The following is a 249,511-nucleotide window of genomic DNA, read 5'->3' on the forward strand; positions in this document are numbered from 1 at the left end:
AAAAGGGTTTTTTTGGTGGTCCATTCTGGTAGGGGAAAAAAAAAAATCACATTAAATGCCAACTCCTCCAAAGGGGAGCTCTTTTCCAGCAATTTTCAAGGCCTGAGAAGTCACGCCATTGTACAACTGCAAACCTGATCCAGAGTGTTTGGTAAAAGTTGCAGTGCGCAGGGGAAATACCCCCTCACCCAAATTTTACAAGAGCATTTGTCTCAGGGGTTGATATGTAACGGACAGAAAAGTCAGCCTGTTTTTTTCTTGCCTGTCGAAGCTTGCAGGAAGCATCATCATGAGGCAGGAACAGAATATTAACCCAGTATTAATAAATTGCATCTTTTGTGGCAGGCATGCAGGTGTGCTGAGTTTAACACACCTACCTCTGTGAATCTTTTATAATGGATTTCCAAAACCTCTTTCCATAGGATAGGGTACACACATCCTGTGTTTTTATCAACGTGCTATACAAAATGTGAGCAGCTACTTGAACCAATACACCATTCTCAGAAATGTTTTGTTGCATCTACAAACATTTCACCATTGTACTGCCATCTTGATCAGGGACGGGCAACTACATGACAACTTGCATGATCTGTTTACAACCTATACACAAGTTGTAAAGTTGCCATACTTGCCCGCCTCTGATCTTGATGGTTCACCAGGGAAAGCCCAAAATAATGAACAACCAGCTTGTACATTGAGGCTGCACAATCTACACAGCTTCATTACCCAGATTGGACACACTCCTTTAAAATTTTCACATATAAACCAGATTTCCCTTTTTTAGGATGTTTTTAAGTTTTGAGTTCTTCCAGTTTTCCTCTAGAATGATAAAACTCTGAAGAGGTCAGGATGCAGCTCAGTTAATGCCGAAAGAAGATGAATGCATACTAAACCACCCCAAAATAAAGAGCCTGTGTTTTTCACACAGATTGGTAACCTTAATCCAATTTTCTTAAACTAAAGCAATGCAACCTGTTGTTTAAGATAACAGGTAACAGAAAATAGCCATGTAAGACTTAAAAATGGGTTAATAAATGGCACAGGAAGAAAAAAACAATTATGAAAAGGGTGCAGATATTGGATTATGCTAAGAGAAGCATAACCTATTAATGACAAAAAAGCAGGAGACCATCAAAATAAAGACAATCTCCTCCCATTTAATAGAATTTCTAGAACAGGCCATTCAAATTATTGTCAAATAAGGTACATTTGGAGCTCAGCTTGTGGAGAGGAGTCAAGAACTGAAAATAGGCATCCCATTTGTCCCTTCCCACTATTTAATATAAAGATGCTGCTTCTCTATAATAAAATTGAAGGAATAGAATCCTATTAACAGCTCATCACCACATCGTAATCTGAAGAAAGGCAAGATAAGACACCACCATACCAAAAGAGCCTCTTGCTTAAATTTTAGCTGGCATTTAGTTAGGCAGGAAGAAACAGGACCAAATCACTGATTAGCACTGATAATGGCCCAAGTGAAGCTTTTATTTAAAATCTTCCTTATTTTAATGCCCCTTGAGAGGCTTTGGGACTGTAATTCCCAGAATGCCAATCCATCTTAGAAGTAATCAAACACACCTGGAAGATGCTACCATAAGTAGGGAAGAATGGGATTGTCAGGTAATACACCTTTTCTGTAGCTACTCCTGCTCTCTTGTGCCACCTGGGGTTCACCTGACCCCCAATTTTGTAAGCCTACACTATTGGTGAATGGTGAATTCTATTTGTATTAACAAGCTGGGAAGTGTTTTTTTTTAAAAATGTGCAGTTTGACCCAGGGTGCCTACATTTTTGGATAGAACTACAAATACGTGAGTGACAATGTAGTAAGATTTTTCAAATACCTTAGTATCTTCTGAAGCTTTCTTTTCTACTGTGTTTTCTAATTCTGGTAAATATTACCTTCATAGATATTTCTTTGCGTTGCAAAAATATTTTCTAACAAATTTATCTTGTGGCATTTATTTTCCAGCAAAACCCCCAAATACCATAGTCATTAGGATTAGAAATATTATAGAGTATCCCGCACTTTCAATTTCTCCACAAGTTTCTCAATTAAAAAAGGTACAACAGAAAACAATCAAAACTAAAAGGGGCAGATTATTAAAATTTAATCTCACTCTGTACAGACTAGAATGAGAAATGAGGCTCAGTTTGAAAGATTTTGAAGATTTATGCCAGGTGGCAGTAGTAAATGCAATGGAATTGCTTTTTCCCCAAACTCTTCCAGAAATGTTCTTTTCTCTGTTGTTGTGCCAGGCACCTGGTCAGTTTTCCCACTAAGACCCAGTGTCAGCAATGCCTTCTCTTCTGAGCAGGTTTGTGTCAGATTCCGCACATATTCAGAAGCCAAGATATATGTAGACAAAATTCCACCTTAGAAATACCCAGAGAAAGCTGCATTTTTAATAGGATGTCATTTCAAAAATCAAGTTAGAGTGTAAGAAATTAACTGAGAAGATTTGGGTCTAAAAGAGCTCATACACATATGTAGTTCTTGACTAACCGTTATTGACTCTGCAATTTCAGTTAAGTTATGATGGTCATGAAATTGGTTACCACAGGACAGAACCTGATTTTATTATCCCTTTTTTGCCAGTTAAGTGAATGTGGCAGTTGTAAAGCAAACTCAAGAGTTTGCTATCAGATGGTTTTTGCTTGAAAGTGGAAGTAAACACCAGTTTCCACCAGAAAGCCACACTGCAGTCACATGATGTGGGGCATTGCAAACCGCGATAAATGCATGCTTGTTGCCAAGCAACCAAAATGCAGTCATGTGACATGTTTGTGTGTGTGAGTTGGAACATGGAAACTGGGCAATAAGTAGCTTTCAGGAGGTCCTAAGTGACAAGTTGTAAGTTGAGGACTACCAGTACACTCATTGGAAGGGACATAATATAGTTTGCTATAGGTTGCCAGATTCAAATCATCTTATTGGCATTTTGTTTTCATATTCCAAAGGAGGACCTACATGTTAAGAGTACAGACCCCCTACATCGTTAGATGTAGACAATGCATACCAGTTCCAAGAGAAATATGGGAGAAAAAAGATTGCATAAAATGGGAGGCAGCTAGAGTCAGATTACAGGAGGAAGGGGTGTTAAGCCAAAACAAAAATAGCACAATAATACAGGTAGGAAAAAAACAGAAGCAAAGAATACAGAAGACATTTATTGAAAGCCAAAATAAAAAGTAGTACAGATAGGCAATTGACTGTTTTCTACAATCCAAACAAGCAAATAGCTAAACACTACAGAAAAGGGTACTACGTTTTGTTATAAAATATGTTTAATTTCAATTTTTTTTGCATTACATTTTTTTTAAGCCAGGCAATCAAATTTGTGGTGTGTTTGGTAGCCCTCCCATCCCAACCCCAATACTGAACCTTTAATAGTTGGTTATCAAAATATACAATACATTTGTTTTGCTGTAAAAACTCGAGTTCTGCCATCCCCTCATGTCTTACAACAGGTATAAAAAATTATAAATATTTACACCCTTTTTTTTTCTCATTACTCACATTTACATGCAAAAAAAAAAAGGAAGAAAAAAGAAAAAACACGGGATCAGAAAAAAGACGAAGCCCCTCTTCCCAATTAATTGCAATAAGGTTTTGTGTGCTTCTTGGAAAAACACACCCAAACACACAAAGAAAAATCTTAATGTTTTGCTGACTGATTCAAGTTACCAAAGATTCAGCAGGAAGGCTGCGTTTCGGGGATAAGAGAGGCTTATGGGACATTTAGCAAGTTAAACTTCAGACAATTCTAGCCAAGGTTCTGCTAGGATCTAGTGTTATCTCCAAGTGCCACTGGTGGCGGAGTTATTGTGAAGGCCTAAATCCCAAAGGATCTTTAGCACTTGTCCCTTTAACTTTTAATATTGTTCTGGTGAATGTCCAAAGTATTGGCTGTGAGCTTGCAGCCACTGGGAAATTACCCCCCCCCCCTTTTTTCTAATGCCCCTCACCCTTGTTCTGGACATTTAGAACAGGACTAGGGATGTAGGGAGGACTCTTATTCCTCCACTGCCTGCAAGGGGCTCTAAATCCTCCAAGAATGGCTACTGCCAATCTTGCCTGCCAGCCCAGTATTGTAGAGTAAGGAAAGGAAACAAGAGGCTTTTACTGTCTATTCCCAACAACTCATTTGAAACTATGGCTTAACTGGGGAAAGCCAGCCAAGAACACAATTCAACTACAGGGCAAGAGACTTTTTACACAGACATAATATTCTCCAACAGCACTGCATAAAGACGACTCAGTGGCCAACCTCTTGCTCTGGGCCAGCCTCTGGCGATCTCTATCTATGACTGCAGAAGTTTGGAATGGAGCTGCCCTGTGCATGTGGTCAGACACCCCTCCAACTTCTGCCATGCTGCTCCTTTGCCCCCAAAGTTAACACCCTCTTATTGTGTGAATCAATATTTGTGATGAGAAACTCCAATAGGGGGATTGTTTAGCAGATTGTGTTAGTTTTAACTTTCTGAGGTGGTACTTACGTTTGGCCAAAAGAGGACAGTTCTTAAATAGCTCAAACCTGTATTATATGCTGGCAATCCAAGCAGAACCTCACTCAAAATATCACACATTCCTCCAGCATAGTTTGGTTCCCCATAATATTGGGGAGGATTTTTTTATAAAAAAAAAAAAAGTTAAGACTTTCCCAAAAGCAATGACAAAAGCACATCAACAGCTCATGTGAAACAGCAAGGAACACAGTGACTTGAGAGACAACATCACATACATTGAAAAAAATAACTTTGGTCCACAATTTGAGTAAGTAACCCTGATATTAAGTATAAGATTCTGGTTTATCTTTAAAAATCTTACATGAGTTGGAGCGCAATGTAAGGCAACACTGGAATACAAAGAAGGTAGATCAGCATGGAAAAGTTGGAGGCCATTTTAGGTGCTACTCTGAAAAAGGTGTTAAGTTTATATTCATTAAATAAAAGCATGGTTATTAAACTAAGAAGACCCTTTAAACGTGGATCTCCTTTTTCAAAACAAGTGATGGTCGCTACTTTAAATATTGTTCAAAGTATAACATTAATTTTCAGCCATGAAATCACCTTGATAAACTAAATTCCTGCACTAGTTTTCCAGCTTACAAACAAAAATACAAGAGTACAGGATACAAGGGTAATAGAAAAGCAAGTCAAATATATTCATACCATCTTATCTATAAAAGAAAATATACTATTGCCTTTTTATATATGAATTAATATGAATATTTGGTCAACTGGAAAGTATTGCTAGGCAAAACAGATTGTATGTAAAAATAATAGTAAAAGGAATTAAAACAAGAAATTGAAGCTACTACAAGAGAGGTCTTGCTGTAAGGGGTGAATCTAGGAGTGGAGTTTAAATGGCATCTTAACCCTTTAAGTAAGAGTCCAAAATATATTAATCTCAAACTCAAGTTCAAGGAATTTGATACTCCAAAGAGATCTGTTCTTAGATTTCAATTTATGAAATCTGGGACTATTTGTATCAAACAGAACCTGATGAAACTTACTGCAGACAATGAAATGTTGATGAGCAGGATAAGGAAACTTCCCTCTTCCTACATCCCTCCATCAATCTGAGTTTCAATAGACTATTAATGAAGGATTTCTTTTTAATCAGCCTTCACTGTGAGAAACATTGTGGGCATGGAAATTAACACAATCTGTAAGGTAAGTCACTTTAGGGAGAAATGTCTAGATTGCTTAACTGAGAAAAGTATCTGTATTGTCTCCTCTTCTGTGGAAGACAGTAACCTTCAACTTTTCCCAGTATCTACTATTCCTTCTACCTCAGGTAAAGAAAATGTCTAAGGCACCAGAGGATAATCAATGAAAGGCTGAGGAAAAAGGCAATGTTTCTGCTCCCTTTCCCCTTCCCAAGGCAACTGTGTTTAGGGAATAATAAAAAAAGATTCTAAAGCTAACTGCACAGTTTGGGGGTCTCTTCCAGAGCTCATAGATAAAGGCATCACTGTGAAGTTGACAAGCTGTTTGAGGGAGGGGGGGGACTGTTTTGTTTAAGTATGGGAGAGAAGGTAAAAGACTCCCAGAGAGGCTTCCAACAAAGAATGTAAACGTTTACGCTTGTGATTTTTTTTTTTCTTGGTCAAAGATTGTTACCTCATTCTCTGCAAGAAAGATTATAGCAATGTGAATTAAGATTTGCTCGTTGTTTGTTTGTTTTTTTAAAAAAACAGTAAACTGTTTTCTTCCTTAAAAAAATAAAATCTGTTTTAAGGTCACTTCAGTTGCATTCTCTCTCTCTCTTTTTCTTATAAAGTGGCTTCTTTTTGTTTCTGGAATGATGGAAGTTGTCCCACCCCATGCTGGTGGTCCAGCCATTGAAAAAAAAAAATGCAAGGCTGAGCCTAATAAGAAGAGTGGTGATTTGTTTTTCAGCCAGGTCCATCGTGCTGCATGCTTTTCCAAAGCACTTAAATTGTGGATTTTGAAAAGGACACACGCAAGTGGTGATTTTCACCAAGGTCGTGGTTATGGAGGTCGATGAGTGACTGAATGGCTTCTTCCACGGATCCCATCTGGATGAGAGCCATCTTGCGGTCTCTCCTGCCAAAAACAACTTCGGTCAGAGGAACAAGCAAGTGTGTCCTGGACAAAATTAAAATTCCTTTCAAATATTAAGATTCTAGCATCAGCAATAGCACTAAAGACTTACATACCACTTCATAGTGCTTTACAGCCTTCTCTAAGAGGTTTTACAGAGTCACCCCTAACAATCTGGGTCCTCATTTTACCCGCCTTGGAAGGATGGAAGGCTGAGTCAACCTTGAGCCTGGTGAGATTTGAACTGTCAAACTGCAGCAGAAGTGGCCTGTAGTACTACACTCTAACCACTGTGCCACTGAGCCAACTATCATGGAAAGTAAGTAATCCTTTACATTCCGATGGGTGATTTCATGGAGAATTTCTTATGAAAAAATAAGCTAACACTTTTTTCATAGGCTTTAAATTAAGAGAAATGTTAAAAGCCGGATACAAAATCCAACAGCTATACATATAATTCTCAACCTATGACCATAATTGGGCCTGGAATTTCCATCGTAACTTGTTGAGGTTGTAAGTTGAGTCAGACCTGATTTTGTGACAAATTTTACAGTGGTCATTTAAGGAAATCACTGCAGTCATCAAGCAAGTACAGCTTCCCCAATGGGCTTTTTTTTTTTTTTTGCTGAAAATTTGCCAAATTGCAATCATTACTGCAGGATGCTGCAACTGGTTATGTGAGCCAGCTGCCCAGTGCCCAAATTGCAATCATATGACCACAGGGCAGCTGTAATTGTCAGCTACAGGTCATAAGTCACTTTTTCCAAAGCCATTGTAACTTAGAACCAGTGTTAAACAGTCTAAGTTGAGGACTTACCTGTACTAATTTATATAGAACCAGTCATTCTTGGTTTGACCTAATTACTCCCTTTCTAGCCTTAAATATTATCCAGACCCCCAAAAAATAAAAGGGGGGGGGGGGGAGGAGAAGAGAGAATGGACTCTGCTGTTTGGCACAAATGTTTTTGTGACGGCAGGAGCCCCAAACTGTATCCTCAACTCACAAATGGGCAATTACTCAGAGGACATACCCAAAGTACCGCCCGTTTAAGAAAGACTGCTCCATCTATTGCCCATAGAAAGCTAGGCGTTCAGAGAAACCTTCAGAGGAGCAGGGAATCCCCAAGCATGAAGCAGAAAAGCATTCAAGGAAACCACTGGTTGTCATCCTCCCTTCTCCAGGGAAACTAAGACCACTTACTGGAAGAATTTGAAGCCTTTCACCATCCCACCATTGCTTGAGAAGAGCAGCTTGAGATCGTCTTCTATTATTGAAGGCCTGGAGCAGGAACAATAATTGGGGACAAATTGAACAGATTAAAAAAATGTGGAATCCTTGCTTCATTTCTGCAAACATCAAGTATCATTCCAATGTCATTTATTTCCAATCACAATTCTATGACTTATAGAATTGTCAGTCATTAACAGAAAAAGACGTCTAAATAATTTTCCCCTCTAATATAGACCAATGATAATCAGCAAGGTACATACAAACAAGGCTATTCACAAGTTACCACGACCAAGGAGGACGTATCTTCCACTTTCCGATCATATGCCAACTGCTCCCAGGCAAATCCAGAGTGCCATCACCTGGACGTGTTGAGCCTGTTCCAAGTGGGACAAGCTCACAGGCATCATGGAGGTGATGAATTTCTGAGCTACCCTGAACTTAGTCACATTGCATTTGAGGCACATGACAAGCTCACATAAGATCCCAACACAAAAAATGCAGGGCTACTTGTTACTTAAAGGTATTTACATACTATGCTCAAAATTAAGTTTGAGAGCCTGTTTTAATTAAGAAATCTTGTTTCCCCCAAATATCTGTGTGACGGCTATAGCACTGGGCAAATCTAGAATACAAGTATTAGCTGCCCATTTCTTCTCTCCTTGTCTCTGAAGCTGACATCTTTCTCCCAAACAGCAAACTACCATAGAAAAAGATTAGATAATCCTTGCTAGGGGACTGAACTCATTATTTATATGTTGTATCTGAAATTGTTGCTCTTGCCCCAAATACAGGGCCTCAGGGATCTGAGCTTATCAGCCACCAGTTTGAGCACAAAATCTCATCTGAGACTCAGTATATCTGAGATCAATGTGAGAGTAGATAAGGGAGAAGCTGAATAAATGGAGAATATGCAGGATCTTCTCTGCTGATACAAATCCATGTACCAAGTTGATACACTCGAAGCCCTGAGAAAATTTATTATATGACAAAGTCATGACATAACTGTAGTGCTGTTACGAGTTGCTCTTAGACCTGAAAACAAGCAAGCAAATTAGCCAAACCACTGTAATCTTAGGACTGCTCTCCTGGAACACAAGTAGACTACTTACGGAATATTGGAGAGGTGAAGAGTGGCAGAAGGGGGAAAGATGTTTTGAAAGTTCTTGGAACCCGGCTTCTTAAAGCGATGAAGAGGAGAGTTGCCATAATCCTTGGTCAGTCCTTGGTCTTCCTGTCCTTCACGGGGCAACTGCACTGTCTGGTGTTTTGACAGAGTGATGCGGATAGGCTTCCCATGCAGCTTTTGACCATTGAGATGGCTCATGGCTGCCATAAATTGAGAAAAAGGAGAATGAACCTATAGTAGTTTAGCTTCCGCGGAGACTCAAATGCATTATTTGATGGACTTGTACAAACCTGTCTGCCACCAGGTACAAAAAGTTCCACTTTCAATACTGCATAGCATTTAATTTGTCAAGAAATAAAACTGTGCTGATGTAAAGCTCACTGCATAAGACCTTGGTTCAGACAATGCCAAAATCCCTTAGCTATGCTATTCTCATAGGACAGCCAAAGGGTTCCTGACATACATAGATAGAAAACTTGAGGAATGGGTTTAATAAGAAAATACAAGTTGTCCTTGACTTACAACCATTCATTGAACATCCAAAATGGTCCTTATGATTTTTGCAGCACATGATCAAAATTCGGTCACATGATCAAAATTCAGCTCTTGGCAACCAGCCATGTATTTATATCAGTTGCAATGTCCCGGGGTCACGTGACTGCAATTTGTGATCTTCCTAATCAGCCTCTGGCAAGCAAAGTCAAGGGGGGAAAGCCAGATCCGTTTAATAACTGCACAATTCACTTAACAACTACAGTGGCAAAAAAGTCATACAAGTGAATGTGACTCATTTAACAACCACCTTGCTTAGTAACAGAAATTCTGGTCCAATTATGGTCATGACTACTAGTATGTAGTCTACTATAAATGCCACTTGGGGAAAGAAATTATTAAATTAGCAATAAGGAATGCCGTCTTCCCTTTCTGCTGCTTTCAACATATAAACAGGGTCCTTCTGCCCCGAGACCAAGAAAATAGAACAATCTGCACTTTCTCTTCAAAAAATGGTATTCTCTCAAGGATAAGCAATAAGGTTCATTGTTAAATTCAGAGCTAAGTCTATTTTTCTGTCATCAAGACAAGAGGACAAATTGGTATGGATGGAACATAGCTTACGTTATACTCTGCTCTAGGCTAAAAGGATGACATTCTTCATATGTCGTTATCTGCAGTGTTAACCTGATTCTTGGGGTGGAATAATCAATAAAATGACATTCCTAGCTCAAAAACCTGTTCATGGAAGAATGCAGAGAATCGGTTCCTACATTTCCATCCCTCAACTGAAAGATGTGAGTTTGAAAATGTATGTTAACAAAACTAATTTCTGATCTGGACAGATAACAGCTTTCATAATGCTCTGCAATTCTTAAGAAAAAAGAAGTATGTTACAGCTATATATTGCCACAAAGTTTAATCATATAAAAGGCACAAAATAACCCTGAAAAGTTTCAAAAGGGAAATGTCTTAGGATTATGTTGTGCCTTTTATATGATTTATATGCGGAGTGTTTCCAGTCAAATAATGTCAGTACATTAAATTTAATAGAAATTAATTTCTGTGCTGTTACTGCATTTCCTCACTGAGGTGTTATCGCTAATGTTTAGGAGGCTCAAAAGTAAACACACCCTTTGGACCCAGCTCAGTCAAAGCCTTGCGGCTGCCAGTGACAAAAAGAAAAAAAAGGCATGACATTTTACAGATGCACCTGACAAACAGGGTGGGGGATGGGAATGTAAGATCCAAAGCACTTTCTCACTTTGGTCCTGAATACTTGCATCTTCTTAAATATGCCTAATGCACACGACTATTTCAACCTCAAAAAATTAAGAAAAATAAACATCACTAACTAAATGCATAATGCATTAAAGAAAAACAGGCGTGCAAGTATATCCTCTCTGGGAAAAGTATGAACAAAACAGCATTTTATTTCTGAAATAAAATCATGCTGGTTAAAGACAGAACATAAAGAAGAAGCATAAAGATTTCTATGTATTATATATAAAATACACTGCTCAAGAAAAATAAAGGGAACACTTAAACAACACAATGTAACTCCAAGTCAATCACACTTCTGTGAAATCAAACTGTCCACTTAGGTAGCAACACTGATTGACAATCAATTTCACATGCTGTTGTGCATATGGAATAGACAACAGGTGGAAAGCATAGGCAGTTAGCAAGTCATCCCCAATAAAGGAGTGGTTCTGCAGGTGGTGACCACAAACCACTTCTCAGTTCCTATGCTTTCTGGCTGATGGTTTGGTCACTTTTGAATGCTGGCGGTGCTTTCACTCTAGTGGTAGCATGAGACGGAGTCTACAACCCACACAAGTGGCTCAGGTAGTGCAGCTCATCCAGGATGGGACATCAATCTGAGCTGTGAATTTGCTGTGTCTGTCAGCGTAGTGTCCAGAGCATGAAGGCGCTACCAGGAGACAGGCCAGTACATCAGGAGACCTGGAGGAGGCCGTAGGAGGGCAACAAACCAGCATCAGGACCTCTACCTCTGCCTTTGTGCAAGGAGGGACAGGAGGAGCACTGCCAGAGCCCTGCAAAATGACCTCCAGCGGGCCACAAATGTGCATGTGGCTGCTCAAACGGTCAGAAACAGACTCCATGAGAGTGGTATGAGGGCCCGACGTCCACAGGTTGGGGTTGTGCTTACAGCCCAACACCGTGCAGGACGTTTGGCATTTGCCAGAGAACACCAAGATTGGCAAATTCACCACTGGCGCCCTGTGCTCTTCACAGATGAAAGCAGGTTCACACTGAGCACATGTGACAAATGTGACAAGTCTGGAGACACCGTGGAGAACGTTCTGCTGCCTGCAACATCCCCCAGCATGACCGGCTGGCAGTGTGTCAGTAATGGTGTGGAGTGGCATTTCTTTAGGGGGCCGCACAGCCCTCCATGTGCTCTCCAGAGGTAGCCTGACTGCCATTAGGTACCGAAATGAGATCCTCAGACCCCTTGTGAGACCATATGCTGGTGCGGTTGGCCCTGAGTTCCTCCTAATGCAAGACAATGCTAGACCTCATGTGGCTGGAGTGTGTCAGCAGTTCCTGCAAGACAAAGGCATTGCTGCTATGGACTGGCTCACCCATTTCCCAGACTTGAATCCAATTGAGCACATCTGGGACATCATGTCTTGCTCCATCCACCACCACCACCTTGCACCACAGACTGTCCAGGAGTTTGGGGATGCTTTAGTCCAGGTGTGGGAGGAGATCCCTCAGGAGACCATCTGCCATCTCATCAGGAGCATGCCCAGGCATTGTAGGGAGGTCATGCAGGCACATGGAGGCCACACACACTACTGAGCCTCATTTTGACTTGTTTTAAGGACACTACATCAAAGTTGGATCAGCCTGTAGTGTTTTTTTCCACTTTAATTTTGAGTGTAACTCTAAATCCAGGCCTCCATGGGTTGCTAAATTTGATTTCCTTTGATAATTTTTGTGTAATTTTGTTGTCAGCACATTCAACTATGTAATGAACGTATTTAATAAGAATATTTCATTCATTCAGATCTAGGCTGCCTTATTTTTGTGTTTCCTTTATTTTTTAGAGCAGTGTATATAATATTTTAATAAAATGAGTGTTTCAGCAAAAAACAATAGATCCATTTTATTCACCACAGACACAAAAATAAAAAAGTGTATATTTACCCAGTTGAGATTGATTGCCATCTGCCATTTGAACCAAGGCATTCTCCTTTTTATTGAACAAAATCTTCACTCTTTGTACATCACCATATACCCCTTAGGGAAGCCAGCAAAGAAAAAAGCAGGTATTCAGAAAGAAATTTTACTTATCTCAAATTCATCCAAGACCCACTCAAACCCCCAGTCTGTTTTCACTCCACTTAAAAAGTTGCTTTATTCTGCTGAGGATAAATCTGATCAGCAACAGAAAACTGGAGCAATTCTTTGGAGTACTGTACTTATAAGCCTACTGGGGAGCACCCAACGAAATGCCAACTGCCGCCAGCAGAGCTGAGATGACCATTTCACATGCTATCTGTTTCTGACCTGCCCAACCGACATGCAAAGCAATCAAAACCATGCACAACAGGTAAAATGAAACTAAAAACAGCACAAATTTCGTAACTGGAGCATTCAACCAACAGCAAACCCTCCCTCAACCACACTTGCTTTCCCCAAAGTAAAATCTCAAAATGAAAAAAGGTAATAAAAAAAGTGTGAATGATAACATACCGAAAAGAATAAAGAGGCATTGGGGTGTAACTCTCTTTAGAGAACAGCAGAGCAAGGCAGCGGAGGGACAGGGAAGAGGTAAGGAATCGGAGGGGAGAGTGAAGGTTGTGCAAATCGTCGACAACGAAGGAAAGGTAGAGTCCCCGCAGGAAATGGCGAAATTGGTTGATGGATGATGAAGTTTTCAAGATGGTTAATATTGAAGGGCAAGTTGGTTTCCGAAGAGCAGGAAGGTTTTTTTTTTTTGAGGGGGGCATTTTTATATATATTTATATATATTTGTTTCAAGCAACAACAGGAAGCAGAAGTACCGTGCAGTCAGTTGGCAAAGAAATTCCGGATCAGGGAGAAGGGGAGGAAAAAAAATATTGAGGGATGGGGTGGAGAGAAAAGAAAAAAAGTAGCAAAAAACAGGTCAGTAAATACATAAAAGAAATATGTCGTGTTCCATCAGTAAAGATTTATAGATTTCTAAAACATACAACACTTTCAACAGAAAAAAAAACTAGTTAATAGGTTTTTTTTAACCTACTGGAACACAACAATAAAAGAGGAGCACTTTACTTAAGTAAGATATAACTAAGAACGAGAGGCAGTATTGCAACAGAGTGACTAAATAGGGCATGATGGTAAGGTTCACATCCTGGGCATGACAATGCCAAGAAACAGAGGCAGAGGCCCATTTAAAGCTCCGAAGAAAAACCTGCCAAGGACACCCATCAGCTTTCTAAAACAGAAGTGATTACTTAGTTCTACTTTTAAACAACTCTGGAGAGGTTTTCAAGCAACAGGTGTGAAAAGGTTCTCTTCAATGTCAAAAGTTCTAAGCTTCTCTCCAAAATCTGGTGGGAACCAACTATTGTGAGAGACGTAAGGCCTCATGTAGTCATCAGTTTTAAATCTGTATCTTTCTCTTAAGATAGTTACCATCTGCTGAAAGCGAAACAATCTGGCTTTAAATTCAGATTAATCTGCCATCAAATTTATACCAAATTGAAGAAAAATCCAGCTTTAAACTGGATGAGGGCTGGATTCTTCTTTCCCCACTGGATATTTAGGTAAAGCTCCAGCTATGACAATGTTGCTGCCAGACTTTCTCCTTATAGATTCTTGTACCTGAGAAACAGTGTCTCAAGAATACCGAACATAAGTAAATGGGTGGCACAAGTGTCGAGTGGTCTTTCTAAAACCCAAAAGTGTGAAGCAGCATTGTGCACACCGCAAATGAGATACAGCCTTGATACCCTAAAAAGTCCATATACCAACTGACAGGCACACTTTGGTAGCACTTTAGCTTGAGACTGCAGGCAACGTTTATAAATCAAGAGTAATCAATACAAAACCCGACAAAAGTCTGAGAATCCATACTAGTCTAGATCTCCTAAGCCACAATTGTTTGCCAGTCTCCTGTCTCTTATATATAGTTTCCAATACTGGCGAAGTGGGAAAGAGGAGATGGAGAGTAAGAGTCCCTCTGGAGAATACTGCCTCTCAACTGTATGCACAGATTAAGTTTCTATAACACTGATTACACAAGCAATGAAAATAAAAAGTTGAAGTCGTTAGTTCAGCTTCACTAGAGATATCATAGCTTCTAGCCCAAAAGAGAAGCTGGATGAATGAGTAAAATAAACACACAAAGAGGCATGGAATCAGTTGCTCAGCAATACTCACTTAGGCATATCTACTGAGTAAAATAGCCTCAGCATTTTGGTTGCAACATTTCTCAAAGATATACTAACTAAAAACTGCTAGAGAGTAGTTTTCATGCATATTTGAGGTCAGAGGTGCTAAATTTAAGATGCAAAAAAGAGATCCAACCAATTTCATAGTAACTTGTATTTTCAGTACGCTCGTCATGTATTCAGCTCTTTAGAATTCGATTCCAGACATTTATTTTCCCTCTATTTTCAACTATCCTTTTCCAATTTTAAAGAATTTACCTATTCATTTTCTGATCTCTACAAAGGGTATTTTTCATTAAAAATGTAGATATCTGATTGCTAGGATAATATAGGATAGAATATGCTTCCGTTCTGTCACAATTTAAGTAAAATCCGTAATAAGTTCATTAGGAATTTCCTATTATGTTACTGAACATGAAAAATAATTGAACAATAGTGCACCTGATGCTACAGCCTTCGCTTAACTTCATTAATTGCTCATTCACTTCAGGAAACTCTGTAGCCATTAATCGGGTGCTTGAATGCTTAATTTTTATTTTGGAAAGAAAATAAGAAAATGCTCAGGGAGAACTGAAACGTTTTATTACTGCATCCTCCCTTTACTATTGCAATTATCTAAGCCCCCTCTAGGATCTCAAGTTAGGGGATTTGCTCTATAACTGATCACCCATGTCAAAAATTTTCCTATTAAATCCTAGGAGAGATCTGTTGTCAGAATTCTAGCAATCCATAGGATCCCAGAGGGTCCTGTAATGAGATGAGTATTGCTGGCAAAGTCTCATGTCCTGAAAAGAAGAGTTAGAGTGGATAGGTAAAAACAACAAAATGGATTACAAATGATTAATTTCCTATTAATTTTCAAATTGGTAATTCTTTCATCCATCCCTCTGCAGTGGAGCTTCTTACACAGGTAATGTAAGCAGAAATTTAACTTTTAAGCATAGCTTTAAGCACCAGGGTTCAAGCAATAAGCTCACTGCAGAGGCAAAACTGAATGTAATTTCTACTTCTTCAGTAACCCACTTCAAAGTCCAAGTGGATCTATTGAATTACATCCTTTGTGCAGAAGATCGTTTAACATGCCTTCAAGGTCCATTTTAAGGCAGCCAAATGTTTCAATCAAAAAGGGGAGAAAGTTAAATGGAACTGAAAATGTAAAATTATTTAAGAAGTTAAAGAACAGAATAAGGCACACAATTTTAAAAGAATTTTGGTAAAGGAAAATATATTGATGCACGTCAAAGAAAATACATACTTGGCAAAAGATAAAATGAAGCTAAGCTGGCAAGGGAGGCAAAGATCAAGGCACCCAATAAAGAGGACAGAATGAACACTGTCACTCCAACTGCAGGGTTTGAAAGTTACAACATGCCAGGGGGAGGACTACAGGGTTTCTGCTGTGGTGAGGAAGACCCAAGTAGAGACAAAACCAATAGGGTAAAAAGTACGGCGGAAAATTTCACAATGAAATGGTCTTAAAATTTTGCTTTGGGGAGTGAGAGCAGGTCAGTAAACACTTTGGCTCACACCAAGGGAGGAGCAACGATGTTAAGCCTTCCACCCACAGCCCATCAAATATCCAAACGCAGATGAGTGTGCCTACAGCTATTCTGGACGACAACTTCTAAGGCATACAACTGCCACCACGGTTGAGGGCAATGTATTGTAGTCCACGCCCCTATTTGCTTTTGAATCAGCTGCTGGACTTTGATTTTAGACACTCCATTTCAGGGAGGAAAAAAAAAATCAGCATTTGAAGCTTCAGCACAAGATTTTTTGGGGAAGAAATAGTTCAGAGAGAAGCAAGATCAGAAATTGGAAGGAAGCAAAAAATAAATGAGATAAGTTGGATAGAAAAGATTACAAGGCTTCCACTAACCTCTGGGTTCAAATTGCTAACCAGCAGAACGGAGTTCCCTGCCCCGGTAAGGCCGGGAATAGCAAGCCGTCCTGCGGCAGCTGCGGCTGCTGCGGCTGATGGGATAGCCAAAGGAGCAAGTGCTCCATGTACATTTGGAACTGAGAGGCCTGAAAAAATTAAAAAGTATTAACCAGTAGAGAAGTCCTCAGCACATTCCCTGCTACGACTTGCAGTGGAAATTAAGGACCTTTGACCAACATGTTTCTTAAAAGAAGTACTTTAGTGTTATGTATTTTCTTTCATTCAAGGACCCAGAAACCAGATACACTTGAACATTTATGGGCTGAAGCATCTCCAGTTCTGGCATTGCTCAGGACTCTGCTCTCAGCTTCCGACACAGGGAATAAGCCTTGAGGGGCTGCATTTGGCTCTTCTTGGGTGATGTGGGAATCAGACATCTGCTTTTAAACAAGTTCTGCAAAATTTCATAGGCTTATTTAAGCAAAATCACTTGGGGGGGTGGGGGGAGCAGGAAGGGAGATGACACACAAAGCAGTGCATTTGTACGTTTTTTTCACCAAGGCATGCTGGAAGTGCCTCATTCTTTTTTTTTTATCATGCAGATAAACCATAGCTATGTACATTCCAGTCACTGACAAATGACATCATCCCAATACAGGCATCTAAACATGAACTTATTCTATTGTATCAAAAGCACATAATCCTGAAGGGCACATAAAAAAGTCGTTTACCTCCTTTGTCCATCAGAACAGGGATTATTGTGTGAGAATATGAATAGTTCTGCCTTATTTTATATAGGACCAATGGGAGAAAAAGTATGTATATCTTGCAAGGATTATCAGTGTCTGCTTCAAATATTGCCTTCCAAGCACTACATCCAGCAAAATTTAATAATAAAATCCATCAAAAGTTATTAACAGAAATTTTACACTTGAGACATTAAAATTATTAGAATTCCTACATCAGCTCAAGGTTGACTCAGCCTTCCATCCTTCTGAGGTTGGTAAAAAGAGGACTCAAGATTGTTGGGGGCAAGATGCTGACTTTGTAAACTGCATGGGGAGGACTGTAAAGCATCGTGAAGCGGCATATAAGTCTAAGTGCTATTACTATTGTTAAAGTGCCAAATCTCAAATTTAAGACTTTTCAGTCTCTTTCCTTCCTATCAACTATAAAGTCAACATGCCCATGTGCTTTCCTCAAGGTAAAATACATTTTGTTCGGATAGACTGAGATGTTGCCACAGCCCTAGCTATCTAGGCAAACTCTTTTTAATTTATTGCCTTTATGGTGTCCGTACTATAAATCAACCTGAATGTTTTTATCTTACTAGGACAAAATGTTCCAAGCAAATGTTGAAACAAAAATGAGATGTAATTCACATTCTCCTGAGGATCTAAGCCACTACATGTAAATAAGAGAACTTTGGGCACACTGAAAACCCACTACTGGAACTAAGGACATGTTAGTACAATTCCCATGATGACAAGGATCATCACAGAATATAGGATCCTTATGAGCCTGTGGTCTAGAGTTCTCAAATGGTGCTGATTACTATTCCCAATCTGCTACTAACATTTAGGAGTCCAAAATAATGAGAGGGAGGAGGAAGAGCAATGGTACAACGAAAGTGTGAGCAATTTTAAAATAAGCAGTACCTGCAGCTTGAGGAATTGCAAAAGCAGGAGGGAAGCCAGCTCCTGTATAAGGAGAGGCTGAAATGATCCCCGGAGCACCTACAAAATAGAAAAGACTGGTTAGTTCATTAGACGTGACAAACTATTTCTCTCCCTCTCCGTTTCTCTCTCTCTCTCTCCGTTTCTCTCTCCGTCTCTCTCTCTCTCTCTCTCTCTCTCTCACACACACACACACACACACACACTCCCTATTTTAAAAGGAACACAAGTCTCACTCCCCTTAACTAACATCCTAGGAGCCGTGGTGGTTAGAATGCAGTATTGCAGGCTAATTCAGCTCACTGTCGGGATTTTGATCCTCACCAGCTCAGGGTTGACTCAGCCTTCCATCCTTCTGAGGTTGCTAAAAGGAGGGCGTAGATTGGACCCCCACATTGGGGGCAATGTGCTGACTGCAAAACTGCTTAGAGAGGACTATAAAGTGCCATGAAACGGTATATAAGTCTATTGCTATCCTCACCTGGATCAGTATTTCAGACTTGTCCCTTCACAGGAAGGTGTAGGAAGATAAAAGTTTAACGAACTGTTATTGCCATCAGGACAACTGCTTTTCAATATTTGTTAATTGACAGGGTAGTTACTTCTCTGCGTTGCATTTACAAATTTCCTCAGAGCCAACTGAACTAATTTAACTGTTTTTATTGTTAAAACTGTTCATAGTTTCCTTTTGGATTGGGTATTCTGATAATAGTTGATATAAACTATAAATAAAGCTTAATTACTTTCTTCTTCACAAGTATTTGTAAAACTAGAAATGCTAGAGTTTCTGTGGGGAATGCCTGGAAAGCTGTATTATAAACAGGTACATTTGACAAGTAAATTTGCTTCACGAGGTAAGAATATAATGTAATGGAGAGAAAATCAGAAATCTCTGTATTCTTTTTAGAGCAAAATAGAATGCTAGAACAACTTTTGACATTTTAAATCTAAAGAGTAAATTTCCATGACACAGAGTTCACTCTGCCAATTATTTTCCAGTAAAGGCTTTGGCCCGCTAATTTTACCTTAAATGTGCCACATGATTTTTTACTCTTCATAAACAGTTGTCTCACAGGAAATGAAAGAAATTCCCCAAAGTCTTTTCTTTCCTGATCAATAGAGCCTCAGGTGCCTCTAGAACATCACTCAACACATGGCTCTAAGAGACCTTGATGTATCTTTTACATCAAGGAATCTTATATACGTGAAGGAGGAAGACATATGAAATGTTAACTGTACTGGGAGTCTATTTATGAATGATAATATAACCTAAACATTTTATTTCATGTGTTGTTTGCTGTTCTTCTAGAACTATTTGTCGGATTTGGATATTAATATTTTCACCTACAGCCACAACTGTAGGAATTTTAGTTGGTAAGTAATGGTCGTTAAGCGAGTTATTGAGTGACTAGACCCCCAATTTTATGACTCCTTTATACAGGGGTCATCATGGTCACTAAGCAAATTTGACTTCCCAATTAATCTTGCCTGTTGAAGCTGGTTGAGAAGATCATAAATTGCAATCATCACTTTTTAAGATGCTGCAACTATTAAAAATGCAAGCTAGTTTCAAAACACCCAAACACATGGTCACTGGGGGCTGTAATGGTTGTAATTTACTTTTTCTGAGGCTACTGAAACTTTGAACTGTTGGTAAACGAACAGTCGTAAGTTGCAGACTATATGTACCTAGTAGTTTGGAATAACATAATGCCATAGGCTAGCAGAACATGGAAAGAAAGCTTGTAGCTACATTAGCATTTTGTGTTTGTTGTGGTTTCTGCCCTTAAGAACATGGTATAAAGTAGGCTGAACTGATGGTTAGGCGGAAGGAAAGATTGAAGTCAAAAGTGGGCTGCCTAATTTGCCAGTTAATTATTGATAAGAAGAAATAAGGATTATCCCAGATTTCCCAGAAGATTTCCTATCTTCTCGCTCAATCCTTTACCAAAAGCAGCTGCCATGGTCTGATCAAGGGAAGGTTGGTTGTCTCCAGAAGGCAGGTCTGGCCTGGTGTAGTCTCTGCTCTTATCGTTGTTGTATTTTACATTGAGGCTTGTGAGCTTGGAAAAGTCAATGCGAAGGGTGCAGCAAGCATTGTAGATGTTCTGCCCATCAAGTGACTATAGAAAATCAAAGCAGAGTAATCTAAGTCAAGCAAGTTACTTCAGGAAAAAAGATTCTACATACTCTACATCCATCCAATGTGTAAAACTGAGAAATAATCTTAAGGGAGTAAGTCTTAAAAGAATGCCCATACAATTGTTTGCAAGGACTTGGAGGTTATGTTTAGATCAGGCTTGTCCAACCCGCGGCCCACGGGCCGCATGCGGCCCAGGTCACCTCGTAATGCGGCCCAATGCCCACCCCAACCATCGTGCCACAGCCAGCGAGAAGGAGGAAGAGAGGCAGGCACGAGGCGGGGCGAGGCGAGCGCCAGGCCAAGCAGCAAGAGAAAAGGTGAGCGCCGTCAGAACGCCACCTCCTGCTGCTTCTGTCCCCGCCGCCGCTGCCCCCGCGGTGGGGGAAGAAGCGGCGGCGGGGATGGTGGCGGGGGCAGAAATGGCGGCGGCAGAAGCAGCAGCGGGGCAGGGAAAGAGCGCCGGCGGCGGCAGAAGCGGCGGCAGCGGGGATGGTGGCGGTGGCAGAAATGGCGGCGGCAGAAGCAGCAGCGGGGGCAGGGAAAGAAGCGCCGGCGCGCGGCGAAGCGGCGGCGGCAGCGGGATGGTGGCGGTGGCAGAAATGGCGGCGGCAGAAGCAGCAGCGGGGCAGGGAAAGAAGCGCCGGGGGCGGCAGAAGCGGCGGCGGCGGGGATGGTGGCGGGGGAAACGGCAGCGGCAGAAGCAGCAGCGGGGCGGGGAAGAAGAAGCGCCGGCGGCGCAGAAGCGGCAGGGATGGTGGCGGGGCAGAAGCCTTCCCCGCCGCTGCTTCTGCCCCCGCCACCGCCGCTGCTGCTTTTGCCTTCCAGTCCTGCCTCATCCAGCCCGGCTATTTGCAGGAGGAGGGTAGGCGTGAGGCAGGCGAGCTCCCCCTCCGCAAAATTTGGCCGGAAAATAAACTGTGATTAAAAAACGGTGATAAAAATAAATAATTTTAAATAAATAATTAATAATAAATAATAAAAACATCTCACTAACTTTATTTCCAAATAAATTTAATATGTTAACTATGTTTTCTATAGTTTTGGGGGATGATTGGGTATCGTTACTGTTATTTTATTTTATGTGCGGCCCAAACCAAATTTTCATCTTCTAATGTGGCCCAGGGAAGGTGAAAGGTTGGACACCCCTGGTTTAGATGAACATGAGATTAAATCTTTAAATCCCTGAGTAATGTACATTATAGTGTAATGCAATGCTATAGCTAAAATCTAATCTAGAACAATCCTATATTCCCCTGGAGAGAGTACACAGGTGCAGGCAATGTCTCAGAGGATGGAAAGCAGTGTTCTGCTTCTCCACCAATCCCTTTCCTTGCTATGTAGGTTTTAGCAAGATTTCCTTCTTTCTAAAGGTACTCGTGTTATGGGATATGTACTATTCCTTATCTGGTCGAAGTAATTATATTTTTCAGATTTAAGCACTTTCAAAATTCCCATCCCAATTAACTTAAAACTCTATGTTTAAAACTTAGACCTAATTCATAAAACTTCTACGATCTCTTAATTTTCTAAAATTAGCAACATTCGTCAAAGTCAGCGAAAATATCCCAGACGGTACTAGTCACAATGGTTTTAGTTTGGTTCTGCTGCACAGGCTTGCTTCTTGTAATATATTTGTATAATATGTTGAAGACATTATAGACTGGAAACAGAAACAAGAACAGAACTCACCAATTTGGCATGCTGGGCACTCACAGGGTCTGCATATTGCAAGAGTGCTTGAAACTGGTTGTTCTTGGTAAATGTGATTATTTTCAGCACTGTCCCAAATTTGGAGAAGATCTGTGTTTGCAAAAAAAAACACAAAGAAGTCATAAAGCCATTGCTTCCAAGCCTTTTCTGCAACTGTGAAATAGGTTGGGGAATGATAACTCAACACAACCAAATTGCACCACAAACTTCCATTTCAAGAGGAAAAAGCCAAAAGATTCAAACACATAAAGGAGCTACTGACAAATTCTTTGTGAGGAAGAAGTTACATTACATAAGACATCATTGCCCAATCTCAAGGGGCAGATCACATTTTTTTGCAATTCCATCTTGAATTTAGCAACTCTAGGTGGCACTAGAGGTACAGTAAAAAGAAACCTTGTAGGTCTCTCCCCAACATTTCCTTCATTTTGCATGCAGTGAACCAATCATTTCTTTCAGAGCAAAGCCTGCCTGTAAACAGTTACAGAAAGGAACAGGGCCCCCCTGTGCTTTACTTCTTGCTAATATTTTACAAAGACTGGCGAAGCTGTAAGCATTATGGTCACACAGTGCTTTGGATTCAATCTACAAAAGATATAAATACACCTGAAGAGCGTTTTATGTGATCTGAGTAAAAAGCCACAGCTTCTTTAAGGTATTACAGAGAGGTGCCACATTTGAGAACATTTATGTTCAAAAACATGTTCCAGGGATCCCTTGTGAAACAATGTCTAATATATGTAGCAACATGTACCATATTAACTGATAAGGACACAGGTGCTTTTATATACATGGGCACAGGCATATCGGAATTTTTCCCTAATGCACACATAGTGAATAAAAGCTAATTACACATGGTAACTAGAACAATGTTTCTCCATCTGAAGGTGTCTGTAAGTGCAATTCCCACTAGCTTCAATAAGCATGATAAATGGTAAAAACAGAAACTAGTCAATTTAGTAGGAGAAAGCAAGGTTAGAGGACCTAGATCTAACACAAAAGCAGCTTTTGTACCTCAAGAATCCAATCTGTTTTATAAGGATGGTAATAAAAATAATGCTGTATAATATAGAATATACTGTATATTATGCTAATCTAAGCAAATGTCAGGAAAAAAAACCCAGTGTGAGGATTAATGAAAGCAATCATAAATATTCACGCCACTTGTGACACAAGTTGTCACAGCTAATTCTCTGCCACATGTTGGTCACTGAAAGCTGGAAGTCACATCTCACCTGATGGAGGACATCTAGAGTAACAGGATAGAAGAGGTTTTCCACAATGATCCTCAGGACTGGGCTCTGACCAGCCATGGCCATACCAGCATCCACAGCTGCAGCAGAAGCAGACAGCGCCAGATTCCCAGACTGGACAGAATTTACTGCTTGCAGGGCTGCTTGAGCACGCTATGGAATCAAACATTGTAAAGCATAAATAAAATAGGGGAAAAAAGCACATATTCATTATCCTATACTAGCTAAGATTATTTTCTTTCAAACTGTCTCAAATATGACATTCAGTTGCTACTTTATGAAGAAAAAAATTCTGGAGAAGTTGTCTTGTGATTCTGCCCTTTATGAAAGGATGCTGCATGACAAAATTATTAAGAAGCCGGGTTATCTGCTCTTCTCAATGAGTGCAGATGTGCAAAATAAAAGAAACTGGAATACAGCAACAGGTAGTCCTCATTTAACATGTTCATTAGGACCAGAATTTTCCTCACTAAGCAATGTGACTGTATGATGTTATGTAACAGCATTACTTAGTGACAGCAATCCAATTCCCATGGGTGAATATGGCCGGTCATTAATTGAGGCCCTCATATGACCAGGAATTGCAACTTCCTGCCAGCTTCCATCAAGCAAAGCTAACCGAGAAACTGGCAAGTTCCAGTCACAACAAACCTTTTCTTACGTGGTTTATAAACAGACCAATAGGAGAACAGTACTGTGGCATAGCACAAATGTAGCCAGGCAACTATTTAGAGTGTGGGCTGGGATTTGGGTGTGCACTACAGAGTACAAGATCCCTGGGATCTTATTTTGTATGATGGGATTCCTTGGAAGAAAACCCTATGAGGGAGCAACCTTACCTGCTAGCTTCCTATTCATTTTGCTTGTGGGAAGTCAGCAGGGAAGGTCATAGATGGTAATCACAGCCACGGGATGCTGCAATCATCATAAGTTGCGATGGCTGTTTAAAGCGGGGTCGCCAACATTTTGGACCTCAGGGATCACCAAATTCACAATTTTAAATCCCACGGACCAGAGACCCCGGGAAAATCCCCCAAAAATGTCTGCAGAAAAATTCCCCACCCCGTTTTCCTACAGATTGATCATTATTTGGGATCGCAGGATACCGTCTCCAGCTCCGTTCTCAGGGGGAGACAGAGAGAGACTTTTGGCTTCATGCAAGGAAAAGTAGCAGAAGTCTTCCTTTCTCTCCCCCAAACTCCTCAGAAATGACTCGTGAGAGTTGTCATGCCGGCGCAGCCTCTTGGAGCAGGATGCCTTGCAGAGTCTCAAAGACTCATTTCTGGCAGAGTTTGGGGGAGAGAAAGAAAGACTTTTGCTGCTTTCCTTGAATGCAGCCAAAAGCAGAAGAAAGAAGCAGAAAGAAGCAGCCTGGTGGCCAGGTCAGGCGCATGGAGTGGGGCAAGTGCCCCCCTCCGCACTTTCTGCCCTCCCCTCTCTACCTTGTGTTGTTCGCAATGCAAGTGATGCAAGCTTTGTGTTCCCGCGCAGCCTGGATTAATTGCTTTGGGGGTGACATTTCTCTGTGGACCACCAAAGTTTTCTCGCGGACCACCAGTGGTCTCAGTCCCACTGGTTGGCAACCACTGGTTTAAAGTACTATTCATTCAGGGCTGTAAGTGAGTTTAAGTACTATTCGTTCAGTGCTGTCATTGAACAAGAGGTTGTTAACCAAGGACTACCTATGCGTCACCTTAGCAATAATTATGAGATTAACTGCAATACAATGTTTCCATGGTTAATAAATTTTTAAAAAGCTGTAGTATAGGTTTAGCCCACTAAATCCCATTAAACCTAGGAAAACCTGAAATCATATACATGTTTATTTAACACAATATCTAGCTATAAAACAAGACTCCAATCCAAATTATTGCCTCTAGCAAGAATTACTTTTATTACAGGAGTCCCCAACCTGTGGGCTATAGCTCACTACCGGGCCATGGCCTGTTTGCAACTGGGCTGTGTGAGTGGTGGGCTGGCACATGCACAAGCGCTAGGCACCAACACTCCCAGCCTGACTCACACCCACTGCTCACACAAATGGTGGGCGTGTATCTCAGAAAGGTCTGTCATCTTCACCAACTTTTCCTCCACTGTAGTATACTACTGAATCTTTCCATCTTTGTGCATCTAATATTGTTGCTGAAGGTTATGCATAAAAATGAAGTTCCATGACTTTTTCCAACTGTTCCAAGTTTATCACATCAAAATGGAATCCTTTAATGCTTTAACTTTTCACGTTTTAAAAAAATCTCCTTTCTTTTATAAAATGATAGGCATTTCTTTAAGGAGAATTATATGTGTATTATCAAGCTTCAGTTTCGCAGTGAAATGTTGCAAAACTTAAAACCTTGACTTATTCCTCACAAAATGAACCAAAACATTCCTAAGAATATTCCGTGTTCTTGCAAATCATGAGTTTATTCTCTAAACATTCATCAGTTTTTGTCTGCGTCCTCCTCTTTCACATCCAAAAATTTTGCCAGGACTTTAATTAGCTTTTCTCTAATGTCTTCTGTAGGAACCTCTGTGATAGCCCTAAGTCTCAAAGAAAACTCTTCTCTCTCAATTACAAGTTAGATTATCTAGTTCTCTTTGCAATTCTCTGTCGACAACTTCTGTGTTACTCTCCAAAATTTCCACTTCATCATTAATTTGTGCTATGTTTCCAGGCACTTGTTTTACAGTTTTCCATCTTCTAGACTTATGTCACCTCTTAATCTTTACAAGTCTTTCATTTTTTTTCAAAAGCTGTCAATTTAGTAGCAGGTGACTCAGCTTCTACTGTGAACTTATTCTCTGAAGCAAATCAGGTATGATTCCTCTTCTGCAGGTTGCTATGATGATCCTCCCCTCCTCTCTATTCTTGTGAAGTAACTGCCATTATGGTATTAATCCAAAAATGAAAATGTCTCAAACAAGGAAAAACAAAAGGTAAACTTCCCCTCTCCTTTCTCCCTTCCGGTGCCTTGAATACTTCAGACTCTAATGGTGCTCTGTAGTTACAATCAATATCACAATCTACATCCCCCTAGTTAGGGTCAACATCACAGGCTGGCTCATGTTATGCTTCTTTTGTAAAATCCATTAGATGTCTGCATTCTTTAATAATAAACATAATATATTCCCACGAAGGTCCAGTTTGTCTTATTTAATTCCAATTTATTCAAAGCACTTTTACACACAAAAAAATTCAAAATAACTGTTCCCTTTATCGGTTTCAAACTTTCTTACTTAACTCCTTGTTAAGCTTTTTGCCAGAAGTTAAGTGTTTAGCACTTTTTTTTTTTTTTGCTTTGTAATGCGGAAATGACAACTCACCAAGTGGAATCTTATTCTGCTGTCCAGTAAAGCAGTCTTTAGCTGTAAATTAATTAGATCCAAAAGCAATTATATCAGCATAGGCTATATTACAGCTGTGAGCTGAGATGGAGTTGCTCATCTCATGAGCAGCAGTTGTCCAGGAGTTCAATGGGCGATCTCACAATTCTTCCTTTGTCCGGAGAGCCAGCATTCACCTTCGGGCTGCTGTTCTCCATCACAATGTCGTCCCCACTCCTTTATAGAGACGCCTAGTTCACAGTGACCCACACTGGAGGCCTTACTCACCCATATTCTTATTTTTTCTCAAAATCAAGAGCAAAGCACTCACAATGCCAAACTATAGTGGATCTGAAACAATTCAGAACTGAAGCACGATGGTTTGTTTTCAGCGCAAAATACTTTTCCATTTCATACACATCCCCATTAAAGATTCTGACCTGATCCAATTGTAGTGTATTCACCCAGTGAATCATCCTGGATCAGGCTGTTAAACTGGCGGCCCATGGGCCAGATGCATCATGCACAGGCCACACCCACCCCAGCTCCACAAAACGTTGTGATACATCACATACCATGATCAAGTTTGACACCCATGCTCTTGCTTGACTATTTTGCTTAATTATTCCTTCAAATTTATTATAGCTGCCCAACTCCAATGGGCTCTATCGCATGTCCTACTGACTATTGTTTCCCTGTCCTTACAAATCAAAATTGTGGTATAACATGTTTGAAAATATAAAATCTGTCAATATTCTAAATTTTGACTCACTGCCTGGTTTGGAGAATTATCTGTCTTCAATTCTTTGTGATTAGAAAATTGGATGTAGATCTGCTGACTCCGGAGGACAGGAGCAATTGTGGTGTAGTAGCTCACCATGGTATTAGCTGCTTCTTCTGTGTTCATTTCTATAAAAGCCTGGTAAAGGATTATAAGGAACAAAAAAAATCATATTGCATTTTCACAAAGATTTCCAACCACAATTTGCAGATCAATTTTTACAAAGCTGTCTCTATTCTCATATAAGCAGATAAGCCTTTAAATACAAAATAGAACCAAAGTTTTGGCATAGCTAAACAAAATTTTGTAAAACAATAAAAAAACAGACATCTGAAAACGTCTTACCTGATTTTTTCCTTTTAACATTAATAGGTTTGTGACCTTCCCAAAAGGCAACCCCAAGGAAATAACCTCAGCTTCTGTAACGTCACTAGGTAATTTACGGATATGGATTACTCGTGATGGAACTCCTGCACTTCTGCTGTCACCTTTGAATTTTTTGCTGTCATTTCCATTGGCTAAAAAAGATTACATAAGAGTAGGTAGTTTTTGATATAATCAAGACAAATGGTATATTTATCACAGACTAGAATTTGAACAAAGATGAGAAAAAGTTGCATAATCACTTCACTGCTTCTGTTCGAAAGACTACTATATAGCCACTTCCATTTTAAGAAGTTCTGGCAAACCCGATCGTATTATAAATTAATCAGCTCCAAACACTGCAATTTGCTAGATTATAGCATAAATGCACAATCTGATGCCAACCAGTGTATCTGTATACATCTCCCATACATTTTTCATTTTTAAAAGCCTATACTCAACATTTAAAAACTGGTATGGAATATCAAATTAACCAATACAGCAAATACATTCTCCAAAACCACTATTTCCAAAAGTTCCCCAGGACTTCATTATTCATAGGATTTACAGGCATCTTTTTAGAAAATAAAATGGCAGGTAGTTTATTTTACTTTGCTATAAAAAGCAAAGTTAAATTACAGTCCTACAGGATATCCTGGAGTCTAATGCAGTCATGGATATTAATCTTGCACACTATTTATGTTATTCTCCCCAGTGCAGCCATTTTATAAACGTATACATCAATTCATAATAGGTATGTGATGAGAATTTGTATGACACAATTTCAAATGTGCACATCAGCAAAACTGTTACTTATGGAACAGACCAATTTATTCTAATGAGATTGCTTAATATAGTTAATTATATTGACATGACCATATAAGTACAGTAAATACAAAAGTAATCGAGTGACCTTCTACTTCAGGTTTTGCCAACAGCAGTCACCCTAGTAGCTTGTACACTGTAATAATCTATATTCTGATAATCATAAAATCAACTTACCTTACTCATATTTTAAACCCATATGGGAATTTCACCTCCTACATAGATTTATCTCCATGTCTGTTTGCTGTAGGGCAACTTGCAACCAACAGTAGCAATTTAAGATTGGCAACCAATGGTGCTTCAAAACTATTACATACAGCTTAAGAACATGTTCACTAATCACCTAGCCCTAATAACAATTTCATAATGCTTCCATAATCACAGTTGATCAATACAACAGCATTTTTATACCCCAAACAGAATTTGGGCATGAGGCACTTAAGCATATATGTTTCAATCCAAAGATATAATGATCTAGAAAGCGAGGGCAACTTTATAATTTCATTTTACTTTTAATTCAGTCACCTAGTTCTAAAGACTAATACCAGCAATAGAAACTACAAGGCAAGCAAACAAGCAAATATAAGCAATTTATAACTTAATAAACTAATTAGCTGATCCAGAATGCAATGGTGCCAGTAGTGATGGGCATGCCCCAGTATGTCCATATCACATTACTGCTTCACTGGTTATCAGGTGGTTTCCAGGTACAGTTCAACGTCTGGTTACCGCTTTTCAGGACACTGCATTAGATTATTTGAGAGACCATCTACTTCCAGGGTTTCTGCCTAACTGGCAAGATCAGGCAGAGCTAGCAAGCTTGATGCCATCCATCAGGATCTAGGAAGTGTGTTCTCTGTCATGAAACCTGCCTTCTGGATCAATAACCCTCCCCCTCCCAAAATTTCTGTAACCACCTCCCTGATTTTTCAAATGTATTTTAAAGCTTGGTCTTGGGGTAAGGAAGTTGTAGAACTGCTGTTGGTTGTATTATTTGGTGTTGTGTCCAGACATGCTTTTTTTCTTTTCTATCCTTTAAAGTGTAAGCCGCCCAGTGTTGAGGAATCTCTTTTAATAAATAAATGCCAGACCAGTAAATATTGACTGGCTTTGTAAAACAGGGCTAAATATTCAGTAGAAAATCATTCCGCAGCAATAGATTTGCTACATAATGCCCAAAAGCTAGTCTTAAGAAACAGTAAAAGTCAGGAGAACAAAACCAAAATAAAAAAAACCCAGAATACACTTCAAACAAATATTATTAAGCTGCAGACATTGGAAAATAGTCTTTATACGGTGATCTTACCAGTGTGTGTGTCACATATTCAGAAAATAACCCTTACATGAAAACAAGTCCATTTTGCAATAATTTCTTTTTTTCTGCAAATGGCTGTCACTTGTTTTTCTAAGCTATGCAAAATATCTCATCTGCATTAATCACCTATATAAAGCTTGAGACATAATTTCAGGTATCAGTGCTAGGGAACTTAGGCTGCTTAAACCCTTTAATAAATAGCACCAAAAGCTCATTTGGAACTAGTTGCTACCAAACTGACTGAAATAAATGTTCAGTTGCCTTAGAGGCCAATCTCCCCTGGCAAGTAAATGCTAAAGAACTGTTAAATTCTTGGGGCTATCAGTGTTACCTGCAGAAGCAGAGTTGCTGCTCATGATAAAGGGTCCGTTAGTGACACAAGTAGAAAAAAGTTCGTCAGATCCCCGCTGAAAGAGAAACAGAAAGGAAAAAAAGTAAGTTGACAGCACTTTGCTAATTTCTATTCAGGTGCTATGAAAACAAGAATTAAAAGTAGTAGAGAAACTGAGATGGGTGGAGAAAGTAAAAGGAAAGCTTGATATTCCACTCAACCCTACATATAATGGAATCAGCAACAACATATTAAGAACCATACAAGCAAGGAACAGAGCAACTCCATCAGTGCCCATAACCAAGAGTAAGATTTATATTATGAAAATGTAAGAAAAGAAACAATTTATTTGAATGATTGTTTAGGCTGCAGCTTTCCTCTCTTAAAGCAGGGGAATTACAAAGAGCCATAGCTTGGCTTTGCAACATGAAAGTAAAGTCAAGACTTGCCATTCAATCCACTTTGAATCAATTTTGTTTTATTTAAGTGAAATATTAGTGAAATAGTGGGATGCTACTCCCATATGAAAAAAGGAAATAGATTCTTAGATGGACAGCAAGCCAATTAAAACATGTGAAATTGAGCTCTTTCTCAAAATGCATTTTTCAAAAGCAGCATCTTTTGCCCCAGAGGTGACAGAAAAGGCAGAAGGCATTTATGGGGCACGGCGACTTGCAAAGTAGTGACTTGAGCTGCACTATAAAATTAGAAAATCACATCTACTTGTTCTATTGACATGAAGGCTAGAGGGTTAAAATCTTCAGGTGCAAATTAGACTGGCAATATTTTTGAGTTCAAGCTTATCTCAGGCAGAAAGCTCAGCATTATCCACCAGTATTCCTGTTAAGAGGAATACCTATCTAATTTAGCAGCAATTTGGACAAAGCTTGATATAGTCAATCAGATTGGTGAGACATCTAAATTGCAGCTGAAGCTTAGAGAATACATCCTGCATCTCTAGATGGTCTTCATTTGAGAAAGCATTCTAGTTAGAAGACAGATAAGGGGAACGAGGAAAAATTCTTGACTAACATGGTTTTTTTTATTCAAGTTACTAGATAGATATATTGGAGCTTTCTAATCATAGCATCTTTGGATGAGCATGTTGAATGCGTAAATGGCAGGATTCTGTCCATCCTTACTAATTTCCACTTGCTTTCCTATTAATTATGATTTAGTAATGCCTATATAACCAAGCTCTGTAAAATATTGGGTTTTGCTGAAAGCCTTTTTATGTCAGCCAGTTTGCCCCATATCCATTTTCAAACCAAAACAGACTTTTATCCAAATTGGGAACTAAACTGAATATGATTTGAATATATCTGTACCACATGATAAAGTTGAAAAACAGAAAGACTCTGGCAACCGGAAAACCAGATTGAAGTGTATGTGAAAAACCAGATTGAAGTGTGTCACATCTTTTCATAAAAGGACTTTCATTCAGCAGGCCAAAGTAAATTTCTTTTGCTCAGCCATCACATATCCCAGCATGGTAATATCCTGCCCCCATGGTCACACTCTGGAATTTATATTGAAAGGGTGGCCCTGCTGCTGCTGAAGAGTAGTAGCTTGGAATCTCCTGCAATATGCAGGAGTTTGCAGTTAGTCATGGCAATAATACAGGGCATTGCCTAAAACTGTGCAGTCAATACATATTTAAGTTTCCACAGATTGTAACATTTGCACAAAAACTCATATCAAAAAAATGTAAATTTCTATATGAAAATTCCATCTTAACATCCCTCCAAAAGCAGCATTCCAAAATATAGTTATGCTGTATAATAAGTAATCCACTCAATAGTAAAATCTGCACTGTGTAAGTCCTCGATTTACTACCAAAATTGAGCCAAAACCTTGTATTGCTAAACAAGACAGTTAAGCAAGTTTTGCCTCCATTTTACGACCTTTCTTGCCACAGTTGTTGTTATTCATGGTTATTAAAGTGACTCTTGCTTCCCCCATTGATTTTGCTTGTCAGAAGCTCCCAAAAGTGATTACAACCAACACACAAACACAGCAGAAAAGGCTGAATTTGATCACGGATCACAAGGAGTGAATGGCCATTTGTGAAAAAAAAGCATTTTTTTCAGGCTGTTAACTGGTCACAAAAGGCTTTAAGTCAAGACTCTACCAAAATAGGGCTGACCCCAGCAGAACTTATGGAATGCAGTGATTTGTTCCAAGTTTGAAACAAAACAATGTTTCCATTCCATGAATACTAGTTATTACAGAAAAGTGCTGATTTACACATTAAATGCTTGTGATTGTTTAAAACATTTCAGAACAGCTGGACAAATAAGCGGGAAGCACCTGTCCATATAGGTCCATTTATTGGCCTGAGATTACAAATTCAGTGAAAACGAAAAATAGTATTCCCACTTTTTAAACCAGAAAGGATCTCTCCTTTATTATGCAAAACTATGCATTTTTTGCCTCAGATTTTCAATGTGGGCACAAAAGGAATCCTGGCTAGTTATACTTCTTTCAAATCTTTCAGCAACTTAAATATCCTGTTTTTATGGCACATAATTAACACATGATTAATAAATGAATTAGATTAGAAAACTTATCTCCAATTATTTTAGATTGAAATTATGCTTTCTACCAACTCTAGCTAAGCCAAGACTTCTTCTGAAATTCTAATATACAGGCTAATTATTGTTGGATCACCTCCCCTACCTTTATTGTTTAGGTATGAAATATATAGAAAATAAACTTAGAGGCATAACATTTATTACTTGAGAGTAAAGAGGTAGATCAATTTTAAACAAGAGATAGAACTGATGACCTTCATAATACAGTATATTAGAACTTCCACACACCTTTATCATTACCATTGGTGCTTGGGAATTTTGCAATTTTTGTTCAGCAAATCTGAAAGACATTAGGGTCCTTCCCCACCTCTTCAACTGTTGGTCTTGTTGGGTCCTCAACTCTTAAATCAATTTTTGTCTATCTTTCATAAAGATCTCATGACTGCTCAAAAAGCACAGCTCTCTTCTGCTGTATTGCCATCCTTAGCCTTTTCAGGCTTCTTCCAGTTACTATAGAGACAAGTCATAAATTAAACCTCTACTCTGAATGGATCTCAAGGGTGGGGCTGTCAAATAGCTCGGAGTTCCTGAACTCAGAATAATCAAAGTTATGCAGTCTTTTCTTGTCTGATACAGAACTCCACACCCAGGTTTACAGCTGCCTACATTTAGAAGCGTATTGCACTGCAAGATTCTCATCCAAACCAAGTTTTAATGATTTTATTTCATTACAGGGAACACAGAATAGCCTGCACAAGTTCGCTTGCACATTCCTGCACATACAGTTAAAAGTTTAGTTTGTACAAATCAAGACTACAAAATATTCAACAAACTGTGGCAAAATAAATTGCAATATGGCACAATGTAAATTCATCTAGTCTAGTTAGTCTCTCAGTTGAAATTTCCAGCTGTTCCACTGGATAATGTTGGAAATGGAAGCATTGTGCTGCTAGGGCCCAAACAGGATGCCTGTTTTAATAATGATATAGGATAGGCAAAGATAGATGTGGAGATAACTCTTATCTCACAGAACCTTTGAATCAAACAATTGGCAGTTACAAATTAAACTAAGAGCATTCATTTCAGCCTCAAATTGATTCAATTATGGCAGCACCCCATCCCAAAATAACTCAAAAGAACAGCAGGGCTCCAACATAAACACTTGGCCCTGGTCTAATTGTAGAAGTTCACACAAACATATTCAGATTATAAAGCTTGCTTCATTTAAAAATAAATACATTTTCAGGACTACTGTTGACTAGAGCATTCCTTTACTTACTGTTTATCTACTCCTAGTCACTTATTGAGACAAAGATACCTTTCTTCAATCCTTGTTAATCTTCAGGGATTTGAAGGCTAAATTATCAGAAAATGGGATCCTAACTGTTGTATTTAAAACAAGATATAGGCAGTCCTTGTTTAGCCACACAGTTGGGACTGGTAACTCAGTTGTTAAATGAAGCAGTTGCTAAGTTAAATCCCAACTATGCTTATGATCTCACTTATCATTCCTTTGCTTTACAGACATATATGGAGTATATGTAAAAAGTTATTTTTAATCACATCTGTAAATGCAAAAGTTCGCTCTGAGGCAATTGTGAAACGAGGGGCCACCTGTACCTGATTTAACATTTACTGCTGATTGAAACCTATTAGCACAGCTTTCAGAAACTGAATTTTCTCCACGACTGATAAGAATATAAATAGGACAAATACTTTTGGTTGGGGGAACCATCAATATTTAGTTGGGGGAACCATCAATTTTTTGCCAGAATTGTTATCGTGATTTTCATTTTTTAGAATCTAAAACATAATTTTTTTAAAAAAAACTTTTATTTACTTTGTGTGACCAAACTCATTGCTTTTAAAATTACAGTTTAACTATGTAGAGCGCACACAGTAAGAAATACTGTGGCAGGTGATACAACCGAGAAAAAAACCCTTCAGATTCTGGATGAGAACTATGATCTAAATACTCCTTAATTTGCAATACGACAACTGGGTTTACACAAAGTACAGAATTAGGCTAGAATAATTTGATTCAGCATTTCATGCAAACTAGCCCACCATATGAAGCCGAGTTCATATATTTGGGCATAGCACACATGCACACACATATTTGTATTTATGTATGCACTTTACAAATGAAGTCGTGGTGACTAACAAGAATTAAAACCCTCATTAACACCAGCCAATTAACACAAAGTGGCTCCCACCACCAGCGGTTATGTGAATACAGCAGTCAAAGGTTTAACTTTGTTATCTTTTCCGTATCACCTCATTTCTCACTTTAGAATTAAAAAACCATTTTTAAGCAAAGACAGCAATTTATTTCCTACAATTTCATGAATTAAAGGGTTAAATTTTACAGAAAAGGGACAAAGATGCATACTCCACATCCTTTCCATATTTTCAGACTGAGAAGCATTAGTTAATATTTCTTTATGCCAACACATGTGGCTCACATATGTGATAAAGCCTGTTACAGCAAGCCCACCAAGAGCCAGCTTGTAACAGAACTGAAGATGCACATTAAGGCCTGGAATGTCTCCACTGACATTCTTGGCTTGTGGCCTGAAGCCATATTTCCCGTTTCCATGGCAAAGATCCTAGTCTCTGTACAACAGTAGGTCTATCTAGCCCATGAGAGTGAATGCTCTCTTAACAAGGTCAAGACAGAGCATAATAAAGCACATTACAGAGCCTGCGCTACTTCTGTAGTAATACACACAGATATTCCAAGTCTGTTTAGTTCGGCATAAATTTCATGCCAAGTCAGCAAACTATATTTTCCATAGTTAAAACTGATATGAGGGCACAACTTTATAATAATATACTTTATTGAAGTCTTAGATGAGAACCATAGAATCATATGACTGAACGGTCAGGTCCCCAGCAGACTATAGTTCTGCCATCTTTCAAAAGAGCTGCCAAGGCTAAATAAATCGGCTCCTCTTCCTTCTCTTCACGTAATTACCTTAGTTGATCATTGTATGGTTTAGCCTTCAGATTTCTTATCTTTGCTGCTCTTCTCTGCAATCCAAGTTATTTATTCAGTTCTTGGGATTTTTTATTTCACTTATCAATACTGTAACAATAGCACTTGAAAAATACTATTTTGGGGGTAAAACAAGTCTTTCAACATCTCAAAAAACCAGCTTTCTCAAATACAAAAAACCTGAGGCATCTAAAATGTTTCAACTATTTCAGACTTCAAACAGACTTCAACACAATCAGTATACCGTAATTTTCAAAATTAAGAGTTTTTTCTGCATAACTCAGATTTTAATCAGACCACCCTTCCCTTTACCCTTATCTATTTTAATATAATTCTGATAAATTTAATTGACTGGAAATCTTGCTGATTAGAAGGTTCACATTTCATAGATAGCAACACATTAAGACTATAATGTTTCACAGCCAAGAGATGGGGTGCATTCTCTGAACCCCTATTTCTCATTATGTTTGCTAATATGTGTTTACTCATCATTTTCATCTCTATAATTAAAGGTGATAAATATAGGACCAAAATATCCAGACTGAATAGTCATGTTTTGCTGTATTCAAAGATTTTTGACTACTTTTTAATTAAGAACCAGCCTTTCAACAAAGGTTCTCAATAAGCATTGAAGAAATCTGAAAGCCTCAAAAATTATTTCCCACAAACAGAACTGATCCAATACTGTAAGAAGTCTGCATGGTATTAGTAATCTTCCAAAGATGTCTTCCTGGAACCTGTCCCCCTGGAATATAGCAACCCCCTCCCCAAAAAAGCATCACACAATGTCAATGTGATAATTACAGTGGAAATCTCATTTCATTAACAAAGTCATTCAGAGACCTAAGTCTTAAAATAGCTTCATTTTATGAGAATGGTTTACAACATGTAGTTGCTGAAACAATAAGAGGAATAAAAACACCTACCTTTGTTCCAACTGTTATATCTTGGACAATGCTGTAAAAAAAGGGGAAAAAATTACAGTTAGCCAAATTACATGTATACATCAAAGATATGTGAAATAAACCAAAGCGAAATGAAGGTTAAAATGTGAAATTCCCAGCAGACAATGCATGCTTAAAATAGTGCTGGAACCAAAATGTAATCAGAAATTTAATTCATGGGAAGATACATATCTCCCAGTAAGTCTACTACAAATACCACTAAAACTGCTCTTTCTAAGAACACGATACAATTAGACATCAGACTATATTCCAGCCAAATGCACAATACTGTACATACATTTCAATATGTAAAAGCCATGTGACATTTATCTCCACATGCTTAAAACAAGTTAGAGGACAAACCAAATGAAACAAATTCTTTTAAACTTGAAAAAAGTACTCCACCCAACTCTATATAGTTCAGAGAAGTAGGCTTTTGAATATGATAATACATCCCACATCAAATTAAGCTTTATGGTAGTATGAGGTTAATTGTCCCTGCAGATGTATAACTACATGTAAAACCTGACTTTCAAGATTAAATAACAAGGTTGCACCCTTTGTTTTAAATCTTATGCATCAAGTTCATTTTTTTAAATCTTGGATTTAATGAACTCATCAGCCCTCACTCCTGAGCCTACAACAGTTTCAACAGATCCTATGTTCTCTCGGCAGCTAGGGCAGCCCTAAGGGAACTGACACTGTCCCTGCATGCACATACTACACACCCCTTTCCCAGCATTAGCACTGCATATAAGAATTTCTGTGAATGAAGCTGAAGTCACAAGGACAAAGAAATACATGGGAAAAGAACAAAGGCTACATAAAAGACTTTAAAGTTTTTTCAAGAAATGTCATGATTGTTCTTACTGCTCTGTTTATTTGCTTTAATCAGCTTGGGTCATTACAGATACAAAACATAGTAATATAAAACTACACAATTGTTTATCCATCTACATAATCCAACAAATGTTTGATTTTCATCTCCCACAGTTGTAGCTTTTATTTAGGTTAGATGGATGATGGGAATGTCCAAAATACTAGGACATAAACCACAACTGCAGCCCATTATTCAATGGTGTCTGACAAATGTAGTCTTTTCATGACCGATGAATCCCTTCAGAAACATCACCAAAAACCCCTGCAAGTTACTGCATATCATCAGTGCATTTTTCTACAGCTTTTCTGAAAAATAAGGTGGAAGGTGTAATAAGTCAGTGGCCCCCAATCTTTTGGGCACCAGGGACTGGTTTTTTGGAGGTTTTTCCATGGACTGGAGAGGATGTGGTTGTGTGTTGCCTGCACCCAGCGGATGGGACTTCACTTGTCTGCCTGGCCTGTTTTCTGGCATGCCACCGCCCAGTGCCAGTACAGATACCAAAGGTTGGGGGCCTTTGTATTAAGTCACCAAAATGTTTACTCTGTGTATCAGCTTACAACTTAGCTCCAGAAGTTGACTTAAGATAAGACATCATTCTGGCAATGTAGACACCATCTAATTTATTATGACAGAACTTTTTATACTTTCAAGGACAATAATATTGACTGGCCTGACAGATTAGCTAAAATAAAGATTGTGTAGTGTTACATGTTGGACAACCATTTGTCTAAAATGGTACTGGGTCTCCTGCATAAGCAAAAGATTGGACTAGAAAACCTGAAATATCCCTTCCAACTCTATTATTCTGTTCTGTTATTCTGAAACAATACCCAAATTTGAACATACAGAGGTATCTGTAATAATGGCAATGATACCAAAATGGTGACTCATATGGTGTGACATTATAATACAAATGCCATTATACAAGATGACATCATAGTGTATCATTTGCTTTTCTTGAAGTCCATGCAAACATAACTCCTGCTAAATTAATTTCTATAAACTTTTTATTTTATTGTTCCAAGATCACCTTTAAACAATTTAAATAAAAAGCAAAGCTTCCTCTCATCCCAGATAACAAAAATCCCACCCATTAAAAAAGCCCGGAGGGAAATTCTTCATTTTCATGCAAAATGTAATTTTTATTCTTCTAGGTTTTCAGAAGGAAGAAATGATGCAGTTCCCACCAAGAGCATCTATAATTAACTGAAAAGTGAAAACCTTTCCTGGCATAATAAAACCATTCTAAGAGGACCATAAAGCAAGAATTACAGTACTCTGGCCATTAAAACCACATGGCAAATTTTTTTTAAGGAAAGTGAAGACTGGCCAAACTTGATTCCAAAGATAGATTGAGTAAAGGTATAGGGAGAGAACTTTTTCTGTAATTATGCTTTGCAAATGAAGAAACAAAGTACAGTACTTGTCCAATTATCTACATATGATATCATTCGGAGTTTTAACTTTTGTCCAGCTTGTCAGTCACCAAACAAAAATGTTCTACTGTATTTAAAAATTCGACCAAGTTCACAATGAACAGATAAAAGTAACAAATGCCTGATATATGAAAAATGGGATGAACCGAGAGCAAATTTTTCTGCAAATAGTCAAGGTGACGCTAAAATGACAAAACATATGGTATGACATCAAAATAAAAGTTTACTCTTTTATAACTGCATCTCAATATCTTACACAAGTTGGTAAGTGGAGTTTTGCAAGTAATCTGCATTTTATCACTTGCCCCGTTCTGAAGGTTGATGACATGTGGATGAGAATGTATTTCTAAGATACAGTTCTGACCACATCCACAAAAAGGAAGGTAAAAGGCTACAACTTCAAGTATTAGTTCAACTTCAATTAGTTCTAATTTTTGAGAATAAAAAGTTCTATTTACTACTATGTCATGCATGCTTTTAAAAACCTGGATCATGTTTAACTTGTTTTTCCTCTTAGCTGTACGCAAGTATTTTTTTTCCTTATAGGAAACATGTTCAAACCTATTGATCTTTGTCATTGTGTTCCATGCTTTTTCCTGTTTTTTTAAGTGATAAAAACAAAGAACTAAACTTATAAAGACACTACAATGTTGGCATTTTTTATTTTCAATCCCTTTGACATTGCTAAGCATTAATCTTTTTCATAGATGCCGGTTTTATTTATTGAGCTATCTACCATAAAGCCAAAGCTTTAGTTTCTTACAATTCATTATATGTGAATTTTTTTCTCAATGTACACTATTTTATCTTCTAAATTCTACCCTTAAATGCTTAAACTATCTCTGCCATTTGGTTGACAATTCACCAGATAAAGAAAAAAATGTTTACAATAAAATTTGGTTTATATCATCCAGATTTAGAATTATTTGTGAATTTGGGTTGATAGCTTCCTGCTTATATTAAGATAAATGTATGAACAAGCTTTTGCTCCTAATATATGAAGTTATAAAGCACCTTGTCAACACTAATCCCTTTTTGCCTGCCACAATCAACACACCTTATTTCCTTCATTCCTGCCTCTTATCTCATGACTACTACTGTTTACTCAAGAGTCCTTGATGAAGAACTTCATCAGACTGAAAATCCAAGTACAGCATATTGAAAAGTGTTGCTGACATGTTCAAATAATGGAACAAAGTTTATCCTTATGGAATCAATAATTATTTTAGAAATGCTTGTTCACTGTGTGTTTAGTTATTTTTCTTTTCATTACTAACAGTTTGCTTAGAGTTACCCAGCTTATAGTTTTCCAGGTGTCCTACAGGTATCTTTAAAATATTCTGCTGTGGGGGTCAGAAATTTCACTTTTGGGTTTTTAAAAAATTCAATATTTTCAATATTTGTTTATTCCATTTGGTTTTGATTTTCTGCAACTATTACCTGGTGGATAATGATTTATTAGCTATTTATATGTGAGCTGGTCACTTGCTTCCCTACTTTTCTTACAAGAGTTTGATTTTTAAAATGAACTATAAACTTGAAGGCTGCACTGCAGCTCTCTCATATTAAATCATTAATTTCCCTTAAGCCTTTTGGCTTAATGAGCAAAATTAAATTCTTTGAATAAAGGTATGATAGGGAATTGCATTGAAGGGAGAAGGATACTACTAAGCTTTACTCTGATTAGAAAATGTTTGAAACAAGACAAATGAAGGCAAGGGACCTAGGATTCAAATATTGCATTACAACTGGACATTCAGAGGTAATTAGAAAGGAAGGCTTATTAAATTTCTCTATCCCCCCAAACATCATTTATCTTCACAACTCTTACTCTTTTAGGCTAAACGTCTTTGATCTCCCAACGGTGTCCATCTCAAAGCATCCCACCATTTTTTTTTTAAATTCCCACTCCAAACTTATTTTAACTCTTCTTAGATGCCTCCAACTTTTTGGGTCATCGTTCCGCATATATAAACCGCGTAAAAAGAGACTATACCTTTATTTTCTTTAACGCACGTGTTTTAAGTCTCTTCCCCACTCGGAAATTATTTTGTCTTTTAAGACGTAAAGAAGCAAGAGTGGGATTAGGGCGGAGGCAGAAAAGTAAAGCTCTTTAGGCTAATTAACATCCGGGCGACGGGAGGCGGCCAAATGTAGGAAGGGGGCGTGGCCAGAACCCGAGCACGAGGCAGCCGAACCCAGCAGGAACTACCTTGAGTTAATTTAAAAAAAAAAAAAAAGGAGAAGCGAGGAAAAGGGGCGAGGACGCCTGGGCGCGTTCATATCCGGAATGTTGAGCAAGTCACGCATGTGGGACTTTTGAGTAAAAGCGCAGGAGGAGATGGGAGCAAAGCCGCGGGACAGTTACTCCAACCCGGCACGCCCCACGTCGACCACTACACGAGCTTCCCCCAACAGAGCACATTCCTGAATTATAGGGCAACCGGAGTGTGTGGGTGGGGGCGGGGGGAAAGACCAGGTTGGGGAAAACCACGAACCATGTGCCGGAAATGGTAGGCGGATAGGACTTGAGAGACAGAACTCGAGGCGCAGAATATCGCCAGCGGTCAGCCGGATTTAGGGCGCGCGCGGGAAGAGGGGTGGCGCGAGCCCGCGAAGGATTTTTTTTTTTTTAGAACGTCCAGGGAGGTTCGGGAGCGTGCGCGCGCAGCCCGCGAACGAGGGGAAAAAAGGGGAGGGGGAAACGATAGCGGCGCAGAACTTTGGCGGGTGGGAAAGGAGGGCAAATTCCGGTAGAAGGGTGGGGGGCGCTGGGATGGCTGTATGCGTATTCCCGTGTCTCTTCAATTGTGTTTCCAGAACTCGGCCAAAGTTTGTGCCATGGTGCGAGTGGCCTAGTTTCCGCCTCCCCTGCACGCCCAACGCGTCCGACGATTTCTCTCACGCCGGACGGAGAGCGGCCGCTCTCTCGCCTCAGTTATGCGACACGGCCAGATGAGCCGTGAGCCTCACCCTCCCAAAACAATGTCTTCGCCCCGTCCTCGCTTACCCGTCCATGGCACACGAAGGCAACCCGAAGGGAAGCGGAGTGCAGACGCTGGAGTAGCAGGAGCGGATCCAACGGCTACGTGTTATATAGACTCACAAAATGGCGGCTCGGAAAGGCTCCGCCCTCGACTCCTTCCCAACGCTGAAAACTGATTGGCTGCTTGGGCTGTCGCTTGGACGAGGCAGGCAACGGAACCTCGCCGTTTCGGCCTAGTGCGAGTCGACTGGGATTTCTCATTGGTGGAAACTAAGCGACGGGGGCGAAGTTGGACTCCGGCTCGCGGCTGGATTGTCCGCCGTGGGATTCGCGGGACCTTCTTGAGCTCTGGCGGTGAAGACGGGGAGCGGCCATCTTAAAAGAGGTGGGAGGGTTGGGATTTTTTTTTTTTTGTTCCCTCCGCTGTTTGAACCCGGCTTGTCCCGGCCGCCATTGTGGCTACGGGCAAATGAATCCAGACGGCGACTTGCTCTCGAGACGGCCATAGTTGGAAAGCCAAGGGTTGAAGCCTCGGCGGCTCTTTTGAAAGATGGCAGAACCGTCGTCTGCCGGGGAAATCTATTGAAAGACTTTAAAAAGTTGGCTGGGCAAGTTGAGAACAAAAGTCAATGATTGTAGCACAGTTTGCTAGACTCGTTGATTGTTCTTTAAGCTCGTGTCATTAAGTGTTGTAACTTATGATTCGTGACGAATGTACCTTTTCTTTTTATGTACACTGAGAGCATATGGGGGAGGATAGGGGGGAGTCTTGGCACAGAGTTTTCCCAGGCAATAGAGAAGCTCAAATTAAGAGACTGCGGTCCCAGGGGAGAATGGGGAGGAGGTTCAGGGTAGCCATATCACAGGACATATCTAGTAGGTAAGAAAGTTATAGCACTAGTTTGGCAATTTTCTGTCCCATAAATGTAATCAATTGGACTCAGTTAGATTTCACTGTGTCGTCTTTGAGCCTGGAATGGCAGTCCTGCGTTTGACTTTGAGCACAATGGAACCAATTAACTTCTTTCTTAGTTGCTCCTCCAGAGCAAATGCTGAGATGAGGACATTAAAGTGTTGCTGTTGAACAGGGCATTTTGAGTTCATGGGAACCAACTGCCATGTCCTGCCTCCAGAGAAGGGATGGGTCCTGCTGCCCCCACCAAAGATTTTTTTTTTCTCTCCTGTTCATCACCATAAAAAGGAATGAAGGAATAAGTATCAGGATGGACAAAGTACTAGGTTCGTGGTAATTACTGTGTTCTACTTGCCCAGATGGATGAATGAAACATTAGAAGATAACATTAGAAATGGGCTACCAGATTTAAGCTGCAAAAATCCAGATGACCAGTAAGTGACAACAAAAATACATACAACAATGTTACTCTGCCACCGTTCAGCTGAAATATTGCAGTTTGTTGGAATACTTCAAAGAGGTTCTCTTCACCAGCACTTAGGTAAGAATTTTCACAAAAATGGTGTGATTGGATCAAAACCACCAAGAGACAGTGAACAAGTAAGACATAATACCTTAGCCAGCAGACCAGAAAGGGTAAAGAAAAGAATCAACCCCTTACCTAGGACTTTCCTCACTCACTACTTCATTCAAGTGCCTCATTCTAAGTGTTATTCAGAACGAGGACAGTTCTCTGGATCAGATGCCTTCTGGATCTGCTTTCTTCAAGATAGCAGCAGCCATTTTTCTGGCTCTTTGGGACAAGTGATCCTCAGATCAAGGCATTCTGGTGGCCACCTAGTCTGGAGAAGCCCTAGCATTAAAGAAAATGGGCTAGCATCAATAGGAATTCTTGGCAGGTTCCTTGGTTGTCACTGAGCCCTACAATACAATTCTTATTCAATCTGCCTTTGGATTATGGATTTCCTGTCTTGCCGCTCACAGAGGGTCAGATTAGGTAATCATACCTCTTCAGCCCTTATTCTTAACACTGGTACACCACAGGGTTGCGTGTTGAGTCCCTTACTCTTTATGTGCATGACTGCATTCCCACTCACACTAGTAATACTATTGCTAAATTTGCAGATGATACAACAGTGGTGGGACTTATCTCCGGGGGGTTGGGGGGGGAAGGATGAGTCTGCCTACCGAGATGAGGTGGACCGGTTGCTTTCGTGGTGTGGAGACAATAACTTGGTCCTCAACACCAATAAGACCAAGGAGGTTATAGTGGACTATAGAAGGAACAGATCAGACATTCAGCCCTCGCTTATCAATGGACACTGAGTGGAGCAAGTGGCCAGTTTTAAGTTTCTGGGTGTTACCCTAAAAGAGGACCTGACCTGGGGTGCTCACATTGCAGCCCTGGTCAAAAGGGCCCAGCAGAGATTATACTACCTGAAACTTCTCAGAAAACAACAACTAAATGAAAAACTGCTGGTGACCTTCTACCACTGCACAATAAAGAGTATTTTAACTTTACTGCACCTCTGCATGGTTTGCCAATTGCACAGTGGCAGATAGGAAAGCACTCCAGAGGGTTAACGTCATTGCCCAGAAGATCATTGGTTGCTCTCTCCCCTCTTTGGAAGAGCTTTATAGTTCCTGTTGCCTCAAGAAAGTTCAAAACATTCTCAAAGATCCATCTCATCCTGGAAACCATTTTTTGAACTATTACCATCTGGCAGAAGATACAGAATAATAAAAATAAGGACAAATAGGCTGAAAAACAGCTTCCATCCCAGGGCAGTAGCTCTTTTGAATTCTGCTGTGTAGTGCAGTGTTGGTGCAATGTTGGGGTTTTTGGTTCAATGTTTGGAGGGTGAAGGATGTGTGTGTTTATTTTCATGGTCATGATTGTGCACTGAAGATGGTGTTTGATTTCGTGGTACGAGGTGCAATGACAATAAACTAAACTAAAATACAAGTTAAACTTTCCCATGGAATGTCTGAAGTAAGGTTTTTTCCCTCAGGAAAATGTAGATAGGTATTGTTTAAAATTAACTTTACATAGGGTAAAAATATGAGAGAATGAAGCCTATAGTTCAGTTTTCTGCACCTTCATTTCAGCTGAATTGTCCTATCTCCAGTTTGCCAGATGTCAATAAATTGTGGTGTAGGAGCAAAATAACACATACTATTGTATTACTTCACAATATTGAGTTTCATTGAGGAGCGATTTCATTTCACTGTCAGTCTAACTCCCACCACTTGGGATAAAATGATATAGCTTTTCCTCCTTAACTAGTAAATGTTTGATCAGGATCCTCTCTACACTAAAGCAGTATTTCTCAGCTTCAGCGATTTTCAGACGTGTGGACTTCAGCTTCCATAAATTCCTAATCCATGCATAGGCTGGAGAATTTTGGGAGCTGAGGTCCACACATCTTAAAGTTGTTTAGGTTGAGAAACACTGACCCAAAGCACTAATTTTATACAAGAAATCTGGATTCTGCTGCTAACGTGAATTGTGTAAAAACTATTTTTCTGAAAATAGAATAACAATTCTAGGAAATCTCTGAATAGGGGATGAAATAAACAATTGTTCCTTTGGTCCTTCTGCTTCCCACTGATGAGTATTCAAACAGATTTTTTTTTAATATAAAATATGGAGGTTCTGTTTAACAACTACATACTGAAAACTCTGCCTGTTCCATTACTTTATCTGGTCCTAAGATGTTAAAGGTGCTAAGCAATGCATACAATCACATATTGTGTCAGTAAGTTCCATAGGCAGCAGAGCAAACTGCTCATTAATTTTACTGTGTGACCTTACAATCTAGAAGAAATATTTAATTTTATTTCAGTTTAATGAACTTACAAGCAGTTCCATTTGTAAAAGTTTCTGTAGCATATGTTCCACTGTTAGATTAAAATATAAAAATATAATATTGAAACATATTAGCAGCAACTTATAACACACACTACTGGGAACATAATCAATTTAGCAGACAAATTCTACTGTCCAAGGGAAAAATATCACAACATTTTGCTCCCAATGCCTGCTGGAAAACCACATTGTAATTCCTTTCCTGAAAGTCAACAGAGTAGGAATTTTCTGGAGAAATGCTGTTCCATAAGGGTTGGCAACTGGGTTGGCTGTGATACTTGAAGATGGCCTTCCCTGAGTGAAGGAATACGGAGGGAGTTGTATGCATGGATGTATAGATTTGTTTCATTAAATTTATTATGGCTGGCTATTTTAGTAGACTCTGGGTTAAAAAGATAAAAAAACATAAAATAGAACATGACAGCCTGGACTATAAACAACAATAACAATAAAAATATAACAGGATTCCCCATTAATATATAACATATTAACGCCAGGTCTAGGAGCAAAGCTAAACTTTTGACCATCTGTATCTCTGGGTATGTTGTCCCAGAGGGCAGCAGCAGAGAAGGTATGCTCCTTGAGTCCCATAAGATGGCATCCTTTAATTGAGCAGATCTGGAGTATAGCCATTGTGCCTGAATGAATCTGACAGGAAGAATCAAAGGGCGATCAAGGGTTCCTAAGCTAACCAGGCCCTATGCCATGAAGTTTTATATAACAACCAGCACCTAGAAGCTAGATAGCAGCCTCATCATGACAAATGGGTGTAGCAAGAAGTGACTCTCACTGCTCGCACTGCTGGATTTTTACACAGCTGTAGCTTCTAGATGGTCTTCAAGGGCAACCCTCATGTAGAATGTATTGCAATCAATAATCTAGGAAGATCTAATTAGATCTTCAGGTAATACTGTTATTGAGAACAGGCAGTCATAGAGGTTGTGAGCTATGAAGGAGGACATTACAGGTGACAATTTAGTCCACTGAATTTTAACCAAGGGGAAATTGGTAACCAGGGTAGCTCTCAAAGTAGTGTAATATGAAAAAAGAGAGAGGAATAGAAAATGGTGTGGGAAGCTACCCCTCCCCCAAGAATTAAGAATTATTTTGGGAAATATCAGAAAGGCAAGATAAAATATTTCCCCCAAAGGAGAAATGAAAAAAAAAATTAGGGCAGAAACCCCTGCCCCAAGGAGAAACTGAGGAGGCCAGCTTTTAGAAATGCAGATTTGGTAATCCATTCAGAAAGACTGGGTCAAGACAGAAGCTCAGGTAAGTAACAAACAATGGATTGATAAAATTAGCTTGAAGGAGCACTTTGGAAATTTGCATTTCCCCTTTTGCCCATAGAGCCAGCCATGACTCCATAGGAATCTGACAATTGCCAATAGAATATTAAAGGACATTTTTTTTTTGCACAGGAACACAAAGCCCAAAGAAGGTATAAAACCTACCCACTCTCAACTCCATTTTGTCAGCTGCCCAGAATCACATGTGGTTGGTGGTTCTCCTTCATCAATAAAGAGAACCTTTCTTTCCAATCAGCCTCCATTTTATCTACAGCCTTTCTCCCAGCTTGGAACTGAACCAGATGGATTTTTTTTCTTCCAACAATGGATATAAAAATATTTGAAGAAAAGTTACTAGTTTGCACTGTGGGGAAAGACATCTTTGTCCTAGTTCACAGATCATGAAAAGCTGTATTATTATTTGCTCGGCTTTTGTGTGTTATGTGAATTCAGCAGTTGCAAACTAAACAAAGGGAAATCAATCAGTAATTTCCAAACAATACATATAATCATAGTTAAAATTAATGAGATCTATGAATATGACTGGCTCTATGAATTCCTAACCCTTCTTAATTATCTTTTCTTATTATGCATATGGTTATTTAAAATGAAACTGTAACCAAATAGATAAATCTAAACAAAAGTCCCATGTGGATATAAAATATTTTATTCTCTGACCTTCCTAACCTTTCTTTTGTAAATGTGCAAATTTATCTCATTACCCATTCCATGCATTTTCAACACTTTCTTGCTTTCTGTATTCCTTTAGAATCTTCTGATTATTCATTTCCTTGTATTAACCATAAGAAAACCAGCTATTTCCTGCCTACCATGCTAAGGAATTTTGTTGAAACCACAAAGCCTGGATATCCGAAAGGCATGTCCATCTGTGTATATGTTTAAAGTCCAATTTGGTCAGCTTCCCTTGTAAAGAACTAAATTTTAGATGTAAAACTGCGGCGACTGCTTCCTTACAAAAAGAGAGAGAGCAGTCTTTGCAAAGGAGGCATTTCACCTTCACCAATGGTTAATTCTCCAGTTACAAGCAGTTGACCCGTGATCTTAAGCATACTTCCACTAAAAGCTTCATTCGGTTCAGTGGGACTTACTTCTGAGTTAAGGTTATTGTGTGAGCACAGCCTACATGTGATTAAAATTTCATGTTTAAATGTCTTTAGTCATTACTTCCACATTGCAATTCTCCCACCTTCCCACAAAATAAATATGAAGGGCAGCTTGTCCTTCCGCAATATGAATAGAAACTTCCCCCTCAACCTAAAAGCGCTGTTCCACATTTTTGCTTAAAATATTTCAAGTTTACGGTATTCTTGCTACTTTACAATTGGGTCTGTTAGAGAAGAGAGAAATGACAAGCTGGGTAATGGTATTCAAGAGAGGATTGAGTATTGCAGCTTCTTAGGCGATGAGATCTACTGCTAAATAATTCAATTTCTAGATTATTTATTCATGCAGGAGAACTCAGATGTCCTCCTTTTCTTTCATCCCTTCTGTATGTCATGGAAAGTTCCTGACAAAATATTGTAAATGGGTCCAGAAGCTGCTACATTAAGAACAGGGTAAAAGCCACCCCTTATTTCTCTGGCCATTTTCTAGAGGTGAATATCATTTTATTTGCAAATGTAGAACGTATAAAAAAAAATCAAAAGGTTAAAACTATCAAAACTGTTCATCATTGAATTGGTTGTGAATGCGTTAGTAATTTCTAAATGGATTGCATCAATACATTAAATGAGATTAAGTGAAGGATAAGGAAATATCAGGACTGCATTTATCACTATCAGTGAGAGAGCTAAGAAACTTGAAAAAACTATATCTTGTGTTCCATTTCTGATTAAACTCTTACAGTTTTCTGTGAAAATCTGTCATTTAATTAGCCAGCATTTCAACACTACTGTATACCATTACAGTTTTGCCAGGGAGAGGCAATTGGAAATCTAACAACTTTTAAGACTGAATGATGGTTTTTAATTTTTTCCAATTTCAGCAGAGATGCATACAACAAGCATTTTTTTTCAGTTTGGCATGTGACATCTTGTGAAGATTCGTCTCTACCACATTTGGTCATTAGTTTTTACATTTTGTACATCTTAACATGTGTTAATGCTTTTATTGCTCTATATTTTTATTTTTAAATTACATAGCATCTTGCCTGCGGTCTTAAATGGTTTCTAATGTATTTCTTTTGCAGTTGCATAGCTTGACAGCCAATCCAGAAATGTTTTGAATAAACAATAAAACACATTCCAACAGCATAAATAAAACTTGAAGAAGAATTGATTTCCAATTTCTTGTGAGAGAAGAGTGCAGAGTATCTGCCGTCCTCTACTATACAGCTGTTTTAGAATGGATCAATCAAAAACATAGACATAGGAGCAGGCTAGATTCTTCATGACGGGAAAATCAGATGATGTTATTAATCACGTCATCCCTCATTTATGAAGTATTCAAAGTATCTTTCTTCAAAATATTAAGATGCTGCACATTATTCTTTTATATGATATATACAGAGAGAGGGATCACCCCATATTGTTCCATTAGATCAAGCCCATGTTCACAGCATTCCTTTGTCCTAATAACAGCCATCTTGTGAGACTGAGACATTATTGAGTTTTGTGGATTTAATTCCTACAAGTTTCAATATGTTTCACCAGCTGCATCCTATGAAATGGTGGACTTGCCTTATGAACTGCCTTTGGATTTATGGATACATTCACCAGCTTACATGCCTGGGATGTCCTTCTTCCCATGGGAAAAGGGGCTGGTGACTTATATGTCATAATATTTTAACAAAGCATTTGCTAAATCAGGAATCTAGAGCTATGATTCTCCAGGATTTGTGGCCGAATAAACAAAGGGGGATGGAATTCATATCTTCAGGCAGCTGCCCAAATGCCAGCATTCATGCAGAGGCCTTCATTGTCCCCAGCAGTCCTTTTCACCCTGTTGCTCTGAATTCAGTCAAAGTTGGGCAGACATTGGGAAGCTGTCTTTAAAAGCAAACCAACCAACCACAGAATGAATTTTGCATAGCACTGATGCCAGTGGGCAAGAGCAGTTCTGTTTTTTATTTCCCAGTTCTGCTTGACTGATACAGCACCATTGCGGCAAAGCAGTTTAGCAGCCTGCAATATTGTTGTTCTCAAGAAAACCCATAGGTCTAGAGGAGATGCTCCTGTGGGGGTGGGATATATATGTTTGTGTATTTTCGATGATTTCATAAGTAGTTCACCATTGCCCACTTTGTTTTGTTTTTTATTTATTTATTTATATCCCGCCTTTATTATTTTTACAAACATATGGCAGCAAACATATCCAACATGTCTTCCTCCTCCTATTTTCCTCACAATGACAACCTTGTGAGGTGAGTTGGGCTGAGAGAGAATAACTGGCCCAAAGTCACCCAGTTGGCTTACATGGCTAAGGCAGATTAGAACTCATGGCCTCACAGATTCTAGAGACTAATGCCTTAACCACAAGGCAAACTGACTTTCAGTGTGTGAGTGTGTGTGTGTGTATACCTGTGCACACGTGTACATGCATATATACATATATTTTTGTTCTGAGGAAGGTCTGTGTGATTAGTAAGGGTTGACATCAAATGGACAGCATATAATCACATTTATTATACATCCCAGGATTTATGTGTGTGTTTTATTTTACACACACATAGATACACACATGCATGCGTGCACGCACACACACACACACACACAGAGTAGACTAGGGGAAGGTGATTTCTGGAAAACTGAAACCTGTAGGTAGACCTTGCTAAGAAGGGCTGAGCATGATAAATAGAGACAAAATGTTCTATTTTGCCACATTTTAAAGATTAGCCATTAACATTTCAGAGAGACTGAGAAGTTCAGAAACAGCATTTTTCCTCTGGTGATTATGCACAAACCGTTTTTTTAGCCTCCCCTCCTAAAACCAATTTTGCCCCTTACTCTGGCCTCCACTTTCATAAATGGGTCATCCCCAGCAGCTGGATGCTTTTCATTCCATGCTATCGAGGATGAATATATATTGAGACAAATAGCCCCATTCCTTTGCAGATTCCCCCACCCCCCAATTTTCTCTGCACTGGACTCTTTTGAAGTCTGATACATACAAATTGTTTTTGCTTTCTTGCATTCTTCCACCCTTCCCCTGTTATGTTGGTGTAATGCAGTCTTACTAACTGTGACATTTTAGCATTTCCCAGAATTTCTGTAAAGTTATCCATTATTGAAAATTATAATTGCCATTCAGACATCTGGAGGGCCGCGGGTCATTTTCCCATCCCACCCCACTCCCAAAATTAGAGCCTTGAGGCCAGAGATAGCTGTATGGTGATTCTGATTGTTGTTGTGTCCTGTATTTTTTTCCCTGTCATGTTTTAACAATTGCTTTAAAAGATTTAAAGACAATGTTGTTTAACTTCTCCTGGTTAGGGTGAGACTTCTTTTGCATTTTTCAGTGATGAGTGTTCTGTTGTAATATGTAATAACCTCTCTGACAGTGTACAATCCTCATGACTTCCCATATTTCCATTAAGCCCCAAAAGAAGACTTCAGGAAAGGTCTATGGTTGTTGGAAAGCAGCTTGACTGGGCATTTTAGCCTCTGACTGGGTTTTGCTAGGAAAATGTCCAACAGAAATTCTACTCAAAGACGTTCATCCAAGAAATTTAAAATAAATGTTCAAGCACTCTGAGAACAGTTGATAAGTACAAACTTTTCTGAGAAATTGCAAGGCAGATTTGGAGATGCTATTCTGTACTCCGGTTGACACGTTAAATAATAGTAGATAAAAAACAGTTTGCACAAACGAACTCATTCAGCCCCAAGGAAAATGCTTTATATAAAACAACTCTATTATATCCAGGGACACCAACAGATTAATTGCTGTTTCAGTCCAGATCCTCTCTTAGCTTTCTTCTTCTAGACCGGAAGAAATATTTCTGCTTGAAAGCTTCATGGGGTATAGCTTTGCAACATAAACCGACAGACTCTGAAGTAAACAATGAAATTCGAATAGACACCAAAACTCTAGGCAGAACACAATTGTATTGTTTTCTGTTGTACAGATTTTCAACTTTAGTCTATAAACACAATGGGCACATTTCCGTTGATAGATGAATTGCAAAATTTTCCAGTACTGTACTGGGGAATTAGTGAAGAGTTTAGTGGGAATATTTGAAAAAAAGGAGGGAGGGAGAGGGGAAGGAAGAAAGGAAGGTTCCAAATGAGATTCACTGATGAAAAATAAGGATAGAGACATTTTAAAGATGGAAAACAATTATAAGTTGCCCAGAGTCACTAAAGAGTTAATAAATAAATAAAGCAGATGTCACTCCCAACATGACTGGGAAAAGGCTGTGATGAATTCACATTTGTATTAAAAAATGTAGGCATGATATAAGAGCAACCAGCCAACCGGATATAAAATAGCAATCTGAGACAAGACCTTGGAGAATTGCAAGTTCAAAATTAAGTTCATACATAATTTCTTTCTCTTTCCACTTCTGGGCATGTGGAGAGTTTTGCCTCATATCCTCTCAGCCCACTCAGCATCTCCCCCAATGAGTATTGTCAAGGGACTAACTTTCTTATTCACTGTTTTAGTCTAGTTTCACTCAAACACTCCCACACCTGGAGCAGCTCCAAATTTTCCACGACCAGTGCCTTGTCCTAGTTTCCTTTCCTTATTTTCCATTACCTGCTGTCCGTAGCCTTTTTTTAAATTCCACTCCTTCCTGAGCCAGCCTCTGATCCCTTACTCTGTTTAAATATTTTGCTCTGTTTCTCCTCTTTCCCTGTGTGAAGCACCACCCTTTAAATTGCAGCCTTGGTATGTTCTGCTGCTCAATCCAGCCCAACTTCATCCATAAACGCTATTTTTGCGCTCTTGCACACACTGAAGTCTCTTGGATATTTAATCTGAAATGCTCTGCAGGCCTATTAAAGAATCTTGCCTGCTGTGCCTGCCACTTTTCACTGCGTTCATCACAAAAGCAGTGTTGCAATGTCATACTGCAAGCTCTCCCTCCCCTTTGGGCAAGTATGTGACAGCATGATACATATAGAACAGGGCCAAGACTTGAATACCACGAAAATGCTTTCTCTACTTTCTCCCGCTCTTGGCTCCTGCAGATTGTGTTGTAGATTGCATCAAGGAAAAATAGATAACCAGAAACTTGGACAGAATGCTTGAAATTAAAAAAAAAAAAAATACCAGCAAATTTATCTTAACAAAATATAATAAATCAGATGAGACATATACAAAGATACTGCTTCCTTCATGATTTAAACATTATTAAATTTGGTGTGAATTTTTGAATTAATATGTAATGAAAAGCTGCTGGACCAGAATGTAGCCATAATAATATAGTCGGAAAAGCAAATCAGATTGTTTTAATATTTGGCACATTCCTGTTTCTGACCTCAACATTTCAATAAATCAATAGCCTATGGAACCAATAGTGGATTTTCACCTTCCATTAAACAAAGTAGACTCTAAAAGCAGAAATCTGTTCCTAGGGTGCCATCCGTTCTAAGTTTCAAAAGTTTCTCCTTATTTACAAGTTAACACTTTTTTCCAAATGAATAACGAGGGGAACATATTTTTCTTCTTCTGTCCTTCCTAGACATAGACAAAACTTTTATTTTGCCTGTCATCAGTACCATCCCGTTGAGATTATATTGGTATCCAGTTCTGCTCCTCGACAGCCCCATAAATATTAAAAGACTGCTATCATGTCACCCCTAGTCCTTCTCTTCCTTAGACTAGACATATCCAGTCCCTGCAACCATCCATTGTTTAGCCTCTAGACCAGGGGTGTCAAACTCAATTTCATTGAGGGCTGCATCAGGGCTGTGGTTGACCTCGGGGGGCCGGACATGGCTGACTGGATGGGCATGGCCATCTTGACACCACTGCCCAAACTGCTGGCATGTTTCCTCTTCGCATTGGGTAGACCGGGCCAAAGCGATGCGGGTAGACCAGGCTGAAGCAATACGGGCTGGCTCCTTACGTTTTCCAGGACAGCCCCATGGGCTAGATCTGACCACATCATGGGCTGGATCCAGCCTGTGAGCCTTATATTGGACAACCCTGATTTAGACCCTTAATCATCTTTGTTGCTCTTCTCTGTTTCTCTTTGATCCATGTCCTTATTTTTTTTAAAAAGAGAAATAAGCAGAAAAGATACAGTGGTGGGTAAGCATCAGGGGTGGGCTGCTGGGGGCTTGCAGGGGCTCAGGAGAACCCCTAGCTAAGACTCTATGGGGCTCGGAGAACCCCAATAACGTCAGAAAGACAAGCAGCAAGGGAATGCTCTTAATAGGCTTAATTGAACTTCTGGGCACTCAGCCAAGAGCATTTCACAACTCGTAAAAATGTTGTAAGCTAGATAAACAATCCATTCAGCTCTTGCGAGGGAGAGCCATTGAGAAAAATCAGATAACATAGTCACTAGCCTCTGAAGGGATTAATTCCCCCAAAATAAGAATCACGTAACTCACTAGAAACTCCACTAAAACTCCAAGATCCCTCTCAAAGTCACTGCTATTAAGCCTGGTTTCACCAAGTCTTTTATTTAAGTATTAAATGCACGAAATAATAAACAACTTTTTGGTATATATCTTTCTTTAGATAATTAGGTAAAAAAAGAAACGTTGAGTTGGCCACACCTACCCAGTCACATAACCACCCAGCCACACCCACCCAGCCAGTCATTAGTGCAGAGAGCCCCTTTCTAAAAGATTTGAAGCCCACCCCTGGTAAGCATCATAGAGTCCCCACATTTAAGATAACAATTTATCTTTATCTTTAAATGGAAAGCAAAGCTGCTGAAGGGGGAATATCTGAACCTGTTTTAGAGCAAATTAGACTGTTCTGATCAAAAGCAGCAACATTGCCTCTGCAGAGATGTACGCTGAGGGCTCGGGCAGCCTGCCGCTCATGTCTTTAATCTTGTGAGCTGCTCCACTAGACCAAACTAGCTGTTAAACTATTAATAAACTATTCTGTAAACCAAGGTTAAACAAAAATGGTTTAGTGCAATGAGAGTCTTTGGATTGGGACAGGTGAAAAATAAATAATGATAGATAGAGATAGATAGAGAGATGATAGAGAGAGAGAGATAGATAGATAAAGATAGATAAATAGAGACAGAAAGGGAGATACAGATAGAGATAGATGGATAGATGATAGAGAGATGATAGAGATAGAGAGATAGAGATGATAGATAGATGATAGATCAAGAGATAGATGATAGAGATAAAGATAGAGAGAGATGATAGATAGAGATAGAAATAGAGAGATAGAGATAGATAAATAGATGGTATAGATAGATAGATAGATAGATAGATAGATAGATAGATAGATAGATAGATAGATAGATAGATAGATAGATAGATAGAGATAGGTAGATGATACTAGCTAGCTAACTAGATATGTGAAGCCCACTAAAAGTGATCTTTCAGCCATGGTCCTTTAACAACAACAGATGCTGTCCCTTGGTGAGAGAAAACAAATGATTTGTTCAGGAGAGGAATCAGGAAGTATAAGTATCTATCTCATGTATTCAAAACTATATTTATTCTTATACCTGTATCTTGTAAGCGATTGACAAATCAAATAAATACTAAATACTAAAGTTGGATCTGCTCCTAATAGACTGGGAACATTTGAGACCCATCAGTGAAAGAAAAAATAAAATGAGTGTCATGTTCCTACTTTCCATTTTGGCTTTCCTCCATTGTTTGCTCAGGTTCAGGAATGAACAAAAACAAAGTAGGGTTTTTTTTTGCCTTTTGTTTTTTTTCCCTCTCCACTCTCGCAAAATCATACACACCAACAAGCTGATCCAGCCAAACATATGATTTTCTGGTTTTAGAAAAGGATAGTATCCAAAGCTGTCGTGTTAGGGGCAAAGGTCACCTTGCGCCTGATTTTTCACACTCTGTAAGTTGGCACGAGAAAGTGCAGTCACACAGGAGAGGAAGTGACCCATGTGGATCATGGGGGCCCTTGAAGCTCAGTTTGCCAAAAAGAAGAGAGACATTATGCATACCAAAAGTCCTGCAATGGGAGGACCAGGAAGGGGGCTGCCTTTGCTGGTTGCTCCTTTAAACTTCATAAAACTTCAGAAAAGTTTAAAGGAAGCTGAAAAGACACTGGAATGTAGTGGAAACAACGAAGCCCTGGATTCAAATCCCTATTTAAGTGTTGTTGGGAGGAAATTCTCCTTTGTTGGGTTTCTTCCAGCCAGAAGGCAATGACCAATGCTTTGAAGAATAAATTAAATAATGAAGCATAGCTGCTGGAAAGAAGCTTTTAATGACAAGGAATCAAGATGAGTGACATTCAGCAAGGCTCCTTGGCTAGCTAGAAAGATTGACATTCAAACATGATTTTATATAGCCTTTTCGAGTTTTAGTCTAAAACTGGTTTTTGGTGACATTTAATTCTGTGCTTGGTGATGTTTAATCCTGTGTTTATTGATGGGATCATTTTACTTATTCAGCTTTGTTTGGAAGGAAACATGTTAATCTCTGTTCCTGAAAAGAAGCAGGGTTGAGAAATCTGGCTAGTTCCTGTGTCTATTTGTTCTGGTAATGATCTAACAAGCAACAGCTACTGTTTGCTCTTTTGCTACATTCTAGTGCTAATTGCATTTTTTTGTAGTCAGGCTTATCTCAAGTGTTTACACTTGAACTTGCCTGGGGTGTGAGCTCTGGCAATGAGCCAGACAGGGCTTTTCTTCCCTTGTGTAAACGGTTGTGATTTAATTATTCGTATTGTGTTTGGATTATTTGCTGTCTCGTGTTTTCTTCCTCTGTCTGGGGAGGGAACCTCCCTTCACTGTAATCCACACTAGCTGCTGTCAAACTGTTCTTCAGGTAACTCCCCCAGCTTCAGGGTTTATTTATTAATTAAATTTATATGCCACCCATCTCATGGCTAAGGTGACTCTGGGACAGCTTTTGGTTATGCCGATGACATCCAGGCTGTGGAATGTGCTCAGAAAAATTGAAATGTCAGAACACCTCATTGCTCTTACGAGAAAGCTATGTAAAAATCATGGAGCCATACTGTTTGCAGAACAAGGTGAAAGAGATTGACTCAAACAGACTGGCTCAAGGTTGGCAAAAATGTATGACAAGGTTGTCATAAGAACTGAGGTGTCCTCAACAGAAAATTATCTTTCTCCCTTTCTGCACAAGCTTTGAACAGGTACTTTGCCAACATATCCAGTGGATTAGCACAGCACTAACAAAATGTGGTTAATGTTAATAGTTATTTGTTTGTGATTCTATTTTTAGCAGGAATTAATAACTTTTGCTGGCTCCCAAGTGCTACCCTAGGATCTTCCACCACAGGTTCATGTGATGAAGGTTTTATCAGGTTTTATCTTGGGTCAAAAAATTATCCATGCCATGCATAATTTGTGTGATTTCTAGAGCAGTATACAAGAAGTTAAACATGAGGCAGCAATGTGCTACTGCTGCTGAAAGGGCAATTGAAATGCATTAGATCAGTGGGCCCCAACCTTTTGGGCACCAGGGATCAGTTCCGTGAGGTTTTTCCATGGACCAGAGCGGGTGTGGTTTTGCGTGCTGCCTGCATCCCGCAGTTGGGGCTTTATTTGTTTGTGCGGACTGGTCGCAGGCATGTCGCAGTCTGGTGCCAGTCCATGAATTGGGGTTTGGGAACCCCTGCATTAGAAGACCATAGAGTCCCAATCATGAGTAAACAATTGGTTTATACTCTGCCCTGGTCTGGGCCCATTTGAAATACTGTGTTTTAGGAGTCTGTTCAAACAGGCCAGTGACATATTTGAGTCACTTTGGAACAGAGTTTCCAAGTTGGTGAAGGATGTGGAATGCAAAGCCTACTAGGAACAATTAAAGGATCTGGGTATGTTTACTCTACAAAAAATAAAAGTAAAGGAAAATATCATACCAGCTTCCAAATATTTGAAACTTGTCACGTAAAAGAGAGACTGAGCTTACTTATTGCTCCAGAAAAGAGGCCCAGATCCAATGGCTTAAAATTACTAGGGAGTAAATTCAGGCTAGACTTCAGGAGCAACTTCTTAAATGTATGAGCTATCAGCTACTCCAGGAGGTATTGTTTTTTTTTTAAATCAAGCCATGGAACCTGTTAATTAAAAACATCCCAGAACCCCTCCTTAAGAGGCAAAGCTGTAATGATAGAAAATGGGTGCAATGGAATATGTGGATGACCTTAGGGAAAGAGGGGAAGAGATGCTATCTTGGAAACAATCAGATAAGAGAGGCAGAAGCCCCAGTGGCAAAAGTTTACAAGGCACCAAGCAGTTAAAAGTGATGGTGGGAACTTTGTACTTTCAGACTTGCTGTCTGTCCTCCTAAGGAGACATAGACTAGATCAGGGCTGTCCAACTCCCAGCCCAAGGGATGGATGCGTCACGCACTGGCCACGCCCAGTTTAATGAAGGGGGAAAAAAATCCAGACACGTCAAGTGACACTGCCATGATGATGTGAGTTTGACACCTCTGGACTAGATGAACTAATTCTTACTTTACTGTAAGGCTTACCTTAACAGAACCTTGCAAGCCTGAAAGTATAAATTTCTCACTGCCACTTTTAACTACTTGATCCTTCCTAAGTTTCTTTCTCTGTGTCAGCCTTCGAAGCCATTTTTTAAATTGGAAGCTTCAAGGCTGTCACATTCAGTGCCTGGGAATTTGGGAGGGGGGAATTTCATAATGGGGTAGAAAAGTAGACACAACAACATTCTTTCTCAGAGAGTCAAGGACATGTTGCCTGCGCCTGGAGGGGAGTGACTGGGAAGATGTCTCCAGTTGGGACGAAGATTTGATTGGGCCATGTGATGGACTGATGGATGCAGGGGATGGATCTTTGATTTTCTTTGGGGAAGGGAAAACCTGGAACTCTTAGATTTGGGTTTCCCCAGATGTGTCAATATGATAACTCTAATAAAATGGGACTTTGAGGAATTGTTTGTCTTGGAGTTTAATGGTTTGGAGTTGGTTAGTTGGAACGCTGACACTCTGACTATTAAGCCACTGGGGGCTCCTGCCTCTCGTCTGATGGTTTTCAAGGCAGCACCTCCTTCCCCAAGGTCATGCGCACATACCATTACACCAGGTTACATTCAAGTGAACTTTTCCCTTTTCCTCTGTATTCACTTATGAAATCTAATCAATAGTTCCTTGGAAATTGTTTGAAACATCCTTCCTTAAAGCATCAGATAGTATGTTTTGCCATGAATGTACTCCTCTCACATACTTTGTTTACCTTTTCTCCATGTTCTAACAACTTCTCTTGATCCTTCAGCCTCAAACATCTACTGAAGAAACAGTAATACTAAGGATAGTGGAAAGCTGTAGCAGGCTGATATTTTATTTGGGTTGGGGGGAAAGGGCATGTGCTAGAAGAGAGGAGTCAAGGTTAAGAGTTCAGTCTCCAAGATACTAATTTATTTGTTTGGTTTTTTTTAAAAAGGGGGATCATTAATTCAGTGATTTATAATTTGTTTTCGAGTAAAGTCCACCTAAGATTTCAGAGTGAAATCAACGCTAGGCGGGTGTACTTATACTCTGTAAGCTGAACAAAGATGGCCATTTTGGTGGATAAATCCATGGGAAGAAGAAAGGAAATGTAGTTGGTCTCACAAAAGTACACAGATAGTTTTTCTGTACTTTTATGCATTTGGGAGAATGTTAAGTTCCTCCTGGATGAACAACTTAATGCAAATCTGTTTAACCTAAGTATCCCAAATTCATTGACTTCCCTTTTACTACAATCCCATTTTCCCCACATTAATATTTTGTTCATGAGGCAAAAAAAGAGATGGAAGAAGCCATGTGAAAAGGATGACAAATGGGGCAGGGGGGGAAATGCCCTTGCTCTCTCATAAAGCCACAGTGGAGACAAGATTATTGCATAAGTAAGCAAAGTCATCTTTGTTTATAATCTTTCTAGCTTTTCGGTCATTTTTCTTAAGCTAGAAAATCTGTTGACAGAATGGGAATAGCTGCAGAATGTCTTTAGATAGAAAAGGTTAGGCACTCTTGATTGGGAAGCACTATAATAATATACAAAATGCAGGAGATCCATGGCTGTATATTTCCTTGCAAAGAAACAAGAATTCCCTTGGAAATTTTCAGTTGCTGCTGCTGCTAATGCACACAGCTTTGTACGATCCTGTGTTCATGTTACCTGCTTAATCCATTTTTGGAGGGTTGCACAATACACTGAACCATAAATTAAGAGGGCATGACTGGTAAGGCAGAGCAAAGTTAATCTAGCATACACTTGCCTGCCTGTAAACTAGTCTTCCTTAACTTTGTACCTTCTGGATGCATTAGCAAGGTAACTTCCAGAATTCCCAGTCGACCTGGTCTTTCCAGTGGGGAGTTTTAGTGCTCTCAATAAATCAAGACACAATACACATAAAAACAGAAAACACAGAGATGCAATCTATTTGCCCAATGTCCACCTTTTGAGATATTCCCAAGAAGTTAAAATTGAAGAGATGAGGAAGTCCATGCAACCGGAAGATGAGAAATTCATTTCAATGCCGTATTTCTGTCTGTTGGTTGGTTTGTTTCTATTCTTCTTTATTTTTCCCCAGTCAGTGCTTCACTGAAAAGTACAGAGGTTAAAATATTGCTTGGCAGTCATATTCTCTGATTTTGCAAAGCTTTTCTCTGGATTTCAGGCAATCTGAGTCTTCAGAAAATGACAGGCGTGCCACATCTGGTAGCAGGCTTGAGATAGAAATGGATACCCCAGAAACTGTTGGCAAGATCAGATCCTACTGTGCCATGGGCAACTTCTTATAATGGAAGAGACAGTTCAATGATTGAATGTAGGTCAGTCAGAAAGATTTGATCACCGAATTAAATTAAAAGAGAGGGGGAGGAAAGTTTTCAATGTGTAAAATGCAGAAGAAGGCTCTGCTGGCAGCATGCCCGTAGTTATTTTGGCAGATCTGATTCCTTGCTTGAATTGCCTAACACAAAGGGGGATGGTTTCATCAGTCACTGTCATCATCCATGTTTCGGATCTGCCCCGTTTCCCAAAGTTGAGCCAGGGCGCTCCTCCGGCAGATCGGTTTGATGGATTTCACAACCTGTGATAAAGCAAAGCCTCCATCAGATAGGAAGAACAACACTTCTGTCTCAGCCTTTCCATAGATACACACACAGAGAGAAAGAGAGCTGACTCACAGTTTGGCCATACCCAGGTACAGTATTTAAGATCCATCATTAGGCCCAAATGTGTAACAGCATGTTAAGACCTTGATTAACTCCCCAGAAAAGCCAAGCTGGACTGGATCTGCTCAATAAGTGGCTGGGAGATCATCACGTCATCTCAGGGATACAAACTGAGTCAAAAACCACTCCAGAACAAAACAAGAGGCAGCCACTTCTATGCCTTCGCCAGTAAAATTATATGGTGTGCCCACTTAGTCACTGGGGCGGAGCTCAGCTTAGAATTAAAGATTGGATAGATTGGATATGATAGTCAGTAAAGAATATCTGATTTTTACCCATGGTAAAACTGCTGCAATTTATTGGTTGCTTAAAGAGAAAATACTACCGTATGTTAAGATAGCTAAGAATAACTTCAGTATGTCTGCAGTATGGGCCTGGGGTTGAGATGAAGGCCTTGTCAAGGGAAACAGTGGGTAAAAAAGGTGACCAGAGAAGGTGGTTAGATGCCAGGGGAAAAGCCCCTCAAACTAATATCTTTTCCCTATTACCCCAAAGCAGTGCCAAGATATACTTCTTTCCAGAAAGTTACCTCAGTGTCAATCTCATCGTTGAGTTCAATACCAGCATACTGAAAAATAGGGAAAATAGGAGTTAGACAAGTTAGAAGGCAGGAGTTAAAACCATAGTTTGCAAACTGGGGGAGGTTGACTGTCCGCCAATATTTTTTAGGCTAAAACGAACCTACTGCAGTTCCCCCGTGGGCCAGATCTAAGCACACACACACCCAGGCCAGATACGCCCCTGGGCCTTGAGTTTTGACACCCCGGAAGCTCTCTGAGGTCCCTTCCAATTCTCTTATTCCATGTTCTAAGATATTCTCTTCTATTGGAATTCTGATCACAGATGAGCCTGGCTTATCCATCATTCTTATGGCAACTATAAAACGAGTATAGAGGACTACGCCCAGGTCATGCCGACATGTTGACTTCCAATATAACCTTTGAAGTTTTGGGAGTTTGGCTCCAGACTAATGATTTAATTGGCGTAACTGCCTGAATCCTGACATCCTGCTGATTCTAATAGCAGTCAAAAACATCCTTCTGATCTTTAAGGTACTTCTGTTGATCCTTGGCCAGGAGTGTTTTGAAATAAGCTATCTCTGATCCTGGAGGATTCATGTGGTCATCCTGACCAACTTTTACGGCTAGAATCTCCTTTTCCTGTCTAGGGCCACCCTCCATTAATTCCAATCCTTTCCTGCTCATTACCTTCCCATCCTCCTTTGGTCTTATCCTGGATTGTATTGGACTCTGGCACCGTCTGAAATTTGATTCAGGGGAGTTTGTTGTCATACTGGGTCGGTACAGGATGGGCGAAGTAGGGAACCTCACAGGCGAATTAGGAACAAAAACAGGCGAGGAGGAGATGGAGTACCTGCCAGTTTCTCCCGAAGCAGCTGAGGAGGAAAAATATAGAGTGTTAAGGTCCAACCAAGCTGTTTCTTCACCATGATCTTGCTAAACCCAGTCAAGTGAAGAGAGGAGCTTGTGTTGGAGTGAAATTCGAACTCAGAGCTTTCTCATTATCATTTGTTGTCCTCTGATGGGCAATTGGACATGATGTTTTGCACGCAACTGGCAGTTCTGTGTGAATTAGTTTTAAAGTAACAGTAGATATGAGGGCAGATCCCATTCATGGCTGTTCTGAACTGAGTGGAGAAGAATTTTTGTTTTTTGCAAAAGCTCTGTCCAAATCTGAACTCCATTCAGGCCACTCAGTTGATGTTTCACTTTACAAACAAACTCCATTGGCTACATTACATAATGGCTGACTGTAGATAGTCCTTGACTTACAACCATTTGTTTAACGATCATTCGAAGTTACAAAAGGGCTGAAAAAAGCAACTTACAACTGGTCCACGCACATAACCATTGCAGCATCCTCCAGTCATGCGATCAAAATTTGGGCACTTGAACTTAGCATGAACTTAGGTGGTCTGCTTTTCATAAATATATAACTGTCACATGATCGTCATTTGAGACTTTCCCAGCTGACTTCCAAAAACCAAAGTCAATAGGGGAAGCCAGATTTGCTTAATGACCACATGATTCATTGAACAACGGCAGTGATTTGCTTCACAACTGTGGGAGGGAAAAGTTATAAATGGGCGTAACTCACTGAAGCTGACCAGGCCTTGCTTAGCAATAGACATTATGGTCCCAATTGTGATTGTAAGTCGAAAAACCGAGGTCCCTTCCCACGCTGTTGTTCTGTTAACGACCTACGGGTGATTGACACCATGTCCAGTTTGCCTCCAGCTTAACCCTTTTAAGCCTCCCAAAATAATAAATATGCGGTGATGGAAGTCCTTTGGATATGAAATAAATTCAATTCTGGATCACAGACCTGCAAGTGACCATTGCTGGGATTTCATTTTTCCTACTCCTTGTCAGCGTATATTCATTAACTGGCAGAGACATGGTTAACAAAGTAAGCATGGCAACAGACCAGCCAATGGGAGCTGACAGTCTGGGTGTGGTTTGGCTCTGTGTGCTTTGCTGAGAACTTACTTGATTGCTGAAACTGAGTTCTGTGCTGAGCCCTCCGAGCTGTTGCTTGTGTTTTTTGCTTATGTTGCATTGAAAGAATTTACAAATTGTATTGTAAATTCTATTCACATTAATATGTTTATAAAGAAGTTAATGATCCTGCTGAATCAGCCTGCGTGTTTTCTGGATGTGAATTTATGCTGCAAACTCTTAACACTCCTGCTTTAAGCTTAGAAGATTTACCTTTTTCATCCATGGTACATTTTTTTATATCAAACTGGGAGCACTGTGGCCTCTATTCTCCTCTAATTCTGTTCCTAATCCTTGGCTATATGATTTTTTGATAGATAGCTCCCAGTTTAAGCCTGTCCTTGAGTCAAATAAGTATATAAACCCGAACACCATTATTGTGCAATACTGTACTTGCATAAGTAGTATTGTGTAATGAACCTGAATCATTGTGTATTTAACTCGAATGTTTATTATTTACTTATTTAAGAAAATTTGCATAATTGCCCACTCACTCTCAATGACTCTGGGCAGCTCAGATAAATAAAAACCAATATACAAACAATAAAAAAACCAATATCCCCTATCCCCATGGATACAATAGTCAATCAAGCAAGCCACTTGATGGGCTCCATCCCACTTCGGATTCTTCAAGTCTGCTGGCAAAACCAGGTTTTCAGGGCCTTGTGAAAGAGTGTCAAAGTTGGGGGTACTTCTGCTACAATAGATTCCATCCTTAACTGAGGGTTGTCCTTAAACCGAAACATTCTTAACTCAAGGAATTGCTGTATTGAAATGAAGATGAAATCACCAATGAATTTCTTTGGGTATTTATTGGCCACCTTTTCCAACAACCTATTTTTACAGAAAGAGCTAGGAAACAGTCTTCCCTGGTAGCAAGGCTCGGTTATCTATCATTTCACCAATTACCGTATTTTTGGGGTCTATAAGACACACTCTCCCCCTGCGCCGCCAAAATTGGGTGGAAATGTCTGTGCATCTTATAGAGTGAATGTTGCTGAAGCCCTGCCCATATGCCATCCCCACCTGCTGGCCGCTGCCTCCCAGAAATTTGCCTCCTTGCAGCAAGCAGCAAACAGCATGGTCAGCTTCAGCACAGCCTGACTTAGCATGAGCAGCTGATTTGCGGTTGGATCAGCCTCCTGGAATACTGCCCATCAACTGTTTCAGGCTGCAGGGATCGCCATCGCCCATTGCCACCGCCGCAGGATCTTATTTTGGGGGGAACATGGTAGTTGGACAACACAGGTAGTCCTTGACTTATAACCACGACTGAGATCAGAATTTCCATTGTGAAGCAGGGCAATTATTAAGTGAGTCATATACTATTTTGCAACTTTTTTTTGCCATGGTTACATGAATCATTGCAATTGTTAAATGAATCATGCAGTCCTTCAGAAACTGGCCTCTCCCATTGACTCTGCTTGTGGGAAGCCAACTGGGAAGGTTACAGTGGCGATCCCATAACCCTGGGACAATGCAAACGTTTCCAAATACATACTGGTTGCCAAGAGTCTGACTTTTGATCACATGGCCGTGGAGATGCTGCCATGGTCACAAGCAGAGGACCAGTTGTAGTAAGTCATTTTTTTCACTCCTGTGGTAACTTCGAACAGTCGCTAAACAAATGGTTGCAAGTTGAGGACTGCACTATTTGAAATCACTGTAAACAAGCTTTAAATAAAGAGTGGTGAGATATATTAATCTCGGTAATTTAAAGCAGGGGTCTCTTTAAGCCTGGAGGACTTCAACTCCCAGCTTTGCTGGCTGGGGAATTCTGGGAGTTGAATTCTGACAGGCTTAAAGTTGCCAATGTTGGAGACCCCCATTTTAAAGAGAGGAAAAAGGCCTGAAAATGCAGGACAGACTGAAGAATATGCCCCAGTTTTTTAAAACTCAGTTAAAAGAAGAGCAGTGTCATATTAAAAGCAGCTTACCTGTTCTACCCAGAACAAGATCTTAGGACAGAGCTAAAAAAAAAAAAAACAGAACTGCCAAATATCTCTCTCAAAGAAGAAAGCTCCTGCAATTTGGATCAACCATCTCAAAGGCTGACTTACACTCTTATTAACTCAGTTAATACTGGAAGTCTCTTGAGCACAAACCATCCTTGAACAATACAATCCCCTGTTTGTAAGGAGACATGTTCCAAACATGACAGGCTTTCGTTGTTATTCTCCGCTTCTCTTACCTGAACTTTGAGATGACACCCGTGAACTTGGGAGTTCCTGTGCAGTCAAACTGATTTTTCTCCTCTGCTCTTGAAGTTCCAGTTCTCTTTGCAAAGCATCCTGGATGTCCTGGTCAATCAGAATGGACGTCCGGGGCCGCCATGTCTTCAGAGTATAAAGCTCTTCCCGTGGAGCTGGTTTCTGAGGTTTAGGCTCTTTTCTCTGAAGGCTTTGGGGTGCCTGATCTTCAGAAAAAGAGAACTGGAGCTTGCGAACCGGAATGGCCAAATGTTGCTTCTTTAACACGAATGTGTCTCTTGGAGCTTTCAAATCTTGGCTACAGGGAGGACATCGGCTAGGGAAATTCATCTTTGGGGAAGAAGCAGTGGAGCACGTTTTTAAAGGTGGCTCATTTCCTGGGTTTTTCTTGCCCAAAGTTGGCTCTGCCGAGGGCCGACGGATCTCCGAGCTCCAGTTCACATTCTGGCTTGCAATTCCCTCTCCGGATGGATCCACATTGCAACAGAGTGTTGCAGCGTCTCCATGGAGGGTCTCCAGCAGCTCCCCTTGTTTCTTTTGTTTGCACAGAGAAGGCAGGGGAGACGCTTCCTCCTCTCGCTCAAAAATTTTCCGACGTTCTGCAAGCTCTTGGCGAAGTCCTCGGTCATACATTCCCAGCAGCCTCCCTTCCTTTTGCAGGTCCTCCTCACGCTTGGCTTCCTGCTCAATCTCCCTCTGGACATAAAAGGAAACGAGAGGTTTATCTTTCCCTTTCCTGGAGGAAGCTGGAGAAGAGACCGGGGAGGAGAGGAGCGGCTTGGATCGGATCTCCACCAGGTCATCTTTGGTACTGATTCGCTGGACGCCCCTCTCCTTCCAAAGGTTCTCTTCCCTCTCCATGGCCAATCTGATTTCCCTCTCAATGGGGGTCTCGTTCCTAATTTCTGGCTCTTTTGCAGGATCTTGGCTTTGGGCCAGAGGTTTTCCTGATTCTTTCTTGAATGTCCTCTCATTCACATTCCCCGTGCTCATATCAACCTCCAAGTCAGAGGGCATCTTTTCTGCAGAAAGGAAAGTAGTCCCTGAATAAGAACTGGCTTCTCTTTGGGGGAGAATGAGAAGGTCTGCTCCTACTGAGTTCTCCCTCAATTGGCTGTACTCATCCAATTCTTTATCATTCCTTGGCATTTCAGGATTCTGAGGTTCTTTGCTCCCATAGGCATGGCCTGTTGTCTTCAGCTCCCTCGGAGAAGGAACGTGTCTCTTGGGGTCCAACAACATCTTTGGATTAGTCTTTTCCAGTGCGAGAAACTGCTGTCGGGCAGCAGCAAAATTTATCTGTTCTGTGTCTATGTTCTCAGGATTGACAGGGATGATTGTCCAGTCTGGGGAAGGATTGTCAAAACAAAGAGCAAAGCTAGTGGGGTTGATCTTTCTGGCTTCTCCTGTAACCTTGACAAGAGGGGACGTGTCGATGGCTTCCAACTCATTCATAGAGCTCCATTTTTCTGCCATTGTGTTGCTTTTTCTCACAACTTGTCTCCTGATAATCTCCTGCCGTTCATCTTCCAGTTCTTTGGCTATTTCTGGTGAGACATTCTTGGAGGGAATTTTATACTGCAACTCCTCCTCATCTTCTTCATAGAGTCTAGAAGGTTTCCTCTCTCCTTTATAAGCCCGGATGTCATAGTGTGAGCCAGATCTGAGCACTTCCAACTTGGATTCTCTGTCTGGGGATGGCGTCCAATGATCTGTCTTTCCACTTATAGATTTGGTCATGCACGGGGATTGATCTTCTGTGGGATCTAACATCTTCCATCCATTTTCAACCTTCAACTCAGGTCGACCCAAGTCAAGAATCTCACCTTCTTTGTCTTCGGGTCTCATTTCTTGTTGTAAGACCACTTCTTGACTACTGTGCTCATGCTGATTGTCATAACTGAGCTCTATGTTCTGGGGAGTATTGATATCCCTGGTGCTGGACTTCATTTTTGGAAGAGAGGTTTCATAGATGTTGTCTTCAGTTTGTGGAAGATGTTCCTTAGTGATAGGGATCTCTTGGGTCATCCAGTTTTCTTGAGAAATATTTGCATCAACAACTGGGCTTTGTAGATTCTGAAGGGCAAGAGAGGACATTTAGATAAATTACATTTCTTAACATACATTACACAAAACAGTGCTTAAGACATTGAACTGAAATTGGGAAGACTCAAGTTCAACTTCGCATTAAAAGATAAAATTCTCTAGGTGATTTTGGGCCTGCTTCTCCTCCCCTCTCCTCTCCTCAAATTACCTCATAGGATTGTGTGATAGAGATATGGTAACCATATGGCAGATATGGTTTCAGGATTAAATCTTAGAAAGTGGATCTCTTTCACTAGAAATTCATGAGTCCTTTTGTGCAGAGCAGAAAATTTATGGGTATCTACATATTAAAACTTCCCCCACCCCCTAGCCAGTGACCTGTCCCCACCCCCTCTTTCTCTGTGTATTAGACCACATGACTGCTACTGGCTTATAAAAAAAATAAAATATCCACAATATAATAGTATAATAATAATTACAATGTAATCAGCATGTATCTTTAATTTAGAACCAGAGCAACATATAAATACTTATTATGCTTTCCTAGTTGGTTCCAAAGACCCTTTGGAAGAGTTCCTTCTTGACCTCCAGCTGGAAAGTAGGTTTAGGCTTATGAAGGAATGCTCACATTAAGTTTTTAAAGTCTTCTTGTTCCTTTCCACCAAAGGGTTTGGACCAATTTATCAGAATGAAATTGTTCTTACGGTAATATCATGCAGTAGAGGAGAAAGGCAAATATTAAGAAGGATTTTATGGCTAAGTAGAAACACTAACTTCTAATGCCACCTTGGACATCCAGAGCTATGAACAAATGATCTTTTGTAATTGATTCTTTATCTTCTTAGTGACCAGAAAAAGTACAAACACCACAGATTTCTTCGAAGGGAACAGTGGTGGGATTCAAATTTTTTTACTACCGGTTTTGTAGACGTGGCTTGGTGGGTATGGAATGGCTTGATAGATGTGGCTTGGTGGGCGTGGCAGGGGAAGGTTACTGCAAAATCCCATTCCCTCCCCACCCTATTAAACTGCTTTCCAGCTCCATTCTCCTGGGCAACCAAAGATGACCCAACTGATCAGCTGGGACTTGGAGGCAAAGAATAAATGGGGGCAGGCCAGTAAGAGGTGGGATTTGCCGGTTCTCTGAACTACTCAATATTTCCGCTATCACTTCTCCAGAACTGGTCAGAACCTGCTGAATACCACCTCTGGAAGGGAAACACAGGGATTTCCAAACATTGTGGCACCCTGAGCATCTGCAACAGTAATGGCGATCCTATGGCATGTGTGTCAAAGCTGACATGCCACGTTTGGGTGACACGCCAGCATTCACCCCCCCCCAACACACTCAAAAATGCCCCCCTTTCCTGTGTGATTTTCAGAGGCTGTGGAGGCTGTGTGAGAATGGGTATACTCAGGGGTGGAATTCAAATTTTTAACAACTGGTTCTGTGGGCATTGCTTAGGTGGTGGGTGTGGCTTGGTGGTCATGTGACTGGGTGGACGTGGCTTGGTGGCCATGTTATTGGCTGGGCGTGGCCAACTCAATATCACTCACATTGAGGCACGCATCTCCTCACCTGGCCTCTCATGACTGTGGGGATGCTGCAACAGTCGTAAGTGTGAAAAATGGTCATAAGTCACTTTTTTCAGTGCCATTGTAACTTTGAATGGTCACTCCACACAAGCAAAGTACCAGCAATGGAGGGGAAAAAAAACTCCAGAGAAGTTCCAGAGACAGGAAGTCTAGTCCTGCCAAGATTGTAATAAGGGTTAATGGAGAGGCAGTTTCTGTAAGCAACACCAGAATGTATCCTTCTTGCCTTCCTTACAGGATTAGGCCAGTAATTTCTTCTAACAACTGGTTCTCCGAACTGCTTAGAATGTTAACAACTGGTTCTAGCGAATAGGGGCAAACTGGTAGAATCCCACCCCTGGGTATACTGTCACACAGACCCTGGACCTCCAGAAACAAGCGGGCCGTGGTCTCACCTGGGTCTCCAGAGTCTTCAAAAAGGATTTTGTTTTACTTATATTTCATTTTTGTAATTATCTGACATTTCCTTATATAATACATAACACCACACATAATTGGATTGGATTTTCTAAATAAATGAATATGTGAAGAATTGTTTCTCTTTTGTTGAGGGGAAAGTGCCACACCTGCATATTCAAGTTAAGTATTTGCTGAATTTTTGACATGCTGCCATCACTACCCTACAGTGAGAAAGTATTTGTATGAATAAAGTTAATGGGTTAAGAGTTGGGCAAGAAACAGAATAGCATACTTTAGAATAATATACAGTACAATAGAATAACAGGGTTGGAAGAGACCTTAAAGGTCTCTATAGCAGGAGACCATAGGTGGTATTCAGCAGGTTCTGACCAGTTCTGGAGCAACGGTAATGGAAATTTTGAGTAGTTCACAGAACTGGCAAATCCCACCTCTGACTGGCCCCACCCCCATCTATTCTCTGCCTCCTGAGTCCCAGCTGATTGGCTGGGTCTTCTTTGGTTGCCCTGCACAGGAGAATGGAGCTGGAAAGCAGGTTATTTGGCTGACGAGGGAATGGGGATTTTGCAGTAACCATCCCCTGCCACACCCACCAAGCCACGCCCACCAAGCCACGCCCACAAAATCAGTAGTAAAAGTTTTTGAATCCCACCACTGCAGGAGACCCTATGCCATTTTGGACAAATGGCTGTCCAATCTCTTCTTAAAAACCTTCAGAGACTGAGCACCCCAAATTTCTGGAAGAAAACTGTTCCACTGATTGATTGTTGTCACTGTCAGGAAATTTCTCCTTATTTTTAGGTTGGATCTCTCCATGATAAGTTTCCATCTGTTACTTCTTGTCCTGCTTTCAGGTGCTTTGGAGAACAGATCAACCCACTTTTCTCTGTGACAGCCCCTCAAATTCTAGAAGACTAACATGTCACCCCCTAGTCCTTCTGTTAGACCAGACATATGTACTGTAGTTCCCGCAACCGTTCATTTTACGGTTTAGCCTTCAGAGCCCTTGTCATGTTTGACCTATATGTTGAGACCTTTAATAATGCCCATCCCATTATTATCCCAATGTCCGAGGGACCCCTCAATTCTGCAGTTTTGTTGTGAATTTGTGCAGACAAGATTGGGCAAAATTTTGACAGGGCTTCTATTTTACCTGCATAAGCTTAATCAGGTTCTGGAAAACAAATGCAATTTGTCGCCCCTTGCTCAAGCTGCCATTCTTTCTTTACACGTCTTGATTTGTTACTGGGGTGAAGAGGTGTCTGCCATTGAAACTGAGACCTAAGATGATGGTCTGTTTTGGACAAAATTCTGCAAAGCTTTAAACAAAGACACCAACATCCCAGGATGCATGGCCCAGCCAAGCTGGCTACCCTGTGATAAAAGATGAGTAACTATTACCCTCTACTGGATGAATCAAGAGTTTCAATTTACGTTGAATAGGTGAGAGAAAAAACAAAACCTGCAAAAACAAACATTTATTTTTACACAATCCACCATTAGCAGAATCCGAGCTTATTTTTAAAGATTGTGTAACCGGAATGGAGGTTTTTGGCATCGTGACACAGTATTAGTTTTGCAAGCATGAGGGGCAAAGCAACAAAAAAGATGTGTGGTAAATTGTTTCACACAAGAAAATGGCATAGAGTAGTCCTTGATTTATGATGGCAATTGACCCCAAAATTTATGTTGTTGTGAGTTTTGCCCCATTTTACGACCTTTCTTGACACAGTTGTTAAGTGAATCATTGCAATTGTTAGGATAGCAACCCGATCGTTAAGTGAATCTGGCTTCCTCCTTAATTTTGCTTATCAGAGGGCCACAAAAAGGGATCATATGACCCTGGGACACCACAACCGTCATAAATACAAACCAGTTGCCAAGCGTTTGGATTTTGGTCACATGCCCATGGGGATGTTGCAACCTTTGTAAGTGTGAAAAACGATCATATGTCACTTTTTTCAGTGTCATTGTAACTTCGAATTGCCACTAAACGAGCTGTTGTAAGTGGAGGACTACTTGAACTTTAAACCCAAAGGTCATGCAACTTTCGATTATATTCCATTCCTCAATCTTGGATATTCAACAATTGGGTAAAGATGATTTCAGCAAGAAGAAATCTGCTAGTTTCATTTTTAATTCTTTAACAGCAACGACAACGAAAAAAGAATCTGTATTGAAGGGGGTGAAAAACTGGGCTTAAACTATTATTTCACTATTAGTGAAATAATATTTCACTAATAATATTATTTCACTATTAATAAATAATATTATTTCACTATTAGTGAAATAAGTTTCACGAACACATATGCACTTCTTTTTTCTGCCTTTGAATCAATTTTGATTCAATCTTGATTCGTGGTTGAGCACCGGGATAAGTCCCTGCAGTTTTCCTGACCACATTTTTCAAAAGTGGCTTCTCATTGCTTGCTTCTTCCTAGGACTGAGAAAGAGTGACTGGCCCAAGGTCACTCAGTTGACTTGATCAGTGGTGGGATTCAATTTTTTTTCCTACCGGTTCTCTGGGCGTGGCTTGGTGGGTGTGGCAGGGGAAGGATACTGTAAAATCTCCAGCCAGAGGTGGTATTTGCCGGTTCTCTGAACTACTCAAAATTTCCACTGCCGGTTCTCCAGAACTGGTCAGAACCTGCTGAATACCACCTTTGGACTTGATGCCCAAAACAAGATTAGAACTCAGGTTCAAGGTCCAGCACCTTCACCCGTTCATCAAACTGGTTCTTGGGTTGAGGGCGAGGGACTGACCCAAGGTCACCCAGGTGGCTGTCTTTCTACATCGGGACTAAGACTGACAATTTCTCATCTTTTAGCTCTGTGCTTTTAAACACTTTAACCACCACACCAAATTTGCTTTTGTACTGAATCTACAGCTTTGCACTAGTTATTTACTACGCATGCAGGATAGGTGACATGTGCCTTCTAGTTGCACCTATGCAAAGAACCCAAGAGGGTTTTTTTTATACCTGCAAAACAAGAGGCAGTCATAGGATGAAGCTGTTAAAAACACAAATCTGGTTGTAGACTGCCTGACTGAAGCACACGAGAATTTTGAAGCACAATGTTACCGTTCTATGATGCACTAGTCAAATCTCACCTTGAGGACAATTCTGGGCGCCCTTGTTTAATGCCCAGTTTGACGATCGGACTTTACAGAATTACAGAGTTGGAAGGGGCCTTGGGGGTCTTTTAGTCCAACCCCCTGCTCAAGTAGGAGACCCCACAGTATGTCAGACAAATGGCTGTCCAGTCTCTTTTGAAAAGCCCCCGATAGTGTAGCACCCACAACTTCTGAAGGCAAGCCAGCCCACCGGTTTATGGTTCTCTCACTATCGGGAAATTTTTTCCTGAGTTCTAGGTCGCTTCCCTGCTTCTTTAATTTCCATCCATTGCTCTTTGTCTTGCCTTCTGGTGCTTTGGAAAACAAGCTGAGCTCTTCTTTGTGGCAGCCTCTCAAATATTGGAACGCGGCTATCATGTCAGCCCTAGTCCTTCTGTTAGACTAGATATACCCAATTCTTTTGGGTATGTCTTTTTTCAAATGTGTTTATTAAATGCCCTTTATGTCTCTATTAAACAGCTTTCCTCCCCCAATTCAGATTATGTCATTCAGATCTGTGTCATGCTGTTTCTTTCCATTTAAATTTAAGTTGTACGTTTGTGGAAAAAAACTAATATGCAAAATACCAAAAAAAAATCACCCTACTTTTTTCTTGGAGCCCTTCTTCCAAAGGAAACCAAACCCAGAAGATGTGTTCCCTCCGGAGAGCATTTCAGGACCCACAGTCCAGTGGAGCTAGTAATTCTGGTTTTAGAAATGGGATCACATTTCTTTGCAAGGGAAGAAAAATTAGACCAGAAAAGAAGAAGCAGCCCAGCTCCAAGTTGGAGAGCTGTCAGATTTTGTCTTCTTTCCATTTCTCATTTTGGCAATCTTAAATTTCATTCTTTTCCTACATCAACTTGAGAATTTTTTTAAAAAAGTTTGCAGGTACATTCGCACATGTTTTATTTATTTATTTAATTTATTTTGGTTTGTCAATTGATTACAAGATAATAGGTATAAGTAAAAACATAGTCATGAATGCATGGATACATACACTACCCTGCTCGAAGTTTTTGCAAGCGAGCACTTTTCCTGGTATTCTTCACTAACATGTGTACTTTGCAAACTATAATTTATCTTGTTATCTTTAAAAAAGAACCATATTGCAAAACTCAGATTGCTGCAAATTCTTGCACCAAATTCTTGCACTGAAAATAAAATGTGGTGAACTAAGAATTTTACTTCCATCCCCACGCCAGGTATAATTCAAGCTGATTTTGGAAACCTTAACACAACAACACAGAGGCAAACTTTGATGTCTCAGAGTAGCACTGACATCAGCAAAGGGGATACCAGAGGTACTAAGGGTCATTTTTGAGCTATTTCTTGGTACCTGCCAGGCTTCCTGATTTACGTAGCCTAAAGGGAAGTTTCTTTTAATTAAAAGAAAAAGAGCATCTTCAGCCTCCAGTATATATATCTATATATATTGTTTCCAAGATTGCCTCTGGAGACTTCATAAACTCCCCTGAGATGCTGGGGATTAAATGTGACACGTCAGTGCAGTCTACAACTTCATTTGAAAGCGCATTCACTAGAAAATAATAACAATAATAATAATAATAATAATAATAATAATAATAATAATAATAATGGATTAGGGGAATTGAAATCCATCCTCAAATTGGAGGAAGCTAACATCCTTTACTGGCCACTTTCAGCCTAGGGGAGAACTAATTCAGTACACCTTCCGTTCTGGGCTGAGGGGATTGGAGCCCCTAACCCCTAACTTGGATAGGAGCCCACTAACCCCTCTGCCAAATTTCTGGGTTCAAGCCAACCTCCTCAGGGCCTCGCCCAGATTTTTCGCCTCCCCGGACTTCTGGATGACCCCAAATGAACCCAACCCAATTATTACGTTACCTGCAGATGCTGAAGATGGTGCCTGTTGTGTGAACAATCCCATAATGACAACAGAGGGGTGACAAGTTTGTCTGTGATGTGGGGAAGGGGGAATCTGATGCCCAGAAGGGCATATTTTGGCGGCTGCTTTCCCCTGCCCGCCCCCCCCCACTACGTAGCTCGGTTTGTTCAGGCTTCAAGCCAGATGCTTTCCTTCGACCCCCCAGGGAACAGAGAGATGTTTCAGGCGGACGTGGGGTGGGGAGAACAAAGTGCAATAGACTGCCGTTATCTGAGTCACAGGTTCTCTCCCCAGGAGAACAAGCCGGCCTTGTTTAATTCTCACCTCGCAGTGGGAATCGCATCTATTGTGTGCTCCCAGGTGTTTGGTATCTAATGCTGCCTTGTTTCTTTTTCCTCGAAACGCTCAGCTCTGAGGCGTCTGTGCTTAATGGAATTGCTCAAGAATCTCCACTGTGCAGGGAAAGGGAGACGGTGGGCAAACTGTCGGTTGTGCTTTAACCCAGTTTCTTTCTTTTTTTTTTTTAACAAGCTGCTGTCACTGGATTCACACAACTCTCTTCTCTTCGTTCTCCCCACTAATTTTTGCTGTTAGTTATTCTATTCCTTTGCTGTTGTTGGGGTGTTTAAATCCCTTTAGAAATATGTTAACAAACAAACAAAAAGAGCTATGAAACCGAACAGAACAAAATGCTCATTTGCCTTGATGAAGGGAGGTACCCAAAACTGATCCACTGCCTGTTTTCTTCTTCTTTTATGCCTAATTTTATTTTTGGGTGGACCTGTTGACACATCTTTCCTTATGATGTTGGGGCCTTGCTACCTCCCACATCCTAATATATTAAAATGTACTTTGTATTAATCACCTGGACTTCTGCTTAGTTGAGTTAGTTATTTACTTAGGTGAGCAGCTATTTCTTGGCTTTTCCGAGAGCGGGAAGGAGATTTTGTTCTTTTTCCTCCCCCACAAGGTAAAGCTGAAGTAGAAACTCAGGAATTCCTGTCCACACCCTCAGCCCCGCCCTGCTGTCCCCAGGTATTCCCCCTCCCCTTTTGCCAAATTCTTCAAGTTGTACTCATTCCACCCGCAGTTTGTTCAGTCTTCTCAGTCTGACCTTTGGCCGTAGCCAAGATAGATGTTTATGACCTCTCTTCAGCTTATCACGCCTAAGAGTCAAAAGTCCACCCAAAGAGGGTTTTTGCTATTGCAGAAATGCCAGCCAGGCATTAGCTTATAGTTGGTATCAATGTGAAATATGCCTCCTCCTCCCTCTTCCCTTTGTTCAGGCTGCTATTTCGGAGTTTGGAGAATGCAGTTGCTCAGAAAATTCAAAATAAACTCAGGTTAGGACAGTCTGGGGCTGGATAGGAATGAACGGAGAGGTTGCTAGAAGCTCCCCTCCGCACGCTGTCCTCTTTTTCCCCACAATAGACACTCCCCTCCTTCCTCCCTGCCCAGGTAGGAAAGGTAATAAAAAATTGAGAAGACATCTGTAAATCATTGGCTCTGTGGTTGACAAGTAAAGTGCCTCCTAAATCAGGTTGGAATGAAACCTGCCCCTTTCATGCTTCAAAGTAAACTTCCCTTGCATACTTCTCAGTGTCTCTGCTATAACCCGTGTCTGAACTATAATCCAGAAAATTTAAAGAGCTCCAAAATGGTCAATGCTCTTGTCCAACACCCTGTTTTCAATACTTTCAACTTTCGAGCCCAACTGGGGCCAGAATTGCTAAGCAAGGCAATTGTTAAGTGAGTCCCGCCCAAAGGTATGACCTTTCTTGCCACAGTTGTTAAGCAAATCACGTCCACTTGTTAAATCAGGGGTGTCAAACTCGATTTCATTGAGGGTCGCATCAGGGTTGTGTTTGATCTCAGGGGCCAGGGTGGGCGTGGCCAGGGTGGGCGTGGCCAGCTTGACATCACTTGTATTGGGGGACGCCTGTTGTGGCCCAAACGCTCTGCCAGGGAAAATGGGCTCCTGAGCACCGTTTTCGGCTGCAAAGGCCTCCTGCAGACCTCTGCCAGCGAAAACAGAGCTTGGGTGGGCCATGCTTGTCCCCCTAAGCCTGTTTTCAACCACGACAGCCTCCTGTCAGTGAAAACAGAGCTTGGGTGGGCCATGCTTGTCCTCCAAGGCCCATTTTCAGCCACAACAGCCTCCAGCAGCCCTCTGCCAGTGAAAACAGAGCTTGGGTGGGCCATGCTTGTCCTCCAAGGCCTGTTTTCAGCCATGACGGCCTCCTGCAGCCCTCTGCCAGCGAAAACAGAGCTTGGGTGGGCCATGCTTGTCCCCCAAGGCCCGTTTTTAGCCACAACAGCCTCCTGCAGCTTTCTGTCAGCGAAAACAGAACCTCGTTTTCACTGGCAGAGGGCTGCAGGAGGACGTCCCGAGCTCTGTTTTTGCTGACAGAGGCACTGCAGGCCAGACCCTTGCTGTTTCCAGGGCGGCCTCACAGGCCCTAAGCACCCTGCGGGCCAATCCGGCTCCCAGGGGGTTAAGCAAATCTGCCTCCCGCATTGACTTTGCTTGTTGGAAATCACAGGACACTAGGATGCTCCAACCATTGTAAATACATGCCAAGTGTCAAGTGCCCGAATTTTGATCACATGGCTGTGGGGAGGCTGCGATGGTTGTAAGTGCGAGGACCAGGTATAAGTCAATTTTTTCAGTGCTGTTGTAACTTCGGTCATTAAATGGATGGTTGTAAGTTGAAGACCACTGAGAAGATCAAATGCTCTCCCCCCTCCCCTGGTTTTTGATTCCAGCAACGGGTCCTCAAAAGGTACACTGCCTCTGAGTTTAGTGGCTCCACCCTTGGAGGAAAACAGATTGGGAGAGGCATTTTATATCAGGAAAACAGAATGGAGGAGCCAGGCTGATCTCTTCCCAAGAATGTATCTCCACCACGCAAAAATAAAAGATTCTGCCTTTTCATCTTCAGGTTTCAGTGAATTAGCATCAGAAGAACAAAGACTACCCTGTTGGGTCATCCAAAGAAAGCTACTTATGTCTTCCTTAAAGCACATTAGCAATTCATTTGGAGTCCTGCCCTAAATATTTGGACATTATTGTTAACTTGTTATATGTCAGCACAGCTTGTACTGCTGACTCAAAGTGGATGTCTAGCTTGGAAAACCAGATGCTGAGGAAAAGAAAAGGGAAGAGCTGCTGCTTATCTGCCTTGTGTCTTGGCATCTTGGAAAGTGGAAAGTAGACTTGAGGGGCTGCCACAAAGTAGAAGGGGTCAAGCTATTCTCCAAAGCACCTGAAGGCAGCACAAGATGCAACTGATGGAAATTAATCAAGGAGAGAAGCAACCTACGATATAACCAGGGCAGGAGTGGAATTCAAATATTTTAACAACTGGTTCTATGGGCGTGGCTTAGTTGGTGGGCGTGGCTTGGTGGTCCTGTTATTGGCTGGGTGTGGCCCACTCAACATCACTCAAATCGAGGCACGCATCTCCTCGCCTGGCCTCTTATGACTGTGGCGATGCTGCAACAGTCGTAAGTGTGAAAAATGGTCATAAGTCACTTTTTTCAGTGCCATTGTAACTTTGAATGGTCACACCACACAAGCAAAGGAGGGGAAAAATACTCCAGAGAAGTTCCAGGGACAGGAAGTCTAGTCCTGCCAAGAATGTAATAAGGGTTAATGGAGAGGCAGTTTCTGTAAGCAATACCAGAATGTTTCTTTCCTGCCTTCCTTACAGGATTAGGCCAGTAATTTCTTCTAACAACCAGTTCTCTGAACTGCTTAGAATGTTAACAACCGGTTCTAGCGAATAGGTGCGAACCTGTAGAATCCCACCCCTGAACTAAGGAGAAATTTCCTGTCAGTGAGAACAATTAACCAGTGGAACGACTTGCCTCCAGAAGTTGTGAATGCTCCAACACTGGAAGCTTTTAAGAAGAGATTGGACAGCCATTTGTCTGAAGTGGTATAGAGCGGGGGTCTCCAACCTTGGCAACTTTAAGACTTATGGACTTCAACTCCCAGAAGAACTGAGGAATTCTGGGAGTTGAAGTCCACAAGTCTTAAAGTTGCCAAGGTTGGAGACCTCTGGTGTAGACACAGGTGTCAAACTTGTCGTGTTACATTACTGTCACGTGATGTTTCATGATGTTTTTCCCATTCGTGGAGCTGGGGTGAGCGTGGCCTGTGTGTGACGCATCCAGCCTATGGGCCGCCAGTTTGACACCCCTAGGGTTTCCTGTCTGAGCAAAGGGTTGGACTAGACGAACTCCAAGGTCCCTTCCAACTCTGTTATTCTGTTATTGATAGATCCACTTTGGCCACCAGCAGCAGCTCCCATCCAAAGTGGTCAACAATGGTGCTTCCATATTCAGAAGCAATTTATTCCAATATTCTATCTTTACATGATACCTATGAAATATAGTTCCACCAAAAGGTAAAAAGCATCATCTTAAATTATTTCAAAAATAATTGAAGATTGTTCTATTGAAGATGGTTCTATTAATGAAGATTTTTCTACTAATGGCTTAATCATGAAGATTGTTCCATTAATGGCTTAATAGGCATGGCCTCCAGATGCAGTTTATCTCTGAATTATAGAAGCTGGGGTGAAGAACTCGTTTCCATATTCTGAGTTTCTGCTGATTGAACCTGGAACCTTTCTCAGAGGCTGATGGAAAAAGGATGCTGGGATAAATAATTTGGGGCACATAGATTGAATCTAGCAGAGACCTTTATACAGTGGTGGGATTCATTTTTTTTACTATCGGTTCTGTGGGCGTGGCTTGGTGGGTGTGGTGTGGTTTGGTGGGCGTGGCAGGGGAAGGATACTGCAAAATCCCATTCCCTCCCCATCCCAGTAACCTGCTTTCCAGCTCCATTCTCCTGTGCAGGGCAACCAAAGAAGACCCAGAGGATCAGCTGGGACTCAGGAGGTAGAGAATAGATGGGGGCAAGGCCAGTCAGAGGTGGTATGCCAAACTACTTAAAATTTCCGCTACCAGTTCTCCAGAACTGGTCAGAACCTGCAGAATCCCATGTCTGCCTTTATATAAGTCTTGTTTAGTTTCCTTTCTTATTTGCATCATTTGCCATTTTTTTCCCCTAACATTTTGTCTAGGAATTAAAACCCCAACTCGAAAAAAAAGCTCTAAAGAAGAACGCTTGTTCTCTCTTGTTCTAGAGAGAAATAATGGATTAAAGTTACATCACAAGTGTCCGCAGAGTACAGTCAAAAAAGTCAACTGTTTTTTTAATGTGTAACACATAAAAGCAGTTGCACATTTCAACATCCACAGAAGTGATGGACTTCCTGTCATTGGATGTGTTCCCTCGGAGACTAGATCAATGTTTTTTTTCAACGTTGGCAATTTTAAGACGTGTGGACTTCAACTCCCAGAATTCCCCAGCCGGCATTCTGGCTGAGGTATTCTGGGAGTTGAAGTCCGCACGTTTTAAAATTGCCAAGGTTGAAAAACATTGGGCTAGACAGCCATTTCTCCTTAGTGCTTGGATTTGAATATTAGAACTAAGTAAAGGTTGGATTCTGTGGTCTAAATGGCTCTTTCTAACTCTTGTGATTCTGATTCTAGAGTCTATCTGTTTGTCCGTCCATCCATCCATCCATCCATCATGACATTTTAAACCATCCATCATGACATTTTAAACCATCCATCTCCCTTATGGGGAGACACTTCAAATATCTTTCAGTTTTTCCTGTACTTTACCAAGTAGTAGTTTGCTTCCAGAAAGTCACAATAAAAAGAGATCCAAAGATTTTAGGAATACAAATCTACCTATTACTAGGATTAAGCAGTTATTCAGTTCCCCTCATTTTCACCGTTGTCATTAATACGTTTAAAGATTGCATTAACATTTCTCAAAACTCAGATTCCTCTATGCAATTCTGCACGATATTCACCTGTTAAAACCAAGTTCTAGATTATGTTTGCTCGCTGTTTTTTGTAAATACTGTATGTACATTCACTTCTATTATTTTCCGTCATTATTATTAATCAAATGCCTTGCAAACTTGGCAGAGCTGTGAATTTCAAACCATAGTTAAATTTCACCTGAGTTTAGAAAGGAAATTGGGTAAGTTTGCCCTCAAACACCTTCTAACCCAATTTCTCTCGCACGCTTGGCTGATACCACATTCTAAGGTCGTTCAGGGACCTGATTCTGGAATCAGGAGCCATGCTCAAAATTTGGCTATCTTTGCCCTCTTAGTTCCTCCATACAATCCCACATTTGAGCAAACCCTTCCCACGTTCCCAAGGACTCACCTGCACAGGATCCCAGAGACCCATGTCTGAATCTGCACAGGTAGCGTCCCAAATCCATGCTTAGCACAGGCAGAACCGAAAATGTTGGCCAGCCCCAGCCTTCTGAGTCCAGACCAACATTTCCCAATTTGAATGCCTGTCTGCTGTGGGAGGCCTGCTTAGGGGCATCTGATTGGAGAGGTATTTGCAAGTTTGAGCTGCGTTGGCAGTTTTGAACAAACGGGAGGGGCAGAGACACTACTCAGTCTGTGGGCTGTGTCACACTGATAAGCTTTCTCCACCAGGATCTCACCCACACATACACACACACACTCTCTCTTTCACACACACAAATTCCTAGAACTTGAAACAGCAGAGATACAATTAATTTCAGGCCAAAGTCTGCCCTCTTCCCCCAGTTTGCCACCTGTTACGGAAAGGAAAAAACGTTCCTACTGATTTTTCAAGGAAGAAAATCAACACTGGGAAAACAACAAAGAAGGAAATTAGCCAAGCCTCCCACTGCCCCACAGCCCTAAATTCCTATCCTGAACCTGCCGTAAGGCTGATATTAATTATCCGAGGTCACGTTCGGTTTGCATTTGTTCAGTAATTATCCCTGTCTAAAAAAACAGAACCACTTTTGTAAAGCCAGAGAACTGCATGAAAATTAAAGGTAAGGATGGTTCATTTTAATCCTCCTCGGATTCCAGAGATGACATGTTTTCTCAAAGCACTGTGCAAAGTCCTATCTGTTTCAGCAGACTTTTGTGGGGATTTAATTAACCCTTTTGCATTTTGAAAAGTCTTTACAGGTCTTGTAGTTTCCTCTCTTGTTTCTGGATTTGTTTTGGCTGTTTTCTCCTGGTTTTGATCTGCTATGTCGATTGGGAAACGGTTCTGCAATTCTAACCCAATTTCAATTTCATTTCAAGAAGCCTGGAAAATAAGACTTTAAAAAAACATTTAATAAACCTATGTGTGTCTTTTTATGTGTGTCTGTGTTGATGAATTTTGGTCATACCCATTTGGCACTGAAACATCCTGCTAAACAATTAGTTTAGAGGGGGGGGGTTAAACTAATTGTTATATCTTTGCTTTGGGGTTTTAAGAGATTAGTTAAAGGATGGAGCTCATTTCAGGTTGTCTTTGACTTATAACCATTCGTTTAGCAACTGTTCAAAGTTACAACAGCACTGAAAAAAGTGATTTACAACTGATCCCCACATTTATGATTGTCACAGCATTCCCCACCAGTGGTGGGATTCAACCAGTTCGCAGCAGTTCAGGAGAACTGGTTATTAACTTTCTGAGCAGTTTGGTGAACTGGTTGTTGGAAGAAATCATTAGGGCAGAGAACCAGTTGTTAAATTATTTGAATCCCACCATTGATCCCCATGGTCATATGATCAAACTTCAGGGGTTTGGCAACCAGCACATACAGTAGATAATGGTTGCAGCATATCTCAGGGTATCCTGATTTCAATCTGTTCCTATCACATCTGGCAAAGCCAGCTTCATTTAACAACCACGTATTCATTTAACATCTGCAACAAGTTGCTTAACAACTATGGCAAAAAAAGTCATAAAATTGGATGTGATTCACTTAATAATCATCTTGTTTAGCAATGGAAATTCTGGTCAATCAATCAGAATAGAACTGGAAGGGACCTTGGAGGTCTTCTAGTCCAACCCCCTTCTCATACCATTTCAGGCAAGTGGCTGTTCAGTGTCTTCTTAAAAACCTCCAGTGATGGAGCGCCCCCAACATCTGAAGTCAGGCTGTTCCACTGGTTAATTGTCCTCACTATTAGGAAGTTTCTCCTTAATCCCAGGTTGCTTCTCTCCTGGATTAGTTTCCACCCATTGTTTCTTCTCTTGCCTTCTGGTGCTTTGGAAAATAAATTGACCCCCCTCCTCTTCTTTGTGGCAGCCCATCAACTACTGGAATACTGCTATCAGGTCACCCTTAGTCCTTCTTTTCTCTAGACTAGCCAGATCCAATTCCTGCAACCATTCTTCATATGTTTTTGTCTCCAGGCCTTTAATCATCTTACTTAGTTCCTCTTCTTTTCACTTTGGTCCCAACTGTAGTTGTAAGTTGTGGACTACCCGTATACAACCATTTGCTTAATGACTGTTCAAATTTTCAGAGGTGTTGAAAACAGTTATTTATGACCTGTACTTACAAATATCTCAGCCTCCACACAGTCTCCTCATTGTAATTCAGAGGCTTGGCAACCATTGTGCAGTTACAACAACAACTACATGAAAAAGCCAGAAGGGAAGATTGCAAATTGTGGTCATGTGATATCTTGCTTAATGACTACAATGATTCACTTAACAGCTGCAGGAAAAACAGCCATAAAATTGGGTGCAGCTGTGCGATCCTCACTTCCATACTGCTTAACGACGAGTTTTCCAGTCCCTATTGTGGTCATGAGTTGAGGACTATCTGTATCTCAGTTCCTAGACCATGGGAGCAAGGCAGAAAGAGCAATCAAATTCTATGGTATACCAGGTTGACAATCCTGCTCCATGGCAGTAGCAATAGCACTTATATTTACATACTGCTCCCTAATGCTTTACAGCCCTCTCTGAGTGGTTTACAGCCTATGGCCCCCAACAATCGGGGTCCTCGTTTTACCAACCTCAGAAGGACGGAAGGACGATACCAACCTCGACCCAGTCAGACGGTGAGCAGAGTTAGCCTGCAGTACAGATAGTCTTCAACGTACGACCACAAGTGAGCCCCAAATTTCCCTTGCTACATGAAACATTTGTTAAATGAGTGTTCCCCTCCATTTTATGACTTTGCTTGCCACAGACGTTAAGCGAAACACTGCAGTTGTTAAAGTTCGTGACACAGCTTTTAAGCGAACCTGGCTTCCTCATTGACTTTGCCTGTCAGAAGGTCGCAAAAGGGGATCACATGACCCCGGGACACTGAAACCGTCATAAATATGAGTCAGTTGCCAAGCATCCGAATTTTGATCACATGACCATTGGCATGCTGCAGCAGTCATAAGTGTGAAAAACAGTCTTAAGTCACTTTTTTTCACTGCCATTGTAGCTTTGAACAGTCATTAAACAAACTGTTGTAAGTCAAGGATTAGCTGTGCCTATGCATTCTATCACTAGGACTTTTGCTATATTTGCCCTGGCAAGGCTGGAGGGGTGCCATATACCCATTTATCCTCTGAGGTATTTGTATATATTTAAGGACTGCTTGTACATTCAGGACCCTCTTTCTTAGAGCCTGCTGCAATTCACTGCATTTAGAATAACGGAGTTGGAAGGGACCTTGGAGGTCTTCTAGTCCAACCCCCTGCTTAGGCAGGAAATCCTACACCATTTCAGACAAAATGGTTGTCCAATCTCTTCTTAAAAACTTCCAGTGTTGGAGCATTCACAAGCTCTGGAGGCAAGTTGTTCCACTGGTTAATTGTTCTAACTGTCAGAAAAAATCTCCTTTGTTCTAGCTTGCTTTTCTCCTCAATTAGTTTCCCTCCATTGCTTCCCTCAGGAGCTTTGGAGAATAGCTTGACTCCCTCTTCTTTGTGGCAGCCCCTGAGATAATGGAAGACTGCTATTATGTCACCCCTAGTCCTTCTTTTCATCAAACTAGATATACCCAGTTCCTGCTACTGTTCTTCATATGTTTTAGCCTCCAGTCCCCTAATCATCTTTGTTGCTCTTCTCTGCACTCTTTCTAGAGTCTCAACATCTTTTTTTTACATTGTGGCTCGAAGTAGTCCAATCTTACCCCAAGATAGCCCAGATCAAGGAAAGAATAGGTGTTTGTCAGCTAAATTCCTAGAATATTTCTTTATGACAAAGGAAAACGTGTTAGGTGCCAGTAGATGACCCTGTAAATCTCATCTTAATGGCACGTCCAAAGCAAAGTCCACAGCTACTACTGAAAACATCAGGCACCACCCTTGAGACAGCTGCATTTTTATGGCCCAATAGAAACTAGATTGCTTTCATTTTTATTTTTTTTGCAGACCAACAATTCTTGAAGAACTTTTTAAAAATTCCCACAGGACGAGGCCTCGCACCCTCCCCACCTTGCCACAAAAAATGCTGCTTTGCTACCAAAGTTTTGTGAGATGGTAACTCCCCAACTTCTTGTCCTCCAGATCTCTTGACCATGATTCCAGCCCAAAGGCGCATCAGATGTAAAGCGGTATATTTAAAGAACCCCAGGTTTCATTAACCGTAGAAAACTGAGTTGCTAAGATCGCCCTGCAAGATCCTGGGACCGGTTCTTTGATTTCTGATAAAACTGAATTAACCAACCTTAAAATGTGTCAAACCAAAACAATCATTTAGCAGGAATTAATGCAAGCCTTCTGATGCTAAGTGGGTATAAGATTCAATTCCCAGAATTGGATTGCAAATATCCAGATGATCATTTAGATGGCATCAAATAAATATAGAATATTCTAACTTTCTATAAAGGTAAATTGGTCACTTCATGTGCATGTCTATGTCATTTACATGGTAGTTATATGGAAGTAATGTGCTGCTGCGTAAGTATGTATGTCTGTACCATATAGATGTATGTAATGTATGCTATGTATGTAATTTATGTATTTGTATGTAAATATGTATTTAAATTTATTGGCCATCCAACTCTGGTGAACTCTGAATGTTTTTTCAACTGATCTACAGTCTTGGGATGTCTCAGTGGTTTCTGATGCAACTGCTAACCACATGTAATCTTGGTTGGTGTTCTGTTCAGGATCAGACAAGGTCAGTTAGAAGTTAGAAGTTGCTAGCTAACTCGGTTCAGGAAATTGAAGACCAATAAAGCACATCTGAACATGGTCGTGATTGATTACAGCATCCTACTAAGATCCAAATAAATATCTAAACTCAAGTGGCTTGAAAGCTCTTCTTATCCTTTTAGCCTGATGGCTCTTGATCAATGGTGGTTGAAGATATCCCTCCAGCAGTTTCTGACAGTCTCTTTGTTTTTGCTTACATAGCTTGAATCCAGTGCGTGAAGCTTACTTATTAATTAATTCACTATTAGATTCAGATCCAGCTTTTCCTCCAGGGACTCAAGCATTCCAACCTCCAGTTTTATCCCCATGACTATTTTGCAAAGTAGGTTGAGTTCAAAAGATGGATGGCTCCAAGTCTCTGTACTGACATAACAAATCAGCCCATGTTCTCAGTTCATATAATGTACACTGAACCATTCACTAGCCAGTTTTTCATAACTGTACAAGCACCGTAGGTAGTCCTTGACTTAAGACTATAATTTGAGTGTAGAATTATGGCTGTAAGTTATTGAGGCTGTTAAGTGAATCACCCTGTGAACAGATCCAATCTTATCTCATTTTTTGCAGTTGTCATTAAGCAAACACCACAGTTCAGTGTTCAATGTTCAGTGTCTGAATATTACAGAGATTAAGTGAATCCGTTAAACCCAGGGGCAATTTTTTTTGCTGGAAACAGGCAGTAAATGACCAGAAACTGCCAAAAAATGTCAAAAGTCATGGTCACATGACCATGGAGTGCTACAGACAGCTGTAAAGGTGAGCCAGTTGCCAAGCATCCAAAATGTGATCATATGACTGCAGAGGTGGGTCATCTGTCATAAATTTGAAATTGGATTGTAAGTACCTTTTTGGGAGTCCATTGTAATATCAGCGGCTAAACAACTGATCATAACTTGAGGATTAATGTGTTTAATATGAGAAAGCAGCTGCTAGATTCTTTAATAGATTTAATAGGTTTGGGGATAAGAGTTGCATGAACACCTGAGCATAAAACTTAACTCCCATAGTTGAAGATATAGTTCAGGTGAGGTCTCCTAGTTTCACTGAAACCCGTAAGACAGAGGTCCCCAAACTTGGCAACTTTAAGCACTGGTGGGATTCAATTTTTTGTACTACTGGTTCTTTGGGCATGGTTTGGTGGGCATGTCGTGTCTTGGTGGGCATGTCTTGGTGGGCGTGGCAGGGGAAGGTTACTGCAAAATCCCATTCCCTCCCCATCCCACTAACCTGCTTTCCAGCTTTGTTCTCCTGTGCAGGACAACAAAAGAAGACCCAGCCGATCAACTGGGACTTGGGAGGCAGAGAATAGATGGGGTTGGGGCCAGTCAGAGGTGGGATTTGCCGGTTCTCTGAACTACTCAAAATTTCCGCTACTGTTTCTCCAGAACTGGTCAGAACCTGCTGAATACCACCTCTGACTTTGAGACTTGTGGACTTCAACTCCCAGGGAGCTGAAGTCCACAAGTCTTAAAGTAGCCAAGTTTGGGGACCTCTGCCATTAAGAGATACACCAACTACTTCTCATGATTGCATTGTTCACACATTCAGGCTCTGTCTTACAAACGCTCTTAATATTGTAGCATCCACTTCCAGCAACTCAGGCAGAAACATTTATGAATAATCTTTGCCCACACTCCAATCTGATCAGACTTTGAGTGATGTATAACAGAGCATGAATAACAAGCCTAAGACAGGCAGCCAGAGTGGCACCAAAAGGCAATGCCATTACTTTTCAAAATTTGGCACCAAGCCCGGCTGCCTCACTTTGCCTCACCAGAAGCGATGCTTCCAGAGATAGCTCGTTTCAAAGAGGGGGGGAGGCTGTTGCTGACAAAGCCTGTTATTTACCCTAAACTGCTTGCTTCTCTCAAGCAATGAACCCAACCTTGGCAGCTTGAAGATGTGTGGACTTCCATTCCCAGAATTGCTGGCTGGGGGTGGAAAATGCTGTGGCTGGGGAGTTCTGGGAGTGGAAGTCCAGACATCTTCAACTGCCAAGATTTAGAAACACTGTCTTGAGAGATGAGGATCCTCAACAAACCCTCACAAGATGTTCAGACCAGACAAGCCATTTTAGTTCTGGGGAGGCATTTGCCTGATGTAACCCAGTGTTGTACCATGTAGAGGTTTACCGAGAAGTAACCACAGAAGGGATGTAGGATCAATCGATCAGAATAGAGCCGGAAGGGACCTTGGAGGTCTTCTAGTCCAATTCTCTGCTCAAGCAGGAGATCCTACATCATTTCAGACAGGTGGATGTCCAGTCTTTTCTTAAAAACCTCCAGTGATGAAGCACCCAAAACCTCTGAAGGCAAGGAGTTCCACTGGTTAATTGTTCTCACTGTTCGGAAGTTTCTCTTCAATTCCACGTGGCTTCTCTCCTTGATTAATTTCAAACCATTGTTTCTTGTCCTGCCTTTTGGTGCTTTGGAAAATAAGTTGATTCCCTCTTCCTTGTGGCAGCCCCTCAAATACCGGAATACTGCTATGATGTCCCCACCTAGTCCTTCTTTTCTCTAGACTGGCCATACCAACCCAATACCTACATATGTTTTTGTCTGCATACGTTTTTGTTTCCAGACCCTTAATCATCTTGGTTGCTCTTCTTTGCGCTTTTCCCAAAATGTCAACATCTTTTTTTGTAACGTGGTGACCAAAACTGGATGCAGTATTCCAGGGGTAGCCTTACTAAGGATTTGTAAAGCGGTACTAATACTTCACGTGATTTTGATTCTATGTCTCTATTTATACAAGCAAGGATTGTATCAGTCTGTAGAGATGCTCAGCCATCCTGGTGGGTTTCAAAGTAGGTTACCACCGGTTCGGTGGGCGTGGCTTGGTGGGCGCGTTTTGTGTGCACGCACATACTTTGCGTGTGAGTGCCAAATGCACACTTTCCACATACGCCAAGGCTTTCCTACTCACTTCCTGCAAACCTGCACCCTCCGTGTAGTTTCAGCAGCTGACACATGGCAATCCGCCGTGCCGTACAGAGTAGCTGCGCTTCAAGAGCAGGGAATAAAGGTCAGTATGGGAGCCCGGGCAGGCTGTCCCAACAGCAGCTCATCAGAGAGAACTGGTTCTGTTTCAGCTGATCTTTAACACTACCAGTACGCCAGAACCAGGCCCAACCAGTAGAATAGCAGCACTGATCCTCAGTCATCCAGGTCATAGTTGTCCCAAAAGTGCTTTTTCAGGAAAAAAAACTAGACTTTTTTGTTTTTTTCTTTTGGAGCTGTTTCACTTCTCAAACAAGAAGCTTCTTCAGTTCTGACAGGATATCCCAAAGGTGCTTTTTTTTTTCCCCCCCTCCAAGAGGCAACTGGACTTTCTGGTTATATAAATCCTTCCATTCCCCACTATCCTGTCAGAGCTAAAGAAGCTCCTTGGAGGAGAAGCAAAACGTCTTCCAAAGAAAAAACAAGAAGTTGCCTTCTGAAAAAGCACCTTTGGGACAAGGGTTGTATCAGCCTTTTTTTTGGCTGCTGCCACATATTGCTGAGGAGGTTTCCGTAACTAGAGTAAGTCCTTTGATTGAATAGATATCACTAAAACAGGGCATATATGATGATTATGGGATGGGCCAAAATATCTGGTTATACTTTGGAGGAACTTTTACGGTGAACAAGAAGCTACTCTGGGAGCTGAATTTAGACAGCTAGAATGGTTTACAATATACTACAGCAGGGGCCTCCAACCTTGGCAACTTTAACACTTGTGGACTTCAACTCCCAGAGTTCCTCAGCCAGCTTTTTTATATACATCAAGAAAATAAAAACCTCGACCACAAATCATGTAATCGAAGCCCTGTCTTTTCTTTAGGTGTGTTATGACACACATAAAAAGAGCAAGGTTTTGATCACATGATCGTGGCCACCATCTTGGTTTTTTTTACCCCCCCTGGCGGATACTTCTGGTTGGAAGCAATTGAACAGCAATTAAGTAGACTGTGGATTACATTAAGAACTGACCACTGAAAAGCTGATGCCTCCCTTGAGTCAAGGAGCAGCAAGTGGCTTTTTGGGCCAGAATTTCTCAACCTTAACCATTTTAAGACGTGTAGACTTCAACTCCCAGGATTCTCCGAAGCTGAAATCCATGCGTCTTAAAATGACTAAGATGGAAAAACACTGGACTAGACCCACACCTCAACAATGCAGCAAGATTACTCAGTTTCATTAGAAAACCCATCTATAGAGTTCAGCCAGTGTCCTGAAAGGAAAACAATGCCACCTTTATTCGGGTTGCAATGCGTGCTCAGTGATCAATTAGGTCACTGGTTCAAAGTGACTTTTTCTAGGTTTATTGTGAGAATAAAATGGGATCTGTGCTTGTATAATCGGGTCTCAGCTCCCCCCAACAAAGGCAGAATTCAACAATGGCAATCAAGATTGGATGAAAGGACCCTCAGGTTTAAAACCATGCTGTTGTGCTTCCTAGAGGCTTCTATTTGACTACAGGTAGTCCTTGATTTACAAACGGTTGCTTAGGAACCCTTCAAGCAGGGGTGGGATTCTACTAGATGATTGGATTAGAACCTGCATGCTTTGAAGCAGTCTATCCTGAGGAATCACTGCTAGTGAACAATCATATAAGAACGTTATTCCTCAATATAGGAATGAGAATTCCCTCTCTGAATACCTCCATACCTACAGCCAGATCCAGGTGGGAATATCTGACAGATGGATGCTTCAAGCATCTAGGAAACTTCGACAATGTCCCATCAAACCTAGTCCTTCAACTGTTATTTAAAACTACTATTACTCTTTAACACTTTAGAGCAGAGGTATCAAACCAGTGGTGGGATTCAAATATTTTTACTACTGCTTCTGTGGGCGTGGCTTGGTTGGCGTGGCAGGGGAAGGATACTGTAAAATCCCCATTCCCTCCCCACCCCACTAGCCTGCTTTCCAGCTCCATTCTTCTGTGCAGGGCAACAAAAGAAGAGCCAGCCGATCAGCTGGGATTCAGGAGGCAGAGAATAGATGGGGGCGGGGCCAGTCAGAGGCGGTATTTGCCGGTTCTCCTAACTACTCAAAATGTCTGCTACCAGTCCTCCAGAACTGGTCAGAACCTGCTGAATACCACCTCTGTGTCAAACTCCTCATGGTGGCGTCACGTGACATATCGGGACTTTTTTCCCCTTCGCTAAACTAGGTGGGGGCAGGGCCAGCACGTGATGCATCCGGCCCGCAGGCCGTGAGTTTGACACCCCTCTTTAGAGAATTCTGAATGATGAACAACAATTTATCATTCCGCCTGGCTCCAACATGGAAAAAGAGAAACACCCAGAAAACAGGAAGAATCTACCTCACAGGACTCATGGGAGGCTAAGATGGGATCAGTGCCAACCCTGCACTCTGGAAGGCAACAGGGAGAGAGTAGTAGTCAGAATAGCATCCCCCAAAGTGGGCGTGGCCAAAACAAAGAAGTGGACCATACCAACAGTGATACAATCTAACTCGGATTTAAATTTGATCAAAATTAAACAGAGTTAATTAAACACACACACACACAGAGTTTAAAAAAAAAGATTTTCAAGTAATGCTCATATGAAAGTAGCTTTCTTAGCGACACCCTCCAAACCATTTCTATAAGCACCACTGGTTTCCTTCAACACCATTCAAACTTCAAACTAATGAAAACGGAGAGTCAGTTTGGTCTGGTGGTGAAGACAGCAGGCTAGATAGCAGGAGATTGCGAGTTCAAATCCCGCTTTAGCCAGGAAAGCCAGTTGGGTGACTTTGGGCCAGTTGCTCTCTCTCTCTCAGACCAACCCTCCTCACAGAATTATTGTGTCCAGTGTTTGCTGCCTTGGGTTATTTGAAAAGTTGATACAGGTGAGATATAAACAAACACACTTTGGAAGAATCTGCTAATAGCCACACTTTGATCTTCGTCTTCTTACCTGCAACTTGGACCCCAGAGCTGCACAGAAGACCTGCCACGGTGGCGTGTATTTAAAGAGAGACGCCCTTGAGCCAGCCTGTTTGAGTTGAGGGTTGCAGATGGCAGGGTGCTCCGGCCCAGCTTCAGGATACTGGTCATAAGAAAGGCTCCCGTTTCTTGAAGCCCACATGGTCTCCAGTGCTACACGCAACCAGCATCCACTGAGATTCCGAGTCAAACTGAGGAACAGGAGGAAAAGGAAAGTGAATCAGCACACACCTGTCCAGGTAAACTCCCCGTCTCATGGCCACTCCTTGACAGATACTTCTTCACATTGTCTCCTCCCCGTAAGAGAGAGAAGCTGGAAGGAGGAAACAAGATGGGAAAAGAAATCGCAGATGAATGTGGGTCAAAAGCAAATCAGGGCAAAGCAAACAGTGTCTCCTTTCAGAGTTGTTACATTGAAGAAGGAAGATTTTTCTTAACAAAGGGGGAATTGGCAGGAGTTTCATGTCAGAAGGACATTTTTTTTCCTTTGACAGCAAAAGTTACTCAAGGTAACTTACCAAACTTTTAAAAATCATTTGAAGAAAAAAAAAACCTGAGATAAAACAGGGAATAAAGCCATATTAACATCCAAAGAACCATAAATTCTAAGTTGCATAACAAAAACTTAGAAATTGAGTAAAAGAACTGACATCTTTGTGCATAAAAATTGTAAAGGTTTCCCTTGTCCAGTCGTGTCTGACTCTAGGGTGCAGGGCTCATCTCTGTTTCTTGGCCAAGGGAGCCAGCATTGTCCAAAGATGTTTTTGGTGGCCATGTGGCGAGCATGGCTATACACCAAAGGAACATGGAATGCTGTTACTTTCCCACCGAAGTGGTACCTATTTATCTACTTGCATTTACTTGCTTTTGAATAGCTAGGTGGGCAGGAGTGAGGCAAGTAACGGGAGTTCACCCCATCGTGCAACACTTGGGTCTTGAACCCAGGCTGTCAGCTTTCCAACCGACAAGCTCAGTGTCTTTTTAACCACTGAGCCACCATACCCCCTCACTGAGCATAGTTAATATTAAAATATGATAAGTCATTAAAATATTTTTTAAAAACCTTGTGAAATCAAGATGTTATAATGGGGGCATTGGTGTTACTTAAATGTAGAGTGGTTCTGGGGTCTAAAGGAGTGAGAAGGCGGATGCTACAGTAAGGCACAGTACCCCCAACTCAGTTGCCTTGAAGGATAATCTTGATTTGGGAAGGAAGACCTTCTGACAAGCAAAGTCAGTGGGGAAGCCAGATTTACTGAACAACCACGTTACAACTGCAGTGATTTTACTTGACAACTGTGGCAAGAAAGATCATAAAACGGGTCAAAATTCACTTAAGAACTGTCTTGCTTAGCAATGGAAATGTTGGGCTCCATTGTGGTCATAAGTTGAAGATTACAAGATAATAGAACAGAATAGAATAGAATCAGGAGGGTATTCAGCAGGTTCTAAACGGTTCTGGAGAACCAATAGCAGAAATTTTGAGTAGTTCGGAGAACCGGCAAATCCTACCTCTGACTGGAGATTTTACAGTGTCCTTCCCCTGCCACATCCACCAAGCCACACCCACAGAACTGGTAGTAAAAAAAAATTGAATCCTACCATAGAATAGAATAGAATAGAATAGAATAGAATAGAACAGAATAGAACAGAATAGAATAGAATTCTTTAGTGACCAAGTGTGATTGGATACCCAAGGAATTTGTCTTGGTGCAGATGGTCTCAATGATAAGCTCTCTTAGTGATAAGCTCCGTGATATGCCCTCTTCAGTTAAGGTGAAAAGTTGCAGGCATTGTATCATAAAACCTAGAAACATCAAACAAAAAAGAAATAAGAACAGATTCCAAACATTTCAATTCAAAAGGCATTCTAGATCAGGGGTCTCCAATCTTGTCAACTTTAAGCCTGGCAGACTTCAACTTCCAGAATTCCCCAGCCAGCAAATCTGGGGAATTGAAGTCCTCCAGACTTAAAGTTGCCAAGGTTGGAGACCCCTGTTCTAGATCATCAGGACTGTCAACATCCAAAGAGAGATTTGGAGGAGAGAGTCTTACATTAAGAAGAACGGGAGTAATATTGTAAAAAGAACCGATGACCAGATAGATTATAAAAAGAAGAGCCTTCAGAAAAAAAGGAACACTTCACGTGAAGGCAATTCCCTGCATTTCCCTCTTTGGACTCTAGATGGAGTCCCAGGGTAAAAACACAGCCAGGCCTTTTTTCCTCTCAGAAACACAAATTTGGCCTTTTTCATATTTGCTGGCCTACACTGGAAATAAGGAATTCATATATAACAGAGAATTGCATATTATTTAGTCTTTGGGATTTGAAGAAAACAAACAGTTGGGCACAGAGGTGACTCTGCAATCCCAGTTTGGAAGCACAAATTCAAACATCTTACTATTGTTATGGTTGGTCACACACATGTTTACACTGGTTTTGGTACTTTTGTTCACTGATGAGTCCTTCCAAAAACCTGAAATAAGCAGATATTGTTGTTTGATGAAGTTAAAGGTATCATCACAGGATGTAAGCTGTTAAAGAAAAGCTGTCTTTTGGTGAGGATTTTGTCAAAGCTGAATGTGTTTACGTGGTGCTTTGGGTGTTTTGGGATTACATTCAAATCACGTTTTACTATTATTGGCTTTGCAGCAGTCTTGATGCCTATTGACTGCCTGGACAAATCCCTGCAATTTCCTTTTCTACATTTTTCAGAAGATGCTTGTTCTTGCCTTCTTTTTTCCCAGGGCTAAGAGAGAGGGGCTGGCCTAAGACCATCTAGCTGTTTCCATGCCTAAAGCAGAACTAAGGCACAACAAGAGCTCAGTGCCTCCCACTTTCTAACCTGTTCTTTTTAATGACTAGACCAAAGTGAAACCTCCATTTTTCTTTCATATGTGTGCCTTGTATTTTGGAGTCTCCTCTTCAGGGATGTGCGTGGTGACCCTCTCAGTTCATACTGGACAGGCAGAAATAATGACAGTCCTGCAAATAATTCAGCTAACAGCAGTTGGATACTCTTTCAGGTGTCCACAGAAGGAGTCACATAAAAAGGGGGCAGGATTTTGTTCATAAGGTTGTAGCCTTCATCTTAACTTTTTTGACCGCTCTAAGGACACCCCAGCTTCAGAAGAAGGTCCCTGTCTTCCATAAGTTCCTAATTAAAGGGAATTGAACATCAGTATTTGGAGGCAGTCTACCTCAGATGATGTAGCTTGGGGATCACCCCTGTTTTTTACAGGTTCATCATTACAGCTAAATGGAACTTCAGTATTCAGAGGCAGTCTACCTCAGATGCAAACAAATGAGGAAATCGGTTATGGTAAATAGAAAATGTAGACTAGAAAGCTGAAATAGCCAATGAAATTAGAGGCATGGGATAAGGGGGAAAAAAAGTAAAAGAAAAGCAACTAAACCTACATTGTGGCCACATTCACAATATCTCCCTTTCCTTTTGCTGAATTTTAGTTTGATTTTTATATTAATTCCAGAGAGCTGGAAATTAAATCTGGAAGTTCATCCCTGCTCTCTGTAAACATTTTTAAAAGCAGCACCTTCCACATTTTTTCTCCAGAGCAAAAGAATATTTGGGGACAAAGGCCAGAAGCAAGGGAGTGTCCTAGAAAACAAAGTGGAATGGAGAAACTGACATTATTGCTCAGGAAACCAAAGTTCACATTGTTAAAAGGACACTTTGTGAAGGGAAATATATGAAAAAGGACTGGAAAGTTCCATGGAGCAAAGCCTACAGGGGTGCGGCGAGCAAACTCTCAAGAACACTTTGGGCACTGAGAGTTGCTCTCGGTTGGTTCTTCCCAAATGTTTTCTTCAAATACCCCAATCCGCTTGTCAGAAAGTCTGACAGAACTTTAAGGATTGGTCAAAAGTCCCTCCAGCACTGTCGTAATTTTGAACTGTTGCTGAATGAATGGTTGTAACTCGAGGACTATCTGTAATATAAAAGCAATATCATTGAATGACCTTTAAGTCATTTCAACAAATGACGACTGGCAATTTCAACAATTTCAACCTTAATACCATAGGAATGCTTTGGGAGATTTTCGAATAGATTTTCGTATGCGTGGCAATCCCAAAAGGCGACTGGACTTTCTTGTTTTTCTTTGAAGACGTTTTGCTTCACATCCAAGAAGCTTCTTCAGCTCTCACTGGATGGTGGGGAATGGAAGGATCCACCATCCAGTCAGAGCTGAAGAAGCTTCGTGGACAAGAAGTGAAACGTCTTCCGAGAAAAACAAGAAAATCCAGTTGATAAAAGTGCCTTTGAGACAACCATGACCTGGATGACTGAGAAGCTCCATATACACATGGCAATCTTTAATTCAACTTAAATTTCTCTATGGTTATTGGGTTCACATGTCATTACCCAAAGGAAAAAAAAAACCCACTTTGATCTAATTTTAGATAATTTACTCACATCTGGGAAGCGCTACTGCAGTTACTGATGGTTGCAAGTTCTCCTGGCCTGGAGCAGCTCCCTCTGGTGTTCATTATTTGTAGAGGGAATATCTTTCCTAGCTCTTCTTTAGGTGTGATCCTTGGTGTTCTTTGACCTTGGTTGTTTTCTTGCAGACGTTTCATTGCCAAACTAGAAGTCATTTATGCTAGGACTGATGATGTTACCTAGATGGGCAATGAAACATTTGCAAGAAAACAGCCAAGTTCAGAGAACACCAAGGACCCCACAATTCAACCCTGCGCCTCAAACATTCTCCTCTTCTATCTTCTCACTGTTCCTGGGACTCCCTCATAAAGTATCAGAGGGTATTAATAATGGTATGTGGGAATGACCTTCATTCCTGGCTGTTCTTCTTGTCCAGACTACCTCACAAGGCTAACATCAATCTTACGAAAGGGTCCCTCCTACCCTCGCTTCAGTGGTGGGATTCATTTTTTTCTTACTACCGGTTCTGTGGGTGTGGCTAAGTAGGTGTGGCAGGGGAAGGTTACTGCAAAATCCCCATTCCCTCCCCACCCCACTAATCTGCATTCCAGCTTCGTTCTCCTGTGCAGGGCAACAAAAGAAGACCCAGTTGATCTACTGGGACTCGGGAGGCAGAGAATAGATGGGGGCGGGGCCTGTCAGAGGTGGGATTTGCCGGTTCTCCAAACTACTCAAAATTTCCACTACTGGTTCTCCAGAACTGGTTAGAACCTGCTGAATACCACCTGTGCCTCATCAGGGGTGGGATTCTAGAAGGTTCGCACCTATTCGCTAGAACCTGTTAACATTCTAAGCAGTTCGGAGAACCGGTTGTTAGAAGAAATTACTGGCCTAATCCTGTAAGGAAGGCAGGAAGAAAATATTCTAGTGTTGCTTACAGAAACTGCCTCTCCGTTAACCCTTATTACATTCTTGGCAGGACTAGACTTCCTGTCTCTGGAACGTCTCTGGAGTTTCCCGCCCCCCCTTTGCTAGTACTTTGCTTGTGTGGAGTGACCATTCAAACTTACAATGGCACTGAAAAAAGTGATTTATGACCATTTTTCACACTTACGACTGTTGCAGTCATGAGAGGCCAGGCGAGGAGATGCGTGCTTTGATGTGAGTGATGTTGAATTGGCCACGCCCAGCCAGTCACATGACCAACAAGCCATGCCCACCAACTAAGCCATGCCCAGTTGTTAAAAAATTTGAACCCCACCCCTGTGCCTCACTTTTATTCTTATAAAAACTGGGAAGAGTGGGAGTCCCTTTGTCATGGATGCTTTCCATACTCTTCCACGTTCTGACTCAAATTTTGTCTATCTAGGCCGCGCCTCTTCCTCCTGTCTCCCAAGATTACACCAGGGACTCTTAGATCTGAAACCCCAGACACCTCTTGATCCTTGTTCCTTCCCCCATAGGACTTTGAGGGATTTGGCCTGTGGGTTTTGGAAGATCAATTGGGTGATCCCCGTTTTTTTTCAAAGATCTGCAGGAAACCAGGATGGAGGCCCAGATCTGGTCGGCAACAGCAAAGCTGCTAGAGGCAATGTGTCTCCAGAAGAGTAAACAAAATTAGGGGAGGATGGGCTGCTGACAGGGCAGAATGCTGGCTCTGGAATGTTGCTGACCAGAAGTCTTTGATGGAGGAATGCTCTCCTGCCATTAATAAAACAGAGATTCAGCGAGAAAAGGACTATTCTCGATTGGATCCAAATGGCTCTCTTTAGCCGGCCTTCTAGTCCAGTTTTGGTGCTTTCTCAACAAGCAAGTCCTGAAAGCAAACCCTTTTTTTGTTGTATCATCTGAGGTAGACTGCCCCTGAATATTGAAGTGCTATTTAGCTATGCAAGTAGTCCTTGACTTACAACCTTCACTTAGTGACCATTCAAAGTTATAATGGTATTGGAAAAAGTGACATGACCATTTTTCACATTTACGACTGCTACACCATCTGACTCATATTTATATCAATTGCAGTGTCATGTGACATGACATGATAGGGGAGACATGATAGCAGCCTTCCAATATTTGAGGAGCTGCCACAGAGAGGAAGGGGCAAAGCTATATCACAACAATACACTACCTGGCTCTGTTGTTACATCCTCTAACCCCACTCCTTTAACCTCAAACTATCCACTATTGACCTCACCCCATTCCTAAGAGGTCTGTAAGGAGCGTGCATAAGTGCACCATCGTGCCTACCATCCCTGTCCTATTGTCCCCATTTATTCGTACCTATTCCCTATAATCTTACTCATGTTTATACTTATACCTCTTATCTTGTAAGCGATTGACAAATCAAATAAATAAAAATCAAATAATTTTTTTTTTTCTAAAGCACCGAAGGCCAGACAAGGAACAATGAATGGAAACTGAACAAGGAGAGATTTAACCTGGAAATAAGGGGAAATTTTCTGACAGTGAGAATAATCAACCCATGGAACAGAAATTGCCCTCAGAAGTTGTGGGAGCTTCATCACTTGAGACTTTCAAGAAGAGATTGGACTGCCATTTGTCAGAAATGGTGTAGGGTCTCCTGCTTGGGCGAGGGGTTGGACTAGATGACCTATAAGGTCCTTTCCAACTCTGATTATCTGTTATCTGTGATCAACTTCTGTGATCTTCTGACAAGCAAAGTCAATGGAGAAGCCAGACTCACTTAACAACTTGCTACCAATTTAACAACTGCAGTGATTCGCTTAACAACTGTGGCAAGAAAGGTCGTAAAATGGCCAAAATTCATTTAACAATGGTTTTTTTTAGCAACAGAAATTTTGGGCTCAAGTGTAGCCCTAAGTGAAGGACTTCCTGTACTGTTGGATCTGTACTGTTGGATCTTCTTCTTTATGGATCCTCAAGCTGCTCTGAGATTAATTTTTCCCCCAGCTAAGGACCAGGCTATATGCTATTATTATTTATTTCTAACATGTTCTCCTCACAACACCCACCCTATGATGTCGGTTGGAAAAACAGGGTGGGCGGGATCTTGACTGAGTGATGCAGTATTTTTCAACCTTGGCAGCTTGAAGACATGTGCCTCACCATGGCTGGGGAATTCTGGGAGATGAAGTCCACTATCTTAAAGTTGTCAAAGTTGAAGAACAGTCACCCAATGAGATTCCATGGTGGATGGGATCTTGAACCTGAATCTTCTGGGTCTCAGCCAGAGGTGGTATTCAGTAGGTTCTGACCAGTTCTGGAGAACCGGTAGTGGAAATTTTGAGTAGTTTGGAATACCACCTTTGACTGGCCCTGCCCCCATCCATTCTCTGCCTCCCATTGAATCCCAACTGATCGGCTGGGTCTTCTTTTGTTGCCCTGCCCAGGAGAACTAGAGAGCAGGTTAGAGGCGTGGGGAGGGAATGGAGATTTTGCAGAATCCTTCCCCTGCCACGCCCACCAAGCCATGCCCACCAAGCCAGACCCACAGAACTGTTAGTAAAACTATTTGAATCCCACCTTCCCCTGCCACACCCACCAACTCTCATTCCTCTACACTAAACTGGTTAAATGAAAAAACTCTCACCACACCTTGCTCTATGGGAATCTAGGTATTACCTTGGTTTTCTTTTTCAATAAGCTCATCATATTATGGCATGATGTAGTTTATTTGCTTGGACAGATTACATAAAATGAACACAATAATTGTCCTTTTTAAGCCTAAGTTTATGGTGGAACTGTATTATGAGTTTGTATCCAATGTCTATGGGGGCTACAGTACCCTTAATCAGTTCAGACAAAGCCCCTGCAAATGCATTTCCATACTAAACTAATCATCTATCTCTCAGCCCAACCTGCTTCACAGGGTTGCTGTTCTGGGATAATAAGAGGAGGAAGGTGTGTTGGATATGATAGATGATAGGTAGGTAGGTTGGTAGATACATAGATATGGATGGACGGATAGACAGACAGACAGAAAGACAGATAGACAGATAGATATTTTACCAATAGAATTGGGATTTTGTCTGGGTTTCCCCAACCATGGATCCCCTAATCCGTTCTTCACCAACCTAATGATGTTGGTACCTGATATGTTGGACTACAAGTTCAGTACAACTGAAGATGGGTGGTTCAAAAATGTGAAATAGAAATATAAATCTCCATGTTGCATTGAGGTAGAGTGCTCTGTCTTCACAGACAGCCATATAATAATCATAAATTGTAGCTGATTTAGAGAAAGGTCCTGCAAAACTCTGCAACTTTTTTAAAATAAAAAAAAGAAAGATGTAGACAGACGCAAGAACCAATAGAGAAAATAGTTGTCTTGACAGCATTGTATTTGCAGGAGTGGTCATTCAGATGCCTTACCTCAGTGTTTCTCAACTTTGTCAACTTTAAGATGTGTGGACCCAGAACCCACCAGCCAGCATGCTCAGGGGTGGGATGTTTTGGTTCGGACCGGTTCTATAGAACCAGTTATTATGACTGTGCGCAGTTCAGAGAACTGGCAAATCGTGCCCCTGGCTGGCCCCTCCCCTCCCTGCCCGGTCAGTCCTTTTCGCATACGTCCGACATTGCTGACTGCATTCTCCTCCTCCCATCACTCAAGATATCTTCCCCACCATCCTGACGATCAGCTGTTCCCATGATCAGCTGTGCCAGGATTCTCTTCACTGTTTTATTGTTTCGCCCAGGAGGCTTCCCTGAGGCCCAGGAGTCAAAAAGGGCCACGTGTGTGTGTATGTGTGTGTGTGTCTGCCCTGCACCCCCTCTGCGCTCCATTTTTTGTCTTCCTGGGCCCCAGAGAAGCCTTCTGGAAGTAAAATGCCCCCCAGGAGGCTTCCCTGAAGCCCAGGAGGCCCAAAAACCGGGGGGGGGGGGGTTCCTGCAAAAAAAAGAAGCCACACCCACCCAGTCACATAGCCATGCCCACTTAGCCATGCCCAGAGAACCGGTTGTTTAAAAAAACGAATCCCACCCGTCTTACAGGGTCACAAAATGCAGCGAAATGGCTGCTTCAATTGCTCTACAAAACCAAAATCAGACTGCCTCTGTGGGGATAGGACAGGAGGCAGTTCCTCTATCAAAACTGCTGGCTACATGCCACCAATTCCCTCATTTTTTTTTCCCTCTTTTAAATGCTGCATCCTGAGGAAGTGAATTCCATCCGTTAACACCATCTCTGGATGAAATGGCGCTTCCTGTTCTCCACTCTGGCTCTTCTGCCAAATTGACCTTTCAACAACTCCCAAGTTCAAAACCTGCCTTCCACTAACAAGAGGAGGAGAAAAAAAATACTTTTTGGTCAACTCCCCTCTTCATAATTTGAAAAATATTTTAAGACTACAGGTAGTCCTTAATATACAGTATATCCTGTCATCTAGCAACCATTTGATGTTCTGATGGACCCCACCAAAAAGAGACTTATGGCCCAGATTAGAACTTCTGCTATCTGAAGTTGCTAGGGAGAAATTGTTAAGACGCTCAGTACCCGGCCTGCATTTATGGCTGTTTGAAACACCCCATAGTCATGTGACTGATTTACAACACTTTTTTTTTACTTCCAGTTTTCAGCAAAAAATGCCAGTGACCAATGGATTCACTTAACGACCATCATGTTAGCTTAATACAAGTAGTCCTTGAATTACAACCACAATTGAACCCAAAATTTCTGTTGCTGAACAAGACAGTTGTTAAGTAGAGTTTTTTGTCCCATTTTATGACCTTTCTTGCCACAGGTGTTGGGTGAATCACCATAATTGTTAAGTTAGTAACAGAGGAATTAAGTGAATCTGGCTTCCGCACTGACTTTGTTTGTCAGGTCACAAAAGACAATAACATGATCCCTGGACACTGCAACTGTCATAAATATGAGTCAGTTGTCAAGCATCCAAAATTTTGATCATGTGACCACAGGGATGCTATACCCCTTTTAAGCAGTGGTGTGATTAAAAAATGTTTTACTACTGGTTCTGTGGGCATGGCTTGGGGGCCTGGGAGGGGAAGGATACCGCAAAATCCCCATTCCCTCCCCACCCCACTAACCTGCTTTCCAGCTCCGTTCTCCTGTGCAGGGCAACAAAAGAAGACCCAGATGATCAGCTGGGACTCAGGAGGCAGAGAATAGATGGGGGCAGGGCCAGTCAGAGGTGGTATTTGCCAGTTCTCCAAACTACTCAAAATTTCCGCTACTGGTTCTCCAGAACTGGTCAGAACCTGCTGAATACCACCTCTGGTTTTAAGTGTGAAAAATGGTCATAAGTCATTTTTTTCAATGCTTTGAACGGTCACTAAACAAACTTTTGTAATTTGAGGACCTCTACTCACTGCAAAAAAGGCATAAAATCAATCACAGCCACACAATGATGACTTTGCAACTATCACGACTTATGACCAAAATGGCTATTAGTGGGATGGGTCTCAGTAGTGGCAGTCTAGGATGCCCCGCAGCACAGGGTGTAAAATCTGTCATCTTTGATGGTGGAATCAAGGACAGTGGAACAGTGTGGGAATGATTGGAGGAAGGTTGCCTATTTTTGTATAAGGTAGGTTTACAGTGACCAAGCTAGAAATCTTCTAAGGATGACACAAGTCTCTTGAAACTCTAGGTTGTTGGTTTGAGCTCCAAGCTTGGCAATTTGGTTGCAAACGTTTTGTATCATTTGAGAAGACATTGTCAGTGTTTTGAATTGTCAATTGGGCCAACCCCAGCTACTAATATTCAAACGCATTCCTTGAAACTCTTTCCCAAGCAAGAATGTTTGCATTGTCATTGCCATGTGAAAACATATTTATTTGCCCTTATTTCCATGTTTGGAATACCTGTTTTGCTGAGTACCAATGCTCAGTTTTTAGAATTGGCCTGCTCTACTGCTCATCTCTGTACAACGTAGCATTTTTCATTCTTATCATAGGCCACTTCTGCAGATTTTTCCAAGGGCTGCCTAAGCATCATTATCACTATTATTTTTTTTAAAAAAGGAAAGAAAACACCTCTGAACATTTTTGTTCCAGATGATTCACACTTTTTATTTGCTCTGTTCCAGTATATTACAAACAAACAACAGAGAAGTGTGCATGTGTGTGGCGGGGTGTATTTAAGGTAGATCTTCAAACAGTTGGCCATGATGTTTGAAAAGCTTGGGAGAAAGGGGGAAGTGCACTTCTGCGAGCCAAAGAATATGAAAGGAATTAACAGTGGAGAACTGGGCGCACAAAGGTTATCATCACCATGTCATACACATGAGACAGAGACTGGGTTGTGGGGGAGAAAAAGTGGGGAAGGGGGTTTAACTGCACCAGCACCAGAATCTCTGAAGCAGCACCTGATAGCCTCTTCATTCCATGATTCTCCTTCAGTCCCCTTGACAGATGTTCTCAGCTTCAGAGAAATCCAGGTAGGAGTGTTTGCTGCTGTTTGTCTTGGGTCAAACAACCCAGATGAAGATCATTGTTGAGTAGAGGAGGAAAGAAGACATTGCTGATGGAGATTGGTTGCTGGAGATGCTGATGTTCAGGGCCTTCCCAATGGCCCAGCTTGAGATGTTGAGAGCTTTTGAAGACTGCCCCTTGTCCATTACAGAGAAGACTCCCAAGTGATGTCTCCACAAAGTGCCAAAATCTTTATGCCAATAGTGTGCAGGCGGGGTCTTTTGGCTTGTGAGCTGACCGTTGACAACATGATGGGTTGGTTGGAAAGCTGTATGTTTTCAGAAGCCCGTTGAGCAGATGAGGTGACACACCTGGAGAACAGAAGGTCTAAGGACTAGTTTCCAAGTCACAACTACAACAATGGGCTGTTGAGTCCAGAGCCAAAAAAATAATGGCAGCTTGAGCAGAAAGTCTGGAGACAACACACAGTCTTTCCTTGGCTTGGAAGTCATGGGGTTCACCTCTTCCAGCTTTTCATGTCAAATAGGGAAATTTGGCAAGGAGGCATTAATGGATTTCTCTTTCCCTGGAAGAATGGATTCGTATCATAGACCCACCAAATTTGAAGGGATTCCCAGAATCTCTTGAAAGGGGATTTCCTCCACTCCACCGCACAATTCTCGATCTCTCATTTTTAAACACCCTCTTTTGCCACCCATACATTTTATTTATTATGCAGGATAATTCAGTTTTATTGTAACAGAGTAATACACGATAACTTTTTAAGCACAACCAGCCTTGCCCAACCACGGAGATTGGTTGAATCCAGCTTCAAGGAAATTCCAAGGAATTTCTTTACAATTCAATTAGCATGATCATGTCCCTTCATTATAACTACCAATGGAATATTTTTTGAGCTTTTAAATATTATTTTCTTGATCTCCATCCCCAATCTCTCACCCATTTGGAAATGCAAAGGTAGTTTTTTATCCAGAGGGAGAGAGGGAAAAATAGGAATTAAAATAAGGCATAGTCCAGATGTGGATTATTGTCTGGCACTGATCAAATGCAAATGACCAAGCTCTAATGCAGTGTTTCTCAAGCTTGGCAACTTTTAAGATGCATGGACTTCAACTCCCAAAATTCCCCAGCCAGAAATACTGTTCTAAATGACATAGCAGAAGCAGCTCAGTCCCCATCTCTATTTTTTAATTGCCTACATTATCATATGGAGCCCCAACTATATAAGTGAAAATCCATACAAATGTTGTAGAAAGCTCACCTGTATTAGTGCTGTGATTTCTGCATCGGTCCCAGTTCTGTGATTTGCCCTCAAAAGTAACTCATATCACATTCTTAGATGCTGATCACCTCAATGCCGGAATGGAGAATTCCTTCTCCATCTCTAAGGTTTAGCTGCAGGCGAGGTGGTACATAATGGCCAAACCATGGAATCTTGCTCCTTCCTCTTTAAGATTGCCTTCAACATTTCATCAAGGTTTGCAAAATTAGGACCTTTTTAAAGAAAGTGAATTTGAAGAACACCCATCACTCAACAAGAAAGCCTATGCTTTGAATGTCAAAGCTTCCAGATTCAATTGGCTGGTTAATATTAGGGCTACTGTGGATATGCCTGATCACAACGGACAAATCATTTGAATTAGGAGGAGCTCATTGTACAGGCAAAAGGTTCAAGTTTGATCCTTGCCCAACATCTCTGGTGAAAGGGCATCTCTGCATGGCTTCTTCCAATACGTCTGCTGTTTTGTTAGTTACAGGAAAATAAGGAAGCAGAACATGGGAGAAGAAAGATAACAGGATGACTTCCTTCAGAAAAATATGATTGTCAAGCCAAGCAGAAATGTGCAAAAGCAGCTCACCCAGTGACTGCTCTCTGCCTTAAAACTTTGCACGGATGCATTTTAGGAACACAGATGGAAGACGTTTGAATATCATTATGGAAAACTCTTCTTCCACGTTCTTTTGGTCAATGCAAGGATGTGTCCTCAAAATGGCTTAACTTGGAACCCTAACATTGCATCTATAATATCAGATTTCATTTGACCAGCCTGTCTGTCACAAATCTCAATACTGCTGGGGTGATTGGAATGGGGAACATACTCCAAAATTCTAAAATTCTTGGACACTGATCTGTAGGATTCTAGTGTTTTGGGATAAAAAAAAACCCTTGCAAGGTCTTATTGGAAACGCCCTTATGAGCATAGGGAGTCTTCTCCACCACGTAAGTTTCTTCACTGCTTTTCCATCAGGTCCAAGGAAGAGTTGTCAAGGCCTGCTCCTGGGACTTGTATGGGTTTGTGGAGATGTTGTGGATCCTGACACATTTGGAAGCTGTAATATTTTGAAAAACTGATGCAATGGTTTGTTCAGAGCTTGGGAAAGATTCAGGAGATGCTTTGAAAATGATTATATATACTTTTCAATTATCTGGAAGGGGCTCATCAATTTACAACCCCCCAAAAAAAAACCCCAAATGAGAAAGTCTCTATCCGAACAACCCGAAAGATGAATTTGGCTCTAAAGTGAAATTTGTTGAGATTGCTAGAACCTTATCTTTCACCTTTTCAGTAAATCATGCTTTAAAAGGCTCAGTGGAAATCTTGCTTTCAGCTGAATTGGGGTGGAGCTGATGTTTCTTGACTCCATCCTTGAACCCTATTCTATCTTTTCAAAGATCATCCATCTTAGAGCTTTGAGTCACATTATTGAAAAGAAAGCAGTGCTGATAATCTAAGAAGGAGCAGAACAACAGGAAGTGCAGTTATGAAACTGCTCAGTGATGCCCTATGGACAGTTGACCAGCATAAACCTGGGGTCTAAGCTGGGGAATAGCTTAGAAAGCAAGGCCAATCCATGTATCTTAGTTAAGGAAAAGAGAAATTAAGATGCCCTATTAACTAGGTATGATCATGGCCAGAAGGATGATTACCCTGGAGATTTTATACAGATGCATATATACGGAGATTTGCGTATATGTTGCCTTTGATTTTGTATATATGGGATAAACCTTCCACAATCTGGAACCTCCACTTATCATGATACTACATCTCCCAGAATTTTGGTTGGCAGATCTTTGCAAGCTGGGAGCCCTGGAAGCTATTGACTCCATACAAATTGGGGGGTGCAAGTTCAGAAAAGGTAGCTCCAGTAAAACCCCAATGCTACTTATGTTATTTGTCTCAGTAGCTGAGGTGGAACCATTTACTTTGGCAATTCAAGTTGTAACATCTCAGCAATGGAAGCCGAGATCTGTGGCAAGATTCTAGGAAATGAGATAGTCAGCACCTTTTGAATTTGATACACCTCTTCTCCAAAAATTCCAGCCACCACAAATTAGAAGAAACGTTTGTGAAGCAGCTTTGAACTGAAGAACCCAGATAGAGATAAGAAGGAGGGAAGGGAAGACTTGTTAAATATCTAAGTGTCAACAGCACTTTTCCCCTTAAAAACTTAAAGGGGAAGCAGAGAGGAGGAAGTATTCTCAGAACAATGCCAACCCCCCAAATTGATATCAGAGACCTTACTCTCTGATGCAGCTTATCAGGAACCATGGTGCCAGTTGGCTAGCACCAATTCTATCTCTTCTACTGTTTCACTATTATTCACTGTGTGCCAATGGCTGAGAATTTCTCCTTTTTGCCTCCAAATGATATCCCATCCTGTATCTTTGCTTACTGTTGGTTTTAAATGCATATTGCCTCTTCCATCAGGGAAGCCTGTGACCCTCCCATTCCTCCATCAGTCTAATCTGGGGCTTTCATTAGGCTGTTCTTCTACCTCTTACTCTTAACTATTTGCAGGTACATTGTCTGATGCTGAGCACCTGGCAGAGCTCTCTGTTCCACTGACCGAATCCATCATATCTTTTCCCAATCTAGTTGCCCTTCAAATGTTTTAGATGACAGTTTCCCTCATCTGTAGCCAAAAATGGTCCAATGGGTAAATCCTAGGTTGGGGAAGACTGGTCTAGCAGCCACAAAATATACATTTAGCGTCAATAATTCTTATCATCAACCGGGATTGCTCACTGAATCATAAAGTTTACTTGGACATGAACCATAGCCCTAGAGTCTTATAGTCCATCATGGCATTTGGGAGGGGGGGGGGGAAACCCATACAAAATCAACCCAGTTTTTCTTTTTCAGAGCTTTAAAGCTCAACAATTACATCCTTGTCGAAGCTCCTGCAATCAACAGGATGGAAAGGCCAATAAATTCTTGGGAAGATGTCATGGAATTGTTTTGGAGGCGAAACCAGTTTCCAACATCTGGATGCTTTGGTTCAGGGCCAAGTTCTGTGGTGCACACAAAAAAATGAGTTGACCTATTTTTAAAACTTGTGAAAAACTTGGTTTGCTTGATTGTTTTCTGATCTTCACATTCCCACTGTAGACGATTTTTGTCACCAGTATCCTTAAGGAAATTAGGATGTGAAGGACTTTGGAAGATATCAAAGCTAACTGGATTTCAAAAGATTCAGAAATTTCAAGAGGAAGCCAAGAATGGTGAGTCTCCTTTCTTGATCAATTAATTTTCTTTTTCAAACATTTCAGAAAATAGAAACAGGCCTGAACTGGGGGAGAGGCATTCACTCTTTTTCATTTCTAATCAAAAGGTCTCCAGGTTTATTCAACCATTACAATTTAAAATGCCCCAAAAAGAAAGAAAAGGGACTGGACTGATTGACCTAACATTAAATTTTGGGTCTGTTCCTTTATGAAATAATGAATAAAAGAGTTAATGGAGGCAGGAAAAAAAATCAGACTGGCAACTTAGTGTCATTGTTGGCTATTTTACATGATTTCACCAGCACTGCACTTATATTCCTCCAGTCGCTTTTGAAAATAAAGGGGAAAAACATCCTTGGGGGATGCAAAGAGCACATCTTGTTAAGTAAAAATAGCAACACTTTGAACTCAGACCTTTGTAGAATTGAGAAGGTAACTGGAGAGGCGGAGTCAAGGTGTCCAGGTGAGAATGATGGGAAAAGGCAGTCCTGATTGGCTGTACAGTTGAGGGAGGGGCTTGGCAGGGGCCTCTTACATAACCGAGCAGCATTTACAACGCTGTTTCTTCATGTCAAGATCCTGGTCTGCTCCTTTGGGGTCCGTGTCATTGGCTGATGGCTGTGCTCCAACTTGGTTTTCCTCCTTCTGAGGCAAGGGTTCCATCGCGCTGCCATTAGGTGGGGCGTGTTCTGGTGTGTGGCCTCCTGCTGGTTTATTCTCAGCATCTTCTATCACCACCAGCTCGGCCTTGATTTGCTCTCCTTCAAGCCCCAGCACCTTTTTGGTCTCATTTTCGTCTTCCACATTCTGGTACCCCATGAAGATCATGGTGACGGGTTGTTCTTTGCTAGGCTCTGGGCCATCGCCCCCAAGCTTTGGGCTCTCCACTGGTTTAGCCTGCACCCCTGTGATTTCCTTCCGAGGGGTGACCTTCTGGCTTGGGAGATTGCTTTGGGCCTCTTTGGCAACCTTCTCAGAGACTTCACTCAGGGTCACTTCATCGGCCTTATGGATGAGCTCATCCACTTCGGATGAGCTGAGCTGGTGGACGCCATTCTCAATAGCCCCATCTTCGGTACGGACTGCATGGACCACTGCAAGAGAAGATAGAGAAGATACACAATGAGGACAACGAGAAGCACGACCAGACTTTCACTGTTGCTTTCAAAAATGACTTAACGGGCAGATATCATTGTTTCTTGTGGTGGAAAGCAGACCACTGTCGCAGGAGGGAGGGAGAGAGCAGAGACAACATAGCTTGGGGAGTCTTTGATAGGCAAGAAGAGGGTGAAGGTGAATCTCCACCAAGCAATTCACAGAATACAGGTTGTATGCAGGCCATTGATTAATCCGGCAAGATTAATATCAAGCCCAGAGAACCAAGAATGACACAAGGAGTTAGTTCAGAGTACTTTCCTTATCGTTGTTCACCTGTAGACAGAAATCAATTATCTAGACTAAATCAATTAACTACATAACTATTACCCTGTGAACTGCTAGGGGCAGGCTGCCTTCGCCCTCTTCCTGCGTACCAAAAATTCTAAGCTATGTTGTCTCTTTGCTCTCTGGGAATGAGCCCTTCGTCCCCCGCAACTCTGGACTTACATTCTACTACATTTCTACTCCCAAAGGTGCTTTTAAAAAGGCAACTAGACTTTTTTTTTACTTGAAGGAAGGAAAATAAGCCAGTTGCCTTTTGAAAAATACCTTTGAGTCAACCATGACTTGAATGACTGAGAATTTCCATAGATACACTCCTTAAGAGGTGCTGAAGTGGCATTAGAGATTCACAAATGTCAAGAATTTGTCCTTTAAAAAAGCAGAATGGATATTTATTTCGGAGGGTTTGATAAATCTTGTGGACTTCTAACAGATCAACAGTGAAGCACTCCAAATACCAACCATACCTACCTGTTCTTTACTCAAGTGTTTTGTTCTCTTTCTGTGTATACTAATATCAGGCCAGTTCCCAAACAATTCGGTGAAAGAACCTTCACTTTTCTTTTGGAGATGAGAATGCGAGAATGGGGTGATATGGGAGGCCCAAAAGGATATATGAAAGTTCTGTCTTCCATTATATTGGTATCTACCTTTCTGGCAGTCTGCAGGCTCTTGTTATTCAATCCAAAGTGAGGAACATCTTAGAGTTGGAGATTCCCCCCCTCCCTCCCAGCCCCATGGATAAATTCAGAAGGAAAAAAAAAGCAAGCATCCACACATTTGGTGGAAAATTTAGAAAAGCCACTTATACCCAGCTATTATAAATATACTTTTTTTTTGGTGCACAAAAATGGATATTGAATTTGGACAGAAAAAGCAAAAGCAAAAAGTGTAGGAAGTGAGTGGGTCAAAACAATTCTAGGGGTTTTTCAACCATGACTGCCCTTCTTACTCATTCCTTGACCTGCACTTTCATAATAAACAAACAACAATCCCTTGCATTATTCTATTCTCCCACACTGGAATGAGAGATAAGAAAAGTAAGGAACATTTTGAGGAGGGTTGATAGTGTTTTTGGCAGAAAAATGAAAATGTGACTTAAGTTTTTTAAACTGATAAAAAGAAAAAAGGGGGGGAAGTGCCCTTTATTGTAACTTACTCCTACGTATGATCACCCAATGCTCTAGAATTGATTCTTTTCTTCCCAGATCGTTTGAATGTCCACCCTAGCCTATTGCCCCAGAATTACCTAAGGGATTTCCCATCTGAATAGTATCTGTATTGTAACCTGTTGTGACCTTGCTTAGTGCTTGAAAATCAACCGATGTTGACAAGGTGCTGCCACCTGCAGAGACTTAAAAACTTTGGGCTAAAATCATCATCATCTTCATCAACAGCACAATCTTCTCAATATTGTTCATTGGGATTTATATAGAAAATTCAACTTTACTGTTTGCAAAAAAAAAAGGGGGGGGTTGTGCCCGAAAATTTTTTGCAAAATGAGACCCAAATTTTGTGAGGTTTCAATATGCAAACTGTTAGGAACCTGATCTCACGGGCATCGCTATCACAGAAAGGAACGCTGCTGAATTTTTGAAAAACTATGGGAGAAAATATCTGAATACAACAATTTATATACTAAGGCTGAAAAATAACAGCGCATTGAGAAACATTGAGTGTGACTTATGACTGTTTTTTCACACTTACAATCTTTGAATCATCCCCATGGTCACGTGATCATAATTCAGATGCTTGGCAGCTGACTCATATTTATGACAGTTGGAGTGTCCCAGTGTCATCCCTTTTGCAACCCTACTGACAAGCAAAGCCAAGGGGGAAGCCAGATTCACTTAACAACCAGGTTACTAATTTATCAACTGCAAGTGATTCACTTAACAATGGAGGCAAGAAAGGTTCTAAAATGGGGCAGGACAAATGTCTGACTTAGCAACAGACATTTCGGGCTCCATTGTAGCTGTAAGTCAAGGACTAACTGTACAGTACCTCATAGCGCTATACAGCACTCTCTGGATGGTTTTCAATGTAGATTTGTAGTTTATAAAATATTTGCATATTGCCCCCAATAATCTGGGTCCTCACTGTATCGACCTCAGAAGGATGGAAAGCTGAGTCATTTTACGACCTTTCCTGCCACTGTTGTTAAGTGAATCTCTTCAGTTGATCAGTTAGTAACCCGGTTGTTAAGTGAATCTGGCTTCCCCCTTGACTTTACTTGTCAGAAGCCGTCATAAATGTGAGCCAGTTGCCAAGTGTCTGAATTTTGATCCCCTGATCGTGGGGATGCTTCAAAGATCATTAAGTGTGGAAAAAGTGGTCTTAAATCACTTTTTTCACTGTCGTCGTAACTTTGAACCTTCACTAAATGAACTACTATAACTAGAGGACTACCAGGACTGCCCTTGAATTGCTATGCCATCAGAACCCCAACACAGTTCCAAACACAACCTCCCACAGCTGCGCTGTGGGAAGGAAGCCAGCAGTGGTGGGACTCAATTTATTTTTTACTACCGGTTCTGTGGGTGTGGCTTGGTTTGGTGGGTGTGGTTTGGTTTGGAGGCAGAGGAAGGATACTGTAAAATCCCCGTTCCCTCCTCACCCCACTAACCTGCTTTCCAGCTCCGTTCTCCTGTGCAGGGCAACTGAAGAAGACCCAGCCAATCAGCTGGGACTCAATGGGAGGCAGAGAATAGATGGGGGCGGGGCCAGTCAGAGGTGGTATTTGCTGATTCTCCAAACTACTCAAAATTTCCGCTACCGGTTCTCCAGAACTGGCCAGAACCTGCTGAATACCACCTCTGGAAGCCAGGTCTTCTTGAGTCAATACGATGTGCTGCTCAGCACTCCCAGGGAGTCTGAGTACCAGGGAGCATGAGAGATGTTTGCAGGAGTGCCAGACCCATCCTTGGTCTGTGGACACTCCCTTCCAGTGCATACCTTTCAGCTCGTCCTCGTACACTTTGACTCCCTGAACTGAGTTCTCTTTGGGTAGTCTAGTGGTGCTGGACAGGACTTTGGTCTCCCCTGTGAGTTTGTCCTTCTCCACAGTGATCTCTACAGAGTACATAGCTGGGACATAAACAGGACACAGTGAGCGACAAGAAAAGAACGTTTCTGCCCCTCCGCCCGCCGACCTCTCCCTCCCTGAGCTCGGAAATGAAGCATTCGGTACGAGCAGGGAAGGTGGGAGGCACAGGGCAGCTGGGGGGGTCCTGTGGGTAGGCCTGGAGCATTAGAGGCAAAGAGAAGAAGCGATGCACAAGGCAAGCGAAGGCCTTTGAGCTCCAAGGAGCAGCAAACCAAAGAGCCTCTGAAATGTTGCTTTCCAAATTCTTCGCAGAGCCTATCTGCGGCTCTCCTTGATGGTATCTCAGTCAGCATTTCTAAAATGTTGATCTGGGAGTGATGTAAACCAGTGTTTTTCAACCTTGGCAACTTTAAAATGTGTGGACTTCCACTCCCAGAATTCTCTAGCCATGTTCTCAGTAGCTTACAATTGATCCTTTAGCTAAAGATGAGATGTGGGTTTAGCTGAAAGGTTATTTCTCAGAGTTTTTGCTTTTGGAAAAGGCGGACAAGATAGGAAGCGAAAAAAGAAGCAGTTAAGCTTAAATGAAGCCAAGGGAAGATGAATTTAAGAATCAGTCAACACAGAATGGCCCTGCATAAGTGCTAAGGTGTATATGCAGGAGAACAGAGCAAAGAAGAAGAAAAGCAATAGCAATAATACTTAGACTTATATACCACTTTACAGTGCTTTACAGCCCTCTCTAAGCGGTTTACAGAGTCAGCATATTGCCCACAAAAATCTGGGCGCTCATTTTACCTACCTTGGAAGGATGGGAGGCTGAGTCAACCTTGAGCCTGGTGAGGTTTGAACTGCCAAATTGCAGGCAGCTGGCAGTCAGCAGAAGTAGCCTGCAGTACTGCACACTAACCACTGCGCCACCGTAGCTCAAAGAAAGATGATTTGTTTGTGATGGAGTAGTAAGTATGAGTAATGAGCAATCTTTTTTTTTTTAAAAAAAAAGAGACTTCCTTTCAGCTAAAGTCAAATTTGGTGACTTCCTGGACATTTCCTCTGCAATCACCTTATAAGGGAGATGGACAGCATAAACATTTAATTAATTAATAAAATTAACATAAAGAAATTTTATCATTTCTTTCTTCCAGGATGTTTTTCTTTTTTCCGGATTTCTTGGTTTAAACAACAGCCCTGGATTTTCCTAAGGATCTTCTATTCAAGAACCTGGTTTAGCTTTTTGAGATTGGCCAAATTTTGGCATTTTAAGGCTAAGATTAGGCACAGCAAATTTCCTAAGCAGGGAACAACAATAAGTAAAAGCAAAACCAAAAGGAAAGGATGCTGAACTGGACATCAAAGCAGACAGGAATTCGGATTAAAAGCCAGGTTAACTTCTTTGTCAGTGGGAGAGAAAGACATGATTGAAAGTTGGAATGGAAAGTTAGGAGGCATGGCAAAGCAGATGTGCAGAGTAGGAGGCTGAACCAGCCAGGATAGATAAGACTGCCTTGTCACTCATCCTTCAGCAAACCTGCAGCCACCATTTGAATATAATACCAGCCCAAAGTTCATTTGCTTATTCTGACAAAGATAATATACTTTGTCATTGTTCGCAGGCAGAAAAAGAAATAAATGACCGGGTTTGCAGGCTGTCCATGATCTCAGGTCAGGAAGGAACATGAAATAGCTGTAAACCTATTTTTTTGGCAACAGGTCTGCATACTTTCAGCAAAGGAGTTCTGAAGCAGGACAGTGAAATGTCAAAAACACAGCATGATGTTGTGTGTGCTCAGCTGAGATGCAACTCCCACTTTGGCTTGTTAATTACTTAAAAACAAAAATGCAAAGCATCAAGTGCCGAATGAGATTTAGATTAAACAATGAATTGAATTTTAGGAAGCATTTCCCTCCAAAGTGCTAAATTATTCTCAGTCTGGTGCCCTTAGATGTGTTGGATTGCAGAGACTATATTTTCCAGCCAAAGTACCACAGTGGCTAGCTAAGATGGGAGATGTAGTTCTACATGTGTGCAGCCTGCCTGATTAAGGAAAGGTGTCACCAAATTTGGGCTCATGCCAGTTGACAATTGTCCTTGAAAGCACATAAAATTTGGACATAGGTGGGCCAGAACGTTTTTAAAAACAAGCTGCTTTCTCGGCATATTTTTAGTTTTAATTCAGGATGGCTCAGAGTTTTCCAGTTTCATCAGTCCTGCTTGTTGAAAAGCATGTTTAAATACACTATAATTTCCAAACATAAATGTAAATGCAATATGTACTTTATCTCAAACCACACATTTCTAAATGTGGTTTCTCCTAAAACTGTGATATAGTATGAACTTTTGCAGAGTAAGGGATTAACTACACTAATTGGTCATAAAATAATTTTCTGGGGGAAAGAGCTAGGACTGTGTAGCCTAGTGATTAGGTGGACTGGCAGCAGGAAGACCCAGATTCTATCTCTCCTCAGTTCAGAAGCTTATGAGGGACTTTGAACCAGTCATCACAGCCCACCTCTACAGGGACGTTGTGCAGGGGTTCCCCAAACTTGGCAACTTTGAGACTTGTGGACTTCAACTCCCAGAATTCTCCAGCCGGCTCTGGGAGTTGAAGTCCACAAGTCTCGAAGTTATCAAGTTTGGAGACCTCTGTGTTAGGGAAAAATGGGATGAGAGAACACTCTACACTTTGACTTAAATTCCTTAGGAAAAACAAGATTAGATGTAACAGAGTAATAAATAAATGCATGTTAGATTTGTCTGGAATTGTGGGAGAGGTGGACTTCTGAGGCTGCAGCTATCTCCCTGCCTGTTCTTATTGATTAAAATGTCCTATTAGAGCTGGACACCCAACAGAGCAGAAAGGAGACAAATTTATCACCACAATCGAAGCTGCCTTTGAGCCCCAAGCACAAAACAGATCAAACTGTAAAGCTCACTCAAGAGGTTTTCCAGTTTAGGATAGCTGTGATGCAGCTAATGGGTAACACACCATTAGTTAAAGCAACATTTATCAAGGGCAGATCCAAGGCAACTCTGTGATGACTGGGTTGTTTTTTCCCTCACCCTCCTGGCCATTCTTCCTTTGACCTTGTAGAAATGGAGGACGTGTCATTTCAGGCTGTATCAAGGCAAAAATCCAGGCCAACGAAGTGCAAAAAAGGAACACCAAATCTGGCCTTTTAAAATGCATTTGGAATAGCTTTTCAGGAGGTGAAGTTGTAAACAGATGATAAAGCATGACCTTAGTCCTACGCTTTAGGCATAGGACTTATGCATCTTATTAAATTCATAATGTCTATCTCATTAACAAACACCTGTGGAGTAGGGTACAGTAGGATAGGATAGTACACAGCCCAGAATCACTACTGTGAGATGGACAGCTGTATAAATAAAATGAAAATGCAATCTTGACTTTGAGATTTGCTGATTAGATTACTTTGGTGCTATAGAAATAGCTAGTATTTACTGAGTGCTGCATGTTAAAGTAAAACATTTTTCACTCTGCTGAAAAAGATTGGAAATCAATGCTTTTTTCTCTTTTGGCCTTTATCCTACACTTCTCCTTTCCCTTTTTCTCTTTGCCATTTCCCTATTATCTTTATTTTCATGTATATTTTAGATTATGAGAATCCTAATTTAAAAAGAGGTGGGGTAGCTGTTTCAGCCCCATCTCAGCCTCAGATGGAAGAAGGCTTAAATAAACTGGGATCATCTCTCTCTACAAATCTGGCTCAATTGGACCGAGGGGACAGAAATTGATTGTCGGAAGATTTGGGAACCAACAACTTTAAAGAACTTTATGGAAACTCATAAGGTTGTCTTTAGCTGTTCTGGCATTAAAATCCCTTTAAACAAGCATCAAACTTTGATCCTTTTGCCATGATGCACTTCAACAACCATTTGGTCAGTCTTGCAGTCAGGTGTCTCCTAGCAATGGTTATCAGCCAATCACCTATTGGTAATTTTAGGCTGATGCAGGTACCTTTCCCTCCCTTGGGGATCACAGCATGGTTCTCCAAGACTGGTTCTGTTTTCAGAAACTGAGTCTTTTAACTGAGCCTCTCCCTCAGTACCCACCAGATCTTGGAATTGATTCCTGACTCAGAGGCCTGGATCAACCTGAACTGACTAGAGGTGGTTGGGGGTCCATGTATGAAGTAGAAAGAAAACCCACACTCTCTTTGCTGCCTTAAAATTCAGCTCTCCCTATGCCTGACAATTTGGGCTGTTCTAGGCTGCTTTTGAACACAGGTTTAGTGCAGTTCTAGAACAGCACTTCTGAAAATCTGTGTGCAGAAGGAGCCCAATGGTCAGCTTTAGTTTGGTGCAAGTGTTTTACACAATTCCTTTTAGCAGGGACCTGTTGTTCTAAACTTCTGTCAAAACTTTTAACCTCCCACCCCAATATATATTAAGGAGAGTTATGAGTATTTGCCTCCCCACTAGCTGGTGATCTTTGGGAGGCTGGCAGAGAGAAAAAAAGGGAAATCCACCAATCCCTGTTCTTAATGCGAGTTGTAGACTGTAAATAAAGAGAGACCATTTGCCAGAATCAAGAGTGCAAGGATAGGAATTGTTACCATGGCAGCAACTTTTACGCCATTACAGTTTTCTGGTAGCTCAATATGATGGTATATGGGAAAGATCTTGGGAGACTGGGCAAGGGAACACTGCCAAGGGAACAGTTAGACAAGAGAAAGTGTAGCTCACAACTGGACAGTGGGTAGGGGAAGAGGCTCAAAAGAAATCCTTGTTGTGCTGAAGATTTGGTAAGGGAGAAGACTGTATTTTTAGACTTGCAAGATTCTGTCCATGTTAACTTTACAATAAAACAGAATTAGCTCATTTGGTTGTGATTCCTATCTGGTTTGTCCTGCAAGATCAAGACTCAAGGACTCTTTGCACTTTGTGAGGTCAATACTCAAGGATTCTTTGGACTTCATGGCCACATCCCCATGAAGGTGCTGCTAGCAAGCTATTATATTTAATGACTGCAGATAGATTCACTTACCATTCCAAAAACATCTTTAATGAAAAAAGGCAAATCAGGCCCTGATAAGGAAAATCTGACTGACAATAAAACTTATAGCACACAACAGTGGAAGTCCATCTATGGATCTCTCCATCTCTGGAATCATTGGGATTTCCAATTTTGGAAGGGGCTGGAGAGTCACCAGACATGGATGATTTAACTGATATTCCTGCATATTGTGAAAGGTTGGACTAGATGTTCTTTCAAGAGGAATGAGGAACAGGTTCCATGTGCCTGGTGAACTTCTGTGATTTTGTGATAGAACTTGTCCCCATGTGCAGCATGCGGACATGGGAAAGAGGCGAGACATCCTTGGAGGGCCAAAAAGAAGTATTGGTACATCCATTTGGACAATGCTGCTTGAATGTCTGAATGTTCATCTACATGAAAAATCCATCTCTTCTGGGATAAATTTTTCATACCAAAGTAGGATATTATATTGATTATTTACATTTAAGGAACTCCTTCTTTAAACGATTAGGTTTACAAATATTATTAAATATATTATATTTATAATTTGTAAGATATATATTATGGGATGTATTGGTTCTGCCCTGGTCAGTTCCATTTTGACTGTTGCATTCAGATATGGTACCAGATTACAGAAAGGACAGCTATCTCTGTCTGTCTGTCTGTCTATCTATTATCTATCTATCTATCTATCTATCTATCTATCTATCTATCTATCTATCTATCTATCTATCGTTATAGACAGAGATAGATAGATAGAGGCAAGCATCAAGCAACGTAATGTAGCAAGGATGAGACATCTCCTCTGGCTTTGCAAAGGAACAAACTACCAACGCCTTGAGACAGAGTTTCCTCCACTAAGTTCTTTCTTGGCGAAAGCAGGCAAAGCAGCATGCAGTTAGGGCCAGCCCAGTGTGGCCGGGGTGTGCATGGGAAGTGAGACCCGAAGAAGTTCCCAGGTCTGAGCCAAGACATCAGGACTGAACCTACCTGCTTTCATCAAGCCGCTGCCTTTGCCTTCCACCACTTTTATGGGACTGTTGGAGACTTTGTTGTCTGCTTCAGGAAGGGGGAAAAAAAGGAAAAACTTGAAAGGTCAAACACAATTGCCTTCCCCAGATCTCTTTCCGGCTCGGCATCCTCTCCTATCCACACCTTTTTTTCCCCTCCAATAAAAGTTTATTTCTGTCATTTCTGTCCCACCTCCTCCATGGAGAGAACATTAACGGGCATAATTGTCCCTTCTCCCTCATGTTATCCTCCCAAAGATCCTGAAGTTTAGATTTTTCTGAGAAATTGGGTGGGAAGGAGACGGTTGTAATGCCCATTTCATCATTTTGGCATCCTTAACAAATCAAGAATGGGCAACTATGAAGATGGCCCAGAATCACTTTTCAGGGAGATAGTGGCATATAAATTTAATTAATAAATAAACAATAAATTAAATAATGATGTACGCGAGGGTTCATTCTTTGCAGTAAGCCAGAGGACTCCAAACTTGGCAATTTTAAGACTTCAACTCCCAGAATTAGCTGGTTGGGGAATTCTGGGAGTTGAAATCCACCAGTCTTAAAAGTTCCCAAGTTTGGAAACCCCTGCACTAAGCCATGGCTCATTCAATTATTGTTTATCAACTAAGCCACAATTAGTTGGGTTTGCGCATTATGCAAACCGTAAACCAATGTTTTATAAAGACTGAGATCACACAGCAGGCTAAAGCCCTGGCTTTTTGCTCAGGCATTTGGTGAAGGTGATTGAAATCCCCTTTGGGTTGTGTAAATTTCTTTCATTTCTGTTCCTGCCTTGTTTTGTTCTTTTTGCCACCTTTTATTCTTGTCTGTTACTCTATTTTTTTTTCATTGTTTTTCCTATTTTTTTTTACTGTCAACTGCCCAGTTATTGTAGTCAGGAGATAGATAACTTTAATCAATCAATACATAAACAAAACAAACATATAACTTTAATTAATTAATAAATAAACAAAACATTAAATAACCCTGAAACTCTTAAAGTTTTGCCCCAATCAAAAGTGTCATTCTGTGGTTTATTGTTTTTGCCAGTGTCCCCATTCCAGAATCACAATCAAATGCAACTAAGACGGGTGGGTAGTTACAGGTAGTCCTCAACTTACAAAAGTTCATTTAGTGGTGGTTCAAAGTTCCGACGATCTTGAAAAATGTAACTTATGACTCATATTCATGACAGCTGCAGTGTCTTCTTTTGCCGCCTTCTTGACAAGCAACATCAATGGGAAAGCCAGATTCACTTAACTATCCTGTCACTAATTTAACCATTGCCACGATTCACTTAACAACTGTGGCAAGGTAGGTCGTAAAATGACAAAATTCACTTAACAAATGTCTCACTTAATAACAGAAATGTGGGGCTCAATTGTGGTCGTAAGTCAAGGACTACCTGTGTTTCTCTGCTCTTTGCATTGGCAAAAGCTTCAATGTTTCTTATCATTCGAAGCTTTGACTTCTAGAAAAAATTTAAATCAATGCTCCTCCACCTCAGTGACTTTAAGACTTCAGTTCCCAGAATTCTCCCAGCCCACCTGTGATCAAAATGGTGGTAAAATCAAGTTCGGTCATGTGGTGCCTTGAGTTGTGACCTCAATGACTTACAACCAAAATTCCAAGCTCCACTGTGATCGTAGGTGGAGGCCTATCTGTACACCAACCCAATTGCCTGGAATCATGTTACATACCAAACTACAAACTACTCAACCATACCATAACCTAACATGTTACGGTATATAAACAACAATTCACCAGCAGGACATTTAATTTGAGAAGGGCAATCAAATACCCTCCATAAAAAGGGGGAAGGGATTGGGGGCAGCATTTTAAAATTCACAGAACCAGTAGTAAAAAATTTTGAATCCCACCACTGATGATGGTAATGATGATGATGAAGATGACGATGATGGGTTAATTTTAAAAGGAGTGAATTTCTGATTGATTCCTGCACAATTATTTTGTGCAGGACTATTATCTCGGGCTATTAATAATAACTCTTATCTTGTATGCAATTGACAAAAATAAATAAATAAATAATAAAATAAAACAATTTCTTGTGTAGGCAAGAAAAGGCAGCTCTTATATAGGAACATCTTCTATGTGGGGCAGTGGGCTCAAAAAAGTGAAATATCATAATCACACAATTGAAGCACTGTCCCCAGGGGTGGGATTCTACTAATTCGCACCTATTCGCTAGAACCCGTTGTTAACATTCTAAGCAGTTCGGAGAACCGGATGTTAGAAGAAATTATTGGCCTAATCCTGTAAGGAAGGCAGGAAGGAACCATTCTGGTGATGCTTACAGAAACTGCCTCTCCGTTAACCCTTATTACATTCTTGGCAGGACTAGACTTCCTGTCTCAGGAACTTCTCTGGAGTTTTTTTCCCCTCCTTTGCTGGTACTTTGCTTGTGTGGAGTGACCATTCAAAGTTACAATGGCACCGAAAAGTGACTTGAGACCATTTTTCACGCTTACGACTGTTGCAGCATCCCCACAGTCATGAAAGGCCAGGTGAGGAGATGTGTCCCTCAATGTGAGCGATGTTGAGTTGGCCACACCCAGCCAGTCACATGACCACCAAGCCATGCCCACCAACTAAGCCACGGCCACAGAACCAGTTGTTAAAAAAATTGAATCCCACCCCTGACTGTTCCTATGTTATGTATATCATGCCTACCCCCTGCAGATAATCCTGAACTGCTAATTACTATTTCTCAAATCCAACTTCAATACTTTTTTTTTCTTTAAAAAGGCAGCAGGTGCGATCTGTGTTGGCACCTACCTTTGGCTGAGCCTAGAGAAGTCTGTGGGAAGAAGAGACATAGGTAGGTTACCAAAATAGAACAAGAAAAAGAGATGTTTCTTTGCACATTTATCTGCGTCAAAGCTGCATGCGTAGCATTCTGGATACATGCAAAAGCTTTTAAAGGCTTCCCTATTACACAGCCTCAGTTGCCTTCAGTTTTAATAAAACCTTTCAGAAACATGAGAACCGAGTCAGTTCTCACTGGATGGCATTGCATGATGGGTTAAGCAAATCCTGTATCCATGAACCAAACCAGAAGGAGAAGTTGGGAGTCTAGCTTTAGTTATAATTGGAGTCTGGCTTACATCTAGCAATCAGATTTGCCCGCTAAGCTCTCTTCAGTGAACTACTAATATGGACATGGTAGGGAGGGTCTTTGGTTCCATCCTCACAACAACCCTGTGTGGAGACCGCACTGAGAGAAAGAAGCAGGTTCTAACCTTCGGCGTGTGGGGTAGCTTCTCTTCCTTGACCACCACTCTGGTTGTTTCCTCAGCCATGTTCTCTTTGGTGGAAGATGCCGAGATGCCATTTTCCAGTTGTTCCAATTCTTTCTCCAACCTAGACCAGGAAGGGACATGAATTATTGAACATTGTTTACAGCCTGCAGAACTGGAATACTAATTCCAGAAGAAGATATCCTGGTTTGCCACCTAGATGTGTGCATCGTGTGATATAACTTTCTTTCTTCGGGATTAAAAAACTGACTTGCCAGAGCCCCCTAAACAAGCAATCATTTCTCAAATTTAATTCAACATACTATATTGTAACCCAGGGGTGTCAATCTCGCCATGTCACGTTACTGTCATGTGACATTTCATGACGTTTTTCCATTCGCAGGGCTGGGATGGGCGTGGCCTATGTGTGACGCATGCGGCCCATGGGCCACCAGTTTGACACCCCTGTTGTAAGCTAAGTTGCAGTTCTTTTTCAGCTACACCATTTAGCTCTAATAATCCAACTTCTCCCCTGAGTGCTACATTTGCCACCTAAATTGTAGTTATTCTTCCTGTTTCCAGTATGTTCTACTAAGTCTGCAGAAATAAGGAATTAAATCAGAGGTCTCAGGCAAATAATAATTTGATAGCCTGGCCCTTGCCTAAATTCTTCCATTCCTGCTCCAACTTCACTGATTTTTTGAGTTTTTTAATTCATGAGTAGTGACCACCAGCACAGATGCTTATTCTTTGTGGGACCCATCATGTGGAGTTTCCTCAACAGCAAAAATAATCAGGCCAAATCAATGGATTTAAGAAAACAAGGTTTGTCTGCCCATATCAGCTAGATTACATCTTCCTTAGCCAGTATAACTATTGGGTGAAACTCAAGTGAGTTGTCATTTTGGGAAGAAGGCTGATCTAGACTGTTGCTATGCTACATGTGATTACATTCTACTTTAAGATTGGAGGGCTTTTCACTTTAGTATGTTTTAGTTTGTTTATTTTGCCTGTTTTCTAGGATTGACTTCCTACTTGGTTTTATATGTAATGCTAATACATCCCTAAGGACCACACTGGCAAAACTGAAGCACAATAAAATAAATAATATGAGAAATGCAAAATTCATTAATGTCACATTTCATCTCAGTCTCCTGCCAAAGGGAGCAATTGGGATGCCAGAAATCTTGTTTTTCATCTTTTGCAACAACTTAGTGATGTAGTTTGGGTTGTTAAATCTTCTCAGCAAGTTTTGCAGATAAGCAGATGTTTAATCTCAGATATTATCAGTCTTTTAAGTCCAACATGCTAATCTACGTACATGATTAGAGCAAGTGATATGCCTGTTTGAATGAAAACTTCCAAAACTTCCAATGGGCATTGAATAGATATCAGCATTTGCAGTAAGAGAAGCTCTCTAAAGTAGACTTGGGCAAAATCTACACTGATGGAAGTTGTTGTTAAAATGCAATCTCTTAGCTAGTGGGCACATGCTAAATTGTGTAGCACAATATCAAGTATTTATAAAGTGAGTATGAGTGCCAGTTAGTAACTCTGGACAGACCACCTATCATTGCTAATTGCACTGCAATTGTAGGCTTTCATGTATCTGATTGTTTAGCTCATTTTTTTCCTGAAAATATGCAAAGGTTAAGTCACTTTTTGTTTCTGTCCATTACACACATGCTATTTTTAAAAAGAACTCTACGTGTGCCAGCTAACCTTTGGGGGTATCAAGAAATTAAATGTACCCTGTCTTTCCTGTCACACACTTGATGCTTCAGCCAATCTCTACTCAATTTCACAATTCAGCATTATCAATCCCAAAGGTGCTTTTTCAAGAGGCAGGCAACCTGTTGAAAAAGCACTTTGGGGACAACCATGACCTGGATGACTGAGAATCTCCATGGACATTCAGTTTTATAAGAAAACCCAGTGTGGTGGTTTTCCATCTCAGCTGGTAAGCTTGGCCATCTAAAAATATTCCCAAAAATCTAAGCAGTGTTGATTCTGGACTTCCTGGGATCTTGGCCAGACTGAGAAATTATCATTCATCTCAGAATATGGCAGTGGAAAATAGCTACTTCAAAGAAAACTCAACATATTCAGGAAGTCACCAAAAGTTGAGCTCAACTTGAGGAAACATTTTTAGCCAATTTCACACTGCATTTTTTTAAAAGTTTCTCCTGCTTACATAAGTAGCAATGCATCATGTCTTAACGAGTATAATTGATTGCAACACAATTTTGAAAAACATTGTACTTGGCAGCACAGAGGCAATAGTTGCTTAAAAGACCATTAAATAAAACCAGCCGTGGAGAGGACAAAGATTTTACAAGAAAAATAATGCTGGGATAACAGGTTGAAGGGGTGATACAGATAATCTAGGATTTATGACCACAGTTGAGCTCAAAAGTTCTGTTGCTAAGCAAGACAGTTGTTAAGTTAGTTTTGCCCCATTTTATGACCTTGTTTGCCACAATTGTTAAGTGAATCACAGCAGTTGTTAGGCTAGTTAACACAGTTGCTAAATAAAGTCCACACATCTTAAAGGTTGCCAAGTTTGAGAAACTGCTCTAATGGGTCTGAGTGTGGAGAATGTCCGAAGGAGAGTGGAGAAGAAGGGGCAGTGGGCTAGGCACTGTTACTGCAAATTAACACCCACCTAATGGCAGGAAGCAAGAATTGGCTCGACTTATGCAACCCCTCCCTGTTTCTCCTGCGTGTTATTTGGATGCCAAGAATCCTCACCATTCTCCCCTTTCTTTGGCCTTCCAAATTCGGAGGTTAGGATGCAGCCAAAAGAAGACAACAAGGGCGGGAGGCAGAGAAGGTTATTGCAATTGAAAGAAGAATTTGACAGCACAACTATTTTACAGAAGGGAAATTGGTTGCATCTTACTGAATAAACTGAGAATGGGAAGGAGCAGAGTAGTAAACCACGGGGATGCTGCCATGGTCATAAGTGTGAAAAATGGTCCTAAGTCACTTTTTTCAGTGCTGTTGTAACTTCAGTCACTAAACAGATGGTTGTAAATCGAGAACAACCTGTAGGATATACTACTAGGACAGTGGTAACAAACCCTTTTGGGCTCCTGTGCAAAAAATTGTGTGCGCGCTTGTATGCCTGCGTGTGTAATCCCCACCCAAGTACCCACCCCCGCTGCCCCCTTACCTGCACTGTGCCTCACAGCTGATTTTCGGACGGTTTAAGGCCTTTTTCGGCCTCCCAAAGGCTGCAGGCCGAAAACTAGCTCTGCTTCATCACTGCCAGTATTTTCGGAAAAAACAGGAAGTGACAAAACGGGGCTAATTTTCGGCCTGCAAAGCCTGCAGAAGCCTTCCTCAAGCTTTTGGGAGGCCAAAAAAGGCCTCAAACCAGCCAAAAATCAGCTGTGAAGTGTGCACATGCCCAGTGAGGTAAGTTTGCCTGCAGCTTGCCTGCCAGCACAAATGAGTCTGCGTACCACCTTTGGCACTCATGCCATAGGTTCGCCATCACGGTACTAGGATATACATTTGGTGGGATATACTGTGTAATACAGGTTGTCCTCAACTTATGACCATAATTGTGCCCAAAATTGATGTCGCTAAGTGAGACATTTGTTAAGTGAGTTTTGCCCCATTTTACAACTCCTCTCGCCGTATTTGTTAAGTGAATCACTGCAGTTGTTAAATTGGTAACACGGATGTTAAGTGAATCTGGTTTTCCCATTGAGTTTGCTTGTCAGAAGGTTGCAAAAGGGAATCACATGACCCTCTGGGACACTGCAACCATCATAAATGTGAGTCAGTTGTCAGGCATCTGAATGTAAATCACATGACACGGGGATGGTGCAACAGTCATAAGTGTGAAAAAATGGTCATAATAGGTCACTTTTTTCTGTGCCATTGTAACTTTGGACAGTCACTAAGGGAACTGCTGTAAGTCAAGGACTACCGGTAATTATGTATAATAATATCTATACAGGAATATATTGAAGTATTCTGATTAGTTTTGTCTGGTGGCCTCTCAACTTTTTCTAAGTGACTATGGAGATTCCCAGTCATCCAGGCACGATTGTCCCAAAGGTGCTTTTTCAATCGACTTTCTTTGTTTTTCCTTGAAGTCCTTTTGCTTCTCATCCATTCATTTTGCTAAGCGAGTTTCATCATCTTGGTGATTCGCTTCCCTCCAAACTGTCCCCAGCCCCATTCCAGTCTCCTCCACCCCACCCTGTCCTGGCTATGCGCTACCGTCCTAGTGAAACAGTAGGAAACAGCTGAGCAATTAGGGATGGAGGCCATGGAAGGAGTGGGTCCAGGAGTGGGAGCAGGATATGAGAAGAGAAGACCGGCGGGGCTAGACAGGAAAATATCATGGGCCACTAACAGCCCTCCAGGCGGAGACTCCCTTTCCGATCTTGCCAAGGTTACTGTTCCAGCCAGATTTAGACTTATGGCTCATCTCATTGGATCAACGCAGAGGTGGAATTCAGCAGGTTCTGATCAGTTCTGGAGAACCAGTAGTGGAAATTTTGAGTAGTTCGGAGAACCGGCCAATACCACCAGAGCTGGAAAGCAGGTTAGTGGGGTGGGGAGGGAAAGGGGATTTTGCAATTATCCTTCCCCTGCCCCGCCCACAAAGCCACACCCACCAAGCCCTGCTCACAGAACCAGTGGTAAAAAAATTTGAATCTTACCACTAGATCAACATGCTGTCCAGTTAAATGCACAGCATAGAAGCACTGTGGAGTTGGAAGCGGAACTCAAAGATCATCCAGTCCAATCGTCTAGAGCAAGGCTATCAAACTCGCAGCCCATGAGCCAGATGCGTCATGAGCTGGCCACACCCATGCCCTATTTAGCAAAGGGGGAAAAAGTCACGATAAGTCACGTGACAATGCCATGATGGCGCGAGTTTGACACCCCTGCTCTAGATCACTTCCATCACTTGGAAAGGTTTTTTAGGAACTTTCCCTGTTAAGGTTCCACCTTAATATGTACCAATTTCTCTCAACCTGCCATCCTCAAGGTGTGTAGTAACTGCTGGCTATCTTCAGCTAAACTTACATCTTTTGGGAAGCCTGGCCCAAATTCATGGTTTGGAGAAGGCTGCCATTACCTCTGGATGTTCTCTTCCAGTTCCTTGGCCTTCAAGTTGTCCTCCTCCATCAGCTTCTTTGTGGCTTCACCCTCTTCAGCTGTGGATGATGGAGCTCCTTCCAGCAGCCATCTCTCTCGCAGGGCCTTTGACTTGAAGACAACAGAAAGAAAAAAGGAGAAGGGATTCCTTATTATGGAGTCCTTGGTGCTCACTGACCTTGAGGCTGTGAGGAGCACCAAGGACTCTGCAACCCAAAGCTACATTAAACAGGTAGTCCTTGACCTACAACAGCTCATTTAGTAACCATTCAAAGTTACAATGGCATTGAAAAAAGTGACTTACGACTGTTTTTCACACTTACAACCGTTGCGATATCCCCAGGGTTACGTGATCAACATTCAGAAGCTTGGCAACTGAGTCGTCTTGGGGGGGAAGAGGTGTCATGTGACCTTTTTGGGATCATTTTGTGACCTTCTGACAAGCAAAGTCAATGGGGAAGCCAGATTCACTTAACAACTATGTTACTAACTTAACAATTGTAGTGACTCACTTAATAAGTCTGGCATGAAAAGCCGTAAAATGGGGGCAAAATTCACTTAACAAGTGTCTCACTTAGCAACAGAAATTTTGGGCTCAATTGTGGTCGTAAGCTGAGGAATACCTGTATTCGCTTCTATTAGATTCCTTATATGCACCCCTCCCCCAGTGTTGTTCTGTTGCATAACCTGATAGCTGTGGTGGCTCACAGGCTTAATCAGGACAGAGAAAGACCTAGCAATGCCTTTGCACAATAGGCTAAACTCAGCTAATATTAATCTTTTGTGGGAGGTTGTGCAGCTCAGCGTAATGCAAACTCGGTCCTTTGCCTGGGGTGTAGGATGAAATGGCCTGTATGAACCCTAGAACCCTAGGTTCAGTTATTTATTTATCAAAAAATATATTAATGAAATTTATACAGCTGTCTATCTCCCCTCCCCAGGACACTCTGGGCAATGCACAACAATAAATGAAGCAACCAATAAAAATAGATAAAATCCTAACAAGCCACAATAATAAATATTTATGATGAATTAATCATGTGACCAGAAGAAATGTGAAGGCAATAGTAATTAATAGCCTTTTCTGATTTATATTTTAGAAATTTACAATAACTTTTACATTTTGCCTTTTAAGCATGCAGGAATAATCTTTTTGCTAGATTTCATTACAAGACCCGGTTGAGGAAAGAACATCCTGGAAAATATCTATGCTGTTACTAAAAGTCAGTAACAACCTGATGGTACCGAATCACTTGAATTTCCTCCACTTCTCCACAAGTGGTTGCCGAGGACACCCATTATTCCATTTGGGTAATGGATTCATATGCATTTATGATTGTGTGGCTCACAGCACACTTTTCCTTCGTCCAAAATTCTCTACCTGGCTAAAAAGTGGGAAACTGTGAGTTCTAGTCCCGCTGTAGCCATGGAAACCAGCTGGGTGATTTTGGGCCAATCACCAGAAGACTGAGAGTTCTAGTCCCAACTTAGTCACGAAAGCCAGCTGGGGGACATCAGTCCAGTCACACATTCTCAGCCCAAATCACCTCAATGGCTGGTATTGTGGGGCAAATAGGAGGAGGATACAAATAAAAAATAAATAAATAATGAATTTCTTTTTCGAAAGAGCAAATTAGGAGCTTGGAACCCCCTCAAATACCTTTAAGTGCTGTAACTGGCGCCTGTCATCTTCTAACTGTCGCCGTTTGTTTTCAATCTCCGTTTGGCGTTTTCTCTTTTCCTGCAGTCCCAGAGAGAAGAGGGCAAGAAGGGGAAAGAGGGAGCGAGAATTAAACTTTGGGTCCCCAAGGGAAAAACCAATGTTAGGTGTTAAAAAAGCTGCACAGATCCTTAAGCTCGTTTCCCCTACAATTTTCCTTTGATTGACAGTTTTAGGAATGGTGGTCAAAAGAAGGGGAAAATGTCCTTTGGGCGAGATTTAAGAATATTTGGTCCTTATTTTAAGTGATGATTTAATTAAGCAATGACCTTACGCCAATTTTCTTAGATGTCTTGATATAAAAGAGATCCACTAAAATTAAATTGTCCTGACCAATAATGCCTATTTCTGGCAGCTTCTTTAAACAACTAGCCAAGTTGTTTAGCCAAACAACTAAATGTCAAATCAAGCAATGATACCACCTGTTATATCTAGAAAACAAGTAAATCCATCTTGTGCTTCAGTGCATTTCAGTGCTGTTCACTGAAGCGTCTTCTGTCCTCTGGTAGAAGGCAATAGTTTTTTAAAAAAGAAACTGTTTTCCTCCAGAACACCCTAGAAAAAGTTTTTAATTTAAAAAGGACAGGAAAGAAAGAGGTTTCCAGAACTTAGAATCATAGAAGGGACCTCAGAGGTCTTCTAGTCCAACCCCTTCCAAGGCAGGAGAACTTATTCCATCCTGGACAAATGGCGTTCCAATCTTACAGTTGTCCAGTGATGGAGCACCCAAGTTTCTTAGAGATAAGATTGTTTATAAGCGGCCCAGAGTCACCTCTAAGTGAAGAGTACCGTGCAAGTATAAAAAACAAACAAAGTTATCCCATTGGTTAATTGTTCTTATTATCAGGAAATGTCAACTTAATTCCAGATTGGATCTCTCTTTGATAAGCTTCCATCCTTTACTTCTTGTCCTGCCCTCAGGAGCTTTGGCAAATAAGTTGATCTCCTCTTCCCTGTGACAGGCCCTCAAGTTCTGGAAGATGGCGGTCATGTCACCCCTAAAGTTTCTCTTTTTTAGGCTACACAATTTTAGTCCCCTCAACCGTTCACCATTATGGTTTAGCTTACAGTCCCTTTATCATCTTTGTTGCTCTTCTCTGCACTCTTTCTAGGGCCTATTTTGTCTCTTGGTGACCAAAATTGGATGCAGTATTCCGAGGGTGGCCTTAAACTTCCAGATAATTCTATGCCAAGTTGATGGGATAACAAGCCTGTTGGGATCACTCACCAGAAGCAGTTAAATACACTTAGTGTCATTAAGAAGACATTTCTCAGGTTTTTTTTAGAATCTGACTTTATTGGATTGGTGGTCTGTTGATTGCATAGGCCTGGATCTTTTCTTCGGATTAAAACTTTGGTCAAAATCCAGAAGTACAGAAGTGATATTCTGAGGTCCCAAACTCAGATTACCACCATTGTACTTAGCCTGGTGTAAATAATTATGTTTCTCCTAAACTGCACAGATTGCTTAATGATTGCATGTAATTTTTCAGATGTCAGGTCCCTGAAAAAATGATGGCATGATATTGCTCCATTTTACTGACTCTCCAGCAATTAAGAAAATTTCCAGAGCTGCTAGACTATACGGCAGGGTCGTCTATGGGGGAGAGAATCTACTCTACAGGAGGTTATTATTTGACCCTTATTAAAGGGTCAAAAGGAGCTTACAGTCTTTCTAGAAACATTTAGCACCATAAAAATGCACAGGGAATGGCACTGGTTGGCCTCTTTGTTTGTTGAACTGGAGACTTAATGCTGAAACCATCCAATCAAAGGGAGAATCGGCTGAAGAACACCAAGGAGGCAAAGGAAATGATGCTCGTGGCACAAAACACCCCGAATAAGTATTTTTAGAGGGCACATCCTCATGATGCAGGCTTCATCTCATCCCCAGCCCACTCAAAGGTAGACTGCACCCAACTTGAGCTGTCCTGGTTTAAAAGCTAATGTCTTTCCTGTTCTTCTCTCAGCACAAGTCTTGCCGCATGAACGTTGATGATGACTCAATCACAATGATAGCGACGGTACAACCAGGGGTTGGGATCTGGAGCCCCTACTGGCCACCTTCCGTCCAGTTGCAAAGTGCCACCCTGACCTTACGTGAAGTCCTTATATGAATGGGTCCGGTGGAAGAACACTGGGATGTTTTTAAACATGTGTTTAGTGGCCTTTTGGAAGAGCGGTGGGCTTTGAGTTAAAAAACAAAACAAAACAAAAACCAGACTCGCACTCTCTGCGTAGAAAAAGGGATTTCAATCGGGAAAGAGAACTGGGTTCTGCCTCCCGTGTTTTGCTGGTTGTGTCCCAAATGAGGGCACTGCAGGTTTTCTGCTGCTTCTGCAACTTTTGTCTGGCTGCGCTTTGTGCTGTTTTTATCATTGGAGGGGACAGTGGTGCCAATTTACCTACTCAATCATCATTATTTTGTGTGCTCTATAGGAGACTTCTGGGTGCTGCTGGCCACACTCCCTCCCTCCCAGCCTTATTATTCTATTGCAACATTTACTGATTTGCAGAATTTGGAAGCTGGCATGAAACTGATCACAGAGTTCTGCCAATTTCCAGATCAGAGGTACAGTTGGAGGCATAAAGGGAAGGGAACACCCCGATGCTCCTTACCAAACCTCCACCACCCCAGAAGCCCTCCCCTACTCCACCTTCCCTGACCTGGATGATTGTTGGACACAGACTTATAGAGGTCTTTCAGAAGACCAGCAGACCCCATGTCCAGAAATAGCCTGTGAGAGTGACCATGCATGAAGCACCTCCATGCCAGCAACATGTCACCTGGGCAACTTGAAAGTTCAGGTAGTCCTTGACTTACGACCACTCAGTTACAACAGATCTTACAAAAATTGGGTATTTATGACCCAGTTCTGAAGTCCCAATGGCCACCCTCCCCACACAGTCACATGACCACACTTTGGACATTCAGCAACCCGTCTACATTGGCCATTTGCAACATCCCATCGTTACCTGACTGCAATTTACAACATTTTTGCTGGAAATGACATTTATGTCTAGTTTCTGGTTAAAAAACAAAACAGCCCACAGCAAATAATGGGTTTGCTTAGCGAATCTAATGTTCACTTAATGACAGCTGCATTCGTTTAATGACCACTGCAAAAAAAGGTGATAAAATCGGGTCAGTTACATGATGCCCTGCTTTATGACCGTCACTGACTCAGGAGTCTAAGTAAGTCTTTCTTCCAGGCCCCCCACTCAGCCATGCAGACTTGCCCCACCCATTGCCTGCTCAAGAAAGCAATTGGTAGCATTTTTCCCCCCACCAGCCGGATGAGACAGAAAACAAAACAGGGGAGTCATTGATAACTGTCCTTAAACTGTCCCCTGGTAAAGCTGTGAGGACAGAACCAACCTGATCGCTGGGATATATCAGAACTCAAGTTTTAGGGCAATGCAAATTAGGCTGGCATAATTTTCTGTCAAATCAAGAACTAGAGGAAAACACACACTCAAACAGCCGGGAAGAAGTGCTCTCAGGAGCAAAATGGATCACTCGGGGTGATGGATGAATCAGCCACCATGGCCTACCTTTTTCAAAAACTCCTCTGAAGATGCTTCAGTGCTGCCTTCATCGCAAATTATAGCCTCGGACCAGACCATTAAGGCTACGGAGTCCGCCCCTTGACTCAATGCAGAAATCCACATTTGCGCAACCCTGACATGCACTGGTTCAGCCTGTGCTTCAACACGACTAGAGAAGAGGAGCCGTAATCACGTTGCTCCTAGCATTAGAAATAGTCAGCTGGAACCCACCCTCCTCTAATTTAAATCGATTATTCCATGTCCTGCAGTCTAAAGTGACAAAACAGCTCATGACCACACTGTGACCACTGAGAACAATCCTCCTCAAGCGTTTCCATCTGGATCAGTCAATCAATCGTTTCCCCCCCAAAAGTGTTGCTAAACCAAAGAGGATAACAATGAAGTTGCATGAAAATTGCAGTCATTAAAAAAAAAGAAGAATGCATAAAGCAAAGGCCAACTTTCAAGCAACAGGCCACTCCTGATGACTTCCATGACACATCCATAACATTCCCTCCTTTGAGGATTTTTTTTTAAATCTCTGGGCTACTGCCCTGGGATTTTCTGGTATCTCCTATGAGTCCCATCCAAGCATTTAATTAGGAGCCAGCAGAGTGATGCATCTGCTTAAAAGGAGAGTACTATCTAAGAGGAACAAAGAATCAAGATTATGAGCTGTATTGGTTCTATCCTGGTCAGAACCATTTTGAATACTGTATTCAGTTATGGGCACTAGATTTCAGAAAGGATAGGTGTTAGTTAGATAGATAGATAGATAGATAGATAGATAGATAGATAGATAGATAGATAGATAGATAGATAGATGTGTGTGTGTGTGTGTGTATGAGAGAGAGACAGAGAGAGAGAGAGGGAGATATCACTGCCCTTTCTGTAATCTAGTGTCCATATCTGAATGCAGCACTTAAAATGGATCTGATCAGGGCAGAACCAATCCCATAATATATATTATATATTTTATAAGTTATAACATATTTAATAATATATAGTAAATTAGAAGTTTTAACATATTAAGAATAATAAGAACAAATACGAATTGAAATTGGAATAGAAATCGAATAAATAAATAAAATAGAACGGAGAAAATGAGAGTAAATAAAACAGAAAAAGCAAAAGAGAGAAATAACATTGATATATTTATGTTAGGAATATAAGTCACCTAACAGCTATTTGGGCTGGACAATACATAAACCAGGATAGACGTTTTAATACTGTCTCTTTAAGAGAATCATAAAAGTGTAATTGGGTGTGGTTTCTCAAACGGCCATAAGATGGAGCCACAAACCTGGGTTGTTTAGTCTTAGTCTCAGAAGAGAGTCAGTCTCTGTTTCCTTCTGTTAGAGAGTTTTGCCTTTCCTCCATTTTTCCTAATTGACTGATATTCATGGATTTGATGTAAGTCTGATACTGAACTGTTTTTGACACTGGACTTCGTTATTGGATTATCCCTGGATGGAAAACTGACTGATTTAACCTGTGAATGACTTTGGACTGCTTGTTTTTGAACTTTGCTTAAACCTTTCTGGAAGTAAAAACCTACATTTACTGTACAGTGTATCTGTGTGCTATGTGTGTATTATTCAAACACTTCTCTCAAATACGTCTCCCTGTATGCGCTCATTCTCCTAACGGGGAATTACCTCAACAATTTATTTTTACGTATTTCTTTTTCTCTTTTTAAACTTTTTTCTACTTTTTTTCTTATTGCACTTCTAACGGGTTCACACATATTTCTATTTCCAAATGGAATTCCATTTCCAAATGGAATTTTAATTTAATTAGGGTGGATGGAAACTCGGGGCCCTTTTCCTCCCAGGGAAGACAGACAGGCTGCTATTCTTTACAGGACACACATTTGTTCTTATTTTCGAAAGGGAAATCGAACATGAAGTAAATCAGGAAGTGCGCTGAGCCGGAACAGGGCTTGAATCTCTCTCCCCAAGGCAAACAATAAGGGATTGTTATGAAGGGCTTGATTTTCTCACTGAAGGACCATACATATTATAAGCAGTGCAAGAAAATAACCTTTTGCAATTTATATAGCGAGTGTTTGATGCACATTGGCATCTTCTGTTGCCCAGCTAAATAAATCTCATGGGAGGATCAGGACATTAAATCTTTTATTATTAGGAAATGGTTGCCACTTTTCAATTTTCAACCCGACTGCTATTATTTCTGAATTGCTGTTTGAATAGAAGAGAATGTATTTAGCTCAGGGTTGACTTGCGGAGTCCTTGATGTTCTCTGAGTTTGGTTGTTTGCATGCAGACGTTTCATTACCTGACTAGGTAACAACATTAATGCAAGTGACTGGGAGACTCCACAATGCTTTAGTGAAGGGTCAGTTCAGCCATTCATTAAATGCCAAGCAACAAAAGTGTGGATACAGATGTGCGAATGAGCCCTTGACCAATGTATCAATGGCTTCCACCGAAAACTACACTATTACGTTATAGGAAGCCCACCTCCCGTTATTCAGGATACTGCTTATAAGTGCTATTGCTTAGAGTTCAGAGCATTGTTAGAGACCCCACACACCCACTTCATGGGCTGTTTCTTTTGCTCCCTTCTGGGAGGAGGTTTCGAAGTATTTCTAGCGGGACTACCACATTCTGTAGGGCTTTGTTCTTTATGCCATTCATCTTGTGAACTTGCAGGATTCTTCTATATTTATTTATATTTATACATTTGAAGTAGACTATGATGTTTCTGGGTGTCATATATGTATGTGGGTATATGAATAATGGTTATTCTTTGAGAGCTGAATGCAATGAAATTTCATTTTAATGTATGCTGATTAGTGTATATTTAAAGTGGCAATAAAGTTTCTAATTCTATTCTATTCTATTCTATTCTATTCTATTCTATTCTATTCTATTCTATTCTATTCTATTCTATTCTATTCTCTATAGATGCTGAGTGATTCTGTCAGTGCTAGCTAAACTACAATATTTCTTCCACAAATTTTTATTTATTAAATGTATTAAAAGGGTTCATGGTCATGGTTCAAACATACAGTTATATTTACATAAACGACTTCTGATAACAGAGCAGCTGCATTCACATAATGTATTAACTTTGACTGGTGTTAGTTGCAACACATCAAAGAATTACCAAGGAGAAAACCATACCTCCACCAACACTGGCTGGGCAAGCTACTGTATACTGGTACTCCTCAATTAATGACCACAATTCAGCCAAAAATTTCTATTGTTAAGCCAGGCAGTTGTTAAATGAGTTGTGCCTCATTTTACGGTCTTTTTTTTTGCTACAGTTGTTAAATGGATCACTGCAGCTATTAAGTGAATCATGTGGTCATTAAGCAAACATGGTTTCCTCAATTGATTTGTTGGAAGCCAGCTGGTAAGGTTACAAATGGTGATCATATGACAGTGCAGGACAATGCAGCTGTCATAAATAGCTGTCAGTTGCCAAGCACCCAAATTTTGATCACATGGTTATGGGGATGCTGCAATGGTCAATTATGAAAATGATCCTAAGTCAATTTTGCAGTGCTGTTGTAATGGTTAAACGGTCACTAAACAAATAGTTGACAGTTGAGGACTACCTGTATAAGGAAGGAACAAACCAGAGGTGGTATTCAGCAGGTTCTGACCAGTTCTGGAGAACCGGTAGTGGAAATTTTGCGTAGTTCTGAGAACTGGCAAATTCCCCCTCTGACTGGAGACTTTACAGTATCCTTCCCCTGCCACGCCCATCAATTTACTACAGAACCGGTAGTAAAAAAAAATTGAATCCTACCACTGGAACAAACCCAACACTCACTAGCACCAATGATGTTACTTAGTTGGATAATGAAAGGTCTAAAACAAACAACCAAGCTCTGAGATGACCAAAGACTCCACTGTTGTTGTCTGTTTATCATTGAAGCATACTTATTGGCCCTGAGGTACTCCGCTAAATCATGTTGCACAACCTCAAAATGCCTCTGATGGCTGTCCCATTCAAAACATATGGGATGCAAGGAGGGTTTTGGGCAATATTCTTGGCAGTGCCGCTGGGCAGCTAGAAATATAATCCCAAGAGGGCAAATTTATATCCAGCAAATGTAGGTTGTAAGGCCCAGAGAATAGGGCTGGCTTTCAATGCCACTTACATGGCTTGGGAATGGCTAGGGAGGCCAGAAGCTGGTTAAAAAAATCAAAAACACCCAGAGGTAGGTTGATGGAAAAGAGTAGAATATAGTAGTTATAAGAGTCTTATTTTCCCTGTCAGGCAATATAGAAGTCAGAGCGATATAGAAGTCAGAGGGAATGGCCTTGGAAAACCGGGTACTAAGCCAAAAGTCAGATAAGTGAGGCCTGAGCCTGGACCAAGAAAGTAATGTGAGTAAACATCTGAGATCCCTTGTAGAAAGGAAGCTAAAAGGAGGGAGAGGGAAAGTGTGTTGAGACTTGCAAGATTAATTGTCAGCCCTTCTAGATAGACTAGACCAGGAAATCAAGGCCCTATTGATCAAGGTTAACTTTTATTGAAAAGCTACAGTAATAGAATCTTAAAAATCTGAATGCACTTCCCTCTTCCCTCAGTATATCTTCATGTGAATTAAGGAGGAGCTTGTCTGAGATGCTTCCTCACATTGTTTTCTTGGCCTGGGTTCAAGCTCCCTCCCCACCCCCGATCTCTCTCTCTCTCTCTCTCTCTCACACACACACACACACACAGAGACTCACTGGCAAAGATCACTTCTGTCTACCATGAACTTCTCCAGATTTCAAAGGAGGTCCTTGCGCTTCATTTGCTTCCTCCTGAGACTGGAAGGGAGCCGATGCTCTTTTGTCCAAGCTGTTTCACCCTGTCCTTAGCCCTGTTTTGCTTCTTCCCAGGATTGCCTTAAAACAATCTCCTTCTTTGTGCTGGGGGGCCCCTGCATCAAGTGAGGAACAGTGGCTGGGCGCTGGCAACCAGCAGGGAGGAGGCTTCAAAGTGCAGGCCCTCTGCCAAAACATACAGCGGGGGCTGGAGCAACGGGGACCCATTTTAAAGCCAGATCAACCTGTTGGCTACAGCGACAAGACAGGTAAGGACGGGTCAAAAACCAACTTCCCTTTGCTGCACGCTTTGCAGGAGCATGAAATAAAAATTTGCCTAGCAATTCTCAAGCACGTACATACTACAGGCACTCCTTGACTTTACAGCCATTCATTTAGCAACGGTGTGAAATTACAACGGCACTGCAAAAAGTGATTTGCAATCGTTCCTCGCCCTTACAACTGTCACAGCAGCCCCGGGGTTACACAATCAAAATCCCTTACTTAGCTATGGATATTCTGACTACCACTTGTGGTGGTAACTCCCCAAGAACACAGCACCCCTCTGGGACTTGCTAATGGTTTGCCCAACAATGAGATTCGCTTAACAACTGCAATGATTCACTTAACCACCACGGCAAAAAAAAGGTCATAAAATTGGCTGAGACTCATTTAACAACCATCTTAGCTGCGGATGTTCTGCTTCCAGTTGTGGTTATAAGTCAAAGATCACCTGCAACATCCCCAAAACTCAGCATCTGTCATGCCCTTGTTAGAGCCGGACTCTGAGGGAAAGGAGGAACAGCCAACAGGGAGTGGAGGTGTGGCTCCGGAGGTTGCGGAGGAGGCTGGGGAAGGGCAGAGGCCGGCTGGGCAGTCAGAGGAAGAACAAGTCCCATTCCCTCTTCATCCTAGGACACACAGGAAGGAACGGAGAAGGAAACAACTTGGCTTACGAGAGAGGAAACGGCCATGATCCCCCTCATTGGTTGCAGCTGGGGAGAATAGTATTTAAGAGATACGGTTAATACACAGCATTGCCAGAAACAAAGTGTGTGTTATTTTGGGCTGAAGTTATCTTGGTTGGCGTCCTTCCAACAGACTGTGCCTTGTTATCTCCTTGAAGTTGATAATTACTTATCGTGGTCCGTTGTGGAAATTCCTTCATTGTAGTTTGTTTTGGTTTTTTATTTCACCTTCATCTGCTCATTGAGTTCAGACTGTATTGCTTTCTTTTGAAGACTATTTTTGAATAAGTTTAATCTCCAACTGAGAATTATTGAACAGTGGGGCCAAGTTGGAGGCATTAAAGGACATTTATTTACGTTTTGGATTTTATTACATTTATGTTACACTCTGGGTCATCACAGCATCCCTCTGTGACTTCCAAATGGTACATGTGGTCCTCGACTTAAAACAGTTCATTTAGTGACAGTTCAAGGTTACGATGACATTGAAAAAAGTGATTTTTGACCATTTTCACACTTGTCCATTGAACATCCTCATGGTCCCATGATCCAAATTCAGATGCTTGGCAACTGACTCATATCTATGATGGTTGCAGTGTCCCAGGGTCCCGTCATCCCCTTTTGCGACCTTCTAGCAAGCGAAGGGAAGGCTGCAAATGATTATCAGGTGTTGCTGCAAATTTTGTACATACATGCCAGTTGCCAAGCACCCAAATTTTAATCACATGGCCATGGGGATGTTACAATGGTTGTAAGTGCAAGGACTGATCATAAGTCCCCTTTTTTCACTGTTGAAACTTTGATGGTCGCTGAACAAATGGTTGTGAATTGAGGACTAGATGTATCTATGTTATTTATTTATTTGATTTGTCAATCGCTTACAAGATAATAGGCATACGTATAAACATGAGTACGAAATTAGGAAATAGGTACGAATAAATGGGGACAACAGGACAGGGACGGTTGGCACGAGTGTGCACTTATGCATGTCCCTTATATACCTCTTAGGAATGGGGTGAGGTCAATAGCGGTTAGTTTGAAGTTAAAGGAGTGGGGGTTAGAGGATGTAACAACAGAGTCAGGTAGTGCATTCCAGGCATTGACTACTCTGTTGCTGAAGTCGTACTTTCTGGAATCAAGTTTGGAGCGTTTTACATTGAGTTTGTACCTGTTGTGTGCTCTTGTATTGTTGTGGTTGAACCTGAAGTAGTCATTGACTGGTAGGACATTGTAGCAGACAATTTTGTGTACTAAGCTTAGGTCAGACCGTAGGCAGCGGTAGTTCTAGGTTGCCCAAGCCCAAAATTTCAAGCCTGGTGGTGTAAGGTATTCTGTTGTGAGCAGAGGAGCGTAGTACACTTCTCGTGAAATACTTCTGGACTTGCTCAATTGTATTAATATCCGAGAGACAGTTCAGTGTAGTACATTGGTGTCAAACTCGCTGTGTCATGTTGCCATTGCGTGACATTTCAGGACATTTTCCCCCTTCACGGAGCTGGGGTGGGCGTGGACTGTGTGTGATGCATCCGGTCCACGGGCTGCCAGTTTGACATCCCTGGTGTAGAACTTACAGGTGCTAGACTAGAAGCCAGGAGACCATGAGTTCCAGTCCTGCCCTAGGGAACAAAACCAGCGGAGTGACTTAGAGCCAGTCGCCCTCTCTCAGTCCTAGGAAGAAGAATCGAAAGGTAAACTATTTCTGAAAATGTTGCCAAGAAAACTTAATGGACTTGTCCAGGCAGTCACTAGGAGACAATAGTGATTCAAAGGCTGTTATCAGCTGTAATGCTTTTATAAAGCACAATACAGATTTAAGATGAAAAGTATGTCTGTTTATGTAATGGTTGCTGCTGGGCTGGAAGATGGGAGTTTCTGCATGTAGAACAGAGGCTGAGTAACTGCAAGAAGAAAGATATGATCAGCAGCAGCACAATACCCGTAGAATGCAGCTTTTCATAGGCTCATAACATTGGAAAAGTCCAACTCTCTGCAGGAGAGGGCAGAACTCTTCATATTGTCCAACTGAAAACCTCCAGTGGTAGGGTCCTCATGGCTCCAAGAGGTAGGTTGATCCACTGCCTAATAGCTCTCATAGCCAGGAGATTTCACCTTAGTTTGAATTTGGATCTTCTGTAGAGTTTCCACCCACTGGTTCTTGCCCTACTTTCAGGAGCTAAGGAAATTAAACCCCCACCTTCTTTTCTGGTCAGCCCTTCGAGTCCCGAAAGACTGCTGCCATGTCTCCCCTTAACCTTCTTTTCATAATTGTCAATTCCAGTTCCTACCCAATAGTCAATTCCAATTCCAATCTAACAGTCACTGTCAGTTCCAACTCAACCAGATAGCAATTCCTTTCCAGTAGTCAATTCCAACTCCTATCCAATAGTCAACTTAATTCCAATTCTTACCCAATAGTCAACTTAATTCCAATTCTTACCCAACAGTCAATTCCAAATCCTACTCAATCATCAATTCCAATTCCTTCCCATAGTCAATTCCAGTTCCCACCCAATAGTCAATTCCAGTTCCTACCCAATCAATTCCAATTTCTACCTACTGATCAATTCCAACTTCTACCTATTGATCAATTCCAATTTCTACCTGATAGTCAATTCCAGTTCCCACCCAATAGCAATTTTCAGTTCCTACCCAGTCATCAATTCCAATTTCTACCTAATGATCAATTCCTACCCAATTGTCAATTCCAATTCCAACCAATTCCTGTAGCCATCCTTAATGGGGTTGAAAACACTTGTGCACTGAAGGCATTCTGAAGCCCATAATTACAACTCCTCTCCCTGAAGAGAGAAGACTGAGACAGAAGCTCACTTTTAAGTCATTCATAATTTATCCTTAGAGGAAGACTGTCATATTTCTCTTCTCCTCCCCTCCCTGCCCAAATCATCTGTCCTTTGAGCCAAAATAACACCCTCTTTGTTTTGGAAATCTGTGTAAGCCAGGCGCTTTCGGGGGAAAAGGGACACAGCATCCAGTGAGCAGGGAGGAAGACTCTTCAGTCACAGAAGCACAATGCCAAAAGGGAGAGGGTGATCTAAAACAGAACAGTGATTTATCCAGATCTCAGAACACTGATGCCACTGAGGCACATGGCCTCAACCCTGCTCCTTCCCTAAGCTATTCCTATTATCATTGCCAGACTGCAGCTTTGGGGGCAAAAATATGGCTAAAGAAACCCCCTTCAGAGCAGTGTTTCTCAGCCTTGACATCTTTGAGATGTGGAGACTTTAGCTCCCAGAATTTTCCAGCCAGCAGGCTAGGAAATTCTGGGAGTTGAAGTTCCCCCACATCTCAAAGTTGCCAAGGTTGAGAAACAGTGCTCCAGAGTGTCTTTTCCAGTGGGACCGGTCTGTCAGGGCAACCTGGTCTACCCAATTGTGGGACGGAGCTTACTCAGAGGTGGGCTGCGACTGGTTCTCCCCAGTTTGGGCGAACCAGTAGCTAAGTTTTCATTACCGGTTCAGCAAATTGGTAAATCCCACCCCTGGCTGGCCCCTCCTGTCCCCAAAGTTTCCATGTAGCCCATTTTGGATGCCGGTAAGTACAGGGCCTACACAGAGGCTCGGGGAGGGCAAAAAATGGGCCTCCCAGAGGCTCTGGAAGGCCGGAAACGGGCCCGTTTCTTGGCCTCCAAAGGGCCTCTGGAACTCAGGGAGGTCGTTTTCCCCCTCCCGGAGGCTCAAGGAAAGCCTCCAGAACCCAGGGAGGGCAAAAATGCACACACCCCCATGATGCAGGAGGCCAACTAGTCCAGGGGTCTCCAACCTTGGCCACTTTAAGACTTGTGGACTTCAACTCCCAGAATTCCTCAGTGGCCAAGGTTGGAGACCCCTGGACTAGGCCATGCCCACCATGGCCACACCCACCCAGCAACCAGGCAGAGAACTGGTTACTGAAATTTTTGAAGCCCACCCCTGAGCGTACTGCTCTCATTTTCGCCTTTCAGCCCCAATCCAGGAATCTTCGCAGGCAGACGCTTTCGTGACAAACTATTTTTGTGTTGAATTTATGTTTACCGACAAAGTTGACTGGCTAGCTGATGAGAGCTAAATAGCTTGAAATTGATCTATACTAGTCTCCCTTTATTTCTTTGTCGATAAACATAAATTCAACACTGCTCCAGAGGTTCACCCTGTATCGGTTCACCCTGTATCTTTGGGCCAGTGGTGGGATTCAATGATTTTTTACTACCGGTTCTATGGGCATGGCTTGAGGGGTATGACAGGGGAAGGTTACTGCAAAATCCACATTCCCTCCCCACCCCATTAACCTGCTTTCCAGCTCCATTCTCCTGTTCAAGGCAATCAAAGAAGACCCAGCCGATCAGCTGGGACTCGGGAGGCAGAGAATAGATGGGGGCGGGGCCAGTCAGAGGTGGGATTTGCCGGTTCTCCGAACTACTCAAAATTTCCGCTACCAGTTTTCCAGAACCTGTCAGAACTTGCTGAATACCACCTCTGCTTTGGGCCTATTCATGTCCCTGCCCATGGAGGGAAATCAAAGCAAACTATAGCTCTCTCTCTTCCTCTTGGCTGTTGTCATTAAGCACTCATTCTGAGAAAGTGGCAATCCAAAATTTGGAGGAATAACAACAACAGAGGCTTTGGAAGTTGGTGGTAAGCCCCCTGCTGGGGTGTGGGTTTGGGCCCTCCCCCTCTTCCTGTTATTAATTGTATTGTTATATTTGATGATTTAATCAAACTTGGTTGCTTAAATGGTGGAATGGTTGCAAAACAAATCAACCTCTCTGGGGAAGTACATTCAGAGTCTCTGCATTCATGAAAAAGAATGATTCCTATGATTTCCACACTAGGATACAGGTAGTCCTTGACTTACAACCATTTGTTTAGCCAAGGATACAACGGCACTTTAAAAAGTAAGTTACAACTACTCCTCACACTTATGTCCCCATGTCATGTGATTGTTATTTGGGCACTTGGCAACTGGCATGTATTTACAACGGTTGCAGTATCACATGATTGCCATTCGTGAGTTTCCCAGTCAGCTTTTGATAAGCAAAATCAATGGGCAACCATGTGATTTGCTTAATGAACATATGATTTGCTTAATGACCATGGCAAAAAAAAGCTAATACTTTTGGATACAGTCACCTTACACCTTGCCATGGTCATTAAGCAAATCATATGGTCGTTAAGCAAATCACACGGTTGCCCATTGACTTTGCTTATCAAAAGCACTGCTTAAGATAAATGTTCTGGTTCTTATTATAGACATAAGTTGAGAACTATCTGTACATATTCCATTTATTTGGCACTTGAGTCATTCCAGCTCAGTTCTAGAGATGGGAAGTGTTGCCACAAGTATCTCTCTGCTTACTTTGTATGTCTGCAGATCCATCCATCCATGTATCTATGATTAGTTTCTTCTGTCCTTCCTTCCTTCCTTCCTTCCTTTCCTTCCTTCCATCCATGTATCTATGATTCATTCCTTCTGTCCTTCCTTCCTTCCATCCATGTATCTATGATTCGTTTCTTCTGTCCTTCCTTCCTTCCTTCCTTCCTTCCTTCCTTCCATGTATCTATGATTCATTTCTTCTGTCTTTCCTTCCTTCCTTCCTTCCTTCCTTCCTTCCTTCCTTCCTTCCTTCCTTCCTTCCTTCCTTCCTTCCATCCATGTATCTATGATTCATTTCTTCTGTCCTTCCTTCCTTCCTTCCTTCCATCCATGTATCTATGATTCATTTCTTCTGTCCTTCCTTCCTTCCTTCCTTCCTTCTTTCCATCCATCCATGTATCTATGATTCGTTTCTTCTGTCCTTCCTTCCTTCCTTCCTTCCTTCCTTCCTTCCTTCCTTCCTTCCTTCCTTCCATCCATCCATCCATCCATCCATCCACACACTCCATTGCTGTATACTTCAGCTTTCTAGGCATTTCAGAGAAGATCATTACCCTGAAAGGATTATTGTACAAACACAAACAAAATAAGGATGGAGCTGACCTCCTTCCCCCCACCCCCCTTCTCCACTTGAACAAGAACTCTCTACACAATAACACCCTTTTCTGGTCCCTGACATAGACCCTTTTCTTCTCTGCCTTTAGAAGTCAGCAAAGTTACAACATCAGCCGGATGCTGTGGCTCACTCACAAGGGCCCCCTGGTAACAGCCTCTATTGATCTCCAAAGCACTAAGACGACTGAGGTTGGAGGTGGTTGAGGAGCCCATGCCAGCCTTTGCTTCATCTCCTTGGCACAACCATTTTTGGAACTGTCCTATTCAAAGTGAACTGCATCAGTAGCTCTTCAGGTTATAAAACGTACATTTGGTACCATTTAGGAAAGTCAAGTTAAATACTCACCCAACTCAAAAAAATAGGGAGAGCTTTGATTCCAAAAATTCTTCTTTTCAAAATTTATCCAGAGTTGGGACATCAAAGTCATCTGACTGTTTTTCCTGATGAAATCAACACATTTTTCCTGTATTTGTTGCCAAACCTACAGATGTACTTCCATTTCTTAACTAAAGTTGTGTTTTTCCCATTAATGATGTACATTCTGAATGTGCTCCAATAAAACATAGCATACAGTCCTGAGGCAGATATATTACACTGTTCTCTGTCCAGTTACGCTGTTCTACTAACATGCACCAGCAAAATGCTATATAGGAACAATCCAAAAGTAATCACACAAATGACCATGCTGAAGTCTGTTGTTTTGTTACGTTGCATAAATGCTTACATAACAGCAATATGGATACAAGAATGGTGAGATGAAATGAACTGGACGAATGCAAAAGTTGGAGATCTGTACTGTCCACTTGCCAGAATTATTCATTATTTGTGGGTCCTTAATGCTGTCTGAACTTGGCTGTTTTCTTGCAGGCATCTCTTCCAGATGTTATACAGTGGTTTGTATATAGACAGAGAGCCACTCTCATCTAACACTGATGATATTACCTAACGAAGTATCTATAAGAAAACAACCCAACTCAGAGAGCAACAAGGATCCCACACTTCAACCCCGAGCTACATATATTCTCTTCTATTCGTTATTTACTTAACAATATTTCACATAACTCTTCAGGAACTACCATAGCATAGTAGATATATGAGAACACTGGTATAATAGCTTGCAAAGTTATATGACCTTATGCACTCTGAGAAAGTGGATAGGATTCTTAGCAGCCCAAGTTTGGCCACTTGTGGACTGATCCTTATCCCTCTCGGTTTCTTCGGGCAACTAAAAATGGTTGGATTCAGGAGGTGTCCCAAAGGTACTTTTTCAAGAGGCAACTGGGCTGTCTTTGTTTTTCCTTGGAGATGTTTCGCTTCTCATCAAAGAAGCTTCTTCAGTTCTTGGATGAGAAGTTGAACGTCTTCAAGGAAAAACCAAAGACACTCCAGTTGCCTCTTGAAAAAGCACCTTTGGGACAACTATGACCTGGATGAGACTGAGAATCTCCAGTCTCAGGAGGTACTTAACACCTCTCTGAGAGAGGGGACTGTCCTAACACAGGTGTCCCCTCCTCTGGGGTGAAACAAGTTGAAATTGAATCCCACCCAGCAAGAGAGAAGCTGTTTGCTCTGAATGCATCTGCTGCTTTGGGGTCTCCAACACTGGCTCTCAATGGGGTTGCATCTCTGAAAGAAGGAGATCTGCATCTTGGCCTTATCCTAACTTGGCTAGTCCTAACCTTATGGCTAGTCCTAACCTTTTCTTTGAGCATCCATTCTCTGTCACCACAGGAGTTTATTCAAGTCTTCTATGGTGTCTTGATCTTACCAGGTAAGTGAAGTCTGTTTCTGTGGCTTGTCCAGAGAGATTTCCTTTTAGGGCATCTGCCTGGTCTTCAGGGATTTATACCATATACCAATTAGAACAATTAATCAGTAGAATAACTTGCCTCCAGAAGTAGTAAATGCTCCAACACTGGAAGTTTTTAAGAAGAGATTGGACCACCATTTGTCTGAAATGGTATACGATTTCCTGCCTAAGCAGGGGGTTGGACTAGAAGACCTCCAAGTCCCTTCCAACTGTTGTTCTATTCTGTTCTACCATCCACAGTAGCATTTTGGTTGGTGCCATCTAGCCTTCTGGGTTCCAATCTTTAAGCAGAAATCCAGATAATCTGTCCAGTTTTCCCTCTCTTAATATGTATGCTTGATTCTATTCACTGGGCTCTGAGGCCAGCTTTGCCAGGTGCATTCCTCTTTTTTTTATTTATTTCTTATTTATTTATATCCTGGTTTTATTATTTGTACCCATAACTCAAGGCAGTTTTGTGAGAGTGGTATTGTGTTCTTTATTTCTGCCTTCTTGTTCTAGCAGCTTTTCGCCTAAGTTCAACCTCCTTTTACAAGCTTTTCCATTTTATTCTGTTTGTGATGCCAAGTTGTAAATGAAGTACATTTTATTTGCAAGAAAAGTCATTGCAGTCATTTTATTTTTCTCCTGAGAAAAATTAAACAGAGGGGACTTTTCCTACCTTGTAAGTCTCATATTATCTTCCTTTGCTTCAGGAAAACATTGTTCTCCCTCTTTTTTCATGATGGTCTCCTTTCTTGCCTTCTTTCTGTTTTTCAGTGGCTCAAGATAAACAATCCCATTTGGTTATGAAAGATCCTGTAATCACTAAAAACCTTCTTTTGTCCAGGGCCCTTTCTGCAGAACTTTCCCCACAGGAAACTCTACTCCCTCATTCAAAGTCACTTTCCCCTCCCCCAAAGACTATGTTTTTTTCCTTTGAAGAAGAAGAGATTTCACTTCTCATCCACGAAGCTTCATCAATTCTGGATGGTGTGGTGGTGGGGGAAATGGAAGGATTAGTTCTGACTAACAAGAAGGGAAACCTCTTTTTCCTCAAAGGGGGGGAAAAAAACTACAGTCCAGTTGCCTTTTGAAAAAAAGCACCTTTGAGACAGTCGTGACCTGGATGACTGAGAATCTCCATAGACGGTCTGTACCCACTTACAGCATTTTAACCTCTCAAGACTAAACATTTCCACTTTCTCCCATTTTCCCTCACAGAAATGAAGGTACTCCTCAGTTACAACCACAGCTGGAACCACAATTTCAGTTGCCAAGCAAAGTGGTTGTTAAGTGAAACCCATCCAATTTTGTGACCTTTTTGCTACGGTTGTTAAGTGAATCACTGCAGATGTTAGTCATTAAGTGAATCTGGCTCCCCCCCCCCTTGATTTTGTTCGTGGGAAGCCAGCTGGGAAAGTCGCAAATGGGAATCACGTGGCCCCAGGATGCCGCAATTGTTGGAAATGCATACCAGTTGCCAACAGTGGCAGAATTCAAATTTTTTTACTACCAGCCTGTAGGTGTGGCTTGGTGGACATGGCAGGGGAAGGATACTGCAAAATCCCCATTCCCTCCCCACTCCTGGGGGACGAAAACTGCAAAGTCTCCATTCCCTCCATATCCCACTAACCTGCTTTCCAGCTCCATTCTCCTGTGCAGGGCAACAAAAGACGACTCAGCCGATCAGCTGATGGGAGGCAGAGAATAGATGGGGGCAGAGCCAGTCACAGGTGGTTCTCCGAACTACTCAAAATTTCCGCTACTGGTTCTCCAGAACTGGTCAGAACCTGCTGAATACCACCTCTGGTTGCCAAGCATCCAAACTTTGATCACGTGACCCACAGGGAGGTTACGATAGTTGTAAAGTGTGACAATCGGTCGTAAGTCACTTTCACAAGAATAGTGAAAAAGTGACTAAACAAATAGTGAAATAGTGACTAAACGAATGGTTGTAAATCGAGGAATTTGTAGTTTCTAATCCCTTATTCCTTTTGATCGAATATTTCTCTAATGGCAGCGTTCGGAATCAGACTCGATATCTCAGGTGCAGAAAAGAAGTGGAATAATTTAGAAACTACATCTGTGGACCTCAAGGAGTGGGACCTGGTACAGTCTGAAGGAAACAAACTTTGCACAGGCTGGTTGTAAGCAAAGTTTGCATCCTCTTCTTTCTAGTCAGAATGAATCTTCGCTTTGTTGGTTATAAGCTGTTTGTTTTTCCAAACAGCAGCATCTATTGATCCCAGGAAAGGCAGGCAATGGTTCTGCAGCTTTGGAATTAAGCCTGAAGGACTGTGATAATCATTCCCTTCATAATTTGATCTCTCTCTCCCCGTCCCTCCCTCCCTCTCTCCCCATCCTCACTCTCTGTCTCCCCCCCGCCACCCTCTCTGTCTCCCCCATCTCTGTCTCACACACAACACCCGGACTCTAAGCTGCTTTCCAATAATAACCAGCAGGAGTGGAAGCCATTTTGATGTAACTATTGGAGGAGTCCTATAATGGGGGAGGGGGGGGTTGGCCATCTTGCTAGATTTTCCCAGATAGCAGTTTTGGAGTTCAAAGCTCTTCAGACCAAAGCCACTATTCTGGAAAAGGGTACTGGGAAACATACACTATAGGACCCAAGGTGAGTCTTTTAGAAGCCTAATATCAAATGCAAAGAATCAAGATCATTTATAACAAAGGTGGGGAACTATGGCCCTTTTATGACTTGTGGACTTCAACTCCCAGAGTCCATGCTGGATCAGGAATTCTGGGAGTTGAAGTCCACAAGTCATAAAAGGGCCATAGTTCCCCCACCCCTGACTTATAAGGTTGAAACATAGATTTATTCAAGCCTATACACAAGACTCGTCAAGTACTGGCCAGCACTAAATGGGCACTGGATAAAGCTGAACAGAATTCAAAGGGGGGCTGGACTTGGATCTCTTGTGGCAACACAAAAATTCTAAACTTATGATGCATTTAACTTTACCTCCCAGCTCTGCCTGCTCTTCTCCTACATTGACCTCACGATTAATGCCCAACATCCAACACCAAAGTATCTTGCAACAAAACCCAACAAGGTATGGAAAACTCTACACATCACTGACATCATCACACAAGCCCCTACCCACTTCATTTGATCCTGCTGCAGGGTGAGACTTATGTAGCAATGGTACTAGGCATCCTCAGATGCTACAAAACAGCACATCTTCCCTGCTTGCTGTCAAAATACAGATCAATCACCCAGCCAGCTTATTTTCCGACCGTAATTGACAATTATTAGCTTGATAGAACAAGCTAATGTAGGGGTCCCCAACCACCGGGCCCCGAACTGGTATTGGTCCGTGGATCATTTTGTACCGGGCCGCCTACTTTGCTTGGGCGCCGCCATCTTGTTTCGATGGCGCTTGAGAAAGTGCTTCCGGGTGAGCTTGTCGGTCGTCGGTTGGATGGAAAGCGGCGTTTGGGTGCTGAAGGAATCCTCGCACCTTAGTTTCATCGAAGGGGGGGGGCTTCGAACGAAAAGACGTCCTGATGGTGGTGGAGTCTCGTGTTACTCAGGAGGAGATTAAGAAAGAGCCCAAAAAACCCATCAACCGCGAGAAGGTACAAAGGAGGAGTTGAAGGTGGCGGGGAGAAGCGTGGGACGGCTGGCTGGCCGGTCGCTCGGCTCACCTTGCCTTAGTCGTGCATGCTGATGCCGGTACCGGTCCGTGGATCATTTTGTGATGCCGGTACCAGTCCGTGGTACAAAAAAGGCTGGGGACCACTGAGCTAATGCACTGTTTTTTCACTGGCAAATAATAATTAAAGCATTGTTTTAATTGTTTTAACTCCACCCTCCAGTTTGAATTTCATTTCATTTTTTCCCTGGGGATTGAGTTATGTCCATTGACTCCATAAGTGTAATATTAGTGCCCTGCCATTTTAGTGTGTCAGGCTACCCAAACTATACACTCAGGAACTCATTCTACCACTCTTATTGGGGAATAGCTCACTCAACCATGAGACACTGGTGAAGCAGGCATAGCAGCGCCTGCATTTTCATTGTCGCATGAGAAAAATTCACCTTCCTTCCCTTTGTCCTTACCACTTTCTATAGAGCAGAGGTGTCAAACTCAAGGCCTTAGATCTGGGTGCTTAGATCTGGCCTGCAGGGCTGCACTGGAAACAGCGAAGCACCAGTCCATGGTGCCTCTGCCAGGGAAAACGGAGTTCGGGAGGGTCACAGCTCCCACGAGCTCTGTTTTTGCTGGCAGTGGGTTGCAGGAGGCTGTCGCAGCCGGAAACAGAGCTCGGGAGCCTGTTTTAGCTGGCACCCACAGCCACCTCTGACATAAGTGATGTTGAGCTGGCCACACCCACCCTGGCCATGCCTACCCTGGTCCCCCAAGGTCAAACACAACCCAGATGTGGCCCTCAATGCAATCTAGTTGACATCCCTGCTATAGAGGGATGACCGAAAGCATCCTGTCATATGGCATGACTGTCTGGTTTGGAAGCATGACTGCTTCAGACAGGAAGGCGGTGCAGAGCGTGGTGAGGATGGCAGAAAAGATTATTTATTTATTTTATTTATATTGCTGTCTACTCGCCCATGGCGACTTGAGGCTGCTTAACACAATGTAAAACCATATTAAACCATATTTAAAACAAAAAATAAAAAGCAATAAAAATTAACAAAAAGATTCAAATAAATTAATAAAGTACAATAGAACAAAATCTGGAAAAAATAAAATAAAAAATTCACCCCCCAACTCCCACCCCGCTGCCCCGACGACAGCAGATCACACTTGCCATTTGATGGGCTCCATCCCTCTCTGGGTTCCCTGGGCCTGCTTGAAAACCAGGTCTTCAGTGCCTTCTGGAAGAGTTCTAGAGTGGGGGCCATTCTAATCTCTGGGAGAATGATATTCCAGAGAGAGAGAGACACCACGGAGAAGGCCCTTCTTCTGGGTCCCACCAGGTGTATCTCCCTCAGAGATGGGACCTGCAACATTCCCTGCCTCCTCACTCTAATGGGTCGGGTAGATGTGACCAGTAAGAGACGGTCCCTCAGATAACCTGGACCCAAGCCACGAAGGGCTTTAAAGGTGACAACCAGCACCTTGCATTGCCCCCAGAAGCAAATCGGCAACCAATGCAGCTCCTGCAGGAAAGGTGACACATGTGCACACTGGGGGCTGCACAAAACCATGTGGGCCATTGCATTTTGCACCAACTGGAGCTTCCGGATGCTCTTCAAGGGCAGCCCCATGTAGAGCACGTTGCAATAATCAAGACGGGAAATAACCAAGGCACGCGTGACCGTGAATAGGGGTCGCTGGTCCAAGAAAGGGCGTAACTGGTGCACAACCCGCAGTTGCTCAAAGGCCCTCCTGGCCACAACCACCACCTGTTCTTCGAACAGGAGTCGTGAGTCCAGGAAAACCCCTAGATTACGCACAGGGTCTGTTTGGGGTAGTGCCACCCCATCCAAGACTAAAGGTGGTAATTCTCCCTGAGCCAACGAACCCCAAACCCAGAGCCACTCGCTCTTGCAAGGGTTTAGTTTTGGTTTAGTTTAGTTTAGTTTATTATTTTTATTGGTAGTTCACTCCCTTCTATCCAGGACAGGGCACCTAAGTGATGCCTGAGGCTGCAGAGTCGGGACCTTTCAGTTTTGGGGTATTAAAACCAATTCAGTCCTTTGTTCCATATAGCATCAGCCTTGTGAACTCCCAAGTTTCCTCTTTTCACTATGTATTCAAAATGGACAGTGATGAATGGGTGTGTGTGTGTACATACATACAGAATATGTGTGTGTGTTTATATGTATATAGCATGTATATATATATATGTGTGTGTTATGTATGTATATGAGTAGATATATGTTTTCTTTTGAGAGCAGGCAACAGAATTTCATTTTTAATCTGCGTCAGTGCACTCATCGTAAAAAATGATAATAAAGGTTGTATTATCTTATCTAAGTTTATCCTGTCATTCAACCAAAATTGAATCATCAGGATGTTAATACTTACCTAATAGAGCTGCTTAAAGGTGTAATACTTGACTTGTTTCAAAAACATGAAAGTTCTGAAAGCACTTAGCACTGAGCATTAAGCAAATGGGGAGGATATAAGTACGAGCCAGTGCAAACATGATTCAATGAAAGAGCAAACTTACTGCAATAGCCTGGAGCCTCTCCTGCTGAATCGTGCTTGTTTCGATGATCCTGAAAGAAAAACAGAAACAGATGAAGAATTCACCTACAGAGTGACTCCCAATTCTTACCACCCCCACATGTCTTCCGAAGTTCTATCTGGCTACACTTCAAGGTGGGCTTTCTTCCAACTTTCTGTGATGAATGCTTAACTCCCGCTCTTTGCATGAAGACAGAGTCAAAACCTGGGCATGCGCAGCGGAAAGGGGGCTGGACTAAACTTTGACTGACTCCGCCTTTAAGCAAGGAAGCAGGAGATAGCCCACGCTTTGGATTCTCCGACCCGTACAACTGAGAACTATGTGATCGGGCTTAGTTTTGGGGGAGGAAAATAAGGGGAAAAAATTTCTGCCTCTGCCTACCAGCATCCATTGGTATTCATCTGGCTAGCGTCCTGTCAGTGTGTGAGAAAGTTGAGGACTGTTTGGAAACTGAAACAGTGTTTGCTGTGCGAGCAAGAAGGAGACAGCAAGGAGCTCAGCTCAATTGTTCTGTACTAAAGCTGCTTGGTGCTGTGAAACTAAAACTGAAACTCCTCCTCTGTGTTTATTTATTTATTTATTTATTTGATTGATTGATTGATTGATTGATTGATTGAATTTATATTGCTGCCTATTTGCCCATGGCATTTTTATTTTTTTTTTGCATTTGGAACAGATTTCTTTTCAGGTGGGGAGGGGGAGTAGAACTCCTAAGCATCAGAGCATGTTAATAATGATATACAAATACTAATATTCTGATGGTCATTTCAAAAAATCCTTTCTTAGTGAGCACCAAGAAGCCAAGAGGAACATACATGCCAATTTTCAAGTTTGTAGGCTTTACGGTTCTGGAGATTTTGTGATGATGCGTGAGTGATATTACACTTTGATATATACAGATTGTAAGGGATGGGGGATGGGGAAAGAAATAGGAAAAAGGGAACAGCCAGATAAGAGGGCATAGCCCACAGCAACATAATGGGTGGAAAAAGAGGTTCAGAAGGGACCCTCCCTAGCCTCTCAGGCTGAAAGGAGACAATAGGAAATTTGCACTTTCAGACTTGCAATATTCATGTCAGTCTTCCCAGGTAGACCAGACAGGAAGCATGACCAGACGGGCTAATTCTATTTTATTGTAAGTCTTCATTAACAAAAATCTTACACGCCTGAAAGCACAGATCTCCTGCTGTCTTCTTTGCAGCCTGAGAAGCCAGGAGGGTTCCCGCAGAACCTCTTTCTCTGCCCATTCTTTTAATAATAATGAAACAATTAAATAGGAAGTTAGCATGCTAAAAAGGTATCATTAGTCTCTCAAGCGTAATCCGTCTTCCTGAGAAAGCAAGCTTCTGGATGCAGGATATAACCTGAAACATCTTCTTCAAAAATAAAGAGGCTCTTCATTTGAGGTGTGTCCACCAAATAAATAGGTAGTTGTGATTGGCTAATGATCAATGTCATAAAATTAAAGGATAAGGAGGGATCTTGCAGGTCTCTAATCCAGGGGTCTCCGACCTTAGCAACTTTAAGACTAGCGGACTTCAACTCTGGGAGTTGAAGTCCGCTAGTCTTAAAGTTGCCACGGTTGGAGACCCCTGCTCTAATCCAAATCCCTCCTGATTCTGTAATGCTCATAGGTCTCATGTTTTCAAAGATGCCCCAATTGTGAATTGTCGGGACTGTCCGCTACACAAATTTCTAGTTTTTGCCTATGGCCCAGGACAGAGGTCTCTGAACTTGGCAACTTTAAGACTTGTGGACTTCAACTCCCAGAATTCCTCAGCCAGCTATGGGAGTTGAAGTCCACAAGTCTTAAAGTTGCCAAGTTTGAGAACCCCTGGCCCTACCTTACAATGATTTCCAATATAAATATAGGGTAGCACAAAGTAAGCAAGTACCCCAATGCAGCTTCATAAGCCCAATTACGGTAAGATGAATGTCTTTGTAAATCTACCCATGCCATGCAGATTACACATTAACAGAGTTGGAGGGGACCTTGTAGGTCATCTAGTCCAACACCCCAACCTCAGTTCCTGTAACCCAGGGGTGTCAAACTCGCGGCCCAGTTTAGTGAAAGGGAAAAAAGTCCTGATACATCACATGACAACGCTGTGACAATGCAGGTTTGACACCAGTGGTGGGATACACATTTTTACTGGGGAACGTGGCTTGGCGGGCATGGCTTGGCGGGCATGGCAGGGGAAGGAGGATACTGCAATATCCCCATTCCCTCCCCACCCCACTAACCAGCTTTCCAGCTCTGTTCTCCTATGCAGGGCAACAAAAGAAGACCCAGCCGATCAGCTGGAACTCGGGAGGCAGAGAATAGATGGGGGGAGGGGCCAGTCAGAGATGGTATTTGCCGGTTCTCCAAACTACTCAAAATTTCTGCTACCGGTTCTCCAGAACCTGTCAGAACCTGCTGAATACCACCTCTGTTTGACACCCCTGTTTTAGTCTCCAGTCCCCTAATCATCCTGGTTGCTCTTCACTTTTTCTAGAGTTTATACGCAGATAATACTTATATATACAGATAATACTTATATGACAATTATAAGACCTTGTTTTGGTCCAAGGATCCTCCTTCACCTTTCTTTCACCGTTGACCTAACACTTTTATCTTTATGATTGATGCACCCACACAAATATTTGCTAACTAGCTTCTTGGGGCTAATAGTCACACTCTGAGCCTTAAACCAAGTACGGAGATGGCAGAGTAATTACAAGCATCTGCAGAACTTCTAAGAGACTAGAGATAAAGAGACAGCTAGAGCCAAGATCTCTATGAAAATCAATGGTTTTGAAAAAGGCTTCAGGTGGTACTAACTAATCTTTATTTTTAATTGATCCCCAATTACCCCAACTAATTGGATTTATTTTGTTTTTCATCTACTCAACAGTCACAATAGTCTGGGTGGACAGCTTCTTCACAATGTTTTAAGGTTTTTAAGACAAAGGAAAGAAAAATGTAAAACAGCGAACGGCAATTAACAATCCCAACATAAAGGTGCACAATTTGATCAAACCGTTGCCTTTCCCATTTCCTTTTTATCTATGAGATTACAAAAAATGTGAACTAAATTATAGCAAGTCAAAAAAGTAAAAAAGATCAAAGATAGAGGCAGAACTGTAAAAATCAATGCCGTTTTCCTTTTCAACCTATGTGTAATGGACATAAACATGGTTCTATCCTGCAGTAATGGCCACGTAGTTTTTTATTAAAAATGGACTTTTAGAACAGAATTGTAGTTGGCCTGCATTTATCTGTTAAAAGGGAAGAGGGAGGAAGGAAGGAAGGATGGGGAGAAGGGTGGGGGGAAGAAGGGAGAGAGAAATCACAAACATGTTTGATTATGTGGGGATTTAACCCCAGGTGTTTACAAATCAAAAATTTCAAAGCTTGGACAGACAGTTTGTCAATTTTACCTACCAATCCCAATTCACACTGGCCTAATTCAAGCTCTTTTCATCCTATTTATAATGAAGTTTATGACATTTTGGAAGTTGCAGAGGGAAAACCATCCATGTGACAGTAATGAACACGTGGAAACAGACACCACCTCTTAACAGGAACTTGGATGCCTCCAGATAAAACTTTCATTAGCATTCAGCATTCTGTACAACTTTATCAGTATTTATTTTTAAAGATCCAGAATCTGTCATCTTCTATTTGTATACCTTCCTGCCACTTCCCCACCTTCTCCAGTTACTATATCTGTCAATGATCATTCTAGAAAAAAATTGAACAAAGACAGACAACTTTAATAGACAGGGTGGAGATAAATAATTTAATTCTCATCTTAGTGGGTGGACACAACTGAATTTCTGCTCAACTTACGACCACAATTGAGCCCAAAAATTCTGTTGCTAAGCACAATAGTTGTTAAGTGATTTTTACCCAATTTTATGACCTTTCTTGCCACAGTTGTTAAGTGAGTCACTGCAGTTGTTAAATTAGTAGCACAGTTGTTCAGTGAATCTGGCTTCCCCTTGGCTTGTCAGAAGGTCATAAAAGGTGATCACATGACCCCAGGACACTGCAACCATCATAAATATGAGTCAGTTGCGAAGAAGGTGGAGCCTCCTCGCTGACGGACTGTAGATTGCGACTCTCTGCGGCTATGGTCCGTGCTCTTTCGTTGGAGAGCCCCAATCATTACGATTAGGGGCTGAAGCTGCCTTGGAAGGGTGGCGGAGTAAGGGTAAGCCACAAGCCAGGTTGAGGGGAGCTGCATCTCCCCCCTTGGGCTTGGTCTTTTTCCCCCCCCGAAGATGACTGCAGCGGTGGTTTAAAATGGCCACCCCAAAGAGGACGACTCAGCTGGATTAAGATTTGTGCAGGAGGGAAGAAAGAGATGGATAACATCTGAACTGGGACAACTGGGCAATACAGCTAAACAAAAGTACCCCAGGATTAAGGTAACATGGAATTTTTAAGAAAAGAAAAGTGAGCAGCGAAATTACAAAGGGACAGGGGGAAAAAAAAAGAAAATATTTTTGACAGCTAAGTGGGGCTTCGAACTGGGAAAGGAAGAAGCCAGAACTAAAGATTTAACTAAATTAGACTAAAATATTTTGGCAATAAACAGGCATAAAACAAAGCTGGATTTAAGATTGTCAAAAAATAATAATAATAAAGTTTACAAATTGGAGACTGGACTGTGCTGGAATATTGAAGGTTCAAAAAACCATAAATAAAAAAATAGGGGAAAAAGGTGAAGACTTTGTATAATGGAGAGTGCCACCTTTTGACAAAAACTTGAGCTCAAACAAAAGGGAAAGCATCCTGTTTCTGAATGAACTTGTGTGGATATAACATTAAAGAAATATTGAAACAAAATAAGAATCTTAGAAAGTGAAAGCAGAACCAGAATAAAGAAAAAAGCAAGGAAAGACTGACTGTGGGATTGATTGATGTTTTTGGTATAGACCCTGGGCTGGAATAACTGAGAACTTTAGAAAATTGAAAGAAGAAAGAAGGAAAGTAAAAGTGGTTTTTGTGTGTGTGGACTTTAACGATCATAAAATATAAGAGTGTGTAATGATGATATCTCTTCAGGAATTAAAAATGGAACTTAAAAATATGAGAGAATTACTACAGGAAAGTGGCAAATCACTTTGCTCTGTGTTAGAAAAAATGGAAATGGCAATTGAAGAACAAGAAGAAAGAGCTTCAGAGGAGGAGGAGTCGATTCAAGGAGAAGAAACTTTAAATAGACAATTAACACAAAGAACACTACAAAGAAGTGGGGAAAGGAGGAAGGTTAAAAAGCTGAAATTTAAGAAGGCAATCAAAAGGGGCAATACCTGTGAAGTCGGGACAGGCAGGAAGACCCAGCAGAAAAGGGGAAAGGAAGATATTAAGAAAGAGAGGAATATAAACTGGAATGAGAAAAGATATGGGGAAAAGAGGGGGAGGAGAAGCAGTAAGAAACAGGTGCATGAAATAAATTTTACGGAAATAGTAAAATGTTGAAAAGAATTTGTTTTTTCAGAGATAATAATTGATGAATTAAAAAGGGGATTCTGCAGGGTGACAAGGGGTAATAAGAATATTTCTGCAATTAAAAATATTTAGAAAATAGGGTAATATAGATACTGATAACTCTTATTAAAAATCAAGGGGGGAAAATATGCTGCGGAATCCAAATGAACAGATGTAATGATTATTATTGTCACTTCTTAAAAATAATGGTTTATTGGGAATCAAGATGAGGGAATAAAGGTATATTTTAATCATTGAGGTGTCACACTCAAAACAGTAAAAGGGGGGAAACCTATACTTGTTTTTTTTTTAGTGTTAAAATTTGTATTAATCTAGAATTTATAAAAAGAATGTGTAATGGAAAGGGAATATGACAGACTAAAGAACGAACTAAATTAATAAATTAATTTTAAACTAATTTTAAATTAAACTAAATTAATTTTAATATAGACTAAAGAACGAACTAAATTAATAAATTAATTTTAAACTAATTTTAAATTAAACTAAATTAATTTTAATATAGACTATTAAAAGCAAGGAGAGACATTGGTAACTTTTTGTATTATTATTATCATTATTATTATTAGGCAAACAGATATTGTTTATCTTTATTTTTAAAATAAATATTAAAGGATTATATTTGAAATGAAACAAAAAGATGTTTCGATTGAGATTAATGAAAGAGGCTAGAATTAATGTGTTTGTTTCTCTCTTTACTGAAAATTTGGAATGGAAAAGGTAATAATAATTCTATTATTCTATTATTATATTATTATGCATATATGAATGTATAATTGCTGTCATATTTATATGTAAAGGTGATGATCCGGAAATATGTTGTCCACTAAAAAGAGATTTTTGTTTTTAATGTGAAAAACTGAATAAAATTTGTTTAAAAAATAAATAAATATGAGTCAGTTGCCAAGCTTCTGAATTTTGATCACATGACCAAGGGGATGCTAGAGTGGGCTGTAAGTGTGAAAAACGGGCATAAGTCACTTTTTTCAGTGCCTTTGTAACTTTGAACTGTCACTAAATGAACTGTTGTAAGCCAAGGACTACTTGTAAAGGGGAAGAATTGTTTGCAAGAATGTTGTACGTTGGGAAGCCTTTCAAGCAAGAAGGGTGGAATCAAAAATTCTCATTGTCAACAAAGACAAGTTAAAGGTTCTCATAAAGGACGTATCTAGCCCTGATCTATTGATCAGTTATGCATCACTTTGCTGCCATCCTCTTAAAGTATTTGAAAGGTATTGCTTTAGAATACAATAAACTGTCTGCCTACAGTTAAGCAGCCTCTACAGATATGCACCCAAGTACTGCAGAGATATGTGTGGGTGTGGGGGGTGTTTCTTTGAGGGGGCACAGATGGTGTATCAATTCTCACTTGGTGCAGCAGACAGACACTTAATGGCCATTTCCTTCCTCGCCTTCTGACCCCGTCTTCCCTCCTTTCTGCACGTTTTTTAAAAACAGGCACTTCCTTCTTGGTGCTCTTGGGGGTTTGGGCCTTTGTATTGTTCTGGAGGGTGGGGAAGCCTCCCCTCGTGCCAAAATGATAGCCAAAAAAAAAAAACTGGAGAGGAAAAAAACCTGTCCTGCTCCTCCACTTTAAAACAAGCACAGATGTGTGGGGAAATGAGCAAGGATGAAGAATTTTGCACGCTGGGGTGAATGGGGTCATCTATTCCTAGTTCCTTCCATTGTTTGTCTAGTTAGGGCTACTTGAGCTGGGCTGCCAAAATCCAAATGAACAATAGACGGGAGTTATGAGTCTCTTTGCTTCTCTTTGCTGCCATCTAATGCTTCTCTGGGTTCAGTTTCCATCCATTATTCCTTGTCTGGACTTCAGGTGCTTTAGAAAATAGCTTGACCCCTTCCTCCCCGTGGCAGCCCCTCAAATGTTGGAAGACCACTATCCTGTCTCCCCTGGTCTTTCTCTTTACTGGACTAGCCAAGCCCAGTTCCTGCAATATGTTTTAGTCTCTAGTCTTGTTTGCTAATCATCCTGGTTGCACTTCTCTGCACTTTTTCTAGAGTCTCAACATCTTTTTTATACTGTGGTGACCAAAACTGGATGTAGTACTCTAGGTGTAAGACTTCTCAATAGAATGTCTGTGCTCATTAGTTTTTGTCAATGCCAGAACTACCCTTAAAAAAAATTGAGATACAGATCTCTAAACATATTTCAGCAAGATGACACACCCCATTATTTATCAGATTCTTCTGAAAGGGATCTCTCCAGACTCTTGTTTATCATCCCTCACAATTCTGAAATTTCATAAGGCCTTAGCCAGGCTGAATGCATTGCCCTTAGCAGTCCTTTTTAGATGTTTAATGAGTATCCCTACATCTCTCCTTTTGTGTCCATATGTGGTGATAACTCAATAGAAATTCTAACCCATTTGCTTCTATGTTATTTCCTACATAAGGACTCTAGACTTTCATTTATCCAATCTTGAAGAAACTCCAGGCAAAGAATTCTTTTGGACAAGAACGCAAAATATCTTGCCCAATTTTGTGCTATGGTTTGTACAACATATCACACCATTAAGTTTTGATAGTCATTTTTTATTTTTTATATTCTTTTTATTTTATTATATTATATATTCTTATTTATTTTTAGATCTTATTAGTGTATTTCTCTCTCTCTCTCTCTCTCTCTCTCTCTCTCACACACACACACACACACACACCACATGCAAGTTAGTTTCCTGGTAGTCTTCAAGGGTAGCCCCAAGTAAATTGAATTGTAGTAATCCAGACACAAGGAAACAAAGGCATCTTCAGAAAAACCTGAAGCTTTTAGTGATTGGAAATTCTAGGAGTTTAATATACCCTAAGGCAGGGGTGAGCAACTAGGTCAACTTTGCAACTTGTGGATTTCAACTCCTAGAATGACTCACTTAGGAATTCAGGAAGTTGAGGTGCACAGTTCTGAAGTTGCCATAGTTGCCCACTCCTGACCTAAGGGCACCATTTTGGAGAAAGCAGATTTAAAATATTTAAAATATTTCTAGGCTATGATAAAACAAAGTAAGTTCTTAAGGAGGGGGAAAGGCCATACTTCAAGCTCATGGGATCCATTTTCTTTTTTAACTACATAGGTAGTCCTCGACTTATGACCACAATTGAGCCCAAATTTTCTGTTGTTAAAGGGAACATTTGTTAAGTGATAACTTAACAATTGTTAATTTGCTAACAATTGTTAATTTGCCCCATTTTGTGACCTTTCTTGCCCATTGTTAAGTGAATCATTGCAGTTGATAAGTTAACACCCCAGTTGTTAAGTGAATCTGGCTTCCCCATTGACTTTGCTTGTCAGAAGGTCACAAAAGGTGTTCACCGTCAACTAAAAAGATACTCCTTTGGCCTTTTTAGCTGCCAGAAAAAGGGAGTGTGGGGGGGGAAATAAGGCATTCCTTAAATGCCTAGATAATCACCCCAGCAGCCCAAAGTTGTCGAAGTGTAAGGTTATTGGAGAGCATGATGGATGACTCTTGGAGATGGATGTGTCCCATTGGAGAAGTCACATCCGGGGGTGGGGGGAAGACCAAGGTCAAGGGGGAAATGTATGATGTAATTTAGTATAGGCTGCACCCAACCACGCACCAACATGGAAGCTTCTAATAAACTAATTTACTTTTCTCTGAGATGCGGCTAGAGACTTTTGATTTGAATGAGGGTGGATTTGTTGCAGCCCTGACATTCACATCACCTTAGGACACTGCAACAGTCATAAGTATAAACCAATTGCCAAGCATTTGAGTTGTGATCATAGGGATGCTGCCCAGGTGGTAACTGTGAAAAACGGTTGTAAGTCACTTTTTCAATGCCGTTGTAACTTCGAACGGTCACTAAATAAACTGTTGTAAGTCAAGGATAACCTGTATAGCTCTGGGATCCATCTGATGCATACACATAGGGACATCCGCAAGATCACGATAAAAGTCGCAATAGTGACTGTGACTGCCACTTCGACCGTTCTGATTTCTCTTCCCACGGATGCCCTGTATGCTTCTCTCTTCCTCTCTGCTTTTTTTCCTCCAGCAATGCATATGTACATACAAAGCAAAGAAACACAGGCGTGTGTGGTGTGTGTGCGCCCCCCACGCACACAAACACAGACACAGACACACTGGAAGGATTCTAAGGCCAGGCATTTATATTCAACAGTAGAGCCAAATGGATCTTAAGAGCCTTTCCACAGAAGACTGCTTTGCCAATTCTTCACTCTAGCCCTGTAATTTATAGCAGCTTGAGGGAGTGGGGGAAGCATTCGGTTATTGTCCTCTGTTGGGGAAAATAGTATCAGGAAGACAAGGCAAGGGATGGATGCCCAGGGTGGTTCATGAAGTATGCGGAAGGCCACCCTGACAGAATTAAATGCTTCTATAGATTTTCTTCTCACTGCTGAGGTCATCGAAGTAGAAACCTCAAGTTAATGCCTATATGCAAAACAGGCTCCTGGGACTGAATTCAATGCTTTTTGCTTATGGTGGGGTGAAGAAACTATGGCCCTTTTATGAGTTGTGGACTTCAACTCCCAGAATTCCTGAGCCAGCTGGCTCAGGAATTCTGGGAGTTGAAGTCCACAACTCATGAAAGGCCTATAGGTCCCCCACTTCTGCTTTAAAGTGAATGTATCTCATGGCTGCCAATGTTTTAAAAAGAGAAATAAGGAAATTGCAATTTCAACACCCCTTGCACAGCCCCCAATCCATATCTTTTGCTCCTGTTCCCAAAGGCAGTGTTCGGCCTCCTAGTGGGATGGCCTTTGTCTAAGATGCAACCAAGTGAAATAGCCACATCATTATTATTTTATCGTTTCTTTGTAATGTTTATGTCCAGAAGGCAGCAATAGGAAAGGATTCAAAGAGCCACATCCCAATTTTGATGGGACCAAGTTGGTAGTGACGATGGTGACGAAGGAGGAAGAAATACAGGCAGTCCTTGATTTACAACAATTTGTTTGAAGTTACAACGGTGCTGAAAAAAAGGACTTGTGACCTGTTTTGACGTTTACATCTCAATGCCTTATTTTACTGCACCAAAGGAGTCAGAAGTCAATACATTTTTTTCTGTTTTCTCCTTGCTTTTCCCCACTATCCTCTTCCCTTTTCCTTTTCCTAACTTCCCTAATGTATTTACATTTGTATTTTCTTTGTATGCTACATTATAATATAAACTAATAAAAAAATCACTTAAAAATACTGTTGCAGCATCTCCATGGTCAGGTGATTAAAATCCAGGCACTTGGCAACTGGCTCATATTTATGACAGTGGTGGGATTCACATTTTTTTTTACTACCAGTTATTTGGGTGTGTCTTGGTGGGTGTGGCAGGGGAAGGTTACTGAAAAATCCCCATTCCCTCCTCACCTCACTAACCTGCTTTCCAGCTCCGTTCTCCTGTGCAGGGCAACCAAAGAAGACCCAGCCGATCAGCTGGGACTCGGGAGGCAGAGAATAGATGGGGGAGGGGCCAGTCAGAGGTGGTATTTGCCGGTTCTCTGAAGTACTCAAAATTTCCGCTACCGGTTCTCCAGAACTGGTCAGAACCTGCTGAATACCTCCTCTGATTTATGCGATATGCAATGTCCTTTGTTCATGTGATCAGCTTTTGGGACCTTCTGACAAGCAAAGTGAATGAGGAAACCTGATTTACTTAACAACCCTGTTACTAACTTAACAGGTAATTCGCTTAACAACTGAAGCAAGAAAGGTTGTAAAATGGAGCAAAACTCACTTAACACTTGTCTTGCTTAGCAACAGAAAATTTGGGCTCAGTTGTGGTCGTAAGTCAAGGACTGCCAGCACATTCATCTTTTCTTGCATGCTTCAGGCATGGGTTGCACACACAATGCTTGACATGCTCTGAATCATAGTATCGCTTGTGTTGTGGTTTACTGGCAGCTGGTGCAGACGGCAATGGAATCGGACAGTCGGGGACCAGTCAGGGAGTCTGGAGAGAACTTGGATGAGGGTCCTGCATCCGATGCAGAGATGGGGCCAGGACTATCTGGGAGTGGGGTGCTGCCTCCAGAGCCTTCTGAGTCTGGCAGCAGCAAGGTACAGGACCCAGGGGAGCCTGTTCCCATGCGCAGAGCTGCTAGAAGGCGAGAGCAGCTGAAACAAAAGGGGCGACTCGGGAGTAAGGCAAGTGGGGGTGATTTCTCCTCCCAAAAGGTATAAAAGTCAGGCCAAGATGCTGAAACCTTTGCGGGAAGCAAAGTAGCTCGATTGGTTCAGAGTCATCCTTGAAGCTCTTCGTAGTTTGGTTGGGTTTTTTTGTACTTCGGTTGGTTTCTTTTCTAGTTCATTTGATACTTCTGTTTTTGGCAGCACTTCACAGAACTGAAAGGTGTGTGCTTATCTCAGGGAACTGTTTGAAATTAATTCTGGCTGAAAATGAAAACAATTCTCAGCGTTGCAATAAAATAAAGTCTTGTTTTTACAATACGTTTGTGCGTGATTATGGTTTACAAAGCATGAGTCAGAACAGCTTGGAATGACTTAGGGGGATGGGGATGGGGGTGATATTATGGTGGTTCTTTTTCCCAAAGAGGAAAAAGACAGTTCCATTTGGTGTTATTATGTGGAGAGATAAAGCTCCGAGGTTCTTTTTTGCTGGATTCCTCTATCCACTCCCACTCCCTGTTCACCATTTTACATGAAATCTCTGGGCGTGGTCCTCTGTCACCATGGGGTGAAGTTATCATCAACACATTAATGACAGTTGCTTATTACCTTCTTCCTGTGGTATCTGGATGGAACTCAACTCTAGCAAGACTGAGTGGCTGTGGATTATAAGACTAAACCTATCCAGGTAGTCTTTAACTTACAACAGTTCACTTAGTGACCATTTGAAGTTACAACCGGCACAGAAAAAAGTGACTTATGACCATTTTTCACTCTTATGACCATTGCAGCATTCCTCATGGTCATGTGATTAGATGCTTGACAACTGATTCACATTTATGATGGTTGCAGGGTTCCTGGGTCATGTGATCCCTTTTTGCAACCTTCTGACAAGCCAAGTCCATGGAGAAATCAGATTCACTTAAACAACCGAGTTACTAAGTTAACAACTACAGTGATTCAAATAACAGATAACAGATAATCAGAGTTGGAAAGGACTTTGTAGGTCATCTAGTCTAATCCCCCATCCAAGCAGGAGACCCTACAGCATTTCTGACAAATGGCAGTCCAATCTCTTCTTGAAAGTCTCAAGTAATGGCGCTCCCACAACTTTTGAAGGCAAAGCTGTTCCACTGGTTGATCGTTTTCGCTGTCAGAAAGTTTCTCCTTATTTCCAGGCTGAATCTCTCCTTGTTCAGTTTCCATCCATTATTCCTTGTCTGGCCTTCGGGTGCTTCAGAAAATAGATTGACCCCTTCCTCTCTGTGGCAGCCCTTCCAATATTGGAGCACTGCTATCATGCCTCATAATTCACATAACAAACCTGGCAAGGAACGTCTAAAATAGGGCAAAACTCACTTAACGAATTTCTGACTTATCCACATAAATTCACAATTGGGTTCAATTGTGGTCATGAGATGAGGACTGCCTAGACTGGGGACTTTTCATTTTTGAATTCTGAATAGAGGAATAGACTCTGGCAGGCAAAACTGGCACGTAGGTTGAGGGGTCCCCTTGGATTCTTGCTGCTGCTTTAGGAGCAGGTGCCCTTTGCACAATCATTGTGTTGGTTCCTAGATCAGAAGTCTCCCCCTCTCTCTAGTTAAGCTCACTCATGCCTTCATCACTTCTCATTTGAATTGTGGCAAAGCGTTCTACTTGGGGCTGCCCTTAAAGATCATGTGGAAGTTGTAATTGGTCCAGAATGAGCGACATGCCCCTGATGGAAACTGACTCTGAGGGAGAGGAGGAACAGCCCACAAGGAGTGGAAGTGTGGCTCCAGAGGTTGTGGAGGAGGCTGGGGAAGGGCAGAGGCTGGCTGAGCAGTCAGAGGAGGACCCAGGCCCATCCCCTATACATCTTAGAGCTCGCAGGGAGGAGGGGATAAGGGAGAGACATGGTCTCCTCGGGAGGAGAGGGCCTTGATCCTCTTCATGGGCTGCAGGTGTGACAACTGAATAAGAGTTTGGACCTGCGTACAGGCAAACGCTGGAAACAAATCATGTAAATATCTCTAGTTTATAGTTCCTCTCTGAGTTTGGCATCCTTCCCAGTGTGTGTTATCCATGGACATCCTCCAGCCCTTATCTTGTCTGGTTTGTGTTGCTTTTTTCCTTCTTCCTGTAACTGTTTGTGTGGGAATGTTTTTGTCTTCCATCAAAGATATTGGGAGCTTGGAAGCAAAGTGAAGGAATAAAAGAGGCTTCACCTGTTTTCTGTGACTGTGTTTGTTTTGTATCCCACCCTGGGTCATCACAATGGGGTAGCACTGGAGTGATGGGCATGTCTCAGTATGCCAAGGCTGCAGCCCTAATCTATGAGTTGCGTAGGTATTCCTCATTTAGCAACCGCCTCGTTTAGTGGCCATTTGCAGTTACGATGGCAATAAAATGTAACTTTGCCACAATCCTCACGCCTATGACCTTCGCAGGTCTGTAAAGCAAAGAAAGGCTGAAATAAGATGTAAACATAGTCACAGTTTTACTTAGTGACAGAATAACGGAGTTGGAAGGGACCTTGTAGGTCCTCTAGCCCAACCCCCTGTTCAAGCAGCAACCCTATACCATTTCATACAAATGTTTGTCTTAAAAACTAAGGAGATGCTTGAGTGTTGGAACACCACAGCTTTGCTTAATGACTGAATTTCACCCTGAACGGTGGCCACTAAACCAGGACTACCCGTACTGACTTCCACTGGGTTTCTGGATACATTCTGAGGTATTGGTTATCACCCATAAAGCCCTCATGGGAGCCCAGTCCCCTATTAATTCTTTGCTTCCCACTAAATGAGAGAATTGGTATGTTCCTGACATCTTCTATCAAGCAATGCCATTGGATAGACTCCACAAGCATGACTATTCCATCACAGCTCCTGTCCTATGAAACAGTCACCTGGCCACACACACCTGTACAAATTCAGATGGCTCCACCCCTCGGTCTTTCAAAAAGGGCTAAAGACCTGGCTATTCCTGAGAGCATTGGGCCAGAGTTTTAACTGGGAGATGTTTTATGGACATATTTCATAGCTGATTTTTTTATCTTGGTTTTTAAATTTGTCTCAAATTGCCCCGAGTCCTTTTAAACTGGGTAACCATATACACTGAAGCAAAAAACAACAACAAATCAGCTATTATTAAAAAACAAATAAACCCTGCAGGCTTTTTCAGACTCATTCTATTCAGTGCTGTTTATTCCTAGGTAAGCTATCAGCCTCCTTACATTTACTACAAATGTACTCTTCATTGCATTCATAATACAGTTATCACACAACAACAGTTGTTTTCCCCCCCAACACTCCCCATTTTCCCTAATGGGCACAGAATCATTTACAGAATCCCCTTTTTTCTTTACAAAATACCTTGGAAAAATTGTGAATTGCACACAGCTTTATTAATAATGTCTATTCAGATATAAGTCCAATATAATTCAGTGAGTTGTAAGAGGACAGTAGGATTGCAACCTTTTAAAATGCAACTAAACAACAAGCAGAATCAAACAGACGTAGACTGAATTCGCCATTTTTTTTGCAGCTTCCTCTCCCTTCCCTGTTATTTCCACAACTTTGACTGTTTGTTTCTACTGTATAAATATAAAATCATCATCAGGAAAAGGAAAATTGTAATTAGTACCTTATCCAGTATCTGCTAGACTTATACCAAAAATAACACTCAACCACACATTTCTTTGCTCAGTTTCTAGCTATTTCTCAAGCAAACAAACTCCTGAAATCTTTCTACGTAAAGTGATACGGTAGGACAAGCCCTAAACTGCAGATAAGAGGCAATTTCCTAAAGCCATAACTGGTTGCAAAAGGACTATGCCTCCAGCAACAAGAATGAAATAAATCCTTCATTAATCAAATACCTATCAATGCATGCCCAGAAGCTTATTAATTTATTTTATTTTTTATTTATTTGATTTGTCAATCACTTACAAGATAATGGGTATAAGTATAAACATGAGTAAGAATACAGGAAACAGATATAAATAAATGGGGACAATAGGACAGGGACGGTAGGCAGAATTGTGCACTATAAGAAAAAAAAAGCGAACAAAAATCATTGGAATTTTGGGAGGAACATGATACAGGTAGTCCTTGAATTACAATCATTTGTTTAGTGACAATTCAAAGTTGCAACAGCACTGAAAAAAGGACTTATGACTTTCACACTGCAGCATTCCCAAATCCCCAATTTGGTCACACGGTCCAAATTCAGCTGCTTGGCAGCAGGCATGTATTTCTGATGGTTGCAGTGTCCCAGGGTTATTTGATCATCTTTTGTGACCTTCTGACAAGCAAAGTCAATGGGAAAGTCAGGTTCGCTTAACAACTGGGTTATTAACTTAACAACTGTAATGATTCACTTGACAACCGTGACAAGAAAGGCCTAAAATGGGACAAAGCTCACTTAACAACTGTTTTGCTTAACAGAAATTTTTGACTCAGCTGCAGTTCTAAATCAAGGGCTAACTTTAAAGCAATTCAAGAAAGCTAATAGATCTCAGCTTTGGAGTCTTCTCTGAAACTCAACAAGGTCGGGTCTCACAATAAGGATTTAAGATAAGGAACAATGAATTTAATGTACAAAAAAAACAGATTTTTGCTGAACATCAGGAAATAACAGTAAGAACTGTTCAACAATAGAACTGCCTGCTCTGGCTGGTGGATGCACATGGGTAGTGTGGAAACAGAGATTGGATGGTCATTTTTTAAGGGTTTTTACAGATTACAAATTAACAGAGTTGGAAAGGACCTTGTAGGTCATCTAGTCCAACCCCCTGCCCAAGCAGGAGACCCTACATCACAGGTTGCATTGGATGCAACCAATGCAACCAGCATTGGATTCCTGCCCTAGACAGGGGATGGACTAGATCAGGGATCTCCAACCTTGGCAACTTTAAGACTTGTGGACTTCAACTCCCAGAGCCCAGAAGTTCAACTCTGGGAGTTGAAGTCCACAATCACACACGCAAAGCTGGCTGAGGAACTCTCAGAGTTGAAGTCCACAAGTAAGGTTGGAGACCCCTGGACTAGATCACTGCTCCCCTGACCTGAGTACATTATCCAAAATTGGATGAAAGTGTTTTTTCTTTGGGTAACAATACTTACACCTAGAACCCATCACAATAAGAACATTTAAGTTGACTTGAAGATTTCTATGTGAACTAACATATATTTGAAAATCTCCCAAAATATTCCTACTAAGTCAAAAATGGATGAAATTATCCATGGCAATTTGTTGAAATGACATAAATTAAATGCTTCACCGAGGAATTCTGGGAGTTGAAGTCCACAAGTCTTAAAATTGCCAAGTTTGGAGACCTCCCCAAACCAGAAGTTTTCCAAGACCCTTTCCAAGCTTTCTATTATGTGATTCCAGATGTGCAGGGAGGGAAAACATAGCACCTGTCTACAATTATTTTAAACAATCACACACACACACACACACACACACACCAAGGACATGAAAGTAGCATCATTCAATCCCTGGAAAAATTAAATGGCTATTTTAAAGGGATGCATCCTGTTGTACATGTAGGCACACAAATGCTCCAAAACATTTTCTCTGATTAATTTCTGAAGCTCAGCTCCAGTTAGTACCGGGGTGAAATTTCTGCAGGAAATTCCAGGACTCTAGGCCAGACATGAAGGTGGAAAACCTTCCAGAATAGGACAATGCCAAAGTACTTCTGTGTTGAGATCTGGAAAACATCATGGATGTGTCCAGTCCATGTAGCAACCAGGAAGCTCTCGGCTTTATTTCCAGAGTTTTTGCTGCAGGACTGTGCTTTGGAACAAGTAGTGGTAGGAAAAAACTGGGGCCACTCACTGGCAAATATAAGTTTTATACATACATACATACATACATACATACATACATACATGTATATATTTATATTTGTTTTCTTAAGTTTTCACGGGTACTTACATGTATAGTATTCTGCTTTGTTCGGGTATTTTCCCACATCATTATAGTTGTGCTTTTAAAGTTGTAGCAACGTTTCGGCAGAATCTCATCTGCCATCATCAGGCTTCTGAATTGTGTTCATCTGTGAGTCAGACTTTCACAGCCGTTTCAGTTTTAAATTTGGGGCTAGCCTTCTGCTGTGCCAGAATGGTTTTTTCTTCATCCTGATTGGTTGGGAGTCTTGGTCTGTGTTTATTGGTCTTGGAGTTTGCTGTGTTCTGCTTGATTGGTGTTTCTAATATCTTCTGTCTGTTTTGTGCCTTTTTTTTTTGTCTTGATTGGCTGGCAACATTGTGTTCATGTATTGGAGGCTTTTTAGTGCAGCTTGGCTCCGAGTAAATGGACGGCTATCATTTATTAGGAAGCTAGGTTTCATCTGGGTGCCTGGTTGGTGTGTGTTTGAGCTGAAGGTATCGGGGGCATCTGTTTGTGCCCAGGTGTTTGCCTGGCTTGTGGTGTGGAGGTTTTTTTGTTTGTGAGCCTGCCAAGCCTGACACACAAAATTAAAAAGAACCCAATACACAAGCCTGAGAATGGCAGATGAGATTCTGCCAAAACATCGCTATAATAAAAGCACGAATATTAAGACGTGGGAAAATACCTGAAGAAACCTAAATACCATGCATGCATGCATGCATACATACATACATACATACATACGGAAAGAGAGTGAGATAATTAGAACCTTGCTATTGAGAAATGGCTCATAGAAAGCTGGATCCTACTTTTGGGCCTCTAGTTATGATAAATGGGCTTGGCTCAGTTCTCTAGCTGGATTCTTCTGAAGATGTTTTGTTCTGCCCAAGTTTCTGTGGAGTTTGGCAATAACATTTAGAAATGAGTAGAACTACTCCTGGCTGGTCTTTTGAAAATCATCATCATCATCATCTCTTCCTCAGCCTCATCAACACCATCATCTATTAAATTTATATGCTGCCTGACTCCCAGCAACTCCAGCCAGTTTTATTGCCAAGTGGCTTCATTTTATTCGTCTCCCTGGAAGGCAGCAGCAACAGCAACACTTGGGAGTCATGTGAAATGAACAATCACACACGCACCCATCTCGCATCCTGTTAAGTCACTCTTGGCACCTTATGTTACTGTTCCAGAGTTACTGCGTGACACCAAACAAAATCCGTCAGCAGTTTAGAATGCACACACCAAGCATCTCCGTGAAGGTTTTTGTTCCAACGCTGTGATTGTTTTTCCATTGAACTTTGCCTGGTTGAGATCATGGAAGGCCCATCATTGCCAGACTTCTGGCATTCTCAGGGAGGTTCACATTCACTGACCACCACCGTTTTTTAGCAGATGGGTTTTTTTTTCTTGTAAAATATAAACTATCCTGGCGAGGTAGAAAACCTTCTCCCCATCTCCACTTCCTCCACCCACTTTACGCTCCACACGTCAACATCTTTCACAGAAGGGGGTTGTAAAAATTTATTTCGAGCCAGCCCAAGCAGGGGAAAGAAAACAAACCAAGAAATGGCTTTTGCTGTCTGAAGAAAGACTGGTGAGCCAGAAAAGAAGGTTGAAGAATCATTTCTGCTTAGGGGAGATAGCGAGAGAGAGCCTAATTCAGTGTCTGCTGCATAAACTTTGTCTTGCTTAATTTCGGACTTCTTGAGACCGGAGTTTTGCTATCCTGTGCCCAAGGTCCAGGATTTCAAGACAAAACCAAATTTCCAGTCTCCAGTTCTCTGTCTTTTGTGAAATGTGTATGTCCAATACAGAAAGAACAGCTGAACTTAAACAGCCTTTTGAAATACTTTCCATCGAGTTGGAACAAAGAAATTGGGTGGACAATTTCACTAAAAGTCCCTGGGGAGAGGAAAAGATTTGCCCAATGGTTTTTTAAGGACAGACATCACTTTACTGAAAATTCCCCATAGGAAGAGACCCCCTTCTATGTCTATGAGTACTGCATCCAGTTTTGGTCACCACACTATACTGTAGAAAAAGTACAGAGAAGAGCAACCAGGATGATTAAGGGATTGGAGGCTAAAACATATGAAGAACGGTTACAGGAACTGGGCCTGGCTAGTCTAGTGAAGAGAAGGACCAGGGGAGACATGATAGCAGTCTTCCAGTATCTGAGGGACTGCCACAGAGAAGAAGGGCTCAAGCTATTTTCCAAGGCACCCGAAGGCCAGACAAGTAATAATGGATGGAAACTGAACAAGGAGAGATTTAACCTGGAAACAAGGAGAAACTTTCTGACAGTGAGAACAATCAACCAATGGAACAGTTTGCCCTTGGAAGTTGTGGGAGCGCCATCACTTGAAACTTTCAAGAAGAGATTGGACTCCCATCTATCAGAAATGGTGTAGGGTCTCCTGCTTGGGCAGGGGATTGGACTAGATGACCTACAAGGTCCCTTCCAACTCTGATGATCTGTTATCTGTTTTTTTCTTGGAATTAGAAACTTGGGAAGTCAGGGGTCTGCAGACTGCTGGAGAGAGAGGTTACAGGTAGTCCTTGACTTATACCCATTCATTTAGTGACCATTCAAAATTACAATGGCACTGAAAAAAATGACACTTACGACCATTGCAGCATCCCCATGTGGTTATATAATTAAAATTTGGGTCTTGGCAACTGGCATGTATTTATAATATTTGCACGTGGCCCAGGGTCATGGGATCATCATCTGTGATCTTCCCAGCTGTCTTTTGACAAGCAACGTGAAACGATATAGCCAGATTTGTTTTAACAACTGCATGATTCACTTAACAACTATAGTGGTTCACAACAACTGTAGCTAAAAAGGTCAACATTTGGAGATTTTGGGCTCAATTGTGGTCTTAAGTCAATAAAGGGCAGAACATTCACATATAATCCTTGGCTATCTCATAACTAAAAAATATGGCTATGCACTTCTTTGGATTCAAAGGTGAAACATGTCAGAAGGGTGCAGGGACATGCACTAAGTCACCTTCTCTGTCTTCTTAAATCAGGGTTAAAAGTTTGGAAAAAGTCTTTGTCCAGCACTTATGAAAAGCCAAAGAAGTCACGTTAATGATGCGGTTGGGGTGATGGTGTAAGGAGAACCCACACTACAACCATAGTGGGCAATGCTTTTATAAGGCCAATGTAAAAGCTACAGAGAACATGGGCACACTTTGGAGATTTCCAAAACTGTTCTTCAAGCAAATCAGCAGATGGTGGGAAAGAAAGAAGGAAGGCATGGTTGATCCACTCTTGAAGTCAGGTCACAAGAATTGCAAGGCTAAGAGTTTCATATCAGAAGAGAGAAATTTGCCTCCATTCTGAGGTTGTCCTTAGAGTTGCATGGATGAAGCCACCACAATAAAAAAATGTCCATTTGTAAAAAAAATCTAAATTGCAGCTGCACTAGAAGCTCTTTCTCTAGGCACAGGTTTGAAGCCTTTCCTAAAACTTCATTTTCCCCAACATTTCTCAATAAGCTGAAAAACAGGCAGAGAATAGAATAGAATAGAATAGAATAGAATAGAATAGAATAGAATAGAATAGAATAACAGAGTCGGAAGGGGCCTTGAAGGTCTTCTTGTCCAAATGGTTGTCCAATCTCCTCTTAAAAACTTGCAGTGTTGGAGCATTCACAACTTCTGGAGGCAAGTTGTTCCACTGATTAATTGTTCTAACTGTCAGGAAATGTCTCCTTAGTTCTAGGTTGCTTCTCTCCTTGATTAGTTTCCACCCATTGCTTCTTGTCCTCCCCTTGGGTGCTTTGGAGAATAGCGTGACTCCCTCTTCTTTGTGGCAGCCACTGAGATATCAAAACACTGCTATCAGGTCACCCCTAGGGCCCTAGTCCTTCTTTTCATAAGATTAGATAGACATACCCAATTCCAGTAATCGTTCTTCATATGTTTAAGCCTCCAGTCCCCTAATCATCTTTGTTGCTCTTCTCTGCGCTCTTTCTAGAGTCTGAACATCTTTTTTACATCATGGCAACCAAACCTGGATGCAGTATCCCAAGTGTGATTCTAGCCCAGTGCTTCTCAACCTCTACCATTGCTCCCAGTTCCCATGATGGTTCCCCTTGGCACAGCTCTTGCAGGATAAGACAGGTGTCGTTCTGAGTCCCACCAGTTGCCCAGTAGATAAATCCAGCTTAGCCACAGGCCTTACAAATCTAAACGACAGCAGGAGAATCTGACCAGGAGGGCAAGCATTAACCAGACCACCATTCCCAGCCTTCTTCCTTCTTTCTCCTTTGTTTTGTAACCCTGGGGTATATTTATTTCTGAAACTCATCTTAGCCTCTCCTTTGCCGTTGCACTCTCCCAGAGCATCCTGTTGCCTGGCTAATATTGGTTGCCATGGCAACATCATCCCAAGCACCCACCTCCCAGCTCTCCAGCATAAGAAATGATAACTAAGTGGTTTCTTTCCACTTAGGAGATGGAAGTGACCGGTTTCTATCAGGGGTGCATGGAGCTAACCCATAAACATATCCCATCATCCCCATCTGACCTACTATGAGATATTACCACGCAACCCGCTACAATTTTTTTTTTTTTTTTGCATAAGTGAGTGTTGTGCTTTCCATTTCAGATGGAAATAATTATCCGTATTATAAGAAAGGAGAAGAAGTCACTGTACCAGCATGGACAGTCAGATATTTAAAAGTTATACATTAGAAACCCTTTATTGGGTCATCAGATAGTGAATTCTGAGTTTTGCAAAAGGTTTCAAAACAAAAAGGGAAAACCTGCGGAGATGGAAAATATGATTGAATTTAAAAGCGTTCATGTTGGTTTATTCAGTAAACCATGTGATTCCACAAATCATAACTTAGTGTAGCATGGCAAATCAGTCATAAATGTTCACAAAACAAAACAAGAGTTTATATAGCAGGAACATGTAGAAAGTCATAAAGACATTCAGATATCGTTCCATTTGGCATTGCAAAGATGGTTCAGCAGCCAATCTGAGAAATCTACTATGGCATAAGGAAGAGGAAACTGTTTATGCAGGAAGCAGTATAAAAGTAAAATAAAATCTACAAATGAAATATTTTTGAAATTAAATTCTAACAGTTGGCTGCTCCAGGGAATGATTTCAGAAAACTGGACGATTGAAAGTTAGAATTGCTGGATTGCTATAAAAATAACGGAGAGAAAGAACATTGGAGAATTCTCCCTCTGTCCTTTAAGGAAATTGCTTCTTCTCTGGAACTCTTTACTCTGAACATATCAAGAAAGCACTTGAGCAAACTAACCCAGAGGTCTCCAAACTTGGCAACTTTAAGACTTGTGGACTTCAACTCCCAGAATTCCTCAGCCAGCATAGCTGTCTGGGGAATTCTGGGAGTTGAAGTCCACAAGTCTTAAAGTTGCCAAGTTTGGAGACCCCTGCTCTATCTGATGGCCCTCAGAGGCAGAATTCAGAGCAGAAACTTAACAGAGGCAGTTCCTTTTTGGATCCTGGCTGTGAGAGAGGTTAAGGCCAGCAAACGGAGCTCTTCAGCCCTTTCTCTGAGGAGTTCTAGGCCAGCATCAAAATGGCGGCTCCTGGAGAAATAGGGGTCTCCAGATTGTTTAAGAAGAGGTGAATCAGCTCAGGTTGGAGACAGAATAAAGCTGAAGCTCTCAGGCTCAGAAGTAATGGGATGGATGGATGGATGCATGGATGGATGGATGGATGGATGGATGGATGGATGGATGGATGGATGGATGGATGGAGGAGAAAGGGAAGGGAGGAAAAGGGGAAGGGGAGGAGGAAGGAGAAGCAAAGCCAAGCCAAGCCTGAATCAGTTGTTTTTCTCCTTTGCTCTCTCCTTCTTTCTCAAGTAGAGAGTGTTACTCAGCTGACAAGAGCAATATTTTCCCCAGTGCTGATGTGGGACATTCCTTTTTTCCTTGCATGTTGTAAAGGAAAGGCCAAATGACCCTTTGCCTGCACATCCATGATACAGAACAATGTTTGTTTGGCCTGCTGTGGCCGCAAACAGTTTTGTTTTTCAATGCTCTTGCTGACTTCCAAAGTAGGCAGCTGGCCCTTTTCTGCCTTTTTTTCTCCCCACCCCCTCTGGGAACAACAGCCCATCCCACCCTGTTATAGCAGAACCCTGGCTGGAGAAATGTTGCAGCTTAGCCCACTTAGTCTTGGCAAAGAACCGTAGCTAAAGTTATGGGACAAGTTCAGGCACCTACCCTTTGTGACTAGAAAACATTCAGTCTTTGGTGAAAAGGAACTTAATGCTCTTCCTTGCCACAGATGAAAACAGCACTTCTCTGCTTTTCTGCATCCACCCACATCCCTCGGTCACTTCCAACCGAATATCTAAACTGCAGTGTTTGGGAGCAATGGACCAAATAATTATTTGCAAGCTCATTGTGCTAAATTAGACACAATGTTGCAATCTATAAGCTCTTCCAGAATCACAGCATTTAAAAAAAAAAATATCAATCCCTGTAATGATAAAGGAGCAGCCCCACCGATTCTACTTAAATTGCTACTGAGAACTCTCAAACATCAGGAAAAAAAGGAAAGAAAGACCCCATCCCAAATTGTCTATCTTCTCGCTAGATGTTTTATTTCTATTTTTTACATACTTGCTGGAGACAGATCTATCAACAGCTCTCAGCTACTAATGAAAATAGGGTGGAACCTCCGGCTGTAATAGCATCGTACCTCCCCAAAAACAGGGTCAGGAGGAGAACGTTACCTTCATACCCACTTCTGGACTTATCATCACCGGATCTGCCTTCAAGACTTTTAAAATAGGAATGAGCTCTCTTTCTGGAGAAGAAACCACTATCTATTCCCCTGTCTGTCTGTCTGTTAAAATATCTAAGTGAAGCGTCTATGCTCGATGTCAATCTATTCCTGATTATGTCTGGGAGATAGCAACAGGGAAAGACTGATTAAAGGGATCTTTAATCCAGTTTAGCAGGCTCCGTTTTTATACTTTTAAAACTCGACAAGAGTTTTATCTGGCTCCACAGTGAGAAGTACCTGTAAGAAGGATCTGGACATTTTGGTACTATATTACACTTCCATGTTGGAAGCTCTGAAGTGCTTCCTGGGTGAAAGGATCAACCGGTGGTATCACTGATGCCAGGGGGACACCTAGTAAGGGGCTCCTTTTGCGTCCCTGTTAAGTTGCCCGCTAAAGTGGTCCCCATCTATCTACTCACAGTTGCATACTTTCAAACTACTGGGATGGCAGAAGCTGGAACAAGTGACAGGAGCTCACCCCGCCACATGTTAAACTCACAGCCCATGGGGCCAGATGTGTCGTGCTTAGGCCATTCCCACCCTAACTCCATGAAAGGAAAAAAAAAACATTGTGATGTCACGTGACAGCAACGTGACGCCGCAAGTTTGACATCTGTGGCTTAGGCCAACGTTTCTCAACCGTAGCCACGTTAAGATGTGTGGAGCAGCTCCCAGAATTCCCTGGCCAGAGTGCTGGGAGTTGGAAATCCACACATCTTAAATTGCTAAGGCTGAGAAATACTGACTTGGGCATGGACTTCCTCTTGTTGAAGAACCCCTGCCCAGAGCTGGTTATGCAAGGATTGTTAGAGGACGCCTCATTCATTCATAAATATCATCATTGCTTTTATCAGTGGGGCAGGTGGGGAAGACTCCTAAGCAGAGATTGCTCAGCCACAAAAGGATGTGATGTTACTAAAAGTCTGAGAGAGAGATTGGAAGAGGGGCAGGAAACCTGCCTTCCTTTCTGTAAACAGCCCTTTTCATCAAATATTCATGCCTTCCATTTTTCCCTGGGCCTTGTCATTGCTCTTCTCAACCTGCCCTTGCTTTTAATGCACATCCTTAGCACTTTATAAATGCCAATTGCTTGCTTGCTCTCCTCCTCCTCCTCCTCCTCCTCCTCTTTGTTCTTTATTTTTCTTTCCACTGGACCTTCCAGCATCCTGAAGGAGAAAAATAAAAATCACCCCGTGGCTAGAAAACGGCTGCGTTAAATACAGGCTTTGTTTCAGAGCTGAAGCCATGAAAGCAAGGGGTGATTGATGGGGAGGTGATAACAAGGCTTTCATGAGCAGAGAGGAACTTGAAAATACAGGTAGTCCTCACTTAGCAAACACATTTGGAAGCAGAAATCTGGGCACTAAGTGAAGCAGTTGCTAAGTGAAACCAGAACTGTGCTTACAATCTTACTTCAGCTTTCCTTTGCTTTACAGATCAACAAAGGATTGGTTTATATATACAGTATATATAACTATATATATAGTTATAATTATATATATTTGTCACCACTGTAACTGCAAACATTCACTGAACCGGGCAGTCACTAAAGGAAGATTACCTGTAATGACAGAGGCTGAATGCCTCCCCATTTTTCTTCAATAATATGCCTACTGCTCCTAACGTTTTAGAGCTTGTACCCAAAGAGTTAGTTCATAGCATAAAGCAAGGAAAATGTATATGTCCACCTATGTGTAGACACTTCAATCCTCTTATATTATTTTGCATTGTCTGCAACCGGTGAGAAGTTTCCCGAAATTCCGCAGTTAGCATTATGGTGGACTACCTTGACTGGGAATTTTGCAGTTCAACCATATGTGGAAGGCTTCGGATAAAGTTATAAACAGAAGATAACAGCCAAGTGTTGGAATTCAGCTCTGGAATTCTCTGTCACAAGAGGAAATTATGGCCAGAGGTCTGCTTGGTTTACAGAATCTACAATAAAAGAGAAAACAGGTCCGTGGAGGATACAGGCTGTTTCAGTCACAGTGTTTTCCTATCTCAGCAACTTTTAAAGATAATGTAGACTTCAACTCCCAGAATTCTGGGGTGGTGACTAGGGAATTCTGGGAGTTTTTATGCTGGCTGGGGAATTCTGGGACTTGAAGCCCACACATCTTAACTTTGCTGAGGTTGAGAAACACTGTCCTAGAGAGTACATGCTACTCTCTCTCTGTTTTTTCATATAATGTATTTCTGTAAATTTTTGTTTCAGCCAAAAGTTCCACCACCTAATACAGTAACTTCCTTTTTGCAAAACTGCTAGAGGCCCCTAGCTGGTTGCCACTGGAATCATGACGTTAAATATATATTTACTTGGTCCCAAAAAAAGGTTCCATTTTGTTAAAGTTATCAAGTCACTGTCCAAAATGGCTCGTGTAGGACAGGATTCTGTCTTTAAATAACTGTTGCTGAACACATGAGCCATTTATATCAATTTTTTTTTCTTGGGGAGTAGAAAAAAAGCTGCAAGCCACCCAGGGTCACTGAGTTGGGCAGCCCGATAAAATTTCATAAATAAATACCCTGCCAATTCACAATCTGTATTGATGACTCACCAACCAACTGATCGCCTAGGGATTGGGGCCATGAGAGAATGTGTGAGATAACCCAAAGGGAATCTGTGTTGCTCTCCATCTGCCTTCAACACAAATACCTCTCTAAGACGTTCACTTATTCACTTGTTTTTGATTCTGAGCAGAGGCAAATTACCTCTTTACAAGGGTACCTATACTCTCAGCCAATAGAGGTAGTCTTCCACTTACAACAGTTCATTTAGTGACCGTTCAAAGTTACAATGGCACTAAAATAGTGACATATGATCATTTTTCACACTTATGACCATTGTAGCATCCCCATGGTCACATAATTTACATTCAGGTGTTTGACAATTGATTCATATTTATGACAGTTGCAGTGCTCAAGTCATTTTGCGACCTTCTGACAAGCAAAATCAATAAAGAACCCAGATTCATTTAACAACCATGTTACTAATTTAACTGCAGTGATTCACTTAACAAATTCGGCAAGAAAATTTGTAAAATGGGACAAATTCACTTAACAAATTTTTCACTTAACAACTGAAATTTTGGGTTCAATTGTGGTTGTAAGTCGAGGACTAAGTGTATAGGTAGTTCTCAACTTATGTAGATGTGACTAACACAATTTTACAACATTTCTTGCAAGCAGTCCTTAAGCAAGTATGGCAGTTGTAAAGCAGCCTTCACAGTTGTTAAATGAACAGCATGTTCATTAAACAATCTTTCGTTAAGCGCGTGGCTTCGATGAAAACCACAGGTAAATGCCAATTTTAGCAAAACCATCATAAAACTCAGTCATGTGACCACGTAAACAGCCATAAATGCAGCCAGTTTCTGAGCACTTGAAGTTGAATCACATGACTGGGAGTGGGGGAACCATTGGAACTTTGAATCCTGGTCATAAGTATCCTCTAGATCAGGGGTATCGGGCTCAATTTCATTGAGGGCCGCATCAGGGCTGTGGTTGATCTTGGGGGAGCTGGGGAGCGTGGCCGACTGGGTGGCCACGGTCAGCTTGACGGCACTCACTGGGCTTTGCTGACTGGGTGGGCATGGCCAACTGGGCGGGTGTGGCTGACTGGGAGAGCGTGGCCAACTGGGTGGATATGGCCAACTGGGTGGGTATGGTCAACTGGGTGGGTGTGGTCAACTGGTAGTCATGGCCAGCTTGACACCATTCCCCAAACTGCTGGCATGTTTCCTCTTCGCACTGGGTAGACCTGGTTGAAGCCATGCTGGCCTGATGCTTCCTCTTCACATTGGGTAGACTGGGCCAGCCCTTTACATTTTCCAAGATGGCCCCACAGGCCTTATCCGACCATATCCCGGGCTGGATCCAGCCCTCAGGCCTTGTCTTTGACACCCCTGCCCTAGATAGTTCCATTGTAACTTTGAATGGTCAGTGACAGCTTGTAAGTCAAGAACTACCTGTATAATGGCTCAGTATGGTACAAGTTTTACCTTTTAACAGAGCAAGGGTGTCCAACCTTGGCAACTTTTAAGACTTGTGGACTTCAACTCCCAGAATTCCCCAGCTGGCTGCCAAGGTTGGATGCCCCTGTAATAGAGCATCTGATTTTTCTGTTCTGGCCAATCTGAAGCTTCCAGAAGCAAGCAAGTGAGCAAGCATAAAAAAATCTGCATGTGATTAAACACCCAGGCGAAAGAATGTCCAAATTTCCACTCAGCATGAAGCTTGTTGGTTTATCTCAGGTTAGTCGACAACCAATCCAGCAGAATGGTTGATGAGATAAAATGGGTGGGACCCATGTGCTATTTTCAGCTGCCTAGAAAAAAAAGGTCACAAATCTAATAGTTTATCTCTGTTGTTTATCTCCAGGAAGCAGATATTGCCAGGTGTAGACTGCCTTTGGACACAAGAGTTGAGTCTAGGTCTCACCACCAGCTAATTATGAATAATGCTACCTGGATTTGTTTCTGGATCACTCCATATGCCTGTTTCATCTGGAAGTATGTACGCAGAGAACATGTAAGTGCCAGCAAAAAGCCCAGTTAAGCATAATAGATAGAACTTTGCTTACTCCCAAGTAAATAATCATGAAATTGTGCTGTGAACACCTCTTGCCATGACATATTCATTCAGCCTAAACGATAGCCTCAAGATCCAGATGGATTTTGACAGACTTGAACACTGGGCCCTAACTCACAAAATGAAATTTAGTGTAGAGAAATGTAAAGTTTTAGGCAAGAAAAACCAAAAATACACATATAGGTAGGGAGAAGCCAGGCTTAATAGCAGTAACTGTGAAAGGGATCTTGAAGTCTTAGTGGACAGCCAATTGAATATGAGCCAACAGTGTGCAGCAACAGCCAAAAAAGCCAATGCAATCCTAAGTAGCATTAACAGAAGGATTCAATCAAGATCATGCGAGGTACTAATACCACTCTATAAAGCCTTAGTAAGATCACACCTAGAGTACTGCATCCAGTTTTGGTCACCACACTATAGTTGAGACTTTAGAAAGAGTGTAGAGAAGAACAATTAAGATGATTAAGGGACTGGAAGCTAAAATATATGAAGAAACGTTATAGGAACTGGACATGGCTATTCTAGTGAAGGACCAGGGGAGACATAATAGCAGTGTTCCAATATTTGAAGGGCTATCACAGAGAGGAGGGGATCTGTCTATTTTTCAAAGCACCCGAAGGCCAGACAAGGAATAATGGGGTGAAAACTGATCAAGAAGAAATTCACCCTAGAAATAAGGAAAATTTTCTGACAGTGATAGCAATCAACCAATGGAACAGAAACTGCCCTCAGAAGTTGTGGGAGCTTCATCACTGGAAGCTTTTCAGAAGAAACTGGGCTGGCATCTGTCAGAAATGGTGTAGGGTCTCCTGCTTGGGAGGAGGGTTGGACTAGATGATCTACAAGGTCCCGTCCATCTCTGTTATTCTGTTATAGCCTAACTCACTTACAGCCTATCTCAACCTTAGCAATTTTAAGACGAGCCGCTGGGGAACTCTGGGAGCTGAAGTCCACACACCTTAAAGTTGCCAAGATTGAAATACCCTCCTTACCCTCCTTACACCAGGAGTAAATTCTTGATGACCTAAACCAGAAGTGTCAAACTCAGTTTCTTTGAGGGCCACATCAGGGTTGTGTTTGATCTCGGGGGGGGGGGGGGGGGCTGAGGTGGGCATGGTCAGGGTGGGCACGGTCAGCTTGATGTCATTCATGTTGGGTGCTCCTGTGGTGGTCCAAGCACTCTGCCAGTTAAAATGGGCTCCCAAGCTCCATTTTCGGCTGTGACAGCTTCCTACAACCCTCTGCCAGTGAAAACAGAGCTCGGGAGGGCCGCCTGCAGCCCTCATGAACTCCATTTTGGCAGAGGCACCACAGGCCAGCCCTTCGCTGTTTCCAGAGAGGTCCTGCAGGCCAAATCTAAGCATCCTATGGTCTGGATCCGGCCTACAGGCCTTGAGTTTGACACCCGTGACCTAAACTGACTTGCTAGAGAAAATTTACTGCTTCAGCAACTTCAGGGGAGTCACACATTGAATGTGACCAGCTCAGCAGTTGAAATGGGACAGTCACAGCCTGCTGGCTGGCTGGCTGGCTAGCTAATCAGTAGTTCTCTTTTTCAACCTTCTGGAATCTAGAAATCATGTGGTTAAAGGGGAATAGGAAGGTCGCTTACCTCCACCTTTAAGAAACGTAAGACTGCTAGAAAAAAAAACTACAAAAGTTTTTTTCATTAAAGACTAGAGTCTGTTTATGGATTATATTACAAAAGCGGAGAAAATAGTTCCATGACAAAGAGTTATAGGGGAGATAATAGAACATTTATATATTGGCTACAATGGTATGAAGGAATAAGAAATGGTTGGTAGACTTATAAGAAAAATACAGTACTTCAACTCCCAGAATTCCCAAGCCAGCCAAAATTATTATTTTAAAAAAAATCACTGCAGACTCATGAGATGGCCAGATCAAAGCAAGATGTTGATGTTCTCCCAAGAAATGTCATAAAATTATATTTATTTAGCTTGATTGGTATGCTCCTTCATTGGTATGCTCCTATGATTGTATTTCAAGTTGAGAATGCCAAAATCTTGCAACTTGGGGTGCATTAATCCTTTTTTTAAAAAGTGTATTTATATAATGGCATCAAGCCAAACAGCCTAAAACAAACAAAAAAAGGTGATAAGTACTATCTTTAATTGTTTGTTTTGTCAATAGAGCCAGGCGGCTAATATTATGCCCGTCGGAGAGAATGGCAGCATTAATGCTTCCATTTCAATGTTTTTCTCCAGTTTGCTTTTTTCCCCCACAGTGCTTTCGACGGCTTCCTGCTCCCGAGATATTCAAAGGAGCTGATAATGCTGCCCTGATTGATGAGCTGCAGGTAATGCAGATTTCCCCATTATGATGTCTTCCAGATGTGTTAGGCAACAGCTCAACTAATGGATTACTGGTTCCGTAGTCCAACACATTTGGGAGGCACCCAACTGAAGAGTTGTGTTGTGATCTGAGGTACAGAAGCACTTCTGGGGTTGAAATCTGATTCCCTGTTTACCTTACAGCTGCTCTCCTGCTCTCAAAACAGATTGGAGTATCCCCTGGGATTGGGAGGAGAAGCAGAGATTCCGGACCTTCCCCCCCCCCCATTCTTTCCCTGCATCCAACAAGCCAACTCCCCTATGTAAAAAATTATTGCATACAAATAACAAGTCCATGATTATAATATGGGAATATGACTGTTTTAAAAAGCGATAGGTACTTTTTATTTATTTATTTATTTCATTTGTCAATTGCTTACAAGAAAATAGGTATAAGTATAAACATGAGTAAGAATACAGGAAATAGGTACAAATAAATGGGGACAATAGGATAGGGACAGTCGGCAAAGTTGTGCACTTATGCACGCCCCTTACAGGCCTCTTAGGAATGGGGTGAGGTCAATAGTGGTTAGTCTGAGGTTAAAGGAGTGGGGGTTAGAGGATGTAACAACAGAGTCAGGTAGTGCATTCCAGGCATTGACCACTCTGTGGCTGAAGTCGTACTTTCTGCAATCAAGTTTGGAGCGGTTTACCTTGAGTTTTTATCTGTTGTGTGCTCTTGTATTGTTCCTTAGGTGCGGTTAATTCCTTGGTGAAGACAAGGCAAGGCAAGGCAAGATGTGAGAAGTCCTCCTTAGCTGTCATCCTGCTTTATCTCTAATTCTCCAAACCAGACAATGGGAAAATGTAGAGGCTGTGTTTGGGATCAGACTACCATCAATTTTAAACTGTGTCTCTCTGGTTCCAACAAGAATGGATAAACCTGTCTGTTTTAGTTATTCTCTGTTTTTGATTTTGATTAATTTGACCAATTTTTTTGTGGGTTTCATTTTATTGACTCTGTCAAATTTGATTTGATATTTTTAAAAAGAAGTTGGCACTAAAATTGGTTAAATATTTTGGTGCACTATTTCCAGTACTACACAACACAGCATTGTTTCCGTTTGCCTAATATACAGAAATTGGGTCTTTTTGAGGGTGTGCGTGGTTTGGGGGAGAAATCTACAAATGCATTTTTTCTAAATGCATTTAAATGTTTAAAATAAGCATTTTTGAACAAGCTGTTCCCTAAATATACATTCTTTATTATTATTTGTGGATAATACTTCAAAATTCAGGGAACTGAACATTTCAGGTGATAACTAAGTTTTGAGACATGATAGCAGAATTCCAATATTTGAGGGGCTGCCACAGAGAAGAAGGGGTAAGCTATTTTCCAAGGCACTCAAAGGCCAGATAAGGAATAATGGATGGAAAGTGAACAAGGAAAGATTCAACCTGGAAATAAAGTGAAAATTTCTGACACTGAGAACAATCAACCAATGGAATAGCTTGCCTTCGACAATAGTGGGAGCTTCATCACTTGAGACTTTTAAGAAGAGATTGGACTGCCATTTGTCAGAAATGGTGTAGGGTCTCCTGCTTGGGTGGGTGGGGGGTTTGGACTAGATGACCTACAAGATCCCTTCCAACTCTGTTAATCTAATCTGATCTAAATCTTCGTGAACTAAATTAAACTCTTCCCTATCCCCAATCCATCCAATGACCAACCAGAAATTAGAGTGGAGATGCTACCGGTATATGAAAACTCATTGTACAACCTATAACAAATGCTATTCTGAAGTAGATTGCTCAGGACTTCTAATTCAAAGTTCCATTCAGATAACCTGATTAATAATACTTGTTATGACGGAAGACAGATCTCAAAAGACCAAAGATTGTGGGTGAGTCAACTTCACTGAATCTGACTATCTTTTTCCCCACAGTGGCCAATTAGATGCTTCTAATTAGTTCCAACCATACCTCTTCCCCACTGCTTGTGGTATTCAGAGCTAAATTGCTCCTGAATAGGGAGGCTCTGTTTAGCACTCATGGGCACTGAACACTAATAAATCTCCCTATGAAGGTAAACATTTTGCTAACAACTGAATCAGATGAAAGATCTGCATAAGTCAGCTTTCTGTTTTTGGCCAAGATCTCTTAGAACAGGTAGTCCTTGACTTACAACCCTTTGTTTAGTGACTGTCCAAAATTACAACGGCGCTAAAAAAAAGTGGCCTACAACTCACAACTTATGACTTTTGAAGCATCCCCAGGGTTACATAATCAAAATTCAAGCACTTGGCAACTGGTATGCATTTCTGATAGTTGCAATTTCCCAGGGATATGAGATCACCATTTGCAACTTTCCCAACTGGTTTCCAATAAGCAAAGTCAACAAGGGAAGTCAGATTCACTTAACAACCATGTGATTTACTTAATGACCACAGCAAAAAAGGTCATAAAATTGGACATGCCTCTCTTAATAACTGCCTTGCTTAAAGACAGAAGTTCCAGTCACAACTGTGGTCATAAGTCAGGGACTACCTGTATGTATCTCAATTGAATAATTCTTGTTCTAGAATTCCTATGCCAGCTATGCCGAGAATTGAAGTCCACATATCTTAAAGTTGCCAAAGTTGAGAAATATTCTTAGAGCTACTCTTTAATAACTGCTTTGCAGATTAGAGACATTGTAGGCTGTGTTAAGTCTGTGGTAATAAAAAAATCCATCCTATAGAACCTTCTCTGACAAACAATTTTTATTAGAAGTCATAAGCTTCGGTGGCAGCCCACAAATGCTTATGCCTTTTAATAAACTTTATTAGTTTCACAAGATGCCACCCGATCCGTACTTATTGTTATATAACCATTCAGAGCATTCTGCTCCTTCATTTTAAAATTAATTGGATCACATCATGGCCACTTCTCGTGTTACCTAATGGTATCAAAATTATTCTGAAATCTGCTCTGCAAAGTTTGGGAAACCGAGATGTGGGAAGGGTTGTTGCCAGAAGGAATAATCTTCTGCAAAGCTTTTCTAGCTAGAAGAAGTCCTCTAGCATTTCTGCGCGTCATAGAAAAGAGTCATTAATTATCATTCTCTAATCTGTTTTTGGAATTTTAACTGTCAATAACAGTTGTAATAGCTGTACTAACAGCAGGGACAGTGCTATTATTGTTTGTATTGTTATGACAACATTATCATTATTATTTAATCTTTCAATCTTGGGCGCCAACTCCAGAGATGTTTTCTAGTTGTTGTTTTTTAAAGTTCTGCTTAAATTATTTTAGATTATCAGTTTTGGCTACTGCTCAAAAAGGACTGTGATATGGCAAATATTGCTTAGTTTCAGACTAAATTTTGAGATAATGAAAGATTAGGAAGGTCACATGCTTATTTGCAAAATAGATTGTGGTCACATGCTTATTTGCAAAACAGAAGGAACTCAGTGAACCCAACAATATCCTGTACACAACTTTTCATCTTGTAGGATTGAATTCTAGAATACGTTCAAACTAAGTTGTGGTGGATGCTAGTATGCCTCTGACCAGAAGCTTAATGGTCACAGTTCTATCCACCCAAAGATAATTGAAGAAATTAGCTCTTAAGCATACTAGTATAGCCTTACACACAGAAGCACAAACTCTTTCACACTCTGTAGAAGGAGCTTAACTGGAATTTAACCTGTGGCATTGATTCTTCACACCTGCATACATACTAGTGCTAATGACTAGATGCCTACAAAGAATATAAATGCATACAAATATAAACCCACCATTCAGAATTGAAGAAGCTTCTCAGATAAGAAGTGAAATATTTTCAAGGGGAAAACCCCCCAAGAAAGTCCAGTTGCCTTTCCAAAAAACATCTCTGGGACAGCATGTGATTTACTTTCTTAGGGCTGTGGGAAAATTAAAAATTGGGACTCACTTTGAACTGGGGGGGGGAGGCGTCTGTAGTCCCATTACTCTTAAATTGGGTGTTGTCTCAGAGCTCTGTAGCATTTACATGAAAGCCAGTTGGAAGTAATGCAGTGTTTCTGAATCTCAGTAAATTTAAGACCTAGCTGGCTGGGAATTCTGGGAGTTGAAGTCCACACGTCTTAAACTCGCTGAGATTGATAAATACTGGTGTTATTGCTGAGGTGGCTAGACTAGAAGCAGATGGCTTTATGTCTAAGGTAGGACTAGTCCAGCCTCTTGAACCATCAGACTGGCTCTTCCATAAACACTACAGAGATCTGGAGCAACACCCATTTAAAAAGCAGTGGGATCCCAGACACCACCTTGAACGCTGAGGCTCGATCATGCCAAAGGAAGAAATAAAAGGATGGGTGCTCAGATGCTGCCTCAAGTTTTTTGGGAAACAAGTGGGCAGTGCGTGCTCTTAAAAAAAAGATAACCATGCAAGGAAAAGCTAAGAAATGCACTTCTTAGATCTACAGCTGACAAGCAGGGACAAGTGTGTGAAAAACAAGAGCCAACAATTAAGGTTGCAGGGCCCCTCTTGAAAGAATCTCAATTCAGACCGCCTAGTTAGAAGCAAAGGAACCTAATTCAGAATTTGCTTCGCCTGTCAAAGACTAAGGAGAAAATCCTTAATTTGTTGGACCTCCAAAATAAGGGTAGCAAAGCTAAGATCAAAAGAGTCACTCTGTGAGTGAGATGGGCAATCTCCAAATTTGATATATAAAAAATATGGGGGGGGGTCTGTTTTTTTTCTACGGTCTTAATGTTTCTTCCTGGAAAAATGCACATTATTTATTTATTCATTTATTTATTTAACTTATATGCCACTCGTATCATCAAAGGCAACTCTTTCTGGCTAGTGGTCTATATTTTTATATGTATACAACCACGAATTATTACTATTAAGCCCTCCCTGGCTACCCCTTTGTTGTAGGAAGAGGGTTGGGATATTCTATGAAGTTGAGAGCTATACAGGCAAACGTATCTTATGATTAGTGAAGATGGTTAGTTTTATGTAGCTACTGGAAAAATAAAAACCAATTAGCTGGATGCTTACGTTAGTTGCCAAAAGACAAATGAAATATTTAAATGAAAGCAGAGGGAAGTCCCATCTTGCCTCATCTGCTCTCCCAGAAGTCAAATAAACTCCACAGAAGATTGAAAACATTCAGCCTAAAACCAGGCTCCAGGGAAGTATTTAAACCTTTCAAAGCCAGGTTACCACAGAAAATCTTTCTGTTAGTGAAGAAAAAGGAGAGCTCTCCTTAAAATGGCTATTGCACTATTTTGTCCTTATCTTTTGGGGGGAATACATTAAAGTCAATCCTTTTTTATCCCCATAAAACACATGTTTCCATTATGAATCTCAAGATGCCTTCTGGTTATACCACAGAACATTCTGTGGCATACACCCAAACATTCAAACAGCAGAAGGGAAGAAGGGTCCAAAACAGAAACTTGAAATTTCAATTCACTGCAGCAATTTTTCTAGCAATATAGAAGAAACCCCTGGCTAAAGTCTAATTCTGTTAATTGGCACACGTGGATACCAAGACAGTTCGGCTGAGAAGCCTCCCAAGAGATTGTGCCCGGCGCCAGCAATTCCTACTGGAGGCTACTGGGGACAAAAAGCACATTTTTAAGTTCCTCGTCAGAAAGTGGGCAACGATATGTCAAAATCCTTCCCTTTTTCCTCCTTTTCAGCAAAGATTTCAGGCAAGATTGCAAGACCAACAAAAGGAATGTACCCATCTTCACACACACACACACACACACACACACACACACACGCACACAGAGCCAACTTTGTGGACCTGTGTGCCCATTGAAAAAAAAGAACCAATTGGAAGCAGGCTGGCAAAACCTAGGGGCAGTTTTTATTAATAAGGAAATAAAAACAAAGGTACGGTTAGGCATGCATCCAATGCCCTTTACTTAGTACAGCTGTTACAGGAAGGCCTTGAATCTGAACCCTTCCCTTAAATCCATTCCTTTGTTTTCTGTCAATCCGGGGCTTTGGAGGCATCTTCCTTGTCAAAGGGTGCTTTCGCTCAAGTGCACCCGAAGAAATTAAAATGTCAAATAATAAAAAAAGAAGGCTTGTTATTTTTTGCTTCGGGCAAGCCCACGAAAGCCAGGCCGTTTGGAAGGCCCCTCTCTCTCAGGGAAGGAGGGTGAATTGATGGGCCTACCTTACCCCACCCTGAAAGGCAGCCTCCACCTGGGTCGGGTCGGAGGACAGCAAAAGAAAGGAAGAAAAACAACCAACCCAACCCTAATCCAATTTGGAGTGGAAGGAACAGGAGGGACAGTGGGAAGCCACCAACCAAGTGCATCTTCTCAGAATCGCCTGAGTCATTGCTTGGATGGGGTGGGGAGCGGGGGTGGCTGGGTGGCGGCAGTCACGCACTACCACGCAAACACACATACACAGCAGATGAAAGCTTGCAAACAACAGGTAAAAAAAAAGAGGAGGGAGAGGCTGCGAGAAAGAGATGGAGCGTCACCCCCTGAGAAAAAGGACCAGCCTTTCTTTCAGCTTCCCTTCCCATTCGGGGTGTGCAGCCGGCTAGCCTTTTTTTTTTTAACAAGAGTTGGCGGGCAAAACCAGCAAGGCTGGAGACCTGAAGTCCGAGGAGCCCAATGCAGCAGCATCGCCCATTGGGAGTGGGGTGGGGTGGGGTGGGGGACAAGAGGCGAGATCTGCCACGGCCAAGCCTTTTGCAACATCTCCTCCCCGCCCCATCAGCCACAGCCAAGGGGTCCCCAGCATATTGTAAAGGGAGCCGCTCCAGCACCGGAGGCGGAACGAAGACGGGGAAAGACTCCCGACACCAAAAGGGCACCCTCCGGGCGCGGACCGGGAGCGAAGGAAAGAGAGGGGAAAAAGAGAAAGAAAGAAAGAAAGAAAAGAAAGAGAAGAAACGCTTACTCCATTTTTCAGGACTCCGCGGTGCTCCCCTCGGCTACTCCCGGCAGTCTGGCGGTCTTGCAAGGTGCAAGAAAAGGGAGGGGGGAAAGAGCCGGTTTAGCGGGATTAATCTTCCTCTCCTCCTCCTCCTCCTCCTCCTCCTCCTTCCCCTCCTCCTCGTCAAGAGCTCTGATTTCCAGAGGCCGTCAGAGAAGGTGGCGGTGACGGCTGCACCTGACGACTCCACATCCCATCCGGCGTTGGTTACCGTCCCGAGCGGATGGGCTGTGCGAGCCGAGGATGCGAAGCCTTGGGTATTATGGGCGAGTGTGGGATGGATATGTGTGTGTGAGTGAACGTGTGTGCGCGGGTGCAGTTGAGCCGCCCCCCCCACTCTCCCAAGCCGGCCTTCCTCCAGCATTGCAATAGCGCCCCTTGCTGGTCGCCTCCCGCCACGGCGGGTGTTTTCTCCCCAAAGCAGAGAGGCAGCCGGCGAGCTGAAAGCCGACGAGGCTTCGGAGGGAGCCGAGCGGCGGTCGTGGGGGGGGGCGGTGAGACGGCTGGTGGGAGCCGCCCGGTTGCTCCAGCGCCTCTCCCCTCGCCCCGCTCGCTGCGGCGGGCTGCGCTGCTTTCTACGCTCCGGGTGGGAAATAAGATGCGGCTTGGTTTGCTCATCGCGCTCGATTTTTTTTTTTTAAAGCGGCTTTGGTTTGGGCTTAGCGCAACGGGCACTTTCTGGTCTTGAGAAAGGGCGCGAAATGTAGGGCTTCGCTTTATCAGGGCTCCCTGGCTGGTTCGGCAAGCTACGGTTAGAATGAACTGTGGCTGAGGGTGAGCCCTGAATGCAACCATTATGAGCCTCGGTCGGGGCACAAACAGCCCGAGAAATCCGCGAACGAGGATGGGTTTCGGGGAAAAGCCGAGAAATTCGCCTTCGGGGCGAAAGGAACCCTTCTGAATGGAAGAAAAAGAAAGAACAATTCGACAAGACCCGTTCCTAGGCAGAGGAAATGCCTAAGCAAATTTACTGGCTTGCATGGTTGCATTTATGTGATAGGTTGCATCATTGTGGGGCAAAGGCACTCTGGGCATATGCAGAGTGTTTTCCCCTCTGGAACAAAAGACAAAATAGCGAGATCGCGGCAACAGATACAGACAAGTATTTCCGGAGAAACACAATGAACATAGTTTCTCACCCTCAGCTGTTTTAAAAAGTGGGATAATTCCCAGACTTCTGCAGCCATTCTGGGAGATGGAAGTCCACACATCTAAAAGTCGCTGAGGTTGGGAAACACTAGTTCAGACCAAAATGAACTGAAAACTGAGGAGGCAGAGGGAGAAACAAATGAGCAGGTTGGCTCAGTGATCCGCTCATATTTACTCCTTGCAGAATATGCTCTCCAGTGAGCAAATGAAGTTGCCTTATAATCACAGATTCTCACAAAATACTGAATCCAACTCTGGTTGATGAACGCCAACTGTGTTCCCATAATCTTCTGGGCCCAGACAGATAAATTACCTTACTGTATTCGGAGATGGCCTGGTTTGCTTCTGTCACCTAAGACAATATACGGAAGTAGAGGGGCCCTCAGAGATCATCTGTTCAGCCAATACCCAAATTCAACACTATGACTATTCTGATTGGGGACTATCCAGTGCCTCTTCAGGGTGAGGCACGCACAACCCTTTGTCCCAGTGGTGCTTTTTCCACAAGGCAACTGGACTTGGTGTTTTTTTTTCTTTGAAAATGTTTTGTTTCTCATCCAAAGTGTTTCTTCAGTTCTTTCTGGGTGAGATATGAAATGTTTTCAAAAGAAAAAAAAGTTCAGATGCCTTTTGGAATAAAGAATCTTTGGGACAACCATGAACCTAGATAATTGACTCTCCATAGATATACAACCCTTGTCAAAGACTTATCCAGTTGCCTGTGTTCACCCCTCCGGTTTAACTCGAAGGAGGTGAAAAATACATCACACCAACCACACGAGCTGTATTTGTACAACATGCTAAGCTAAAACCAAAGCGATGAGCGGTGCCCTCCCATCCAAGATGAATATTAACTGAGCTTAGTATGTTGTGTGAATGCATCAGGTAGATTTATAGCTGGCTTAGAGTGCTGTGTAGATGTGGTCCATTTCTCACAATTCCTTTTCGGTAATAAACTCACCTGCCTCTTTTAACCTTTTCTTGTGAAATTAGACTGTGCAATTACAGGTAGTCCTTAACTTATGACTGGTCACTTAGTGACTGTTAATATTACAACTCAAATCTGAAAAAGCTGCTTACAATCTATTTTGAATTACCTCAGAGGTGGTTTTTCAAAAGACATCTGGATTGGGGTTTTTTACCCTGAGGAAGAAGAAGGGTGTTTCATTTCTTATCCAAGACACCTCTTCTTCCTCCTCCTCAGGGAAAAAAACAGTCTAGTTGCCCTTTGAAAAACCATATTTGAGACAACTATGACCTGAAAAACTGAGAATCTCCACAGACGTTTTTGGAGTTCTGACAATGCTCCCCACAGAGTCATTATTTTGAGTGCTCAGCCACCTGCACAAATCTATAACCGTTTGCGGCACCCCTCAGTCACATGATTGATTTATGATGCTTTTTCCAAAAATTGACTTTTACTCCCAGTTTCCTGCAAAAAAAATACCCCATAGCAAACAATACCCTTGCTTAACAACCATTGCAGTCACTCTATGACCATGGCATTTGCTTAATGACCACAAAAAAAAAAATCATAAAATCGGGCATGGTCACATGGTGACCCACTTAATGACCATTACAACTCAGCCAAAATTGCAGACTCAGGGTTGTAAATCAAGGACTATCTGTTACTATCTGTTAATTCAAGATGAATTTTTTTCTGCTGGCTATAGTGACGTGGCAATAATAAATAAAGTTGTTTGTCATGGCTTCCTCGTCTGGTCCTCTTTAATTTTTTTCTAATCTGCCAAAATCAGCCAGTGCTGCCACCAGTTGGCGTTATTTAGAAATCCATTCAATATATTTCAGGTGTGATATGGCTAACTCGTTTGTGTCAGAACCATCACAATTAAAATAAGGCATACTATACAGCATAGCCTTTAAAATATAAAAGACAAGATTAAAATATGTACAAGAATTTGCTCAGAAACTAGCAACATTAATTGTGCTCTGTTGTGCTGCTGCCATGTTATCCGCAAGTATACACTGATCAAGACATAAAGGGCAGGTATACATATGTGTTGTTGTCTGAATGTCACCACAATCGCAAAGAGCAGAAGCCACCAGATAGTCTCATTTGTTCAGAGTGTCTCTGGACCTTGTACCTGTGTGCAGTCTATTCAATGATTTCCATACTTCCCACTTTTCATCAGATCCAGGTGCCAAATCCTTCGTTGGTTCCACCCAGTGTTGGTTCGTTGTATAGTCAGTCCTCAACATACAACAGTTCATTTAGCGACCGTTTGAAGTAAAAATGGCACCGAAAGAAGTGACATGGTCATTTTTCACACAGCCACTACGGCATCCCCATGGTCATGTGATCAAAATTCAGATGCTTGGCAACTGGTTCATACTTATGGCTGCTGCTGTGTCCCCTGGGGGTCATGTGATCCCTTTTGTGACCTTCTGACAAAGTCAGTGGGGAAGCCAGATTCACTTAACAACCACATTACTAACTTAAAACTGCAGTGATTCGACTAATAACTGCGGTAAGAAAGGTTATAAAATGGGGCAAAACTGAACAACCGTCTCAGCATCAGAAATTTTGGGCTCAACTTTGGTCGTAAGTCGAGGGTTATCCATAGTTCCACTCTGCTGACAAATTCTTCAAAATCTTCTGTCAACCTAAAGAAACTTTTCCTGGATTTTAATCTGTGATGATCTGTTGTAGGCCATAGAGAGGGTATTGTTTAGATATTGAGCCTCTCTCTGTATGCTGCGGCTTCTCTACAAACAGCAGGTGGGGCAATGCTGGCTAGATGGTAGATCTTATCTAGAGGGGTTGGTTTAAGGCATCCGGTAAATAACTGTTTACACCTCAAACTAGCCTCTTTCCTCCAGCCCCTTTTGCAGTGATCACAGCCCACCTCCCAAATTTTACTGCTGAAATCCTGCTTCAGAATACTAAATTCCAGCAGAACACTTTTTTTTTGTTTTCTTTAAATAGTAATAAGAAGCAAAAAAAAAAAGTGATGTAGGCCTCTGCTAGGTGTAGCTGTTTGATTTAACCCCCACAAGCCCTTCAAAATATAATATTTTGAAAGAAAAATAATCATAAAGAAAAAAGAAAGATTGATCCAGCCAGCCCCTTCTGAAAATGCCAGTGTTCCTTTCATTTTGCCAGCAACCATGAACTTCAGATTTCTTTTTTAAAAATTAGGGGAGGGGGCAGGACATGACTGGAAAAACAAATCTACTCCTAAGAAAAAAAATCCATCTTTAGATGGCAATATAATAGGTCACATTTTCCTGAAAATATTGGTGATTCAAGGCCTGTTTTTGCATACCACAGGATTGATATGGTATTGAGCAGAATTTTCATTGACAGCAATGTATTGGAGCCTCATCAATTACTAACCAAACACCTCCAGCAAACCCACAAATCAAATCAAAAGTAGTATTTTAAACATTTATTTTTTAATAAATAATTCAAAGCTGTGAACATACTTAATGCTCCTTCCTCCTGCTATTTGCCCCACAACAACAACCCTGTAAGGTGGGTTGGACAGAAAGAGAGTGATTGACCTAAAGCCAGCCAGCCAGCTTTCATGCCTAAGGTGGGACTAGAATTCACAGTCTCCTAGTGATTGGCCCAAAGTCACCAAACTGGATTTCATGACTAAGGTGGGACTGGAACTCACAGTCTCCTAGTTTCTAACCTGGTGCATTAACCATTAGACCAAACTGTCTCACCATAATAGTTTTCATAGTGTTTATTTATTCAAAAGGAGAAAACTTGTAAGGATGAAAGACTCATTGGCTCTTAGAAATATAGTATTTGCCTTGTGGCCAAAGTGGACCGACTAGTTCATGTCCAGCTGTGGTGCAAATCTTTGTGGAATTATTTTACAGTATTTCTGTTTTAAAAAACTTAATTACACATACTGGCTCAGTCTACCTAGCTGTCTTTAATAACCCACAACCAATTTGAATTCAAGAACTTCACATATTTTATTTTGATTTACAGATCATTCACCTTTAATATTTTTGTATTATTCTGAATTTTATATTAAAATGCTCTGAGAAGATGAAAGTTGTTCATATAATTAAATTAACCTATTACATCATTAGTTAATTAATAGGTACAAATAAAGGTCAAGGGGATTTTTATTTCATTTCCTGGAGCATTTTTTTTAATTCAGAGTTTTAAAAAATGTTTCTGTAGCTTCTCAAATTGAACTCTGTTGAATTCAGGACTGGGTGGAGATTTAACCCAAATTTCTACAATCAAGGCAAGCAGAATGCAAATTGGGGTGAGCATTTTTTTAAATTGAAGAGAATATTAGAGGATTCGTATAATGAGTGATTAGTTCTAGCAAAATAGATGTGCTAAATATAGTGGAGACATTCATAATCCCCATTAATCCTAATTTATCATAAAAAAACATACAGAATTGGTAGTTTGTCTTTGATTTTCTTGAACAGTCTTGGACTCTGCAGTGATGGTCAGCAGAAAATCATAGGACTGGAAGAGACCTTGTTCTGACCCAAACCTTGCTCCAAGAAAACAAACACGAAACAGAGGTAACAGCAAAACCTTTTAATGATTCTTTACTAATTCCGTTCCTTCATGGTTAAAAGACTGTATCAAATTAATTGTCTCTGATAAGAACGAGTGTTGCCAAGGTTGTACAAGGCTGCCAAAAATATTAGATAAAGTTACTAAGAAATATTTCAAACACAAAGAGTCTCCAAGCACCAACCAAGATACTCCGGAATGTCCACAAGGCTTGAGTGCAAAAATTTCTTTGCTTCCTGCAAAGAACTCTGGTTTCTCAGCTGGCTTTTATCCCTTCAGGGAGGGGCCATTACCTTGCAGCCTTAATCTCAAGTCATTCGTGCTGCTGCAGCTGCTTTTTCCTTCAAGCAGCCCTGCACGCATGCACACTGGGCCAGGCTCCTCGGGGACCTTTTCATCACTGCTGCCAGCCTCCGCAATCTCCAAAGGCAGCACTCCACTCCCTGATGGTCCTGGCCACATCCCTTCATCACACGCAGGTCCCTACTCTGAGTCCTCCCTCTCCGAGACCTCAGCCATCCGCACCTGCTGCCAGCGAACTACAACAGATCTGGTCTTCTAGTCCAACCCCTTATTCAAGACATAAGACCTTATAACATCCCAATTAAATGGTTGTGTAGTCTATTTTTTGAAAACTTCCAGTGGTGGAACACCCACAACTCCAGGAGGCAAGCTATTCCATTGATGAATTGTCAGAACATTTCTTCTTACTTAGATTGGATCTTTCTTTAACAAACATCCATCCATTACTTCTTGTCCTGCCCTCTGGTGCTTTGGAGAATAAGTCAATTCCCTCTTCTTTCTGACAGCCCCTCAAGTACTGGACGACAACTATTCATCATATGATTTAGCCTCCAGAACCTTTATCATCTCTGTTGTTCTTCTCGGCACACTTTCTGGGATCTCAGCATTCATGCAGAAGAAAACAAAAGCAGATCTGTAAGCAATCTGAGTTTTTCACCACTTCCTGTTCAACACATAAGCTAAGCACTTAGAAAGTACCTTCCTCAATTCTCAGTCTGCCATTCTGTGCTACTTGGGGCTTAAGTACTGGGAGCGAGATAGGCATGTAGGGACTATGCACGGGCACACAAACAACACTGCAGCTGCTTCTCCCAAATGTCCTTTGTGAAGAACAGCTGGGAAAAGCAGAAGGATCTGATTATCTTGCAACTTCCATAACCTGAAGCACTCCATCTTCTAAAGCCAGTTATTCTTTGTACGATATGGGAGGGATATAGTAATTGTTCTATGCTCAAAGTTCCTAATTGGCCTCGGTTGGAAATAGGATCTGATGTTTATCTGATTTTGAACTAAGATTTTGAAAAAGGATTTTAAACAAAGGTGCATCAAAGGCAGCAGGTAAGGAAAAATGAATAGGTGTAAAGGTAACTTACCTTGAGAATCACCTCAAACAATGGGACAAAGTTGCTAACACGTAGGTTTGGGAAAGTCCATTGTGGTGCTTGTTCAAAGGAGACATACAAGTTTTGGGGCAGAGAGAGAAATGGGGATGGCGGTAGTCCATGCTGCTCATGATTTTTTTCATCTGGCTTAGAAGGGAACTGGGTGAGGAATGTGTCCTAGCTGAAATCATTTGTCCATCTAACTCAATATTATGTACCTACTCCAGCTTTTTTAGATCCACAATTTCCTGATAAAGGAAGTTTCAGTTCTTCAGCTCAGTGATGTTTTTTTCCTCTTGAACCTAGAACCTCTAGCAGAATAACGGAATTGGAAGGGACCTGGGAGGTCTTCTAATCTAACCCCTGAAGCAGGAGATTTAGTATCATTATGGACAAATGGCTGTCCAATCTCTTTTTAAAAAGCTATGGTTGTTCTGTCCCCACTACACGTTAGTCTGTGTGTAGCTTGACAGATCTGTGCGTAGATCTGAATGCTTTATTGAAAGAACAGGATATGGTGAAACTGGGGAAAATAGGGATACATACAATGAGAACCAAAGATAAGACAGACAGTATTGAGCTACTGCTGAACATAACAATTAATAAATACAAGCAATTTAAATCTCATCAGCGATGCTCTGTATGGGATGGGTTTGTCCTTGGATGACCATGTGCCACAGATTAAGATGGATTCTTCTTTGTGCTTCTGCCTTCTCTAAATGCTAAAGGAAATGGAATCTGGCTTCCCAGCATACACTTGTTTTGAGAGTGCAGGCTGATGGTTAATGGGGTGGGGTCAGCTTCAAACCATATACTTTCTTTGGCCACTAGATGGTATTTGTTTCTCTGGCTAGAGAGCAACAACAGTATATAAAACTTATATGCTGGGGCATGACACCGGTGATGGAGCACCCACAATTTTTGAAGACAAACCATTCCAGTGGTTTATTGTTCTCTTATCAATGTTCTGCCATCGGCAAGCATGCCAAAGAAGTGGGATGAAAATCTACTGTACCATCCTCACCAAACAAAGGCTACAACAACAAAGGTTATCAGGATGGGCCTCCGTTTAAGCACCTCTCTTGCTCTTCCTCTTGAAACAGTTTCTTTATCTTGTTTCAGAAAAGAGGGGCCACACCAGTTCTTTGTCTCAGGGAAAGATTTATTGCACAAGGTTCAGCAGCATTAGCAAGCTTGAGGTCTGAACCCCGAAGGGTAGTTACACACAAGTTTTTATACCTTGCAAACCAGAATATTGATTGTTGTGTAAAAATACACCCTCTTCCTGGGTCACGTAGGCCAGGGGTTTCTGCCATTTGGTCACAAATAAATAAACCCCTGGTGATAATAGAACAGGATACATTAGCCATGCCTGACTACCATATAAGGATATAAGTTTGCCAGTTTCCTGGTCACTTTGTTTTTGCCTATTAAGGTAGATAGGGTAATTTATCTCCTTGTCACATGGTCAATGGAGTCTGGCCGTTGTTCTCCAGTCCAATGTTATCTGGATGCCAACTTTCTACTTTAATCTCCTGGTATGACCAAATGTGATAGAAGAGATTAGAAAGATTCTCTTTGGGGAGCACTTCAAAGCAAACTTAAATGGGACACTGCCATGAACTTCAGAATTTTTTTGTTACAGCTGTAACAGTGAATCACACAGTCGTTAAGCGATTTGGCTTCTCCCATTGGATTTACTTGCCAGAAGCTGGCTGGAAAGATCACAAATGGGATCACATGATCCCAACTTCCTAAATCAGGATGAATTCCTGAAGAATTCTGGGAGTTGAAGTTCACAGATCATAAAAGAGCCATAGTTCCCCATCCCTGGTCTAAAAACATACCAGTTGCCAAGTGCCCAAATTTTGATCACATGAATGTGGCAACTCTTAAAAGTTGCTGAGGTTGAGAAATATTTATTTGAAATAATTTAATCCCCAGGACAGAATTGGGGAGGTGCCTATCCTGCTACAAAACTGGCTATCTAGAACAAACAGCACTGTGATGATAAGTCAGAGTTTCTCAACACTAACAGAGGAATTTTGGCAGTTGAAATCCATACATCTTAAAAGTTGCAGAGGTTGAGAATCACTGAGAGGTTTTGTTAAACAAATCTGAGTCTTCTCTTATCTTGTTCCTTGTTTCCAGCAGTAACTTAGCCAAGGCCAGCAAGATATCCGGTTTTATTTATTTTTCCCCCTTTCTATTGTACTGTAGAATTAAAATTGCAATGCCACAGCTATTTTTGCTTGTTTCAGGAAATGAATTTGCAGCTTTGCTTGATCCAATGTTCACAGTGTGTCAAAGTCAGTAGGGCAAGAAATATTCCTGGTCGAATCTGAAGTGAGCCACAAAATATTCCTGTTCAGTAAACTGCTTTGCCACTTTCAAGGCTATATGAATTTGCTGGTTGCATATGTTGACTTTGAAGGCTATATAAAATCTGTTGAATGCTGGGAGTTGAAGCCCCCACATCTTACTGACTTTAAAGAGTATATGAAATCTGTTGACTGCATACATTCTTTAAAGAAGTCACAATGCATCTCTTTCTTCCACCCCTCAAATAAACCATTTCTTCGCTTGCCACTTGAATTTTGAGAGTGACAATCTGTTTTCTTCCACATCATTGTATTATTCTCTTCTGGGGAGGATTCAAGGCAGCTAATAAAATATAAACAAACCTAAACAAACAATAGAACTGGAAGGTTAATAATGTAAAACACAATTCATAGTGAAATGATGTCCTGCTCAAGAGTGAAGAAGGCTGAAGTTGACTGGTCATTTTCAACAAAAGAAACTTCTTTGTGCCTGTTATTTTAGGTGGCATCATTGGATTGGTTGTTATTCCTCACTCAAAAGTGAGAGACAGTACCCTGTTCCTTCCCTTTTGAGAGAGAGAGAGAGAGAGAGACAGAGAGAGATCAAAAGGGAACAGGGGACTCTTTCACTGTTGAAAATATATATATAAAAAGTGAAATACCACCCATGCATCATCACAAAATCTTCAGAACCGTAAAGCCTACAGACTTGAAATTTGGCACGTATGTGCCTCTTCGCTTCTAGGCTCACTAAGAAAGGATTTTTTGAAATGACTATCAGAGCATTAGTATTTCATATTGTGGAAAGGGAACTTCATGAGGACAGTGGTGACACCCAAGCAGGAAAAGCCCAATGGGAACATCAGGCCAGCCAGAAAACAAACTTGCATAGGAAAAGAGATTTAATAAAAGGTATTGAAAGAAGCCCCCTAGACAAAAGCCAAGTAATTAAGAAAGCTAGGGAAACAAGAAAAAGAAATCCCTTACAAACAACAGGTCATGCCAAATCAGCAAAACAAATAGACACAAAATATATTGCAAAGGAGACAGACAGGAGATTGCCACAAAACAAATATAAGAAAACATTAGGACAAAACTGATAATCCAATCAAACCACCCCGCGAAGTTTACCCTCCACCGGAAATGAAGACAACCCCTGACAGGATTTAAAACATTAAGAAATACAAACACAAGCACTCACACACAAAAGGAGAAAAAAAGTATAAAAATCAGGGGCTTATTATACAAAGCGAGCTAGCCCCAGGAACGCAGACTTCTTGCTACCTCTTGCCTTCCTGAAAAATAAAAAGAACCAGCTTCCAAGCAGTTGACTGTATCCTTGCACCGGAGTTCTCCCAGCAGGAAAATGAATCCTCAGAAGAAAGGCATTTTCCAAGCCTTTCAACAGTATATTATTATTAACACACTCTGACATTAAGGAGTTCAACTCCCCCTCCCCACCTGAAAAGAAATCTGTTCCAAATGCAAAACACAAGCAGAGGAGAGGAGTTTCAGTTTTAGTTTCACAATAGCAACCAGCTTTAGTACAGAACAGTTGAGCTAAGCCACGCTCAACCTCCTTGCTGTCTCCTTGCTGACACAGCAAATATTGTTTCAGTTTCCAAACAGCCCTCAACTCTCTCACACACTGACTAGCCAGGCTAGCCAGATGAATACCAATGGATGCTGGCAGGCAGATTTCCCACCCCCCTTATTTTCCTCCCCCAAAACTAAACCCAATAACATAGTTTTGTAGTGAAATATGGGTATGGAGCTAGTTTTCATTATAATTAAAATACTGTCATTTTAAAATAAAAATACAGAAAAAGCAAAAGTTAGAAAACTAGGAAAAAAGTAAAAAGTGGGAAAAATGGCGACATCTGACTTTTTTCATTGCAAGAAAAAAGAAAATACAACCTCAACCTTTTTGAGAGCATTTACACCAAGACAAATTCCTTATGTGTCCAATCACACTTGGCCCATAAAGTATTTATCTATCTATTTACATTTCACAACATTTCAAGGCATTTCTATAATAACAAAATCAGTCTAATGCACAAAACCTAAAATCAAATGTTCTTTTTTTGTTTTCAGTTTTGAGAAAAAAAAGTCCAGAAATGGTTTCCAAGTAGAAATAAAATGAGATAACTTCTTCTCTTTAATTAAAAAACAGTCTCCACTAACTCTAAATCCTTCTTCCTTCCTAACTTTTCATTGTCTGTGGAATCATACAATTGGAGGAAGCTAATTAAATTCAAACCTTATTCAGTACAAGAATTCTAATTAAAGCATCTGTCCAGCTTCTGCTCAAACAGATCAGTAAAAGATCAGTACTTATATGAATAATTGCTTCAAATTATCTCAGTCTCCTCCTGTACTGTTACCAGGTTTTTCTTAGCAGCCAGAACTCCCAGACAGAGCAACCAAAAGAACTTTGCAAGCTGAAATCAGACTTGAAAGACTGAGGAGATTGATGTGTTTCCTTCCAGGCTCAATTCAAAGTGCTGGATCTTATCTAAGGCTCAAAGGTGCAAAGACGTGGTCTTCCAATTGGTGAAATGGTGTAGGGTCTCCCACTTGCGGGGGTGGGGTGGGGTTGGACTAGATGACCTATAAAGTCACTTCCAACTCTGATTATCTGTTATCTGTTATTCAGACAGTACAATAGTGTGAATTGTTGCTGAATGACCTTGTGGTAAGCTGCTCCTGAACATAGGGGTTCTATTTTGTTTTTATGGGAGAAGCATCAATTTGAAAGTCCCTTTATCGATGCAGAAAATGAATGATCATACAGCATTCTTGATAGATAATTATTTAGCTTTCGAATGTCTAATCCAAGAAGGACATGATAGGAATGCCAATTCTCTGCTATTTTATTGCATTAATACATTATTACTGCTCTCAAAATTCCCAGTTTTATTCTATCCATGTTAAGATAGTTAGAGCACAATATTGTAGCTGATTGGTTGGAGAGTGTTGACTGGTGCATGAGGCAATCTGTGCTCTGATTGGTAGCTCTAAGTATAAAGGGGGAGTTCCTCTTTTCCTCCGCCTTTTTTTCTTTTGTGAACTCTGTATACAGCTTGATTTATTTACCTCATGATTTCTTGTATTCCTGATTGTCTCATATACATATAGATACATCCCACAGGTGGTATTCAGCAGGTTCTGACCAGTTCTGGGGAACCGGTAGCAAAAAGTTTGAGTAGTTCAGAGAACCAGCAAATACCAGCTCTGACTGGAGATTTTACAGTATCCTTCCCCTGCCACGCCCACCAAGCCACACCCACAGAACCGGTAGTAAATTTTTTTGAATCCCACTACTGATACACACACACACATACACACGGACACACACACACAAACACACACGCGTGTGTATCTATATGAGACAGTCAGGAACACAGGAATATGAGGTAAATCAATATATCAATATACATACATACATACATACATACATAATGTATATATACACTGACACAAGTTTGTGTCAGTGTCTCTGACTTCATTTGTACAAATGGATGAAAATCAAATATATATACAGAAAATGGCTCTCTCACATGCACTGAGAGACAGCATAGAATCACACTGAACCTTTGAGTTAAATGCATGCATCTTGACATAAAGGCAAGGATGTAACCTGGAGCAAATCCTGAACTCAATTCAGTCTCTATTTGTGCTAGTTCCCACAATGAGTTCTCATTTTATCCCAGCTCATATATTTCCTTTTTAAAGTATTCAGTTCTTTTATCCAAGAACTAGAAGAACTAAGTGTCCTTGCTTTATTAGCATAAAGGATAATAAAAGTATTTTCTTCCTGTCCAAAAGTCTCACCGTTGTCCCAGAAAGCTCGGGTCCTTTTATCTGGCGTGCAAGCTCAATGAACTTTTATTTGCAAATAAAAGGATTGCCCAGAAGCAAATTCCAAATGGGTACTCCCTATTTGGAATGAGGGCACCTTTTTATTTTTTTATTTTTGTTTATTAGACTTGTATGCGGTCCATCTCTTGTAGAGGTGATTCTAGGTCAGAGTTCCTCAACCTTTCTGGCAGCTGACAGACATGAGAGCAAGTGCAGCTCCATTTGCACAAGGAGCGTGCACCCACGCCTGCCACCCATGCAAATGGAGCATGTGCGCAAGCTGTTGCTTGTGCACATGGGGATGCATATATTCGCCCACTGTTTCTGAGGCCCAGTTGCAAACATCTCATGGCTCAGAGATGCGGTACTCCTGCTCTAGGTGGCTTACCAATATTCAAAGCCAGTAAAACATTACACCATAAATAATAATAGCAACAGTTTACAATTAAAAGGTGGGGAGGAGGAAGGGAGCAAGATGCACACTACTGGGAGAGATGGAATAAATCGATAGCCACCTCCAGAGTGATGAACTACCGTTGTGGGCTTGGCCAGCTGGCGGACTCAGGTCTTCAGTCCTTTAAGGAAGATCAACAGGGTGGGTGGGAATCTTTTTTTATTTTTTATTTTATTTATTTATTTGTCAAGCGATTATAAGATAACAGGTATTAGTATAAACATAGTTATGAATATATGAAATGGATACATATAAGAAAAATAAAAAGAAACAATAGGACAGGGACGGTAGGCACATAGGTGCGCTTAGGCACCCCCCCTAATCTCACCTCACCTAATCTCACCTCGGGGGGGGGCGCAATGTTCCAAAGGACAGAAGCTATGGCAGAATTCTTTGGCGGATGGGGCCCACAGCATGCCCCTCCTGCCAGCGGCAGGTGGGGCGAGGCAATCCCATTGGGTTGAGACATGTGGGAAATAGTAAAGTATTGGTTTTTCCACCACGCATGTCTGACAGTTTTTAGGAACATGTACATGACCAAGAGCAGTGAAAAGAGCAAAGGTTAAGTAACAGGAAACATCTGCAGCTCTAAGAACGGGTGGTTTAACCACATTAGCTTGTAGAAAAGCTTCACTTTATGACTCTGTCTACTCTCAGAGTGGTGAGTGCGTTTCTCACAGATGGTTCCCCAGATAGTCTGGAGTTTTATATAAGGTTGAAAAACCTACATTGCCATGAGCCAATCATGGAGACACACCACATTATTAATCAATCATTAAGAACAGAATCATTGAGGTATGTCTAGAATCATAAGAACAGAAGGTGTGAATCTGTTCATAAGATTCCACAGAACAATGATTCAACAGAATCATAAGGATCATTAAGGAATGTCTAGTTTAATGAAAAGAAGGACTAGGGGTGATATGATGGCAGTGCTCCAATAGCTAATGGGCTGCCAAAAAGAAGAGGGCATCAACCTATTTTCCAAAGCACCTGAAGGTAGGATAAGAAGCAATGGATTGAAAACTAATCAAGGAGAGAAATTATGGGTGCTCCAGCACTAGACATTTTGGAGAAGAGATTGGACAACAATTTGTCTGAAATGGTACAGGGTTGGATTAGTAACAGAGTTCATCTAAAGGTTACAAGGTAGAGGGTAGAGGGTAGGTAGAGAGTAGGTCAAGACCTCTGTCCCTTCAATCTTATCAGTAAAAACCTTCCTAACCAACTTGGTGCCAGGGCCTCATCAATCACCCTAGGAATCAGGTATTCCTGAGCAGGAAGACAGATGTTTTATCTCCAAGTGTTGTTATCTCTGCCTAACAAAACAGTTAAGTCCATGCAAGTTGATGCTGACTTATTTCTTCTTTATTTCTATTTGCCAAATAATGTGCTAAATAATAATACCTGAACTTAATACGTGAACTAACAAGCAGTTTATTAATACATAAATGCAATTGGACTAAGGATAAATAAATGGATAGATAAATTGGTCCATCTTAGCAACAAAAGATACATACCCCCGTCACTAACTGCAATAAAAAGAAACTTGCTCCAAAACAAATATTTTCCACTTTGATTAAAAATCTTTCCATCCTTATCAAATCAAGACGAAAGCTTCCTTATCTGTCTTTGAATGGATCAATGTAACTCTTATTAACACATTCTTTCTGGTGCTGTTTGCTAAAAAGAAACAGTGTTAAACTAACAATGAAAAGTATTCCCTGTAATCCTTTTGAAATTAATTACTTCACTAGCAAAACTTTTCCTTAACTTGCTGCACACAACCATTTCCTAGAAAAGGGTGGGCCTTTTTAGGCAAAATACAATAAAAACCTATCAATGTGAAACTCATGGAATTAACAACCAATTGTGTTACTTCTACTGTGAATGCAATTTGCTAAGAATGTGATCTTTTTTATTATAGCATGTTCTACTTTCCCACAATTTGGAGCCTGAAAATCCTTCATACAGTATATATACCAGTAGTCCTCAACTTACAACCACAATTAAGCCCAGAATTTATGTTGCTAAGTGAGAAATTTGTTAAGTGAGTTTTGCCTCATTTTATAACTTTTCTTGCCAAGTTGTTAAGTAATCTGTTGTTAAATAAGTAACATGGTTGTTAAGTGAATCTGGCTTCCTCATTGCCTTTGCTTGTCAGAAGGTTGCAAAAGACGATCACATGACCACAACTGCAACTGTCATAAATATGAACCAGTTGTCAAGCATCCACATGCAAATCACCTGACCATGGGGATGACTGTCCAACTTTTTTTTAAACTTACTTTTGCAGCCTGCTGTGGAAATTGTGACTGACCTAAATTAATTGTTCATGATCTACAAGGCTGCAAAAGCTTCTCTTTAAGTCTAAAGAGGAACCAGAAGCAATTGTTGGTTTAGCTCTAATCTGCTTTGTCCACATCTGCAATTTCCTGCCACTTTTTTTTACCAGCTTTAACTCTTTCTGGCCTGCTGGAAGCCAGGCAGCCTTTCCCCAGTGTAGGATCTAAGAGCTTAATAACTGTGGAGATTCTCAGTCATCCAGGTTATAGTCCTTGAGGAAGAAGAAATGGATAAGAAATGATGAAAGTTCAAGCTTCTTGTATGAGAAGCGAAATGTTTTCTTCTTTTTCCTCCTCAAGGAAAATCAATCCAGTTGCCTTTTGAAAAAGCACCTTTAAGAAATCTAAAAGTTTACTTCTTTAGCCCCATGTTTAGCATTAGAACTCAACAAGATTATCTCCTTCTCATAATGGTGGGCAACTTCTTAATATATCACTTGGATAACTAACTCAGCTTTGCTTAACTGCCAGATTTTTATTTATTTGTTAAAGTTCTATTTAATTTCTATACAGTTCTGCCCATCCCATTTGCGTGTTAAAACTGTAAAAAGATATAAAAGTTATAATTAAAAACAAGTTTAAAAAAACCAGATGAAAACAAAATGGAAAGGAACAATTGCAACATTCAATACCGTGCTGTGCATTTACTCTTTTTATATTAAAGTTGGTGTAGCAGTTAAACATGGCATCAGCCTGGTTTAGTTACAGGCAGTCCTCGTTTAGTGACCAAAGTTGGGACCAACATTTCAGTCCCTAAGTGCAACCATGACTGTATCTACAATCTTCCTTCAGCTTTGCTTTGCTGACCTGCAATGGTAATACATTCAAAATGTTGCATTCTGATCAGCTCTTTATCACCCATCTTGCATTGGATTATTATTACAATATATTAGCAATAGCAATAGCACTTAGACTTATATACCGCTCCATAGCCCTCTCTAAGAGGTTTACAGAATCGGCATATTGCCCTCAACAACCTTGAGCCGGTCAGCATTGAACTGCAGGCAGTTGGCAGAATTAGCCTGCAATACTGCATTCTAACCACTGAGCCACCACAACTCTCTATATAAAACACAGTTTGGAGAGGAGCTTAGCTATCTTTCACTTTTCATGCCCTGACTCTTGGTACGTTTGTTTGCTGGTTTGTTTTATTAAATTTCTAGGCTGTTCGTCTCACCAAGGCAACTCTTTTATCTATCAGCCTTACTTTGATCTTCTCCTGGTCTTCGGCACCTCATTATTTCAATCTACCCAAGCATGCTGTTATTCCTCGCCCCCTACACCTGTGCATTCAGATAGATGATATGGCCTTTATTAGACCAAGCATTCATCATACACTTCATTAAACTCATTTTCCATCATGATCACAGAAAAGGCCATTTGCAGGGCAAGGTTGGAAACAGATTATATTCATTCAAAACTGGATTCTGTCTGGTTAAGCTAGCTTTTGGTTCCTGTATGTCTAATGTACCTTGTGCTAAAAAAACAACAACACCACAGTAGTTAAATTAAGAAAAAATATTTTATCTTGCCAACACTCCAAATGGACAATCCAATGGCTGGGCAATTATGGCCCCTTTACAATCTATGGACTTCAATTCCCAGAATTGCTGAGCCTTGGTGTAAATTGTAAATATATGCCGATTGCTGTCATCAATACAAGCACCCAAATTTTAATTATGTGACCATGGGGATGCTGCAACAGTCATAATTTCACCAACCAGTTGCAACCCCTCTTTTCAGTGGCATTATAAGTACAAACAGTCACCAAACAAATGGTTGTAGGTCAATTGTGAGTTTGAACAGTGGCCAAAAAAAATGGTTGTTAAGTCAAGGACTACCTGTAATAAATTTCTCTCATGAAAATTGGTGTTTGATGGGAGATTTGCAGGGATGGGCTTCGAAAATGTTACCAAATGTTCTCTGCCTGGTTGTTGGGTGGGCGTGGCCATGGTGGGTGTGGCCTAGTCAGCCTCTGCACCATGTGGGGGGCATTTTTGCCCTCCCCAAGCTCCGGAGGCTTTCTTCGAGCTTCTGAGAGGGCGAAAAAGGCCTCCCTGGTCTCTGGAGACTCTCTGGAAGCCGTAAACGGGCCCATTTTCAACCTTCCCGAACTTCCGGGAGGGCGTTTTTTGCCTTCCCTGAACCTCCATGCGCGCCCTGCACTTACCTGCATCCAAAACAGGCTGCATGGGGACTCCTGGGAGGGGCGGGGCAGGGTGGGTGGGGTCAGAGAGGAGTGGGATTTGGGGGTCCTCCGAACTGCACAGAATCTTAACTAGGGGCTCTCCTGAACCCCTGCAAACCCCAGCAGCCCAACCCTGGAGATGGAATGCACTGATATTCTCACAACTGGATAAAGTTCGGGAGAAAAATATTAAAATCACTCAAAGCAAATCACCAATGCTTTGATGGACAGTTTAGGGCTGGTTCAGGGGTGGTATTCAGCAGGTTCTGACTAGTTCTGGAGAACCGGTAGTGGAAATTTTGAGTAGTTTGGAGAACCAGCCAATACCACCTCTGACTGGCCCCACCTACATCTATTCTCTGCCTTCCGAATCCCAGCTGATTGGCTGGGTCTTTTTTTTGTTGGCCTGCACAGGAGAATGGAGCTGGAAAGCAGGTTAGTGGTATGGGGAGGGAATGGGGATTTTGCAGTAACCTTCCCCTGCCATGCCCACCAAGCCACACCCACAGAACCAGTAGTAAAAAAATTTGCAACCCACCACTGGGCTGGTTGATATATGGAAACCAAAAAATGTCAGTTCAAGAGAATGCACCTATTTTTCTGAAAGACTGTTGTCATTGGGGTGAATGGGGTGAATCCCCCCAACCCAGTACTACCATACACTCGTGAAAAGAACACATTTAGATGACAGCAAATACCTTCCCCCTACCATATCTGATGCAGCTTTGAGGCACAAGAAAATAATACATTTAAGCACTTTTTTTCTTGGATGACTGAAACATGTTTGCAAAGTCTACAGCTGGGTTTAACCTTTCTGACCAGCATGGAGAAAGGGAGGGGATGGTTCTGCAGAAGTAGCCAGCAAGCAGGGGTGGGATTCTACCAGTTCGCACCTATTCGCTAGAACTGGTTAACATTCTAAGCAGTTTGGAGAACCGGTTGTTAGAAGAAATTACTGGCCTAATTCTTTAAGGAAGGCAGGAAGGAAACATTCTGGTGTTGCTTACGGAAACTTCCTCTCCATTAACCCTTTTTACATTCTTGGCAGGACTAGACTTCCTGTCTCTGGAACTTCTCTGGAGTTTTTTTCCCCCTCCTTTGCTAGTACTTTGCTTGTGTGGAGTGACCATTCAAAGTTACAATGGCACTGAAAAAAGTGACTTATGACCATTTTTTACACTTGCGACTGTTGCAGCATCCCCATGCCTCGATGTGAGTGATATTGAGTTGGCCACGCCCAGCCAATAACATGACCACCAAGCCATGCCCACCCAGTCACATGACCACAAAGCCACGCCCACCACCTAAGCCACGCCCACAGAACCAGTTGTTAAAAATTTTGAATCCCACCCCTGCCGACAAACACACCCACAGCTCTATTTGTGTGAGCGGTGGGCACACGCACGCTCTCCCACCACTTCTATGGCCTGGGTCCAAACAGAGAACCAACCAAGAACTAAGGCGAAATTTAACAATTAATCAGTGGAATGGCTTGCTACCAGAAGTTGTGGGTGCTCCACCCCAGGAGGCTTTTAAGTAGACATTGGACAACCATTTGAAATGGCATAGAGTTTCCTACTTGAGGTTGGACTAGAAGACCTCCAAGGTCCCTTCCAACTTTGTTATTCTGTTAAAGCTCAGGGCCCAGTAGTGAGCTCTGGCCCAGGGGACCCTTGGTTTACAGTATAAGCATGTGACTCATAAGAAATAGGCAATGCATGTTATTAGCATAAGAATGCATCAAGATGCAGATAGAAGAGTCCGATGTATTTAGGATCAGACAAGGCTTCGGCCTGGTCGGGAAAAGGTCACATCAGGAAAAATTTTTAAAAAAGCAAGGAAACACGAAAAAAATCCATTAGAAAGGTCAAGACATAAATCAGGAGCTCGAGGATAAAACTCTCTCTGTCAGGCTGTCCTTTTAAATCCTCAAAAACCCTCATGGTATTTAAAGGCCTTTGGTGCTGATTGATTCCAATTCGTCCTCTCCTTGGTTGTTTAGCTATTCTGGATTGGATTCAGTCCCGTTTAGGACTGGATGCTTCGGGATGTGTTCCAATTTTGGGGACTCCATGACTGGAGCAGACGAGTGACAGTTCTTGGTCATCCATGGTCTCATGCCTTCTTAACATTAGACAGACCTCAGTCTTTCTTATCACTTCATACTTAGAACATAGAATAACAGAGTTGGAAAGGGCTTTGTAGGTCTTCTAGTCAACATCCCTGCTCAAGCAGGTGACCCTATACCAGTGGTGGGATACAAAATTGTTTACTAATGGTTCTGTGGGCATGGCTTGGTGGGCGTGGTGTGGGGCATGGTGGGTATGGCAGGGGAAGAATACCGCAAAGTCTCCATTTCCTCCCCACCCCACCAACCTGCTTTCCAGCTCCGTTCTCCTGTGCAGGGCAACCAAAGAAGACCCAGCCGATCAACTGGGACTCAGGAGGCAGAGAAGAGATGGGGATGGGGCCAGTCAGAGGTGGTATTTGCCGGTTCTCCTAACTGCTCAAAATTTCCGCTACCAGTACTCCAGAACTGGTCAGAACCTGCTGAATACTACCTCTGCCCTATACCATTTTGGACAAATGGCTGTCTCATCTCTTCTTGAACACTTTCTGTAATGGAACACCCAAAATTTCCAGAAGCCATTCCACTGATTAATTGTTCTTGCTGTCAGGAAATTTCTCCTTAGTTCTAGGTTGGATCTCTCTTTAATGATCTATTCTTATAGGTCGAACCCAGCATGGACAAAAACACATACTCCAATCCTCCCTAAGCATACATTGATTCAGATGTGAGTAAAGGTAGGTCCTCCCATAAGGCTGGGAAAGAACCCTGTACAATATTCCAGCAAGCAATTATACTTTGTTTGGTTACATAAGTAAGGAATGTTGATGCAATCTGGGACTGCATTAGCCTTTTCAGCAGCTGCTCACATTTCCTGAGAAGGATACAGAGTCATAAACAGAACACATTCACTCCACAGTTGGTTTCTGTTTCATAAAACCACAATAACAGTAATGATACTGGCAGAAGTAGTAATAGTAGCAATAATGATAATACTAGTCACACTACTATTAGTATCAAGAATCAATATTCATCAGAGATAACATAAAGCTAATCATTGTACTCCCAAGCTGGTGCAGGAAAAGAGTTGGGAAAGATTTTCAAATGCTACTATGCGTCTTAGACAAAGAACAGAATTGTGCAAGTCACGGTATTCCCTATAACACTCTATGGAAGTGAAAATTGGACTTTGAAAAATGCAGGGCGATGTTAAGGGAGCTCTCATGTATGACTTATGGTCACACAAACCACAGCCTGTTGAGGCACACAGGTCTTGTATGTCCTTCTTGTTTTCTACCGGGGTTCTCCAGATAGGTGTGGCTACAGCAGATAAGATACAGATAGTTCTCAACTTACAAGCACAAGTGGGGCCAGAATTTTTGTTGCTAAGCAAAGTGGTTATTAAGTAAGTCATGGCCCATTTTTGCGACAGTTGTTAAGCAAATCACTGTATTTGTTAAATGAATCACACAGTCATTAAGTGAATCCAGCTTTACCCATTAACTTTGCTTTTCAGAAGCCACTGGGAAGATTGCAAATGGAAACATGCTGCAACCGTCATAAATACAGGACAGCCTCCGAATTCCAATTATACGATCATGGGGCTGCTGCGACAGTTGTAACTGCGAGTACCAGTCATAATTCTTTTCTGTTTCAATACCGTTCTAACTTTGAATAGTTGAGGGCTACCTGTACACAGTCCTCCTAATTGACAGCCAGAAAATAGTTAAGGACACACACAAATCACTTCCAACCAAATGAAGTATTTTGGAATACACAGAGACCCAGTGAATTTAAAGTATCAGCAAAACTTTATTAGTTACAATGTGCATATGTACCTTGTAATTACAATGTATGACATAAATGAGCCCTAGTGGCACAATGGTTAGAAGGCAGCATTGCAGGTAAGTTCTGCCCACAGCCTGCAATTCGATCCTGAGCAGTTCAAAGGTTGACTCAGACTTCCATCCTTCCAAGGTCAGTAAAATGAGGACCCTGATTATTGGGGGCAATATGAAAATAATGCTTACATTGTAACCCGCCCAGGGAGTACTGTAAACCAAAGCACTATGGGGTAATATACAAGTGTAAACGCTATTGCTATTTGTTCTCTCTCTCTTCATCTCTCTTTCTGTCTCTCTGTCTCTCTCTCTCACACACACACTTACCCTTGACCTTCTCAAACTATATGCATGTGTGTGTATGTATGTATGATGCATGTCTCAGATATAGTTTAGATCAGGTGTCAGCAACCCGCAGCTCTGGACCCGCATGTGGCTCTTTGGGCTCTCTGCTGTGGCTCCCTATTGGGTGATCCCACCACTGACTGGCCCGCCCCTCACCCTCCCCTCCCAGTCACTCCTTGCCTGGCCTAAGAAGGTAAAACACAAAAAACAGAAATGAGAGGAAGGGAGGGAGAGAGGGAGAGGGACCCATTTCCCACAGGACATACAGGGAGCCACAAAATCTGAGTAGGTGTGGGAGGGGGTATCATGTGACTGGGTGGGAGTGACGTTGAGTTGGCCATGCCCACCTAGGTTTTGTGGCTCCCGGTGTTTTCTTTTTTGTGGGAAATGGGTCCAAATGGCTCTTCAAGTGTTTAAGGTTGCAGACCCCTGGTTTAGATATAAGTAGTGCTATAAGTATAATCTCCATGCTAGCAAAGCCAAAAGTACCAAATTCAGCCTTTCCTTAATTTGGTTATCTATGAATGTACAATATAAGTAAGATAGCACCTTTCACCTGGTCTCCCTACTTTTGCAGAAGGACTGACAATATGCCAACATATCTTATGCTGTCATACTTTTCTGCAAAAAGGTCAGGGGATGGCAATTTAATGTGGCCAAAGGCTAGATAGGTTATCAAGGGCCAACTGTCTTCTGTGTTTGCATAATATTAATTCCCTCTTTTATTAACATGGGAGGAAAAAAAGGGAAGTTTAATTTTCTTGCAAATGTGACATCACTTACCAGAAAGCCATCAGAAAGTCCCTTTCTGAGAAAAATTTTTAAGCATGCCTATCATTTGTACCTCAGGGAATTCTTTTTATTTGAATGTCTTCTTAGACCAGCCACAACAAAAAGGAAAAGGAAAATTATCCTTTATAAAAACTAAACATTATAGATGTTAAAATGCACTGTTGCTTTCAATTTATGCATCTTTTTTTTTTTACAAAGAGCATTCTGCAAATTGGTAGAGTACAGTCAAGAAAGAAAGAGGGAAAATATAACCTTCAACATTGCTGGGTTCCTGAAAAAAATCCCTATAAGGGGAAGTCCCTGTCCAGGAGCTGTAATTGACTTAAACATTGAGGTCTAAGGTACCTGGTGAGTCCCTTAAAACCACCTGAAATGGAAAAAAATAGTCTACTTTTGTCAGGGTCAGGGGTTAATCCTGATGTCCAGTCCAGTGTCTAAGGTGGGTGGGCTTTATGCTGACTGAGGAATTATAAGAATTAAAGTTCACCTATTTTAAGTCCACTTATTTTAAAGATGTCAAGGCTGAGGAACATGGATCTAAACCCTTAATTAATCAGATAACAGATAATCAGAGTTGGAAGGGACCTTGTAGGTCATCTAGTCCAACCCCTTGCCCAAGCGGCAAACCCTACACTATTTCTGACAAATGATAGTCCAATCTCTTCTTGAAAATCTCAAGTGATGATGCTTCCACAACTTCCGAGGGCAAGCTGTTCCATTGGTTGATTGTTCTCACTGTCAGAAAGTTTCTCCTTATTTCCAGGTTAAATCTCTCCTTGTTCAGTTTCCATCCATTGTTCCTTGTCTAGCCTTTGGGTGCTTTAAAAAATAGCTTGACCCCTTCCTTTCTGTGGCAGCCCCTCAGATATTCGAAGACTGCTATCATGGCTCCCCTGGTCCTTCTCTTTACTAGACTAGCCATGTTCTTCATATGTTTTAGTCTCCAGTCCCCTAATCATCCTGGTTGCTCTTCTCTGTACTTTTTCTAGAGTCTCAACATCTTTTTTATAGTGTGGTGACCAAAACTGGATGCAGTACTCTAGGTGTGGTCTTACTAAGGCTTTATAGAGTAGTATTAGTACCTCATTTGATCTTGATTGTATCCCTCTGTTAATGCAATTTAAGATTGCATTAGCTTTTTTGGCTACTGCTGCACACTGCTGGCTCATATTTATCTGGTTGTCCACTAAGACTCCAATCAATGGCCTAATAAATTCTGAGGTTTATTAGGTTGCAGTTGAAAATACAGTTTGTCACCCACCAAAATGTCTAGGACAGTGTTTTTCAAACTGAGCAACTTTAAGATGTATGGACTTCAACTCCCAGAATTCTCCAGCCAGCCAGCTGAACTCCACATGTCTTAAAGTTGCTCAGGTTGAGAAACACTGATGTAGGAAAATGATGATGATCTTTATTCCTTAGATATAATAGAAACACATGCATGCGTGCATGGAAGGCACACTCCTTGTTGTCTATGTGGCTTATAGTATTTTGTTTGGTAGCTACATTTTATGTGCTGCATGGTTTTTTAAAGGTTACAGGTCTATCAAAATGTCTGATTAGCCTTCTCCTGCCTATCACAGAAAATGCAAAAACGTTTATTGTGCTGGTGCAATCAAACCACTGGTTGTTTGGTGTGTGTGTGTGTGTGTGTGTGTGTGTGTGTTTTATGTGTGTGATCTGCTCTGGCACAAGTTCTGCGTTCAGGCTTTGGAAATCTTTAATCAAGTATCCCTTTTATGGCTAAATGGTGAACAAAAATAATACTGGGGACTGTAAAACCAGAAGTGTTCCTTCTTTGATGAAACAGCAATCAGGAAATCTTAAAATAATTTCAGAGCACTAAAGCAGGTGACAAGTACATCGCTGATCAAAGTGTCTCCCCTACCAGGCAAACAGAAGAGTTTACATTATCTTCTCGAATTAAGGGACGGATTCAAAATAATTGACTGTTGTTGATTTTTTTTTTTAAAAGTCTTTATATTCTAAAAGTGAGAAGATAGAAAATAGTTGTTTATGTGCTTTATGTTTAATCATACCTGAGCTATGCAGGAAACACACCACTGTAGTAATGGGGGACCCTGACATCAATTGGGAAACAAATTCTGCAGGAAGATTATTGACATTCCTAGCTGATAACTTTGTCATATAAAAGGTGGAGGAAGGGACTGTGCAGGGCCAGCTGTATGGGACTTCCTACCAACAGGCACAAAATAGTTGAAGGAGTAGGAGTTACAGGAATTTTGGGGAGAGGGACCATGAGGTACTCAAATTCACCATAATGCAATTACAGGTATCTAAACCAAGTCAGTTGAATGTTTTAGATCTCAAGAGAGCTGACTTCAGCAAACTCAGAAACAGACAAAGAAAGAAAGAAACAGAAAGTAAGTTTGGGAATCCCTGAAAAATGAGATAATGAAAGCCTAATCACAAACAATACCATAAAGGAAGAAAAGCTAAACGAGACAAGACCAGCATGGCTGTACAAAGAGCTCTCTGACAAATTGAGGGGCAAAAAGATCAAATTAAAAAATGGATACTTAACTAAAGCGGAATACCAACAAACAGCCTGAATCTTCAAGGAGGGAATCATGAAAACTAAGGCCCAGAATGAGATAAAACTAGCAACCAATGTCAAAAATAATTTAAAACATTTCTTGCAATATGAACAAGAAAAAAAGTGAAGGTCCACTAATGGGAGCAGATGACCAGAAGATGACAGGTGACAGGCAGCTGGGAGAAAGCAGAACTGCTCAGTTCCTTCTTTACATCTGTTTTTATGTAAAAAGGAAAAGGCAGCCCAACCTATCCAAAGTAGAATAGAGGGAGATAGTAGAAGTATACTTGATATACTTACTACTTAATATAATTAAGTATACTTAATTAATCAGATAACAGATAACAGATAATCAGAGTTGGAAGAGACCTTATAGGTCATCTAGTCCAACCCCCTGCCCAAGCGGCAGACCCTACACTATTTCTGAAAAATGGTAGTCCAATCTCTTCTTGAAAATCTCAAGTGATGATGCTTCCAACTTTCTGAGGGCAAGCTGTTCCACTGGTTGATTGTTCTCACTGTCAGAAAGTTTCTCCTTATTTCTAGGTTGAATCTCTCCTTGTTCAGTTTCCATCCATTATTCCTTGTCTGGCCTTCGGGTGCTTTAGAAAATAGTTTGACCCCTTTCTCTCTGTGGCAGCCCCTCAAATATTGGAAGACTGCTATCATGTCTCCCCTGGTCCTTCTCTTCACTAGACCAGCCATGCCCAATGGGTGGCACAATGGGAACCCACAGAACCTGGGGAGGCAGTAAATTCAAGAGGCACAAACTAAAAGTCCTTCCCTTGGTATGTTTTAGTAAGGATCAATAAACCAAATGAACTACTTTTATTTTTGGAGACTCGTCAGCATCTATTAGCCACGGTAGCTAAAACAAATCCTGGAAAAGATAATCAAGTGAGGATTTGTAGGCACCTAGAAATAAAGAAGCTTGAGTTTGTTAAAAACAGATCATGCCAGATAAACATTATTGCCTATTTTTGTCAAAGTAACTAAATTAAGAGGATAGGGAAACACTATGGACATGGTATGCTTAGATCTCAATAAGGTATTTGACAAAGTAGACTACAACCTACTTCTTGATAAGATAGAACAATGTGGGATCCACCACCAGAGGGATTCGCAATTGACTGACCAACTGCTCTCAGCGGATGGTCCTCAATGAAGCTACATCTACATGGAAGGAAGCATGCAGTGGGGTACCTCAATGATTGGTCTTGAGCCCAGTACTCTTCAACAAATAATCTGGATGAGAGGATAGAAGGGGAACTCATCAAATTTGCAGATGACACTAAGCTGGGAGAATAGCTAAAACTTTGGAAGATAGATTCAAGATTTAGAAGGATTTTGGTAGACTTGAGCACTGGGCCTTATCCAACTAGAGGCAGTTCAATGGTGAGAAGTGACATCCTGCACTTAAGGCAGGAAAAACCAAATGCATAGGCATAGAATAGATGGCACCTGGCTCAACAGTAGTAACTGTGATGGATCTAGTTGTCCTAGTGGACCACCACTTAAGTATGTGCTGCAGCTGCCAAAAAACCCCAATTCTGTCCTGGACTGTATCAACAGAAGGATAGTGTCAAGACAATGAGGAGAAGTGATGGTATCTCTTTTACACCATACTTGGTGTAAAACCACACTTGGCATACTGAGTCTAGTACTGGTCATTATGATAAAAGAAAGATGTTGAGACCCTGGAAAGTGTACAGAGAAGAGCAACAAAGATGATAACATTGTATGAAACCCCAAACCCCAAAAACTTTAACCTTAGACTGTCTACTATTGACCTCACCCCTTTCCTAGGGGGCATGCATAAGTGCACCAATGTGCCTACCGTCCATGTCATGTTGTTGTTGTTGTTGTTATTTTGTTGTATTTGTTTTATTTTTCTTATATGTATCCATTTCATGTATTCATAACCAGGGATGGGATTCTACCAGTTCGCACCTATTCGCTAGAACCGGTTGTCAGAAGAAATTACTGGCCTAATCCTGTAAGGAAGGCAGAAAGGAAACATTCTGGTGTTGCTTAAAGAAACTGCCTCTCCATTAACCCTTATTACATTCTTGGCAGGACTAGACTTCCTGTCTCTGGAACGTCTCTGGATTTTTTAACCCTCCTTTGCTGGTACTTTGCTTATGTGGAGTGACCACTCAAAGTTACAATGGCTCTGAAAAAAGTGACTTATGACTGTTTTTCACACTTATGACATCATCCCCACAGTTATGAGAGGCCAGGCGAATAGATACATGCCTCGATGTGAGTGATATTGAGTTGGCCACACCCAGCCAATAACATGACCACCAAGGCATGTCCACCCAGTCACATGACCACCAAGCCATGCCCACCACCTAAGCCACGCCCACAGAACCGGTTGTTAAAAATTTGAATCCCACCCCTGTTCATAACTATGTTTATACTTATACCTGTTATCTTATACTCGCTTGACAAAATAAATAAATAAATAAACAAACAAACAAATAAATAAATAAATAAAATTGTATGACAGATGGCTGAGGGAGTTAGGTAGGTCTAGCCCAGTGATGGCTAACTTTTTTCACGCTGTGTGCCAAAAGTGTGCGCCTGCACTCGCTCGCATGCTGCACCCATGATGCAATGCACGTGCAACTCCCCTGCCCCTGTGCATGCACACGCAACTCCCTGCATGTGCACCATGTTGCTTCTGTGCATGCGCATGTGACCCCCCTGCACTGCATGCCTCTGCACATGTACACCCAACCCCCTCATGCTGCATACCTCTGCGCATGTGCATGTGTCTCTCATGTGCACACGTCTCCCCCTATGCATGCAGGGCAGATACCTGACAATCTGCTGGCTGGTGGGACGCGCGCATTCATGCGCAATGGTGCTTTTCCAGGTGACCTCTCACATGCCGGCAGAAGTGGCTCTGGTGCCACTTCTGGCACGTGTGCCATAGGTTCACCATCACGGGTCTAGTCTATCAAAGAGAAGAATTAGCTGGACATCATAATTTGTCTTCCATAGTTGAAGGCCTGTCACAGAGAAGAAGGGATTCATTTTATTTATTTTAATTTTATTTAATTTGGTTTGTCAATTGCTTACAAGATAATAGGTATAAGTAAAAACATAGTTATGGATACATATAAGAAAAAAAAAAGAAACAATAAGACAGGGATGGTAGGCATATTGGTGAGCTTATGCACGCCCGCTACAGACCACTTAGGAAAGGGGTGAGGTCAATAGTAGAAAGTCTAAGGTTAAAGTTTTTGGGGTTTGGGGAAGAAACCACAGAGTCAGGTAGAGTATTCTAGCCATTGACCACTCTGTTGCTAAAGTCGTATTTCCTGCAATAAAGTTTGGTGCGATTAACCTTGAGTTTGTATCTATTGTTTGCTCTTGTGTTGTTATGGTTGAAGCTGAAATATTCATTGACTGGTAGGACATTGCAATGTATGATTTTACATACCATACTTAGATCGGACCAAAGGCGGCGTAGTTCTAGATTTTCTAGGTCTAGAATTTCAAGTCTGGTGGCATAAGGTATTCTACAACGAGTAAAGGAGTGGAGAACTCCTCTTGTGAAATATTTCTGGACTTTCTCAACTGTGTTAATATCAGATACGTAATGTGAGTTCCAGACTGATGAGCTGTATTCGAGTATTGGTCTAGCAAATGTTTTGTATGCACTAGTTAGTAATGTAATTCACTTATTTTATAATGCACTAGAAGGAAGAGCAAGAAGTAATGGGTGGAAGCTTGTTAAGGAGAGATTCAACTTAGAAGTAAGAAGAAATTTTCTTTTTTCTTTTTAAAGATTTTATTGGTTTTTAAGACAAACATAGACAAACAAAACATAAAAACATCAAGCCATCTTCCATATATATATATATATACAGTGTGTCGATTGGTTTACAAATTGTTTTGTGCTTCTATTTCGTAGTCTTCAATTACAATTACATTGTATATATTTTCATATTTTCAATCAAATATTAAATACATTAATATCATTGTTAATCAATCATTTGTCTATACTTTTATTCATTCATGTTTTACGAAATAATCCATATTTTACTTAATTTGTTTTATGACAGTTCATATTATCATCTCAAATCTATCCTATAATCATTTTGTAGATATAATAAGAAAAGAATATATTTATTATTTTCTAAGAATCTACATATTTCATTACCATGCTTTATTGTCTAACCATTGATAGAATAGATCCCAAATTTTATAAAATCGTTCATCATCTTGTTCTCTGATTTCAAATGTCAATCTACTCATTTCAGCACATTCCAATATTTTCTTAATGATTTCCTCCTGTAATGGTATTTTCTCATTTTTCCAGTTTTTGGCAAATACAATCCTAGCTGCTGTTAATACATTTACAATCAGGTATTTCAATTCTTTACTATATATTTCAGGTAAAATTCCCAATAAAAATATATCTGGTTTCAAGTCTATATGGTTTTTTTGTCATTTTTACCAACCACGTGTGGATTTTACTGCAATATTTTTTAGCATCCGCACAAGTCCATCACATATGGTAATATGAGCCAGGTATCTGATGACATTTCCAACATTTTTCAGATTTGTTCTTGAGCATTCCTGCTATTCTTGTCGGGAGAAAATGCCACCTGTAAAACATCTTATACAAATTTTCTCTATATGCTATTGACATTGTCATTTTATAATTTTGAGACCACAATTTTTGCCATTTCTCTAGATCAATCCCATATCCAAAATTCTTCCCCCAAACAATCATAGTTTCTTTAACTTGCTCTTCTTCTAGTTTAATTTCTAATAAATATCCATACAATTTTTTAATCACCTTTTCATCAGTACCTGTCAAAATCTTATCTAAGTCACTCAGTTTATCATACAAACCTTCTGTTTTAGAATCTTTGTCATACCTTGAATGTATTTGCGCATATGAAAACCAATTCAACTTTATACCTTGTTCCTCTAATTTTTGCATAGATTTAAGTTCACTCTTTTCATTCAATATTTCATCATATCTAACTAGTAAGAAGAAATTCAACGGAATAGCTTGCCTCCTGGGGTTGTGGTTGCTCTATCACTGTTGAATGGAACAAATTGCCACAGCCAACTTGCTGTGGCCAAATCACCGCTGCCAACTCGCTGTGGGACAGTTCAACAATTTTAAAAATTATTTTTAACCTTTGTCATTTCATTTTGTCCATCTTTTGGCACTTTTTCTTTAATGATTCTATTCAACAATTTCTTCAATATTAGTGTAACTTTTGCTCCGTGGCAAGTTGTCCTGCAGCAAATTGGCTGTGGCGAATTGTCCTGTGGTGAGTTGGCTGCAGCAAGTTGGCTGTGTCGAGTTGGCCACAGTGAGTTGTCCTAGACCCCTATTACTGCAGGGTTTTTTTTTAAAAAAAGACTGGCCAAAATTTGACTGGGATGGCAAAAGTGTCCTGCATTGAGCGGGGGGTTGCACTAGAAGCCCTCTCCCTTTCGGCCCTATGAATCCATAGAATTCCATGGAATTAATTTTATATTAACATATAAATTTTCCTTTTTTTCCTTCCTTCCTTCCTTCTCTTAGGTTTAGTTTATTTTAAACTGAATTAAAACTTTAATTTTTAAAATTTGAGTGATTCATTTTGTTACTATTGCTTGTTATAGTTCACTATTAATTTTTTTTAAACGTAAATAAAAAAGACCAGAGGTAGTCAGAAAAGAAAAACAATTCACGCCAAACGTAAGTGGATTTCCAAGATGTAGGCTCAAGCTACGTTCTCCTTTTTTGGTAAAATGATTCTTTAAGTGCTGGTGTTGGACTTCTGTATTTTATCAAGTTGATGAGATGGCCCATTTTAATTCATATTTTTATGAATTAATAAATGACTATTTGATAATTTATTCAAAATTTCTGCTACTGGTTCTCCAGAACCTGTCAGAACTGGCTGAATATCACCTCTGCCTTAACTGCTGATTAACCTATTAGGCAGATGCAATAGCAAGAGAGGGAAATTAGACCACCTGATGGGCTGGCTACTAAAACAGAGCAAATTTGTGGCATATACTTGAAAAGAGACCGGGAAGCTTCTAATTGTGGAATCTGTGTGGCAAAAACAAAGAATGCTTATTCACAGAGAATTATGCACATGTAGCACTTGTAGCAACTCTAGGGGGCTAAAGGACTGATAACAGTAACAAAAGAGTTAAGACACCCTGCATAGTTCAGTTAAAAGTTAGGATTAGAGATGGCCTGGAGCAAACCATGTGTATTAGATGGCCTGGAGCATTCATAAGCCAAGGCTTAGGAATACGGATGGCAAGAGACCAATAGAACAAATTGTTAGATCATTACTAAATTGTTTATTAGATGATATTTCTTATTATCCCGCCTTGTCCCGCCTTCTGTTTAGTGAAAATGTATAAAGCTTTCTTAATCATTTGTTCTTGGTCGTTGGCATTTTAGCCGGTGCTCCTTTTCCTTGGAGCACTCCAATTAAGAGGAAATTGAAACCTGCACCTCATGTCTGGCATCCTTCATCAGCCTCAGCAATAGGCTCAGACTTGCTTGTTAAGATGATAGGTAACACCCTGGTACTGAGATGCCAAGGAATGTTCGTTATTGATAACGTAAAAGATTTAGTATACCTCCTAACCTTTAGCTGAACTATGTTACTATGGCTACTGAGAATGCATGCATGACATCATTTTTTTCATGAATGGTTTATAGTGAAATGTACACGTTCAAAATTGTATAAATGTGGTTCATTCCAAAAGAGGTGGAATCTACTCTGGGCAATTTTTTATTTGCAAATAAAAGTCTTAAACCTTTCCACCATTTTAGAAAGGTCTATTCTATTGGGCCCAGAGGCCAGGTAAAGGATCTGATCTTTCTGAGATTACAAAATCTCCCACGAGCTTTGGCCTCTCTCTTTTGGCTCTGACAGTTGGCTTGGAGACCCTATGGAAGCGCTCCATGTTGGGAATGGCTGGTGGAGTGATAGAAAAGCCAACAGTCCTAGGGTGTATCACCAAAAGGCTAGAATCAAAACCACTTTATAATGCCTTGGTAAGGCCACACTTGAAATATTGCATCCAGTTTTGGACACCACGATATAAAAAAGATGTTGAGACTCTAGAAAGAGCGCAGAGAAGAGCAACAAAAATAATTAGAGGACTGAAGGCTAAAACATATAAAGAACGGTTGCTACAACTGGGTATGTTTAGTTTGTTGAAAAGAAGGACTAGGGGTGACATAATAGCAATGTTTCAGTATCTTGGGGGTTACCACAAAGAAGAAGGAGTCAAGCTATTCTCCAAAGCACCTGAGGGCAGGACAAGAAGCAATGGGTGGAAACAAATCAAGGAGAGAAACAACTTGGAACTAAGGAGAAATTTCCTGACAGTTAGAACAATTAATCAGTGGAACAACTTGCATCTCCAGAAGTTGTGAATGCTCCAACACTGGAAGTTTTTAAGAATTTGTCTGAAATGCTATAGGGTCTCCTGATTGAGGAGAGGGTTAGACTAGAAGACCTCCAAGACCCCATTATTCTGTTATTCCACTGCCATACTATTTGTACTTTTGGTGTACAGTTTTTGAGTCCTGTTATTTTAATTTTTCTATATTTATGAGCCTCCCAGAGTTGCTTTGGAAAGGGAGATCAATGTAACAAATAAGTATATAAACAAACCACGACCAGGATTACATTATGGATATAGTGCTGGTTGGATTCTTATACCCCATGAGCTTATGTTAATGGCTCCATTTTAAATCAGAAGGAAATACCACTGGACTCTCCTCCAGGTTGTTTGACATATTTACAAGTATAAATGAGTGAATGAGAGCTAGAAACAGATTTAGCAAATTTGAAGAGGACATTATCATGATTCAAGAGGACCAGGATGGTCCTGACCCCATCCCTTCATCACACGCAGGCCCCTCATCTGAGTCTTCGCTCTCCGAGACCTCAGCTGTCCGCACCTGCTGCAGGCGAACCACAAGAGTTATTATCTTTCCAGCATCTCCATGATCATGTGATCAAAATTCAGATGCTTGGCAACTGGTTCTTATTTATGACCATTGCTGTGTCCCAAGGTCATGTGATCTCCTTTTGCTATCTTCTAACAAGTAAAATCAATGGGGAAGCCAATATTTAATCAACAACCCTCTTACTAGTTGATTATCAACTGCAGTGATTCACTTAACGACTGTGGCAAGAAAGGTTGCAAAATGGGGCAACATTCAGTTAACGAACGTCTCTTCTAGCCACAGAAATTTTGGGTTCAATTATGTTGTAAGTTGGGGACTACCTGTAGAAGCTCAGGATCAAAAGAAATCATTGTTTCTCTCCAGTCTACATTGGTCTGACTGTATCTTGAATACTGTGTCTCCTGGTACTTTCTGATAGTGATTTTGACTTTTAAGAAAATCATTTGCTTCAAGACCTTTGGAGGAAGTTTGGCCCAGACCATTCTGGCTAAAAAGCCACTTCAACTTGCCCTTCCCTCTCTCCATCCTAAGTTATAGGCCTGCTCGATACCTCTGGGTTGGCCCCCTGGAAATCGGATTTAGCTCTGAGGTGCCCCCGAAACTTTTTGGACTATGCTGTATGTCAGTCCACCTGACAAGGTTGGGAGATGTGGGCATTGCGCGGTGCCAAAATCTCAGCAGAAGAAGAGATTGGACTGCCATTTCCCGCTTGGGGGGTGGTAGTGGATTAGATGACCTACAAGGTCCTTTCCAACTCTGATTATCTGTTATCTGTTACCAGCAGCACCAGGTGGCCCATCTCCAAAGAGGAACGAACAATAGCCCTCTCGCCCACGCACCCCTTCCCCCACTTTCCCTGACGCGACATCCAATCGCTTTCCCCGCCACGGAATGTGGTTTTCGCTCACTTTCGTTTCTCCCTCGACTTTGCTTTGGTGCGTCTCCTCTGGCTCCAGTGCAGGAAGAGAGAGAGAGAGAGAGAGAGAGAGAGAGAAGGGCGGGCGAAGCGTTTCTGCTGGGGGTTTCCGCCGGTTTTTCCCGGATGGGTAAACAGATCCCCGACGTCTGCGGGCCCCTGTCTCCAAAGGCGAAACTGCAGGCTGACCCAAAGGATGCGACTTGTTACACAGGCATGAAATTTAGGATTGGCTGCGCGGTCCTCTTCGCCCTCCCTTGTGTCTTATTCGTTGTTTTCCTGAGTTTATACCTGGCGAACCTGTATTCGGATCCGGCTCACCAGTTGAAGGAATGCAAAGTGGAGTTGTACAACCAAACTTCCCAGATGCGGGCCAGCCTCGGCTCCCTGGAGAAGCGCGTGGAAGAGACGGGGAGCGACCTGGAGAAGGCGAGGGTCGAAAGAGATGGACTGCGAGCCGAACTGACGGCCGCTAACCGGAGCCTGGAGAAGACCAGGAAGGACTGGAGCTCCTGTCAGGAACAGCTGGTAAAGCAATCTAATCGTCTTATTATCTTATTACGATTCTTCTTCTTCTTCTTCTTCACCGCACAGTCAGCCAGTTGTTTCAGACTGGGTTAGGCATTTTTGTCTACCTATCGAGTCCTTACCAAGGACCTCGCCTAGGCAAATCTGGATATTTGATGGTGTTACAGATATCTCTGCAGGATGAAAGCTGTTCCAAGTAAAGCTGTCTTCTGCAATTAATTGATCACAAATTTGTCAATGCCTATGGTGTTCAAGTGGTGCTAGTTGTTTTGGGACTGCACCCAGGGCGCCTATTACTATTGGCACTACCCCTATAACTATTGATACTACCCTTGCTTGCCTTTGCCATAGTCGTTCTATTTCTATTTGTAGGTCTTTGTATTTTGTTATCTTTTCCAGTTCTTTCTCTTCTATACTGCTGTCTATTATTATTATTATTATTATTATTATTATTATTATTATTATTATTATTATTATTATTATTATTATTGGAAAATTCTAACACGATCCTTAACAAACTTGGGATGCTGTACTTACTCTCTCCCCGCCCCCGCCCCCATTAATCCGCAGTTTAGTTTATTAAGTTTACCTTGGTTGGTTTGATTAATTTAAGAGCCTTTCCCAGGCATGACTTGACTTGATTAATATAGGAGTTCCCCCCACCCCACCCCCCAGGGAGTCCAGACATTGTTGGGTGAGTCACAATACAACAAACAATAAAATAAAATATGAATAATTGAAAAAAATATGAGATATATCATTTCATTATTTTTGTTGTCTGTTTAAAATTCCTGCCAACAGACTAATTGCCTGAAATGATTCCAAACTAAAAGGTGGATGGGTTATTCGACAACAGAAAAAACAAGAACAAGATGGCAGTCCAACCAACAATACACAAAAGTCCTATCTCCCTGTATTTGACACACACATAAACACCCCACACACATATATACACACATACTCAATTAGGGCAGGCTAATAATGTGCATCTGCTGCCCTCCCCACCCCCACCCCAAAAAATATCCAAGAAAATTAAGTGTATGCAGGCTCACCAAATTTCAGTTGTTCTCTCTGATTGTTTTTAATAGCAATGGCTAGATTTCGCCTGCTGTCTGGGGCTTGTAGTTGAAAACATTGGGAGGGTTCCAGATTATCTAATTCTTGCTTAACTTCTAGGCTCCTGTCTTATGAGTTGATAAGCAGGCATAGTCAGGCCAAGGACCCATGCAAGGAAAACTGCAAAAGTCAAAACAGGAAAATTTGATGGATGTCTAGAACTGATTTGTATCCTCCCGTCCCTCCTTGATTTCCTATAGTATTTGCATTTTTCCCCATGATGTTTTAATTCTGTGGGGTAGTGTGAATCTTTCAGCATGATGGTATAATTAATTGAATAAACTTATTGTTATTTTTTATTATTACAGAACTTGATTTTTAAAAAATGGCTGGCTTACCTTTTGGATTCGAATCATTTCAGGCAATTAGTCTGTTGGCAGGAATTAAAAAGTCAACAAAAATAATGAAATGATATATCTCGGATTTTACTTAATAAAACTTCTGGCAAATAAGTTTCCAATATTTACCCCCAGTCTCTCTCTTTTTCCAGTATATTTTAAGCACTTTTAATGGCTGCATTAATTTGCAAAAAAACATAAAACAAATTGTAAGAACTAAATAAAAAGTGGAAATGGTTTCATTCGGCAAAAACAATAACATTTATTTATCTAACCGCTGAACCTAATCAATGATTAACAATAAACAATGCTTATCTCCAGCTATCAGTTGCAAATCGTTGACTGTAAACTTAAGCTGTAGGCTAACTTAATAATCCAAGAAGCAACAGGAAGAAAATTCTTGAGCATAAAACAGATCCCTCCAATCTGAGATTCTTTCAGTCTATTAGATGATAGCTTATTTTTCTGACATGAAGTGATTGGGGAACCCTGCCAGATTGGGCATTCTGACCACAGAGGAGGTTCTCTGCTAGACAACTTTAAAGGATAAAATGGATTGACAAAAATCCATTCAAGGTAACAACAAAATCAACTTTATTTGTCCTAAGTGATTGTTATAATGGTTTTATCCCCCCCGCCCCTCTTTCTCTTTCACTCTTGGTTTCCTGGTACACCATCAAGAATTCTCTAAGATTCAGATAGGCTAGAAATGTTAGAAAATAAATGAGATAGATAGATGATAGATAGAGAGAGAGAGAGAGAGACAGAGAGAGACAGACAGACAGACAGACAGACAGACAGATGATAGGCAGATAGGCAAGCAGACAGACAGACATACAGATTTCAAGCATAATTCCAAGAATGCAGCAGAGCAATTTTAAGTTTCTCAAAATGTTCTTGGTACAAACTTCAGTAGGTTTAAAACAATGATGAAATTAATTATAGTGAGTCATGACAGGGAGAATAGGCATATGTGGAAGGGAAGGTCAAGTAAACAATCTCTGGGCCTCTTGGTATGTGAAAAAATTCCCTTTTGTCTCCCCCCCTTCCCCCACCACACACACACACACACACACACACACACACACACAGAGTTTTCCTGAACAAATATTTCAAAAAAGTCAATCTTCAGTTGTCCTTTATAGACACCAGAAACCGCAGTTCTGCTAGACATGTAACTTCCTGAGAAGCCTCTCAGAATTCCAAGAACCAAAATACTTAGACCAGGGGTGTCAAACTCAAGGCCCGTGGGCCGGACGTGGGGTGCTTAGATCTGGCCTGTGGGCCCACCCTGGAAACAGGAAAGGACCGGCCCACGTTGCCTCTGCAAGTGAAAAAGGAGTGGCCCTCCTGAGCTCAGTTTTCACTGGCAGAGTGCTTGGGCCGTCACAGGTACCCTCAACACATGACATCGAGCTGGCCACACACACCCTGGCCACGCCCCGCAATGCCTCAATGTTAAACACAACCCTGATGTGGCCCTCAATAAAATCGAGTTTGACATCCTGACTTAAACTATCTCAAAGGTGTTTTTCCAAAGGCAACTGGGCTTTCTTTGTTTTTTCCTTGAAGATGTCTTCAAGGAAAAACAAAAGCAAAGAAAGTGAGTTGCCTTTGGAAAAAGTACCATTGAGACAACCACGACCTGGATGAATGAGAATTTCCAGACATCCAAAATACAGTACTTAAAAGTATTACCGTTGTGCTATAAATGCTACTGAGCAGAAGGAGACACTATGCAACAGGTTTCCATTGGTTGCATGGCTCTTGGTCAGTAAGATTTATAGCATCTATAAATCATAGAAGCCCATCTTTGAGAGGGAAGATCTTGAAGCTTCTAGTATGAATTCAAAAGTGTCAATACTCTTTCTCTCTTGTTTCTTCAACTCCCAAATTTGCTCCTGTGGCTTGCGCAATTCTGACCTTCTGCTCTGACACATCACAGCACTATTAGACTTTAGGATGCTAGTCATGTCTTAAAGAGAAGGTGCCACACAACAATGTTGGAATTGACAGATACCTTTCCTTTTGGTCTCCATCTAGAAAAGCGTGGAAAAAAATGCCACATCCCAAGTGAAGGAAGCTGTCCAGCAAGAAAGGGAGAAAAACAAAGTTGCTGAAGGTGAGGTGGACCAATGGGGACCAGGGTGGGTGATAATAGATTGAATTTGGGAAGAGAACTCATAGATAGTGTAGATGAAGACAATGGGGAAAAGCTTTGTCCCTGCTTAGAACACGATTTGCTCCCAAGTGACATTTTCATCAGTACCTTGAGTCATACAAGGTATTAGATTAGAGCCATGGTGGTGCGGTGGCTAAAATGTAGTATTACAGGCTAACTCCACTGTCCACTGTCAGGAATTCAATTCTCACTGGCTCAAGGTTGACACAGCCTTCCATCCTTTGTGAGGACCCAGATTGTTGGGGACAGTATGCTAACTCTGTAAACTGCTTAGAGAGGGCTGTAAAGCACTGTGAAGCGGTATGTTTGTTTAAGTGCTATTGCTATTGCTACTCTGGCATTCATGTTACTTCCTGAATCAGCACCGTTGTTGGGATCTTTATGAAGACAAAATTCATTAACACTTTTTTTAGTCCATGAAGATATATAGCTGCAAGGTACCTTCCCTTCACCTCATTAAAACCTGGCTTTAATTTTAACATTCTGCAGGATTGTATACAGTAATGTGGGAAGTATTAGAAGTAAAGAATTGGATAATGAGGGCTGCCATTATGCAGTTTCTGAGCCCCATTGCAAAAGGGAAGGTGTTTAGATTTTAAAAAGACTTAAGAACCATATTGATGAAGCTGATTTAGTGACAAGACTCCCAATAAAAATAATGATAGTGGATCACCCTCTAGGCTGTCCAACTGGAGAGTTCTTTGCCTTTTTAAATTTTGGAAACTTTAATTCGTGCCAAAGAAAAAGAAGAGGTAACTATATAACCCCTGAGCATGTAGGGAAACTTTTCATGAGAAATTATCTTACAAAATCAATGAAAACATATCCAGATCTTTTTTTTAAGTGTTTATTGGTGAAAGGAAAATACAGGGGAAGTGAGGGGGTTGCAACTAGTCAGACAGGGCGATATCCTAAATTATGAAAACTAGAGGCTCTATTTGGCGAATGCTAATAGAGAATAAAGCTGTGGAACAACCCTGTTTGGCAAGAATACCCACCAAGATGACAACAAACCCATAACAGGGTATAGAACAGTGGTGGCTAACTTTTTGGGCTCCTGTGCCCCCCACGCCCCTTGCTCATGTGCACGCAATTCCGCCCTCCCGCCGCCCCCTTACCTGCACTGCACCTCCCAGCTGATTTTCGGCCTGTTTGAGGCCTTTTTCAGTCTGCCAGAGACTTGAGGGGAGCCTTTGCAGGCCAAAAAATGGGCCCGTTTCATCATTTCCAGTATTTCTAAAAATACAGGAAGTGACAAAATGGGCCTATTCTTTGTCCTGAAAAGCCTGCAGAGGTTTCCCTCAAGCCTCTGGCAGGCTGAAAAAGACCCGAAAATTATCTGGGAGACACGTGCATGTACAGTGAGGTAAGTTTGCCTGGGACTCGCGTTACCCACACAAATGGCTTTGCGTGCCACCACACCATCACAGGTATAGAACAATCCTCTTTGAAGAAATGGTGGGAATGCATGCAGAAGCAAAGCAGATTTTAATCAATTAGTGAGAGTCGTAAGAGCCTCATCAGACTGGATTTTCATAGACGAAATTATAATAAAACTATGACAAATGAAAAAAAAAAGAATTTTTGAGAGGTCCCTTTGAACTGCACGGCTGTGTAGCTTGCTTAGCTTATGCCTACAAAAACACTTAGAAAACAGGAACAATTAACAAGGAAGGGTCAATGGACATCTATGCCCAGAGTTCAAAACATATCTCTCTCTCCTATGATCTCTCAGTGTGAAGCAGTTGAAAATATACACATAAAGCACTTTTATATTTAGCAAAAGTCCCCAATTCCCCTAAGCTTTGCTTAACATAATATTGTCCAAAACCACAAATTGCTGAATTAAGAAACTAACCACGTTACTGTAAACAAAGGTGGGCATGGAAAATAACACATGGTGAAAGATAACTGAGTAATCAAAAAATGTACTTCTCTTTATTTCCTTTATAGACATTATTCTCCTTTTTTGGTAAAATGTAATAAAGGCCCCGGTCTAATCTGAGGTCATACTATGTATAAAAGTGAAGCCTCAGGAAGAAGGGGGTGGGGGGGCGGGTTCAGAATTTGCCATGCTAATGCTCTGAACCTTGTGCACAAATAAAACCTGTACTCTCCAACCTTTCGTGGTCTTGTGTTCTGATTTGGAAGCAAGCTTTTCTGCAACAAGTGAAACATAAGAGCTTACTCAGGGAGGTATTGTAGTTAACTAGTTTCAACAGAAGTGAATATTTGTAATTCAGGGTTGATCTGTGGGGTCCTTGGTGCTCTCTGAGCTTGGCTGTTGTTGTTTTTTTGAAGATGCTTAATTACCCAGCTAGGTAGCATCATTAGCATTGATGATGTTACATAGTTGGGTAATGAAACGTCTTCAAGAAAATAGCCAAGCTTAGAAGTCACCAAGGACGGCACAGTAACTAGTTTAGCTTAGCTGATGGTGTCCACTGAAAGAGGAATTTTGTGTACGTGTGCAATTGCAACCTTCTCTTGTTTTCCCTTTATTTCCCTTTCTCCAATAAACTCCTTTTTTTATCCCGTCTTATAGCATCTGTTTAAGGAGAAAGACTTTTCTTGGACAATCAAAGTCAGAGCCCTACTTTGGTTGCCCTTTTGATATATTTGACAAATCAGAAATGATCTAAGGGATGAACCCATCTTTTTTATGGAATTGTAGTCTGATCTTTACTTGCTCTACCTTGATATTAATAACTTGGGAGTGGCTCTGGTATCATTTGACTTTGGGGGCACCAAAACTGAATTGTATCTCTTCAGATCTCTAATCCCCGGGTCAATTTATCAGATGCTTAAGGGGCATTATGGTAACTTAGATGTGCTGTGTGAAAGTTTGGAGGAAAAGCGTTTAAGCCCAACCTTTCAATAATGTCAAGAAAACTCTAAGTCATGCTTGAATATAAAGGAAAGAAATTGCAGAGAGTGGGGAAGAATACTGCAATATTATCTTAGTTTAAGAAGCAGAAGATAATTTGTGACTCTTCGTTCCTTTCTTTAGAGGAGATTCAACAGCTTAAGCAGCAACTCTCCAAATTACAAGAGATGAACAAGCAACAACAGTAAGAACACAAAATTATAATTCTATATATAAACCTTTAAGTTTTGAAGAATTTCCCTGCTTGGAATTCTCAGGTAGATTGAAAGTTCACCAAGACCCTCTTGGAGGATCCACAAATTCAAAATTATTTGCCACACACTGAAAATATTTGCAAAATTGTAAAACGGGGTCACTTTGTTATTATTATTTTGCATTATGAAAAATACATTTTTCTCATGAAAAAATATTTTATTTATATTATTAGCTAATGGACTTTAGGTTGTTCTACATGATTCAAAGAGTAAATAGTGTAGAAATACAGGTATTTAAACTTAATTCAGAAAATATGGATAACTGTAACCCATACAAATCAAAGCTCTTGTGGAGTCATCCATAATTTTTAAGGGCAAGAAGGGGTGCTGAGTGCAAATGTTTAAAAAATATTCTTCTAATCAGTGATGGGATTCAATTTTTTTTACAATCGGTTCTGTGGGTGTGGCTTGGTGGGTGTGGCAGGGAAAGAATACTGTAAAATTTCCATTCCCACCCCAGTCTAGGGGAAGGATACTGTAAAATCCGCATTCCCTCCCCACCCCACTAATCTGCTTTCCAGCTCTGTTCTCCTGTGCAGGACAACAAAAGGAGACCCAGCCGATCAGCTGGGACTCGGGAGACAGAGAAGAGATGGGGGCGGGGCCAGTCAGAGATGGGATTTGCCGGTTCTCCGAACTACTCAAAATTGATGCTACGGGTTCTCCAGAATTGATCAGAACCTGCTGAATTCCACCTCTGCTTCTAATGTGACAATGTTCTCTTTCCACAGAATGGAGATTCAGCATCTGAACGATCAGCTTATGAAACATAAACCTGTTGAGCGCTCCAAGGGAGGCCTCCTCCTCGGGCCTTCGTTGGTCCTTCTCCCGCTTCTCCTTGCTAGTCTCCTCCTCTAGTCCATTTGGACACTGCCAGGTTTGGGTGGAGGCAAGTGTCAACTCGCACCTTACTTCATCTGCATGCGGTTTTGGAGACTTCTGAGCTGCACCCTGTTGGGACAGGAACCTGATTCGGATGCCAGTCTTGGACAATTATCTACTGTGACGATAACTGAAATTTTGGCCACAGCAGTGGAGTTGTTAGAGCTTGTATTACATTGCACTGTTACACAGAACTTGGCAAATAAAGTTCAATTTTGATTAACCTGTACCTGGTGAATGTCAAATTGGGACAACTGTCTTTGCTTTCTGATGGTTTGGTGGCTTCTCATGTTAATGTTCAGAAGGCCAAGATGCTTTGATCAGTTTCAACCTCTGCTAAAGCTAGTCATGGCGGGAAGGAAAGCAACACACACATAAATACATAGAACACGCATGCCTGAAAATGTGGAAGGTTGATACAAAGCTGGAGCCAATAGTATCCTTTTCCCCAAGATGAAGATTTAATTCCTTTTTAAGAGGTTACTAGCTTCATTGCCTGTGGTCTCCTTTAGTTACCTTCCTTAGAATTCCAAAGTAAAATATATTAAATAATTAGCTATCCAGGAGCTTAATTGGGAATTATATTCTTCCCCACCCCTCTTAAGGTGGGAAAACAGATTAAGAATTTTTAAGATGTTTGAATGGTGAAAGAAATATACCAAGTACAGGTTGTTCTAGACTTACAACTATCCCTTTAGTGGCCGTTCAAAGTTACAACAGCACTGAAAAAAGTGACTTGTGACTTTTTCACACCTAGCACTGTTACAGGATCCCCATGGTCATGTGATCAAAATTCAGGTGCTTGGCTCATAATTTATGACGCTTGTTGTGTCCTGAGGTCATGTGATCCTCTCAACTCAAAAATATTCCTCGGGTCTTTTAGAGTTGTCAGCAGAAAGGGAGTAGGGGGAGTAATGCATACCTTAGATAATTGCTAGGCTGCCGAAGCTTCTGGCATGCAAGATTATTACTGGAGAGCATGACTGATTGCTCTTGGCTATGGATGCGTCCCATCAGAGAATATACATCCAGGGGGTGGAGGAAGACCAGGGTCAAGGGTGAGATGAATGATGTGTCTCAGTGTCAGCTTCACCCAGGAAACCCCAACATGTTCACTCCTGATAAATGATTTTTTTAAAACTCTGAGAGATGCAGCCAGAGACTCATGATTCGAAAGGGGGTGGATTGTCAGAGTTCTGACAATCCCCTTTTGTGATCTGACAAGCAAAATCAATGAAGAAGCCAGGTACAATTAACAACCATGTTATGAATTTAATAACTACAGTGATTCACAACTGTGGCAAGAAAGGTCATAAGATGGGGCAAAACTCACTTAGCAACTGTTTCACTTAGCAACAGAAATTTTGGCCTCAGTTGTGGTCATAAGGCGAGGGCTATCTGTAAGAGATGTTTTGTTGTCTGGTTGGCTGAGGAATTCTGGGAGTTGAAGTCCATGCATCTTAAGAGTCGCCAAGGTTAGGAAAACCTGATTTAAACGATACCAAAAAAATTATGTACGGATGTAAGTGGAATCAAGGATGAGTTTGCAAGGATAGAAAAGAGAGTAGTTTTGATACAAAATAGTTATAAATTGGAGCCCCTTTTTTCCTCATATTTCATGCTATTAATCACTTACTATTTCTACGCCTTTTCTGTGTCCTGCAGGGGACATGGTGATGGTTACCTAGGTTTTTTTATTTCATTGTCAAACATGTACACTTTAAAAGAGATTAACAAAGATTTAGGAAAGCTACAGAAATGCCTTTAAATCCTACTACCAGTTTCTTCTAAACATCACAAAAAGTGAAACCAACTTTATATATATTTAGAAAGCTGAATACTATGTATGTATGTATGTATGTATGTATGTATGGTATTCAGCTTTGTTCGGGTATTTTCCCACGTCATTATAGTTGTGCTTTTAAAGTTGTAGCGACGTTTCAGCAGAATCTCATCTGCCATCAACACATATATACATTTACACATATATACATTTATACATGTTTATATATATATAATATACACACACCCACACACACTTTTATTTAACATACATAAATGCTTAGTAAACTGTATTGTCTGGGTCAGTTTACTTGTACATAATAATAGTAAACCAACTTTTGTTTGTTCAACCTACACAATCAATCTGATATTAAGAAAGAATTCAAAGATCTGGAACAATCTGCTTTTAATAAAAGCTATTTGTCGAGAGGTTGGAAAATGTGCAAAAAGGCCATTTAATACCCATGGGCCTGGATAGCACAGTGCCAGGCTGATCTGGATCTTTTCCCAGTGGTACATCATGAGTTTAGACCGGCTGGCCCTCAGCATGGAAAAGGGAACTAGGATCTCCCCTGGATGGAGTATGCAAAACGGGGTGTCTGTGGAGATTCTCAGTCATCCAAGTCATAGTTATCTCAAAGGTGCTTTATTCAAAAGACAACTGGACTGTTTATTCCTTGGTGAAGAAAACGTTTTGCTTCTCATCCAAGAAGCTTCATCAGTTGAGGCTGGATGGTGGAGGGACGGAAGCAGGGGTGGGCTACAAAACTTTCAATAACGGGGTTCTCTGCCTGGCTGCTGGGTGGGTGTTGCCATGGTGGGCGTGGCCTCGTTGGCGTCCTACACCACGGCAGGGGCCCCATTTTCACCTGCCCAGGCTCCAGAGGCTTTTCTTGAGGCTCTGGGAGGGTGAAAACTGCCTCCCCCGGGCTCTGGAGGCCTTCCAGAGGCTGGAAATAGGCCTGTTTCCAGGCTTCCCAGAGGCCCATTTTCTGCCTCCACGTGGGCCCTGCACTTACCTCGCATCCAAAACGGGTGGTGTGGAGATTCCTAGGAGGGGTGGGAGGAGCCAACCAGGGGTGGGATTTGGCAGTTCAATGAACCAGCCATAACGTTAGTATTGGGTCCTCCCGAACCTGGCTGAACCCATAGCAGCCCATCCCTGGATGGAAGGATAAGTTCTGAAAGGATGCTGTATCTCCCCATCCCTCCCTCTCTCTCTCTCTCTCTCTCTCTCTCTCACACACACACACACACACACACACACACTCTATGTAAAGATTGTATTTCTTTGCAGTCATCTGGTTGTTATCACTCTCTTTGAGAGCTCTTGAGGCCACTTGAAGGTTTATCTGTGCCCTCAAGGTCACCTGAGTCCAAGTGCAATTGATTGCGGCATTGCAGACTAAAAATAGATGGGGGTTTTACCCCTCCCCGTCTGCTGAGAGAGGGCTGCTCAATTCTAACAAAGATGGATTCTTTTACCCCTCTTTCAAACCAGCGGTCCTCTCTATCCATAATGTGGCTCTCTTCAAGACGGTGGGGTGTTCATACCATCCATGAGACTTAAGCATCAGCCCTTCAGGGACACCGAAGAGAAGGCTTAGAGGTGACATGATAGCTGTCTTCCAGTACTTGGAAGGGCTGTCACAGGGAAGGGGGTGTTGATTCATTCTCCAGAGCAAGGGTTTTCAACCTTGGCAACTTTAAGCCTGGAGGATTTCAACACCCAGAATTTCCCCGCTAGCAAAGCCGGCCGGGGAATTCTGGGAATTGAAGTCCTCCAGGCTTAAAGTTGCCAAGGTTGGAGACCCCTGCTCCAAAGCACCAAAGAGCAAGACAATGGGTGGAAGCTCATTGGAGGGAGATTAGCACTGATGCTGTAGCTGCTGCTGCAACTTTATGCATAGTTCAATTCATGGGGAAGGCTTTTCAGGACTCAGGAAGGAGCAAAGCAAAAAGAAACAGAAATCAGAACAAAAACAGAAATTGTTCTGATGGTTTAAATGTTTTGTTGCCTTGTAAGTAGCCGGGAAAATCCATTGCCGTATAACCACAGCAATCTCTCCTCTGGTGTAGTTTCTCCTCCTTCTCCATTTGGGGGCATCATTTAAAAAAAACTGCTTTCTGCTGGCTGTTTATTTTATTTTTTATTTATTTATTTATTTATTTATTTTTGGAGATTCCAAGTTGAGAGATCACTTTCGTTTCTCCTGACTGCTGGATGTGCTTCTTCAAAATCACGAGGACGCACAGAAAGGTGGGGAGGGAAGAGGATGCGCTAAATTGGGCAACTTCCAAAACAATGCATAAGGAAGAACAGAATCTTTCTCTTAAAGGGGCAGCCAGAATTTCTGTGTCTCTCGGCTTTCAACCAACATGGGTGGATTGCTAACACGTCTTCAGTGTTCCAAACACATGGAGAGTCTAAAGGATCACACTTTCTGGGACTTCCGTAGGACACGGATGAGAAGCTACTTTTGGGTCATCCTTGTCACTGTCATCGTGCTTATTTTATTGATCATTCACTACACACGGGCCCCACCAGAGCTAGGCAGGAATTTCCCTAAAGACCAAGCCAAGGGGCTTCAAAACATCTCCCAACTGGAGGCGGAAAAAGTGGCTCTGGGGAAGCAACTGACCAAGATGGAAAAGGCGATGCAGAAGCTCAAGAAGTCTATGAACGATCAAGAAAGGACTTTGCAACTTTTGCGAAAGAACCAGAAGTGGATCATGGAATCCATGGGTTTCAACCAATCCCTGGTACTAACCAGACAGTTTCTGGAGAAGGAAAAAGAGAAAATCCAAAGCTTGCAGAGTCAGCTGGTAAGTGTTCAGGAGGACCTCCGAAAGATTCAGCAGCAGAGAGTTTCCTGGCAGAAACTGCTAGTAAATGGGGGGCCGGGGGGGGAGAGATTCATTGTAAAGTAAGATTAGAATAAACAAACATGGGAAAAATAAGGAGGGGAAAAAGATATTCATTGTAAAGTAAGATTAGAATGAATAAGCATGGAGTATTTTTGGGACCAAGCACAGGGGTGTCAAACCCGATTTCATTGAGGGATGCATCAGGTTTGCATTTGACCTTGGCGGGGGGGAGACATGGCCAGGGTGGCCATGGCCAACATGACATCTCTTGTGTTGGGGGGCACCTGTGGTGGCCTGAGCACTCTGCTAGCAAAAATGGGCTCCCGAGCTCCACTTTCAGCTGCAACGGCCTCCTGCAACCCTCTGCCAGGGAAAACAGAGCTCAGGGGGCTACACACAGCTCTCGCAAGCTCCATTTTCTCTGGCAGACACACCACGGACTGGTCCGCTATTTCCAGGGTGTCCCCCGCAAGCCAGATCTAAGCACTCCATGGATCAGATCTGGCTCCTGGGCCTTGAGTTTGATGCCCCTGAGTCCCAGCAGAATGGCTTAGTTTGCTCCAACCAGCTGGATTTAGCTGACTTTCTTCAGCTAACTAAATAGGCAGGTGTGTTGTTCCTGCTAAGATTATGCCATGGCTTTCACGTTCTCTTCCAGAATCACCTGGCAGGTTTTTGCTGGAGCTCATATTGATATGCCCTGGGCTGCCCTCCTCCATCGCTCTGTCCTGGCACTTTCTTGATGGTCTTGGGTGGTACTTCAAAATCCGCTTGTACAGTTAGTCTTCGACTCACACCCATTCGTTTAGTGACTGTTTAAGTTACGACGGCCCTGAAAAAAGTGAGTGATGAGTGTTTTTCACATGACTATTGTAGCAACCCCACAGTCACATGATCAAACTTTGGACAAACTTGGCAACTGGCCTGGACTTGCGATGGTTGCAGTATCTCAGCGTCACCCGATCCCCTTTTGCGGCTTTCTGACAAGCAAGTCAGAAAGAAAGCCAAATTCACTTAACAGCCATGTTACTAACTGCAATATCTGCAGTGATCCCATTAACAATTGTGGCAAGAAAGGTCATAAAATGGGGCAAAACTCACTTAATAACTGTCTTGCTTAGTTAAAGAAATGTTGGACTCAATTGTGGTCATAAGTCAAGGACTAACTGTATAGGAGTTCTGGACATTGTCATCCCAACACATCTACAAAGGGACAGCTTGGAGAATGCAGGTTCGACTAGAGATCCCCAAATTATTGCAGCCTGTGAAAAGGTAGTGGGATTCAATTTTTTTAACTACTGGTTCTGTGGGCGTGTTTTGGTGGGTGTGATGTGGCTCGGTGAGTGTGGCAGGGGAAGGATACTGCAAAATCCCCATTCCCTCCCCACCCCACTAACCTGCTTTCCAGCTCCGTTCTCCTGTGCAGGGTAACAAAAGAAGAGCCAGCCGATCAGCTGGGCCTCAATGGGAGGCAGAGAAGAGATGGGGGCGGAGCCAGTCAGAGGTGGGATTTGCTAGTTCTCCGAACTACTCAAAATTTCCGCTACCGGTTCTCCAGAACTGGTCAGAACCTGCTGAATACCCACCTCTGCTGTGAACCCCTCTGGAAGTGCAAGAAAGGGATTTGAATGCAGAAGACGAATGGCTGTTTGAAAAAGAAGGCATGCATAAATGGCATTGCCCCCCCTCCTTTTCTCTCTTTAGAATCACCCTACAAAACTCTCTCCGTGTATCTTTGCACATTTTTACATATGTACACACATCAATATTGTTGTCTGCCAATACAGCCTGCCAGAATTGTATGACTGGATTTGATACTTTTGACCAGTGGATTCTCCCAAAAGACATAGGGAAGTTAAAGATATTGTTGTAATACAGGTAGTTCTTGACTTACGACCTTACTGACTGAGCCCAACGTTTCTATTCGTAAGTGAGACATTTGTTAAGTGAGTTCCCACACACATTTTAACCTTCCTTGCCATAGTTGCTAAATGAATCACTGCAGTTGATAACTTAGCAACATGGTTGTTAAGTGAATCTGGCTCTTCCCCATTGATTTTGCTTGTCAGGTCACAAAAGGGGATCAAATGACCTTGGGACCCAACAACCGTCATAAGTATGAACCCAGTTGCCAAACTTCTGAATTTTGATCCCATGATCGTGGGGCTGCTACAAAAGCCATAAGTGTGAAAAGTAGTCTTGAGTCACTTTTTTCAATGCCGTCGTAACTTTGAACGGTCACTAAATGAACTGTGGTAAGTTGAGGACTACCTGTACTTGCACTGTTCCAAGTAATGCAAATTTTTGAAAGTGATGACTTGAGATTCTGTCCATTCCTATTGTGCCCAGGTACTTTTCCAGATCTTTCGGCATAGCAACAGAAGTTGCAGTTGTTTTTATTTCTTCAAGGGTAAATAATAATAAATATTTTGGCTATTGGTCTGAATCAGGTGTGATTCAGTCTCAGTAACTTTAAGAAGCGTGGGCCTCAACTCAAGGAATTCTGGGAGTTGAAGTCCATATGTCTTAGAGTTACTGAGGTTGAGAAACACTGTGTTGGAGATTAACAGAGTTGGAAGGGACCTAAGTCATCTAGTCCTACCCCCTGCCCACCATTTCTGACAAATGCCAGTCCAGTCTCTTCTTGAAAGCCTCCAGTGATGAAGCTCCCACAACTTCTGAGGGCAAGCTGTTCCATTGGTTGATTGCTCTCCCTGTCAGAAAATTTCTCCTTATTTCCAGTTTGAATCTCTCCTTGATCAGTTTCCATCCATTATTCCTTCTCTGGCCTTCGGGTGCTTTGGAAAATAGCTTCACCCCTTCCTCCTCTCTGTGGCAGCCCCTCAAATATTGGAAGACTGCTATTATGTCTCCCCTGGTCCTTCTCTTCACTAAACTAGCCATGCCCTGTTCCTGTAACCGTTCTTCGTATGTTTGTTTTAGTCTCCAGAGGATAAAGTCATCTTCATTAAATATTATGGGTACAATCTACTGTACTTCGCTGGTTCAGTGTGGGGTGGTAGATAGATTGATTTAAAATCATCCAATGAAAACCCAACCTATTCAGGGCAGTTTGTTCATCGGTGAACCCATCCAGCCATCTGAGTGGGGATTTCCCCCATCTAAGTTTAGTTGTTAAGAGCAGCATCCATTAAAAGGGACAGTTACAATCACAGCCAGGCACACAACACACCAGATCACAGTTTTTCCCATTTCATCATGGTGTTGTTCTTTGGTTCAGATTAGAGCAATTATTTCTAAAGTTACCCTTGACACATAAAGGTTAGTGGAGAGGTGGATGATGCTACGCATAATTTCCAGATATTTCGATGCAACTCAGCTTGACTTTGACCCACCGGAATTTGACAGCGAACTGCTTTGCCAAATTTTGTGAGTAAATTGTTTGAAATCGGTCTCTGAATATCTGTTGAAGCTGAAGTTTATGAATGAATGAAAAACATGCTACTCTGATATATACAGAAGAATTTTCAGACTGCGTAAGATTTTTGGATGAACCTACATGAACTTCAGAAATCTTGGAACTGATCTGTTTGTTGTATCTCTTTTGTTATTTTACTTTTTAAAAATATAAATCACTCATTTGGAACATTAGAAAGAAAAAAAGCATTTGACAACTGTGGGAAACAATAAATGCATAAAAGAATGATAGAAATAAGCATTGGAATGAACCAGAGGTGGTATTCAGCAGGTTTTGACAAGTTCTAGAGAACTGGTAGCGGAAATTTTGAGTAGTTCAGAGAACCTGTAGTGGAAATTTTGAGTAGTTCGGAAGACTACTTCTAAATGGCTCCGCCTCCATCTATTCTCTGCCACCCAAATCCCAGCTGATTGGCTGGGTCTTCTTTTGTTATCTTGTAGAGGAGAATGGAGCTGGAAAGCAGGTTATTGGGATGGGGTGGGAATGGAGATTTTACAGTATCTTTTCCCTGCCACACTCACCAAACCACGCCCATAGAACCATTAGTAAAAAATGTTTGAATCCCACCACTGGAAGGAACTTAAAAATCTATCCAGGCAGCTCAATAAGTATATGCAGTTCTGAGGTCCTGGGTGTCATGGCATCTATTTCCTAATTCTAGACATCTAACTGATTATCATCTGATACATCTTATTTCTTCATGTTCTTTGGTAATGATACTCAATTTTGAATCACGTGATCATTCCATTTTGAGTTGGTTTTCTTTCCCCCATTAGAAAACATTGGAAGAACAACTCAAGTCTACAAATAATAAAACTGAAGAAAACAAAGGTAAGTGATGACCATGTGGCTGACCTAATACAGGACTTTCTCCACTTCCAGGTTAAACAACTTTCTACTCACCTTTGAGTTGGCAAAAAACTGAATAGAATTACTATAAGTCAGGAGTGTTAAACTCAAGGCCTTAGATCTGGCCCATGGGGCTACCCTGGAAACAGCAAAGGACCGGCCCTCGGTGCCTTGGTCAGCGAAAACGGAGCTTGGGAGGGATGCGTGCGGCCCTCCCGGGCTCTGGCTTTGGCTGCAATGTCCTCCTGCAAGCCCTCTGTCAGTGAAAATGGAGCACGAGAGGGCTGCGCACAGCCCTCCCAGGCTGTTTTTGCTGGCAGAGGGCTGCAGGAGGCCCGAGCAGCCAAAAACTGAGTGTCATGCCCCGTCAGAATCTGATTCAGAGAGGGAGGCTGAGCAGCTGACAGGGAGTGGGAGTATGGCTCCCTTGGCTGTGGAAGAAACTGGGGAAGGGCAAAGTCCGGCTGGGCAGAGCAGAGAAGAGGTAGAGCAAGGCAGAGGGAATTCAGAGGAAGACCCAGGCCCGCCCCCTCTTCATCCTAGGGCACGCAGGTAGGAATGGAGAAGGGAGCAACGTGAGTTGCATGGCTTACAGTGGAAGAAAGGGCCCCGATTCCCTTCATTAGCTGCAGCTGGGAACATAGTATTTAAAAAGGGAAGTTACGCACAGCAAGTTGTTGGAAGCAAATCATGAATTATCTGGTATCATGGAGGCTTATCTGTGTTCCTGGCGTCTTCCCAACTGTGTGGGTTTGGCTGTGCTTTCAAGGCTGCGATTCCTTCTCCTGCCCTGTCAAGTTAATTACTGCAGTGTGGTTTATTTGAATTTTTAGTTACAGTTTGTATGTACTTTGTTTTCGGACTGATTTTTCTCCACTTAAAGGCTGTTCCCGAGAGAGCTTTTCTCAAGCCAAAGATAACCTGGACACTGGGGGAAAAGTTGGAGATAATTAAAGGGACTCTTCTGGCAACTGTGTTGCCTTTGTGCCACGTCCCAGGTCATCACACAGAGTCTGGGAGAGCCACACACAGGCTGCAGGATGTTGAGCTGGCCATGCCCACCCCAGCCACGCCCACCCTGCCCCCTGAGGTCAAACACAAGCCTGATGTGACCATCAGTGAAATCAAGTGTGACACCTCTGCTATAAGTAATAGTTAATGCAATATTTCTCAACCTTCACAACTTTAAAATGTGTGGACTTCCCCAGACAATGGGAGACCATCCATAGTTCACAACTGCAATGTGAGATGGCCATGGATTGCTGGTCAGCTTTGGCAAGTGGCCGAATTTGCTAATCCTGCTTTACTGCCCACAGCAAAGCAAGCAAATACAGGTTTGTTTTAACTGCTTTAACTGGTCATAAGTGTGTGTGCATATGCGTGTTTGTGTGTGCATCGCTATCAAAACACCAAAAACAGGTCAAGTAGCTGTGGGGAGGTCAGTCATAAATTAGAACACTTGCTAAGCAACTGGCCATTAAGCGAGGACCACTTATATTTGGTTTGCCAGTCACATGGCCACCTGGCCGCACCCATCCCACTCACATGACCACCTAGCCATGTCCATCCCAGTCACATGACCACCTAGCCACACCCAGTCAGCAAGCCACACCCACCCAGTCACATGACCACCAAGCCACACCCACAAATTAAGCCATGCCCACAGAACCAGTTGTTAAGAAATTTGAATCCCATCCCTGCGCAAAAGCAACAAAGTCACAAAAATAGGTAAAATCCCTTTAATACCACCAACTTGGCCCCCAATGTCCAGTTATCATTGGCTGGAGAAAAAATTCCACCAAAAACAGTTTTCAAAGGGAAGACATTCCATCTGAACTCAAAGTACAGTATATATAAATTAAAAATAAAAACCAACACAAACCACACTGCAGCAACTAATGAGACAGGGCAGGATAAGGGATTGAAGACATCTAAAGATAATGAAACATACACACTTGGGAGGACGCCAGAACTTGACAAACCTGAATAATTTCACACTTTGCTTCCAGCAACTTTGCCATGAGCAGTTTGCCCTTTTAAACAGTCTTCCCAGTTGCAGCCAGTGAAGGGGATCAGGTCCCTTTCCTCCCCCGGAAACCACACAACACACATTGGCCCCTTATCCTCCCACTCCCTGTCAGCTGTTCCACCTCTCCCTCGGAATCAGATTTCAACAGGGGCATGACAAGCTGATTTACTTCCAAAGTTTTGGGGAATTTACTCATTTGCCCTGTTAAAAGTTTTTTGAAAGTTCCCCCATTTTTGTGGGGAATTAATAATTTAAATTTGGTGACAGACTCCCAAGGGTGCCCCAATAAAAATGATGATAGTGGGTCATCCTCTAGGCCCCCAACTGGAGAGTTTTTTGCCTTTTTAAATTTTGGAAACTTTAATTCATGCCAATCCTGAAACTGAGGGAGTAACTATGTAACCTCTGTGCATGTAGGGAAACTTTCCACGAGAAATTATCTTACAAAACCAATGAAAACATATCCAGATTTTTTTAAAAAAGTGTTTATTGGAGAAAGGAAAATACAGGGAAAATGGGGGGGGGGTTGCAACTACTTAGACAGGGCAATGTCCTAAATTATGGAAACTAGAGGCCCTATTTGGCGAATGCTAATAAAGAATAAAGCTGTGGAACAACCCTATTGGGCAAGGATACCCACCAAGATGCACAACGAACCCGTAACAGGGTATAGAACAATCCTCTTTGAAGAGATGGTGGGAATGCAGATTTTAATCAATTAGTGAGGGTCATAAGAGCCTTGTCAGACTAGATTTTCATAGACAAATTCATAGATTTTCATAGACAAATGAAAAAAAAAAAGAATTTTTGAGAGGTCCCTTTGAACTGCAAGGCCTTTATTTCCCTTTCTCCAATAAACTCCTTTTTTGATCCCCAGTCTTATAGCATCTGTTTAAGGAGAAAGACTTTTCTTGGACAATCAAAGTCAGAGCCCTACTTCAGTTGCCCTTTTGATATATTTGACAAATCAGAAATGATCTAAGGATTGAACCCATCTTTTTTATGGAATTGTAGTCTGATTTTTACCTGCTCTACCTTGATATTAATAACTTGGAGAGGTTCCGGTATCATTTGACTTTGGGGAAACCAAAACTGAATTGTATCTCTTCAGATCTCTAATCCCTGGGTCAATTCATCGGATGCTTAAGGGGCATTATGGTAACTTAGATGTTCTGTGTGAAAGTTTGGAGGAAAAGCGTTTAAGCCCAACCTTTCAATAATGTCAAGAAAACTCTAAGTCATGCTTGAATATAAAGGAAAGAAATTGCAGAGAGTGGGGAAGGATACTGCAATATTATCTTAGTTTAAGAAGCAGAAGATAATTTGTGACTCTTCGTTCCTTTCTTTAGAGGAGATTCAACAGCTTAAGCAGCAACTCTCCAAATTACAAGAGATGAACGAGCAACAACAGTAAGAACACAAAATTATAATTATATATATTCACCTTTAAGTTTTGAAGAATTTCCCTGCTGGGAATTCTCAGGTAGACAACCAGGAGATTCCAGGAAATGTAGAACCAGGTAAGAGGGTGATGTTCCTGTCCTGGTTCTATTTTTAGCCTCAGGTATTCAGAGGTAGATTGTCTCCAGATGGGTAAATTCCTTTCTTAGCTACTATGGCTGACTTTCTTGAATAGCCTGGTCACCATTTCATTGACCTATTAATCTATTACCTACTACAGTCTGCATAAATTGAGAATCATAAATTGAAAGTTCACCAAGACCCTCTCGGAGGGTCCACAAATTCAAATTTATTTGCCAGACACTGAAAATATTTGCAAAATTGTAAAACGGGGTCACTTTCTTATTATTATTTTGCATTATGAAAAATACATTTTTCTCATGAAAAAATATTTTATTTATATTATTAGCTAATGGACTTTAGGTTGTTCTTTATACATGATTCCGTAAGTAAATAGTGTAGAAATACAGGCATTTAAACTTAATTCAGAAAATATGGATAACTGTAACCCATACAAATCAAAGCTCTTGTGGAGTCATCCATAATTTTTAAGGGCAAGAAGGGGTGCTGAGTGCAAATGTTTAAAAAATATTCTTCTTATCAGTGATGGGATTCAATTTTGTTTTCAATCGGTTCTGTGGGTGTGGCTTGGTGGGTGTGGCAGGGAAAGAATACTGTAAAATTTCCATTCCCACCCCAGTCTAGGGGAAGGATACTGTAAAATCCGCATTCCCTCCCCACCCCACTAACCTGCTTTCCAGCTCTGTTCTCCTGTGCAGGACAACAAAAGGAGACCCAGCCGATCAGCTGGGACTCGGGAGACAGAGAATAGATGGGGGCGGGGCCAGTCAGAGGTGGGATTTGCCGGTTCTCCGAACTACTCAAAATTGATGCTACGGGTTCTCCAGAATTGATCAGAACCTGCTGAATTCCACCTCTGCTTCTAATGTGACAATGTTCTCTTTCTACAGAATGGAGATTCGGCATCTGAAGGATCAGCTTATGAAACATAAACCTGTTGAGCGCTCCAAGGGAGGCCTCCTCCTCGGGCCTTCTTTGGTCCTTCTCCCGCTTCTCCTTGCTAGTCTCCTCCTCTAGTCCATTTGGATACTGCCAAGTTTGGGTGGAGGCAAGTGTCAACTCGTACCTTACTTCATCTGCATGCGGTTTTGGAGACTTCGGAGCTGCACCCTGTTGGGACAGGAACCTGATTCAAATGCCAGTCTTGGACATTTATCTACTGTGACAATAACTGAAATTTTGGCCACAGCAGTGGATTTCTTAGGGCTTGTATTACATTGCACTGTTACACAGAACTTGGCAAATAAAGTTCAATTTTGATTAACCTGTACCTGGTGAATGTCAAATTGGGACAACTGTCTTTGCTTTCTGATGGCTTGGTGGCTTCTCATGTTAATGTTCAGAAGGCCAAGGTGCTTTGATCATGCGGAAGGTCTCAATTTCAACCTCTGCTAAAGCTAGTCACGGCGGGAAGAAAAGCAACACACACATAAATACATAGAACACGCATGCCTGAAAATGTGGAAGGTTGATACAAAGCTGGAGGCAAGAGTATCCTTTTCCCCAAGATGAAGATTTAATTCCTTTTTAAGAGGTTACTAGCTTCACTGCCTGTGGTCTCCTTTAGTTACCTTCCTTAGAATTCCAAAGTAAAATATATTAAATAATTAGCTATCCAGGAGCTTAATTGGAAATTATATTCCCCCCCCCTCTTAAGGTGGGAAAACAGATTAAGAATTTTTAAGATGTTTGAATGGTGAAAGAAATATACCAAGTACAGGTTGTTCTAGACTTACAACTATCCCTTTAGTGGCCGTTCAAAGTTACAACAGCACTGAAAAAAGTGACTTGTGACTTTTTCACACCTAGCACTGTAACAGGATCCCCATGGTCATGTGATCAAAAATCAGGTGCTTGGCTCATAATTTATGACGCTTGCTGTGTCCTGAGGTCATGTGATCCTCTTAACTCAAAAATATTCCTCTGGTCTTTTAGAGTTGCCTGCAGAAAGGGAGTAGGGGGAGTAATGCATACCTTAGATAATTGCTAGGCTGCCGAAGCTTCTGGAATGCAAGATTATTACTGGAGAGCATGACTGATTGCTCTTGGCTATGGATGCGTCCCATCAGAGAATATACATCCAGGGGGTGGAGGAAGACCAGGGTCAAGGGTGAGATGAATGATGTGTCTCAGTGTCAGCTTCACCCAGGAAACCCCAACATGTTCACTCCTGATAAATGATTTTTTTAAAACTCTGAGAGATGCAGCCAGAGACTCATGATTCGAAAGGGGGTGGATTGTCAGAGCCCTGACAATCCCCTTTTGTGATCTGACAAGCAAAGTTAATGAAGAAGCCAGGTTCAAGTAACAACCATGTTACGAATGTAATAACTACAGTGACTCACAACTGTGGCAAGAAAGGTCATAAGATGGGGCAAAACTCACTTAGCAACTGTTTCACTTAGCAATAGAAATTTTGGGCTCAGTTGTGGTCATAAGGCGAGGGCTATCTGTAAGAGATGTTTTCTTGTCTGGTTGGGTGAGGAATTCTGGGAGTTGAAGTCCATGCATCTTAAGAGTCGCCAAGGTTAGGAAAACCTGATTAAAAGAATACCAAAAAAATTATGTACGGATGTAAGTGGAATCAAGGATGAGTTTGCAAGGATAGAAAAGAGAGTAGTTTTGATACAAAATAGTTATAAATTGGAGCCCCTTTTTTCCTCATATTTCATGCTATTAATCACTTACTATTTCTACGCCTTTTCTGTGCCCTCCAGGGGATATGGTGATGGTTACCTAGGTTTTTTTATTTCATTGTCAAACATGTACACTTTAAAAGAGATTAACAAAGATTTTTGGAAAGCTGCAGAAATGCCTTTAAATCCTACTACCAGTTTGTTCTAAACATCACAAAAAGTGAAACCAACTTTATATATATTTATAAAGCTGAATACTATGTATGTATGTATGTATGTATGTATGTATGTATGTATGTATGTATGTTATTCAGCTTTGTTCGGGTATTTTCCCACGTCATTATAGTTGTGCTTTTAAAGTTGTAGCGACGTTTCAGCAGAATCTCATCTGCCATCAACACATATATACATTTACACATATATACATTTATACATGTTTATATATATATAATATACGCACACACCCCCACACTTTTATTTAACATACATAAATGCTTAGTAAACTGTATTGTCTGGGTCAGTTTACTTGTACATAATAATAGTAAACCAACTTTTGTTTGTTCAACCTACACAATCAATCTGATATTAAGAAAGAATTCAAAGATCTGGAACAATCTGCTTTTAATAAAAGCTATTTGTCGAGAGGTTGGAAAATGAGCAAAAAGGCCATTTAATACCCATGGGCCTGGAAAGCACAGTGCCAGGCTGATCTGGATCTTTTCCCAGTGGTACATCATGAGTTTAGACCGGCTGGCCCTCAGCATGGAAAAGGGAACTAGGATCTCCCCTGGATGGAGTATGCAAAACGGGGTGTCTGTGGAGATTCTCAGTCATCCAAGTCATAGTTATCTCAAAG

The 249,511-nt window shown here is 41.4% G+C and overlaps 5 protein-coding genes across 15 annotated transcripts; 2 read left to right on the top strand and 3 right to left on the bottom strand.

The window, feature by feature from the left end:
* Positions 1 to 3,156: 3,156 nt before the first annotated feature.
* On the bottom strand, positions 3,157 to 42,296 carry PTBP1 (polypyrimidine tract binding protein 1). Of its 4 annotated transcripts, none has more exons than XM_026698889.2 (15): positions 42,239 to 42,296; positions 36,895 to 36,925; positions 30,437 to 30,512; positions 27,948 to 28,120; positions 27,594 to 27,740; positions 23,483 to 23,653; positions 22,227 to 22,337; positions 20,343 to 20,517; positions 18,377 to 18,454; positions 16,716 to 16,864; positions 13,152 to 13,185; positions 12,603 to 12,695; positions 8,917 to 9,133; positions 7,778 to 7,855; positions 3,157 to 6,579 (listed from the first exon to the last, which is right to left on the bottom strand). In XM_026698889.2, exons 1-15 carry the CDS (start codon positions 42,244 to 42,246, stop codon positions 6,447 to 6,449), a joined length of 1,674 nt encoding a protein of 557 aa, XP_026554674.1. In that variant the 5' UTR covers positions 42,247 to 42,296; the 3' UTR covers positions 3,157 to 6,446. The 4 variants fall into 4 exon arrangements, with proteins under 4 accessions (XP_026554674.1, XP_087778949.1, XP_026554675.1 ...); XM_087922823.1 differs by having other exon boundaries at positions 3,157 to 6,621; XM_026698890.2 differs by lacking the exon at positions 30,437 to 30,512.
* An 18,460-nt stretch (positions 42,297 to 60,756) lies between these two features.
* MISP (mitotic spindle positioning) lies at positions 60,757 to 92,510 on the bottom strand. Of its 2 annotated transcripts, none has more exons than XM_026698880.2 (5): positions 92,294 to 92,510; positions 66,290 to 68,384; positions 62,788 to 62,975; positions 62,109 to 62,147; positions 60,757 to 61,434 (listed from the first exon to the last, which is right to left on the bottom strand). In XM_026698880.2, the coding sequence occupies exons 1-5, from the start codon at positions 92,462 to 92,464 to the stop codon at positions 61,339 to 61,341; spliced, it is 2,589 nt and encodes an 862-aa protein (XP_026554665.2). In that variant the 5' UTR covers positions 92,465 to 92,510; the 3' UTR covers positions 60,757 to 61,338. The 2 variants fall into 2 exon arrangements, with proteins under 2 accessions (XP_026554665.2, XP_026554666.2); XM_026698881.2 differs by lacking the exon at positions 92,294 to 92,510 and adding an exon at positions 81,614 to 81,785.
* Positions 92,511 to 103,712: 11,202 nt separating this feature from the next.
* PALM (paralemmin) lies at positions 103,713 to 226,948 on the bottom strand. Of its 7 annotated transcripts, none has more exons than XM_087922818.1 (9): positions 226,904 to 226,948; positions 152,451 to 152,499; positions 129,147 to 129,227; positions 127,467 to 127,597; positions 122,366 to 122,486; positions 121,902 to 121,923; positions 119,086 to 119,154; positions 113,005 to 113,136; positions 103,713 to 109,703 (listed from the first exon to the last, which is right to left on the bottom strand). In XM_087922818.1, exons 4-9 carry the CDS (start codon positions 127,514 to 127,516, stop codon positions 109,141 to 109,143), a joined length of 957 nt encoding a protein of 318 aa, XP_087778944.1. In that variant the 5' UTR covers positions 127,517 to 127,597; positions 129,147 to 129,227; positions 152,451 to 152,499; positions 226,904 to 226,948; the 3' UTR covers positions 103,713 to 109,140. The 7 variants fall into 7 exon arrangements, with proteins under 7 accessions (XP_087778944.1, XP_026554684.1, XP_087778940.1 ...); XM_026698899.2 differs by lacking the exon at positions 226,904 to 226,948 and adding an exon at positions 190,560 to 190,915; XM_087922814.1 differs by lacking the exons at positions 152,451 to 152,499; positions 226,904 to 226,948 and adding an exon at positions 132,762 to 132,946 and having other exon boundaries at positions 119,086 to 119,151.
* LOC113435231 (uncharacterized) lies at positions 225,095 to 233,739 on the top strand. Its single transcript, XM_026698908.2, has 4 exons — positions 225,095 to 225,851; positions 229,349 to 229,427; positions 232,498 to 232,558; positions 233,360 to 233,739. Exons 1-4 carry the CDS (start codon positions 225,450 to 225,452, stop codon positions 233,484 to 233,486), a joined length of 669 nt encoding a protein of 222 aa, XP_026554693.1. The 5' UTR covers positions 225,095 to 225,449; the 3' UTR covers positions 233,487 to 233,739.
* Positions 233,740 to 237,534: 3,795 nt separating this feature from the next.
* Positions 237,535 to 247,289, top strand: LOC148128409 (uncharacterized). The gene is made up of 4 exons (XM_087922819.1): positions 237,535 to 238,118; positions 242,376 to 242,430; positions 245,827 to 245,887; positions 246,910 to 247,289. The coding sequence occupies exons 1-4, from the start codon at positions 237,672 to 237,674 to the stop codon at positions 247,034 to 247,036; spliced, it is 690 nt and encodes a 229-aa protein (XP_087778945.1). The 5' UTR covers positions 237,535 to 237,671; the 3' UTR covers positions 247,037 to 247,289.
* Positions 247,290 to 249,511: the final 2,222 nt, after the last annotated feature.

Source organism: Pseudonaja textilis, chromosome 1 (genome assembly GCF_049901715.1).
Source record: "Pseudonaja textilis isolate UNSWEBS1 chromosome 1, rPseTex1.2, whole genome shotgun sequence".
NCBI classification, from domain to species: domain Eukaryota; kingdom Metazoa; phylum Chordata; class Lepidosauria; order Squamata; family Elapidae; genus Pseudonaja; species Pseudonaja textilis.

Bases quoted from the DNA above. Each gene is read 5' to 3' on its own strand.
- PTBP1 (XM_087922823.1), bottom strand. The intron at 12,696-13,151 runs GTATGTTATCAT...GGCTTCCCTAAG, and splicing joins ATGCCTCTTTATTCTTTTCG to GGGTATATGGTGATGTACAA. The intron at 6,622-7,777 runs GTAAGTGGTCTT...AATTTTGTCCAG, and splicing joins AAAGGCTTCAAATTCTTCCA to GACACACTTGCTTGTTCCTC.
- MISP (XM_026698880.2), bottom strand. From the start codon at position 92,464: ATGTGGGCTTCAAGAAACGGGAGCCTTTCTTATGACCAGTATCCTGAA. The intron at 62,148-62,787 runs GTAATGAGCAGG...CCTATTTTTCAG, and splicing joins GACCAAAGGAGGATGGGAAG to TATGCTGGTATTGAACTCAA. The intron at 61,435-62,108 runs GTAACTTTCTGG...GCTTTATCACAG, and splicing joins ACGATGAGATTGACACTGAG to GTTGTGAAATCCATCAAACC.
- PALM (XM_087922812.1), bottom strand. From the start codon at position 132,878: ATGTGGATTTCTGCATTGAGTCAAGGGGCGGACTCCGTAGCCTTAATG. The intron at 129,228-132,761 runs GTAGGCCATGGT...CTGGGACTGCAG, and splicing joins CAGAGGAGTTTTTGAAAAAG to GAAAAGAGAAAACGCCAAAC. The intron at 113,137-119,085 runs GTAGGTTCAGTC...TTTATGTCCCAG, and splicing joins CAGCGGCTTGATGAAAGCAG to CTATGTACTCTGTAGAGATC.
- LOC113435231 (XM_026698908.2), top strand. From the start codon at position 225,450: ATGGGTAAACAGATCCCCGACGTCTGCGGGCCCCTGTCTCCAAAGGCG. The intron at 225,852-229,348 runs GTAAAGCAATCT...GTCTCCATCTAG, and splicing joins GCTCCTGTCAGGAACAGCTG to AAAAGCGTGGAAAAAAATGC. The intron at 232,559-233,359 runs GTAAGAACACAA...CTCTTTCCACAG, and splicing joins GAGATGAACAAGCAACAACA to AATGGAGATTCAGCATCTGA.
- LOC148128409 (XM_087922819.1), top strand. From the start codon at position 237,672: ATGGGTGGATTGCTAACACGTCTTCAGTGTTCCAAACACATGGAGAGT. The intron at 238,119-242,375 runs GTAAGTGTTCAG...TTCCCCCATTAG, and splicing joins AAAGCTTGCAGAGTCAGCTG to AAAACATTGGAAGAACAACT. The intron at 242,431-245,826 runs GTAAGTGATGAC...TCCTTTCTTTAG, and splicing joins TAAAACTGAAGAAAACAAAG to AGGAGATTCAACAGCTTAAG.